The sequence below is a fragment of the Bufo gargarizans genome, chromosome 2, assembly GCF_014858855.1.
Source record: "Bufo gargarizans isolate SCDJY-AF-19 chromosome 2, ASM1485885v1, whole genome shotgun sequence".
Lineage (NCBI taxonomy): Eukaryota > Metazoa > Chordata > Amphibia > Anura > Bufonidae > Bufo > Bufo gargarizans.
The window spans coordinates 561322491-561610848 of NC_058081.1; the positions used below are offsets into that span (position 1 = coordinate 561322491).

Genomic DNA, 288358 nt, shown 5'->3' on the forward strand with positions numbered 1-288358 from the left:
GAGGGAGCACATTCTCTGTGATACAACCTAGCTGTTGCGGTTGCTATTGACTGCAGGATCTATGGGGTTAAACAACTGGGATCGGAGAAACCTTTACCAGGAAACCTTCACCAGGCTAAAACTTGCAACATTATAGAGAGGTGTATATGCTAGTTTAAAGTCTGTTAGTGACCTCTGTAAAAACACATATGGGCAGCCAGTCACTATGAAAATAAAAAATTACCAAACTTCTTAAAAGAAATATGTTTAACATGAAAACTTGATTTACAATAGGTCTCTTTCTCGTGGCACATTCCCTGTAAGCCCATAAGAACAGTTGAAATGAAACCAAGACTTTGCTAATGCTGCATTTGGGACATACGCTCAGCTGCACGATTAACGACTGACACTGAATGTATGTATTCAACTGTATACCTATACGGTAGAAAATAGTACTATGTCTGCATTGACTCTCATTGTAAACCCCCCCCCCCAAAAAAAAAAAACTGTAGTACAAATGCAAGATAAAGGGGGTCAGTCAGCACATCCCAATGCGCGGGTGCAGTAGTGCCAAGGATGGGGGGGGGGGGGGGGGCTGCTCTCACTGCACTCATTGGAAGCCTTTTGGCACCAGGAGAGGTAAAGAGTGGGCTCTCACTGCATTCATTGGAAGCCATCTGGCGCCAGGAGAGTTATAGAGTGGGCTTAGCATGCATGTTGGTACCTGCATTCCCTGGATTTAATGGAGGCTATTATGGCACCAAAATGGTAAAATGCAGAGTGGATCCAGCGTGCATGTGGAACCTGCACTCCCTGAATTTTATGGTCGTTATGCCACATAACAGGTAGTATTTAGTGTTAGGTTCCCGGCTTACAGAGATAGCCTTGACGTTTGGCAGACAGACCCAAATTATTTTGTACAAAATGTATTTGCCAAGAATCTAAAATGTACAAAATAAGCTAGTATTAGTACCAAAAAAAAATGTATATCACTGCTATGTTTTTTTTTTTTGTGGGATCCCCTTTTATTGAGATGGATAGTCAACTACTAAAGTATACCAATATCTGGTTTGGTCCAGTGCTCCTGTCATATACATACTACATCACACACATGACGTGAACGGGGAATTATTAGTCTTCGCTGGTGCAGCCAAACATCAGTTTATAAAGTGAGAATATGAATTATCTTAATCAGGGTTACCAACTGAAAATTTACAGACATTACAGAAACTTTCCAGTCCAGTGTGTTAAGCTGAAGGAACTTACATACAGATCACAGTAAATGCTGCTTATAGATATATATCACTTACAATGTTTTTGAAAATGCCTGTGATTCTTGGTTACGTTCTCCACAAAGAAAAAGAAAGCTGTGGACTCTAATCACAATGTACAAACATTGAGACACTAGAGCTAAATTACAAATTCATGACTACATTGATACTTTCAGAAATTCACAACTGTACAACCCAAATACACATGCTAAGCAGAACATATAATAAATCTAATGTATACAATCTGTATGCTGCTCATTGAACATTCTTATATATCCCTTTATAAGAGAATCTGCTACTTACAGAGAATGATTGTAAAGGAATTTGAGGACATGGCAATATTCGTGTACTGCACACAGACAGCAGATCAACCCTTTGAGATCTCAGCGTTGAATTAGGGAAGTTCTTCTAAAACAAATTACAGGACTGAGTTTCTACTTCCTTTTTGGTGGCATTATGACTCTTCAAAAATTATCTGACAAAATGTTTTATGAATAAATACTGACTCTATCTTAGAGGAGTGAGCTGAATGATCTCATGTGCTGACAATGAAGTGCTATGTGTCCTTTTTGCAGTTACCTGTTTCTTTAAATGGAATAAAGTGGAAATTTACTAAGCTGGTGTGCATGCCTTATACAACATTTATGATATGTTTTAGACACTTCTGGAGCCCCACTAGGTATTTTGTGTTATTGAATGAGGCCACACTTAAGGGCTGTTTCACACGAGCGGATGCTGTGCGTGACATCCGCTCCGTGAATGACAGCCAAGACCCGATGTGGACAGCAGAAGCACGGAGCATTAACATGACTGATGATGCTCCGTGCCTCTCTGTGATCTCTTTACTACGAAATCACTGTGAGATAAAGTTGTCACTGTGATTTCATAGTAAAGAGGTCACAGAGAGGCACGGAGCATTATCAGTCATGTTAATGCTCCGTGCTTCTGCTGTCCCCATCGGGTCTTGGCTGTCATTCACGCAGCGGATGTCACGCACGGCATCCGCTCGTGTGAAACAGCCCTTACACTTACTGCTTGGTTTAAATGTTACAACATGCATCAAAATTTTGCCAGAAAGTAAACCATTCAATAGGTGGTGTAAGGTCAGACATACTTTAAGTGTAAGTGATATATTTGATATATCTTTAGACTGCCTACTTTGAGTTTACATGCTCTAAATATTAGGTAGAATTGATAAATCTGCCTCTGAATCATTTTGCTGAGTGACTGCTCATACATGTACATATTTTACATTGTACTGTATACATGCTGTTCTGTCTTGTACGTTGTCTAGATCAGTGTTTCCCAACCAGTGTGCCTCCAGCTGTTGCAAAACTACAACTCCCAGCATGCCCGGACAGCCTTTGGCTGTGCGGGCATGCTGGGAGGTGTAGTTTTGCAACAGCTGGAGGCACACTGGTTGGGAAACACTGGTCTAGATCAATGGTTCTCAACAAGTTTCATGCAACCGGGTGGGGTAGTAAGGGGGCGGGGGTTCTGTGGGGGGCTTAGGGTTTTTATTTTTTATTTTTTTTTCTGTTTATGGCGCTCACCACATAGGATTTTTTTTTAAATAGTTTGTACTTTTCAGCGATATGTAATATGTTTATTTATTTATTGTTTATTTTATATGTAAAATTGGGAAAGGTGGTGATTTATACTTAATATTTTGGTGTTTTTTTTTTTTTTTTACTTTTTATTTAATGACTATTTCCCCCCTTAGGGGCTAGAACCTGGGATCTTTTCATTCCTTATCTGATTCACCCTGATAGAGCTCTATTAGGATGAATAGGACTTTACACTGTCCCTGCTGCCCTGTGCATAGTACACAAAGCAGCAGCGAGATTACTATGGATTACACTGCTGGGGCTCCGATCAGAAGCTGCCACTGCCACCAATGAGGAGGAGGGGAGAGGGGACCCTGTGGCCACTGCCACCAATGATTTTAATACTGGGGGGGTGCACTGCGCCACCAATGTTTTTAATACTGGGGGGGGGTTGCACTGCGCCACCAATGATAATTAACCTTTAATACAGGCAGGTTCCTGGCACCAGACCTCTGACAGGAAGCTGTGATCAGTGGCAGTTAACCCATCAGGTGCTGCACCCACCTCCTGTATCTGTAGAGGACCTTTAATGGGTCCATACTTTATTAACTAAGTAGCAGGACATGTAGAGCGGCGCCCAGGGATCTCCCTGCACTTACTATTATAACTGTGTGCCGCTCCGTTTGCCCGCTGTGGCCCCCATTACCGTCTCCTGCGCTGTATGCTAATCACTACTATGGGAACACCAGGGAGGAGACATCAGCTTCTCTCCCTGGGCGTTCCTTCTCTCTGGCTGTAGCGCTTTCCAATCGTAGAGCAGAGCATCATAGGTGAGTTTTTTTTTTTCTCTCTGGCTTTGATGCTCAGCGCAGTAATTGGAGAGAGCTACAGCCAGGGAGAATGAACGCCCAGGGAGAGAAGCTGATGTCTCCTCCCTGGTGTTCTGATAGTAGTAATTAGCATACAGCGCAGGAGACGGTAAAGGGGGCCACAGCAGGCGAACGGAGCCGCACCCAGGAATAATAGTAAGTGCAGGGAGATCCCTGGGCGCCGCTGTACATGTCCTGCTACTTAGTTAATAAAGTCCGCACCCATGAAAGGTCCTATGGTTAATTATCATTGGTGGCACAGTGGCCACAGTCACTCCCCTCCTCCGCCTACTCTCTCCTCATTGGTGGCAGCGGCTGGCCGGCATCACAGTTGGAAGGAAGGAACGCTCTCCTACCTTCCCATTGTATGGCCGCCTGCTGTGTGTGATGTGCGCATTGGGCACGCATGTGCCTGGCGTCTCCGCTCCTCTGTATTGCCGCGGCCCGGGAAACAATCTTACAGGGCCCGGTCCTGGGCCGCAGTTGGGGACCGATGATCTAGATGACTAGGCTGCAATAGGGTTGGGCGATATACCGGTATAACGATATACCGCGGTATTAAAAAAACTTCGATATGGCGATATCGCTGTTTCCTAAATACCGCAGTATTTTGTGACATCATAGAAGAGGTCATGTGCGCTGACCGCTTCTAAATATGCGTCCGCGGCCGCCCGCCCCAGCATGAACCGATACGGGACATTTGCAGAGTACTTGTACTCGTGCAAATGTCCCCGATACCCGCTGGCCGCTTGTGGCGGCGCTCTTAGCAGTTCGGCCGGAGTGGGGGAGGGAAGGAATTCTGTGACTCGCATTCCCGGCACCTGACCTCTGAGAGGACTCTGTGATCCGCACAATTAACCCCTCAGGTGATCACAGCATCCTCTCAGAGGTCGGGTGCCGGGAATGTTCTTAAGTCCCTGCATTGGTGGCAGTGGGCAGTGCGCCCCCCTCCCTCCCCAGTATTAATCATTGGAGGCCACAGGGTCGTCCACCCATCATTGGTGGCAGTGGGCAGTGCGCCCCCCCAGTATTAATCATTGGTGGCAGTGGCCACAGGGTCCCCCTCCCATCATTGGTGGCAGTGGGCCCCACTCCCTCCCTCCCCAGTATTAATCATTGAAAGCCACAGGGTCGTCCCCCCATCATTGGTGGCAGTGCCCCCCCTCCCTCCCCAGTATTAATCATTGGAGGCCACAAGGTCGTCCCCCCATCATTGGTGGCAGTGGGCAGTTCCAGTGTAATGCTGGGGCTCCGATCGGTTACCATGGTAGCCAGGATGCTACTGAAGCCCTGGCTGCCATGGTATGTTAGTGAGCATCATTATACTCATGTGCGCCGTGGCCGCCGGGCGCTCCTTCTTCTTGTCGTAGGTCTGTGTGGCGCATTGCTAATGCTATAAGCATTAGCAATGCGCCGCACAGACAGAAGAAGGAGCGCCCGGCGGCCACGGCACACGTGAGTATAATGCTGCTACCACTGCCACCAGACCTTAAACCTGCATTTACAGTTCACCAGAACCATTCTGAGAGTCCTAGCCTGCCCCTAAATTATCGGACAATATACGAATTTCTGTATTCACTTGTATGTATTCTCCGCTCCAAAGTGGGCACCCTTTTCATGTCCCTTGAGGGCCACTCTTCGGGCCACTCTTCGGGCCAGGCTACTGGGTATCACTATTTGCCATCTTTCTTTCAGATCAGTAGGTAGAAACCCCCTCCGGTGCATGATTCCATTTCGGATTCGTAGCGGATCCCACTGCTGCAGCAGCTTCCATCCATCATAGGCCAGTCTTCACCCAATGTTTGATCTTATTTAAGTCAGGATCATCATCTTGCACTTGAGCTCTATTCTTCTTCAGCAGCCTTTCCCAGCAACACCGTGTTAATGGTGGCCACCCCACTTGAACTGGCCACGGGTGACGGCTGAGGCACTCTGCCAAGATCGGGTATCTCAGTCCCTTCATCCTCTTGGTCCACCTCACCTGCTAGGACTTCCCAGGTGACTCTGGACAGTGCATCCGCATTTGCGTCTTTACCGACAAGGTATTTGATGGTATAATCAAACTTCGCCAGCCTTGCCATCCATCTCTGTTCCAAGGCGCCTAGCTTCACATTCTGCAGGTGAGCCAATGGGTTATTGTCTGTCCTTACTAGGACCTGTGCTCCGGTGAGATACCCTGAAAACTTTTGAGTCATTGTCCAGACCAGCGCCAACAACTCAAGTTTGAAGGAGCTATAATTTTCCGGATTGCGCTCAGAGTTCTGTAAGGATCGACTAGAATACGCAATGACTTGTTCCTGCCCATCTTGATCTTGGGCTAGTACTGCTCTCAATCCATGCAGACTTCCATCCCTGTTGAGTGTGAATGGTCTGTCATACTGCGCATATGCCAGGATGGGAGCACTAATCAGGGCTTTCCTCAACTCGTCAAACGCTTGCTGCTGAGGAAGTCCCCATGATATGGGTCGTGTCTTCGGACCCTGGGCGGTCCCTCAAGAGTTTGTGTGGTGATCTTCACAAAGCCTTTTATAAATCTAAGATCATACCCAGCTAATCCTAGGAATGCTTTCACTTCTCGAAGCGTCTTTTATGTTGCGGCCACTTACTCACTGCCTCTATCTTACTCTCCTCAGGACGAACTTCCTCAGCTGATACGTGTCCCATAAACTCTAGGCTTGTTTGAAAAAGATGACACTTCCTCGGTTTGACTTTAAGACCATGAGCACGGAGCCTACTTAACACTTGCCATAATCTTCTCAAATGTTCTTCAAACGTAGGAGCATGGACTAGAATCGACTCAAAGTTTAGTTCACCCAGATCAGAATCGACTCAAAGTTCAGTTCAGTCAGACAGTGTTCCATTAGGCGTTGAAATGTACCCGGAGCATTCGTCAGCCCAAAGGGCATTCTGTTGAACTCGTACAGCCCCATGGGTAGGATAAAGGCTGTCTTCTGTCTCTGCCACAGGTACTTGCCAGTAACCACTCGCCCAAGTCCAAAGTTGAGAAATACATGGCCCGTTGTAATAACATCAATGACTCTTCAATCCTGGGCAGGGAAAAGTGTCCTTTACTGTTGCAGCGTTTAACTTTCAATGATCCACACAGAATCGCAAGGACCCATCCTTCTTCTGCACCAAGACCACTGGGGCAGCCCACGGACTTTTGCTCTCCTTTACCACTCTACTGTCTAACATCTGTGACAGCATCGTCTTCACTTCTTGGTAGAGGGTAGGTGGGATCTTCCGGTACCTCTCTCGAATTGGGGGAGTATCCGCAGTCGGTATTTCATGTTCTATAGCCGTTGTGCACCCGAAGTACTCTTCACACCGGGAAAAGGTAGATTGAAACTCCCATAGTGCTGCTTCAATCTTCTCCATTTGTTCAGTGGGAAATTGGTTCGCATCAATCTCCATTTGCTCCAAGATCCGCTGGCCATTCCACTCCGGCGTGGGTTCCTCCACCAAGTTCTGGTCCACTGCCAACGTCCCGTCATTTTCAACAGCCCGTAGGGCGAATTGGCTACCTGCGAGTGGTTCTCCTTGCAGCACATATAACTCAGCCACTTTTTCCCCAGCATGGAAGGTAACTTCAATTGTCGTGTATGTTGACACACCGGACTAACACATGGCCCTCCATTACTGTCACAATGGTCCTGGCGACCACTGGGCTCCGTCCGGCTTCCGATACGCCTAGAGGCTCTACCTTGCATCCTCACAACTGTGCATTGAAAGCCTTGTTAAATGTATATTGTTGTCATTTTCCATGTTTACCAGCAGGTGGCAGCCATGTTCTGGCAAGGAGCTAAGTTCAGTGTTTCTAGGCTGGAATAGTTCCTTCCAGTTTAGCTCCCCCTCTGTGAGCAGAGTGGCTTATGCCTCATGGGGAGAGAAGGAAGTTAGAGTGAGTGTTCCAGCCACCCCTGCTAGTGGAAGGCTGTGCGTATAGGAGGTCCCAGATATAGGGATGCAAAGCCAGGATCTTGTCTCGGCTGAGACATTGATCAAATCCCCAGCCTGAGAACTTCAGCCTCAGCTGAAAGAAGCAAGCAGACACCTCCAGTTCCAGGAAGAAGCATACCCTGTGAAGCTAACTGTGAGTCAAGTTCCGGAGACCCAGGAGAAGCCATATTTCTCTTCAGCTAGTCAGTCCTCTATCTAGCAGAAGATAGAAAGTGCAGAAGCCAAATTCCTGCCACAGTATAGAGCTACAAAGCAGACGTCCTTTCCTGCAAAGCTCCAGGTACATGAGAGAGCAGAAGATAAATTCCTGCCAACCATTTCCAATACCTGCTAGGACCAAAGACTAATACTGTATCTTGCTTGGATGAAAGTTACTCTCAGTAAAGACAAGTTTAAACTTTACCAAAGGTCTGGATCTCAATTTCTGCTGCAAATTCCTCTATTACTCCTACTAGCACTACACTCAATTTATTGCAAGTGAGCCAGGAGCCAAGAGTCCAGCCATACCCAGGTAGGAGACATCGTTGACACCATTACCACTACCATACAGAGACGTTACACCACTCTGGCATTCCTAAACTGGTATGTGAGTTACAACACCTTAAAGGGCCCTGTGTTAGTACCCTGCGCACGCTGCAATTGGCGTCACAAACAAACTATAGACTATCACCTACACCTGACCTAGCCATTGCATAATTTGGAGTTAGAGTGCATACCCCGGTCCAGCTCATTGCACATCCGTATCATCTTCTCCTCTCAGTGAGGTACAGTACAGGCTCCCACCAGCTTATCTTCAGGGGTGCTTTTGCAGATACCGCACGTCCAGATTAACCTCTGGAATGCCCTCTGGGTAGGCTTGTGGGAAGTCGTTTTCTTCCAATAGCTCGGGCCCTGCTTTGTAAACATGAGCTGGTCCAGTTCCCGCAGGACATTCCTCCCCAATACAACGGGAGCTCCACACCGAGCCAGTTTCTCTACAAGCACCACCCTCTCTTGCCGGCATCTTGTCCGCATAGCTTCATTCTCATCCATGCCACTCTGAACACGGGTATAGCGGTCTGATTTACCGCCGTCAGCTTGATCACAGTTCCCTTGTCAGACCTTATCAGGTGACCGAAGGGTCTTTCAAAGAACTCCACTGGCATCGTGGTTACTTCTGATCTGGTGTCTATAAGACATCCCACCATCTGTTCTTCAATTTGCACTTTTAGGGCTTTTGTCACCAGGTCCCGGGGGTCGTTAGGGGTACCCTGGCAACTGGCCTCCCTCGCAGTGTGCCCGACTACCGCAAGGGGTTTCCATTTAACGGCGGCTGTTCTTGATGCAGGACCCTTTGTGGGCATTGACGGGAGATATGTCCTCTTTCTCTGCAAATCCTACACTGCGGCCCCCTCATTTTCCGGTCCCTTGGAAGACCACACAACTGTGCCTCTGCGGATGGTGCAAGGCCGGCCAAATGCATGGTAGAGTCTCTCAGTCTAGCCCCTTGAGTTGATCGATATAGAGGGGGACCCATGGGGGTTGCACTCCTTTGCCAGTAATCAGGCTGAACTGGGGCCATTGATGGGGCCCTAACTGTGCAAACTGTCTCTGAATTTCTCCCAGGGATGCATTAAGTGCCTACACTGTCTCTCGCAGATATCCCCCCCCCCCCCCCCATCAGAGGGAGTCCTTAGACTTCCTACAGCCTGCATCCTCACTGTGTAAGCTTCATATGCTTTTTCTTTGTCCCGGGCACAGCCTCAGCTTGTATCTTCTGAAACTGCAATGTAGCATCCACCAGGATACGCTCCCTAAGAGGCTGACGAAGAAGAGGGCTGCGCAATCCAAGAACAAACTGATCCCGGAGGATTTGATCTCCATTTCCAAGCACGTTGGCACCACTGGCCTAACAAAGATAACACACCAACCAGGCTCTGGACGAGAGACAGGGGAAGGGTCACCTCCTAGCTTATCCCTGACCTCTTTCCCTGCACTGCTCAGCCCACAGCAGACCTTGAAGGTAGGTGTGCTAGTGTCCTCCAGCCTGGGCTAACAAAAACCTTGAACTCCCTAAGATGGTAAGTGGGGAGATAGGAACAGTCTGCTCGCACAGAACCTGGATGGACAAGAAGACACAAACAACCGAACTAGCAATGACACTTATCTCTGAGAGCAGGAACTGACAGCCAACCTTCCCTCCAAGCTTCCCAGACCAGAATGAACAGTATAATCCGCTCAGGACACTGGGCAGTGTGCTATTTAAACTAAAGACCCCACCCAGTGCACCTGAGAGAGGCGGATCCAGCACGGCTCCAAAGCAATCACTAAACTCGTGCTGCTATCCTGGCTGACCTCCGCACATCGTCAGAGTGGGGCATGACACCTCTCTCTTCTGTATATGGGCCCAGATCTCTTGGATGGCGTTAGCAATCTGGAGAATCGTCTCTTCACGCTGGAAGCGAGTGAAGAAGCAGGACCTAAGGGAGCCAGTACCGGATGTTTCTCCGTCAATAGACTAGAGTATCGAGAATATAGCATCCAGTGTCTTCCTTTTCTCTTCTGGATGCAGCATGACAGTGCGTCTAGCATCCCCTTCAAGGGCGTTCAGCGCCACATCTGATTGTAGATCCGAAGCCAAATTGTACAACCTGAAGGTGCTTTTAAGATGTGCGGCCCAGTCTTCTAACAGTATATTTTGGCCGCACTAGCTGGCTCAACATTGCTCCTGCGGGCAAACACATGGTCAGAGCTACCCCCACAGCAGGAGGGGTGATGGGGGCCATGGCTGGAGCCGCCTCGGAATCTGTCGGGTTCTGCATGGCGATCAATGTACCCTGCTCGCAGCGCCAAATGAAAGAGGACCGAGGGCTGGGTCCACAGGTACAGAGAGTACATGATGCCACACAGACAACGGTTCTGACCCAACTGTAAAGTTTACTGAACAGTAGTAATGGATAAGTGGCTAGGCATATATTTACAACAAAGTGTGACTCGGCAGAGCCACACCTACAGTTCTTACACTCCAGCACAAACCAGACTGCCAGCCACGTGTTTCCTGGGACCGACGCTACAAGTGTCTTCCTTAGGGCTGGTGTCCGTTTCCCCTGTGAGGCGCTGTGTTATTGGGTTTGGAATGGGAGGTAAAGGGGGAACGACTCGACAATACACTGGTCAAGTTCAACCAAGGGATAGATGGGGACGCGAATCCCAGAAGGAAGTGAGACTCAGATTTCTACACATTTTCATAAGCATTAATGTTATTTACTTTTAGAAATTTATCTAAACCCTTTTTAAAACTGACCACTGTTCCTGCTATGACCACGTCCTGAGGAAGTCTGTTCCACAGATTCACAGTTCTTACAATAAAGAAGCTGTCACGGCAGGGAGCAGGGAAAACCCCCCACCGTGCAATGGCAGTGGCTGCAACGCCAGATAGCAGGGCACAGGAAGCTGGTCACCACCTAAAGTAACCCTGAGCTCTCCCTAGACTCCTAGCGCATGAGCCGCCTCAGATTGTAAGGGGGCTCATGCTCACGAACCTAGGACCCTACTGTCCCTGTAATGCCCTAGGCCTAATGAAAGGGCAGAGACCACCCATTCATCCTACACCACAGATGAAAAGGTGTCTCCAGAGGCCCAGTGGCAGACAGGAAGCAAGACCATGGGATAAACAGTACGGCAGGTAAGTTACACAGCAACATAACTATGCTATCCACACTTACCTGCCGTAGCCAAGATGGTATGCGGCTCCAGGCTGGGAAACCCACAGTCTTGTCTTCGCTTAAACCCCTCCGGGAAAGCACGCCCCTTTCGGAGCCAAAACACCACCAGAAAACCTCCATACACCAACCACACCAATACAACATACACCAGGTGGGGGAGGAAAACAGAGACACACCAGAGGGGACACACAGCCAGGGCAAGGAAACAATATAATAAATAAGTGTGACTCACACAGACACAAAGACATACCGCCAGGGAGCAGAGCTCCTACTGACCACAGGCTCCAACACACCAAGATATAAAGAGGCCTGAGTTCACACCCACCACACCTAGCAGACACAACTAAATTAACCCTGTGGCAACCAAAACGGGGAAAACACCAACTAAAGGAAAGTGTACGCGCAAACAGCAAACTACTCGATGCCCCCGGCAACCAGTCTGCACGCAACAGCGTCATGATCAAACAGTAATTTGACCGTGACAGAAGCTTTGACACTTCTGGAGACTGAACTTTTTCTTCTCCAGTCGGAGGCAGTGCCCCCTTGTCTTTTGAGGGCATTTTACATTTACAGTTTTTCACCGTATTTTTTGTATGGCCCATTTCTATATTTGTATAGGTTGATCATATCCCCCCCCCCCTTAGACATCTCTTCTCAAGACTAAATAAATGTAATTCTTTTAATCTTTCTTCATAACTAAGACCCTCCATGTCCCTTATCAGTTTAGTCCCTCTCCTACTTTTTCCAATTCCAAAGCATACTCTGTATGGACTGGTGTTTAGAACTGAACTGCATATTCCAGATATGTAATATTATTATTACCTATCCCGTGAGTCCATGCCCCGTTTAATGCATGACAATATCCTGGTAGCCTTAGAAGCAGATGATTGACATTGTATGCTGTTATTTAATCTATGATCTACAAGGACACCCAAACCCTTCTCTATAAGTGGCTCTTCCAGTGTTGCATCCCCTACAACATATAATGCACAGAGATTACTACTACTAAGAAGCATAACTTTACATTTATCCACATTAAACCTCATTTGCCAAGTTGATACCCAATCACTCAGTGTTCAAGTCATCTTGTATTTTATGGACATCTTCCATAGACTGCACAGTACTAACTAACTTATGTGATTCTCACGGTCGGGACCAGCACCTGGGGGATCCCTTGCCCCTTAGGAGGTTTCTACAAAATATGTCCCTCTTAGGCCTCTTTCACATGAGCGTGTCCGGATAAGGTCCGGATGCGTTGCGGCAATTCTGAATACAGAATGCTAAGTAAAATAGGGCTGAAGGGGTTAAAAAATAAATAAAAAATAATTTAACTCACCTTAACCCACTTGTTCGCGCAGCCAGCATCTCTTCTGTCTTCATCTGTGAGGAATAGGACCTTTGATGATGTCACTGCGTTCATCACATGGTCCATCACATGATCCATCACCATGGTAACCAGGCACATTACATGAACAAAAGAGTTACATGGAGTAAATATGCACATTATTCTCAGATGACATAAACTACATTAAATGACAGATATTAGCACATAAGAAATGGTAGCAAGGTGTCAAAAGGAGTGGTAATGGCACTCTGGGTCATTACACTTAGTGTCATCCGCAAAAATAGAAATGGTGCTATTAATCCCATCTTCCATATCATTAATAAATTAATTAATTAATAGAGGACTCAGCACTGAACCTTGTGGTACACCACTTATAACCCGGGACCATTCTGAAAAGGAATCATTGACCACAACTCTCTGGACACGGTCCTTCAGCCAGTTTTCAATCCAATTACAAACTATACTTTCCAGACCTATAGACCTTATTGTACCTATTAATTTCTATGAGGGACGGTATCAAAAGCCTTTGCAAAATCCAGAGACAATACATCCACAGCCGCCCCTCTGTGAAATCCTAAAGGTGCTCTTTGGAATTTGTGCCCCTTTGCCCACCTAGGCTGCAAGAAAGTGTCACACATGTGGTATCGCCGTACTCAGGAGAAGTTGGGCAATGTGTTTTGGGGTGTCTTTTTACATATACCCATGCTGGGTGATAGAAATATCTCGGCAAAAGATAACTTTTCCCATTTGTTTTATACAAAGTTGGCATTTGACCAAGATATTTATCTCACCCAGCATAGGTATATGTAAAAAGACACCCCAAAACACATTGCCCTACTTCTCCTGAGTACGGCGATACCCCATGTGTGACACTTTTTTGCATCCTAGATGCACAAAGGGGCCCAAATTCCTTTTAGGAGGGCATTTTTAGACATTTGGATTCCAGACTTCTTCTCATGCTTTAGGGCCCCTAAAATGCCAGGGCAGTATAAATACCCCACATGTGACCCCATTTTGGAAAGAAGACACCCCAAGCTATTCAATGAGGGTCATGGCAAGTTCATAGAAGATTTTTTTGGGGGGCACAAGTTAGCGGAAATAGATTTTTTTTTAGTTTTTTATCACAAAGTCTCCCTTTCCGCTAACTTGGGACAAAAAGTTAAATCTTTCATGGACTCAATATGCCCCTCAGCGAATACCTTGGGGTGTCTTCTTTCTGAAATGGGGTCACATGTGGGGTATTTATACTGCCCTGGCATTTTAGGGGCCTTAAAGCGTGAGAAGTCTGGAATATAAATGTCTAAACAATTTTACGCATTTGGATTCCGTGAGGGGTATGGTGAGTTCATATGAGATTTTATTTTTTGACACAAGTTAGTGGAATATGAGACTTTGTAAGAAACAACAACAAAAAAAAAAATTCTGCTAACTTGTGCCAAAAAAATGTCTAAATGGAGCCTTACAGGGGGTGATCAATGACAGGGAGGTGATCAGGGAGTCTATATGGGGTGATCACCACCCTGTCATTGATCACCCCCCTGTAAGACTGGATCGGATCCACAAAACACATACGGACGTCTGAATGGAGCCTTACAGGGGGTGATCAATGACAGGGGGGTGATCACCCCATATAGACTCCCTGATCACCCCCCTGTCATTGATCACCCCCGTAAGGCTCCATTCAGAGGTCCGTATGTGTTTTGCGGATCCACAGATCCATGGATCGGATCCGCAAAACACATACGGACGTCTGAATGGAGCCTTACAGGGGGGTGATCAATGACAGGGGGGTGATCACCCCATATAGACTCCCTGATCACCCCCCTGTCATTGATCACCCCTGTAAGGCTCCATTCAGACGTCCGTATGTGTTTTGCGGGTCCGATCCATGGATCCGTAAAACACATAAAGACGTCTGAATGGAGCCTTACAGGGGGGTGATCAATGACAGGGGGTGATCAGGGAGTCTATATGGGGTGATCACCCCCCTGTCATTGATCACCCCCCTGTAAGGCTCCATTCAGACGTCTGTATGTGTTTTGCGGATCCGATCCATGGATCCGTAAAACACATATGGATGTCTGAATGGAGCCTAACAGGGGGGTGATCATCCCATATAGACTCCCTGATCACCCCCCTGTAAGGCTCCATTCAGACGTCCGTATGTGTTTTGCGGATTCGATCCGTGGATCTACGGATCCGCAAAACACATACGAACATCTGAATGGAGCCTTACAGGGGGGTGATCAATGACAGGGGGTGATCAGGAAGTCTATATAAGGTGATCACCCCCCTGTCATTGATCACCCCCCTGTAAGGCTCCATTCAGACGTCCGTATGTGCTTTGCGGATCCGATCCATGGATCCGTGGATCCGTAAAACACATACGGACCTCTGAATGGAGCCTTACAGGGGGGTTATCAATGACAGGGGGGTGATCAGGGAGTCTATATGGGGTGATCAGGGGTTAATAAGGGGTCAATAAGTGACAGGGGGGTGTAGTGTAGTGTGGTGCTTGGTGCTACTTATTACACAGCTACCTGTGTCCTCTGGTGTTCTATCGAAGCAAAAGGGACCACCAGAGGACCAGGTAGCAGGTATATTAGACGCTGTTATCAAAACAGCGTTTAATATACCTGTTAGGGGTTAAAAAAAAATCGCATCTACAGCCTGCCAGCGAGCGATCGCCGCTGGCAGGCTGGAGATCCACTCGCTTACCTGCAGTTCCTGTGTACGCGCGTTCACAGGAAGTCTCTCGAGATGACGCACCAATGCGTGACTCTGCCTGAGACAGCCGCCTCCGGACCGCGATCCTGCGTTAGGCGGTTAAAGAATTTTTGGGGATTAGTTTTGCTCTTGTTTGCCACCTGCTGTTCATTTTTGCAGATTTTATCTTCATTTTATAGATTTTATTAAGCCCTTTGTAAACTTCAAAGGCTACAGCGGACCCCTCAGATTTGTATTTTTGAAAGGTCTTTTTTTACAGTAACTGTAAGCCATGGGGGAAGGGGTTAATTTTAGCTGTTTATACTTGTTACCTAAAGGAATAATTTTTTTAGTGCAATTACTCAATGTGTAATTAAAGCTCTCCCATTTATCCTCAGTATTATTATGTGACAGTAGCTACTCACAGACTATGACCTGAATTGCTGCCCTCAAACCCTGACTGCCAAGCAAAACATTGATCCAGGGGGCTGTGAAAGTCAAGTATTCTCCCTGGCTTTGAAAGCTGCTTCACGTGTCTATGGGTGCATGCCCCTTGCTGCACTGTGACACTACCAAAGAGTAGCCCACATTTTCCACCATGTTACAGGCGTAGTAATACAAGGCGAGGCAAGTTTTGTAGACAAGCATAAAACTTTCAGAAATTCTTAATTTTCATAAAAAAAATTGGGGAAAGAAGTCACAACTGAACAAATTTCAATAAAATCTATTTGAATTACATGACTCATAAATGGAATTTTTTTTAAGACAAGACAATTTGTAATAATTAAAAAAAACAAAAACTTTATTGGACAAAGCAGAGCTTGCAGATAGCAATTGTTTGGTGTATTCAGGCACACTGGAGAGAACAGATTGTTTTGGAACAGAACACAGTCAAACAATCTTGGTGAAGGCAAGAAAATTTGAGACAATTTTCTATGTATTTATTTAAGACAAAAAAGTTGCAGCTGGATGGAGGCCAATGAAATTTATGTGAAGTCAATTACATAACTCTGAAATATTAGATTTTTGAAAGACAAAACATTTTTTTAAAATAGGTGAAGACAACACCATTTTCATAAATTTCTTCTAAAGAAAAATCGCAGTTGGACAGAGTCCAATATAATAATGACTAGCACTGTGTAGACAGATACCCGCTCAGAGCCCACACCAGCAATGATCACATCATTTATGCCACTTCCACCACCCAGGCTTCCTCTAGGTCTGAAACAGCCTTTGAGCCTGTACCAATCCAGTCCACTACTATGATATGACAGGCTAATATGTCAGATTACATACACTAGTGACACTGAAAACTAAGCTTATTAATAGGCTTATTTTAGGGAGAGAGCACCTTAATCAGTGTGTGGAGACTTATAGGCCATACATGCTCCTCTGGAATTCTGGGAGGGAAGGGATGCAAATGAGCTCTTAACTCTCACCCAGTTAAGCTAGTACTCTCTGCTCTGCACTGACGAGGGGAAATCACCCCAAAACAGCTGTCTGTAGATGAGGTGCTGGCTTATTTAATATACAAGTCATGTCTCAAGGCTTATTTTAAGAGCTGAACATTGACTTATAGTATAGCTGCCTTACATCTGGTGGCATTAGAGGCAGAACTTGTTAAGAGCTCATTTGCATCCCTTCCCTTCCTTAACTGATTTTAAATGTTTTCTCAGTGGAGAAGGGAGCAGGCTTATCTCCAGTGAGAACAAAGGATCACCGATCTGCCATTGGGAAAGAGTTTTGATACCCCTATATAGCCTAGATTGGCAGGCTCAGCCAACAGCAATGTAATATGTATGTATACCTTTAGACAAACAGAGACAATATATACACAGATGAAGAATACTCTCCCCCCTGCAGAGTTGCTAACCAGAAATGTTCATTTTTCTGGGCATCTTATCCCAAAATCACAGACTGCCCAAAAAAATTTTTATGAACACTTTAGAAGATCATAATGAATTATAAATAATGATGAGCGGCAGGGGTCATATTCGAATTCATGATATTTCGTGAATATTTTGTAGAATATTCGTCATATGTTTGCAAATTTGTATATTGGTTGCATTCTAAATGTTTTGTTTTTTACGCGAAAATCGGCAAGGTAATGATCGCATGATATGCGAATATTGCGCGCTCAATACAGGCGTGGGTCAAAAACAAATATATAGCACTTTAGAATATAGTGCTATATATTAGTTTTTTAGAATATTCACAATTTTTTCATCTGAAGTGAACACATGATTCCTCCCTGCTTCTTGCTTGTGGGCCAATGACGTCATTGGCTCACAAGCAAGAAGCAGGGAGTAATCATGTGTTCGGATGGAAAAAATGCTGAATATTCGTCATTACGAATATATAGCACTATATTCTAAATATTCGCGAATTCATGAAGTGCCAATATTCGCGATTAAAATTCGCTATTTGAATATTCACGCTCAACACTAATTATAAATAGGGATGAGCGAATCTACTTCGGATGAAACAACATCCAAAGTCGGTTTGCATAAAACTTTGTTTCAATACTGTATTGAGAGAGCGCTCTGTACAGTATTAGAATGTATTGGCTTCGATGAGCCGAAGTTATTACTTCATGAAGTCTCACGAGACTTTGCATAATAACTTCAGAAATTGATTTATACTGTAAAAAAAAACAATTCCAATGTGCAACTTGGAACCGAACCTGAGTTAGGGAAATGTTTTTTTACAGTATAAATCAATTTCTGAAGTAATTATGCAAAGTCTTGCAACATTTCGCGAAGTAATAACTTTGGCTCATCGGAGCCAATACATTCTAATACTGTACGGAGCGCTCACTCTGTACAGTCTTGAAACAAAGTTTTATGCAAATAGATTCGCTCAACCCTAGTCACATGGTCGCAATTGGAGCTGGACACCGCCGAGGCCTGTGATTGGCTACAGCGATGTCAGACCTTGCACCACCCCTTTAAAATTCCCAACATTTACCAGGAAACATCATCACAGATAATTTATGTAAACTGCGCCCTCCAGTAATTTCAGACTTAAATATTGTAAACAATAATATTATAAAGGGAGCTCACCGGTATATGGCTCAGCCTGTTATACCACCTAGCTGTTATATTGAAAATGTCATTAATGCTTGGCTTATTATAAAAATGGAAACAATATATATAAAAATACATACAGCTATTTATTGTTATCTTACAATACACATCTATCTCTATAAGGTACCAATATTTTGCATACAAAACCTTAGATAAACCTTAAAACAAAAATAAAAAAATTGCTATTTTACAAATCATACAATGCCTGTATTGCGATAATATATAGTAGCAGTTCCTCTCTTAATTTCATGTGCAGAGCTCACGCACTTTTTAAAATAAAGTTCACAGCGTTATTATAGATGGTGACACAGTATCTAATTAATTACAATTTCAGATTTAGCATCTTTCAAGAACACTGTCCATCCTTGTTTGAGCTGATCCAAAATTCAATGATAAAACCACAGGCCAAAATAATCAGAGCTATGGCCAGAACGAGGCGTATTCTATTTGTTGTTGTGTAATCAGCCATGATCCTGGGATCTGAAAGTAAAAGAAAACAAGTAAGATAGAAGAAGCGTAACACCCCAGAGTTGTGTTACTAAACTCTTCTACCCCGCTACAATCTGTTAAGAGCCTCTAGCTTGTCATCTGATGTGATTTTGCATTATGTCATTCACAAATGTGCATAAACCATGTTAACCCTTTCATGACCAAGGGTCATTGATGCCCCAGTGTCCAGGTCAAAATTTACAAATCTGACATGCGTCACTTTATGTGGTAATAGCTTTGGAACGCTTTTACTTATCCAAGCCATTCTGAGATTGTTTTCTCGTGACACATTGTACTTCATGATAGTCATATATTTGAGTCAATATATTTCACCTTTATTTATGAAAAAATCCCAAATTTACCAAAAAGTTTTAAAAATTCACAATTTTCAAAATTTCAATTTCTCTGCTTCTAAAACAGAAAGTGATACCTAATACAATATTTATTACTTAACATTCCCCATATGTCTACTTTATGTTGGCATCATTTTGGAAATGTAATTTTATTTTTTTAGGACGTTAGAAGGCTTAGAAGTTTAGAAGTAATTCTTACAATTTTTAAGAAAATTTCCAAAACCCACTTTTAAAGGACCAGTTCAGGTCTGAAGTCCCTTTGTGGGGCTTACATAGTGGAAACCCCCATAAATGACCCCATTGTAGAAACTACACCCCTCAAGTTACTCGAAACTGATTTTACAAACTTTGTTAACCCTTTAGGCGTTCCACAAGAATTAAAGGAAAATGGAGATGAAATTTCTAAATTTCACTTTTTTGGCAGATTTTCCATTTTTTATATTTTTTTTCTTTAACACATTGAGAGTTAACAGCCAAACAAAACTCAATATTTATTATCCTGATTCCGCGGTTTACATAAACACCCCACATGTGGTCGTAAACTGTTGTACGGGCACACGGCAGGGCGCAGAAGGAAAGGAATGCCATACGGTTTTTGGAAGGCAGATTGTGCTGGATTGGTTTTCTGAACGCCATATGTTTTTTATTTTTCTGCCGATCATCTTGTGCAGGGGCTCGTTTTTTGCAGAAAGTGTTGAGGTTTTTATTGGTACCATTTTTGGGTACATAGGATTTTTTGATCATTAATTATTACACTTTATGGGGCAAGGTGACCCAAAAATTGTCTGTTTTGGAACAGTTTTCATTTATTTATTTTTACAGCGTTCATCTGAGGAGTTAGGTCATGTGATAGTTTTATAGAGAAGATCGTTACGGACGTGGCAATACCTAATATGTATACTTTTTCTTATTTATTTAAGTTTTACACAATAATAGCATTTCTGAAACCAAAAAAATGATGTTTTAGTGTCTCTATAGTCTGAGAGCCATAACTTTTTTATTTTTTGGGCGATTGTCTTAAATAGGGTATAATTTTTTGCGGGACGAGTTGACGGTTTGATTGGTACTATTTTGGGGTCATAAGCCTTTTTTATCGCTTGCTGTTGCACTTTTTGTGATGTAAGGTGACAAAAATAGCTTTTTTTGGCACTGTTATTTTATTTTATGGTGTTTATCGGACGGGGTCTATCATGTGATATATTTATAGAGGCGGTCGTTACGGACGCGCCGACACCTAATATGTGTATTTTATTTTATTTTTTCATTTTTTTTATAGGAAAAGGCAATTAATTTTTTTAATTTACACTTTTATTTATTTATTTACTTATTTTCTCTTTTATTATTTTCACTTTTTTTTATCAGTTCCCTCTTGGATCTTCAAGATCCAGTGGGGCTGATAGTTGTACTATACTTTGCAATGCTCTTGTATTCCAAAGTATAATACTTCCAGATGTCCTGTAGGTGGCAGCACTGGACACCTTTCCATGGCAACAGGACGCTTTTGCAAAGCGTCCGGTTGCCATGGCAACCATCGGGTGCTGCAATCACAGCGCTGCAGCCCCGATGGTTGAGAGAGGGAGCTCCCTCCCTCTGTTAACATCATGGATGCCGCAACCGCGGCATCTATGGGGTTACAGGAGAGTGTCAGCATAGAGCTGACACTCTCTGCTGATGGCGGCGGCTCAGTAATAGAGCCGCCGCCATCGCACACAGCAGGGGGATCGGGGGGCAACACTGGAAAGGTGGGGGGGGATCGGGGGGTCTACAAAATGACTGCATGGGTAGGGGGGGATCGGGGAGGCTACAAAATGACTGGAGGGGGCGGGGAGGGGGCGGACCACATCTCGGCAGCTAGTAGGAGTTGAGCTGCAGGCGGCACAAGGGGGGGCACAGACACAGATCGGAGGCACAGATCGGCAGGGGGGGGGGTGTATTACTCGAGGACACATTACCTGATTTCATGCTCTGGTCTGCAGAGCGCAGATCAGAGCATGAAACCGGCATTTTAACACTGCCGCGATCTGCACAGACTAACCAATCGGATCGATTGCCGGCAAGGGGCCACTCTGATTGGTCCCTTTCCGGCATTACTGCACTGTATGCTGTCCGTGACAGCATACAGGGCAGGGGCAGAAGCTTTAATCCAAGCGCTTTGCAGCGCTTGGATTAAAGAGCTGCCAGAACGTTTATATACGTGGTAGCTGCACGGGGTATGTGCAGCTATCACGTATATATACAGATTGCAGTCGTGAAAGGGTTAAATACCATTACTGTTGTCATTTTCCATGTTCACCAGCAGGTGGCAGCAATGGCTTGGTAGGAACTTAGGTTCAGTTTAGTACATCTAAGCTGGAATAGTTCATTCCAGCTTAGCTCCCCCTCTGTGGAAGTGTGGACTATTCCCACAGCCTACACCCTGGGTGGAGAAGGAAATTAGTGAGGAGTGCAGCCCACCCCCTGCTTGGGGTAGGGTGTGTGTGTTAGGAGCTCCTGATGTAGGGAACAAAGTCAGGACCAAATCTCGTGCTGAGACACTTGATCAAATCCCCAGCCTGAGCCCTTCAGCCTCAGCTCGATGAAACAGCAGACAACCTCCAGTACTGATGGACGAACATCTGCCGGGACGGTTTGCGAACGCGATCAAATGTTTGCGAACCGCAAGTTCGCGCTAGTCCAATTCATTTTAATGGCAGGCGAACCTGAAAAACCTTCAGCTCATATTTTCAGCCAATAAATAATTACTAGAAGTGTACAAATAGTACCACAACATGGACAGTGACATACCAGATGTATTATTCGAATTTGCGATCACCATGAAAAAAAAATTCAATGCAAAATATCGGCAATATAATTTTTGCGTACACGCATGTGCAAATGCACTATACAGTACCCAAATGCACTATAAAGAAAGTATATTGGTATATAACACCCCACTTCAATCAGTTTTTCATTCAGACGACTGGTATATCACACCTGTAAAAATTATTTGTTCCAATAACGCTTGTCCCTCTATATACCTGCAGTATTGCAGCAGAACCGCACACAACTGCCGCACAATACAAATGCACTATAATATACTTTCTAGCATAGAAAGTACATTATAACATTGTACAAGGAAGGCAATCCATTAGAATATACATAAAGATAAAACGTAACCTTTAATAATTTTACTATGAGGCTCCATTCACACGTCCGTAAGTGTTTAGCGGATCCGCAAAGCGCGGACATCGGCAATGTGCATTCCGCAATTTGTGGACCGCACATCGCCGGCACTATAATAGAAAATGCCTAATCTTGTCTGCAATTGCGGACAAGAATAGGACATGTTCTATTGTTTTGCGGAAATGGAAGCACAGATGTGGAAGTGCGTATCCGCAAATGCGATGTGGATCCGCAAATGCGGATGCGGACAGCGCATTCCTACCCCATTGAAAATGAATGGGTCGGCACTCGTTGCGCAAAATTGCGGAATGGATGCGGACCCATTTTGCGGACGTGTGAATGGAAAAGATATCCTTCAAAATGAAAATAAATGTAATTATTAAAGTTAAGCAAAAAGCATAGATGTGGTAGGCAATAACAAGTGCTCGACAGCACTAAATCAGTGTCACGGATGGTGTTGCAGAAAGCTGGAACTTATAAATAAACATCCGACTGACTTGATCCCAAACCCCTAGAGCTCTCCCTGACTGCTATGCCCATGCAAAGATCTTTATGGTAGACGATTGCATGTCCACATACCTCATACTATGTGACACCTGAAAATCCTATAATAGTGAGGGGACACGACCACCGGCTCCCTGCACTTAATACGGACGGAGTCAGGGTCACCTACAATCAAGCCAGCAAGGAACCACAAATAAAGGAAACAGACTTATCTGAAGAATCAGGAGAAGCAGCCTCCAGCAGTGAACACAATCCAGGAAGTATAAACCGCAAAGTGAGGCAGTATGGGAGGGAATATAAAGGGAGACAATCAGTGCAAATAGGTGACAGCTGGGAGAAGGAAAGGAGATGAGAAAGTGAAACCAAAACAAAGAACATCATACTAAAGGTAGAGAAGAACGTCTGCCAGATCTTCTCACAGAGCTGGCAGTGACAGTACCCCTCCCTCTACGGGTGGACTCCGGACACTTAGAGCCCACTTTCTCAGGATGAGACCTATGGAAAGCCCTGATTAGACGAGTAGCCTTAATGTCCGCCAGTGCGACCCACATCCTCTCCTCAGGACCATAACCCTCCCAATGAACGAGGTACTGGAGAGAACCATGGATAATACGAGAATCCACAATCCTAGAAACCTGAAATTCAAAAATATCATCAACAACAATCAGAGGAGGAGGCAAAGAGGAGGGTACAGTGGGTTGGACATAAGGTTTTAATAGGGACTTGCGAAAAACATTATGGATCTTCAAAGTCTGAGGAAGATCAAGACGGAAAGCAACGGGATTGATGACGGACAAGATTTTGTAAGGCCCAATAAACCTAGCACCCAACTTCCAGGAGGGAACCTTCAGTTTGATATTCTTTGTAGACAACCACACCAGATCACCCACATTCAGGTCCGGACCAGGCACACGTCTGCCACACGCTTATATCTCTCACTCATCCTCTTCAGATTACCCTGAATCTTTTGCCAAATAAATGACAAAGATGAGGAAAATCTCTCCTCATCAGGTAAACCAGAAGACCCCTCTCCAGAGAATGTCCCAAACTGCGGATGAAACCCATATGCACCAAAAAATGGTGACTTATCAGAGGACTCCTGGCGACGGTTATTTAAAGCAAACTCGGCAAGGGACAAAAAAGAACACCAATCCTCCTGATTTTCCGCCACAAAACATTGCAGATATGTCTACAGATTCTGATTGATGCGTTCGGTCTGACCATTCGACTGCGGGTGAAAAGCAGAACGACAACTGAACCCCCAAGCGAGAACAGAAGGCCTTCCAGGATCTGGAAACAAATTGCGTCCCCCTATCAGAAACGATGTCTGAAGGAATGCCATGCAATTTAACAATGTGATCAACAAACGGTTGCACCAGCGTCTAAGCATTGGGTAACCCAGGAAAGGGAATGAAATGCGCCATTTTGCTAAAACGGTCCACTACTACCAGAATCACAGTCTTCCCCGAGGAACGAGGCAGGTCCGTAATGAAGTCCATGGACAGATGCGTCCAAGGACGGGAAGGAATGGGTAACGGGAGGAGAGAACCCGATGGTCGTGAATGAGGGACCCTGGCACGAGCACAGGTCTCTCAGGCTGCCACAAAACCCTCAACCGTCTTACGAAGAGCCGGCCATCAGAATATCCGAGCAATAAGATCCACTTTGGCTCTGCTCCCTGGGTGCCCAGCAAGGACAGTATCGTGGTGCTCCTTAAAAACCTTGTGTCGTAAAGCGAGAGGCACAAACAACCACCCAGGGGGACAAAGATCGGGAGCCTCTGCCTGGGCTGCCTGAACCTCTGCCTCCAAATCAGGATAAAGAGCAGAGGCGACCACCCCTACAGCCAAAATGGGACCCAGGTCTTCAAAGTTCCCCCCTCCCGGAAAACAACGTGACAGGGCATCCGCCTTCACATTTTTAACCCCAGGGCGGAACGTAACAACAAAATTTAACCTAGAAAAGAACAAAGACCATCTGGCCTGTCTCGGGTTCAGACGCTTGGCCGATTCCAAGTAGGCCGGATTTTTATGGTCTGTAAACACGGTAATAGGGTGTCTGGCTCCCTCTAACCAATGGCGCCATTCTTCAAAAGCTAATTTGATGGCCAACAACTCCCTATCTCCCACATCCCAAGAGTTTTCTTGAGAAAAAGGCACACAGTCGCCATTTGGCAGAAGTGGGACCCTGAGATAAGACCGCACCCACACCCAACTCGGATGCGTCCACCTCAACAATAAAAGGTAGAAGACATCAGGTTGTACCAAAATGGGAGCGGAAGCAAAACTCTCTTTGATACTAGAAAAGGCTTTAAGCGCATCTACCGACCACGAAGAAAAATCTACCCCCTTTTTAGTCATATCAGTGAGTGGCTTAACAACAGAGGAATAATTTTAAATTAACTTTCTGTAATAATTGGCAAAACCCAAAAAACGCATCAGCGCCTTCTGATTCTCAGTAAGCTTCCAATCAAGCACAGCGCAGACCTTCTCAGGGTCCATGCGAAAACCAGAAGCGGAGAGAAGAAAACCAAGAAATTGAATCTCCGGAGCCGCAAACACACATTTTTCCAGTTTAACGTACAATTTATTATCCCGCAGAATCAGCAAGACCTGACGTAGGTGGTCCCGGTGAGTCTTGAAATCAGGAGAAAAAATCAAAATGTCATCCAGATACACCAGTACAAATTTCCCCATTAAATGATGAAAAATGCTGTTCACAAAATATTGGGAGAAGGCCGGAGAAGGCCGGAGCATTCATCAAACCAAAGGGCATAACCAAATTCTCAAAATTACCTTCAGGGGTATTGAAGGCCATCTTCCATTCGTCCCCTTCCCTGACCCTGACTAGGTTGTATGCCCCTCTTAAATCCAAATTAGAAAGAACCTTAGCCCCAACAATCTGGTTAAACAGGTCCGGGATCAGAGGAAGCTGATATGGGTCACGAATCGTGATACGGTTCAGCTCTCTGAAATCAAGACAAGGTCTTAAAGCACCATCTTTTTTCTTAAAAAAAAACAACAGCGGCAACAGGTGACTTCGAGGGTCGGATGTGTCCCTTTCTCAGGCTCTCAGAGATAGAAGTACGCATAGTGACTCTTTCAGGTTGGGAGAGATTGTATAAATGTGATTTTGGCAGTTTGGCGCCTGGGATGAGATTAATAGGGCAGTCGTACTCCCGGTGCGGGGGCAACTCCGGGACACCACTCTCGGAAAACACATCTGAAAATTCAGAGAGAAAAGATGGCACAGTCTTGGTAGAAACCTCTGAAAGAGACGCCATGAGGCAATTCTCTCTGCAAAACTCACTCCACCCATTTATTTGCCTTGCTTGCCAATCAATGGTGGGGTTATGTTTAGTGAGCCAGGGTAGCCCCAACACTAGAGGAGTAGGTAATCCGCTTAAGACGAAACATGACATATCCTCAACATGAGCGTCACCCACAGTCAAACGGATATTGTGAACTATGCCCTTTAACGATCTTTGAGAAAGTGGAGCATAAGCATCGATAGCAAAAACAGGTATATTCTTTTCCAAAGTGCATACCTGGAAACCATGCGTTATTGCAAATTAATTATCAATGAGATTGACAGCTGCTCCACTATCTACAAAAATCTCACAAACAATGTTCTTGCTGTCTAGCGCCACCCTGGCAGGTAGGAGAAAACGGGAACTACAAGTAAATGGCAAACCTTCAATTTCCACATCAACCTTGCCAATAGTAGCAAATGGAACGTTTTTAGAGGGTTTTTTTCTTTTTGTTTTTCTTTTATTACCCTCAGAAAACTCCATGAATCTCCTAGAGGGGCAAACATTAGCCAAATGATTTATACCCTCACAACAGAAACAAACCCTCCTCTGAGAGCTGAATCCTCTACTATCAGAGGCAAGCAAACCCAGCTGCATGGCCTCCTCCTCAGAGTGGATTGAGAGAGACTGAGACCCCTGCGCACTGAATGAGACAGCCCCACTGTCCTTGGACTGAATATGACAGGAAGGAGTAGTCTCCTCTCTCTCTTTAAGACGCCTGTCAATACGAACAGCTAGAGACATGGCAGATTCTAACGAGGCTGGTCGCTCATGAAAAGCAAATGCATCTTTCAATCTTTACGAAAGGCCATGGCAAAAATTGACTTCGGAGTGCAGCATCATTCCAACCAGTATCAGCTGCCCATCTCCGAAATTCTGAACAATATACAGTATCTCTGCAGACTGTTTACCCTGGCATAAAAGGAGCAGTTTAGATTCAGCCAGAGCAATACGATCTGGGTCATCATATATCTGCCCCAGGGCTACAAAAAATTCATCCACCGATCGGAGGGGCCGTGCCCCGAATGGCAGCGAAAAGGCCCAAGACTGAGAGTTATCCCTGAGCAGCGAGATGATGATCCCCACCCTCTGCTCCTCATCACCAGAGGAATGGGGAAGTAGGCGAAAATGGAGTTTGCAAGCCTCTCTAAAGCGAACAAAATTCTCACTACCCCCGGAGAACGTATCCGGAAGCGAGATCTTAGGCTCAGAACAAATTCCATGAATGCCAGCAGAACCGGTCACCTGAAACTGAGACACAGTTTTACGGAGATATGCTACCTCCAGCGAAAGACCCTGCATGCGGTCAATCAAGGCTGAAACCGGATCCATGCTTAAGATGGTTATGCCGGTTTATAATGTCACGAATGGTGTTGCAAAAAGCTGGAACTTCTAAATAAACATCCGACTGGCTTGATCCTAAACTAAGGAGCATATGGGTGAGCCCTATAAAACCCCTAGAGCTCTCCCTGACTGCTATGCCCATGCAAATATCTTTAGGGCAGACGATTGCATGTCCACGTACCTCATACTATGTGACACCTGAAAACCCTATAATAGTGAGGGGGCACGACCACCGGCACCCTGCACTTAATACAGACGGAGTCAGGGTCACCTACAATTAAGCCAGTAAGGAACCACAAATAAAGGAAACAGACTTATCTGAGGAATCAGGAGAAGCAGCCTCCAGCAGTGAACACAATCCAGGAAGAAGTATAAACCGCAAAGTGAGGCAGTATGGGAGGGAATATAAAGGGAGACAATCAGTGCAAATAGGTGACAGCTGGGAGAAGGAAAGGAGATGAGAAAGCGAAACCAAAACAAAGAACATCATACAACAGGTAGAGAAGAACGTCTGCCAGATCTTCTCACAGAGCTGGCGGTGACAATCAGGTGCTCGGCGGCACCAAATCAGAAACCATATGTCCTACCACAATCTGGGGGGTTCCAGTGCACATCTATGAATCCAGGAGGGATAGCAAAAAAACATCCATCCCTCGGCTAGATGATGATGTGGGATTGAAGGACAGTGTGGGCAAAGAACTTTCCCTGATATTGCCCTACAGGAGGGGTGCTATTCTGGCCCTGATAGCCTAACCACAGACCACCCGCCCTGATAAGAGCGATCCCGTCCAGAACCTTACCCTATATAAAAATGGCCCTAGTAAGCCCCTAGGCCCCTGACTTCCAGGTGATCACTATATAGATCTATGTGTTTTTGACTCATTATAAAAGTATATTATAAGTATATCGCACCCCTCTGTGTATCACACCTATCGATAGCACACCTATACCAGTCCTTAAAATGACTATTGTGGCCCTATTAGCTAGCGTTTGGTGTCCCTAACAGCCTGTCCCTGCTCCACACAGCAACCTCTCCCTACACTGGCAAAACACTGAATGTAAAATGGCGGCCAGATCAGGTTTATTTATAAGGTAGGGGTATGTCCATGTGCTGAAATGTCTCAATTTGCTGTCCTGTACCACCTGATGGATGTGTCATGGGTCAAAGTTCTTCACAATGTAAAAGAATATGGCGGGCGCGAATTTCTCCATATGTTCGCATATTTGGCGAATCGTGAACACACAAAGTTTGCCGCGAAACGACCGCCGGGCGAACCTCAAGGCCATCTCTAGTGATGGACGAACATCGGCCAGGATGGTTCAAATGGATCAAATGTTCGCGAACCACAAGTTCTCAGCAGGCCCCATTCAATTTAATGGCAGGCAAACCTGAAAAACCTTTAGCTCATATTTGCAGCCACCAAATACTTACTAAAAGTACACAAATAGTCCCACAACATGTACAGTGACATACCAGAGGGGGATCATTGGCAAAAATTCCCACCAAAAATATGTATTTTAATCGGGGGCCATTTTTATGCGTCTTAAAGGGAAACTCTCAAACATGTTCCTGCTGGAGACTAGAAAATTGTATTTCCTATCGGTTTGATGTATACAAATGTGCAGCACTCCAAGTTTTTGTATCCTGCAGAGTGCATTAAAAGAATGCATAAGTTAACATAATTTTTTTCTACCATGGAACTGTATGGTGAACGGACGCCACTGTACAGCATCAGTTTGAGGCATCTGTTAACGCATACATTTTTGGTATGCATAAAATGGATGGCAAAAATAGGATGTGAACCCAGCCCTAGTGTCAGAATAAGCAACAGTACATAGCGGATCAGCGTGGTGGAGAGTGGAGGCCGCCATGGACTGACAGAGCACTACCTGGTCCTGGTGGTCAGGGATGAGGACTGTGTTTCCCAAGGATCATTTTCTACTGGGAAATACAGGGCACAGTATAATACACTAGAATCTATATAATATAAAGATATTAGCCCTACCCACAAATAATAATACAATAAGGTGGTCATTTATTATATAGCAATAAGTCTATGTTAGGCGTATTTCTGACACAGAATGTGGCGTAAAGGTCCTTAGCACCGCAATCTGTAATATTTTTCCCACTCATGCCAGATCTAAAAAAGTATGGCGTGGGCAGGGAAAGGGATACAGTTAAGGCCATCCAGATATTTGATACCACCGCCATACATTGACCGGATAACACCTCTGCGCAGTGACCGGATAACACCGCCATACCGTGACCGGATAAAAGAGTATAAGAGGGCACAGTACAGGGAATGACTAGGGGCACTGCACAGGGTGTGGTGAGAGGGCACAATGCAGGGTATAAGTGGGCACAGTACAGGGTGAAGGGCACAATACAGGGTGGGGGGCACAGTCACATGACTCTGTGACATTAGAAGGTCCTTATGGTGAATGCGGTTCATACGCCAGCATAATGAGAGGCAGAGGAGTGAGACAGGGGTGTGATTATGCGGCTAGAGATAAAAAAAATGTAACTGTTGGCAAGTACAGGCCCCAAAAATTAAGCAATAGGCATTCACCTGACAGCAAAGAACGTTGGATTCTGTAGCTGGAGGTACATTAGGCGGTCAAAGGATAAATATGTAAATGTCAGCCAGTACAGGCCCCAAAAATTAGGCAATAGGCATTACCTGACAGCAAAGAACTTTGGATTCTGTAGCTGGAGGTACATTAGGCGGTCACAGTATAAATATGTAAATGTCGGCCAGTACAGGCCCCAAAAATTAGGCAATAAGCATTACCTGACAGCAAAGAACTTTGGATTCTGTGGCTGGAGCAGGGCCGTTTCTAGGGGCGGGCGGGACGGGCGGCCGCCCGGGGCGCTGTCAGAAGGGGGGCGTCGGCAGGGGCGCCCTCTTGTCGTTTCTCGGCCGTGCGCCCTGGCTCCCTCCCTCTGACATCTTGCCTGACCTGCGCCCGAGTGCCGAGTCCTCTCACTCTTCAGACAGTGTGGGCGGCACTTACTGACGTCACGCGCCTGCTCCTCCCACTAGGCGGCGCAGGCGCGTGACATACAGTGAGTGAGTGAGTGCCGCACTGCCTGCCTGTTACCGCCCGCCCTGAGCCCCTGAGCAGTGCTGATGCCTGCTGTGAGGTGAGTGATGGTCTGGGGGGGCATTAATTACAATGGGGGGAATTAATTACAATGGGGGGGCATTAATTACAATGGGGGAATTAATTACAATGGGGGGGGGCATTAATTACAATGGGGGGGCCACTGTGGGAGACATGAAAATGGGGGCCACTGTCACTGTGGGGGACATTAAGTTTAATAAGGATCACTATGGACATTATTTCGAATGGAGGCTGCTGTTGGTGTCATTACTCATTATAACTGTATAATGTCTGATAGGCCTAGTCCCGAGCTGAGTTATATTACCCTGCCCATGCCCCGTATAATAATGTACCCATCCCTGATACCCCTTAGTTATATTACCCCGCTGGAGTAATATAACTAAGGGGTATCAGGGTACATTATTATACAGGGCAGGGTAATATAACTCAGGACTAGGCCTATCAGACATTATACAGTTATAATGACATCCACAGCAGCCTCCATTCTAAATAATGTCCATAGTGATCCTTATTAAAAATAATGTCCCCCCACAGGCAGGCAGTGCGGGCGGCGGCGCTCACTCACTGTACCTCACGCACTGCGTGACGTACAGTGAGTGAGATGAGCACCGCCGCCAGCACTACCTGCCTGTTACCGCCCGCCCGGAGCAGTGCTGAGAAAGAAGCCTGCTGTGAGTGAGAGCCTGAGTCTATGGGACAGTGGGTCACTGGGTGCGTCACTGTGACCGTCCGTGCAATGTGGTTCCACATGTTTTACAATGGGGAGACACTTATTTCATCGAGCAGTTTTGGAGGGAGGCGGGGGGGGGGGATTTTTTTTGACACTCGCCCTGAGAGAAATTTTACCTAAAAACTGCACTGGGCTGGAGGTACATTAGGCGGTCACAGGATAAAAAGGTAAATGTCCGCCAGTACAGACCCTATAAATTAGCCAATAGGCATTCACCTGACAGAACACAACTTTGTAGGCTTCTGTGGCTGGAGGGACATTAGGCGGTCACAGGATAAAAATGTAACTGGCGGCGGATATTTGTGAGCTGTCATGAGGAAATTCAATCAAACGTAGTTGACTCGTCACGTGTTAAATTCCTCCGAGATCCATACCTCATTCATTTTTAGAAATGTGAGGTAGTCCACACTGGTCGGTCACGATCTCCCCCGCTGCGCTGAGTGTACTTTCAGATAGGACACTGGACGAGGGGCAAGCCAACAGTTCCATGGCCAATTGTGAAAGCTCAGGCCTCAGATCAAGCCTGCACACCCAGTAGTCCAGGGGTTCATTGCATCTCAGAGCGTCCACATCGGCCGTTAACCCGATGTAGTCGGACACCTGTCGGTCTAGGCCAGTGATGGCGAACCTTTTAGAGACTGAGTGCCCAAACTGCAACCCAAAACCCAATTATTTATCACAAAGTGCCAACACAGCAATTTACCCTGAATACTACAGTCCAGTATAGTCTATCTTGCATGTACTTTATCATTTAGCTATAATAGCCTGCTTACATTCAGTGCTCTGCTTGTGCTGTTCATAGTGCGTCCTGCGCTGAATGAATTGCAGGAAAAGTCTAAGGCATATTGGTACACCATAGACTTTTTCCAGGGTGCGGGTGCCCACAGAGAGGGCTCTGAGTGCCGCCTCTGCCACCCGTGCCATAGGTTCGCCATCACTGGTCTAGGCGTTCACTGAGGCTGGATCCGGAGAACAGCTGTCGATGGGTTGGCTGCATGAATGATCTCATATCCGAAGTCACTAACAAATCTTCAAACCGCCCTCTTCTTTCATGCGCTGTTGGATTGGTACCTGCAACTGTTTCTCTGAGAGTGGAAATTCCAATGCCAGCACCCGCAAAAGCAGAATGCAGCATTTCTCGAAGCAAGGCCTGTAAGTGCTGCATTCTGACAGGCCTCTGTGATGGTGGTAACATTTCCTCCATTTTGTGTTTGCACCAGGGGTCTAAGTACATTGCCACCCAATACTGGTCCTTGCCCTTTATGCTTTTTATACGGGGGTCTCTCTTCAAACACTGGAGCATGAAGGCCCCCATTTGCACTAAACTGGAAGAGGTGGAGTGGTCTGGCTCCTGCTCATCATCCAGGATACAGCATTGCAACGTCTCACCTGGTGCGTCAAATAGGTTCTGGGGAGCTTTGGGGGCGCAGCAGAAAAGACGGTAGCAGCGGAAAAGGAGGAGTCAGCCAAAGAGGAGAGGGAGGATGGAGGAGGAGGAGAAGAAGAAGAAGAGGCAGGCCTGCATGCAATCCGTGGCGGTAACACCAAATCTACACGGTTGCCACGGGTTGCATGCTTGACAGTCGTCAGAAGGTTCATCTTCTGGTAAGATGTATCTTGGCACCGACACTGTGTGCCAGAGATACATTCACTTGCCGCTGAACGTGGCCATATAGCTCTGGGATGCCCTTCTGGGAAAAATATTTCCTTCCGGGGACCTTCCATTGCGGTGTGCAAATGGCCGCACATTTTCTAAAGGCCTCCGAGTCCACCAGTTTATATGGCATTAGTTGGCGGGCTAGCAGTTCTGACAAGCCAGCGGTCAGCCGTTAGGCAAGGGGGTTATCCAGCGTTATCATCTATTTTTTCGCTCCAACATTTGGGGCAAGGAAGGTGGAGTGGAGGACAACTGGGAGGAGAGAGGAGATGGAGAAGAGGCAAGATGGGGAGAGCCGGGATTGTGGCTTTGTTGGTTCTCATGGTGTTGCTCCCACTGGGCTCGGTGATGGGAGGCCAGGTGCCTTCTTAAGGCAGTCATCCCTAGGTGAGTGTTGGGCTTACCGCGACTTATGCATTGACAGCACAGGCTGCAGATGGCAACACTATTGTCAGCAGCGGACACCTTTAAAAAAGCCCACACTGCGGAGCCATGTGCCGGCGTCCTGGGAGCGCCAGATGTGACCGTGCATGGTGGATGGCTCGTTCCATATACATTAGCAGTCTGCTTTTTGCCTCCTGTGCACTGTAAGTTCTGCCTGCTTCTCCTCCCTCCACTTCCTCTCTTGTAGGCACCTACGTGACGTCCATCGACACGTCATCATCGGATTTGTCACCTTCACCACCACTGACATTAGAGATCTCGGAGTAGGAAGCAACAGTGGGAACCGCCCTCCTTGGGTTGATCTGGGTACTATCGTCAGACTGCTGGGTGGTGGTTGACACCTCCTCTTCCAGATCCGGAGCCAATAATGGCTGCGCATCGGTATGGTCTTGTAATGGAGGGGAAAATAATTCCTCTGACTCGAGCGGAGGGGATATGATGGTGGTGGTGGGGGTGGTGTCTTTGGGGGTGCACACAGCAGAGAGTGAAGAGGGTGCAGATGGAGAGGATGAGTAGGGTGCAGAAGCGGAAGGCTGAGTGAGCCACTCAACCAAGTCTGGTGCATCCTTTAACATAATCGCACACACCTTCTGCAACTTCCCACTTAGGCTCCGCAGTGTGGGCTTGGATACTGGCCGCGTGCTCTCGGTCTTAAACTTCCCAGATGCCGTGGTCACATTTGACCACGGCATCTGAAGGGTTAAGTGTGTGGGTTTGACACTATCGTTGATCACATACATTAGTCCTGCTGTTTTTAAATTAGCATTTTTAAATTTATGTGGGGCAATCTCCATGGCAATGGCAATCTCTACTAGTCAGATGGCAAATGGAGTATTGTGTACAATTCTGGGCTCACATAGAGCTGGAGAGGGTTCAGAGGAGGGCAAGTAAAGTAATAACTGGAATGGGTGGACTACATTACCCAGAAAGATTATCAAAATTAGTGTTATTAACTTCAGAAAAAAGATGACTGAGGGGAGATCTAATACCTACAGTATGTATAAATATATCAGAGGGCAGTACAGAGATCTCTCCCATTATCCATTTATCCCCAGGACTGTGACGTGGGGAAATCCTCTACGTCTAGATAAAGGGTAGGCAATGTCTGACAGCTGTTGTGAAATTACAACTCCTAGAATGCATACTTCTCAGAACTCTCATAGAAATTAATGGAACATGCTAGGAATTGTAGTTTTTACAACAGCTGGAGTGCCGAAGGTTGCTGACGCATGGTCTAAAGGAAAGATGGTTTCTGCACAAACATAGAAGATAATTCTTTACAGTAAGAGCAGTGAGACTATGGAACTCTCTGCCTGAGGAGCTCACAATTCGCGGCTTTTTTTAAATTCTATTGAAGCACAGCATGTTCAGCTACATCCCGGCCTGCTCCATGCAGTTGGACATCTGTACAGTATGACTCTCAGGTATGATCTCCACCATAACTGACCAGTGCTCTCTACTCATATGTTCAACATGAATTTGACACTATAGTGATTCTATTTCTGCATTGATGATTATATGTTCCTCTAATCATATCAATAAGCAGGGATTAACATGCCATGAATTATTTATAACTTTGCTGATTACATGTCTTATATAAAATAGAGAAAGAGGTTCAGCTTCCAAAAAAGATGACTTACTTTATTCCAATACACAGAATTGTTAAAAATTCAACATAGCAGACAGGTCTACGCGTTTTGGATACTCTAATACTAATCCTTATTCATGACAAGTTTGTTACTGAAAGGCTACGATCTTAAATAGCTAAGTTCCTGTCGATCACAGGTGATTGTGATCAGCAGGAATGAACATACAAAGTCACGCCTCCTGTTGAAATGCCAAGTGAAAGTGAAAATAAAAAGTTGGATGTATCAAAGATAATGGTAACTCTAAAAATACAGTATGAAAAGGAATCAGTAGTTCAGGATTAGATCGTATTTGCGGTTTAATTCTGTTGGAAGCCCATGCGAAAAATCCAATAGGACTCCCTATTAAGGAGTTTTCGCTTGTTGTCCCCACCTCTGGTGGGAGGATTAACTCTTTCCAGAGCTTGAACCTGGAGACCTGCAGTATTGCCCTGATGAAAAACCGTGAAGTGAAGACTGGCTGCTGAGACATTTCTCACTTTTGCTGGTGGAATGTCCAAGAGATGTCTACTAATTCTCACTTTTAAGCTATTTGTAGTGCAGCCAACATATTGAAGACTGCATATAGAACAGGTAATGCAGTAAACCACATAGCCAGTGTTGCAATTAACATATTGATTAATGTTAAAGGTATTATGCGTAGCTGTAGAATAAATAGAGGAACCCATTTTTATCTTTAGTTGCAACATGTACAAATGCGGTGGCAGCATTTAAATGTACCCTTATGTCTTAACCAAGTACATTTATCTTTAGTGTTTTTATCACTGTCAGAAAAAAGGCTGGGACTGATTTTTTGTGCTATGGTGGGCGCACGGCGAGCAATGCATCTAACACCAGCCGAGCTGATGTCAGACCACTACATCAGGTGAGCGCAGCCTTGGACTTTTTTATTTGTGTTTTCAGCATGTCTTATATGTATTATGGTGTCCACAATCTTTGACACTATTGTTGACACATCATCACATGACTTGGTCTCACACTGATGATGTCATCATGGTACCAGACGATTGACTGGCCCCTTTTTGTGATGTCATCACTTGCCTATTTAAATCTCACATTCACTGGGTGTAAGCATGCTTGAAAAAGACTTGTTAGCCGAAACGTTTCATCTGGAATAAACCTCACAGAAAGGACATGCTGTCTCCATACTCCCTTTATTATTTCTTGTTTGTACATATCTTATTGGTATAAAAGAAGAAAATGATTGCAGTTAATGAGATTTGGCAATTACTCTAATTTAAGTACGGTATTATAATCTAAGATACCATTGTATTTTATGTTGGGATCAATTGTGCATCAACTTAGTTTTGTCTGAAAAGTTTCATACTCACCACCTTCCGTACTTTCTGTTCTTTTTTTATCTAGATGATCCAAAAACAAATTTGAATAATTTCAGGAAAATAAAAAAAGTTTCTTCCATGTATCGGTTTTGTTACAAAACCTAGGTACCCCTCAGATCCCTTTTACATGAATGCACATGCAAGACTTATATATCATACTTAAAATAAAAGATTTGCTATATTCATTTTATGTATTACATTTCTATAAATCAAAAAAAATCATTGCAGTCTAAAATGGGCTTTGTGTGCCCCTATCCATGCTGAAGCCAGTAGTAGGTAACCATGCTGTGTCCCACTCTGTACAGTAGTAGGGCCCTGTATACATAAGGGTATCTGCAGGGTGTCCATTGTGCTAACTGCAATGTAATGCTGTATATTGAGCTGCAAGTTCCTATAACAGGCTGTTGCATCTTACATGTAGATACACTAGTCACCCCTAGTGATGTGAGGATGTGTGGTAGTTAAGTCTAGACCAGATCACAGAGAGGCAGTTCAATGAGAGTAATGTGTCCTGAAGTCCAGAGTTGGTAATAGAGGGGACCGTAGAGTCAGACAGAGAAGCCGGCCAACCAAGGTTAGGGCTGGGCCTGCAGAAGCCTCTGGCAAAAGAAAGCTTTAACAAGATTCAGCTGACAAGTAGCAACCCCCCTGAGTTGTGTGCAGAGAAGTGATCCGGTGTAAAACCTGGTAGAGGTGAGAATGATTATTCAGCTTATGGACTCTGCTAGCATTCAGTGGAAGCAGGATTAGCCAAGGTGCCTGTCCACGTTCTACAGTTAAGGGCAAAACTGTATTTGGAGCCACAACTATCTCTTCCATGGCAATGAATTTGTGTATCTATCTCAAGGCAAATTATTCTCAGTAAATGTTGACTTATTTCATCCACCTGGACTATTCTCTATATTATTATACCTATTTGTACCTCAAGGGTGGGTTCTGCATCATGAAGACATCAGGGGCCCTGCCCTCCCTGCACCTAAAACCCATACCACCAAGAGCACATCCACTACCATTTGGCAGGAGAACCCCTATAACCCAGAGAGTGCCCCGAAGGAATCCTGAACCTTCCACCCCATCACTGCACACTGGCCCAGTGTCTGTAAAACTGCGAGAACCAACTACTACACCAATCAGGCCACCACACTCGCATGCACTCCTGCATCCCGGTCACTGCAACCACTATGTGACCTGTTTTGACATCATCAATAATGCTCTCCGCTCCCCTGCTGATTGATGGAATTTATGACATAATAATGGGTCCAGGATCTTAATGGTCCATTATGGTAATATGTAAAAGTCACAGTAAACTCTGTAACCTAGTAAACACAATGCCTTGCTATACTCTAGATCAGGGATGCCCAACCTACAGCCCTTTAGCTGTTTCAAAACTGCAACTTCCAGCATGCCATGAGCTATCATGTCCGGGCATGATGGAAGTTGTAGTTTTGCAACAGCTGGAGGGGCGAAGGTTAGGCATCCCAGCTCTAGATGAATTAGCAATATAACATAACTTCTGAATTAAAGTAAAGCAGTAGTGGACATTCTACATTCCCATACACAAGCAGGAGTTTGGTCTCCACGCAAGGTCTGTGTTTACATGAACTCTTAAAATGGATCTTGGATAATTGTACAAGTGTAAACATTGAGCTGCATTACACAAAGCAATCTGATATCTGGAGCATCTGAGGAAAATCTAGTAAACTGAGAATAGTCTTTTGGTTTTGCGGAGAACCATCAAAGATTTATAAGAGATTCTCTGCTCTTGAAGTTAAGACATAAGGAACCAGCTACAAAAGTACTCTGCTCAGAAGTCCCAGGTAGATAGGCGTGAAGGTTTTAGTCTAAATTTTCTTGCAATATATTGAGGGTAGCACCTCTTTTAGACTGGACACGCCCATCTACCTGGGACTCCTGAGCAGAGTACTTTTGTAGCTGGTTCCTACACAGCCCTGAATATTGGAGGCTTTAGTAAGTCCAAAGTGAGGCAGTATCTTTAGTGATAGGGACTCATCTGTGGAAGCCACCTTGACGCTTGGTAGGTGGGCCCGACACGTATGTGCGCTAAGAGCTTCCATTACTCATTTATAGTCGGTATTGTACCACTTTTATCTAGAATGACCCCCATGTCTTAGCTCTATTGTTTGCATATCTAATGGTGTGCAGCCATTTTGTTTTTTGTAATTATCCTCAGGATAGGCCATTACTAGTTGATTGGTGGGGGCTCGACACCCTGCATCTCCGCCGATCTAATGTTTAGGTATACTGTAGCTCTAATGCTGATTTGCAATGATGGAGCTACAGTGATAAAATAGGCCTATCACTTAGTGATGGCTGGACAACCCCTTTATAAACTTAGACCTGCTGGAACAGTGAGCTAAATGAAGCTATAAAAACCTAAGTAACTGAGATTGCCAGACAATCCAGAGCACCTGTGATAACTATCTTGGAATGAAGTGTACAAGTACCAGCCATATACTGAGAAATAAAGAAGCTATCAGTCAGGACATGTATCAATTAACTATTAATTAATCTATTAACTGGTGTAAAGTAGAACTGGTTTAGTTGTCCATAGTAACTAATCAGATTCCACCTTTCATTTTCCAAAGGAGCTGTAAAAAATGAAAGGTGAAATCTGATTGGTTGCTAGGGGCAACTAAGCCAGTTCTACTTTACACCAGTTTGATAAATCTCTCCCACAGGCGTGCCTTGTTAGACTGCTGTTTTATTGCAGAAGGAACCAAAAGGAAACTGCACAATACTCATGAGTTATCCAGTTTGGTAGGGTGTCACCACCATCCACTGTGATCCTAGATATAGAGTCGAACACTTGGCCTTAAAGAACCCCACCTACTAGCAAGGCCTTTCTACTACTTATAGACACATTACAGTTATTACTAAAAGGTCAAAATGTTATATGTGGCCAACCCTCACCAAACTGACAAAGGATCTGTGACACAAAAGAAGGCTGAGAACCCCTGATTTATTTTCCACTTACCTTCAGGTATTGTAGGTGTAATCTTATCACTGCGTGGTGATTTAATGAGATGAAGAAGTTGATCTTTTACCTCTAAAACATAAGAACATCTGTACTCTGCTGTAAGGTTGGAAACTGTGAAGGTCACTTTTGGAGAACCTTCTATGGCAGACAAATCTTTAATTGCCACAATCCCTGAATACAGTAAAAAGCGCTTCACTCTGCATTCCTCTGGAGGTTCTGGTGCCGAGCAGATTATTAGGAGCTGCTTATTTTCAGAGTCATCCAGCTGATAAGAAATCTGTGGTTTGATTGGATCTGGAAGAGTTAGAAGTTGAGATATAATAATATATAATTGAGAATGAACAATTCATTGCTGATCATTACTTGATGGTTGAGCAGGGGTTATCCATCATCCCATCTATATCGGAACAAATCATCCCATCTATACCGATTCAATTGCCAGCAGCACATCTCTCATTACACAGGACATTGTTCTGCTGTCAAAAGTGATTTTATGTGCTACTTGAAAGATGCCACCATGCCTTAAGACAGGAACAAGAAAAAGGTTTCTGACTAAGGCCTCTTGCACACGAACGTTGTGCATCCATTCCATGAATTGGGGACCGCAATTTGCAGTCCCCAAAGCACGGCAATGTCCGTGTGGCAGCCGGGATGGATTGAAAGCCATTCAACTTGAATGGGTCCGTGATCCGTCCTCACCGCAAAAAATAAAACAAGTTCTATTTTTTTGCTGTACGGAGGCACGAACAGAATCTCCGTGATTGCGGACCCATTCCAGTGAATGGGTCCGCATCCGTGATGCAGAGTGCACATGGGCCGGTGCCGGTGTATTGCGGAACCGCCATATGCGTGGATCAATACGGCCACAGGCACACAATGTTTGTGTGCAAGAGGCCTAAAGATGAGCAAAGCAGTCAAGGGACTTTTTATTTGCACAGCCTAGGGGCTGGAGGACTACAAGGTGGGAAAAGCCGCATGTACTTCACCTATGTGAACGGGGCTTAGAGGTGTCAGGGAATACCTCTGTTTAGTCAGGGCCCATCCGGGCTGGTATTTATTTTGTTTTGGTGTATGTGGGAACCTCACCCTACCCAGTGGTGTGTAACTGGGCTGTCCTGTATGCAAAGAATTTCAAAATAAATGCAATGTTTGGCCCCAAATCCTGCGGTGGATGAAAATCATTGTGTGAATGACCCCTGGATAAGAGCTAATCCCTACAATACCTATGGGTAAATGCAAGTCTGACAGTGTTTAATATACAGTATGTTTAAAAACACACTGCACCGCACATGTGGCATGCTTGTTTATATTCCAAACTTTAACACCATGTGTGTTTAAACATCATCTGCCCCTGATAAGGGACAATTTTTGGAAGCTTTGGAATCCAAAGTTTCCAAAAATGTTTAAACAGATGGTGTTATGGGATTAAAAAAAAAAAAGTGGCTTAGGGGACCAAGTGTCCAAAAATTATGCCTTGACAGGGTTAGAATACCTGCCCATACAAAATGCACAAGTGTTATCCCATTTAATTGGGAGGAGCAGCAGTGCAGTGTGGATATGGAAAGTGTATGGTACAGATATAGTGGCATGTGGCCTACAATAGTGGCAGGAGCAGGAGCAGTATAGCATGGAAGATGGAACATACAAAGCTGTCTATCAGTGGTAGTAGTAGTCATAGTGGCGGTAGATGGTTTGGTAGTGGCAGTAGGCAATTAACAGCGAGGAGCAGCAGCGCCACGGCAGCCATATGGTACATGTTGGCAGAAGACAACAGCAAGATCGAGGCAGCAGCAGTCTTGCAGAAGATGATGATTGGCAGGTCGCAGCAGTGACATGATGGAGGCAGTGGCAGTAGCCGTACAGAACAGGATGATTGAAAAGTGGCATGATGCAGTCTGCAAAAGCAGCCGTACAGAACGTGATGGTAGTTAGGCATACAGACAGCAACAGTGGCAAGATATAGCACTGCCAGCAAGGTGATGGGTATTAGGTAGATTGCTGCCTCTTCATAATTTCAGCGGACCCTCCGCCAGTTCTAAATGTAAGACAGCTTCCAGTTCCTAGCTGTCTTATGTTTAGACCATTTTCTACACCTAAAACAAGCGTAGAAAATGATGAGTGAGACAGGCCTGCCGGCCCGTCCCCTGCCGACACCCACAATTTTAGACCTGATGTGAGCGGGGCAAAGTTGCAGATAGAGGTGCAACTAATCGTTGCACCGACATCTGCGCCTGAAATCCGCCTAATTTAGGCATATTTCAGTATAGTAAATGACCCCCTTTATTTTTAAAAAGGTGTTTTTATTTAATTGGAATTTTTTAAATAAAACTATTTATCCCCTAGGAGACCCATGATGTACTAGTACGTCATTGCCGCCAGTGCCTTGGCGACCTTTGGCGTACTAGTACGTTGAAATGATCAGGCGGGCACGGGAGCGGACAGCCAGGCCCCTTCTGTATCTACTGGCATTGCTGTAAACAGCAATGTCGGCGGATTAACCCCTTGTATACTGCGGTGAAAGCTGAATGCGGCACACAGGGGATTTGTGGGGTCTGTGGCTTCATTTCCTCCCCATCAGGTCCCGGCAATTCAGTGACGGGCACCCAATGGCTGAGAAGGCAGCCAATTCCTTGCACAGGCATCAGGGCTTGCCTTCTAAGGTGTAGTGTAATTCTGACAGGCAATGTAATGCATTGTAGACGGAATCAGACCCCAAAAGTTGAAGTACCACAGTGGGACGAAAATAAAAAGTAAAAAAAAAAGTTTTAAGTGTTTTTAATAATACAAAAAATTGTTCACCGATCAGGTAAACGCCGTAATTTTTTTAAAATAAAAACTGTGACAAAAAAAAACAAAACTTTTTTGTGTCAACTTTATCACAAAGTGATGTATTACAGTGTAATACAAGTGATCAAAAAGTTGTATGCACCCCAAAATAGCACAAATCGAACCATCATCTCATTCTGCAAAAAAAGAGCCCCTACGTAACATGCCCCCCCCCCTCTTGCAGTGGCAGCTCCCCCTTTATGGTAGATTCCCTTTGTGTCCCCAATAGCTATAGGGCGGACAGCAAGATGTGTTAGCTGTTCTTCTTCCGTCTGTTCTAAGATACCAGTATTTCACAAAAGTAAATACGCACCTCACATTTTTGTAACAATTATATATATTTTTTTAAATCTTTTTTCATGGGACAACACTGAAGATATGACACTTTGATACAATGTAAAGTAGTCAGTGTACAGCTTGTATAAATGTGTGTTCGTGTGCCCTCAAAATAACTCATCACACAGCCATTACAAGGGTATTCTCATCTTAATGATCGTTGTTAAATCTGTTAATGATTTAACAGTGATCATTTTTCTAAATATATTTAATTAACTAATTCCCACCCCTTAGAAAAAAATAAACATATACTTACCTGACTGCTGTCTTCCGTCTCCCCTGGTTAGACGACTTCTCTTCTTGCGCAGACGACTTCTCTTCTCCCGACCAGCCATGCGCAGTCCCGAAAGTGAGGCGGCGCATGCGCTATGGTAATTTCTTCCTGGCTAGTATATTATAATTGCCAGGAAGAAGTCACCAGGGCGCATGCGCGGCCTTGGCAGCGCGCGTTCAGTCCAGCGCGCGGCCCGGCCGGGAGACGACTTCAATCAAGATGGAGCCCGTCCCCTGCCGAGTGCCGAAACCAGGCAGTGAACAGTGCGCCGGGAGCAGGAAAGTATGAAACGGCGTGTTGATAATACCCCTTTAATGTCTAAATTGCTGGCAACAAAAGTGAGTACACCCCTAAGTGAAAATGGCCTAATTGTGCAAAGAAGGGTCAATATTTTGTGTGGCAACCATTATTTTTCCAGCACTGCCTTAACTCTCTTGGGCATGGAGTTCACTAGAGCTTCACAGGTTGCCAGAATCCTCTTCCACTCCTCCATGACAGCATCACAGAGCTGGTGGATGTTAGAGACCTTGTGCTCCTCCACCTTCCGTTTGAGGATTCCCCACAGATGCTCAATAGGGATTAGGTATGGAGACATGCTCAGAGATGCACCTGCTCAGCACCTTTGTCCTCAGTTTTTTTTAGCAAAACAGTGGTCATCTTGGAGGCGTGTGTGGCCTGCAGTACAGACGGCGGAGGAGGAACGGGAGTGAGGTGTTGTGTGGGTGTATTTTTTTTTAATTTTTTTATTACTAAGCAGTAACATACTGGCACTAAGGGGAGAGCTTTATATACTGACACTAAAGGGAATATATATATATATATATATATATATATATGTACACACACACACACACACACACACACAGACTACAGGGAAGTTATAAGAGGGCTACAGGGGACAGGGGACACTGCAGGAGGGGTATTATAAGTTTTGGGGTATTATGGTTATATTAATACTACTAGGGATACTATAGGCACATTACTATTGGGTTGTCATGCCCTGTCCTGTGGGTGTTCTGAGGAAATCTGTCAGAGATGCTGCACGTGACTCAATCTGACAGTTTGTTTTGTTGTGGGTTTGAACAGAATCCCACCTCCTCCCAGGTGTTGTTCTTTTGGTAATTGGTGAGGCTATTTATTCCTCCCTCTCCCTAAAGCCTTTGCGGGTTATAGTTCTGCCTTGTGTGAGCTCTGGAAGTTTTGTGAATCGTCTGCTCCAACACATCTCTAGATAAGTCCTTTTACCTTTTTCCTTCTGTGTCTGTTTTTACTTGGCCTCTAGGGTGACGCTAGTTCCTTCGCTTGTTGAATGCGCTGGGTGTCTCTTTCCCTCTTCCTTACAGCTGAGGGTTTGTTTTAGTGTGTTATAGTCTTAAGTACATGGACATGTGCACATCTACCATCAAGATATGCACATGGGCATAGCAGCTCAGGGAAAGTGTTTTAGGGATTGCTAGGAGGTGACCCCTTTGTTCCCTAGCATTTGGGGCCTAATTAGTTGTTTTATTTTGCTTTGCTGTGTTGTTCCCTTCCCTTATCTTACCTACTATGACATGGGCATATTATGGAGGGCATTACAACTAATGGGGCAATCTTGGGGAGTATTATTACTATGGGGGGCACTATTACTAATCAGGACAGCCTGGGAGCACTATTCCTAAGGGGGACTATCTGTATGGTACTGTTACTTCTGACAATATATTGTTTGTGGGCATGGGAGAGCACAGCGGGTGCAGTATTAGTAGTATCAGCAGGGTGACAGTGAACTGCAGTCTTGTAGCGTGGGGGGGGGGCCTTTGCCCAAGGTGCAAAATTTTAAGGGGCGCGAGCAGGGCCGCACCGCCAATGAGGCAAAGTGAGGAAAGTGGGGAGCAGTGGCAGGGCACAGGGAGATGAGTGCATCCATTGTGGAAGCGCTCACCCCCATAGTCATCTGTATCGCCATCCTCAGGACAGTGGTACAGGTGGATGTGCTGTGGGGCAGGGGAGAGGCGTCTCCCTTCCCCGTTCCTCTGATAGGCTGCAGGCCTAGTGCCTGCAACCTATCAGAGGCCGGTGCAGGCGGCGTGATGACATAATTGCGCCGCCTGAGCCATACAGCGCAATTCTTACAGCCATACAGCGCACTTTTTACTGGCACATGATTGGGGGGGCCATCTATTGGATACACTTCTCACTGGCACATGCTTGGGGGGCATCTATGGGGGCACTTACTGGCACATTATTGGGGGGCACTGTGGGGGCATCTATGGGGGCACATCTTACTGGCACATTATTGGGGGGCACTTTTTACTGGCACATTATTGGGTGGCACTATGGGGCACTTCTTGCTGGCACATTATTGGGGGCATCTACTGATGCCAAAAAAGGATATTTTATATGGGGGATCTGTATAGGGACATTTTATACTGAGACACATTATGGTGGGTACTATGGAGAAGGGAAGAGGAGTACTATGGGGGCATTTACTGGGGGCACTATATAGGGGTATTTTATACTGGCACATTATGGGGGCACTATGGGGACATTAGCTCAACTGGGGGCATTAAAAGTGGGTATTTTTTGCACTGTCACATTATAAGGAGAATTATTACTAATGGGGGGCATTATGGTGGGCTTTATTACTACTGGGGGGTCTAGGGGGTACATGATTACTACAAACCGGAATCCCAAAAAGTTGGGACACTAAACAAATTGTGAATAAAAACTGAATGCAATGATGTGGAGATGGCAAATGTCAATATTTTTTTGTAATAGAATGTAGATGACAGATCAAACGTTTAATCCGAGTAAATGTATAATTTTAAAGGAAAAATACGTTGATTCAAATTTTCACGGTGTCAACAAATCCCAAAAAAGTTGGGACAAGTAGCAATAAGAGGCTGGAAAAAGTAAATTTGAGCATAACGAAGATCTGGAAGACCAATTAACACTAATTAGGTCAATTGGCAACATGATTGGGTATAAAAAGAGCTTCTCAGAGTGGCAGTGTCTCTCAGAAGCCAAGATGGGTAGAGGATCACCAATTCCCACAATGTTGCGCAGAAAGATAGTGGAGCAATATCAGAAAGGTGTTACCCAGCGAAAAATTGCAAAGACTTTGCATCTATCATCATCAACTGTGCATAACATCATCCGAAGATTCAGAGAATCTGGAACAATCTCTGTGCGTAAGGGTCAAGGCCGTAAAACCATACTGGATGCCCGTGATCTCCAGGCCCTTAAACGACACTGCACCACAAACAGGAATGCTACTGTAAAGGAAATCACAGAATGGGCTCAGGAATACTTCCAGAAACCATTGTCAGTGAACACAATGCACCGTGCCATCCGCCGTTGCCAGCTGAAACTCTACAGTGCAAAGAAGAAGCCATTTCTAAGCAAGATTCACAAGCTCAGGCGTTTTCACTGGGTCAGGAATCATTTAAAATGGAGTGTGGCAAAATGGAAGACTGTTCTGTGGTCAGACGAGTCACGATTCAAAGTTCTTTTTGGAAATCTGGGACGCCATGTCATCCGGACCAAAGAGGACAAGGACAACCCAAGTTGCTCAGTTCAGAAGCCTGCATCTCTGATGGTATGGGGTTGCATGAGTGCGTGTGGTATGGGCAGCTTGCATGTCTGGAAAGGCACCATCAATGCAGAAAAATATATTCAGGTTCTAGAACAACATATGCTCCCATCCAGACGTCATCTCTTTCAGGGAAGACCCTGCATTTTTCAACAAGATAATGCCAGACCACATTCTGCATCAATCACAACATCATGGCTGCGTAGGAGAAGGATCCGGGTACTGAAATGGCCAGTCTGCAGTCCAGATCTTTCACCTATAGAGAACATTTGGCGCATCATAAAGAGGAAGGTGCAACAAAGAAGGCCCAAGACGATTGAACAGTTAGAGGCCTGTATTAGACAAGAATGGGAGAGCATTCCTATTTCTAAACTTGAGAAACTGGTCTCCTCAGTCCCCAGACGTCTGTTGAGTGTTGTAAGAAGAATGGGGGGTATCCACACAGTGGTGAAAATGGCCTTGTCCCAACTTTTTGGGGATTTGTTGACACCATGAAATTCTGATTCAACATATTTTCCCTTAAAATGGTACATTTTCTCAGTTTAAAGTTTTGTTCCGTGATTTATGTTCTATTCTGAATAAAATATTAGAAGTTGGCACCTCCACATCATTGCATTCAGTTTTTATTCACGATTTGTATAGTGTCCCAACTTTTTTGGAATCCGGTTTGTAGTATGGGGACTATGGGAGCATTATTACTTCTTGGGCACAGTGGGGACATGTTGGGGGCACTGTAGGAGCACTATTACTACCATGTGTGCTCTAGCAGAGAATTATTCCTATTGGTGGGACTTTTGGGAGCACTATTACTGTGGGGGACACCTTGGCACAGCATCAGCTTACCACAAATATTTTTTGGGGACATTATGTTTGCACTATTAGTGTCAGGGGCACTATTTGCTGGGCGCAGTTATTTTAGGGCACTGTGTGCCAATAATTATTGAAGGGCACTATCTGCATCGTACTAGTATTATCAGGGGGTTTATCTGTTTCTGCAGTATAATATTGGGGAGCACAGTGGCACAGTATTGGGGGTGGTAGGATGATTTGTCCAGAAGATGGGAGGATGATGGAAAAGTAGTAAATTAAGATTTATTTATTTTTGTCAAACTGCAGAGACAAGAAATGGCAGAAAAACGGTGGTCTGCACTGAACGTCTGAAAAGAGAAGATGAGGAAAGAGGGAAGGAACATCTACATCAAAGGAGACATCACTGGTTGTAAGAGGTATGTGGCGCTGTATTACCCTATATGTTGTGTAGTGATGGGAGGGTGGATATAGAATTTGGCCCTCACTGTAGCAGCCTGGCACCAGACTTCAGGTCACACTGTGCGTGTTCTGAAATCTAGGGCCTCACACCCATCTACTACATTATCTGTACACAGAGTTATCACTGTGTTATCTGTGGTGTTACGTAGGACTGCAGGTGATATTTAGTGATGGACGAACATTGGCCGGGACTGTATGCGAATGCGCATTTGCGCTAAAATGTTCGCCAACCATGTGTTATCAGCGGGCCCCATAGACTTGAATGGCAGGCGAACCTGAAAAACCTTCAGGTCATATTTGCAGCCACCAAATAATTACTAGAAGTGCACAAATAGTTCCACAACATGGTTCCACAAATAGAAATAAATAAGCGGCACTCACTATTCGATGCAAATATTTCTTTTATGCTGGGTACAGAGAGGGGAATGACAAACCGTGCAATCACAAAACATGGAGATAGCGTTTCGCATATCACCTCTTCATCTGGCCAATACTGACAACCCCTTGACGCAAATTACATCATCCTTTATGCGCCACATGCGCTAACTTAGGCTCGTAATGCTGGCGTGGGCTGTCGCACTCGCACATCATTGCGAATGCAGGCCACATCAGCAACAAGGGGGTGTGTATGAATGTTTCAAGTGGGATATCAGTGAAACAATATAGCAATAAAAAACATACATATAATATTTGAATCATCACAAAAAGACACTCATAGTCAAGTTTTTCATTCAGTCCCAGAGGGCCGGTAGCATTTGAGCGCAAAATCCATCTGCCTTCTTTTCTTGATAATTCCCGTCCTCTATCGCCCCCTCTCGTGGGTTCTGAACAACATCTAAGCCTGCAAATCTGAGGACTGAGCTATCCCCGTTATGTACAGACTGTATGTGTTCTATGAGGCGCGGGACACCCTTACTGGTGGTGATTGGATGTATATATTCACGGATACGTTCAAAGAGGCAGTGGACCGTCTTGCCAATATAGAATCTACCACATTTGCACAGGATTAGGTAAACTACATATTTGCTCCTGCATGTAATTAGTGTGTTCACTTTATGGTTAATACCTCCGAAAGATATGTGAGACCACTGTGGATTGAACCTGCAAAAAGAGCAGCTGCCGCACCTTTTATTGCCTTTGGGTGACCAACCATCTAGCCAAGTATAATTTTTAAAATGGCTGCGGACCAATTTGTCCCACAAGGTATGGCACCTCCGAAATGCAATTAAGGGCGGGAATCGTTCATATCTTTCAGATTGGTGTCACTTGCTACAATATTCCAGTTACCTCTGATGACCTTTTTAATTATGTCGCCCATTGGACTGTACCTAAATGAAAATACAAAGGGGCGGGGTGCCCCGCTGATTTTTGTTTTTTTGTAAGGGCTCAGGACAAGGGTTTTTCTTTTTTTCCATGGCTGTGTTAAAGGGTTTCTACCACTTAGGTGTCACATATTTAGCTGTCAGACACTAGCGATCCGCTAGTGTCTGCTCTGGCCAACCATCCTAATATAATTGCTTTTGGGGCGGTGGTTTGGCTAAAAAAACTACTTTTATTAATATGCTAATGAGCCTCTAGGTGCTATGTGGGCGTCATTAGCACCTAGAGGCTCCGTCTACCTTCAGAAACTGCCGCCGCCGAGCGCGTCCCTCCAGCCAGCCCATCTCCTCCTGAATGCGATCGTATGTATTCTGCGCATGCGCAGTGAATGTCTGACCGCTTCCTTGCTCAGACATCTCCACTGCGCCTGCGCGATGATGCCATAGTGCTCCGAGGAACAGGCGCAGTGGAGATGTCTGAGCAGGGAAGCTGTCAGACATTCACTGCGCATGCGCAGAATACAGGCGCTCACAAGGAGGATCGCATTCAGGAAGAGATGGGCGGGCTGGAGGGACGCGCTGGGCGGCGGCAGTTTCTGAAGGTAGACGGAGCCTCTAGGTGCTAATGACGCCCCCATAGCACCTAGAGGCTCATTAGCATATTAATAAAAGTAGTTTTTTTAGCCAAACCACCGCCCCAAAAGCAATTATATTAGGATGGTTGGCCAGAGCAGACACTAGCGGATCGCTAGTGTCTGACAGCTAAATATGTGACACCTAAGTGGTAGAAACCCTTTAAGTAATTTAAGGGGATAACCCCTCAATCTTAAAAGTTTTTTAAAATCCATGGCTTGTTTATTATAACTATCCTCTGATTTATTTATACGTGCCAAACGCCTGAATTGGCCAAAGGGTACAGCACTTTTCACAGCTGTCGGGTGATAACTAGAATAATGCAATAAGAATTGGTTGCCGTGGACTTTCTGAAACCCTCGGTCACCAATTCTCCAGTGCTCATGGAGATGAGCACATCCAGAAACTCCAGTTTGTCCCCTCCAAATTTATAAGTAAATCCTGTGCAAATGTGGTAGATTCTATATAGGCAAGACGGTACGCTGCCTCTTTGAACGTATCCGTGAACATATACATTCAATCACCACCAGTAAGGGTGTCCCGCGCCTCATAGAACACATACAGTCTGTACATAACGGGGATAGCTCAGTCCTCAGATTTGCAGGCTTAGAGGTTGTTCAGAACCCACGAGAGGGGGCGATAGAGGACGGGAATTATTAAGAAAAGAAGGCAGATTGATTTTGCGCTCAAATGCTACCGGCCATCTGGGACTGAAAGAAAAACTTGACATGAGTGTCTTTTTGTGATGATTCAATATTATATGTATGTTTTTTTATTGCTTTTATTGTTTCACTGATATCCCACTTTAAACATTGATATACACCCCCTTGTTGCCAACGTGGCCTGCATTCGCAATGATGTGCGACAGCCCACGCCAGCATTGATGATGTAATTTGCATCAAGGGGTTGTCAGTATTGGCCAGATGAAGAGGTGATATGCGAAACGGCGGTCACCATGTTTTTGTGATTGCACTGTTTGTCATTCCCCTCTCTGTACCCAGCATAAAATCCATTTTCGCATCGAATGGCGAGTGCCGCTTATTTATTTCTATTTGTGGAATCCTATTTGTACTGGACAAGCTGTGCACCACCAGATTGCGAGACACCATGTGGTGAAGCGAAAGGTGCCGTAGTGCCACCTAACCCTGGACTCTATATTATCAGTCCTACAACATGGACAGTGACATACCAGATGTAGCATTCGAATTTGCAATCTCCATTTATGATTTTTTTTAATGCAAAGTATTGGCAATGTATTTTTCACGCATGCGCAAAATAGGCGCGGCCTACTACAGCAACTGGTTTCCACCAAACCGAAGTTGGATTTGATCAGAAAAGATGGTTGGCAACAATTTTCGCAACATTGAGGAAGAACTCACTGTAAGTAATTTTACATTAAAGCAGTGTATTTGATTACATTTCACATGCATCTTAGAACAATCGCTGTATATGCAGATTGAGTGTTTATAAAATCCCTAATGATGCGATTTTTTTTTTGTACTGGTCCTTGTCCTTTATGCTTTTTATATGGGGTTCCCTCTTCAAACACTGGAGCATGAAGGACCCCATTTGCACTAAACTGGAAGCGGTGGAATGGCATGGCTCCTGCTCCTCATCCAGGATAATGTCGTCCTCGTTCTCCTCCCCCAGCCACTAACAACACCAGGGATCCCAGAAAAGTTTAAAGCATGCTCTTCTTGCTCCTCCTCCGCCCCGGCACCATCCTCCTCTGACTCCTCTTCAGACTCCTGTTGTTGACTTCTCTCAGATGGAGTAGCTTCCCCTGGGAATTCATACAGCATTGCGACTTCCTTATTTTCCTGCTCCTGCTCCTTGATGGCTTGATCAATGACTCAACGCAATGCACGCTCTAGAAAGAAGGCGTAACTGACCAGTTTGGTGATCTCATGAAATGGCCGCAGAAGTCTGCATGCGTCGCGCATGAGAAGCCACTGGCAGAGTTCGTATAGGTAGTTGTTAACTGCACGTTTCTGCTGGAGCAGTCTATCAAGCATATACAAGGTGGAGTTCCATCACGTTGGGCAGTCACAAATCAGACGTCTGACGGGCAGGTGGTGCTGGTGCTGAATGTCAGCAAGGCGAGCCATGGCCATGTAAGATCTTTCAAAATGGCCAGAGATTTTCCTGGCCTGCCGCAAGACGTCCTGGACCTCGGGGTATTTGGCAATGAATCGCTGCACGACTAAGTTCAGGACGTGTGCCATGCACAGCGCGTCTGTCATTTTGCCCTGTTTCAGTGCGCTCAGCAGATTGGCACCGTTGTCGAACACCACTTTACCGACTGTCAAATTGAGTGGGGTTAGCCACTGATCGGCCTGTGACCGCAAAGCTGAAAGGAGAGCAGGATCGGTGTGGCTCTTGGCTTCCAGGCACAACAGATGCAGCACAGCATGGCAACGTCTCACCTGGCACGTCGAAAAGGTTCTGGGGAGCTTGGGGGGCGCAGCAGAAGAGACGGTAGCAGTGGAAAAAGAGGAGTCAGCCAAAGAGGAGAGGGAGGATGGAGTAGGAGGAGGAGAAGAGGAGGCAGGCCTGCATGCAATCCATGGCGGTAACACCAAATCTACACAGGTGCCAAGGGTTGCATGCTTGAACTTCCTGAACTTTATGGTGGCCATTATGGCGCATAGCAGGTATTATTTAGTGTTAGGACCCGTCTTACAGAGATCGCCTTGACATTCGGCAGATGGGCTCAAATGGTTTTGTACAAAATGTATTTGCCAAGCGTCTCAATTTATAAATGAGCGTAGCATTGGCACTATAAAAAATTTTCTGACTATGGCATTATTGTACTTTATCTGGTTTGCAAGGTGCTGCTGCATTGTCTTTTTTTTCTTTGCATGCTTGACGGTCGTCAGAAGGTTCACCCAGTGGGCAGTAAAAGTTGTGTACCTTCCCTGCCCATGTTTGCTAGACCACGTGTCTGTGGTCAGATGTATCTTGGCACTGACACTGTGTGCCAGACATATATTTACTTGCCGCTGAACGTGGCACTGGCCATATAGCTCTGGGATTCCCTTCTGGGAGAAATATTTCCTTCTGAGCACCTTCTATTGCGGTGTGCCAATGGCCACAAATTTTCTAAAGGCCTCCGGTTTTTATGGCAGTAGTTGGCGGGCTAGAAGTTCTGACAAGCCAGAGGTCAGCCGTTGGGCAAGAGGGTTATCCGGCGTCATCATCTTTTTTCGCTCAAACATTTGGGGCAAGAAAGCCTGCCTTTTGCCAGATGAACGAGAGGATGGCACGGTGGAAGGTGGAGTGGAGGACAACTGGGTGGAGAGGAGAAGAGACAGGACTGGGAGCGCCGGGGGTGTGGCTTTGTGGGTTCTGACATTGTTGCTCCCACATGGCTCGGTGATGGGAAGCGAAGGTGCCTTCTTAAGGCGGTCGTCCCTAGGTGAGTGTTGGGCTTACCGCCACTTATGCGTTGACAGCACAGGCTGCAGATGGCAACATTATTGTCAGCAGCGGACACGTTAAAAAAAGCCAACACTGCTGAGCCATGTGCCTGCATTCTGGGAGCGCCAGATGTGCATGGTGGATGGCTCGTTCCAGATACATTAGCAGTCTACTTTTCCCCTCCTCTTCCTCTCTTGTGGGCACCCACGTGACGTCCATTGACACGTCATCATCGTCACCTTCATCACCACTGACATTAGAGATCTCTGAGTAGGCAGCAACAGCGGGGACCACCCTCCTTGGGTACTGTCGTCAGACTGCTGGGTGGCGACTGTTGATACCTCCTTTTTCTGATCTGATGCCAAGAATGGCTGCGCATCGGTAAGGTCTTGTAATGGATGAGAAAATAATTCCTCTGACTCGAGCGGAGGGGCTATGGTGGTGGTGGTGGTGTCTTTGGGGGTGCACACAGAATGAAGATAGTGCAGATAGAGAGGAGAGGATGAGGAGGGTGCAGAAGCGGAAGACTGAGTGAGCCACTCAACCAAGTCTAGTGCATCCTTTGATGTAATCGCAAGCACCTTCTGCAACTTCCCACTTAGGCTCCGGCCTGGTGCACCTGCCCGACCCCCTACCACCCCTGTGGAATGGCCTGCCTCTTCCTCTGCCTGTCATTTTCAAAATGACCATGTGACAAAAGTCCATATAGAAAGAACCTGTAGTAGTATAGGACGTGTGAACGCAGCTCTGGGTGCGAGTAGAGTAAACAACATTTAAATTCGGCCTGAGCGATCCAGGTAACAAGACAAAAACATATAGTATCAGCCGTGGCTGAACCTGGACGGACAAGGTAACATGCGGCCTGTGCACCTGAGAACACACCCCTGTGAGTGAGGCTGTGGCTCGTATATGAAGCGCCTCCGCCCCTCCCACAAATGCAGGCTGACTAATCAGCCTTACCAACTTGTCAGGGACAGGACTCCTCTCAGGTTAATTTGCATAGGTATCAAATTTATTTATTTTTTTACACCATAAAAGCACACAGAGCTATGGGGACAGGATACTGCAGATGTGCTAGCGGCCATCTAGCAACCCATTTCCTCAGCTCTATACACAAAATCCCAGTGACCAATTCCCTTTAAGCCATTCAATTTCCTATAAAACCATACCAGTTTAAACTAAGCCACATCCCTTTTTCGAACAAGGATGAAAATATGTCAAGTACTTAACCACTTCAACCCCGCTAGCTGAAACCCCCTTCATGACCAGGCCACTTTTTACACTTCTGCACTACACTACTTTCACCGTTTATCGCTCGGTCATGCAACTTACCACTCAAATGAATTTTACCTCCTTTTCTTCTCACTAATAGAGCTTTCATTTGGTGGTATTTCATTGCTGCTGACATTTTAACTTTTTTTGTTATTAATCGAAATTTAACGTTTTTTTTGCAAAAAAAAGAAATTTTTCACTTTCAGCTGTAAAATTTTGCAAAACAAAACGACATCCATATATAAATTTTTCGCTAAATTTATTGTTCTACATGTCTTTGATTTAAAAAAAAATGTTTGGGCAAAAAAAAAAAAAATGGTTTGGGTAAAAGTTATAGCGTTTACAAACTATGGTACAAAAATGTGAATTTCCGCTTTTTGAAGCAGCTCTGACTTTCTGAGCACCTGTCATGTTTTCTGAGGTTCTACCAGTGGCGTACCGCCCATAGAGGCAGACCACGCCACTGCTATGGGGCCCGCGGCACTGGGGGGCCCGTAGCGCAGATAAGGCCCCGCCCACACTATTTGGCCCCGCCCACTCATGGCCTTTTCTCCCCAGGGCCCAGCCCCAACATCAACTCATCATCGCAATCGCCTCGCCGCGCCGCCACCCCCCCTCCATGTTTAGCTGAATCGCCTCCCAGAGGCGCGGCTAAGTCCTCAACACCCGCCCCCCTCCTCAGCGCCGCGCTCTGCAAACACCCGATCCTCCTCTCGTCGGCGTCCCAAATGCCGCGCAGGCGCAGTGCCGGCGATTGCCTGCGCTCTGATAATACGGCTGAGGGCAACAGCTTCAACATCGTCACTGGGCATGCGCCGAGCCCAGTGACGATGTTGAAGCTGTTGCCCTCAGCCGTATTATCAGAGCACAGGCAATCGCCGTCACTGCGCCTGCGCGGGATTTGGGACGCCGACGAGAGGAGGATCGGGTGTTTGCAGAGCGTGGCGCTGAGGAGGGGGGCGGGTGTTGAGGACTTAGCCGCGCCTCTGGGAGGCGATTCAGCTAAACATGGAGGCGTTAGTAGTTTTCATATTTAGGCGGGCACGGCACTTCAGAGGGGCACCATTCCTGGGCACCGTGGAGAAAGAAAAACGCCCCTCTGGGCTCCAGTCCTTACAGCGTCATTTGCTTATCCTAGAATCGATTTTTAGAAGAAAGGACAAGACTGACATGGAAAAGAAGAACACAGATGGAAAAAAGGTGCTTTATTAAACATGGATCCATGAGCACCTTTTTTCCATCTGTCTTGTTCTTTTGATTGTGATTCTTGTCATTTCTTCAAAAAATCGATTCTTAGGATATGTAAATGACGCTGTAAGGAGCCCAGAGGGGCGTTATTCTTTCTCCACTGTGCCCAGGAACGCCCCTCTGAAGTGCCGTGCCCGGCTAAATTTGAAAACTAATAACGCCTCCAAGTTCATCTAAATCGCCTCCCAAATCCCATCCTCCTCTCGCTGGCATCCCAAATCCTGCTCAGGCGCAGTGCCGGCGATTGCCTGCGCTATGATAAGATGACTGACGGCACTGCGCCTGCGCGGGATTTGGGATGCCGGCGAGAGGAGGATCGGGGTGTTTGCCGCGGGGCACTGAGGAGGGGGGGTGTTGAGCACTTAGCCGCGCCTCTGGGAGGCGATTTAGATGAACTTGGAGGCGTTATTCGTTTTCAAACTTAGGCGGGCACGGCACTTCAGAGGGGCGTTCCTGGGCACCGTGGAAAAAGAATAACGCCCCTCTGGGCTCCTTACAGCTTCATTTACATATCATAAGAATCGATTTTTTTGAAGAAATGACAAGACTCACAATCAAAAGAACAAGACAGATGGAAAACAGGTACTCTGTTAAACATGGATTCATGAAAAAAAAATTGGGGGTAAATTGCTAGTGACAGATTCCCTTTAAGGCTACTTTCACACTTGCGTTCAGAGCGGATCCGTCTGGTGTCTGCACAGACGGATCCGCACCTATAATGCAAACACTTAGATCCGTTCAGAACGGATCCGTTTGCATTAACATGAAAAGTGTTCATGATAGTGCAAACGGATCCGTTTTGACTTTACATTGAAAGTCAATGGGGGACGGATCCGTTTGAAAATTGAGCCATACTGTGTCAACTTCAAACGGATCCGTCCCCATTGACTTACATTGTAAGTCTGGACGGATCCGTTTGCCTCCGCACGGCCAGGCGGACACCCGAACGCTGCAAGCAGCGTTCAGGTGTCCGCCTGCTGAGTGGAGCGGAGGACAGATGGAGCCATACTGATGCATTCTGAGCAGATCCGCATCCACTCAGACTGCATTAGGGCTGGACGGATCCGTTTGGTGCCGCTTGTGAGAGCGTTCAAACGGAACTCACAAGTGGAGACCCGAACGCAAGTGTGAAAGTAGCCTAACATGGCACCCCAAATAAGGAGACCTGCAGGCTGAAGCAGATATCCCATGTGACAGGTCACCCCCAGGAAACCCCTAACAGTTTCTGTAGGTCATGTATAAATTTATTTAATGGGGGTGTGGCATGGGAGGAGCAAGGTCAGGAAGTGGGAGGGGCCATGGTGGGTAGTGGGCGGGGTTAAGGGGCCCAATTCAGATTTTTGCTATGGGGCCCAGTGATTCCTATGTACGCCTCTGGGTTCTACAATGCCCAAACAGTAGAAAAACCCCACAAATGACCCCATTTCGGAAAGTAGAAACCCTAAGGTATTCGCTGATGGGCATAGTGAGTTCATAGAACTTTTTATTTTTTGTCACAAGTTAGCGGAAAATGATGATTTATTTTATTTTTATTTTTTTCTTACAAAGTCTCATATTCCACTAACTTGCTACAAAAAATAAAAAATTCTAGGAACTCGCCATGCCCCTCACGGAATACCTTGGGGTCTTCTTTCCAAAATGGGGTCACATGTGGGGTATTTATACTGCCCTGGCATTTTAGGGGCCCTAAAGCGTGAGAAGAAGTCTGGAATATAAACGTCTAAAAATTTTTACGCATTTGGATTCCGTGAGGGGTATGGTGAGTTCATGTGAGATTTTATTTTTTGACACAAGTTAGTGGAATATGAGACTTTGTAAGAAAAAACAAACAAAAAAAAATATATTTCCGCTAACTTGGGCCAAAAAAATGTCTGAATGGAGCCTTACAGGGGGGGTGATCAATGACAGGGGGGTGATCAATGACAGGGGGGTGATCACCCATATAGACTCCCTGATCACCCCCCTGTCATTGATCACACCCCTGGTAAGGCTCCATTCAGACGTCCGTATGATTTTTACGGATCCACGGATCGAATCCGCAAAACACATGCGGACGTCTGAATGGAGCCTTACAGGGGGGTGATCAATGACAGGGGGGTGATCAGGGAGTCTATATGGGGTGATCAGTGTAGTGGTGTTTGGTGCTACTTTAGTGAGCTGCCTGAGTCCTCTGGTGGTCGATCCAAACAAAAGGGACCACCAGAGGACCAGGTAGCAGGTATATTAGATGCTGTTATCAAAACAGCATCTAATATACCTGTTAGGGGTTAAAAAAATCACATCTCCAGCCTGCCAGCGAGCGATCGTCGCTGGCAGGCTGGAGATCCACTCGCTTACCTTCCGTTCCTGTGAGCGCACGCGCCTGTGTGCGCGCGTTCACAGGAAATCTCGGCTCTCGCGGGAGGACGCGTATATGCGTCCACCCAGAAGAGCAGGGCCGCCGGCAGGACGCAATCCTGCGTACGGCGGTCCTGAGCTGGTTAATGTGGTACTCCAGGTTTTTGACACAAATTGTACCAAAATTCTTGCGCATTTTCAATAGTAAATATGCCCTTTTCTTTGTGACATGTATAGCATGGCTGGATCTTAACAAGTTTCCAAGTAGAGCTTCAACATGCAACAAGAAAAAATGGAAGTGAGACAAAACATTTTTTGAGCATTCAATTTAATGAAAACAACGAATAAACTGAAACAGGCTGTTTTTCATCTGATCAAAAGTTTAGGACCACACCTCCAAAAAATAAAAATAAACCCCCCAAAACAGAAATCCAACTTCCAAACATGAACTCAGTAATGAGTAGCTCTGCCGTTATTGTTTATCACTTCCAAATTTTGTTTCGGCATGCTTGATGCAAGCGTTTCCATGAGGTGAGTGGGAACATTTCTCCAAGTGGTGAAGACTGCCACACGAAGGCCATCTACTGTCTGGAACTGTTGTCCATTTTTGTAAACTTCCCTTGCCATCCTTTCCCAAAGGTTCTCAATTGGATTTAGATCAGGGGAACATGCAGGATAGGCCAAAAATGTGATGTTATTCTCCTGGAAGAAGTCCCTTGTCCTGCGGGCATTGTGTATTGTAGCGTTGTCCTGTTGAAAAACTTAGTAGTTACCACACAGACGAGGGCCCTCAGTCATGAGGAATGCTCTCTGCAACAACTGGACATAGACGGCGGCCGTTTGACGCCCCTGCACTTCCTGAAGCTCAATTATTCCACTGAAGGAAAAAGCACCCCAGACCATTATGGCGCCCCCTCCACTGTGGCACGTAGAAAACATCTCAGGTGGAATCTGCTTGTCATGCCAGTAACATTGGAAACCATCAGGACCATCAAGGTAAAAAAAATATCTCATCAGAGAATAAAACTTTCTTCCACCTTTCAATGTCCCATGTTTGGTGTTCTCTTGCAAAGTCCAAACGAGCAGTTCTATGCCGTTCAAGGAGACGAGGTCTTTGAAGAAGTTTTTTGTTTTTGTAGCCTTCAGTCTCAGATGCCGTCTGATGGTTATGGGGCTGCAGTCAGCACCAGTAAGGGCCTTAATTTGGGTCGAGGATCGTCCAGTGTGTTGACGGACAGCCAATTGGACCCTCCGGCTCAGTGCTGATGACATTTTTTGGGGTCTTCCACTTGACTTTTTTGTTCCATAACCCTCAGGATCATTTAAGAAATTCCAAATGACTGTCTTACTGCGTCCCACCTCAGCAGCGATGGCACGCTGTAAGACACCCTGCTTATGCAGTTCAACAACCCGACCACGTTCAAAAAGGGAGAGTTTTTTTGCCTTTGCCATCACAACGTGTGACTACCTGCCATAAAATGACAATAAATCCACATCTTTGCACAGATTTGGCCTTTTAAAGGCATGTGGTCCTAAAGTTTTGATCATCTGAAAAACAGCCTGGTTCAGTTTATTCTTTGTTTTTATTAAATTGAATTCTCAAAAAAAAAATGTCTCACTCCCATTTCTTCTTGTTGCATGTTGAATATATATATACTTTTATGCCATTTTTCAAGTGGTCTTAAACTTTTGATCAGGACTGCATACGTATCAAATTTTTATTTGTTTACCATAAAAGCACACAGAGCTATGGGGACTGGATACTGCAGATTTGCTAGCGGCCATCTAGCAACCCATTTCCTCAGCTCTATACACAAAATCCCAGTGACATGTTCCCTTTAAGCCATTCAATTTCCTATGAAACCATACCAGTTTAAACTAAGCCACATCCCTTTTTCGAACAAGGATGAAAATATGTCAAATACTTAATGTGGTACTCCAGGTTTTTGACACAAGTTGTACCAAAATTCTTGCGCATTTTCAATTGTAAATATGCCCTTTTCTTTGTGATATGTATGGATTTTGCATGAGTGTCAGATATAATAAGAACTATATATATATATATATATATATATGTAACCCTGTGAAGTTACACAGGCTGCATTATCTGAAATGCCCAGTAGATGGCAGATGGACTCAGTATGCTGTTAATAAAACATTGAGCATTGGTCACATGATTGTGGCATCATCGCAGGTTCTGGAAGATTTCTGTTAGTTACCACATGCTCAGCCAGAGAAAGGACATGGGTCGAGTTGTGAGAGACTGCAGCACAGAGATAGAACCTTGTGGAGAGAACTTGCTTCTCCCAAGATCACATCTGCTGAGAGAGGGACCTGCTGGCAAAGACAGACTGGATTCACCAGACGTCTGGTGAATCCAGTGGGAGAAGACTGCTGCTGACTGACCTGGTTAATCGTGTTGTGAGGGTAAGCCAAACCTCTCCCTGTATCACCACAGGGCACCTGTCTCCTCACTAACAGTAAAGGCTCTGAGGTCCAGTGACGGACATTACACAGCTCAGGCTGCTTCAGTGACCCTGCGGAGCAGGACTTATAGGGCCCCAACTCTCCTATGTGCACCAACGGCCACTAGGGCGAAGATAAGGGGGTGGGATGCAGGTGTGCTGGTGGGTGGGTGAGGAAAATCCACATTGCATTGTTATCTCTGTTACCCTATTGTATTTTCCTATGTATGTTGGTTCATTTGCTACTTACTATATAAAGTTAATTTCAGTTAGGCTGTGTCAGTCTCATTGCACCAAGTATGTTCCCAGTGGGACACCACATCCCTACCCCGGATGCTCCACTGGGTGGAGGCACTGCCGCAGACATGTACCCCAGCTCCCAGATAGCGGAGGCTCAGGATCCGCCTGTCAGGCATAGTGAGTTAACTAGGTTTAGGGACCCCAAAGACACTAGGGGGCGCCCTCAAACCCCCGTTACATATGGAGGCACTGTTGAGATGTATTGGGGTACAACCAGTGAGAATAAGTTAAGTCCTCAGGCCACTCCCTCCTTTGCAAAAGAGTGGGCCCAGCAAAGAAAGGTACAATTACAGCAAGCTGTGATGTTATGCAAAGTCCCATCCTGCTGTGAGATGAATCACGTCATCTTGTGTATAGAAATTCGACTGGGAATAGAAATGGCGACCGTCAGGGATATCCTGCAGGATTCTGAAGGCCAAACTTACATGTTAATATATTGTCATACGGACTTGGGAGACCATGAGATGCCTACCAACATTCATTTACAAACCGGATTCCCAAAAAGTTGGGACACTATACAAATCGTGAACAAATACTGAATGCAATGATGTGGAGGTGCTAACTTCTAATATTTTATTCAGAATAAAACATAAATCACGGAACAAAAGTTTAAACTGAGAAAATGTACAATTTTAAGGGAAAAATATGTCGAATCAGAATTTCATGGTGTCAACAAATCCCCAAAAAGTTGGGACAAGGCCATTTTCACCACTGTGTGGCATCTCCCCTTCTTCTTACAACACTCAACAGACGTCTGGGGACCGAGGAGACCAGTTTCTCAAGTTTAGAAATAGGAATGCTCTCCCATTCTTGTCTAATACAGGCCTCTAACTGTTCAATCGTCTTGGGCCTTCTTTGTTGCACCATCGTCTTTATGATGCGCCAAATGTTCTCTATGGGTGAAAGATCTGGACTGCAGACTGGCCATTTCAGTATCCGGATCCTTCTCCTACGCAGCCATGATGTTGTGATTGATGCAGAATGTGGTCTGGCATTATCTTGTTGAAAAATGCAGGGTCTTCCCTGAAAGAGATGACGTCTGGATGGGAGCATATGTTGTTCTAGAACCTGAATATATTTTTCTGCATTGATGGTGCCTTTCCAGACATGCAAGCTGCCCATGCCACACGCACTCATGCAATCCCATACCATCAGAGATGCAGGCTTCTGAACTGAGCGTTGATAACAACTTGGGTTGTCCTTGTCCTCTTTGGTCCGGATGACATGGCGTCCCAGATTTCCAAAAAGAACTTTGAATCGTGACTCGTCTGACCACAGAACAGTCTTCCATTTTGCCACACTCCATTTTAAATGATCCCTGGCCCAGTGAAAACGCCTGAGCTTGTGGATCTTGCTTAGAAATGGCTTCTTCTTTGCACTGTAGAGTTTCAGCTGGCAACGGCGGATGGCACGGTGGATTGTGTTCACTGACAATGGTTTCTGGAAGTATTCCTGAGCCCATTCTGTGATTTCCTTTACAGTAGCATTCCTGTTTGTGGTGCAGTGTCGTTTAACGGCCCGGAGATCACGGGCATCCAGTATGGGTTTATAGCCTTGACCCTTATGCACAGAGATTGTTCCAGATTCTCTGAATCTTCGGATGATGTTATGCACATTTGATGATGATAGATGCAAAGTCTTTGCAATTTTTCGCTGGGTAACACCTTTCTGATATTGCTCTACTATCTTTCTGCGCAACATTGTGGGAATTGGTGATCCTCTACCCATCTTGGCTTCTGAGAGACACTGCCACTCTGAGAAGCTCTTTTTATACCCAGTCATGTTGCCAATTGACCTAATTAGTGTTAATTGGTCTTCCAGCTCTCCGTTATGCTCAAAATTACTTTTTCCAGCCTCTTATTGCTACTTGTCCCAACTTTTTTGAGATTTGTTGACACCGTGAAAATTTGAATCAATGTATTTTTCCTTTAAAATGATACATTTACTCGGATTAAACGTTTGATCTGTCATCTATGTTCTATTACAAATAAAATATTGACATTTGCCATCTCCACATCATTGCATTCAGTTTTTATTCACAATTTGTTTAGTGTCCCAACTTTTTTGGAATCCGGTTTGTATATGGAGCCCCGGATGAAGGATGCTCCTTAGTGTACGCTCTCCTTGATAGGAAAGAAAGGGTCTCACTGCAACAACCCTTTAAATTAGAACAGAGAGATTATGTCACAGAAAATTATTCTAAGCTCCTGACTCCCATCTCTGGAAAGGCCGGAGCCATTCTTAACCAAGCTGCCCATCCTCCTAGAGGACAGGGGATGATTACTCCTAAAGCAGAATCTCATCCATCTTCAGCATTACTGAAACCAGACAACCCTGAAGTACGCACCCTGCCTAGAGGAGGTAGTGATGTATCGGACATACTACAGAAACTCTCAGAAGCCATAGTGACGGCAAACCACACCCATAGTTACCGCAAACTAAAGGTGTTTTCTGGGAATCAGCCTGTTCCTTCAGGAGAAGAGCCTTTTGAGGTCTGGAAGGATAATGCTATGCAGTTGTTGGAGGAATGGTCTTGTACGGATACCATAAAGAAACAGTGGTTGGTGGAGAGTCTTCGTTTTCCCGCTACAGACATGATAAGACTGTACAAGGGAGTAAATGGGCAAGCTACTGTGCATGACTATCTACAAGTTTTACAGGATGCTTATGGGAAATCAGAAGATTTGGATGATCTGTTGGTTAAGTTCCTAGCCACTAAGCAGAAGGAGCATGAAAAAGCCACTGACTATATCAACCGGTTACAGCTATCGCATGGAAAGTTATTCCATAAAGGAGCAGTCACTGCCTCTGAGTTGGATGCTCGGCTATCTAAGCAAATTCAGAGAGGTGGTTTGACCAATAATGCAGTTATGATTATGCTGAGAGCCAAGTTGGATGATAAAGTTCTGCCTTATTCCATATTAATAAATACAGCCAGGAGATTGGAAGACCAGACGTGTCCACCCCTACAGAAGGAGAAAGAGGATACAGAACTGTCAGCTCTTAGGAAGAAGGTGGCTGAATTGGAGCTCTTATGCAAATCACCACCAGAGAGAGCCGATCCTCCCCCTGGAAGTGGGGGGCAACACAGGAAGACTCAGAAAAAACGGTTTCCTGAGGATTCACCCCGCCGAGGGGACTGCTTTAAATGTGGAAAGTCAGGGCATTTTCAGCGGGAGTGCCCTGCGAATTCCATGGAGGTGGAGGTGCTGGCAACCGAGTTCGAGGAAACTCAAATGACCAGGTCTTACAAGCGAAGGAAGACCCGGCCTACATATAGTTTATCTGTAGGGGCCAAGATTGGGCCTAAATCTTTGATACACGTGCAAGTAGAAGGAATTCATGCTTCAGCATTGCTAGATACAGGTTCTCAAGTCACCATTATCTACAGAGACTTCTATGAACGTCATTTGAAACACATTCCTATGGAGCCTGCAGGAGAGTTTCAGCTATGGGGCGTTGGGTCTCAAGCTCAACCTGTGGAGGGATGCATAAAAGTGACCATAACTATTCCCCAGTTAAACACCGAGATGATATGTCCTATGGAGCTGGAAGCTTTGATATGCCCGACAGCCAAGAAAGTGTGTGCCCCAATAATATTGGGTACTAATGCAAAGATGGTACAGGATGTATTCAAGGCTTATCTGACAGAAGTGGGAGATGTCTCCTTAGACCGACTGATGGAGGTCAGCCCTGTTCTAGGAAAAGAGTGTAGACGACTAGCCCTTGAAACAAAACCAGGGTCATGCCACTATTCAGGAACAGAACCCGCATTTGTGAAGCCTGGTGAGACCAAAACCTTTACGAGCCATAGCCTCGATGCACTATGAAATGTTGGGGGGAACTGGACAATACCTTATTGAGTCTCTACCTGAAGAGGATCAGAAGAAGGGGTGGACTTTCATACCTGAGGTAAAAGATTGGCGAAAAAGGTGGTGTCGGAGTTCCCCTGTGATGGTACAGAATTTAACCCCCACAGAAATCCGGATTGATCGTCATCAGAAGATTTGTGTGATACACCTTTTAGATCAAGTTTCGTCCATCATGTCTGTGACTGCAGAACAGAAGGATCATGTGAAAGCACCTTTAGATTTTGATCTAGAAGAGTCTCCTCTACCAACAGCAGTGGAAAGACAGCCTTCGTTCAAAACTGGCCACCCGAGAGGGAGTGTTCTCCAGAGCAGAGATGGACGTGGGGTGTTCTAAGAGTGCCACCCATGCTATAAGACTTGCTGATCCTACTCCTTTCAGAGAAAGGTCAAGAAGAATACCCCCTCGAGATGTAGAAGATGTCCGGGACATGCTCCAGCAGATGGAAGGAGCAGGCATCATCACAGAGTCCCGGAGCCCCTATGCCTCACCTATTGTGGTAGTGAGGAAAAAGAATGGTTCAGTTCGGCTATGTGTGGACTACCGTACTCTGAACAAGAGGACTGTGTCAGATCAGTACACTTTGCCCCGGATAGAGGATCTTCTGAACGCCCTATCTGGCAGTCAGTGGTTCAGTGTGCTTGACTTGAGGTCTGGATATTATCAGGTACCCATGAAGAAGGAGGATCAGGAAAAGACAGCTTTCATCTGCCCTTTGGGGTTCTTCCAGTTTACCAGAATGCCACAGGGAGTCACAGGAGCTCCTGCTACTTTTCAGAGGCTGATGGAGAAAACTGTGGGGGATATGAATCCCAAAGAGTGTCTAGTGTATCTAGATGACCTAATTGTTTTCGGAAAGACACCAGAGGAGCATGAACAAAGATTGCTAAAGGTGTTGGATCGACTTCAAGCTGAAGGCCTGAAGCTATCAGTGGACAAATGCCGATTTGCCCAGAACTCTGTCACTTATGTGGGGCACATAATCTCAGCTGAAGGAGTAGCCACAGATCCTGCTAAAATTGAAGCAGTGTTGAATTGGCCAAGACCAAATAACATCAGTGAGTTGCGGTCCTTTCTCGGATTCTGTGGTTACTACCGGAGGTTCGTGAAAGACTACTCAAAGATTGCTTGAGAGTTACATGACCTACTGAAGATTACCTCTGACGTAAAGGGTGCTAAGGCACCATATCCTAAAGACCCCTTTGGAGAGAAATGGACTTCAGGATGTGAAGATGCCTTTCTGACATTGAAGAAGAGACTTACAGAAGCTCCTGTCTTAGCCTATGCAGACCCTGAGAAACCATATATCCTCCATGTGGATGCCAGTATGGAAGGCCTAGGGGGTGTACTGCACCAAAGTTATCCAGAAGGATTGAGGCGGTGGCTTACATAAGTAGAAGTATTACAGGTGCAGAGAAGAACTATCCAGTCCATAAATTGGAATTTCTGGCACTCAAGTGGGCCATCGTGGATAAGCTGCATGACTATTTGTATGGAGCAACATTCGAAGTAAGGACTGACAACAATCCACTTACCTACATCCAGACTACAGCTAAACTGGATGCCACAGGACATAGGTGGTTGGCTGCCTTGTCAAGCTACAGTTTCAGCCTGAAGTACAAGCCTGGGCCCAAGAATGTCAGCGCAGATGCCCTGTCCCGCAGACCTAGACTCCCTCTTCACCAAGAAGAAGAGGAGTGGGAAGAGATCCCTGGGCCGGGGGTAGGAGCCTTTTGTCAGATGTATGTGGTGGCCGAGAGTCAAGAAGAATTCGCCGAGCTAAGAGGGATAGACTCCATTAGCCACTCTCCAAAAGCCGTGCCTGAGGTGTTCCATGCTCCAGTCATGCTCCAACAGTGGTCCAGTATAACCACAGAAGACAAGAGGAAGGCTCAAGCGCAGGATTGGTATATTGGGATAGTTATCAGAGCAATAAAGACTAAGAATCCTAAATAGCTGACTTCTCTACCTGTGAGTCAAAGAGAATTATACCGAAGAGAATGGAGCCGACTACATCTCGAAGATGGAGTACTCTATAGGGTCGTGAAGTATCATGATCACCCTGACAGAAAACAATTGGTACTACCGCACAGACACCGTGGCATGGTCCTGAGAGCTCTCCACGATCAACATGGGCATCTCGGGGTGGACAAGACCTATGGCCTAGTACAAGATCGGTTCTATTGGCCTCGCATGAGGGAACATGTTGAGCAACATGTAAAGACATGCAGGAGGTGTATCCAGAGGAAGACCCTGCCTGTGAGAGCTGCCCCTATGGGTCATCTGAAAAGTACGGGACCCATGGATCTTGTGTGCATGGACTATCTTTGCATTGAGAGCGATACAACGGGAATTGGAAATGTGCTGGTGGTAACGGACCATTTCACCAGATATGCTCAAGCCTTCCCCACTAAAGATCAAAAGGCTGTGACTGTAGCCAAAGTCCTTTGGCAGAAGTATTTTATTCACTATGGACTACACAATCGGATACACTCTGATCAAGGTAGAGACTTTGAGAGTAAGTTGATCAAGGAGCTGTTGGACATGTTGCAGGTGCAGAAATCCAGAACCACACCTTATCATCCGGAGGGTGATGCACAGCCAGAACGGTTCAATAGGACCCTCCTAGATATGCTAGGGACTCTCAAGCAAGTCGAGAAGCGGTCTTGGAGTAAACATGTGGAAGCCATGGTCCACGCATACAACTGTACAAGGCATGAATCTACAGGGTTCTCACCCTATTTCCTAATGTTCGGAAGAGAAGCTCGATTGCCGATAGATGTCCGTTTGGGAGTGTCTCCTGATGGAACAGATTCAACTTCACACTTTCAATATGTGAGGAACCTCAAACAAAACCTTCATCAGGCCTATGAGTTGGCCACCCAAGCTGCAGCAAAAATGGAAGAACGGAACAAAAGAAGGTATGATTCTAAGGTGAGATATCGGGAGATTCAAGCAGGGGATAAAGTTCTTCTCTGGAATCTAGGTGTGCCTGGAAAACACAAACTGGCTGACAGATGGAAAGATACTCTGTTTGAGGTTGTGTCCAAACTGGAAGGACTGCCAGTGTACAACATTAGGGGCCCGGAGGGCCGAATAAAGGCTTGGCATAGAAACCATCTGCTTCCAGTTGTGTATGCTGATGAAGAGGAAGAGAGTGGTGAAGAACTGGAGGAAAACCCAGCAGAGAGTCCTGGAAATGGGACAGAGGAGACCCCGGGAACTCCCAATGCAGAGGATCAGTGGTGGTCATCACCCGCAGAAGAAACACAGCAATTGCCTCCTTTAACTCCTGTGGTTTCACAAAGTCCCGGAACCTCTCCTGGGTCACAAAGTTCTCCAAGGTTGAATCCAGAAAGTCCATGTTTTGTGCCTGGAACTTCCTTTAGAGACTCTACTTCGAGGACAGGAGTCGAAGTTCCACAGTTGATGTCCCAAGATCCTTTCCCACAGCGAGAACTGAGGCACAGCACCAGAGTGCGGCATCCCCCTAGGACCCTAGTTTATGATAATATAGGAGAGCCCAGTTATGCCCCGCTGACACAAGCAGCATCTGAAATGGCCACTTTCCTACATGCACTAGCTGAAGTGGTAAATGTTAGTGACTCTTTGCCCTAGATAACTAGCTAGCTAGGATGTTACTGTGCTAACTGTACTGTATGTATACTAAACCTTTTTCTGTTTAATTTTTGTTAAGCCCCCTGGCTAGGACTTGCCAGTGGAAGGCAAGTATTTTTCAAGGGGGAGCATGTAACCCTGTGAAGTTACACAGGCTGCATTATCTGAAATGCCCAGTAGATGGCAGATGGACTCAGTATGCTGTTAATAAAACATTGAGCATTGGTCACATGATTGTGGCATCATCGCAGGTCCTGGAAGATTTCTGTTAGTTACCACATGCTCAGCCAGAGAAAGGACATGGGTCGAGTTGTGAGAGACTGCAGCACAGAGATAGAACCTTGTGGAGAGAACTTGCTTCACCCAAGATCACATCTGCTGAGAGAGGGACCTGCTGGCAAAGACAAGCGCTGAGTCCAGACGTCTGGTGAATCCAGTGAGAGGAGACTGCTGCTGACTGACCTGGTTAATCGTGTTGTGAGGGTAAGCCAAACCTCTCCCTGTATCACCACAGGGCACCTGTCTCCTCACTAACAGTAAAGACTCTGAGGTCCAGTGACGGACATTACACAGCTCAGGCTGCTTCAGTGACCCTGCGGAGCAGGACTTATAGGGCCCCAACTCTCCTATGTGCACCAACGGCCACTAGGGCGAAGATAAGGGGGTGGGATGCAGGTGTGCTGGTGGGTGGGTGAGGAAAATCCACATTGCATTGTTATCTGTGTTACTCTAATGTATTTTCCTATGTATGTTGGTTCATTTGCTACTTACTATATAAAGTTAATTTCAGTTAGGCTGTGTCAGTCTCATTGCACCAAGTATGTTCCCAGTGGGACCCCACATCCCTACCCTGGATGCTCCACTGGGTGGAGGCACTGCCACAGACATGTACCCCAGCTCCCAGATAGCGGGGGCTCAGGATCCGCCTGTCAGGCATAGTGAGTTAACTAGGTTTAGGGACCCCAAAGACACTAGGGGGCGCCCTCAAACCCCCGTTACATATATATATGGCTAAATACGAACTCGGGCAGCGCGCCTGCCTGGAACCTAAACCGGCTGGTGTGTGCCTGGAGTCGGGTACGAGAGTAGCCTAAAAGGGGGCAAAAATTACAACAATATAGTTAAGGTGCAAGACTTTATTACCTTATAACACCAATGACCGAAACGCCAGCGAAATCTCCACCTGTGGGTTAGGTATGTATCTAGTGAAGCAAGACGAACACCATCTCCCCATTTTTCCAATTCATACCGCATTGGAGCGGCTTCCGCTCCAATGCGGAAGGAATGGCCGGATATAGCGCCAGAGTCTAATCCTAAGCCAGCAGCAACCGTGCGGATGTGGCTGATGAACTGTGCCGTGGTGAGAGCTCCATTGAGATGTGGTAGCAGAGGGCTGTGAGGTGGCGCATCCCAGAGGGCGAGCATGAGCTGGCCAAACACCTGTACCGGGCACCATTTATTACCAGTCGGGAAAAACTGAACCTCCACCGGGGGGCCTGCTTGACTAGTCTTGGTGGAAATTAACTTTAGCGTGTAATGGTCTATATCCCGCACCAGCTGCTCTCTGTGCAGACTGCACCGTCCTGCCGTACTGCAAGTGAACTCGCCTGGCCTAAGGAAGCCGTAAAAGGCCAAATACATAGCAGCTTTAACAATCAAGCTGGAGAAGGGCCCAAAAGGAGCACCATCCAGGGCTGAAGACAATTTCCGGAACATCTCCCCCGTGACGCCCTGCCTGCGAACGGGGGATTGGACCTACCCTGCTGGACCCCTCGCAAGGTGGCCTTGATTGCATGCGCAGAAAAAATGGACCCGCCCCCTGGGTTGCGGAACATAGTGTGGTGTTGGACGCCCGCCAGGTACAACTTAATGGTGTTGTAGGAGAGGTGTAACTGGTGGTGACAATGGGCAATGAAGGCCATGATGTAAGGAATGTCCGCCAGGCCAGCCTGCGGGTGCAGACGAGAAAACTCCTGGAAAGTTCTCAGGTCTGAAAGATAGTTCCTGGCCGTATTGGGGGCAAGGGACTGCTGCGCCAGGTCTCTTGCTGAAGAGACGAGCATGCCTAGTCCATTGTCAGGGAACAGAAAGCCGGGGTGGGATATCTGAGCGGCTCGGCCTCCGGCATAACCTGAAAAAGGAGTGCGAAATTAAACCTGGATAGCGCGTCAGCTGCCACATTTTGCTCACCCGGGATGTGGCTACAATGCACATGGAAGTTGTGTGACAGGGCCAGCCAAACCAGCTCGCGTAATAGCGCCATGATCTTGGGGGACTTGGCCCTGCCCTTGGCTAAGATGTCAACCAAGGCCTGGTTGTCTGTCACAAACATCACCGGCAAGTTAGCCCAGAGGTGACCCCAAGCCTGGGCCGCTGCAACGATGGGGTACAATTCCAACAGGGAGGAGGTGTGGATGGACTTGACCTCCTCTAAGATAGCAGTGGGCCAACGATCCCGCTAGCCAATGGGGACCCCAAATGGCCGCATAGCTGCAAGATGCAGCAGCGTCTGAAAAAATGGTCGGGCAGGAGGGAGCGATACAAAAAAGGAGACGCCGTTCCATCGGGACAGGAACAACTCCCACATGGCCAGGTCTGCCATGGCCTGGCCGTCCAACCGGATGACGCTGTCTTGTTCAGGTGCCGAGGGAAGAAGCTGGAGCAGCCTTGACACGAAAGTCCTCCCCTGGGGCATAATCCTAGAGGCAAAATTTAGCCGTCCCAGAAGAGATTGCAACTCGACTCTAGTGAGGCACCCCGTGGAAGCCGCATGGGAAATGACCTCCCAACACTGAGCGAGTTTCTCTTCTGGTAGGCTGGCCTGCAATAGAACCGAATCCAGGACGATGCCCAGGAACAAGACCCTCGTGGCGGGACCCTCAGTCTTTGACTCTGCGACCGGAACAGCCAGACTGGCGAACATCTCGAGGAGGATGGTGAGAATGCCGGACCCGCCCTGCGGATCCTCGACAACTAGAATGTCATCGAGGTAGTGGATGACTGACCGGAGGCCCATGTGATGGACCAAGATCCAATGTAGTGCCTTGGCCAGCTGGTCGAATAACCAGGGGCTACTCTTGGATCCAAACGTGAGCCTGTTGGCGAAAAAATACTGCCCGGCCCACTCGATGCCATAGAACTGCCACAACTGAGGTTGGATGGGAAGGAGTTTAAAGGCATCGGTGATGTCAACCTACCATGCAACAGGATGGCCTGAATTGCGTCGTCCACCGAGGAGTAACGCATGGCAAATTCCTCCAAGGGAATCAGGGAATTAAGGCTAGGAATTCCGGAAACATGAGGGGCGGACAGATCATAAATCAATCTTTTTTTATTGGTGTTTTTCTTCGCCACTAAGCCGATGGTGTTGATTCACCAAGAGGAAAAAGGGATGCGCGGGAATGGGCCTATGAGAAACCCTTTGGCTACCTCCGACTGGAGCAACTCGCTAGTTGCTGGAGGGTCCAGGGTGGCGGACAGCAGATTCCTGCCCTCCCAGGGCACTTGTGGCAGCGTGATGAGCCCTGTGTGGAACCCCTGGCGGAAGCCTGCCAACAGGAACGCCACAAAATCCTGATCGTGGTGATCATGAAGGAGTGCCGCCAAGAGGTCCACGTTGATGTCCGCTAGTCAGGACCCTTTAGCAGACTTTTTGGGGCAGGCGGACCGTGGGTGGGCCCTGAAGCACAGGGAGCAGACATGGAGTGATCTGCAGCTGGCATACGAGCACCCCCCTGAATTGAAATTATTACAGACCTTGCTCTTCCCCAAGTAGACAATGGGTCTGCCCAGTTTGTCCATGGAGGGGTTAGATGGAAACGACCCAGAGGTCCCCGGGAGGGCCCTGTCCTGAGATGGGTGGGCGGTATTAGGGCACCATTCAGAAGAGTGGAAGATTGACTGACACGTCGCACAGTTGGGAGCCCTGAGGCCAGCGAAGTGACTGCAAAAGAGCTCTGTGTCAATCAAAGACCAGCTGGTGACATACTGGAATTGGGCCAATGCTGCCGCCGCCTTAGCCGAAAAGGAACGGTGGTAGTCATAGAAGGCCGACCCACCATACTTGTGCCCCAGGTCAGTGACCAGGTACAAGTAGCTGTCCAGCTCCTCTCTCCTCTCTGGCTGTGCGGTGCAGATGATGCCTCTGAAGAGGCTGAAAGCCAAGACAAACTCCGGGATTGTCAACTTGCGGTTGAGCCATGATTCTTTGGCCTGGAGGACCACCGACACATCGCCACAGTTGATGAACCGATTCTCGGGTACATCTTGAGCGGCAATGAGGATTGACGCCAGATTGACATCCTTTCCTGCCAGAATGTCTCTTTTGAGGTTATCGGGAATGAAGTGAGAGGGGGACACCTGGGGAATGGGTCTTGGGGTACCTGTAGCCAGCCAACCCGATGTAGATGGAGCCATCAGCGGGACGGGAGCCGGGGGTGCCATGGGTGGCCGGGATTCCAGCTCTGAAACCCTTTCCTGAACATCTGCTACCGAGTCGACCAAAGAATTTAGGGTCGACTCTAGCTGCACCAGAGACAACTGGATGGCCGACGCCTCCTGCTTCAGCCTCCTGCTGCACCGCCGAAGTGCTGGGGCTGGTCATGAGCAGTTTGTACAGCTCTGCCTTCCTTGCGGTGGCCGGGTGCGGAATGCCTCTTCGGTTTAGCTCAGCCAACAGCTTTGGGATGGTCCAGCTCCGAAGGGATGATGGACCCGCCTGGCTTGACATGATCAAGCCGGAGATGGACAGGCCGTCCTCCATATCCGAGGCACGAGACATGGCAGAGCAGCTAAAAAATAAAAGGCATGACAAATAAAGGAAAAAAAATATATAAAAACGAGAGGGTGATGACGGAATGGTATTCGGATTGGTGCACGATAGAGAAACACGTACCGGTAATAGAATTCGTAGGATGGCTCAGTAGAACCTGACCTAGCCGAACAGACGAAGGCACAATTAAAGCGTGAACATGATCTGACTGGGACCCTGGTGGCATCAGTGCGAACTTACCTGAACAGGACCGATAGGAACAGAGAAATAGGAACAAACCCCTGAAAATAAAGTAACAGGCGAAAAACATTTGAAAGTGCAGAGGAAACGGGTGACCTCAAACCTGTTGGTACCAGGCGAACTGGCCAGGTTGGGGCGCACCCTTAGGCCAAGTAACCATCCGAGCGCATCGGACCGGATACTTGATCGAAGAGAGCCGCCTGAGCGTACCAGGCGGTTGACAGAAGAGAAGGTGCGTATCCATGAAATAGAGGCTGCGCGTAGCAGCGGCCCGCGAAGGGCGGTGGTAAGACATGAACCTAGAAGCCATGGAAAGCAAAGAACGACCAGGGGAGCAGCCGAAGGATGGCCCCTTAGAAAGACTCGAATAAGTCAAAGGACAGGTGCGTGAACCCGTGTGTTAGAGAAGAAAAACATGAAGACCCGGGCATACCAGGAGTGTACCGTGCCCTGGGCGCACCAGGGAAGAAAAATGTGGCGCAACCAAAACCGTGACCGGACACCCGACTGTGCCCAGCAGACCAAATGGGCCTAGTGACATGAAGACAATGGCGGCCTGGGCAAACCAGGAAGACCAGACAACCCTGGGCGTGACCAGGTGCCAGAGGCGCGAGGGAAGCCGAGCTAGTCCTACGTAGGATACCCATCCTTGTATTTTGAAAGATGGTGTACCCCGACGTGGTGACGCCAAGGTTTTTTTTTTTTTTTTCTATATGGCGGTTGTTGTTTTTTTTTCTATATGGCGGTTGTTGTTTTTTTTGTGCGGGTTTATTACTGGGGGGTTTTTTTTATGCGGGTTTATTTTTTAGTTTGTTTCTTTCTGATATTGCGTGGTTTTCCTTGTTTTCTTTTATGGCGGGTTTTAGAAAAATGTATCGGCAGACTCATGCCCAGGGCCCAGCCCTGCGGGCCAGGACCGTGCAGCCACCTGGAGAACTTAACTTCTTCCACCCCCTTTCCCCTATCAAAAGTTTAAGACCACTTGAAAAATGGCAAAAAAACATTTAGCATGGCTGGATCTTAACAAGGTTCCAAGTAGAGCTTCAACATGCAACAAGAAGAAATGGGAGTGAGACAAAACATTTTTTGAGCATTCAATTTAATGAAAACAATGAATAAACTGAAACAGGCTGTTTTTCAGCTGATCAAAAGTTTAGGACCACACCTCCAAAAAATAAAACTAAACCCCCCAAAACAGAAATCCAACTTCCAAACATGAACTCAGCAATGAGTAGCTCCGCCGTTATTGTTTATCACTTCCAAATTTTGTTTCGGCATGCTTGATGCAAGTGTTACCATGAGGAGAGTGGGAACATTTCTCCAAGTGGTGAAGACTGCCACACGAAGGCCATCTACTGTCTGGAACTGTTGTCCATTTTTGTAAACTTCCCTTGCCATCCATCCCCAAAGGTTCTCAATTGGATTTAGATCAGGGGAACACGCAGGATGGGCCAAAAATGTGATGTTATTCTCCTGGAAGAAGTCCCTTGTCCTGCGGGCATTGTGTACTGTAGCGTTGTCCTGTTGAAAAACCCAGTTGTTACCACACAGACGAGGGCCCTCAGTCATGAGGAATGCTCTCTGCAACATCTGGACATAGCCAGTGGCCGTTTGACGCCCCTGCACTTCCTGAAGCTCAATTATTCCACTAAAGGAAAAAGCACCCCAGACCATTATGGCGCCCCCTCCACTGTGGCGCGTAGAAAACATCTCAGGTGGGATCTGCTTGTCATGCCAGTAACATTGGAAACCACCAGGACCATCAAGGTTAAAAATTCTCATCAGAGAATAAAACTTTCTTCCACCTTTCAATGTCCCATGTTTGGTGCTCTCTTGCAAAGTCCAAACGAGCAGTTCTATGCCGTTCAAGGAGACGAGGTCTTTGAAGAAGTTTTTTGTTTTTGAAGCCCTTCAGTCTCAGATGCCGTCTGATGGTTATGGGGCGGCAGTCAGCACCAGTAAGGGCCTTAATTTGGGTCTAGGATCGTCCAGTGTGTTGACGGACAGCCAATTGGATCCTCCGACTCAGTGCTGATGACATTTTTTTGGGTCTTCCACTTGACTTTTTTGTTCCATAACCCTCAGGATCATTTAAGAAATTCCAAATGACTGTCTTACTGCATCCCACCTCAGCAGCGATGGCACGCTGTAAGAGACCCTGCTTATGCAGTTCAACAACCCGACCACGTTCAAAAAGGTAGAGTTTTTTTGCCTTTGCCATCACAACGTGTGACTACCTGCCATAAAATGACAATAAATCCACATCTTGGCACAGATTTGGCCTTTTAAAGTCATGTGGTCCTAAACTTTTGATCAGCTGAAAAACAGCCTGTTTTAGTTTATTCGTTGTTTTTATTAAATTGAATTCTCAAGAAATGTCTCACTCCCATTTCTTCTTGTTGCATGTTGAATATATATATAATTTTATGCCATTTTTCAAGTGGTCTTAAACTTTTGATCAGGACTGTATATATACAGGTCCTTCTAAAAAAATTAGCATATTGTGATAAAGTTCATTATTTTCTGTAATGTACCGATAAACATTAGACTTTCATATATTTTAGATTCATTACACACCAACTGAAGTAGTTCAAGCCTTTTATTGTTTTAATATTGATGATTTTGGCATACAGCTCATGAAAACCCAAAATTCCTATCTAAAAAAATTAGCATATCATGAAAAGGTTCTCTAAACGAGCTATTAACCTAATCATCTGAATCAACTAATTAACTCTAAACACACTCTAAAGATTCCTGAGGCTTTTAAAAACTCCCAGCCTGGTTCATTACTCAAAACCGCAATCATGGGTAAGACTGCCGACCTGACTGCTGTCCAGAAGGCCATCATTGACATCTACGTGGCATTGATTCAACAAGGTGCTGATAGCATGCACATCCAGGGCACGAAGCTCCCGTTCCACCACATCCCAAAGATGCTCTATTAGGTTGAGATCTGGTGACTGTGGGGGCCATTTTAGTACAGTGAACTCTTTGTCATGTTCAAGAAACCAATTTGAAATGATTCGAGCTTTGTGACATGGTGCATTATCCTGCTGGAAGTAGCCATCAGAGGATGGGTACATGGTGGTCATGAAGGGATGGACATGGTCAGAAACAATGCTCAGGTAGCCCGTGGCATTTAAACGATGGCCAATTAGCACTCAGGGGCCTAAAGTGTGCCCAGAAAACATCCCCCACACCATTACACCACCACCACCAGCCTGCACAGTGATAACAAGGCATGATGGATACATGTTCTCATTCTGTTTACGCCAAATTCGGACTCTACCATTTGAATGTCTCAACAGAAATCGAGACACATCAGACCAGGCAACATTTTTCCAGCCTTCAACAGTCCAATTTTGGTGAGCTCGTGCAAATTGTAGCCTCTTTTTCCTATTTGTAGTGGAGATAAGTGGTACCCGGTGGGGTCTTCTGCTGTTGTAGCCCATCCGCCTCAAGGTTGTGCGTGTTGTGGCTTCACAAATGCTTTGCTGCATACCTTGGTTGTAACTAGAGTTGAGCGAACACCTGGATGTTCGGGTTCGAGAAGTTCGGCCGAACATCCCGGAAATGTTCGGGTTCGGGATCCGAACCCGATCCGAACTTCGTCCCGAACCCGAACCCCATTGAAGTCAATGGGGACCCGAACTTTTCGGCACTAAAACGGCTGTAAAACAGCCCAGGAAAGGGCTAGAGGGCTGCAAAAGGCAGCAACATGTAGGTAAATCCCCTGCAAACAAATGTGGATAGGGAAATTAATTAAAATAAAAATTAAATAAATAAAAATTAACCAAAATCAATTGGAGAGAGGTTCCATAGCAGAGAATCTGGCTTCCCGTCACCCACCACTGGAACAGTCCATTCTCAGATATTTAGGCCCCGGCACCCAGGCAGAGGAGAGAGGTCCCGTAACAGAGAATCTGTCTTCATGTCAGCAGAGAATTAGTCTGCATGTCATAGCAGAGAATGAGGCTTCACGTCAGCCACCACTGCAACAGTCCATTGGCATATATTTAGGCCTAGCACACAGGCAGAGGAGAGAGGTCCCGTAACAGAGAATCTGTCTTCATGTCAGCAGAGAATTAGTCTGCATGTCATAGCAGAGAATGAGGCTTCACGTCACCCACCACTGCAACAGTCCATTGGCATATATTTAGGCCTAGCACACAGGCAGAGCAGAGAGGTCCCGTAACAGACAATCTGGCTTCATGACAGCAGAGAATCAGTCTGCATGTCATAGCAGAGAATGAGGCTTCACGTCACCCACCACTGCAACAGTCCATTGGCATATATTTAGGCCTAGCACACAGGCAGAGCAGAGAGGTCCCGTAACAGACAATCTGGCTTCATGTCAGCAGAGAATCAGTCTGCATGTCATAGCAGAGAATGAGGCTTCACGTCACCCACCACTGCAACAGTCCATTGGCATATATTTAGGCCTAGCACACAGGCAGAGCAGAGAGGTCCCGTAACAGACAATCTGGCTTCATGACAGCAGAGAATCAGTCTGCATGTCATAGCAGAGAATGAGGCTTCACGTCACCCACCACTGCAACAGTCCATTGGCATATATTTAGGCCTAGCACACAGGCAGAGCAGAGAGGTCCCGTAACAGACAATCTGGCTTCATGTCAGCAGAGAATCAGTCTGCATGTCATAGCAGAGAATGAGGCTTCACGTCACCCACCACTGCAACAGTCCATTGGCATATATTTAGGCCTAGCACACAGGCAGAGCAGAGAGGTCCCGTAACAGACGATCTGGCTTCATGTCAGCAGAGAATCAGTCTGCATGTCATAGCAGAGAATCAGGCTTCATGTCAGCCACCACTGCAACAGTCCATTGGCATATATTTAGGCCTAGCACACAGGCAGAGGAGAGGTTCATTCAACTTTGGGTAGCATCGCAATATAATGGTAAAATGAAAATAAAAATAGGATTGAATGAGGAAGTGCCCTGGAGTCCAATAATATATGGTTATGGGGAGGTAGTTAATGTCTAATCTGGACAAGGGACGGACAGGTCCTGTGGGATCCATGCCTGGTTCATTTTTATGAACGTCAGCTTGTCCACATTGGCTGTAGACAGGCGGCTGCGTTTGTCTGTAATGACGCCCCCTGCCGTGCTGAATACACGTTCAGACAAAACGCTGGCTGCCGGGCAGGCCAGCACCTCCAAGGCATAAAAGGCTAGCTCTGGCCACGTGGACAATTTAGAGACCCAGAAGTTGAATGGGGCCGAACCATCAGTCAGTACGTGGAGGGGTGTGCACACGTACTGTTCCACCATGTTAGTGAAATGTTGCCTCCTGCTAACACGTTGCGTATCAGGTGGTGGTGCAGTTAGCTGTGGCGTGTTGACAAAACTTTTCCACATCTCTGCCATGCTAACCCTGCCCTCAGAGGAGCTGGCCGTGACACAGCTGCCTTGGCGACCTCTTGCTCCTCCTCTGCCTTGGCCTTGGGCTTCCACTTGTTCCCCTGTGACATTTGGGAATGCTCTCAGTAGCGCGTCTACCAACGTGCGCTTGTACTCGCGCATCTTCCTATCACGCTCCAGTGCAGGAAGTAAGGTGGGCACATTGTCTTTGTAGCGTGGATCCAGCAGGGTGGCAACCCAGTAGTCCGCACAGGTTAAAATGTGGGCAACTCTGCTGTCGTTGCGCAGGCACTGCAGCATGTAGTCGCTCATGTGTGCCAGGCTGCCCAGGGGTAAGGACAAGCTGTCCTCTGTGGGAGGCGTATCGTCATCGTCCTGCCTTTCCCCCCAGCCACGCACCAGTGATGGACCCGAGCTGCGTTGGGTGCCACCCCGCTGTGACCATGCTTCATCCTCATCCTCCTCCACCTCCTCCTCATCCTCGTCCTCCTCGTCCTCCAGTAGTGGGCCCTGGCTGGCCACATTTGTACCTGGCCTCTGCTGTTGCAAAAAACCTCCCTCTGAGTCACTTCGAAGAGACTGGCCTGAAAGTGCTAAAAATGACCCCTCTTCCTCATCCTCCTCCTCCTCCTCCTGGGCCACCTCCTGTTCCATCATCGCCCTAAGTGTTTTCTCAAGGAGACATAGAAGTGGTATTGTAACGCTGATAACGGTGTCATCGCCACTGGCCATGTTGGTGGAGTACTCGAAACAGCGCAACAGGGCACACAGGTCTCGCATGGAGGCCCAGTCATTGGTGGTGAAGTGGTGCTGTTCTGTAGTGCGACTGACCCGTGCGTGCTGCAGCTGAAACTCCACTATGGCCTGCTGCTGCTCGCACAGTCTGTCCAGCATGTGCAAGGTGGAGTTCCACCTGGTGGGCACGTCGCATATGAGGCGGTGAGCGGGAAGGCCGAAGTTACGCTGTAGCGCAGACAGGCGAGCAGCGGCAGGATGTGAACGCCGGAAGCGCGAACAGACGGCCCGCACTTTATGCAGCAGCTCTGACATGTCGGGGTAGTTGTGAATGAACTTCTGCACCACCAAATTCAGCACATGCGCCAAGCAAGGGATGTGCGTCAAATTGGCTAGTCCCAGAGCTGCAACGAGATTTCGCCCATTATCACACACCACCAGGCCGGGCTTGAGGCTCACCGGCAGCAACCACTCGTCGGTCTGTTGTTCAATACCCCGCCACAACTCCTGTGCGGTGTGGGGCCTGTCCCCCAAACATATGAGTTTCAGAATGGCCTGCTGACGTTTACCCCGGGCTGTGCTGAAGTTGGTGGTGAAGGTGTGTGGCTGACTGGATGAGCAGGTGGAAGAAGAGGAGGAGGAAGCCGAGAAGGAGGAGGTGGCAACAGGAGGCAAAGAATGTTGCCCTGCGATCCTTGGCGGCGGCAGGACGTGCGCCAAACAGCTCTCCGCCTGGGGCCCAGCTGCCACTACATTTACCCAGTGTGCAGTTAGGGAGATATAGCGTCCCTGGCCGTGCTTACTGGTCCACGTATCTGTGGTTAGGTGGACCTTGCTACAGATGGCGTTGCGCAGTGCACACTTGATTTTATCGGATACTTGGTTGTGCAGGGAAGGCACGGCTCTCTTGGAGAAGTAGTGCCGGCTGGGAACAACATACTGTGGGACAGCAAGCGACATGAGCTGTTTGAAGCTGTCTGTGTCCACCAGCCTAAATGACAGCATTTCATAGGCCAGTAGTTTAGAAATGCTGGCATTCAGGGCCAGGGATCGAGGGTGGCTAGGTGGGAATTTACGCTTTCTATCAAATGTTTGTGAGATGGAGAGCTGAACGCTGGCGTGTGACATGGTTGAGACGCTTGGTGACGGAGGTGGTGGTGGTGGTGTTGGTGGTACATCCCCTGTTTGCTGGGCGGCAGGTGCCAACGTTCCTCCAGAGGCGGAGGAAGAGGCCGAGGCGGCAGCAGCAGAATAGGCCGAGGCGGCAGCAGCAGAAGAGGTAGCAGGGGGAGCCTGAGTGACTTCCTTGGTTTTAAGGTGTTTACTCCACTGCAGTTCATGCTTTGCATGCAGGTGCCTGGTCATGCAGGTTGTGCTCAGGTTCAGAACGTTAATGCCTCGCTTCAGGCTCTGATGGCACAGCGTGCAAACCACTCGGGTCTTGTCGTCAGCACATTGTTTGAAGAAGTGCCATGCCAGGGAACTCCTTGAAGCTGCCTTTGGGGTGCTCGGTCCCAGATGGCGGCGGTCAGTAGCAGGCGGAGTCTCTTGGCGGCGGGTGTTCTGCTTTTGCCCACTGCTCCCTCTTTTGCTACGCTGTTGGCTCGGTCTCACCACTGCCTCTTCCTCCGAACTGTGAAAGTCAGTGGCACGACCTTCATTCCATGTGGGGTCTAGGACCTCATCGTCCCCTGCATCGTCTTCCACCCAGTCTTGATCCCTGACCTCCTGTTCAGTCTGCACACTGCAGAAAGACGCAGCAGTTGGCACCTGTGTTTCGTCATCATCAGAGACATGCTGAGGTGGTATTCCCATGTCCTCATCATCAGGAAACATAAGTGGTTGTGCGTCAGTGCATTCTATGTCTTTCACCGCTGGGGAAGGGCTAGGTGGATGCCCTTGGGAAACCCTGCCAGCGGAGTCTTCAAACAGCATAAGAGACTGCTGCATAACTTGAGGCTGAGACAGTTTCCCTGGTATGCATGGGGGTGATGTGACAGACTGATGGGGTTGGTTTTCAGGCGCCATCTGTGCGCTTTCTGCAGAAGACTGGGTGGGAGATAATGTGAACGTGCTGGATCCACTGTCGGCCACCCAATTGACTAATGCCTGTACCTGCTCAGGCCTTACCATCCTTAGAACGGCATTGGGCCCCACCATATATCGCTGTAAATTCTGGCGGCTACTGGGACCTGAGGTAGTTGGTACACTAGGACGTGTGGATGTGGCAGAACGGCCACGTCCTCTCCCAGCACCAGAGGGTCCACTAACACCACCACGACCATGTCCACGTCCGCGTCCCTTACTAGATGTTTTTCTCATTGTTATGGTTCACCACAACAACAAATATATTATTTGGCCCAATGTATTGTATTCAAATTCAGCGGGATATAAATTTGAGGCCTAGTATTTAGGCGCTGGGTGACCGGTATGGATTTAGTGACAGAATTAGACTTGGAAATGCACAGAAGCGTGTGTGTGAAGTTATTCTGAATGACCCAATGTGCACCTTGAATATTATATACCCTTTTTGGGATAGATTTCAAATAGCTCTGATATAGCAGGAACCACTAAATTATGAAATTGCTAAATTGGGAATTGTACTTCAACCCAGAACAAAAAATGTGCTTTGACGGGCACTAAATAACTTTCCCAGCTACAACAGTACAGCGGTAACGAGAGATTTAGAGGGATTTAAATTTGAGGCCTAGTATTTAGGCGCTGGGTGACAGGTATGGGTTTAGTGACAGAATTAGACTTGGAAATACACAGTAGCGGGTGTGTGTGAAGTTATTCTGAATGACCCAATGTGCACCTTCAATATTATATACCCTTTTTGGGATAGATTTCAAATAGCTCTGATATAGCAGGAACCACTAAATTATGAAATTGCTAAATTGGGAATTGTACTTCAACCCAGAACAAAAAATGTGCTTTGACGGACACTAAATATCTTGCCCAGCAACAACAGTACAGCGGTGGGTAACGAGAGATTTAGAGGGATTTAAATTTGAGGCCTAGTATTTAGGCGCTGGGTCACCGGTATGGATTTAGTGACAGAATTAGACTTGGAAATGCACAGAAGCGTGTGTGTGAAGTTATTCTGAATGACCCTATGTGCACCTTCAATATTATATACCCTTTTAGGGATAGATTTCAAATAGCTCTGATATAGCAGAAACCACTAAATTATGAAATTGCTAAATTGGGAATTGTACTTCAACCCAGAACAAAAAATGTGCTTTGACGGACACTAAATATCTTGCCCAGCAACAACAGTACAGCGGTGGGTAACGAGAGATTTAGAGGGATTTAAATTTGAGGCCTAGTATTTAGGCGCTGGGTGACAGGTATGGGTTTAGTGACAGAATTAGACTTGGAAATACACAGTAGCGGGTGTGTGTGAAGTTATTCTGAATGACCCAATGTGCACCTTCAATATTATATACCCTTTTTGGGATAGATTTCAAATAGCTCTGATATAGCAGGAACCACTAAATTATGAAATTGCTAAATTGGGAATTGTATTTCAACCCAGAACAAGAAATGTGCTTGAACGGACACTAAATAACTCGCCCAGCTACAGCACTAGGGACAGATTTAGCTGGATATAAATTTGAGGCCTAGTATTTAGGCGCTGGGTGACCGGTATGGATTTAGTGACAGAATTAGACTGGGATATGGCCAAAAAATGAACAGACTATTGCTGGTTAAATGCACTTGGTGTGACAGCTTCACCCTGATGTAGGCTTTAGCCAAAAAACAACCACACCATTGAGGGTTAAATGCACTTGGTGACAGGCGCAGCTTGCCCCTGATTTTGTATATGGCCAAAAAATGAACAGACTATTGCTGGTTAAATGCACTTGGTGTGACAGCTTCACCCTGATGTAGGCTTTAGCCAAAAAACAACCACACCATTGAGGGTTAAATGCACTTGGTGACAGGCGCAGCTTGCCCCTGATTTTGTATATGGCCAAAAAATGAACAGACTATTGCTGGTTAAATGCACTTGGTGTGACAGCTTCACCCTGATGTAGGCTTTAGCCAAAAAACAACCACACCATTGAGGGTTAAATGCACTTGGTGACAGGCGCAGCTTGCCCCTGATTTTGTATATGGCCAAAAAATGAACAGACTATTGCTGGTTAAATGCACTTGGTGTGACAGCTTCACCCTGATGTAGGCTTTAGCCAAAAAACAACCACACCATTGAGGGTTAAATGCACTTGGTCGCAGCTTGTGCTGGCGCACCACAAGACACAAAATGGCCGCCGATCACCCCAGAAAAATGAGACTGACAAACGGTCTGTGCAGCCTAAAAACAGTGAGCAATTGAGGATCAGCAGCTCAATGATCCACAGCTGCAGATCGATCAGTTAATCAAGTCCTTTGGAGGAGTTAATCTGCCTAATCTCGCCCTACTGTCGCAGCCGCAACCTCTCCCTACGCTAATCAGAGCAGAGTGACGGGCGGCGCTATGTGACTCCAGCTTAAATAGAGGCTGGGTCACATGGTGCTCTGGCCAATCACAGCCATGCCAATAGTAGGCATGGCTGTGATGGCCTCTTGGGGCAAGTAGTATGACGCTTGTTGATTGGCTGCTTTGCAGCCTTTCAAAAAGCGCCAAGAAAGCGTCACAAAAGCGCGAAGAAAGCGACGAACACCGAACCCGAACCCGGACTTTTACGAAAATGTCCGGGTTCGGGTCCGTGTCACGGACACCCCAAAATTCGGTACGAACCCGAACTATACAGTTCGAGTTCGCTCATCCCTAGTTGTAACGAGTGGTTATTTCAGTCAACGTTGCTCTTCTATCAGCTTGAATCAGTCGGCCCATTCTCCTCTGACCTCTAGCATCAACAAGGCATTTTCGCCCACAGGACTGCTGCATACTGGATGTTTTTCCATTTTCACACCATTCTTTGTAAACCCTAGAAATGGTTGTGCGTGAAAATCCCAGTAACTGAGCAGATTGTGAAATACTCAGACCGGCCCGTCTGAGTATTTCAACCATGCCACGCTCAAAATTGCTTAAATCACCTTTCTTTCCCATTCTGACATTCAGTTTGGAGTTCAGGAGATTGTCTTGACCAGGACCACAACCCTACATGCATTGAAGCAACTGCCATGTGATTGGTTGACTAGATAATCGCATTAATGAGAAATAGAACAGGTGTTCCTAATAATTCTTTACGTGAGTGTGTATATACATATACATATATATATATATATATATATATATATATAAAACTTCTAATAGTAATAATTTTTCTCGGCCACCATCTTTTTTTCTGTCCTAATGCAGCTATATCTATAAGTTTAGGAAAACTTTGATTTGCTACAAATCCAAATTTCCAAATTTTTACTAAACTGGCGGATGCATCTGTTACAAAGTGAAAGTACACCTGTGATGTCATAGCCCTATAAAACCCTCATCCCACGCGGTCTCCACCATTGTCCTGTGAGCTGAGCATACTGTAGGGAGAGACGTGGCAAGTACCCATGCACTAGAGACAGTGTTGCTGAAAATGATGACTTCAAGGATGGAAGATTTCTCCTCAGGCTATATTCACTAAGCCCCTTCCTTACCAATAACCACTCTGACACCTTCTTGCTTGGTAAAATGACCATTACGGCCAACTTTATTGTACACACAAATAACATAATAACAATAATCACTTTAATACATCCATCAACATTATGAACCACTGTACCGTAACAAGGATCCTGAAGGGCAACACAACCAAGCGGTATCTTCCGTAACCATCTCTCCTTATACTTCAAAATTACCCTTGGCCGCACTCACCGACCCAAGGGCACCAAATCATTGAAGTATCCAAGTATCTTCTCCTGTAGACTTTTTAGCCCAAACAGGAGCCCGATCCTCGGCATTCACAAACCACATGAGATACAGGCTCCAACATGTCCTGCATCTCTTAAACCATTGTATTGCTCCCCCAGGATCTCATATAAATCAGCCACCAGATGACAACCGGTGACACCTCACCTGTGGGCATCCTGCCACACCCTAAGGGCCGTTTCCAGCCCCTCTTGGATACCCAAGGCCCACATATCAATACCCACACCATTAAGATGCACGCCATCAGATCTCAAGAATTGAGGCGACGCCGCCTCCAATTCCCGATGACGAACCACCACACCACCTTGCCTGCGCACAAAACGCCCCACCTCCTTGTTTAACTTCGCCGAGCTTTGTTAATTCAGTCCACCAACCATGCAAAAAGCCAACTACTCCTCGCCACCACCTCCGACCACACCAACAGCAAGTCCGGAAAATCCGACACCAAACGCAACACGTCCAACTTGATGTCCCGTATCACATCCCGCGACCGATGGACCCCCAAATCATTGCCACCCGCATGCAAAACCAAAATATCAGGCGAGCGATCCAACAGGACATTCGTATGGATTTCAGGCAAAACCCGCCCCCAAAGAAGCCCCCTTACACCAATCCACCGGACTTGCAGTTCCTCCATCGAAAAACCCAATTGACGGCCGTTCCACTGAACATCAGCTCGCAAAGCCCCCCAGTAGACATACAAATGCCCAATCTACGCAAGACAAGGAGACGCCCCTGCAACAAAACAAACAAAGTCAAAATCAAACAACCGTCACTGCCAAGCCCGCTCCCCACAAATTGATCCCACAAACAATTCATCCCCACACACTACAAGAGATGAGGCCTAACATATGAACGAAAACAATCAGACTCCCACCGCCCTATACGCTTCATGACCTCCTCTCCAAGCCCCCACCTAGCTGCCTCCGTCGCGGCCCCAATCCTGAATGAGTGTGATGCAAATTCATTCGCAGGAAAACCAGCAGCCGACAAACATCTCCTAAAAACAGCCACAAACTGAAACCGAGACAAACACGACCCGTCCACATGAACCAGCAAAGCACCCGTGCCACCCGGCCGCAACGCCAAAAATTCCCTGACACAACGCACTGGGCAAACAACCGATTCCGCAAGCGGCCTAAGCCATACAACCACGCCCTTACCCACCTGATCAGTTTTTGACTTGCGAATCCGACATCTCAAAGCACCATCCACCAGCACAACATCCTCCCACAACAAACCGCCCCCACTCGTGCGACTTGCTGCCACCAACTCAGAAATCCAAAAAGCCCCAAAAAAGGCAAACACAAACGCCGCCCTAAACAGACACACTTCGTACGCCGACCGACAAACCCACCCCGCTTCCTTCCACAGCGTCTGCAATACCGCAAAAGAAACCGGCCTCCTAGTATCCTTCCGCACCACACGACGACGGTAACCCTTCAAGGCCTGTCGCACCATAAAACACCTAGACACATCAGCCAAGCCCCTCAGGCGCAACCAGAAGGCAACAGCCGCCACCCTTTTTGACGCAACCGAAAACGACAAACCCTCCGCATAAAACTGACCCACCCAAAAAATCAGCAACGTCCTAAATTCCGCAAAAGACCCGCAACCACCCATCCGTTCAATCAAGTCCTCCCACAACACCCACACCGCAGAATAGGCTGACCACGTACATCTACTCAGAGACTGTCTAATCAGGACCGCTGACACCCCAAGGCCACGCTCCAGAGCCACTGGGGGCAGGGCAACCCCGTGACCTCGGCACCCGGCGCCAGGCCGCGAAAACGATCCCACTGAAAGCGAGAAAGGGAATCAGCAAGTGAGTTATCCACGCCAGGCACATGCACTGCAACAAAACATGCATTTAACTGCAAACCCCGTAACACCAGATGTCGCAGCAAATTCAAAACCGGAGGCGAGCTCACCGTCTGTCTGTTAATCGCCTGAACCACACCCATATTGTCACAGTAGAAAGAAATCCGCCGATTTCTAAGCAAGTCCCCCCACAACTCCGTAGCCAGCACAATAGGAAAAAGCTCCAACAATACCAAGTTAGTAAGGAAACCGGCCTGCCTCCATTCCACCGGCCACGCACCCGCACTCCACTGACCCTTACAAAAAAAACATAACCAAATGAACCCGACGCGTCAGAGAACAAGTCCAAATCAACACTACGAACCACCGCTTCCATCCACACGGACCGGCCATTATATTCTGACAAAAAATTCTCCCACACCACCAAATCCTCCTTTACCGCAGCAGGCAAACGCAAATAATGAAAAGGTGCAGCAACGCCCGCCGTAGCCAGGGCCAAGCGACAACAAAACACCTGCCCCATTGGCAAGATACGACAGGCGAAATTCAATTTTCCTAAAACCGACTGAACCCTCTTGAGCTGGACCTTCTTCGCCCTCCGCAAGAACAACACCTCATCCAACAGATCAGACACCTTATCAACCGGCAAACGACACTCCATGGCCACACTGTCAATCTCGATCCCCAAAAACGTTATAACCGTGGAAGGGCCCTCCGTCTTATCAGCCGCCAACGGAATACCAAAACACGCCGCAACCCTCTCCATGGTGCGCAACAAAACAGAACAAACCCTAGATCCCGCCAGACCCAAAAACAGAAAATCATCTAAGTAGTGCAAGACCGAACACCAACCCGCCTCCTTCTTTATCACCCATTCCAAAAAGGAGCTAAACGCCTCAAACAATGAGCACGAAATTGCACAACCCATCGGTAAACAACAATCAACGTAATAACAGCCATCCCACTGAAAACCCAGTAAATGCAAGCTATCAGGGTGAATAGGCAACAACCGAAAGGCGGCCTCAATGTCCGTCTTCGCGAGTAGAGCGCCCTGCCCAAAACGTCGCACCCACCACACTGCCTCATCAAAAGATGTGTACGACACCGAGCACAACTCATCCGCAATACCATCATTCACCGATCCGCCAAGCGGATAAGACAAATGATGAATAAGCCTAAACTTATTGGGCTCCTTCTTAGGAACCAAACCCAAAGGAGAAATCCACAAATCCGGCAAAGGACACTCCGAAAAGGGGCCTACAACCCTACCAGCAGCAACCTCCCCAGCAATCTTATCCCTCACCACAGCCGGATGGCGCAATGCCGAAGACAAATTCCGCAGTGCCCAACTGACACCCACCAAACCACATGGAATAACAAAACCCTCGGTAAACCCCGCCAACAACAACTGCGCCGCCTCCTTATTTGGATACATCCTTAAATACGGCTCCATCTCATCCACCCTCACCGGCGTCACCCCTCTTCTGCACAACCTCGGATCCCTTACCCTTACCTCGCTTGAAGCACCGGGACAAGCTATGGGAACCGTCACACCCGGAACACTCATGTTTGTACCGGCAGTCGGACAAGAACCTACAATGTCCCTCATTGTACTGCCAACAACAACCCCTCCTGCCACTCCCAGATGACTCCGAGGCCAAGACACCCCCGGCCCCCCCACGAAAGGGCTGAGGACCCCCCCTAGGTGCCGCCATCAATCGCATCCACAGACCAATATGCTTGTGGTCCCAACGAATGCTAGGCCTGACCGCTTTCCGCTGCCGGAACTGCTCGTCATACCTAAGCCACGCCACACCCCCATAAGTCCGATGAGCCTCACCGATAGCATCCATATAACAGAAGAGAGCCGAGCAGTGCTCAGGCGCCTTCTCCCCAACTACACTAGCCAAGATGGCAAAAGCTTGCAGCCAATTCTGAAAGGTACGCGGAATCAGCCGGTACCGCCTCCTCTCCTCCTCCTCCTTCTTACTCTCGTCCGGCCTACCCCTATCCAAATTAAATTTTTCCAAGGGAAGCAACGCAAAAATCTCCACAAACTCATCCCGCCATATCTTATCCTTAACCTCCTGCTTCAAGTGAGCCTCAAGCTGCCCCTCAAATAACACACATAAATCTCCCCATTAGCCGCATCCGACAACCGAACACCATCCCCCACTTCACCCACAGCCGTCGCTACCACTCCCGACCCTGATGCCTGGGTACCCCCTCCAATGCCGTCCTCACCCGTCCCCACAGGACCCAACGCCGGACCCTGCACCTGTCCCACAGCCGGCCCCGGAGCCCAGACTGACACCGGCGTCGCCGCAGGCCCGGAACCCAATCACGACAATAAAGACAACATACCTGACAATACCAAAGCATCAGAACCCCCCACATTAATACCCACAGTGCCCACACCCCCCCAACAGGACTCTGACCCGCCGGTCTCTCACCTGGTCGTCCCCAGGCAACATCACCGGCAGCCGCGGAACTCCTCCCAGACGTCCTCAGTGGCGCAGTCGAACAGCATGGCACATCTTCTTCCCCTGGAGGGACGTCCATACCGCCTGCCGCTGAATCTTCACCCGGATCCACCTCTCCCTCCTCCAATGGCGACAGCTCCGCATCACCCCGTTCCTGCAGGAGCCATCCAGGAATTCAGTTGCCGCACCAACCTCAACACAGGGCCGCTCACTGTCCTTTACCATCCTCTCCATCAAAACATGCTCTCCAGCGGGGCCGCCAGAAGCCACATCCTGCAGCACCAGATCAGGGGACAAGGCAACCACCCTGTTCCCATCCCCGCTGCCATGTCGCCAGCCCACCGCCAGGGGCCGCGACGCACTCACATTACGCCCTCCTCCTCTGCGCACCTCCGTCCTCAAGCGCTCCAGCCGCCGACCGGAAGCCGCCAGCCGCGGCGCAGAAGACCTCGCTGCCCTGCTCTCAGGAAGGCCCAGGCTGCAAGACCACCCAACCGCACTGCCCCTCCGAACCTCAGGTAAGGCCGCAAGGGTTCGCTCACCACTCCGCAGCACACCAGGGGAGACACGCGCTGGCCCACGCTCCCTGCCTCTCGTCGCCTGGGGGACGGAACCGGGGTTATCCCGGCCCTCTCCCGCCGCTCCACCACGCACTGAAGAATTCCTCCCGCTGCGTCTGGGCGCACCACTGGGCACAGGCACCACAGGCTGCAGCGGAGGGTTCACTGGGGGACTCCGAAGACGCCGGCGCACGCGTGGAGTACACTCCGGACTCAACCTCTCCGGTGGGACCGACCTCCTGGCCCTATAGGGTCGCTCAGCCGCCACTGCCATGGGGGATGGGATAAGAGCCGCCTGGATGGTCTCATGCAGATGCTCCGCACCATGCTCACGAACTGCAGCCCTGACTGCAGCCAACAGATCCTCCAGAGACGACATCTTGCTGCTGAAAAACTCTCCCTTGCACTGACACCTGCGTGCCAAACCACTCCCCCAATCCCTATATACTGCCCGCGAAACCTCACTCCTCCCCCCAACCAACTTCCAAACCTTAACCCCTTCCTAGCCTGAGTACTTCCACCCAAGTCAAAGCGCACTCCGCTATATCTGCGCCTCTACACTCTCCCTCTCCAGAAGAATATTGGAGAGGGAGAGTGTAGAGAAACTGCAGGGAGAATGCAGGGGGACTTATGATGTGTACTGTTGCTGAACCTAGACCTGACCAACTGTAGCAACCCCAGATCATGATGGGTGCATCACTTCATCTGCCTCTCTTCTTACCCTGATGCGCCCATCACTCTGAAACAGGGCAAATCTCGACTCATCAGACCACATGACCTTCTTCCATTGCTCCAGAGTCCAATCTTTATGCTCCCTAGCAAATTGAAGCCTTTTTTTCTGGTTTGTCTTACTGATTAGTGGTTTTCTTACGGCTACACAGCTGTTCAGTCCCAATCCCTTCGCATTGATCTTACTTTCACTATTAACCCCTTAAGGACGCAGGGCGTACCGGTACGCCCTATTTCCCGAGTCCTTAAGGAATCAGGGCGTACCGGTACGTCCTAAGTTTAAATAGTGATTGCGGCGTCAATTCAGACCTGCGGTTTGCTGCGCTTTTTGCAGTTTCTGATCCCCGCGGTCCCTGACTATGGAAAAACTAAAACATAATTTTTTTTGTTTCAAAAATGAAATCATTGTGTAAAACTTACATAAATAAAAATTATGTATACATATTAGGTATCGCCTCGTCCGAATCGACTGGCTCTATAAAAATATCACATTACCTAACCCCTCAGATGACCACCTAAAAAAAAAAAAAAAAAAAAAGCTATTTTTTGTCATCTTACGTCACAAAAAGTGTAATAGCAAGCGATCAAAAATATGCACCCCAAAATAGTTCCAATCAAACCGTCATCTCATCCTGCAAAAAATGACACCCTACTCAAGATAATCCCCCAAAAACTGAAAAACTATGGCTCTTAGACTATGGAGACACTAAAGCATTTTTTTGGTTTTAAAAATGAAGTTATTGTATAAAACTTACATAAATAAAAAAAATTGTATACATATTAGGTATCGCTGCGTCCGTAACAACCTGCTCTATAAAATTACCACATGATCTAACCTGTCAAATGAATGTTGTAAATAAAAAAAAAGTGCCCAAAAAGCTATTTCTTGCTACCTTGCCGCATAAAAAGTGTAATATAGAGCAACCAAAAATCATATGTACCCGAAACTAGTACCAACAATACTGCCACCCTATTCCGTACTTTCTAAAATGGGGTCACTTTTTTGGAGTTTCTACTCTAGGGGTGCATCGGGGGGCTTCAAATGGGACATGGTGTCAAAAAAAACAGTCCAGCAAAATCTGCCTTCCAAAAACCGTATAGCATTCCTTTCCTTCTGCGCCCTGCCGTGTGCCCGTACAGCAGTTTACTACCACATATGGGGTGTTTCTGTAAACTACAGAATCAGGGCCATAAATAATGAGTTTTGTTTGGCTATTAACCCTTGCTTTGTAACTAGAAAAAAAATATTAAAATGGAAAATCTGCCAAAAAAGTGAAATTTTGAAATTGTATCTCTATTTTGCATTAAATCTTGCGCAACACCTAAATGGTTAACGAAGTTTGTCAAATCAGTTTTGAATACCTTCAGGGGTGTAGTTTCTTAGATGGGGTCACTTTTATGGAGTTTCTACTCTAGGGGTGCATCAGGGGGCTTCAAATGGGACATGGTGTCAAAAAAACAGTCCAGCAAAATCTGGCATCCAAAAACCATACGGCAAACCTTTCCCTCTACGCCCTACTGTGTGCCCGTACAGTAGTTTACAGCCACATATGGGGTGTTTCTGTAAACAGCAGAGTCAGGGCAATAAAGATACAGTCTTGTTTGGCTGTTAACCCTTGCTTTGTTAGTGGAAAAAATTGGTTAAAATGAAAAATTAGGCAAAAAAATTAAATTCTCAAATTTCATCCCCATTTGCCAATAACTCTTGTGCAACACCTAAAGGGTTAACGAAGTTTGTAAAATCAGTTTTGAATACCTTGAGGGGTGTAGTTTATAGAATTATAGTAAATTTCTGAAAAATTTCAAGATTTGCTTCTAAACTTCTAAGCCTTGTAACATCCCCAAAAAATAAAATATCATTCCCAAAATAATTCAAACATGAAGTAGACATATGGGGAATGTTAAGTCATCACAATTTTTGGGGGTATTACTATGTATTACAGAAGTAGAGAAACTGAAACTTTGAAATTTGCAAATTTTTCCAAATTTTGGGGAAATTAGGTATTTTATTATGCAAAAAAATTATTATTTTTTTACTTCATTTTACCAGTGTCATGAAGTACAATATGTGACGAAAAAACAATCTCAGAATCGCCTGGATAAGTCAAAGTGTTTTAAAGTTATTAGCACTTAAAGTGACACTGGTCAGATTTGCAAAAAATAAGGGGTTAAACATGAGTTCTAATGTTATTTTTCTTCGATTTGATTTCACCAAACATTTAAGTGATCGCCGATCACGATCATTCAGAATTTTTTTCCCGCCACAATTCTCCCTCGAATACGATGGGTCCCCACTATCCTTCCAGTTTTTAATAATGCATTGGACAGTTCTTTACCCAATTTTAGTCGTTTCTGCAATCTCCTTAGATGTTTTCTCTGCTTGATGCATGCCAATGATTTGACCCTTCTCAAACAGACTAACATCTTTTCCATGACCACGAGATGTGTCTTTTGACATGGTTGTTTAAGAAATTAGAAGCAACTCATTGCACCAGTTGGGGTTAAATAACTTATTGCCAGCAGGAAGATAATCGCCCATGCAGTACTTATTCAATAGGAGGCTCCTATTTATTTGCTTAGTTAAATCCAGGTGGACAGGCAGTGTAATTTTTCTAATATGCTTTATTAATGGATTTTGTATTTTTATCACAGCCCCCCCCCCCCCGTAAAGCGCACCATTCCCATGGCGCTTAAAACTGACATTTCTGTACACGAAGCAGGCAGAAGTAATCCTGAAGCTAATCCTGGTATACCACATGGTTACAGGGTACCCATGTGCTATGCCAGGAGTTAGTAAATCTCCAGGAGGCACGGGCAGGAGCAGCAATATGCGCTCCTGCCCATACTCACTGTGCTGCAGCCACATTCATAAAATGTCTAGAGATCGTACTCTGTACACTGCTGAGCAGTCAGCGGTGTACAGAAATGTGGGTTTGGTGAGGGAATCGTGCGCTTTGGGGGTGGGGAACTGTAATAAAAATACAAAAGCCATTAATAAAAGTATATTAAACTATTATTAGGGCATTAGAGACAGCTTATTAAAATTTTGTGAGGTACGGTATCGTCACTGGAACCTACAATCCTGCCTAAGCCGCCCATCTCCAGGTTGAGGGGCAGCGTGCTGGTGTGCAAACACATCGGCGCTGTAATGGCCGCAAAGCAGCTCACAGAACGCCGAGATTCAAAGGGTGAAACCCCACCCCGTTGCAGTGATGATACCGTACCTCACACTAGAGGACCTCAGTTATAGGCAGGTCACGCTACATTTGCCTTCTGTTCATAGCCTCAGTTAAACATTTATATCAGAGGCTTTGGGCTTCATTTTTGGTGCATGTTGCTCCTGATGAAATGCACGTCTACTGCATGGAAACACGTTGAGCACTTACCATTTAGGACAGTGTCAGGGGAATCGGTGCTCCAGTTACATCAGATGGAGTCAATGGTTTTACCCTGCCCTAGTCCTGCACCTGTACTATGTTAGTGCAGTGGATGTCTGCGCGCTGACATTCACTGTTAGGAGTGATACCTGGTTTTACACTTGGTATCAGATATCCACCTATACAGTACTTCACCCAGGTCACACACCTAGGACTCTGTGGTTTTTTGCCCCCCCCCCCCCCCCCCCCCGAGTGTTGGTGGGTTTTAGTTTGTGGGATCCACCCTTCACTCTTCCCTATATAGTTCCACCTTCATTAGTGTGGTTACTATGAGGGTGGTGCCATAAATAAGTGACGGTTCAAGTAGCTGCTTCGTGCAGTTTGGGTAGATACCCCTATATTTTATTGAGACAATATAATAAAGATTTTGTTATTTTGTTTTAGCGTCCTTTCCCTACATATACCGTATTTTTCGCCGTATAAGACGCACTTTTTTCCCCCCAAAAGTGGGGGGAAAATAGCAGTGCGTCTTATACGGCGAATGTAGCTTATTTTGCCCAGTTTTCAATGATACACCAGCCGCGATGCCGCGCGGCGGGTGTATCAGCTGTGAGGGAGGAGGGGCTGGGGGCGGCATCTGCATTTATAATGACAGCGGGGCCCGTGCAGTGACTATTCTACTACACGGGCCCCGCTCACTGTATAATCATATCTCTCTAATAGTTAATTGTTCTATGCATGTAATCGCATAATGAGCGCTAATGAGCGCTGTGTATTACCGTACTTAAAACTAGCAGCGCTCGCCGTTCGGAGCAGAGAGGAGGCAGGAGGCAGGCCGGGAGGACGGGCACTTGCAGCGTGAGTCATACGTCACGCGCCTGCACCGCCCACTTATGAATGAAGCAGGCGGCGCAGGCGCGTGACGTATGACTCACGTTGCAAGCGCCCGTCCTCCCGGCCTGCCTCCTGCCTCCTCTCTGCTCCGAACGGCGAGCGCTGCTAGTTTTAAGTACGGTAATACACAGCGCTCATTAGCGCTCATTATGCGATTACATGCATAGAACAATTAACTATTAGAGAGATATGATTATACAGTAAGCGGGGCCCGTGTAGTAGAATAGTCACTGCACGGGCCCCGCTGTCATTAAAGCAGATGCGACCCCCACCCCCTGTATTGAGGGTCATTCACTACAGGGACACTTATGGAGGGGATCTGTGGATGACAGCATAAGATGCTATATATGTGTCATCCACAGATCCCCCCCATAACTGTCATTCACAGATCCTCATCCTCATAACAGTGCCATCCAGAGAGGATCCCCCATAAGTGTCACCCACAGATCCCCCATAAGTGTCACCCACAGATCCCCCATAAGTGTCACCCACAGATCCCCCATAAGTGTCACCCACAGATCCCCCATAAGTGTCACCCACAGATCCCCCATAAGTGTCATCCACAGATCCCCCATAACAGTGCCACCACAGATCCCCCATAACAGTGCGTCACCCACAGACCACAATTAGTTCAAAACCCACCAAAAGTGCACCTTTTTGGTTCAAAATATTTTTTTTCTTATTTTCCTCCTCAAAAACCTAGGTGCGTCTTATAGGCCGGTGCGTCTTATACGGCGAAAAATACGGTATTCATTTGACTGTTTAAGAGGACGCATACCCATTATACCACTTTCCAATTTTTGTATATGAATATTCTTTATTGACCAAAATACTTTAAAACATAGCCCCAAAAAAGCTAAAAAAAATATATCCCCCCCCCCCCACACACAATTCTGACCATTTTTCCCTACTGTTTGGGATCGCCTTCTCTCAGGGGGTCACAATCACAGCCTTTTTCTCTGACAACGGGGTTCAAGTCCAAAAGGTGCTTTATTTTGGCACTTCAGCACCATCACACACCTAAACATCGAAAATAAACACCTGTCCGTTTGGGCTCTACCTCACCTATAGCGCGCCGTTCACACACGGGATTATATTTGGCTTGCTCAGCCATATATGGTCCAGCAGCCTCCAGGCTCTGACCACACCAGCATTCTTGGGGAGAGATGGTCCAGAAGTCCTCCCGACTCTTTCCGTAGTCGTCGCTTGGCTCCCCCCCCCCCCCCCCAAACTTTAGGCTTTACAAAGCCTCCTGGCTGAGATCACACAGAGCCTCTCAGGCTTCCTCCCTACAAGTCATACACAGAGGGTTGTTTTATCATCCTTGATTCCAGCAGCAGGCCTCACCTGCGATCACCTCCGGCAAACGACAATACATGTAGTAGAAGGGTGTGGACTGGCAATTCCATCCCCAGTCCACATGAAATCCAGTCCAGAACAACATCTAGACAAAACTGTCTCAGCAAACTACCTTAAATGAAATCCAGAAAGCTGCAGTGGTTTTAGCAATCTCACTCAGCTGAGGTATCTGGGTGGGGTATACGTGCCTCCCAGCACTTCTACTGTACACATCACCACACTACATAAAACCTCAAATCTATTGATTTCACTAGAATGTTATATGTGTCCTGAAAACCCCCCAGATACAAACATTTTTGGCAGGCTTAAAAGAAATAAAAAATCACCTTTAGCATGCAGCATTTCAAAGCCTGAAATTTTGCTGTAGTCATGAAGGACCAAAACACCCCAGGTCATGAAAGGGTTAACATTACTTTTATCTTACATTTGTGTGTGGATCTGCATCACAGACCAAAGTAGTGGTCGCCTGTGATTTTTATTTTTCACTGACCCACAGTAAATAAAAAAAATTGTGATTTGTGAACAGACAATTAGAATCAATGGGTACGTGTGCTGTCCGTGGAAAACACGAAATGGAAATGTGAAGGAGGCCTAAAGAAGAATCTTCTCGGGTTATCATTCTGACATTGCAATGATTACTACATACTGTGTTACGTGTCTACTGAATACATTTACTTACCTATCACTTTTAATGTAAGAAAATCACTCCTCTTACTCCATGTGCCACAGGAATACTGAATACAGTAATAATTAGAATTATATTCCTGCACATTTGTCAGAGTAAAGTTTTCTTCTCGCACATCGTGTTTGGAATTAAGATATGCATTGTTTTCTCCATGTAAACGAAATGGCCCCTCATAATATGGGGAAGAACACCTGATTGTGACGTTGCCCCCCATCTTTACTACTTTGCTGGGAAAGGCTTGAATATCGGGTTTACTCCCTGTCAAAAAGAGAGAAAAAAAGAAGTCACTGTACGGAAAGATGATTTATGTGCTCTTCTGTATTAAATACCGTAGCTTACTTAACCCTTTTAAAGGCATGGCCTATTTTGGGCTCCAGGACTGAGCTTTTTTTTAGTGGGGGGGGGGGGGGGGGTGGGGGGGTTGCATGCCACTGTGCCATTGCTGTTGTAGGTTGTATGGGTTGCTTAGTGTTGAGCGAAGCTAGCTTCAGATGCTTCATCATCCTCACTCCATTCAAAGTAGGTAATTCACAAAGTCGCGCGTGACTTCATTGAAATAACTTCGGTAGTTGATTTTATTTTTTATTTTTTTTAAGTGGAAAACCACTTTAAAACTTAAAAACTAACTTTGCTTCAGTTCCGAGGTACTAGTCGGAAACAAAGTCAAGTTTGGTTTCAAGTTTTAAAGTAGTTTTCCACGCACGATTTTGCGAAAAACGTACTTTGGCTCATCGGAGGCCATACATTCTAATACTGTACGGAAACGGATCTCTGTACAGTATTATTCCGAAGTTTTGAAAAAAGCGACTTCTTCAGATGAAGCATCTGAAGCTCACTTCACTCAACACTAGATACTATGATTATGATCATATTACTAGCGATGAGCGAAGTATCAAAAATTCAATTCAGTTGCTTCACCGAACTTCGACCAAAAATTTGATTTGTTACGAATTACTTCATAACAAATCCCATTCCATTGTATGGAGAGGGCACAATGATGGGCCTTCCTCATCATTTAACCCCTCAGATGCTGCGTTCAACACTGATCGCGGCATCTGACAGTTACAATCAGCCTATCAGGGGGTTAATCAGGGTTTAAAACAAAACATATACATAGCTCATCCATTTGATTGTGGAGAGGCCCTCGCGGCTATCTTTATTTTAGAAAATGTGGCAATTCCGCTGACGTGATGCCACGCCAGATACATACTCGCCATCTCCACAATTAAATGGATAAGGTGATTATGTATCTTTTATTTTTTTACAGCCTTTTCAAGAAAAATTGATTTGTTACCACAAAGCTCCAAAAAATTCGGATCGAATTCCACTCCACACTACATATTACTTTTGCACGCTTAAAATTTTATAGCAATAAATACATCGTTTTTATGACATCACATTCTGAGAACAAGAACGTTTTTACTTTCCTTCAGTGTAGATGGATGAGGCTGGATTTTTTCAGGATGAGTTATGGTTTTTAATAGCTCCATTTTGGAGTAGTCTTTTGGTATTCTATGGGTCATTATTATCGTATTGCTACCACCATAGTTTTTTTTATTTTTTAGGATTTATTTGGTGCATGCCCAGAGTCATATCATGGGTCAGACCATCATTCTAGCCCATGTATAAGAAGGATCGATTACACAGTTATAGAACAACAGAATCAACTTTTGGAAAATAAGAAAAACCTGTATAAAGTGTAAATAAGTATACTGCCTGCCTATAAGGGAAAAAAAACATAATTCAGTGAAGTAGTCTATATATGCTAGTGCTAATACCTACAAAGCAGAATCCATTTTGAGCCATGAGCCCGACACTGTATAACATTTCTCAGGACATCCTCTGTGTTGATATGTAACCTTCTCATGTGGTATTACATGGTTTGTTAATTTTTGGATACAGAGGATGATTTGTTCACCCTTCAATTCACTGATATTAATTTCTGGGCTAAATGTAAAGATTCAACAATCCATGGGCGGGATGAGTACATTTGTCTTGATCTAGTATTCCATTACAGCAATTGTAGGGTCACAAGCAAATAATTAATAATGCACAATTGTATTTATTTGTTAGGTGTGGACTCATTATGTCAGTCCACTCCTCGGATGCTAGAGCGGAAATACAGGCTAGCCAGTTGTTATGAACTTTGGATGACAATAAATGGGTGTTTAACCCCTTCCTGATTGCCTTATGTAACTAAACATTGGTGGCCAGCCATTTAAAGATGGCACCTACTCTTGAGCACAGTGGGCTCCATAGCTACCGGGTTTCTGCTATTAGAAACATCAGGCACCCAGGTTTAATGTAATAATGTTGATTTCCCTCTGAGATACCGGGATCAATTGTGACCACAGCATCGCGCTCATGGCCGTGTACTGGTTTACAAATCTAATCTACACTTTTTTCAGTGCAGAAATGAACCTGCATTACAGATTTCCAAATCCGCAGCATGTCAATTATGTTTGCGGTTTTAGCTGCAGATTTCACCCTTTTCAGTGGAAGGGCGAGATCTGCGACATAACTGAATCCATTTCACACCAAAAACCTCTGTTAGAAATTGCTGCAGGAACGCACATAAATCCGCATGGATGGTATGTGCATTCACCTGCACACATTGTGGCATATGCGCGCTTTTTCTTTTTTCCATGCGGAAATTGATCTGCTGCACAGATTTCATTATAAATAGCATGTCAATTATGTTTGCTGTTTTAGCAGTGAATTCCACCCTTTTCAATGTCTGTGGACCAGTGAAAAAATCACGGAGGCATGCACTGGTTTTGTCTGTAATGAGGACCAAACAAGTCCATTGATGTCTATGAGTCCGTGAAAATCACGGACACAACACGGATGGCATTCGTGTTGCTTCCGTTTTTCACTGACCACTGTTAGGAGATGCTCTGGAAATGAATCCATGGAATACAGATGACACATGGAGGGTAAACAGGCACACAGACCAAACACGGATGCCTCACGGACATCTTCAAGGATGTAACACGGGCTGACTGTTTCACAGACGTGAAGCGGACAAGGAAATGTGAATGAGGCCTAATAGACATCATTGAATCAGTTACAACTGAAAATTGATAATAATGGGAAAAATGTACTCACCATAGAAGTAAGAACAAGCTAAATATAATGCGGGAAACAACAGATCTGGAAAGTTAAGATAGATTCAATTAAAATGAGATAAGAAAATGTTACATCTGTGGAATGACATACACGATGAGGACACTTCTAGAGTCTTACCAGGTCAGAGATCATATAAGACATTTTTTATAGTGTTTTATAGGGTTTAAAGAGGACCTGCCACCTCTCCTGACATGTCTGTTTTAGTAACTAGTAGAAGAATTCCTGGGCCTATTCTCTGACTGCACCCAAGTACCAATGACTAGAAGCGGGGTTCTACCACGTCTGCTGTCCTCTAGGGTAAAGTAGTATCTATATGTGACACCGTCACGCCTGCCTGTACTTGTAGAGGAGAGTCCGCAATGTTGGTGTGTAGTGGTAAAGACTTGATAGTTCTCCCGATACTCCAGACCGGTGAAGCCGTCAGGCTGGGTAGTTGGAAAATGTGCCCCGGCTGGTAGCATGTTTCCTATTCAAAAAAGCTTGCGCTCTATATCAGAGCGCCAATGATGTGACGCTGGCTTACAGCTACAGGAACTGTTGTGGACCAGAAATCTGACGTGTTTTGAAAGGATCACCTTTCTTCCTCAGGGATAGGGTCCTCTTGCTTGTGATTCTCTTTAAGAATCCTTTTGGGGTGAGGTTATACAAGTCAGGTTATTACAATACAGTCTTTCACACAAGCAGATGGCGTGGAGGTAATCTTCTGCATGAAAGAGAGCCATGCCCCGTTCCGGACAGCAGAGACACGGAGCATTAACATGATTGACAATGTTCCATGCCTTTCTGTGATCTTTTTACTACAAAAGCACAGTGAAATAAAGTTGTCACCGTGATTTTGTAGTAAAAAGGTCAGAGAGAGGCAAAGAGCATTATCAATCATGTTAATGCTCCGTGTCTCTGCTGTCCAGAGCGGGGCTTTGCACTCTTTCATGCAGTGGATTCCGCGTATGGGATCCGCTCATGTGAAAGAGCCCTTAGGGTGACAGAATATAGTTTCAGTTACCAAATGTGACTAGCTCCACTTTGCTGTTTAGTCCCATGGGGGTGAGGCTATTCTATTAAAATTCTAAATCCATCTTGTCTCAGCAGATTACAGGTATTTTATTAAATCACATCCTCTCCTTCCAGTTTTTACCTTTTCCATGCCACATATTGATGACCCTTTGCACTTGCTAATGTGTACCTCCAGGTAATGTCTGGATAGGGGATGACCCTCATATTTTCTCCCAATGTTGTATGTGTTGAGTTATACGTTCCTGTAGTGGTCTTCTTGTTCTGTCTATATATATATATATTCTTTCACATGGGCAGATTATTCTATATATCACACTTTTACTGTAGTTACTGTACATAGTTGTTACATATTTGTTAAGGTTGGGAAAATACAAAAGTCCAACATGTAATCCTGCTATACCGATCCACGGAACAAATCCCTGGATCAATGTCCATATTCCTTTTTAAAAGGGGTTGTGCTAAAGGGAAAGGGTTTGTAGAACGTGATTTCTATACATTGTAATAAACCTCAGTTATTTTGAGGTGAACTTTCTAGATCTAACCATTTTTATAGAAGAAGGTAAATTACAGACTAAAACATACAGTAAGTCAACGGATACTAATAGCTTTATTGCCATGAATATTTGCCACTTGCCCCAATGGCCATTAAACCTATCAAAAAGCCAATTTATGTGTTTTTTTAGGAATTGCAGTAAAAAAAGAGGACTATGATAAAGACATACACCTGCAAAATAAATTCGAAACTAAAGGATACTCATGTGTACCCTCCTGAATGAATAAGGGAAAACAATAGGCAGGTTAAATAGGCGGCTACTACTGGAGTACAAAGACGATAAAGAAAACGTAGGAGGGAAAAGTAATACTGATACAATAATTTCACAAATTATTTCTGAATATAACAACTAGAGATGAGCGAATCGAAGTGGAATTCGATCAGAATTTCAGGAAAAATTTGACTCTTCCTGAAGTCGAATTTCTTTGCGCTTCATGATAACGAATCACATTTTTTCTAAAATGGCTGCTTCACATGTTAGAACGAGGAAGTCTGGAGCCCGGAAACGAGGGATCAATGCCATGCATGCAGCCAGTCAGCCAATCAGCAGCTAGCCAGCCCCTGTGATGTCACAGCCCTGTAAAAAGTCTCAGCCTGCTCGGTCTCCCCCATTTTCCAGTGAACTAAATGCAGGGAGAGATGTGACAGGCGCTAGGGATAGTATTTAGGAAACAATTTATTCACAAAAAATAACTATTGAGCATTACAGGGAAAGATTATTCATAGTGTAGGCAAAGGATAGGGAGGCATTACCCACACTGTAGGGAGAGAGCAGGGACCAAGAGGAGAGTGTAAAGCCTGGGTATTAGGAGCTATTCTATTACACCTTGCTGTACTAATTGGGGTTACAAAGTGCATTCTTTAATACTTCAGTAAATCCAGTAATCCTTGATTCTGAGATTGGGGCAAAAAAAAAAAAAAAAAAAAACTGTTCTGGGATGTATTTTGTTTATATATAAGCACATTAATTTATCCTTCCTTCTGGGATGAAATTGCAGTCTGATAACACCAGTTTTGGGGTGTATTTTGTTGTTATATAAATAAATCTATCCATCCTTGCTTCTGAGATGAAAGTGTGGTCTGATTCAACCAGTTTTGGGGTGTATTTAGTTTATATCTATAAGTACTTTCATACATTGTTGCTTCTGGGGTGAAAGTGTGGTCTGATACAATCAGTTTTGGGGTGTGTTTTGTTTACATATGAGTACATTCATCCTTGATTCTGGGGTAAAATTACAGTCTGATAAAAACTGTTTTGGGGTGTATTTATTTTATATATAAGTATTTCCATTAATCCTAGCTTCTGGGGTGAAACTGGAGTCTGATACAACCAGTTTTGGGGTGTATTTATTTTATATATAAGTACTTCCATTCATTCTTGATTCTGGGATGAAAGTGCGGTCTGGCACGATCCTCGGACTTAAAAAAATAAAAAAATAAAAAAGATACTACGGGTGATCACACCATAAAGGCCGAGAACAGATAACCCAAAAAACGGTTGGCCGCCGTTCTCTGAAGCAGAACACCTCTCTACACACTTTTAGGGTGGTCAAATTCTTTTACACTTAATTCGATATGTTAATCAGTAGTTGCAGAGTTGGTGTGAAATAGCGGCTTGATACTACACACTTTCAGGAGAGTTCACACTTCAGTTGTTTGGTCAGTTATTTCCATCTTTTATTCAGCCAAAACCAGTAGTGAAGCCTACTCAGAGATGAGGTGTAATGGAAAGATCTGCACCTGTTCTGTGTTTTTGACCCAAACCTGGTTTGATACTATGTAAGCCGTGAAACAACAAAATCACGAATGAGGAAATCAACACTGACACCAGCCTTTGCAAAACAGAACTTTCTTTACTGAAAGATTTAGCAATGAACACAATCCCGAATATGGAGGCAAAGAAAATGACGTTACATACACTCAGCCACAGCTGAGAACCCCTGTGCTGCACAGCAAGATGCCCCCTGGTGCATACCGAGGAAATTTGCTATAATTTACCTATTGGCAGGCACACTAAAACTACCCCACCATATCTGTTATTACCCTGTTGACGACACGAACGATTGAGTGAGTGCTTAGTACGAAGTTATCTGCGGTGCAGCACAGCAGCTTACAATCTTATGAACTCTAGAACACCTCCCCTCCCATAACTAGTCCAGGAACCCATATCAGAGTATTGTTCCTGAGCAATGCGCTGAACTGAATTGAAGTCGTGGACAAGTTGTCAGCTCTCAATTGCGCAATGTCTCTTTTAGTTATGGAGTCCTTGTAGTAAATGTGGAAAACGCTTTTGGCCTTATATAACACAGAGTCCCTATCTAACTAACAGGCCTAGTCACAGTCTCTTAGCCAATCTGCAATTTGGTGTGTGCAATCTGAATGATGTCTTTAAACTGAACAGCAACAAGTCTCTTCAGCAACCATGATGTCCTGCAGGCCAAGCAGCACTCTGTTCCAAAGCTTCTAACAGCCTTCTTAGAAACAATCCTTTGACTCCAGACAGGATCTGGGTACGGGACAGCAATCAGTCCCTCTCTGCTGCGACTCCGGCCACTCCAGGACACCATGACACCAGGATGCGACCGGATTCTCTTCACACACAGTCCTTCTCTGTTCCTCTCAAGATGGAGGCAGCTGCAGCTTCCTGGTTCTTCTCCAGACTGTCCAAACCCCACATCCTATGAATATTCTAAGCCAGAGAGATGTCACTGGCGCTCCAATCTGGAGTGCAAGTTTTTTTGAATAGGAAATGTGCTGTGGCTGGGCCACGTTTTCCAACTACCCATCCTGACTGCTTCCACCGGACTGGGGGATCGGGAGAACTATCAAGTATTCACAACTACACATCAACATCACGGACTCTCGTCTGCAAGTACAGGTAAGTGTGACGATGTCACATATAGATACTACTTTACCCTAGAGGACAGCAGATGTGGTAGAACCCCACTTCTAGTCAGTAGTACTTAGTAGTGTTGATCGCGAATATTCTAATCGTGAATTTTTATTGTGAATATTGGCCATTCGAGAATTCGCGAATATCTAGAATATATTGCTATATCTTCGTAATTGCGAATATTCTAGATTTTTTTTTCATCAGTACCCATGATCCCTCACTTCTTCTTGCTTGTGGGTCAATAAGAAAGCTGCAATATCATTGATTTTAGGAGTAGTGTTGATCTCAAATTTTTGTTGCAAATTTATTATCGTGAATTTTCCGATTGCCGATTTCTGCAATCAAGAAAACAATGACTGAAGATCACCAATTTGCGAATATATGGCGAATATTCACCCAAATATTTGCGAAATATTGTAAATTCGAATATTGCCCCTGCCGCTCATCACTAGTACTTAGGTGCAGTCAGAGAGTAAGGAATTCTTCTTTTACCTCTTCACTTTGTCATTGCAGCACTGACCTTCCTTGCAGCATACTCGTTGCGAGTATCTGTTTCAGTAACTACTAGCATTCCCCATGTTATAACAATTCTGGAGCGTCTAGTCTTGTGACCCTGTGCTGTGCCATTCCTGCATTATTCACACTAGAAGCCTACAAATTGCTAGCAGACTGCAGTAAAGATACAGCTGGGTGTTACCAGTGGCGGTTGTGTCAGACTCTGCACCCCCGCCCCAACTGGTAACACCCATCTGTAGCTTTATTGCAAACAATACTTTCATAACTTTCAGTAGAAATAAAAAATAATGGCAGAACAGATGCTCCAGAATTGTTATCACAAGGGGTATGCAAGTAGTTACTAAAAATAGATGTGTCTGGAACGTGACAGGTCCTCTTTAAATACACTGCTTCAGCTGAAGATTTTATAATGAAAACCAATGTGGTGGTGCCTGTATCTATTGATGTATTACATAAATTAATTTGCTTCATGTAAATCACTAATCAATTTACGTTATTTCAAATAATGCAGAAAACAAACAATACCTTCATGAGATGAGCAAGGGATGCAAACAAGCTCTGCCTCTAATGCCACCAGATGTAATGCAGTGTCGGGACTTGAACCCAGGGACTCCTCTTCCAACAGAGCTATTCAGCTTTCTGGACAGCTCCTGTGCTGACCTGAAGCCTAGGTCCCTGTGCCTCTAGTTTCAGTTCCCGCCTCTCTGGTTTGCTCCACCCGTTCCCTGATTGAACATCCTATTTGAACCCAGCCTTGCACTTCCGGCCTTCTGAGATTATTGTGCTCTCAGCTTGCAATCAAGCTAGTCTCTCCTGCTCTGCTGCTAATACTGACGCTCATCTTATGCATCGACCACTAGCTTCCTCCTGACTACGTTATTGGCCTTGCAATTACCCCACGTAAGAGACTCCGAACCAGACCCGGACCGTTACAGATGAGATGGTCTGCATAACTGAATCTGGCAGTTCAGAAAGTTCTAAATTGCTATCTGACTTAGCACTAGTGCAGGCTATAGACCTTTGACACTTGTTGGGACAGTTAATAGCATAATGTCCTGAATCCCCACAATAGAGGCACAGATTTGCTGTACGGCGCCTCTTTCTCTACCGCATTAAGAGGTTTTCGGATGACATCAGTCTGTAATGGTCCGGGTCTGGTTTGGAGTCTTTTATCCACTTCAGTCCCGCTAGGTGAAACCCCCTTCATGACCAGAGCACTTTTTACACTTCGGCACTACACTCCTTTCACCGTTTATCGCTCGGTCATGCAACTTACCACCCAAATGAATTTTACCTCCTTTTCTTCTCACTAATGGAGCTTTCATTTGGTGGTATTTTATTGCTGCTGACATTTTTACTTTTTTTGTTATTAATCAAAATGTAACGATTTTTTTGCAAAAAAATGTCATTTTTCACTTTCAGCTGTAAAATTTTGCAAAAAAAACGACATCCATATATAAATTTTTCGCCAAATTTATTGTTCTACATGTCTTTGATAAAAAAAAAATGTTTGGGCAAAAAAAAAATGGTTTGGGTAAAAGTTATAGCATTTACAAACTATTGTACAAAAATGTGAATTTCCGCTTTTTGAAACAGCTCTGATTTTCTGAGCACCTGTCATGATTCCTGAGGTTCTACAATGCCCAAACAGTAGAAAAACCCCACAAATGACCCCATTTCGGAAAGTAGACACCCTAAGGTATTCGCTGATGGGCATAGTGAGTTCATAGAACTTTTTATTTTTTGTCACAAGTTAGCGGAAAATGATGATGATTTTATTTTTTTTATTTTTTCTTACAAAGTCTCATATTCCACTAACTTGCGACAAAAAATAAAAAATTCTAGGAACTCACCATGCCCCTCACAGAATACCTTGGGGTGTTTTCTTTCCAAAATGGGGTCACTTGTGGGGTAGTTATACTGCCCTGGCAATTTAGGGGCCCAAATGTGTGAGAAGAACTTTGCAATCAAAATGTGTAAAAAATGACCGGTGAAATCCAAAAGGTGCACTTTGGAATATGTGCCCCTTTGCCCACCTTGGCAGCAAAAAAGTGTGACACATCTGGTATCGCTGTACTCAGGAGAAGTTGGGGAATGTGTTTTGGGGTGTCATTTTACATATACCCATGCTGGGTGAGAAAAATATCTTGGTCAAATGCCAACTTTGTATAAAAAAATGGGAAACGTTGTCTTTTGCCAAGATATTTCTCTCATCCAGCATTGTTTTGGGGGGTCATTTTACATATACCCATGCTGGGTGAGAGAAATATCTTGGCAAAAGACAACTTTTCCCATTTTTTTATACAAAGTTGGCATTTGACCAAGATATTTTTCTCACCCAGCATGGGTATATGTAAAATGACACCCCAAAACACATTCCCCAACTTCTCCTGAGTACGGCAATACCAGATGTGTGACACTTTTTTGCAGCCTAGATGCGCAAAGGGGCCCAAATTCCTTTTAGGAGGGCATTTTTAGACATTTGGATCCCAGACTTCTTCTCACACTTTCGGGCCCCTAAAAAGCCAGGGCAGTATAAATACCCCACATGTGACCCCACTTTGGAAAGAAGACACCCCAAGGTATTCAATGAGGGGCATGGCGAGTTCCTAGAATTTTTTATTTTTTTTGCATAAGTTAGCGGATATTGATTTTTTTTTTGTTTTTTTCTCACAAAGTCTCACTTTCCGCTAACTTAGGACAAAAATGTCAATCTTTCATGGACTCAATATGCCCCTCACGGAATACCTTGGGGTGTCTTCTTTCCGAAATGGGGTCACATGTGGGGTATTTATACTGCCCTGGCTTTTTAGGGGCCCTAAAGCGTGAGAAGAAGTCTGGAATATAAATGTCTAAAAATGTTTACGCATTTGGATTCCGTGAGGGGTATGGTGCGTCCATGTGAGATTTTATTTTTTGACACAAGTTAGTAGAATATGAGACTTTGTAAGAAAAAACAAAAACAAAAACAAACAAAAAATTTCCGCTAACTTGTGCCCAAAAAAATGTCTGAATGGAGCCTTACCAGGGGGGGGGGGTGATCAATGACAGGGGGGTGATCAATGACAGGGGGGTGATCACCCATATAGACTCCCTGATCACCCCCCTGTCACTGATCACCCCCCCTGTAAGGCTCCATTCAGACATCCGCATGATTTTTACGGATCCATGGATACATGGATCGGATCCACAAAACGCATGCGGACGTCTGAATGGAGCCTTACAGGGGGGGTTATCAATGACAGGGGGTGATCAGGGTGATCACCCCCCTGTCAATGATCACCCCTCCTGTAAGGCTCCATTCAGACATCCGCATGATTTTTTACGGATCCATGGATACATGGATCGGATCCACAAAACGCATGCGGACGTCTGAATGGATGCTTACAGGGAGGTTATCAATGACAGGGGGTGATCAGGGTGATCACCCCCCTGTCAATGATCACCCCTCCTGTAAGGCTCCATTCAGACATCCGCATGATTTTTTACGGATCCATGGATACATGGATCGGATCCACAAAACGCATGCGGACGTCTGAATGGAGCCTTACAGGGGGTGTGGCGAAACCAACCTCGCCACTGGGTTTTGGAGAGGACTGTTTAAAAGCCTCTTGCCTCAGGATTATGGCCCATAGTAACTGTAAAGGAGAAGACAGACCGGCCGCACAGCTTAAATCTGTCTTTGGAATTGTGTTTTATGTTATTATGCGTTCGGTTAAATTGTATGTTATGTGAGGGCACCCAGATAGCTAATATTATTGTATTTGTGTATTCTGAGTGCCATTCACCTAATGATATGCACTCAGACTTGAGCTATCTGGGGATATGTTAAATGTCTGTGTTTGCTGTAGGGGTGTGACATTGTGTGTTTGGGTGGTAATTCCTGTCCTGTTGTCTCCACATGTGTATTGGTGATCTCCCTTTTGTCCTGAGAGATAATTGGATTGTGTTCGGTCGTCTCCAGGACAGAGGGGAGGAAACCATGATGCATTGTGGGGATATGTTGTATCTGTCCTGTATCTGCAACAAACTGCAATAAAAACCAGGCTGGGTGTGCCAGCACTTCAGAGCACTGCTTGACCCTCAACACGGAGCCTTGTCTCGTTATTGGGGGATTCCCTGTATGCTGTTGGAGACTGATTGCCAGGAGTGTAAGCTGACGGATACGCTTTTCCTGTTCGTCTGACTGACAGCTACTTGTGAGGTTCCAGTTTGGAGTGCTATTTTGTATCCAGTTCGGGAGGTTGGTGTTCTGCAGTAGCTGTGCCTACATCTCGGAAAGGGGCATATCGCCTGAACGGATTTTAACCCCTTGTCTGCTGAAACGGTCCCGTTACATTGGTGGCAGCAGTGGGATCGTTCCTACAGCCAGAAGGACAGCTACAGGAGACACCATTTCTGTGGATTCTACAATTTAAGGGCAACGCATGTCTCAGTACAGTGACCCTAAAAGCACCAGGATGGAACCAGCAGTGGAGTACAGATACTCTGTGGAGGAATTTGACCGTATGATGTGGTTGCGGCTGAACTTCTTCGGACCCAATCCAGGTGAGAAATACGTGAAGTTCGTGAGGAATCTAGTGTCTAAGACCCTACTATACCGGGCAGAAGGTGACGGTCAGCTGCCACGTTGGGTGGACCTCCATCGGAGGTTACGGTTGCGGGACAGTGGGAGCCCAGTCTCCATTCCCCAGCGGCAGTGTGAAGTGCAGGGAGGGGAGAGCAGCGGCCTCCCTCCCCAGCGGCAGGCTGAGTTACAGGGGGCAGAGGTAGTTGTTCCTGCCCCCCAGCAGCAGAGTGATATGCCGGGAAGGCAGTATGAAATGCAGGGAGAGGAGAGCAGCGGCCTCCCTCCCCAGCGGCAGGCTGAGTTACAGGGGGCAGAGGTAGTTGTTCCTGCCCCCCAGCAGCAGAGTGATATGCCGGGAAGGCAGTATGAAATGCAGGGAGGGGAGAGCATTGGCCTCCCTCCCCAGCGGCAGGCTGAGTTACAGGGGGCAGAGGTAGTTGTTCCTGCCCCCCAGCAGCAGCATGATTTTTTGGGAATTGGGAGCCGAGTCTCCATTCCCCAGCGGCAGACGGAGTTACAGGAGGCAGAGACAGTCGGTCCTGTCCCCCAGCGGCAGAGTGTCCTACAGGGAATAGAGAGCCCAGTCTCCTTTCCCCAGCAGCAGGACACTGTATTGGGAGCGGAGGCGGTCGGTCGCACTCCCCAGCGGCTGGAAGTATGTATGGGAGAGGAGCTCGTTACCCCCTCTCCCCAGCGGCAGCTTAACGCACCAGGGGGAGACAGTAAGCCCCACAACAGTGCAGATGGGACCGTGGTCTCTGCACTTACAGCACAGGGGGTAGAGACAGTCGGTCTCCCCCTCCAACAACCAGGCTCCAACCAGGCTTCTTCCGTGGTAGCGCTGGCACCAGGGCTGAGTACCGCTGATCCCTGCCCACAAAGCAACCTCCACTCCAAACCAGGGAGCAACACAGAGACCGGGAGTACCAGCTTCCAACATCACCTTGGTGGACTTACTGGACAGAGACAGGCTACGAAATTCAGCAGGTCCAGTATTGGGTTGTGGGTGGGCTGCCAGACTAACTCAGGTACCGACCGGCGTGAGGTCAGGTATCTGGTTAGTCTTCCCTGGGGGGGGGAGATGTGTGGCGAAACCAACCTCGCCACTGGGTTTTGGAGAGGACTGTTTAAAAGCCTCTTGCCTCAGGATTATGGCCCATAGTAACTGTAAAGGAGAAGACAGACCGGCCGCACAGCTTAAATCTGTCTTTGGAATTGTGTTTTATGTTATTATGCGTTCGGTTAAATTGTATGTTATGTGAGGGCACCCAGATAGCTAATATTATTGTATTTGTGTATTCTGAGTGCCATTCACCTAATGATATGCACTCAGACTTGAGCTATCTGGGGATATGTTAAATGTCTGTGTTTGCTGTAGGGGTGTGCCATTGTGTGTTTGGGTGGTAATTCCTGTCCTGTTGTCTCCACATGTGTATTGGTGATCTCCCTTTTGTCCTGAGAGATAATTGGATTGTGTTCGGTCGTCTCCAGGACAGAGGGGAGGAAACCATGATGCATTGTGGGGATATGTTGTATCTGTCCTGTATCTGCAACAAACTGCAATAAAAACCAGGCTGGGTGTGCCAGCACTTCAGAGCACTGCTTGACCCTCAACACGGAGCCTTGTCTCGTTATTGGGGGATTCCCTGTATGCTGTTGGAGACTGATTGCCAGGAGTGTAAGCTGACGGATACGCTTTTCCTGTTCGCCTGACTGACAGCTACTTGTGAGGTTCCAGTTTGGAGTGCTATTTTGTATCCAGTTCGGGAGGTTGGTGTTCTGCAGTAGCTGTGCCTACATCTCGGAAAGGGGCATATCGCCTGAACGGATTTTAACCCCTTGTCTGCTGAAACGGTCCCGTTACAGGGGGTTATCAATGACAGGGGGTGATCAGGGTGATCACCCCCCTGTCAATGATCACCCCTCCTGTAAGGCTCCATTCAGACATCCGCATGATTTTTTACGGATCCATGGATACATGGATCGGATCCACAAAACGCATGCGGACGTCTGAATGGAGCCTTACAGGGGGGTTATCAATGACAGGGGGTGATCAGGGTGATCACCCCCCTGTCAATGATCACCCCTCCTGTAAGGCTCCATTCAGACATCCGCATGATTTTTTACGGATCCATGGATACATGGATCGGATCCACAAAACGCATGCGGACGTCTGAATGGAGCCTTACAGGGGGGTTATCAATGACAGGGGGTGATCAGGGTGATCACCCCCCTGTCACTGATCACCCCCCCTGTAAGGCTCCATTCAGACGTCCGCATGTGTTTTGTGGATCCGATCCATGTATCCATGGATCCGTAAAAATCATGCAGACGTCTGAATGGAGCCTTACAGGGGGGTGATCAATGACAGGGGGGTGATCAATGACAGGGGGTGATCAGGGAGTGTATATGGGTGATCACCCGCCTGTCATTGATCACCCCCCTGTAAGGCTCCATTCAGACGTCCGCATGATTTTTACGGATCCATGGATACATGGATCGGATCCACAAAACACATGCGGACGTCTGATTGGAGCCTTACAGGGGGGTTATCAATGACAGGGGGGTGATCAATGACAGGGGGTGATCAGGGAGTGTATATGGGTGATCACCCGCCTGTCATTGATCACCCCCCTGTAAGGCTCCATTCAGACGTCCGTATGCTTTTTGCGGATCCGATCCATGTATCCGTGGATCCGTAAAAATCATACGGACGTCTGAACGGAGCCTGACAGGGGGGTGATCAATGACAGGGCGGTGATCAATGACAGGGGGGTGATCAGGGAGTTTATATGGGGTGATCATGGGTGATCAGGGGTTTATAAGGGGTTAATAAGTGACGGGGGGGGGTGTAGTGTAGTGTGGTGTTTGGTGCTACTGTACTGACCTACCTGAGTCCTCTGGTGGTCGATCCTAACAAAAGGGACCACCAGAGGACCAGGTAGGAGGTATATTAGACGCTGTTATGAAAACACCGTCTAATATACCTGTTAGGGGTTAAAAAATTCGGATCTCCAGCCTGCCAGCGAGCGATCGCCGCTGGCAGGCTGGAGATCCACTCGCTTACCTTCCGTTCCTGTGAGCGCGCGCGCCTGTGCGCGCGCGTTCACAGGAAACCTCGGCTCTCGCGGGAGGACGCGTATATGCGTCCACCCAGAAGAGCAGGACCGCCGGCAGGACGCAATCCTGCGTACGGCGGTCCTGAGGTGGTTATTGCAACTACTTAGGGTAATTGCAAGGCCAATAATGTAGTGAGGAAGAAGGAGAGAAGAATGTAGTGAGGAAGCAGGAGAGACTAGCTTGAGAGCACAATCTCACAAGACAGGAAGTGCAAGGCTGGGTTTAAATAGGATGTTCAATCAGGGAACGGGTGGAGCAAACCAGAGAGGCGGAAACTGAAACTAGAGGCACAGGGAACTAGGCTTCAGGTCAGACCAGGAGCTGTCCAGAAATAGCTCAGTTGGAAGAGCTGCAGTCTGGGACACAGGTGTCCCTGGGTTTAAGTCCTGACAGGCAGCTATATTATAAGTCAATGTTTGACCCTTTAAATGGGCCTTGGGACATGACTAGATAATAAATAAGCCAGCATCTCATCTGCAGATAGCTGTTTCAGGGTGATTCCCCTCATCAGTGCAAAGTAGACTCTACTGGGTAAGAGGCCTAAGTCAGATTTGAGGTGTACTATCTGTTAATAAACTGTGGATATGCTGCAGAAAAGCATGGAAATTCGTGCAGATCTCATGTGCGTTCACCCGCACTCCTGTGCAGTTTGCTTTAGGGTACAATGTACATTCTGCACCTTTTTTCACATGGATTTCATGCTGAAGAAATGCAGCGTAATACAGTACAGGAAACTTTTATGATATTAGACAAATGTCATGTACACTTTTTTCTTAGGGCTCATGCACATTAGTGTTTATTTTGCGGACCATATGAGGAACCATTTACTTTAATGACGCTGCAAAAAACGGAAATGACTCTGTGCATTCCGTGTTCATATGTCTGAATAACCATTCCGCAAAAAAATAGAACATGTCCTATTATTGTCCGCATTACAGACAAGGATAGGACTGTTCCTTCTGTTCTGCAAAATGCCGAATGCACACAGCCGGTATCCGTGTTTTGCATATCGCAATGTGCGTACCAAAAAACGCCCAACAGCCGTGTGCATGAGCCCTTATGTGCAGATATTGACCTGCTGTGTAGATTTTGAAATCTGCAGCATGTTGTTATGTTTTTCATGTGTGGATTTCACCCTTTTCAATGGAAGGGTGAGATTTGCAGAAAATCAGCCTGATAAATAAAAGGTGCGGTTTTAGTATAGGTTCTCTGCACACAAATCGGCATCGTGTGCAGATGCCCTTAGGGTACCTGCAAAAGGGTGGGGGTGAATGCATATAAGATCAGCAGGAATTTCCATGCATATTTATGTGCGTTTCTGCAGCATATCCACACCAAAATTTGCGATGTTATAACAGCGTTTTTTGGTTCGGATTTGATGCGGTTTTGCCACAGATCTCAACCTTCCATTGAAAAAGGTGAAATCCGCAGCTAAAACTGTAAAGATAATTGACTGTAATGCAGGTCAATTTCCACACGGGAAAAAAATCCACAAAGTGTAGATGATATATGTGTAATCTCAAACACTTTGCTGGTACTGTGATATGCTGCTGTTTTTCCAAACTTAAATCCACATCGAGAAACCACCCGTATTCCACAATGTGTGCAGGTGGCCATTCTTTTGCCAAAAAGCAGAAAAACGACAAAACTATATGAATTGATATTGTGAATTATACCACACAGAAAAAAGGCATAAAAATGTAATTACAATTCTGGAATTGCTTTATTTGTTCATCTCTTTCCCCAAAAATTGGATCAAAAAGGTAACAAATAGTCATATTTAGCAAAATGGTACCAGTGATAACTTCTACTTTCCTGCATAAAACAAGCCCTCATACAGCTCTGTTGACAACAAAATTAAAAGGTTATGGCAGAATACAGCGGCACAAAAACATTATTTTTTATTAAAGAAGACCTGTCACTATGAAATGCAATGTAATCGGCAGCAGCAGATGATAGAGCAGAAGAAGCTGACCAGAATGATATACAGTTTTGAGGGAAAAGATTCATTAAACCTTGTAACGAAAAACTGTTTAATGCCTCTTTCACACGGGCGTCCCGGATTTGCTCCAGGTGCTTTGCGTGTGCATTGCGGGAAAACCGCGCAAGTAGGCACTCAATTGCAGACAGTTTTGACTGCAATTGAGTTCCGATGTTCAGTTTTTTTCCGCGGGAGTGCAATGCATTTTGCACACGCGTGAGAAAAAACTGAATGTGGTACTCGGACTTCTTCACTGAAGTTCGGGTTTGGGTTAGGTGTTCTACTCATTTTATTATATTCCCTTATAACATAGTTATAAGGGAAAATAATAGCATTCTTAATACAGAATGCTCACTAAAATGTGGATTGAGGGGTTAAAATAAAAATAAAAATTAACTCACCTCATACAGTTGATCAGGCAGCCGGCATCGTCTTCTTGCTTCTTCTTTTAGGACCTGCAAAAGGACCTTTGATGACGAAATCTTCTATCTTCATTCAGCAGGACCTGCGCTGACGTCACCGCGCTCACAGCGTGGTGAGCGCGAATACGTCAAAGGTCCTTTTGCATGTCCTGAAAGAAGAAGGAAGAAGACGAAGCCAACTGCGCGATCAATTGGATAAGGGGAGTTAATTAATTTTTTTTTAACCCCTCCAGCCCTATTGTACTATGCATTCTGTATTACGAATGCTATTAATTTTCCCTTATAACCATGTTATAAGGGAAAATTATACAGTGAATACACTTTAATGGGGTCTGGGGTTGCTTTGATAACTATCATCTCCTAGCAACCATGCGTGAAAATCGCACCGCATCCGCACTTGCTTGCGAATGATTGAGATTTTCACGCAGCCCCATTCATTTCTATGGGACCTGCATTGCGTGAAAAATGCAGAATATAGAGCATGCTGTGATTTTCACGCGACACACAAGTGATGCGTGAAAATCGACGCTCATCTGCACAGCCCCATTGAAGTATATGGGTCCGGATTTAGTGCGGCTGCAATGCGTTCACCTCACGCATTGCACCCGCATGGAATTCTCGCCCCGTGTGAAAGGGGCCTAAGTGTGGGTATCACCAGGGGTGCACTAGCCTTTCTGCTGCCTGAGGCAAAAACTCAAACAGTGCCTCCCTTTCCCACTGCCAATTTCTTAACCTAACCTCTTCCCTTCAGCCTATGGTCCTTCGGCTGCCCCGCTCTTGCCCCTACCTGATGCTACCTGAGGAGATCACCACACCTGGCCTCATTAGTGGTGCACCCCTAGGTATCGCCATAATCATACCGACCGACAGAATACAGGTAACGTTAATTACAGAATGCTGCACGGTGAATGGCAGAGAATTTAAAATGGAAAAAAACATAAGACAGAATTGCTTTGTTTTCATTCCCCCATAAACAGTTAATATAATTTAAATAATAAGTTTATATGTTCCCCAAAATGGTGCCACTGAAATATACAACTCATACCACAAAAACAAGCTCACATACAACTATAGAAAATTTTTGAATATGGAGAAAATCACTTGTCTTTAGGTATCAAACAAGGCTTTGTCATTAACCCCTTCCAGACGTGTCATTTTTCACCTTCCTGAAAATTAGCAAATCTTACAAGTCACTTTATGTGGTATAAACTTTAGAATGCTTTTCCATATCGGAATCTGAGATTGTTTTCTTGTGACTCATCGTACTTCATGTTAGTGGTAATTTTGAGTCAATATATTTAACATTTATTTATTTATTTATTTATGTATTTATTTTTTTAAACTAAAGCTACCAAAAATTTGGAAAGATTTACTGTTCTAAATTAGAATTTTGCTGCTTTTAAGATGGATGGTGATAATTCATAAAATAGTTATTAACTTTCACTATTTGTCTACTTTATGTTGGCATCATTTTGTAAATGTCATGTGTATTGAATTATATGTTTAATATTGTATGTGAAGGTCCAAGAGAGGGCAAAATACATGTGGCTTTTCTGGAGTTTTACAAATCTTTCTGAAACTGTTTCTATCAAAACCCACATTGCTGTACTGCATGCAGTTGGCATCATTGCAATTTATATAAACCACAAAACAAAATCAATGAAACTTGACTAGAGTTGGGTGGACACCTGGATGTTTGGGTTCGACGGGTTCAGCCGAACTTCACAAAAAAGTTCGAGTTCGGGACCCGAACTTGACACCGAACCCAAACCCCATTGAAGTCAATGGGGACCCGAACTTTTGAGCACTAAAATGGCTGTAAAAAAGTCATGGAAAGAGCTAGAGGGCTGCAAATGGCATGTGGTTAAGAGCATGGCAAGTGCTCTGCAAACAAATGTGGATAGGGAAATGACTTTAAATAACATAAAATACGTAAAAATAAAAAATAATAATCTTGATCTAGGAGGACGAGGTCCATATGTGTCCTCGACGCGCGTTTCACCTCAGCGGCTTAGTCTAGCTGAGCCGCTGAGGTAAAACACGCATCGAGGTCTTGCGCTTAGGGCTTTCCTATCTCTCCTGGGACAGATCATGTCTTTAGGGACGTCCCTGGTTAGGTGTGTCTATTAAGACACCGCTATATACAGTATCCATATTAGGCCTATGATATAGACTAGGCAGTGACTATACCATTACCATTCTATGTTTATAGACTAGGCTGCGAATATACCATCACCATGATATATATTTAATGTTGTCTATGGTTACCAGGGGCGCAGGCTGTGGATCTCACCAATGCCCAGGGACTACTTTTTGATACAACTGCACCATAATTATGTGTAATCCCGTATTGGGGTATGTTATACATGGTATCACTATTTTGTGATACATAACTTGGGCTGCTGTGAGACACAGCGTATGGCCTGGTACCCGGTAAGTGCGTACTAGCTCTGTTGGGATACATGGTTGTCCAGTTGAGGGAATGCCCTTCGCTTCTCTGTATACCTTTTCCATCTTGCCTTTTTTCCCTTCATATTTTCATATGTTATAAAGTTGATGTTATTTTTGATACATTATTTCCACTGGCTTTTTTGTCTAGATAACTTCTGCCTGATCGCACGTCACCGTGATGTCCACGATCCATTTGGATATCCTCTCTATCAACTTTCAATGTTCTTTTCTTAGCCTACCGTGTTGATCAGGGTTATCGGCAAATTAGGGTTCCACGCCGGAGAGGCAGCGTGAGAAAGAGAGACCACATCCAAGGGGGGTTAATTTTTCTAATTAAATATGATCGACCGGAAAAGTGGGACAAATTATTGAAGCGCAAATGAGGGACAAGTTATTAAAGTTTAAAGGGGTTATCCCATCATAGACAATGGGGACCTATCGCTAGGATATGCTCCCATTGTCTGATAGGTGCAGGTCCCACCGCTGGGACCCGCACCTACAAGGAGAACGGAGCCGGGGAGAGTTGTGGCTGGAGGACCCCGTCCACCACCAGGCGCAGCTCCCCGCCTCTCCCATTGAAGCGAATGGGAGCGCACCGCGCATGCACGGCCACCGCTCCCATTCATTTCTATGGGGCCGACGGAAATAGCCGAGCCAGCACTCCTCAAGTTTCTCCGCTCTGTTCTGCTTGTAGACCCGCACCTATCAGACAATGGGGGCCTATCCTAGCGATAGGCCCCCATTTTCTATGATGGGATAACCCCTTTAAGCATTGAATGGAAGGAAGGGGCACGCATCAATTAAAGAAGAATTTTTTTTACATTTAATTCCCTGTCACCTATGCAGAGCAGGGGTTTTGTATATGGCAAAACTGGTAAAATGTCACCTTGTAACAGACGATTTTTTTAAATTTAGGTCCCTATCACCTATGCAGAGCAGAAGTTTAATCACGGCAAAAATGGTCAAATATCACCCAAGAATGTAACAGACAAATTAGTGATTTTTTTTTTACCTGTGTACTAGGTACAGCCAGGGAATATCACAACCAAAAAATGGTGAATTTCACCTGAATATGTAACAGCCAAATTAGTGAAATGTTACCTGTCTACTAGGTAGAGCAGTGGTATATAAAACCCAAAAATTGGTGAATTTCACCCAAAAATGTAACAGACAAATTTGTGAAATTACCTAAAATAAAATACGTACAAATAAAAAAGAAATAAACTTGATTTATAAGGTGGAGGTCCATATGGAGTAGGAGTTTGAGGAGGCGGTAGACGTAGTGGTGTAGGTGGAAGCAACGGTGGAGGAGGACGAGGTAGCCAACACTGGTTTTTGGTTGTAATTATTATATTTTTTTAAATTAGGGTACACTCCAAAAGAGTGTGAAATATCCAAAACACAAGAATTAGCAATCGCTCTGTAGTATAACAATGGCTGGTTAAGGCCGGTATACATGTTTATTCTGCACAAGGTACGGACAAGTCCTGCGGGATCCATGCCTGGTTCATTTTAGTGAATGTGAGCTTGCCCACATTGGCTGTGAATAGGGATGAGCGAACCCAAACTGTATAGTTCGGGTTCGTACCGAATTTTGGGGTGTCCGTGACACGGACCCGAACCCGGACATTTTCGTAAAAGTCCAGGTTCGGGTTCGGTGTTCGTCGCTTTCTTGGCGCTTTTTGAAAGGCTGCAAAGCAGCCAATCAACAAGCGTCATACTACTTGCCCCAAGAGGCCGTCACAGCCATGCCTACTATTGGCATGGCTGTGATTGGCCAGAGCACCATGTGACCCAGCCTCTATTTAAGCTGGAGTCACATAGCGCCGCCCGTCACTCTGCTCTGATTAGCGTAGGGAGAGGTTGCAGCTGCGACAGTAGGGCGAGATTAGGCTGATTAACTCCTCCAAAAGACTCTATCCAGTGATCGATCTGCAGCTGTGGATCATTGAGCTGCTGATACTCAATTGCTTACTGTTTTTAGGCTGCCCAGACCGTTTGTCAGTCACTTTTTTTCTGGGGTGATCGGCGGCCATTTTGTGTCATGTGGTGCGCCAGCACAAGCTGCGACCAAGTGCATTTAACCCTCAATGGTGTGGTTGTTTTTTGGCTAAAGCCTACATCAGTGTGAAGATGTCACACCAAGTGCATTTAACCAGCTATAGTCTGTGTATTTTTTGGCCATATACTACATCAGGGGCAAGCTGCGCCTGTCACCAAGTGCATTTAACCCTCAATGGTGTGGTTGTTTTTTGGCTAAAGCCTACATCAGGGTGAAGCTGTCACACCAAGTGCATTTAACCAGCTATAGTCTGTTTATTTTTTGGCCATATACTACATCAGGGGCAAGCTGCGCCTGTCACCAAGTGCATTTAACCCTCAGTAGTGTGGTTGGTCAAGCTGTCACACCAAGTGCATTTAACCAGCAATAGTGTGGTTATTTTTTGGCCATATCCCAGTTTAATTCTGTCAGTAAACGTATACCTGTCACCCAGCACCTAAATACTAGGCCTCAAGTTTATATCCAGCTAAATCTGTCGTTACTGCTGTACTGTTGTGGCTGGGCAAGTTATTTAGTGTCCGTCAAAGCACAGTTTTTGTTCTGGGTTGAAATACAATTCCCAATTTAGCAATTTCCTAATTTAGTGGTTTCTGCTGTATCAGGCCTACTTTAAATACATCCCTAAAAGGGTATATCAGAATCAAGGTGCTGATAGGGTCATTCTGAATAACTTCACACACACACTACTGTGCATTTCCAAGTCTAATTCTGTCAGTAAACCCATACCTGTCACCCAGCGCCTAAATACTAGGCCTCAAATTTATATTCAGCTGAATTTGAATACAATACATTGGGCCAAATAATATTTTTGTTGTTGTGGTGAACGATAACAATGAGGAAAACATCTAGTAAGGGACGCGGACGTGGACATGGTCGTGGTGGTGTTAGTGGACCCTCTGGTGCTGGGAGAGGACGTGGCCGTTCTGCCACATCCACACGTCCTAGTGTACCAACTACCTCAGGTCCCAGTAGCCGCCAGAATTTACAGCGATATATGGTGGGGCCCAATGCTGTTCTAAGGATGGTAAGGCCTGAGCAGGTACAGGCATTAGTCAATTGGGTGGCCGACAGTGGATCCAGCACGTTCACATTATCTCCCACCCAGTCTTCTGCAGAAAGCGCACAGATGGCGCCTGAAAACCAACCCCATCAGTCTGTCACATCACCCCCATGCATACCAGGGAATCTGTCTCAGCCTCAAGTTATGCAGCAGTCTCTTATGCTGTTTGAAGATTCCGCTGGCAGGGTTTTCCAAGGGCATCCACCTAGCCCTTCCCCAGCGGTGAAAGACATAGAATGCACTGACGCACAACCACTTATGTTTCCTGATGATGAGGACATGGGAATACCACCTCAGCATGTCTCTGATGATGATGAAACACAGGTGCCAACTGCTGCGTCTTTTTGCAGTGTGCAGACTGAACAGGAGGTCAGGGATCAAGACTGGGTGGAAGACGATGCAGGGGACGATGAGGTCCTAGACCCCACATGGAATGAAGGTCGTGCCACTGACTTTCACAGTTCGGAGGAAGAGGCAGTGGTGAGACCGAGCCAACAGCGTAGCAAAAGAGGGAGCAGTGGGCAAAAGCAGAACACCCGCCGCCAAGAGACTCCGCCTGCTACTGACGAGCACCCCAAAGGCAGCTTCAAGGAGTTCCCTGGTATGGCACTTCTTCAAACAATGTGCTGACGACAAGACTCTAGTGGTTTGCACGCTGTGCCATCAGAGCCTGAAGCGAGGCATTAACGTTCTGAACCTTAGCACAACCTGCATGACCAGGCACCTGCATGCAAAGCATGAACTGCAGTGGAGTAAACACCTTAAAAACAAGGAAGTCGCTCAGGCTCCCCCTGCTACCTCTTCTGCTGCTGCCGCCTCGGCCTCTTCTGCTGCTGCTGCCTCGGCCTCTTCCTCCGCCTCTGGAGGAACGTTGGCACCTGCCGCCCAGCAAACAGGGGATGTACCACCAACACCACCTCCGTCACCAAGCGTCTCAACCATGTCACACGGCAGCGTTTAGCTCTCCATCTCACAAACATTTGAGAGAAAGCATAAATTCCCACCTAGCCACCCTCGATCCCTGGCCCTGAATGCCAGCATTTCTAAACTACTGGCCTATGAAATGCTGTCATTTAGGCTGGTGGACACAGACAGCTTCAAACAGCTCATGTCGCTTGCTGTCCCACAGTATGTTGTTCCCAGCCGCCACTACTTCTCCAAGAGAGCCGTGCCTTCCCTGCACAACCAAGTATCCGATAAAATGAAGTGTGCACTGCGCAACGCCATCTGTAGCAAGGTCCACCTAACCACAGATACGTGGACCAGTAAACACGGCCAGGGACGCTATACCTCCCTAACTGCACACTGGGTAAATGTAGTGGCAGCTGGGCCCCAGGCGGAGAGCTGTTTGGCGCACGTCCTTCCGCCGCCAAGGATCGCAGGGCAACATTCTTTGCCTCCTGTTGCCACCTCCTCCTTCTCGGCTTCCTCCTCCTCTTCTTCCACCTGCTCATCCAGTCAGCCACACACCTTCACCACCAACTTCAGCACAGCCCGGGGTAAACGTCAGCAGGCCATTCTGAAACTCATATGTTTGAGGGACAGGCCCCACACCGCACAGGAGTTGTGGTGGGGTATAGAACAACAGACCGACGAGTGGTTGCTGCCGGTGAGCCTCAAGCCCGGCCTGGTGGTGTGCGATAATGGGCGAAATCTCGTTGCAGCTCTGGGACTAGCCGGTTTGACGCACATCCCTTGCCTGGCGCATGTGCTGAATTTGGTGGTGCAGAAGTTCATTCACAACTACCCCGACATGTCAGAGCTGCTGCATAAAGTGCGGGCCGTCTGTTCGCGCTTCCGGCGTTCACATCCTGCCGCTGCTCGCCTGTCGGCCTTCCCGCTCACCGCCTCATATGCGACGTGCCCACCAGGTGGAACTCCACCTTGCACATGCTGGACAGACTGTGCGAGCAGCAGCAGGCCATAGTGGAGTTTCAGCTGCAGCACGCACGGGTCAGTCGCACTGCGGAACAGCACCACTTCACCACCAATGACTGGGCCTCCATGCGAGACCTGTGTGCCCTGTTGCGCTGTTTCGAGTACTCCACCAACATGGCCAGTGGCGATGACGCCGTTATCAGCGTTACAATACCACTTCTATGTCTCCTTGAGAAAACACTTAGGGCGATGATGGAAGAGGAGGTGGCCCAGGAGAAGGAGGAGGAGGAGGAGGAGGAAGAGGGGTCATTTTTAGCACTTTCAGGCCAGTCTCTTCGAAGTGACTCAGAGGGAGGTTTTTTACAACAGCAGAGGCCAGGTACAAATGTGGCCAACCAGGGCCCACTACTGGAGGACGAGGAGGACGAGGATGAGGAGGAGGTGGAGGAGGATGAGGATGAAGCATGGTCACAGCGGGGTGGCACCCAACGCAGCTCGGGCCCATCACTGGTGTGTGGCTGGGGGGAAAGGCAGGACGATGACGATACGCCTCCCACAGAGGACAGCTTGTCCTTACCCCAGGGCAGCCTGGCACACATGAGCGACTACATGCTGCAGTGCCTGCACAACGACAGCAGAGTTGCCCACATTTTAACGTGTGCGGACTACTGGGTTGCCACCCTGCTGGATCCACGCTACAAAGATAATGTGCCCACCTTACTTCCTGCACTGGAGCGTGATAGGAAGATGCGCGAGTACAAGCGCACGTTGGTAGACGCGCTACTTAGAGCATTCCCAAATGTCACAGGGGAACAAGTGGAAGCCCAAGGCCAAGGCAGAGGAGGAGCAAGAGGTCGCCAAGGCAGCTGTGTCACGGCCAGCTCCTCTGAGGGCAGGGTTAGCATGGCAGAGATGTGGAAAACTTTTGTCAACACGCCACAGCTAACTGCACCACCACCTGATACGCAACGTGTTAGCAGGAGGCAACATTTCACTAACATGGTGGAACAGTACGTGTGCACACCCCTCCACGTACTGACTGATGGTTCGGCCCCATTCAACTTCTGGGTCCTTAAATTGTCCACGTAGCCAGAGCTAGCCTTTTATGCCTTGCAGGTGCTGGCCTGCCCGGCGGCCAGCGTTTTGTCTGAACGTGTATTCAGCACGGCAGGGGGCGTCATTACAGACAAACGCAGCCGCCTGTCTACAGCCAATGTGGACAAGCTGACGTTCATAAAAATGAACCAGGCATGGATCCCACAGGACCTGTCCGTCCCTTGTCCAGATTAGACATTAACTACCTCCCCTTAACCATATATTATTGTACTCCAGGGCACTTCCTCATTCAATCCTATTTTTATTTTCATTTTACCATTATATTGCGAGTCTACCCAAAGTTGAATGAACCTCTCCCCTGTCTGGGTGACGGGGCCTAAATATATGCCAATGGACTGTTCCAATGTTGGGTGACGTGAAGCCTGATTCTCTGCTATGACATGCAGACTAATTCTCTGCTGACATGAAGCCAGATTCTCTGTTACGGGACCTCTCTCCTCTGCATGGGTGCTGGGCCTAAATATCTGACAATGGACTGTTGCAGTGGTGGCTGACGTGAAGCCTGATTTTCTGCTATGACATGCAGACTAATTCTCTGCTGACATGAAGCCAGATCCTCTGTTACGGGACCTCTCTCCTCTGCCTGGGTGCTGGGCCTAAATATATGCCAATGGACTGTTGCACTGGTAGCTGACGTGAAGCCTGATTCTCTGCTATGACATGCAGACTAATTCTCTGCTGACATGATGCCAGATTCTCTGTTACGGGACCTCTCTCCTCTGCCTGGGTGCTGGGCCTAAATATCTGACAATGGACTGTTGCAGTGGTGGCTGACGTGAAGCCTGATTTTCTGCTATGACATGCAGACAAATTCTCTGCTGACATGAAGCCAGATCCTCTGTTACGGGACCTCTCTCCTCTGCCTGGGTGCTGGGCCTAAATATATGCCAATGGACTGTTGCACTGGTAGCTGACGTGAAGCCTGATTCTCTGCTATGACATGCAGACTAATTCTCTGCTGACATGAAGCCAGATTGTCTGTTACGGGACCTCTCTCCTCTGCCTGGGTGCTGGGCCTAAATATCTGACAATGGACTGTTGCATTGGTGGCTGACGTGAAGCCTGATTCTCTGCTATGATATGAAGACTGATTCTCTGCTGACATGAAGCCAGATTGTCTGTTACGGGACCTCTCTCCTCTGCCTGGGTGCTGGGCCTAAATTTATGAAAATGGACTGTTGCAGTGGTGGCTGACGTGAAGCCTGATTCTCTGCTATGATATGAAGACTGATTCTCTGCTGACATGAAGCCAGATTCTGTGTTACGGAACCTCTCTCCTCTGCCTGGGTGCTTGGCCTAATTTTATGAAAATGGACTGTTGCAGTGGTGGCTGACGTGAAGCCTGATTCTCTGCTATGACATGCAGACTGATTCTCTGCTGACATGAAGACAGATTCTCTGTTACAGGACCTCTCTCCTCTGCTTGGGTGCCGGGGCCTAAATATCTGAGAATGGACTGTTCCAGTGGTGGGTGACGTGAAGCCAGATTCTCTGCTATGGGACCTCTCTCCAATTGATTTTGGTTAATTTTTATTTATTTAATTTTTATTTTAATTCATTTCCCTATTGTCATGGAACCATGAACCAGACGTACAACAAGAGATAAGTGGAAAATAAGAAGGTTTTATTGAAGAGCAAGCCGTAAGCAAAGTCCGAACGGATGGCTAAACCGAAGCAGGGTCTTGCGGAGACAGAGGTCAGGAACCAGAAGGGTAGTCAGACGAAGCCAGGAACAGGAACCAACGGGGTAGTCAGACGAAGCCGGAATCAGGAACCAACGGGGTAGTCAGACGAAGCCGGAATCAGGAACCAACGGGGTAGTCAGACGAGGCCAGGATCAGGAACCAGAAGCAGCAGCAGTCTTGGAAGCATGTGAACACAGGAGGACCAAGCAAGGAACTGAAGCCACAGACCTCCTATATATATGAGCTAGGCATCCAGCTCCTCCCAGTGGGAAGGAGGAGCCGCAGGGTGGGAGGCTACAAGAAAACCCAGAAACCAAGATGGCCGCCAGCACATGTCAAACGAAGGGAACAGCAAGGAGGTAAGACCATGACAGTACCTCCCCGTCAAGGGCCCCTCCTCCGCGGAGTAAGGAACGGTTTCTGAGGGAAGCGTGCGTGGAAGGCTCGGAGCAAGACAGGAGCATGGACATCTGCGGAGGGAACCCAGGAACGCTCCTCTGGACCATAACCACGCCAATGGACCAAAAACTGCACCCGGCCGCGGACCAGGCGTGAGTCCAGGATATTGCTCACCTCATACTCCTCACGATTGCCCACTTGGACCGGACGAGGCCGAGGAATCGAGGAAGTGAAACGATTACACACCAGTGGCTTCAACAGGGAGACATGAAACACGTTGGAGATCCGCATGCCAGGAGGAAGCGCAAGGGCATAGGCTACCGGGTTTACCCTGCGAAGCACTCGGAAGGGACCAACAAAGCGAGGCGCCAGCTTGGGAGTGGGCACTCGAAGGTTGAGGTTGCGGGTGGACAACCATATGCGGTCTCCGACCTGGTAGGAAGGAGCGGGCGCTCGTCTGCGATCAGCCTGGAGTTTCTGGCGCTGCGCAGAGACCTCAAGGGACCTCTGGATCTGTACCCAAGAAGCACGTAGGACGGAAAGGTGATCCTCCACACTTTAAGGGCCTGCACGATGGCCAATAACTCCCTGTCACCAATCTGATAGTTGCACTCCGCGGAAGACAGTTTCCGGGAGTAAAACCCACAAGGAAGCAGAGGGCCCTCTGGTGTTCTACGCTGAGACAGGAGGGCGCCTACTCCCGTCTCAGACGCGTCCACCTCGAGGACAAAAGGCAACCCAGGGTTGGGATGCGACAGAATCGGAGCCGACACAAAGGCGGACTTTAGAGCCTCAAAAGCTCGGATGGCCTCGAGCGGCCAGACCTGAGGATTACTGCCCTTCCTGGTCAGATCCGTGAGAGGCTTGGCTAGCATGGAAAAGTCCCTGATGAACTTCCGATAATAATTGGCGAAGCCCAAAAAGCGCTGCAGGGCACGAAGCCCACTGGGCTGGGGCCACTGTAAGACAGCCGAAACCTTCTCAGGATCCATGGAGAACCCCTCAGCGGAAATGATGTAACCTAAGAAGTTTACCTGGGATCGGTGAAATTCGCATTTCTCAAGCTTACCGAACAGCTTGTTCTCTCGTAAGCGTTGCAACACTCGTCTGACATCCAGAATGTGGGCCTCCATGGATGCAGAATATACCAAGATGTCATCCAAATAGACCACCACACACTGCTGCAACAGGTCACGGAAAACATCGTTGATGAATTCCTGGAAGACTGCGGGCGCATTGCACAACCCAAAGGGCATAACCAAGGATTCATAATGACCGGTCCTGGTGTTAAACGCGGTCTTCCACTCATCGCCCGCCTTGATCCTTACCAGGTTATATGCCGCCCTCAGGTCGAGTTTGGTAAAGACCGTGGCCCCTTTGAGGCGATCGAACAGCTCGGAAATCAAGGGTATCGGGTAAGCGTTCTTGATCGTGATGCGATTGAGACCCCTGTAATCGATGCAAGGCCTCAACTCGCCGCCCTTCTTTTTCACAAAGAAAAATCCAGCCCCTGCCGGGGACGAGGATTTGCGAATGTGTCCGCGTGAAAGCGCCTCCCTCACGTACTCCTCCATGGCCTCATTCTCCGCTACCGACAGTGGATAGACTTTGCCACGAGGAGGAACGGCACCGGATTGTAACTCTATGGCACAATCGTATGGGCGGTGCGGAGGTAGGGCAACCGCGCGCACCTTATCGAATACATCCCGGTACTCTTCGTATTCAGGAGGCAACAGAGAGTCCGAGGAAGTACACAGCAACTTGACAGGCCCATGGATGCAACTAGCCCCACACTGCGGTGACCACGAGAGGATCTCGACCGATCTCCAATCGAAAGTCGGATTATGCTTCTGGAGCCAGGGGTACCCCAAGACCACCGAGTAGTGTGGAGACGAAATAACCTGGAGACAGACCGACTCTCTGTGAACGGCACCAATGGCTATCCCCACTGGAAGGGTCTCATGAGTCACGTGTGGCGGCAGAAGGGGTCTGACGTCTATCGCCTCAAGAGCCAGTGGGGAACCTCGAGGCTGCAGAGGAATGGAATTGGCGGCAACGAACACTCTATCAATGAACAAACCACCAGCACCAACGCCTGGGTCGTCACCGAGCCCCCGACCCAGGAGAGGACAACCGTGATCAGTGGTTTGTCAACACGGGAAACCGGGGACGAGGAGACTCCACCCAAGATCTGCCCCCGACAGGACCTCAGGTGCGAGCGTTCTCCCGGACGGTTCGGACATGCCAACCGAAAATGCCCACCGAGACCACAGTACATGCATCGGCCCTCGCGTCTCCGGAGTACCCTCTCCCCCTCAGACAGGCGAGCAAACCCCCGCTGCATGGGTTCACCCCCAGACAAGTCATCCCCAGGAGGCGTGGGAGGAGAGGGAGGCACGGGTGGGACAGCAAACGTAGGCGCCAATCTGTTAGGAGACCTCCGCAGGCTCTCCTTAAAGGAAGGTCTCTCCCTGAGTCTGGTGTCAATCAAAATCAGGAAAGAAATAAGAGACTCGAGCTCCACTGGTAGGTCCTTAGCTGCAACCTCATCCTTCAAGGCATCCGAGAGACCATGAGAGAAAGCAGCGACCAGAGCCTCATTATTCCAGCCCACCTCTGCTGCCAGGGTACGAAACTCAATGGCGTATTCAGCTACGGATCGTGAACCCTGTCTGATGGACATAAGGAGCTTCGCAGCAGAGGCAGCACGAGCCGGCACATCGAATACCTTCCGGAGAGAAGCAACAAAACCGGAAAACTCGGCAACCACCGGATTGTTGTTCTCCCATAAAGGGCTGGCCCAGGCCAAGGCCTTGTCCGAGAGCAGCGAGATCAAGAAGCCCACCTTTGATCTCTCAGTAGGAAAGGCATGTGGCAGCAACTCGAAGTAAATGCCCACCTGGTTAAGGAAACCTCGGCACTGAGTTGGCTCTCCCCCAAAGCGCTGTGGAAGGGGGGCAGAACCGGTCATACCCTGAAACACCACAGGCGCAGCAACAGGTGTCAGGGTAGACTCTGGCGCAACAACCGGAGCGGCAGTAGGAGCGGGCCCAGGAGCGACAACCGACCCATCGGCAACGGAAGCTAAATGAGCCGTGCGTTCAAGCAGGGTTTGCAACGCCACAGCGAACCGACCCAACAGGTGATCCTGCTGATCAAGTCTGGCAACCAGCGTAGGTAGCGAGGGTGGCCCTGTACCGTCAGAATTCATGGCTTGGTCCTAATGTCATGGAACCATGAACCAGACGTACAACAAGAGATAAGTGGAAAATAAGAAGGTTTTATTGAAGAGCAAGCCGTAAGCAAAGTCCGAACGGATGGCTAAACCGAAGCAGGGTCTTGCGGAGACAGAGGTCAGGAACCAGAAGGGTAGTCAGACGAAGCCAGGAACAGGAACCAACGGGGTAGTCAGACGAAGCCGGAATCAGGAACCAACGGGGTAGTCAGACGAAGCCGGAATCAGGAACCAACGGGGTAGTCAGACGAGGCCAGGATCAGGAACCAGAAGCAGCAGCAGTCTTGGAAGCATGTGAACACAGGAGGACCAAGCAAGGAACTGAAGCCACAGACCTCCTATATATATGAGCTAGGCATCCAGCTCCTCCCAGTGGGAAGGAGGAGCCGCAGGGTGGGAGGCTACAAGAAAACCCAGAAACCAAGATGGCCGCCAGCACATGTCAAACGAAGGGAACAGCAAGGAGGTAAGACCATGACACCTATCCACATTTGTTTGCAGGGGATTTACCTACATGTTGCTGCCTTTTGCAGCCCTCTAGCCCTTTCCTGGGCTGTTTTACAGCCTTTTTAGTGCCGAAAAGTTCGGGTCCCCATTGACTTCAATGGGGTTCGGGTTCGGGACGAAGTTCGGATCGGGTTCGGATCCCAAACCCGAACATTTTCGGGAAGTTCGGCCGAACTTCTCGAACCCGAACATCCAGGTGTCCGCTCAACTCTAGCTGTGAACAGGCAGCTGCGCTTGTCTGTGATAATGCCCCCTGCCGTGCTAAACACACGTTCTGATAATACACTGGCTGCCATGTGCCCAATTTGGAGACCCAAAAGTTTAAGGGGGCAGACCCGTCATTCAGTACGTGTAGGCGTGTGCACACATACTGCTCCACCATGTTGCTGCCTACTGCTAAGACGTTCCATATCAGCTGATGCTGGTTGTTGTGGGGTGCTGACAAAGCTTTTCAACATTTCGGCCATGCTAACCCTGCCTTCTGAGGTGCTGGCGGTGCCCCAGCTGCGTTGGCGACCTCTTCCTCCTCCTCTACCTTCGCCTTGTGCTTCCACTGTGCCCCGCTCTCAGGTGGGAATGCAACCAGCAGCGCGTCTACGAGTAAGGGAATTAAGGACGGTACGTTGTCCTTGTAACGGGGATCCAGCAGCGTGGCCACCCAGTAATCAGCACAAGTTAGAATGTGGGCAACTCGGCGGTCGTTGAGGAGACACTGCAGCATGTAATCGCTCATGCGTGCCAGGCTGCCCGGAAGCAACAAAACGCTGTCCTCTGTGGGAGGTGTATCGTCTGTGTCCTCTGTATCCCCCCAGCCACGCACCAGTGATGGCCATGAGCTGGTCTTGGTGCCAGCCTGCTGTGAACATGGTTCCTCCTCCATCTCCTCCTTGTCATCCTACAGAACTGTGCCCTGGCTGGACAATTGTGTACCTGGCGTTTCTGGGTGCAGGAACCCACCCTTGGAGCCACTTATGAATGACAGGCTGGAAACCCTATGAAATTATCCCTCTTCCTCCTCCTTCTTCTGTGCTACATCCTCTTCCATCATCACCAGCAGCGTTTTTTCAAGGCGGCATAGAAGTAGCAAAGTAACGCTGAGAACGGCGTTATCGGGACTGGCCATGTTGGTGGAGTACTCGAAACAGCGCAACAAGGAACACAGGTTTTGCATGGAGGACCCCGTCATTGGTGGTTAAGTGGTGCTGTTTCACAGAGCGACTCACCGGTGCGTGATGCAGCTGAAACTCCACTATCGCCTGCTGCTGCTTGCATAGTCTGGCCAGCATGTGCAAGGTGGAGTTCCACCTTGTGGGCACGTCGCATATGAGGCGGTGAGCGGGAAGGCCGAAGTTACGCTGCAAGCACTGAAAGGAGAGCAGCAGCAGGGTGAGAATGCTGAAAGCACGCACAGACGGCCCGCACTTTATGCAGCAGCTCTGACATATCGGGGTAATTTTTAAGGAATCTCTGCACCACCAAATTCAGCATATGCGCCAGGCAAGGGATGTGCGTCAAACCGGCTAGTCCCAGAGCTGCTATGAGATTTCGCCCATTATCGCACACCACCAGGCCAGGCTTGAGGCTCACTGGCACCAACCACTCATCGGTCTATTGTTCAAGGTCCTCACAGCTCCTGCGCGGTGTAGGGTTTGTCCCCCAAACAGATAAGTTTTAAAAGTGCCTGCTGTCGTTTACCCCTGGCTGTGCTGAAGTTGGTGGTGAAGGTGTTACGCTGAGCGGATGAGAAGCCGGTAGAGGAAGAGGAGTAGGAGGAGGAAGCAACAGGAAGCAAACTGAAGTGCCCTGCAATCTTCGGTGGTTGAAGGACATGCGCCAAACTGCTATCTGCCTCAGGCCCAATGTGCTGTTATGGAGATATAACGTCCCTGACTGTGCTTACTGGTCCTCGTATCCGTAGTGAGGTTCACCTTGCCACAGATGGAGTTGTGCAGTGCACACCTGATTTTTTCACCCCCCCTTGGTTGTGCAGGGAAGGGATGGCACGCCTGGAAAAGTAGTGACGGCTGGGCACAAAGTACTGTGGGACAGCCACCACCATAAGGCTTTTAAAACTCTCTGTCTCCACCAGACGGAATGACAGCATTTTAAAGGCCAGTAATTTTGAAATGATGGCATTCAAGGCTGGGGATCGCGGGTGGGTAGGGGGGTACTTCCTCTTTTGCTCCAGTGTTTGAGAGATGGAGAGCTGAACGCTTCCGTGGGACATTGTGGAGATACTTGGTGACCCAGATGGTGGTGTTGCTGGCAGATCCTCTGTTTGCGGGGTGGCAGGTGGCACTGTCACTCCAGAGGTGGATGAAGAGGCCGAGACTGCAGCAGAAGAGGAAGCAGGAGGAGCCAGAGACCTTTCTTGGTTTTTGAGGTGTCTACTCCACTGCAGTTTGTGCTTTGCACTTAGATGCCTGGTCATGCAGGTTGTGCACAGGTTGAGAACATTTATGCCTCGCTTCAGGCTCTGATTGCACAACGTGCAAACCACTCGTGTCTTGTCGTCAGCACATTGTCTGAAGAACTGCCACGCCAGGGAACTTCTTGGAGCTGGCTTTGGTGTGCTCTGTCCCTTGCTGCGGTGGGCAGTAGCAGGCGTACTGACTAGGGGACGGCCGCTCCGCTTTTGCACCCTGCTCCCTCTTCTGCTGTGCTGGTGGCTCTGTGCGACCACCGCCTCTTCCTCCGAACTACACAGGTCACTCGCATGACCTTGATTCCATGTGGGGTCGAGGACTTCATCGTCCTCCACATCATCTTCCACCCAGTCTTCACTCCTGCCCTCCTTGTCGGTCTGCACACTTTCGAAAGCCCCAGCAGTTGGCACCTCTGTTTCGTCATCATCCAAAACGTGCTGCGATGGTCCTCCCATGTACTTATCTTGAAACATAAGTGGTTGGGCATTGGTGCACTCATCTCTTCCACTTCTGGGGCAGGGCTAGGTGAATGGCCCTGGGAAACCCTGCTAACAGAGTCATCAAAAAGCAAAAGAGACTGCTGCATGACTTGGGGCTCAGACTGCTTGGCTGATTTGCAAGGGGGTGAGGTGAAAGACTGATGGACATTGGCTACAGGTGCCAACTCTGATCTTTCAGCAGGAGACTGGGTGGGAGACAATATAAAGGAACCAGAGGCACTGTCAGCAACCCAATCTACTATCGCCTGTACTTGTTCTGGCCTCACCATTCATAGAGCCGCATTAGGCCCGACCAAATATCGCCGGAGGTTCTGTTGCCTACTGGCACCTGAGGAAGGTGTTTCACTTGTGGGTGTAGCTGGCACAGATCGACCACGACCTCTCCCTGCAACAGGAGCTCCACCAGCAGCACCACGACCTGGGCCACGTCCCTTATTTGACGCTTGTGACGAGACCAATCTCTCCACATTGCATTGGAGAAGCCTGGTTGCCTGCCTGCTTCCTTTAGACAATGGCCCCATGTTGAAACGCTTGATTTTTCCCTGCAAAGACTATGTGAATGAATTTTGCTCCATGGCAATTGAACTGTATTTGTGGAGTCTGAGTGCCATTCACCTAATAATATGCACTCAGACCGGAGCAATTTGGGGATATGTTAAATGTCTATGGTTTATGCAATAGCTGCACAGTTAAATATTCTTATATCTTTTATTGTCTTTTGCTACCATGTGGCTAATGGAGTTTTGCCTCTGCCCTTGGAGATAAATTGGATTACTTCCCATTTGTCTCCAGGACAGAAGACATTGTGTAAAACTGTATAATCTCCTGCCTGTGATAATTACATTAACCCATTGTGTAAGGTAATTGTATCACAGGCAGAGGGGAGAATTTTGTGTTGGAGTGTCTGAGTGTATTGTACGGGGTTGCTGGTTGTTTTACAAAACCCTGTGGGTGGTACTAATGTGTATATAAGAACAATAAACACACAGCTCTGGCTGTCCACTGCTTTACCCTCAACACAGAGCTTGGTCTCGTTCTTGGGGGGATTGTATGCTGCTCCAGTCCGACTGCTAGGAGTGTAAACCTTTCATATGGTTTTTCCTATTCGGCTGTATGCAGCATTCTTATGGTTTCCAGTTTGGGAGATTGGTGTCTTTAGTAGCTGCCTTTGCATCTGGAAAGGGAATATCTCTTAAACGGTGTTTACCCCCTTTTATGCTCGGGGTGCCTAAAGGATCTTTCCCAAAATGGGTGTTTTTTTAATAACAGAATAGAAGAACAGTATGTAACGCGTGTACCTCACAATGACAGATGCAGCAAAGGCTCCAAAATTAAGATTTTTGCCCTAAATGGGTGTTTTTTTTAATACAAGAATAGCACAGAAGTATCTAAAGTGTGTATCTCACACGGACAGATGCAGACAAGGCCGAAGTATTTTGCCCTAAATGGGTGTTTTTTAACCTCTTCAGGACACAGGGCGTACGGGTATGTCCAGTGATCGGAACCCGGTGCCTGCTCAAATCAATGAGCAGGCACCTTGGCTAAATGCGCGGGGGGGTCCCTTGACCGCCCCATGTCGGTAACCGCCGCAAACCGCAGGTCAATTCAGACCTGCGGTTTGTGGTGGCAATCGGCGGTGCCATAGGGTCCCCATGCGGCTGTAGGGGGGACCCGATGGCATGGAAGGCAGCGCGATGCCTAAGGAAGGCATCTTGCTGCCTTCCGGTGACGAGCCTGTGAGATCCAGCCCCCTAGATCTCATAGGCTGAAAGCTGTATGAATAATACACACAGTATTACTTATCCTGCCAAAATCTTACCCTACCCAAGGTAATCGCCCAAACAATTAAAAAAATTATGGCTCTCAGACTATGGAAACACTAACACATGATATATTTTTTTTTTGCTTAAAAAATGAATTCATTGTGTAAAACTTACATAAATAAAAAAAAGTATTCATATTAGGTATCGCAGCGTCCGTAATAACTTGCTCTATAAAAATATCACATGACCTAACCCCTCAGATGAATACCGTAAAAAACTAAAAATAAAAACGGTGTAAAAAAAGCAATTTTTTGTAACCTTAGATCACAAAAAGTGTAATAGCAAGCGATCAAAAAGTCACACGCACCCCAACATAGTGCCAATAAAACCGTCATCTCATCCCGCAAAAATCATACCATACCCAAGGTAATCGCCCAAAAACTGAAAAAATTATGCCTTTAGACTATGGAAACACTAAAACATGATTGTTTTTGCTTCAAAAATAAAATCATTGTGTAAAACTTACATAAATAGAAAAAAAGTATACATATTAGGTATCGCCAAATCCGTGACAACCTGGTCTATAAAAAATATCACATGATCTAACCTGTCAGATGAATGTTGTAAATAACAAAAAATCATATGTATCCTAAACTAGTACCAACAATACTGCCACCCTATCCCGTAGTTTCTAAAATGGGGTCACTTTTTGGGAGTTTCTACTCTAGGGGTGCATCAGAGAGGCTTCAAATGGGACATGGTGTAAAAAAAAAAACAGTCCAGCAAAATCTGCTTTCCAAAAACCGTATGGCATTCCTTTCCTTCTGCGCCCTGCTGTGTGCCCATACAGCAGTTTACGACCACATGTGGGGTGTTTCTGTAAACTACAGAATCAGGGCCATAAATATAGAGTTTTGTTTGGCTGTTAACCCTTGCTTTGTAACTGGAAAAAAATTATTAAAATTGAAAATCTGCCAAAAAAGTGAAATTTTTAAATTGTATCTCTATTTTCCATTAATTCTTGTGGAACACCTAAAGGGTTAACAAAGTTAGTAAAAATCAGTTTTGAATACCTTGAGGGGTGTAGTTTATAGAATGGGGTCATTTTTGGGTGGTTTCTATTATGTAAACCCCAGAAAGTGATTTAACTAAACTGGTCCTGAAAAAATTGGGTTTTATAAATTTTCTGAAAAATTTTAAGATGTGCTTCTAAACTTCTAAGACTTCTAACATCCCCCCAAAAATAGTGTCATTTTCAAAATGATCCAAACATGAAGTAGACATATGGGGAATGTGAAGTAATAACTATTTTTGGAGGTATTACTATTATAAAAGTAGAGAAATTAAAAAAAAGTAGAGAATTTTTTTTTGTAAATTTGGTATTTGTTTATAAATAAAATTGAACTATTTTTACTCAAAATCTATTAAAATCTATCCGTGCGACCATGCATATTGAGGATGTTAAAGAGGTCCACTCCATATAGGATCACATGTTTTAGGGGCTGGGAGAAAAATGTAGAAGGGCTTTTCCGATCCATAATAATATTAAAGCTTTAATATCGAGAGAATGGAAAGACCCTGAAAAAAGAACCACAGTCCCCAATTCCTTCAAAAGGAAATATCCCTTTGAAGAAATAGAAACAAATGTATGGGACAAAACACCCAAGGTGGACGCTCCAGTTGCCTGTATTTCGAAAAAATCTTCCCTCCCGTTTGAGGACATGGGACTTTTGAGGGATCCCATGGAAAAGAAATCAGAGAGCATGTTAAAAAAAATCCTGGGAAATAAATACGGCAATGTTACGCCCTAGAATTGGCTCTACCTGTACAGCCAGAACCCTCTCGGTCTGGCTAGATCAGTTAGAGGAACACATTGCAGTAGGTACCCCTAGAGAAGAAATTCTGGCTTCCCTTCCCATGCTTAAGAAAGCATCTAACTATTTAGCAGATGCCTCGGCTGACCTCGTCAGACTCTCGGCCAGGTCTGCCGCACTCTCCAATGCGGCTAGGAGGACAGTCTGTCTTCGTTCATGGTAGGGAGACGCATGCTCTAAGAGTCGACTGTGTTCCATCCCCTGTGAGGGAGACAGACTGTTCGGTTCAGGGTTAGACGATATCTTTGAAAAGGCATCTGATAAAAAGAAGGGGTTCCCTCTAGAAAATAAATACTACCATCAAAGGCGATCCTTTTATAATCAAAGAAAGACCAGAACGGACCCTAAGAAGAAAGAAGATTCCAGGAACTGGCAACCTTCCAAAGGTAGGGGTAGGGGTTTCTTACTTAACCCCGAGAGTACATCTCGCTCCACCCAATGATGCCAGATATCCGGTAGGGGGCAGATTGAGGGCTTTTTTCCAGCCTGAGAAAACATCTATACCTCCCCGTGGGTTTTAAATACTCTAAAAGAGGGTCTAAAACTCGAATTTACCTCCCTTCCCCCAGAACGATTTGCAATAAACAAGAGACTCAGAAAACAACTTTGTCTAGAGTCAGAGGTATCCTCACTAATAGAAAAGGAAGAACTCCTTCCTGTTCAAAAAGGATCAATACGGGAAGGGGTTCTATTCTCCGGTCTTTTTAGTGCCGAAGCCAAATGGGTCCTTCCAACTAATAATAAACTTAAAATCCCTAAACAGATCAATCATTTACAAAAGATTCAAAATGGAAACCATAAAATCAACAATAAACCTTCTTCCTCAAGACTGTCTGATGGCTACATTAGATTTACAAGATGTTTACTATCATGTCCCAATATATCCATTCCATCAAAAATATCTAAGAATCGCAGTCTTTATAGGGGAAGAATTGTGCCATTTCCAATTCAAGGCGCTTCCGTTCGGGCTTTCCTCAGCTCCAAGAGTATTTTCCAAAGTCATGTCCGACGTCATAAAATACCTACATTACAGGCCAAAAGTTTGGACACACCTTCTCATTCAAAGAGTTTTCTTTATTTTCATGACTATGAAAATTGTAGATTCACACTGAAGGCATCAAAACTATAAATTAACACATGTGGAATTATATACATAACAAAAAAGTGTGAAACAACTGAAAATATGTCATATTCTAGGTTCTTCAAAGTAGCCACCTTTTGCTTTGATTACTGCTTTGCACACTCTTGGCATTCTCTTGATGAGCTTCAAGAGGTAGTCATCTGAAATGGTCTTCCAACAGTCTTGAAGGAGTTCCCAGAGATGCTTAGCACTTGTTGGCCCTTCTTCACTCTGCAGTCCAGCTCACCCCAAACCATCTCGATTGGGTTCAGGTCTGGTGACTGTGGAGGCCAGATCATCTGGCGCAGCACCCCATCACTCTCCTTCATGGTTAAATAGCCCTTACACAGCCTGGAGGTGTGTTTGGGGTCATTGTCCTGTCAAGGAAGCCATGCGAACGGAAGGTACATACAGGGCGAATGGGGCCAGATATGATAGATGCCTCGTCAAATGTAAAAGAACTCATGGCCATCTTCAAGGTCATTACGTCTCTTCACACACCCTCTTGCTCAAAGCACGTAAAAGTATTGTCCGACAATACTACAGCGGTTGCCTACCTCAACAGGCAAGGTAGGACAAAGAGTTGCTCTTTAGCAGTGATAGCTTGCGACAGTTTTTTTTTCTGCCCATAAAAAAATATCATACCTTTCGGCAGTTCATGTGAAAGGAGATCAAAATCTCGTGGCCGATTTTTATTGAGCCGGACAATAGTCAAAGAAGGAGAATGGTCCTTAGATCCCCGAGTATTCAAAAAGATCTTCGAAAAATGGGGCTGTCCGGAAATATATTTATTTGCCACAAGGGAAAACAAACAAACCAAAAAGTCCTGCTCCCTCTCCGGGCAGGGCCTTCCGCTTTGGTTAGATGCCCTAGCCCAACCTTGGCCGAGCACTCTGTTGTACGCCTCCCCCCCTTCAGCCTAATAACGAGAACGCTGATGAAAATAGAGGAAGAACGAGCTTGTGTGATCCTCATCGCACCTTACTGGCCAAGGAGGGCTTAGTTTCCTCTACTACTGAAACTGCCCGAGGGGATTTACTGGACATTACCACAAAACACGGACCTTCTTCATCAGGGTCCCATGTGGCATCCAAACTTAAAACAACTGAACCTGATGGCCTGGAAATTGAACGGTCAGCGCTAAAAATGAAAGGTCTGTCAGATGACAGACCTTATCTACAGATGTACCATGGTTAGCACTCCCCTTGTTAACTCAAATTTCTTAACTCATTTCATGATCTTGATACAAAAGCCATTGAAAATCAATTGAAGGTGTTTGCTTAGATTAGATAACCAAACTCAGAAATCTCAGAAAAAAGGATTGCTAACCATGTGACATCTGTATATATGTATTATCTGTCATTGTAATCCTGCCTTTGATTATGAAATGAATGCTATAAAGTGATCTTTACAGAACATGAAGCATTGACTGATTATTTTGCTTAGTGGCCATTGAAAAATAGCAGCGTTATATAAAAAAAAAAAAATAATATATATATATATATATATATATATATACAGTACAGACCAAAAGTTTGGACACACCTTCTCATTCAAAGAGTTTTCTTTATTTTCCTGACTATGAAAATTGTAGATTCACTCTGAAGGCATCAAAACTATGAATTAACACATATGGAATTATATACATAACAAAAAAGTGTGAAACAACTGAAAATATGTCATATTCTAGGTTCTTCAAAGTAGCTACCTTTTGTTTTCATTACTGATTTGCACACTCTTGGCATTCTCTTGTTGAGCTTCAAGAGGTAGTCACCTGAAATGGTTTTTACTTCACAGGTGTGCCCTGTCAGGTTTAATAAGTGGGATTTCTTGCCTTATAAATGGGGTTGGGACCATCAGTTGCGTTGTGGAGAAGTCAGGTGGATACACAGCTGATAGTCCTACTGAATAGACTGTTAGAATTTCTATTATGGCAAGAAAAAAGCAGCTAAGTAAAGAAAAACGAGTGGCCATTATTACTTTAAGAAATGAAGGTCAGTCAGTCTGAAAAATTGGGAAAATTTGAGTGTCCCCAAGTGCAGTCACAAAAAGCATCAAGTGCTACAAAGAAACTGTCTCACATGCGGACAGCCCCAGGAAAGGAAGACCAAGAGTCACCTCTGCTGCGGAGGATAAGTTCATCCGAGTCACCGGCCTCAGAAATCGCAGGTTAACAGCAGTTCAGATTAGAGACCAGGTCAATGCCACACAGAGTTCTAGCAGCAGACACATCTCTAGAACAACTGTTAAGAGGAGACTGTGTGAATCAGGACTTCATGGTAGAATATCTGCTAGGAAACCACTGCTAAAGACAGGCAACAAGCAGAAGAGACTTGTTTGGGATAAAGAACACAAGGAATGGACATTAGACCAGTGTAAATCTGTGCTTTGGTCTGATGAGTCCAAATTTGAGATCTTTGGTTCCAACCTTTGTGTCTTTGTGCGATGCAGAAAAGGTGAACAGATAAACTCTACAAGCCTGGTTCCCACCGTGAAGCATGGAGGAGGAAGTGTGATGGTGTGGGGGTGCTCTGCTGGTGACACTGTTGGGGATTTATTTAAAATTGAAGGCATACTGAACCAGCATGGCTACCACAGCATCTTGCAGCGGCATGCTATTCCATCCGGTTTGCGTTTAGTTGGACCATCATTTATATTTCAACTGGACAATGACCCCAAACACACCTCCAGGCTGTGTTAGGGCTATTTGACCATGAAGGAGAGTGATGGGGTGCTGACCAAAAGTTTAGACACACCTTCTCATTCAAAGAGTTTTCTTTATTTTCATGACTATGAAAATTGTAGATTCACACTGAAGGCATCAAAACTATGAATTAACACATGTGGAATTATATACATAACACAAAACTGTGAAACAACTGAAAATATGTCATATTCTAGGTTCTTCAAAGTAGCCACCTTTTGCTTTAATTACTGCTTTACACACTCTTGGCATTCTCTTGATGAGCTTCAAGAGGTAGTCACCTGAAATGGTTTTCACTTCACAGGTGTGCCCTGTCAGGAAAGACGTGGGATTTCTTGCCTTATAAATGGGGTTGGGACCATCAGTTGCATTGTGGAGAAGTCAGGTGGATACAAGAGTGTGCAAAGCAGTAATCAAAGCAAAAGGTGGCTACTTTGAAGAACCTAGAATATGACATATTTTCAATTGTTTCACACTTTTGTGTTATGTATATAATTCCACATGTGTTAATTCATAGTTTTGATGCCTTCAGTGTGAATCTGCAATTTTCATAGTCATGAAAATACAGTGATACCTCGGTTCACGAACGCTTCTGTTCACGAACAACTCGGTTCACGAACAGAAAAGTTCATAAAAATATGCTCCGGTTCACGAACTCCGCCTCGGTTCACGAACAGGAGCCGCGGCCATTTTAATGCTATTTCCAGGCTGTCACATGGTCGTGACTTCCTGTAGGAAGACCGTAGAGAGAAGAAGAGACACAGAAAGAAGTACTGTGAGTACTCTGCAAACATTTTAAGTGATTTTTTGATTTTTGGTGTGCTTTTTAGCACATACAGTACTGTACTGTTCTACAGTACCATACTTACTGTATTGTACAGTTCACTGGACACCCAATATGGCTCCCAAGAAGCATAGTGGAAAGAAGAAAGTGCGGAGCAGCAATGAAGGTGACAAGAACAGCAATGCAGGTGACTGTGCAAAGTGGAAATGCAAGTGACAATGTGCAAAGTGGAAATGCAAGTGACAATGTGTATTGTAATTTGTTTCATATTTTTGTGCTTCAAAAAATCCCCAAAAAAGGTCAGCACGGATTAACCGGATTTACATTGAACCCTATGGGAAAATGTGCCTCGGTTCGCGACCAATTCGGTTCGCGAACAGAGTCAGTTCACGAATTAAGTTCGTGAACCGAGGTATCACTGTAAAGAAAACTCTTTGAATGAGAAGGTGTGTCCAAACTTTTGGTCTGTACTGTATATATAACATGGAAAACTTTAACCCCTTAATGGTCAGCCTGTTTAACACCTTAGTGATCATGAATTTTTTTTCCATTTTTTCATTCCAAAAAATATAATTTATATATTTTTTTCCATTGATGTAGCAGTGTGAGAGCTTGTTTTGTGGGACAAGTTGTAGTTTTTAGTGGCACCATTTTACTGTACATACTCATGGAGTAACTTTTATGAACCCTTTCTGTGGAGAATAATAAAAAAAAAACTGCTTTTCTGCCAGCCATTGTTCACATTGCAGCATAAGTAACATGATAACTTCATTCTCTGGTCAGAACAATTACGAAAATAATTCCAAGTATATGTAGAATGCTTTCACTGCACTCATTGGAAGCCTTTTGACACTAGGAGAGGTATAGAGTGGGCTTTCATTGCATTCATTGGAAGCCATCTGGCGCCAGGAGAGTTATAGAGTAGACCCAGCATGCATGTGGAACCTGCACTCCCTGAATTTTATGGTCGTTATGGCACATAACAGGTAGTATTTAGTGTTAGGTTCCCGTCTTACAGAGATAGCCTTGACATTTGGCAGACAGACCCAAATTATTTTGTACAAAATGTATTTGCCAAGAATCTAAAATTTACAAAATAAGCTAGTATTAGTACCCAAAGAAAAACTGTATATCACTGATATGTTCTTTTTTTCTTCTGGGATCCCCTTTTATTGAGATGGATAGTCAACTACTAAAGTATACCAATATCTGGTTTGGTCCAGTGCTCCTGTCATATACATACTACATCACACACATGACGTGAACGGGGAATTATTAGTCTTCGCTGGTGCAGCCAAACATCAGTTTATAAAGTGAGAATATGAATTATCTTAATCAGGGTTACCAACTGAAAATTTACAGACGTTACAGAAACTTCCCAGTCCAGTGTGTGAAGCTGAAGGAACTTACATACAAATCACAGTAAATGCTGCTTATAGATATATATTACTTATGATGTTTTTTGAAAATGCCTGTGATTCTTGGTTACGTTCTCCACAAAGAAAAAGAAAGCTGTGGACTCTAATCAGGGCCGGTGCTACCATAAGGCAGACCAAGCGGCTGCCTTAGGGCGCACCCTGGGGGAGGGTGGAAAAATGTGACATGGAGGGCTGATGTGACCTAGGGGGGTGATTTGACATGGAGGGGGAGAAATGTAACATGGGGGCTGATGGCTTACATGGGGGCATGATGAGTTACATGGGGGGCTGATGGATGGTGCCTGATGCCTGACATGGGGGTCTGATCTGAGATCTGATTAACATTGGGGGTCTGATTGCTGGTCTGACCTGAGGTGTAATGGAAAATATTTTTTCGTATTATCCTCCTCTAAAACCTAGGTGTGTCTTAGAGGGGGGGAGGGGGGGGGGGCGCCAAAATGTAGCTTCGCTTGTGTTGTCAAAAATCCTTGCACCGGCCCTGACTCTTATCACAATGTACAAACATTGAGACACTAGAACTAAATGACAAATTCATGACTACATTGATACTTTCAGAAATTCACAACTGTACAACCCAAATACTCATTCTAAGCACAAAATATAATAAATCTAATGTATACAATCTGTATGCTGAACATTGAACATTCTTATATATCCCTTTATAAGAGAATCTTCTACTTACAGAAAACGATTTTAAAGGAATTTGAGGACATGGCAATATTCGTATACTGCACACAGACAGCAGATCAACCCTTTGAGATCTCAGCGTTGAATTAGGGAAGTTCTTCTAAAACAAATTACAGGACTGAGTTTCCACTTCCTTTTTGGTGGCATTATGACACTTCAAAAATTCTCTGACAAAATGTTTGATGAATAAATACTGACTATCTGAAAGAGGAGTGAGCTGAATGATCTCATGTGATGACAATGAAGTGCTATGTGTCCTTTTTGCAGATATCTGTTTCTTTAAATGGAATAAAGTGTAAATTTACTAAGCTGATTGTCCCAGAATTCTGCCTCAATTTCCACCAAACACTGGTGTGCATGCCTTATACAACATTTATTATATGTTTTAGACACTTTTGGAGCCTCTCTAGGTATTTTTTGTTATTAAATGAGGCCAAACTTAGGCCTCTTTCACACGGGCTTTGCGTGTGAGGGCCGGATAGAATGCGGGTGCGTCGCAGGAAAATGCACGATTTTCCCGCATGAGTGCAAAGCGTTTTAATGCGTTTTGCACGCGCATAAGAAAAATCAGCATATTTGGTACCCAGACCCGAACCTGGACTTCTACACAGAAGTTCAGGTTTGGGTTAGGTGTTCTGTAGATTTTTTTAATTTTCCTTATAACATGGTTATAAGGGAAAATAATAGCATTCTAAATACAGAATGTTAAGTAAAATGTCCATTGAGAGTTTAAAAATAATAAACAAATTTAACTCACCCCATCCACTTGGTCACGTAGCGGATCTTCTCTTCTTTCTTCAGGACCCGGGTAAAGGACCTCTGATGACGTCACTGTGCTTATCACATGGTCCATCACCATGGTGATGGACCATGTGATGGATCATGCGATGGACCATGTGATGAGCACAGTGATGTCATCAAAGGTCCTTTACCCAGTTAAATTTGTTTATTATTTTTTAACCCCTCCATCCCTAATTTACTTAGCATTCTGTATTAAGAATGCTATTATTTTCCCCTATAACCATGTTATAAGGGAAAATAATAAAGATCGGGTCCTAATCCCGATCGTCTCCTTAGCAACCATGCTTGAAAATCGCACTGCATCCGCACTTGCTTGCGGATGCTTGCGATTTTCACACAGCCCCATTTACTTCTGTGGGGCCTGCGTTGCGTGAAAAACGCACAATATAGAGCATGCTGCGATTTTCACACAACGCACAAGTGATGCGTGAAAATCACCACTCATGTGCACAGCCCCATATAAATTAATGGGTCTGGATTCAGGGCTTGCTTAGGGTTTCTATTTTTTATTTTTTCTGTTATGGCGCTCACCACATAGGATTTTTTTAAAAATATTTTAATAGTTTGGACTTTTCAGACGTGGCGATATGTAATATGTTTATTTATTGTTTATCTATTGTATATGTAAAATTGGGAAAGGGAGTGATTTATACTTAATACTTTTTTTTTTTTTTTACTTTTTATTTAAAGGGGTTATCCGACTTAAAAAAAATATGTGTTAGGGCTGCTTTATACATCATTAAAGATACATTTCTAATGTACTCACTTTATTGATTTTGCACTGTTTCCACACTGCTGATTTGGGTCATGTGACCCCCAACGTCATCAACCCTTCTCTGGCACTGACGTCTCGTTTACAAGCTTCTCCCTGCTTGAGGGAGTGGCCCAGCTCTGTAAACAAGACGTCAGAGCCTTTGGTGCCCGCCCCCTCTCTCCCTGTATCTGGCTGCTGCGATCTCATTAGCATATCAATAGAGCAGCAGGGCTGTCATTACCATGCACATACGATAGTACTGTGCAAAACAGAAGCCCCTGTGTTGCACTGAGAGTGTACAGGAGAGCTCTAATAAGGAAAGGGTTACCCAGGTGCTGCCAGTCGCTGTATTGCTGTGATCCAGGAGGAGGAATGAAGGACGAGCAGCTCAGGCAATAAAAGGGAGAAGGCAAGTCAGGACAGCCAATCAGATGAAAGACCCTCCCTGCCTGCAGTTTACACTGGAGAGTAAAGACACGTGCTTCTGCCTGGGCTCTTAGGTTTCCCGGGGAGAGGAAGGTGGGGGACGCTGCATTGTGTGTATGGGGTGGGGGTGACTGCATTGTGTATATTGTGTGTATGGAGGAGAGAGGGACACTGCATTGTGTGTATGGGGTGGGGGTGACTGCATTGTGTATATTGTGTGTATGGAGGGGAGGGGGACACTGCATTGTGTGTATGGGGTGGGGGGTGACTGCATTGTGTATTCTGTGTGTATGGAGGGGAGGGGGACACTGCATTGTGTGTATGGGGTGGGGGGTGACTGCATTGTGTATTCTGTGTGTATGGAGGGGAGGGGGACACTGCATTGTGTGTATGGGGTGGGCGTGACTGCATTGTGTGTATGGAGGGGAGGGGGACACTGCATTGTGTGTATGAGGTGGGGGTGAGTGCATTGTGTATATTGTGTGTATGGAGGGGAGGGGGACACTGCATTGTGTGTATGGGGTGGGGGTGACTGCATTGTGTATTCTGTGTGTATGGAGGGGAGGGGAACACTGCATTGTGTGTATGGGGTGGGGGTGACTGCATTGTGTATTCTGTGTGTATGGAGGGGAGGGGAACACTGCATTGTGTGTATGGGGTGGGGGTGACTGCATTGTGTATATTGTGTGTATGGAGGGGAGGGGGACACTGCATTGTGTGTATGGGGTGGGGGTGACTGCATTGTGTACATTGTGTGTATGGAGGGGAGGGGGACACTGCATTGTGTGTATGGGGTGGGGGGTGACTGCATTGTGTATATTGTGTGTATGGAGGGGAGTGGGACACTGCATTGTGTGTATGGGGTGGGGGTGACTGCATTGTGTATATTATGTATATGGAGGGGAGGGGGACACTGCATTCTGTGTATGGGGTGGGGGTGATTACATTGTGTATATTGTGTGTATGGAGGGGAGGGGGACACTGCATTGTGTGTATGGGGTGGAGGTGACTGCATTGTGTATATTGTATGGAGGGGAGGGGGACACTGCATTGTGCATATTGTGTGTATGGAGGGGTGGGGACACTGCATTGTGTGTATGGGGTGGGGGTGACTGCATTGTGTATATTGTGTGTATAGAGGGGAGGGGGGCACTGCATTGTGTGTATGGGGTGGGGGTGACTGCACTGTGTATATTGTGTGTATGGAGGGGAGGGGGACACTGCATTGTGTGTATGGAGGGGTGGTGGACACTGCATTGTGTATGGGGGAGGGGGGGCAGTGACTACATAGTATATAGTCAACATAAATATGGCTGTAATATAGCTTAAATAGATATAGGTGTCATATATGACACCTTTATGTATCTGAGCTAACTGATTCCTATATTTATCTAAGCTATATTAGATACACAATGCTGCCGCAGAGCTTAGATACACAGCGCTGCCGCAGAGCTTAGATACACAGCGCTGCCGCAGAGCTTAGATACACAGAGCTGCCATAGAGCTTAGATACACAGAGCTGCCGTAGAGCTTAGATACACAGAGCTGCCGTAGAGCTTAGATGCACAGAGTTGCCGTAGAGCTTAGATACACAGAGCTGCCATAGAACTTAGTGATACAGAGCTGCCATATATGACACCTTTATGTATCTGAGCTATCTGATTCCTATATTTATCTTAGCTATATTAGATACATAGAGATTAGATACACAGAGCTTAGATACACAGAGCTGCCACAGAGCTTAGATACACAGAGCTGCCGTAGAGCTTAGAGACACAGAGCTGCCGTAGAGCTTAGAGACACAGAGCTGCCGTAGAGCTTAGAGACACAGAGCTGCCGTGGAGCTTAGATACACAGAGCTGCCGTGGAGCTTAGATACACAGAGCTGCCGTGGAGCTTAGATACACAGAGCTGCCGTAGAGCTTAGATACACAGAGCTGCCGTAGAGCTTAGATACACAGAGCTGCCGTAGAGCTTAGATACACAGAGCTGCCGTAGAGCTTAGATACACAGAGCTGCCGTAGAGCTTAGATACACAGAGCTGCCGTAGAGCTTAGATACACAGAGCTGCTGTAAAACTTAGATGCACAGAGTTGCCATAGAGCTTAGATACATAGAGCTGCCGTAGAACTTAGCTATACAGAGCTGCCATAGAGCTTAGATACACAGAGCTGCCATAGAGCTTAGATACACAGAGCTGCCATAAAGCCTAGATACACAGAGCTGCTATAGAGCTTAGATACACAGAGCTGCCATGGAGCTTAGATACACAGAGCTGCCATGGAGCTTAGATACACAGATCTGCCATAGAGCTTAGATACACAGAGCTGCCATAGAGCTTAGATACACAGAGCTGCCATAGAGCTTAGATACACAGAACTGCCATAGAGCTTAGATACACAGAGCTGCCATAGAGCTTAGATACACAGAGCTGCCATAGAGCTTAGATACACAGAGCTGCCGTAGAGCTTAGATACACAGAGCTGCCGTAGAGCTTAGATACACAGAGCTGCCGTAGAGCTTTGATACACAGAGCTGCCGTAGAGCTTAGATGCACAGAGTTGCCGTAGAGCTTAGATACATAGAGCTTAGATACACAGAGCTGCCATGGAGCTTAGATACACAGAGCTGCCGTAGAGCTTAGATACACAGAGCTGCCGTAGAGCTTAGATACACAGAGCTGCCGTAGAGCTTAGATACACAGAGCTGCCGTAGAGCTTAGATACACAGAGCTGCCGTAGAGCTTAGATACACAGAGCTGCCGTAGAGCTTAGATACACAGAGCTGCCGTAGAGCTTAGATACACAGAGCTGCCGTAGAGCTTAGATACACAGAGCTGCCGTAGAGCTTAGATACACAGAGCTGCCGTAGAGCTTAGATACACAGAGCTGCCGTAGAGCTTAGATACACAGAGCTGCCGTAGAGCTTAGATACACAGAGCTGCCGTAGAGCTTAGATACACAGAGCTGCCGTAGAGCTTAGATACACAGAGCTGCCGTAGAGCTTAGATACACAGAGCTGCCGTAGAGCTTAGATACACAGAGCTGCCGTAGAGCTTAGATACACAGAGCTGCCGTAGAGCTTAGATACACAGAGCTGCCGTAGAGCTTAGATACACAGAGCTGCCGTAGAGCTTAGATACACAGAGCTGCCGTAGAGCTTAGATACACAGAGCTGCCGTAGAGCTTAGATACACAGAGCTGCCGTAGAGCTTAGATACACAGAGCTGCCGTAGAGCTTAGATACACAGAGCTGCCGTAGAGCTTAGATACACAGAGCTGCCGTAGAGCTTAGATACACAGAGCTGCCGTAGAGCTTAGATACACAGAGCTGCCGTAGAGCTTTGATACACAGAGCTGCCGTAGAGCTTAGATGCACAGAGTTGCCGTAGAGCTTAGATACATAGAGCTTAGATACACAGAGCTGCCATGGAGCTTAGATACACAGAGCTGCCATAGAGCTTAGATACACAGAGCTGCCATAGAGCTTAGATACACAGAGCTGCCATAGAGCTTAGATACACAGAGCTGCCATAGAGCTTAGATACAGAGAGCTGCCATAGAGCTTAGATACACAGAGCTGCCATAGAGCTTAGATACACAGAGCCTCCATAGATCTTAGATACACAGAGCTGCCATAGAGCTTAGATACATAGAGGTTAGATACTGTCACAGCCTATGGTGTGTTTAGTGACACTTTCCTTCACTTGTGGTTGCCCGTGGCAATGTGTGGTGTAGTGTGCATGTGGTGGCAGTGTCTCGGCCTTTTGGCTGATCCCCAGGACATGGTTGCCACGCATGCCGTTGCCCGCGGTAACAGGTGGAGTGTGTGCTTGTTTGTGCTTTTCCCCTTTAAGCAGCTTCCATCCCTTGGCCTGGTATTGGAAGGGTCAATTCCCTTCCTAGTGTGTGTACACTGGGTGTGTCTCTGTGTGGGTGTGCCTACTTGGGGCTATTTAGCTCCTGCTGGATGCCAGAAGCTGAGGGGTACTTCAGCCATGTGGTTTGCTGGAGTCATCCTCCTGGTATTATTCCAACTGTCCACTGAGGGCCACCCTTGTGGTCATAAGTTATGTTATGTCTATGTCACGGCTGAGGATGAGGAAAACCCTCAGCCGTGCAGTATCAGCAGATGGATGGTCAGAGCATGGCCAGGACAGGAATCAGTGAGCAGGTCGCCTCCTAGCAACCCCTATTTCTGACCCTGTCTCCTAGCCTGTATGAGCCTACCCTGATGGTAGGAGGGCTCATACTCCGGAACCTAATATTCTTGCTAGCCCTCAGGGTGGCCCTGGACTAGGAGCTGGGTAAGACTACCTGTTCCTCCTAGATACGGACAAACAGGAGTCTCACTGGCCAAGCTATAAAGACAGGGGAAACAGAAACAGACATATGGCAATGGCAGGTAAGTGAGACTAGTACCACACCTACCTGCCACTGACACAGAGCCTGGAACCCATGTATAAGTGCTGCTGTCCACAAAACACAAGAGATACAGCACACAACACACATCACACGGGAAACCAGGAAACCATATGCTGCAATAAATAAAGACCAAAGAGACATCTACTAAACACCATACAGAAAGCTTATGACCACAAGGGTGGCCCCCACTGGCAGATGGTATAACAGGAGGATGTCTCCAGCAACCATGGCTGAAGAACCCCTCAGCTAACTGAAAACAGCAGAGGCTTTATAGCCCAAAGTAGCCACACCCACACAGACACACCCAGTGTTCAGACACACAAGGAAGGAAGTTAACCCTTCCAACACCAGGGAAGGGAAGACAGCAACTTAAAGGGGAATACACACAATAAACCCTGTGCACACCAGACAAGGAAAGTGCACACACATAAACACACGTTGCCAAGTGCAACCGCATGCACAACATAGCAAGCTGCCTCTCAACAGCTCAGGCTGCTATGCTGCCACATAAATGTTGCCAGCGGCAACCACAAGATTTACAACCACATGGTTGTGACAGTCTAGTGGTGTCTTTATTTTTATTGCAGCCTATGGTCCTGGGTTCCTGTGTGATGTGTGGTGTGGGCTGTGTCCGTTTGTGTTCTTGTGGACAGCAGCACTCATGCATGGGTTCCAGGCTGTGTGTCTGTGGCAGATACGTGTGATACTAGTTTACTTACCTGCCATTGCCATATGCTGTACATGTTCCCTTTTCCTTGCAGCTTGGCCAGTGAGACTCTGGTTCTTCCGTGATGTGGAGGAACAGGTTGTCTTACTCTGCTCCTAGTCTAGGGCCACCCTGAGGGCTAGTAGGGATCTTAGGTTCCTGAGTATGAGCCCTCCTACCATCAGAGTTGGCTCACACAGCTAGGAGACAGGACAGAATTAGAGATGTGATAGGAGGTGACCTGCTCCCTGATTCCTGTCCTGGCCTAGCAGCTATCTGTCTTATTGACATCCCACGGATTAGAGTTACCTCCACTCTGATCCGTGACAGATACATAGAGCCTGTGTATCTGCAATATGACAGGATGATCTGTCTGTGTGAGCTAGGAGATAATAATGTGACAGTTTTTTTTTATTTTTATGCAAAGTTAGGATGTGTAGAGCAGGGTGAGGGGAAGGTCAGATTGTTCACACCCACAAATATTCAAGAATGAGAGCTCAGGCTTTGTTGTTATACGCCCCCTCAGCATGTACTTCAGCATGTAAACACAGCAATAACAGAACCATGAAAAGGTGTAAATATGGGTTTCTCTCTTAAGAAATCAAGCTTAACTAACTCCTAATGAGTTTTATAATCCCCCCCCCCCCATAACTCGGATAACCCCTTTAATGACTATTTCCCCCCTTAGGAGCTAGAACCTGGGATATTTTCATCCCTTGTCCTATTCACCCTGAAAAGAACTCTATTAGGGTGAATAGGACTTTACACTGTCCCTGCTGCCCTGTGCATAGTACACACAGCAGCAGGGAGACTACCATGGCAGCCAGGGCTTCAGTAGCATCCTGGCTGCCATGGTAACCAGAGTCCCAGGATTACACTGCTGGGGCTCTGATCAGAAGCTGCCACTGCCACCAATGAGGAGTAGGGGAGAGGGGACCCTTTGGCCACTGCCACCAATTATTTTAATACTGGGGAGTGCACTGCGCCACCAATGTTTTTAATACTGGGGGGGTGCACTGCGCCACCAATGATAATTAACCTGTAATACAGATACAGGAGGCGGGTGCGGCAGAATCACATAGCCGGCACCCGACCTCTGACAGGGAGCTGCGATCAGTGGCAGTTAACCTCTCAGGTGCCGCACCCGGCTTTTGTATCTGTAAGAGGACTTTAAATGGGGTCCATACTTTATTAACTAAGTAGCAGGACATGTAGCGCGGCGCCCAGGGATCTCCTTGCACTTGCTATTATATCTGTGTGCCGCTCCATTTGCCCGCTGTGGCCCCCATTACCGTCTCCTGCGCTGTATGCTAATTACTACTATAGGAACACCAGGGAGGGGACATCAGCTTTTCTCCCTGGGCATTCCTTCTCCCTGGCTGTAGCGCTGTCCAATCGTAGCGCAGAGTGTCACAGGTGAGGGAGAAGGAAAGCCCAGGGAGAGAAGCTGATGTCTCCTCCCTGGTGTTCCGATAGTAATAATTAGCATACAGCGTGGGAGACAGTAACGGGGTCCACAGCAGGCGAACGGAGCGGCGCCCAGGAATAATAGTAAGTGCAGGGGGATCCCTGGGCGCCGCTGTACATGTCTTGCTACTTAGTTAATAATGTCCGGACCCATGAAAGGTCCTCTGGTTAATTATCATTGGTGGCACAGTGGCCACAGTCACTCCCCTCCTCCACCCACTCTCTCCTCATTGGTGGCAGTGGCTGGCCAGCATCACAGTTGGAAGGAAGGAACCATCTTCTTCCTTCCCGCTGTATGGCCGCCTGCTGTGTGCGATGTGTGCGTCGGGCGCGCATGCGCCTGGAGTCTCCACTCCTCTGTATTGCCGCGGCCCGGCAAACAATCTTCCAGGGGCTGGTCCTGGGCCGCGTCCTGGCGGTTGGGGACTGCTGGTCTAGATGACTAGACTGCAATATGCTGGCGCTAATGTGTGTGTGTGTGATACTGTGAGTATAGAAAGGAATGAGAATATTCTGTGTCAAAGGAACAGTGGAGGTGCGTTAGATTGACTAGGCCCAGGAAGAGCATGGTACTGGCTGGGGTCCAAGTCTGGTGATACCACCAACCTAACAGGAGGAGGCAGAGGTCAGACTTTAAAAGAAGATGGTTTGGTACCATGAGACGAAGTGTGGGCCAACAACAAGAGGTGATTGACTGCAGTTTTGTGGGTCTGTATGCGAGACATGCTGGCACCTGGTCGGTGGGAAAGTGTTGATGAATGAATGCTGTAGATTGAGATGCAGGCCATTGCATAGCTGAGCAGCAGTAGATCTCCTTCCAGATGGTGAATGAGTCCTGAGTGGGAAGTAGTGTGACTACTCTGCTATCGAGGTTTGAAGTCTGGTTCACAGAGTGGATGCTAATCTAATAAATGACCCTTAGAGGACTGTGAAGTGATAGAGTTGTGCTGTGTAGGAAGTCAGCCTGCACGTGTTTTGTGTAGACTGCAGTCTAGATTGTGTTGACTGCTGTAATGTCATAGACGTTCCCGCTACAGGTGGCAGGAGATCGTGAGACTGGCAACACGTGGTTTGATCTGACATGTTTTCTGTTTGGATCAAATGACGTTAGTGTTGTTTCTGGTGCTTGCCACACCTTCTTTCCCCAGGTGTGGCTATTAGAGTCATTTAACCTTTAATATTTATAGTTGCTTCTCCCACAATGCTGTGCGGTTTATAGCTTCTGTTTGGACCTTTGATTAGATTGTGGTTGGATCTCCGCTGAGTTCCTGGTGCTTCCATTGCGCCTTTGAAGTTAAGTCTTTCCTCTCCCTTTTGTATTTTGTTTGGATTCTGTGTGTTGCATTTCACTATTGCTTGTATTAGGCCTGAAGAAGACTCCTGTTTGTCCTTTATTTTGGAGGAACAGGTAGTCTCGTCCCTGCCATTAGTACAAGGGTCCTTGACTCATACTGTTAGTCAGTCAGGATTTTGGTTAGGGTTTTTACTAGGAAGTGTCCATTTTGCTTCCCTAGTTCTCAGGCCTGATTCCCTGTTGCCCCCTTCCCTCCTATGCTCGGTGTGGTGTTTCCCTCCCACACTGAAGCGTGACATTATAAAAAGCCAAAACAGTAATTTTTTGTTTGTTTGTGTGCAGCCATGGATCCTATTGCTGCACTGGCAGGTCAGCTGCAAGGGCTATATTTGGAGGTAGCTGACCTCCCCACGACAGTCTAGCAGATACAGAGACCACAGGCTGCTGGTCCTAGTGGTGGTAGTGGTGGAGACCAGGCCTATCTGGACCCTAAAATTGCCCTCCTGGACAGATTTTCTGGGGGACGTGAAAATTTCATTTTGTTTAGGGAGGCTTGCAAACTTTATTTTAGGCTACATCCACATTCATCTGGGGATGAGAAACAGCAAGTCGGTGTGGTTATTTCCTTGCTGAAGGGGGATGTGCAGTTATGGGCTTTTTCTCTGCCGACTGGATCGCAGTCTCTCCAGTCAGTAGATACATTTTTCAAAGCTTTGGGTCTTATCTATGATGGTCCGCATCAGTCCTCTCTAGCCGAAACCAAGCTGCGCAGCCTTTGTCAGGGTGATCATTCCACTGAGATTTATTGCTCTGAGTTTAGGAGGTGGGCTATTGATACGAGTGGAACAATCCTGCCCTCCGTAGCCAGTTTTGTCAAGGGTTATCAGAGAGGCTGAAAAACGCTTTGGCCTTTCATGAAACCCAAGTGTCTCTGAAGGCTACTATGTCTCTTGCTATATGCATTGATAGATGCCTGAGAGATCTAGGGGCCCCCACTCTCAGGATGTACTAAAACATGTTGTATTGTCCTCCTCTGACACTTTGGGTGAAGCTACTCCTTGGTTTATGTCTGGGGACAAACCCATGCAATTAGGGGGAGCTACTCCTGGATCCACTTTTAAGCATACTGGTAAAAGGAAGGGAGTGTGCTTTTTCTGTGGACAGAAAGGACTTTTTTTTCTGAGTATGTCCATACATTCAATGGCAAAAAGAAAAAAGAGGGACATTTAATTCCCATCTGACTCTTGGAGGGGTGAGAGGAGAGTCAGAAAATGTGCATTTGTCTTTGACTGGTAGTACCTGATTTCTTCTGACTGCTGAGGTGGCTCTAGAGTCAAAAACTGTGGGGATTGAGGTGTTTATCGACATTAGGGCGAGGGTAAACCTGATAGATGCTCAGTTCATCCGTATGCATGGGTTGTCACATTAGAAAGTGCATACATTTTTTTTTTCAGTTTTTGCTATTGATTCTGTACCTCTAACTCAGAAGTGTTTATCTCAAGTGGTGCATGATATCACATTAAGAGCGGGTGATTTTCATCAAGAATTTATCTTGTGTTTTGTGTTGGAGGGTCTCCCTGCTCCGGTGGTTCTGGGTTTACCGTGTTTAAGCAAGCACAATCCAACCATCGATTGGCAAGCTAGACAGATTTTGGATTGGGGTGATTATTGCATTTACAATTGTCTGAATACATCTTTTTCTGTTTTAACTACTAAGACATTATCCTCTTTTATATCTGATTTAGTCAATGTATTTTCTGAGAGTGGATGCCAGGATTTACCTCTGTATCGGGAATATGATTGTCCTATCAACCTTATTCCAAGAGCTAAGTTGCCAGAATCTAGATTGTATAACCTTTATGGACCTGAAAGACTGACCATGACAGAGCATATTGCCGAGAATTTGGCTAAAGGACACATAAGACCTTCCAAATCTCCAGTGGCAGCAGTGTTCTTTTTTGTTCTGCGGCCATGTCTAAATTTCCGTTTACTCAATTGGATTACCGTCCGTGATCCTTACCATCTTCCTTTGAGTCCCGATTTGTTTAACCAGATTGTTGGTGCCAAGGTGTTCTCCAAGTTGGACTTAACCCCTTAAGGACACATGACGTACCGGTACGGCATGTTTCCCGAGTCCTTATGGACACATGACTTACCGGTACGTCATGTGTTGTTCCTATCACCGCCGCCCGGCGGGTGGTGATTGGAACAAGGTGCCTGCTCAAATCATTGAGCAGGAACCTCGGCGGAGGGGGGGGGGGGGGGGGTCACGTGTCGGCGATCGCCGCAAAAACTGGTCATGTTACTTTCCCTGCATGGTGAACGCCATAAAAAAAAAAAAAAACTATGGGAAAATTAAAATTAAAATTTTTCCCACCCTACTTCCCAAAAAAGGTAATAAAAGTCGCATGTACGCCAAAATAGTACCAATCAAACAGTCATCTCATCCCGCAAAAATCATACCCTACCCAAGATAATCACCCAAAAACTGAATAAACTATGGCTCTTAGACTATGGAAACACTAAAACATGATTTTTTTTTTTGTTTCAAAAATGAAATCATTGTGTAAAACTTACATAAAAAAAAAAAAAAAACGGTGTATAAAAAAAGCCATTTTTTCTCATCTTACATCACAAAAAGTGTAATAGCAAGCGATCAAAAAGTCATATGCACCACAAAATAGTGCCAATCAAACCGTCATCTCATCCCACAAAAAATGAGACCCTACCTAAGATAATCGCCCCAAAACTTACATAAATAAAAAAATTGTATACATATTAGGTATCGCAGCGTCCGTTACAACCTGCTCTATAAAAATACCACATGATCTAACCTGTCAGATGAATGTTGTAAATAACAAAAAAAAAGTGCCCAAAAAGCTATTTGTTATTACCTTGCCTCACAAAAAGTGTAATATAGAGCAACCAAAAATCATATGTACCCTAAACTAGTACCAACAAAACTGCCACCCTATCCCGTAGTTTCTAAAATGGGGTAACTGTTTGGGAGTTTCTACTCTAGGGGTGCATCAGGGGGGCTTCAAATGGGACATGGTGTAAAAAAAGACAGTCCAGCAAAATCTGCCTTCCAAAAACCGTATGGCATTCCTTTCCTTCTGTTACCCTTGCTTTGTAACTGGAAAAAAAATATTAAAATGGAAAATCTGCCCAAAAAGTTAAATTTTGAAATTGTATGTCTATTTTCCATAAAATCTTGTGCAACACCTAAAGGGTTAACAAAGTTTGTAAAATCAGTTTTGAATACCTTGAGGGGTGTAGTTTCTTAGATGGGGTCAATTTTATGGAGTTTCTACTTTTGGGGTGCATCAGGGGGGCTTCAAATGGGACATGGTGTCAAAAAAACCAGTCCAGCAAAATCTGCCTTCCAAAAACCATACGACGCACCTTTCCCTCTACGCCCTACTGTGTGCCCATACAGTAGTTTACGGACACATATGGGGTACAGTAGTTTACGGACACATATGGGGTGTTTCTGCAAACTACAGAATCGGGGCAATAAATATAGCATTTTGTTTGGCTGTTAACCCTTGCTTTGTTACTGGAAAAAATGGATTAAAATGGAAAATTTGCCCAAAAATCTAAATTCTGAAATTTTATCACCATTTGCCATTAACTTTTGTGGAACACCTAAAGGGTTAACGATGTTTGTAAAATCAGTTTTGAATACCTTGAGGGGTGCAGTTTATAGAATGGGGTCATTTTTGGGTGGTTTCTATTATGTAAGCCTCCCAAAGTGACTTCAGACCTGAACTGGCCCCTAAAAAGTGGGTTTTTGAAAATTTCTGAAAAATTTCAAGATTTGCTTCTAAACTTCTAAGCCTTGTAACATCCCCCAAAAATAAAATATCATTCCCAAATTTATCCATACATGAAGTAGACATATGGGGAATGTAAAGTAATAACTATTTTTGTAGGTATTACTATGTATTATAGAATTAGAGAAATTGAAACTTGGAAATTTGCAATTTTTTACAAATTTGGTATTTTTTTATAAATAAAAATGAATTGTTTTTACTTCATTTTACCAGTGTCATGAAGTACAATATGTGACGAAAAAGCAATCTCAGAATGGCCTGGATAAGTCAAAGCATTTTAAAGTTATCACCAGCAAAAAATGGCTTGGTCCTTAAGGGGTTAATACTGAAAAAATAATAAAAACTTTGAAAAAAAATGTTTTTACATCGCCATATTCTTACTCTTTTTAATAGTATGGGCATTTTAAAGATGCAGGAATGCCTAAGATATTTATATTTGTTATGCATTCTTTTTTTATTCTAGGGAAATGGTGCTGATAAATTTTTTTATCTTTCTTATTTTATTCTTTAACATTTTTTAAAATTTTCTTTTAGGAGGCTACAGTATTCACTAGTCAAATTATTTTTTTAGCTTTCCATAGAACTACAGTCTAAGCTGAATTTTCTATCATGCTATGTTGGCCTGCCACCTGCAGGCCTAAGTAGGAACTGCATCTCTAATACTCGGTCTCTTCAGAAAAATTCTGGGTATTAGATCGAAGTACCGACTTCCACGATAGCTACATGGGGAAGCTGGCCTTAACCTGGAAGCGCATGCTTCTGGGTTTTTAGCTATTTAGATTCCATGGTAGTGCTTAACCATGGCATCTAAAGGGTTAAATGCCTGCAATCAGCATTACTGCTTACTATGGTGCCTGTTGCACATGCGAGTGGTCGCCATGTTTAAAGACCCATGAGCATAAAGTTTATGATATAGACTTCTCATTTAAACCTTAAGCTCCCAGTGACATGTATGGCACTGGGAGCCTAAGGGTTAAATGAGAAGTTTAGAGTATAAACTGCATAACTTTCTTTTTAGCTGCCAGTATGCATAATTTACCAAAATAGTGGCGATGTTCACCAAATTATTATTTTTCTCTTTTCTACATTGTAGATTCATATTGGAGACATGAAAACAAAGAAACACATATGGAAAAACACATGATTTTCATGATTGCACTTGAAGATACCTTTAAAGTTCAAAAAAGTTTCCAGATTAACTGATCTTCATGTCTTAAAATACTGATGGATAGTCGTTTGTCTTTAGTCAGTAGAGTGTTTTTTTTGCCATAATGTGGATTAGAACATTAGCAGTATAGGGCTAATGGAACTGTGTACCTCCACAACACAACTGATGATCTCAAAAACACTATGAAGGTAACAAATTCCACAAATTAACTTTTGACAAGGCATACAATACCAGTTAACTGAAAATAATTCCACATGACTACCTTATGAAGCTGATTGAGAGAATGCCAAGATTGTGCATCACTGTCTTCAGAGCAAAAGGAGCTACTTTAGAGAATCTAAATTATAAAACATATTGGGACCGATTTATCAAACTGGTACAAAGGAAATGGGAACCAATAGAAGCCAATCAGATTGATCTTCTCTGAAAAATAAAAGGTGGAATCTGCTATGGGCAACTAATCCAGTTTTGCTTTGCACTTGCTTTGATAAGGCTAGGGCTACACGGCAACATGTTGCAGAAAAGTTTTGCAACATTTTTTATAATGATAGTCAATGGTGTTGCACTGCGACAGGCGACATACTGTGACTAATAAATATTTGTGAACAGGGCACTCAAGACCAACCATGTGGTTACTACGTTGTAGACTTTTTTATTTAATATTAAAACAGATAAATAAATAAACAATAAAGGGCAATAAAATGTACTTGTAACAGCCACCTAATCAACCGTATTCAGTTGAATATACAATACTAAGCAATAAATGGTCAATAACAATATCTTAAGCTGTAATGGCTATTAAAAATCGACTTGTTAAAAATCGACTTGTTGAAAATTGACTTATTGAATCGGTGCCAGGATAAGCAAGATGAACAAGATAATCAATAGTTCTTAATATCGCAGTCAATGAATTAATCGATCCAATGATTGTGTATGGCTTGAGAAATATACCTGAGTATTGATGGATTATGACCAAGACCGAATGTCCCACACTTAGTTGGTGCTACACCCCCCATCTGTATAATGAAAGACCCAAGTACCTAGAATCGACTATCTAATAGATCAGAGGTGGACCTTGTTATCGACGAAAGTCTCTGTTATAATTAGACTGCGGACTTTTCATCAAAAGGCCGAACCTACAGGCCTAAGCAGTGACGTTAAATCGATTTACAGAGCTGTCTTCAATCTCTTGTCTATAGAAATGCTGTACCAATAGAGGCATATTCGGAGAACTAAGTTAATCTAAGGTCTGGACGAAAAACCTCGGTCGATTATAAGGTAACAAATTTTTACTTGCAAGTAATTTAGTAGCGGGACGCCGCTACCTACCCTGTTTCGGCGGGACGCCGCTGTAACTAAGTGTGGGACATTCGGTCTTGGTCATAATCCATCAATACTCAGTGTGAGGAATATGGATTAATATTTACTGTCAGCCATGTCCTCACACCCCCATTTGCTGGCAGATAGCAGAGGTAAGGAACTCCACAGGAGGGCCCTGCTTCAAAGCCCCAGCCCTGATTGTAATTTGATGCTCTTGGCATGGTCAGTGTACATGCAAAATGGGTTTCCACCCCCCCCCCCCCAGCCATCTGAGTGTCAGTTGGCCAGGAAGACAGCATCAGGGGGTCCAAGCTTCAAGGAGAAGTTCACACCTCAGAGCACTAGTTTGGAGCCACCTGAATCCTGCAGGAAAACCCTCAGCATGGGGTATCCGCTCTTGCCCAGGATCAATGAGACCTCCCAGACATGTTGGCACCTACCTTTCATAAGGAATTATTAATCGCCTGGCCATCGCAGGCACAAACTGGATACATATTTGTGTCCCGGTGGCCACGAGGTACGTTCCCATGGTTTTTGTTTACTGGGACGAGGTCAGGAAAGGGAGCTATTCATATCTCCCCATAGAAACCACATAACGGTACCAGGTTTGGGCTCTACTTGTAGCTGGAACCCAGGCAGGTCCATTAGTCCCAGAACCATCTCCCTGTGACCCTCTGGTCTGGAGCTATGCTATTGTGGGTCATTTGCTGCCAGCCCAAAAGAGGGGGAGTGGACCCCTCCCTGAGGCAGGGAGGGGATGGGCCGGCTACAGGTTAAAAGTCTGGTGCCAGCAAGTAGGTGCGTCTTTCTCTGAAGAGGGGTCACATCCTACACATGTGTTTAGAGGTACCCAGGAAATAGCTGAGTTCACGGCCCTTCATGTGGACTACAGCAAAGAACATCTCAAAGGAACTTTCATCATACTCGGTAACTGACTTTTGCTCTGCTTAACCCTGTTGTAACCATATAACCTGCAATCTGTAACCTCAGACCACTGTATATATTCTTAGTGTATATTGTGTTATATCTAGTGTGCCCATACGGCTATTAAATCTATAATTTAATATTGTGCTATCTTGTATCTCGATCACGAATCCCCACGTCCGTGTTTTGGCCTAGTTATAAGCTACCGCGGGTTGGTTTCTGACCCTATATAATCCCGTTAGCGGACCGGGCTTATATCAAACGAGAAACTGGTGGCAGTTACCCGAGCTGAGGGCGTGCTGTTTTCACTGCGGCAGTGAAAAGGCTCTCTCAGCCTGTTGCCTCTCTGTGCCCGCGTGGACAGGAGGTGGGTGTGTAAACTATACCAGCCTGACCTTACGTGCTCCTCTGGAGGGCATAACTTCACGTTTTTGGTAAACCCTGCGATCATACCAGGTCTCGTGAGCCCGACGTGGTTGACGTCAGCGGGCACGAGGGGTGGTATTCATCACACTCTTCATCAATATTTCTCAAGCCATACACAATCATTGGATCGATTAATTCATTGACTGCGATATTAAGAACTATTGATTATCTTGTTCATCTTGCTTATCCTGGCACCGATTCAACAAGTCGATTTTTAATAGCCAGCACACTGCCATTACAGCTTAAGATATTGTTATTGACCATTAATTGCTTAGTATTGTATATTTAACTGAATACGGTTGATTAGTTGGCTGTTACAAGTACATTTTATTGCCCGTTATTGTTTATTTATTTCTGTTTCAATATTAAATAAAAAAGTCTACAACGTCCTAACCACATGGTCACGGTGTCTTGAGTGCCGTGTTCACAAATATCTCAATATACAGGAGCACCAGCTGGTGTCCATTTTCCTTAGTGCGACATCTTATTCATTTATTTTTGTGACATACTGTGACTGCAATACAACAATCACAAAAAATCCATCCAATTGTATTTTTGTGCGACTGTTGTGTTGCGGTGTAGTTGTTCCCTTTTTGTCATGCAACTTATTGTTGCACGGTATAGCCCTAGCCTAACTATCCCCATTTGGCTATGAAAAGATGTGTCTAGACCCCAAACATTTGACTGGAGCTGTATCTAATGGTCCTGTTTCTGACAACACATCCTCAACAGCACATAAGACAGTGTTAAAGAGGTTGTCTCACTTCAGCGAATGTCATGTAATCAGAGAGGGAGGCCAGGACTTACTGATGACCATCCTCATCTTTTGCTGGCTATACAGAGTTGCCTGGGTATACCTGATTTATAGCAATTCATGACAAATTAATTTGGAACAAATTGAATTTCTTGGCGAAGTTGTCAAATCCAATTTTTCAAAACTTCGCTCATCTTTAGTAAGGACACCAAAGTAATTTCGCCAACATTTGCATACTGATACAAATCACCTATTCATCCCACCAGGTAGTTTTAGCAAAGCCCCATAGAGCATATACAAGTTGTTATTCAATAATGATAGTATAAATCTGTTCTATAAATTATTCCATAAGGTTTAATTGAATTCAAAGTCAAAATCCAGTACTGTATGCTTCCCGGGCAAGAAGCAAGCTATTCCTATCACTAATTCATACTGGTTTACTCACTTTCTTCATCACAATTACTGGTAGGCTGCCAACATTGCCCTGATCTATTTGTTTAAAATGCAAAGATGGATCTGACAGACTCCAGTCTGAACACGCACCTGTGATGTATTCACTGATGCATTTTTTCTTTTTAAGGTCGTGAGGAGCATCCTGTGTACTGAAGATTAATCATGCAAATAACATAAGAACTATTACAATTCAAATGCATTTTGATTGGATAGATGTAACTCATGTATGTTGAACTGAAAGTAGAAGATTTAACCCCTTCCGACCTATAACGTACTACTACGTCATGGGGACCACTGCGTTCCTGCAATTTTACGTAATAGTACGTCATGGTGATCGTGCGGGCACCGGAGAGGTGCGCACGCGATCACTGCAAGGGCCTGGTGGTCCCTAGTAGCCGGGCCCCTGCTGTATCCGCCAGGCATCGCTGTAAAAGCTGATGCCAGTGGATTAACCTCTTCTATGCCATGGTCCGTGCTGACCACGACATAAAAGGGGTTTGTGTCGGGTGAGTTATCGCATCGAGTCCCCGCGCTGCTGTGGCAGGGACCAGATGCGTGGCAAGGCAGCCCGAAGCCCTGCAGAGTCTGCCCAATGCCTTGCACGACATCGGGTACTGCCTTCTACGGGTGCCGAGGAGATCCAGCCTCAGGCTGGGTCTCCTAGGCAACCTGTTAGGCCTCTTTCAGACGGGCAAGATTTCCGCACTGAATCTGAACCCATTCATTTCTAAAGGTGCACATCAGCGGTGATTTTTCACGCATCACTTGTGTGTTGCGTGAAAGCCGCAGCATGCTCTATATTGTGCGTTTTTTAAGCAACGCAGGCCCCATAGAATGGAATGGAGCTGCGTGAAAATCACAAGCATCCTCAAGCAAGTGCGGATGCGGTGCGATTTTCACGCATGGTTTCTAGGAGATGATCGGGATGGGGACCCGATTATTATTTTCCCTTATAACATGGTTATAAGGGAAAATAATAGCATTCTTAATACAGAATGCTTAGTAAAATAAGGATGGAGGGGTTAAAAAATAATTGTTTGCGCAGCCTGGCTTCTGTTCTGTCTTCTTCTTTGATGACCAGGAGGAAAAGGACCTGTGGTGACGTCACTGAGCTCATCACACGGTCCGTCACATGATCCATCACCATGGTGATGGATCATGTGATGGACCATGTGATGAGTGCAGTGACGTCATCAAAGGTCCTTTACCCAAGTCCTGAAGAAAGAAGAGGACATCCGCTACGTGACCAAGTGAATGGGCTGAGTTAAATTTGTTTATTATTTTTAACTTCTGTGAAGAAGTCCGGGTCTGGGTCTGATTATGCTGATTTTTCTCACACGCGTGAAAAACGCATTAAAACGCTTTGCACTCGCGCAGAAAAATCAAGCATTTTCCCGCAACGTACCCGCATCTTATCTGGCCCTCACACGCGACGCCCGTGTGAAAGAGGTCTTAGTGTATGACTCATTGTCATACACTAACAGGTAATACATTACAATACAGATGTATTGCAGAAGGGATCAGAACATCAGAAACAAAGTAAAGAAAAAAAGTAAAAAAGAAGGGTTTTTAATAAAATTAATAAAGTAATAAAATTAGGTAAAAAAAGAAAAAAAGTCCCTTTCCCCTTATTTTATAATAAAAAACAGAAAAAACAAAACACACACATATTAGGTATTGCCGCGTCCGTAATGACCGGCTCTATAAATATATCACATATCACAAAAAAAAAAAAAAAACTATAGCTCTCAGAACATCTGTATTGTAATGCATTGCCTGTTAGTGTATGACACTGAGTCATACACTAAGACCTCTTTCACACGGGCGTCGCGTGTGAGGGCCGGAAAAGATGCGGGTGCATTGCATGGCACTCTCCCTGACTGCTCAGCCTATGCGAAAATCCCAATGGTAGATGATCGCATATCCTCGTACCTCGACTGTATAACACCTGAACACCCTATAATAGTGAGGGGACACGACCACCGGCTCCCTACACTAGATACGGAGGGAGTCAGAGTCACCTGGGATCCAGCAAACAGAAAAACACAAATGAATGCACAACACTTAACTTGTAGAAGACTGGGAAGTTGGATCAGCATGCACACACACTCCAGGAAGTAATATAAACCGCAAACTGATGCACTATGGGGAGGAATTTAAAGGGATGCAATCAGTACAACTACATGACAGCTGAGAGAGGCTAACGAGATGAGGAACTGAAAGCAAAACAAAGGAAGCTCAAGGAGGAGGTTCTGAAAGGCATCTGTCAGAGCTTCTCAGATGTCTGGTGGTGACAGTACCCCTCCTTCTACGAGTGGACTCCGGACACTCAGAGCCCACCTTCTCAGGATGGGACCTATGGAAAGCCCTGATGAGACGAGTGGCCTTAATGTCTGTCACTAGGACCCACATCCTCTCCTCAGGACCATAACCCTCCCAATGAACGAGGTACTGGAGAGAAGCGCGAACAACATGAGAATCCACAATCCTAGAGACCTGAAATTCAAGATTACCATCAACCATAATCGGAGGAGGAGGCAAAGACGAGGGTACAATGGGTTGAACATAAGGTTTTAATAAGGACTTATGAAAAACATTATGGATCTTCCAAGTCTGAGGAAGATCAAGACGGTAGGCAACAGGATTGATGACAGACAAGATTTAGGGAGAGATTGTATAAACGAGATTTAGGCAGCTTGGCGCCTGGGATGAGATTAATAGGGCAATCGTACACCCTGTGCGGGGGCAAATCCTGAACTCCACTCTCAGAGAAGACATCCGAAAATTCAGAGAGAAAAGATGGTACAGTCTTAGTAGAAACCTCAGAAACAGATGTCGTGAGGCAATTCTCTCTGCAAAAGTCACTCCAACCATTTATTTGCCTCACTTGGCAATCAATGGTGGGGTTATGTTTAGTGAGCCAGGGTAGCCCCAACACTAGAGGAGTAGGCAATCCGCTAAGGACGAAACATGACACATCCTCAACATGAGCATCACTCACAATTAAACGGATATTGTAAACTATGCCCTTTAATGATTTCTGAGAAAGTGGAGCGGAATCAATAGCAAAAACAGGAATATCCTTTCCCAAAATGCATACCTGCAAACCATGAGTTATCGCAAATTGATTATCAATAAGATTGACAGCTGCTCCACTATCTACAAAAATCTCACAAAAAATGTTCTTGCTCTCTAGCGCCACCCTGGCAGGCAGGACAAAACGGAAACTACAAGCAAACGGAAAACCTTCAATTTCCGCCTCAACCCTGCCAATGTTAACAGATGGAACATTTTTAAAGGATTTTTTTCCTTTTTGTTTCTTTATTACTCCCAAAAAACTGCCTGAATCTCCTAGAGGGACAAACATTTGCCAAATGATTTATACCTCCACAACAAAAACAAACCTTCCCATGCGGGCTAAATCTTCTATTGTCAGAGGCAATCAACCCCAGCTGCATGGGCTCCTGCTCAGAAGGGGTTGACAGGGACTGAGACCCCTGCGCACAGAATGAGACAGCTGCACTGTCCTGGGATTGAGTATGACAGGAAGGAGTGATCTCTCCTCTCTCTCTAAGACGCCTGTCAATACGAACGGCCCGAGACATGGCAGAGTCCAAGGAGGTAGGCCTCTTATGAAAGGCAAATGCATCTTTCAATCCCTCTGAAAGACCATGGCAAAATTGACTTCGGAGTGCAGCATCATTCCAACCAGTATCAGCTGCCCATCTCCGAAATTCTGAGCAGTATATCTCTGCGGATTGTTTACCCTGGCATAACGGACGTAGTCTAGACTCAGCCAAAGCAATACGATCCGGATCATCATATATCTGACCCAGGGCTAAAAATAATTCATCCACTGAACGGAGGGGCCGTGCCCCCACCGGCAGCGAAAAGACCCAGGACTGAGCGTTATCCCTGAGCAGCGATATAATGATCCCCACCCTCCGTTCCTCATCACCATAGGAATGGGGAAGAAGGTGAAAATGGAGTTTGCAAGCCTCTCTAAAACGCACAAAATTCTCACTACCCCCGGAGAACGTATCCGGGAGCGAGATCTTAGGCTCAGAACAAACTCCATGAACGCAAGCTGAACCGGTCACTTGAAACTGAGAAAGAGTCTTACGGAGATCTGCTACCTCCAATGAAAGACCCTGCAAGCGTTCAGTCAAAAGTGAAACTGGATCCATGCTTGAGACGGTTTCGGCTGTTTATAATGTCACGGAAGGTGTACAGGGAACAAGACAAAACAAAATGAATATACGACTCACTAGATCCAAAACTAAGGAACAAAAAGGGAGACCCCTGCATCAGACCTGGCACTCTCCCTGACTGCTCAGCCTATGCGAAAATCCCAATGGTAGATGATCGCATATCCTCGTACCTCGACTGTATAACACCTGAACACCCTATAATAGTGAGGGGACACGACCACCGGCTCCCTACACTAGATACGGAGGGAGTCAGGGTCACCTGGGATCCAGCAAACAGAAAAACACAAATAAATGCACAACACTTATCTTGTAGAAGACTGGGAAGTTGGATCAGCATGCACACACACTCCAGGAAGTAATATAAACCGCAAACTGATGCACTATGGGGAGGAATTTAAAGGAATGCAATCAGTACAACTTCATGACAGCTGAGAGAGGCTAACGAGATGAAGAACTGAAAGCAAAACAAAGGAAGCTCAAGGAGGAGGTTCTGAAAGGCATCTGTCAGAGCTTCTCAGATGTCTGGTGGTGACACTTGCCCTTTAAAGTGTAATAATGAATGTTAAAAAAAATCATATGTACCCATAATTGGTACCAATAAAAACGTAAACCATATTTTTTTTTTAAATGCTTTATTATGTAAAACTGAAACAAACATCATAGAAGTAGATATATTTGATATAATTGCATCTGTAACAACCTGCTCTATAAAATAGCGCAAGATCTAACCTGTCAGCTGAATGTTGTTAAAAATAAAACTGTGCCAAAACATCCATTTTTTGGTTACCTTGCCTAACAAGAAATGTAATATAGAGCAATTAAAAATCATATGTACCCCAAAATAGTACCAATAAAACTGTCACCTTATTCAGTAGTTTCCAAAATGTGGTCACTTTTTTGAGTTACTACTGTAGGGGTGCATCAGGGGGGCTTCAAATGGGACATGGCATCTAAAAACCAGTTCAGCTAAATCTGCCTTTCAAAAACCATATGGCGTTCCTTTCCTACTGCGCCCTGCCGTGTTCCCATACAGCAGTTTTATGATCACATGTGGGGTGTTTCTGTAAACCGCAGAATCAGGGTTATAAATATTGAGTTGTATTTGGCTGGTAAACCTTGCTTTGCTACTGGAAAAAAATGGATTAAAATTTAAAATCTGCCCAAAATTTTCCATTAATTCTTGTGGAACACCTAAAGGGTTAACAAAGTTTGTAAAATCCGTTTTGTATGCCTTGAGGGGTGTAGTGGGGCCATTTTTGGGTGGTTTCTATTATATAAGCCCCACAAAGTGACGTCAGACCTGAACTGGTCCTTAAAAAGTAGGTTTGCTTCCAAACTTCTAAGCCTTCTAACGGCCCCAAAAAATAAAATGTAATTTTCAAAATGATCCAAACATGAAGAAGACATATGGGGAATGTTAAGTAATGTTAAGTAATTACTATTTTTGGAGTTATTACTATCTATTATAGAAGTAGAGAAATTTAAATTTGCTCATTATTCCAAATTTTTTGTAAATTTTGTATTTTTTTATGAATATGATTATCTTTTTTTAAGAATTTTTACCACTGTCATGAAGTACGATATGTGACGAGAAAACAATCTCAGAATGGCCTTCATAAGTAAAAGCATTTTAAAGTTATTGCCACATAAAGTGACACATGTCAGATTTGCAAAAAATGGCCTGGGCAGGAAGGTGGAAACATGCCTGCAGTTCAGGATGCAGTTTTTTATTGTAGCTCACTGAAATTAATTAAAACATTCCCACAATGCAGAACACCAGAGCTTACAGAGGCTGCTAAACTGGCTAAATTGAAAACTGCATCCAGAATGTATGTCAGAATTGCACTGTGTGCCAGGACCCTTAGGGCTCATGCACACGGTCATGCCATTTTTTGCGGTCCGCAAATTGTGGATCCGCAAAAAACAGATGCCGCCCGTGTGCCTTCCACAATTTGCGGAACGGAACAGGAGGCTCATTATAGAGATGCCTATTCTTGTCCGCAAAACGGACAAGAATAGGACATGTCTCATAATTTTTGAGGGGTCACAGAATGAAGCAATGGATGCGGACAGCACACAGAGTGTTGTCCGCATATTTTGCGGTCCCATTGAAATGAATGGTTCCATATACGGTCCGTAATACAACACTATATGGTGCTGGAAAAAAAATTTGTTTTATTTATTTATTCAGATTTTTTAAAATAAAATAGATACTCATGTCTAGTTTTCAAAAGATTATTCATCAGAGCAGCTTCTCTTGGCACTTACAAATTTTAAATGATATTAATTTGTGGTACAGTTTTGTTTTTATTATGCCAGTATCAAATCTAATTACACAGCAGCAGCCATACGCAGGACACCCGCACCTTCTCTGAGCAATGCGCACCGAACATTGAACTGATGAGTATACGAACATAATAGTGATCTTGTGCCATTGAACTATTGCTTTGAGCATTTGGGCATGCCTTACTGAATGGTTATGAAATTTATTTTGGGAATATCTGACCATAATGATTCATTCAGTTTTTGGGATGGAACACTTTATTAGTTTTGAGCATTGATTAAAGCTTATCTTGGTTGATCATATCATATCACCTTTGATTATAGCTGATTTGTGATCATCTGAGATATAACATCTCTTTGGAATTTTGATTATTCCTGTTAGAAATTTGACTTGGCATCTTGTTGTCATAATAATACACTAGTCCCCTGAGGAGTTGGCACATGCTGATGAAACGCGTTGGGACATTGTTTCAGTATTAAAGGGATACCGTAGTTCCCTAATACGTTGACCAAAACAGGTGTTAACCTGTATATGTCTGATTAAGTCAGGCAGGAACACGGTGTTGCAAATCCTATTTATGGCTAGTTGTTTGTATATATGTTACTACCAGTGGCGTCAGGAGTAGAGTTGAGCGAAACTGAACTGTAAAGTTCGGGTTCATACAGAACTTTAGGTTCGGGTAAAAGTTCGGGTTCAGTGTTCAGCGATTTTTATGGCGCTTTTTAAAAGGCTGCAAAGCAGGCAATCAACAAGCGTCATACTACTTGCCCCAAAAGGCCATCACAGACATGCCTACTATTGGCATAGCTATGATTGGCCAACTGCAGCATGTGACCCAGCCTCTATTTAAGCTGGAGTCACTTAGCGCCGCCCGTCACTCTGCTTGGATTAGTGTAGGGAGAGGCTGCAGCTGCTATGAGGGAGAGATCAGCGAGAAATCTTATCAAGAACTGGTTTATGTACTCAGCGATCTACAGAAAAAGTGCTTTGTGGGTGCAGTGCACAATATTTTTCAGCCTGCCCTGAGCAAACTACTGCTGAAAACGAACTTTTTTTCTTCGTTTCATCAATATCAATACCTGATCGGCAGCCATTTTATGCAACGATAGTGCACCAGCATAGGCTATCTGCAAGTCCAGAAATACAGCTTTGGCATACTGGGATGGAAAAACCCTCTAATATACTGCACATCTGGGATTAGACAAGCATAAGTCACTGTCAAATTTAGGACAGAAATACAGCTTTTTGGTTAGGGTGAAAGAAGCCTCTAATATACTGCACATCTGTGATTACACGTGCATAAGTCACTGTAACATTTAGGACAGAAATACAGCTTTTTGGTTACATACTGCACATCTGTGATTACACGTGCATAAGTGACTGTCACATTTAGGACAGAAATACAGCTTTTTGGTTAGGGTGAAAAAACCCTCTAATATACTGCACATCTGGGATTACACATGCATAAGTGACTGTCACATTTAGGCCATAAATACGGCTTTGGCATACTGGGGTGAAAAAAGTCTCTCATATACTGCACATCTGGGATTAGACAAGCATAAATGACTGGCAAATTTAGGACAGAAATACAGCTTTTTGGTTAGGATGAAAGAAGCCTCTAATATACTGCACATCTGTGATTACATGTGCATAAGTCACTGTCACATTTTGGACAGAAATACAGCTTTTTGGTTACATACTGCACATGGTGATTACACATGCATAAGTCACTGCCACATTTAGGACAGAAATACAGCTTTTTTCTTACTGGGGTGAAAAAACGCTCTGCTATACTGCATATTTGTGATTACACATGCATAAGTGACTGTCACATTTAGGACAGAAGTACAGCTTTTTGGTTAGGGTGAAAAAAAAAACTCTAATATACTGCACATCTGGGATTAGACAAGCATAAGTAAATGTCAAATTTAGGACAGAAATACAGCTTTTTGGTTAGGGTGAAAAAAGCCTCTAATATACTGCACATCTGTGATTACACGTCCATAAGTCGCTGTCACATTTAGGACAGAAATACAGCTTTTGGTTACATACTGCACATCTGTGATTACACATGCATAAGTCACTGTCACATTTAGAACAGAAATACAGCTTTTTTTTTAACTGGGTGAAAAAACGCTCTGATATACTGCATATCTGTGATTACACGTGCATAAGTGACTATAACATTTTGGACAGAAATACAGCTTTTTGGTTAGGGTGAAAAACCCCTCTAATATACTGCACATCTGGGATTAGAGAAGCATAAGTGACTGTCACATTTAGGACAGAAATACAGCTTTTTGGGTAGGGTGAAAAAACCCTCTAATATACTGCACATCTGGGATTACAAATGCATAAGTGACTGTCACATTTAGGCCATAAATACGACTTTGGAATACTGGGGTGAAAAAAGCCTCTCATATACTGCACATCTGGGATTAGACAAGCATAAATGACTGTCAAATTTAGGACAGAAATACAGCTGTTTGGTTAGGGTGAAAGAAGCCTCTAATATACTGCACATCTGTGATTACACGTGCATAAGTCACTGTCACATTTAGGACAGAAATACAGCTTTTTGGTTACATACTGCACATCTGTGATTACACGTGCATAAGTCACTGTCACATTTAGGACAGAAATACAGCTTTTTGGTTACATACTGCACATGGTGATTACACATGCATAAGTCACTGCCACATTTAGGACAGAAATACAGCTTTTTTCTTACTGGGGTGAAAAAACGCTCTGCTATACTGCATATCTGTGATTACACATGCATAAGTGACTGTCACATTTAGGACAGAAGTACAGCTTTTTGGTTAGGGTGAAAAAACCCTCCAATATACTGCACATCTGGGATTACACAAGCATAAGTCACTGTCACATTTAGGACAGAAATACAGCTTTTTGGTTAGGTTGAAAAAAAACTGTAATATACTGCACATCTGGGATTAGACAAGCATAAGTGACTGTCAAATTTAGGACAGAAATACAACTTTTTGGTTAGGGTAAAAAAAAAACTCTAATATACTGCACATCTGGGATTAGACAAGCATAAGTAAATGTCAAATTTAGGACAGAAATACAGCTTTTTGGTTAGGGTGAAAAAAGCCTCTAATATACTGCACATCTGTGATTACACGTCCATAAGTCGCTGTCACATTTAGGACAGAAATACAGCTTTTGGTTACATACTGCACATCTGTGATTACACATGCATAAGTCACTGTCACATTTAGGACAGAAATACAGCTTTTTTTCTAACTGGGTGAAAAAACGCTCTGATATACTGCATATCTGTGATTACACGTGCATAAGTGACTATAACATTTTGGACAGAAATACAGCTTTTTGGTTAGGGTGAAAAAACCCTCTAATATACTGCACATCTGGGATTACAAATGCATAAGTGACTGTCACATTTAGGCCATAAATACGACTTTGGAATACTGGGGTGAAAAAAGCCTCTCATATACTGCACATCTGGGATTAGACAAGCATAAATGACTGTCAAATTTAGGATACAAATACAGCTTTTTGGTTAGGGTGAAAGAAGCCTCTAATATACTGCACATCTGTGATTACACGTGCATAAGTTACTGTCACATTTAGGACAGAAATACAGCTTTTTGGTTACATACTGCACAATTGTGATTACACATGCATAAGTCACTGTCACATTTAGGACAGAAATATAGCTTTTTTCTTACTGGGGTGAAAAAACGCTCTGATATACTGCACATCTGTGATTACAGGTGCATAAGTGACTGTCACATTTAGGACAGAAATACAGCTTTTTGGTTAGGGTGAAAAAACCCTCTAATATACTGCACATCTGGGATTACACATGCTTAAGTGACTGTCACATTTAGGACAGAAATACAGCTTTGGCATACTGGGGTGAAAAGAGCCTCTCATATACTGCAAGTCTGGGATTAGACAAGCATAAGTGATGGTCAAATTTAGGACAGAAATACAGCTTTTTGGTTAGGGTGAAAGAAGCCTCTAATATACTGCACATCTGTGATTACACGTGCATAAGTCACTGTCACATTTAGGACAGAAATACAGCTTTTTGGTTACATACTGCACATCTGTGATTACACGTGCATAAGTGACTGTCACATTTAGGACAGAAATACAGCTTTTTGGTTACATACTGCACATCTGTGATTACACGGCATAAGTGACTGTCACATTTAGGACAGAAATACAGCTTTTTTGTTAGGGTGAAAAAACCCTCTAATATACTGCACATCTGGGATTAAACAAGCATAAGTGACTGTCACATTTAGGCCATAATTATGGCTTTGGCCTTCTTGAGTGAAAAAAGCCTCTCATATACTGCACATCTGGCATTACACTTGCATAACTGACTGTCACATTTAGGCCATAAATACGGCTTTTTGGTTACTGCGGTGAAAAAAGCCTCTGATATATTGCACATCTGGGATTACACATGCATAAGTGACTGTCACATTTAGGACAGAAATACGGCTTGGCATTTTGGGGTGAAAAAAGCCTCTCATATACTGCACATCTGGGATTACACGTGCATAAGTGACTGTCACATTTAGGACAGAAATACAGCTTTTTGGTTAGGGTGAAAAAACCCTCTAATATACTGCACATCTGGGATTAAACAAGCATAAGTGACTGTCACATTTAGGACAGAAATACAGCTTTTTTGGTTAGGGTGAAAAACCCTCTAATATACTGCACATCTGGGAATAGACAATCATAAGTGACTGTCACATTTAGGCCACAAATACGACTTTTTGGTTACTGGAGTGAAAAAAGCCTCTAATATATTGCACATCTGGGATTACACGTGCATAAGTGACTGTCACATTTAGGACAGAAATACAGATTTTTGGTTAGGGTGAAAAAACTCTCTAATATACTGCACATCTGGGATTACACATGCATAAGTGACTGTCACATTTAGGCCAGAAATACGGCTTTGGAATACTGGGGTGAAAAAAGCCTTTCATATACTGCACATCTGGGATTACACATGCAAAAGTTACTGTCACATTTAGGACAGAAATACAGTTTTTTGTTAGGGTGAAAAAACCCTCTAATATACTGCACATCTGGGATTAGACGTGCATAAGTGACTGTCACATTTAGGCCATAAATACGGCTTTTTGGTTACTGGGGTGCACATCTAGGATTATACATGCATGACTGTCACATTTAGGCCAGAAATACGGCTTTTTGGTTACTGGGGTGAAATAATCCTCTGATATACTGCACATCTGAGATAAGACGTGCATAAGTGAGTGTTAAATTTAGGCCACAAATACCGCTGTCATCGCTGTCATATAGAGTTAAAAAACAAAATATTTGAGTGCAGTGCCCTACATCAGGGTTTATATTGGGGGTTTATTATTTTTACTATACTTAACCACTTTTTACTTTGCTTTGTGAACGCTAACTATGAGGCAAACATCTAATAAGGGACGTGGTCATGGTCGTGGTGGTGGTGTTGGTGGAGCCTCTGGTGCAGGGAGAGGACGTGGCCGTTCTGCCACAGCTACACGTCCTACTGAACCTACTCCCTCACATCCCAGTAGCCGCCAGAATCTACAGCGATATTTGGTCAGGCCTAATGTCGTTCTAAGGATGGTAAGGCCTGAGCAAGTACAGGCGCTAGTCAATTTGGTGGCCGACAGTGGATCATGCCCATCAGTCTGTTACATCACCCCCGTGCATATCGGGGAACCTGTCTGTGCCTCAAGTCATGCAGCAGTCTCTTATGCTGTTTGAAGACTCTGCTGGCAGGGTTTCCCAAGGTCATCCACCTAGCCCTTCCCCAGGGGTGGAAGACATAGAATGCACTGACGCACAACCACTTATGTTTCCTGATGAGGACATGGGAATACCACTTCAGCACGTCTCTGATGATGACGAAACACAGGTGCCAACTGCTGCATCTTTCTGCAGTGTGCAGACCGAAAAGGAGTTCAGGGAGGAAGACTGGGTGGAAGACGATGCAGGGGACGATGAGGTCCTAGACCCCACATGGATTAAAAGTCGTGCCACTGACTTTCAGAGTTCGGAGGAAGAGGCAGTGGTGAGACCGAGCCAACAGCGTAGCAAAAGCGGGAGCAGGGTGCAAAAGCAGAGCAGCCGTCGCCAAAACAGTTCGCCTGCTACTGGCCACCGTCAACAGGGACCGAGCACACCAAAGGCAGCTTCAAGGAGTTCCCTGGTATGGCACTTCTTCACACACTGTGCTGAACCTTAGCACAACCTGCATGACCAGGCATCTACATGTGAGACACAGGCTGCAGTGAAGTAAGCACCTTCAAAACCAATAAAGGGCTCAGGCCCCTCCTGCTCCCTCTTCTGCAGCTGCCTCGGCCTCTTCCTCCGCCTCTGGAGGAACGTTGGCACCTGCCGCCCAGCAAACAGAGGATGTGCCACCAACAACACCACCTCCGTCACCAAGCATCTCCACCATGTCACATGGAAGCGTTCAGCTCTCCATCTCACAAACCTTTGAGAGAAAGCGTAAATTCCCACCTAGCCACCCTCGATCCCTGGCCCTGAATGCCAGCATTTCTAAACTGCTGGCCTTTGAAATGCTGTCATTTAGGCTGGTGGAGACGGACAGCTTCAAACAGCTCATGTCGCTTGCTCTCCCACAGGACGTCGTTCCCAGCAGCCACTACTTCTCCAGGAGAGCCGTGCCCTCCCTGCGCAACCAAGTATCGGATAAAATCAAGTGTGCACTGCGCAACGCTATATGTGGCAAGGTCCACCTAACCACAGATACGTGGACCAGTAAGCACGGCCAGGGACGCTATATCTCCCTTTCTGCACACTGGGTAAATGTAGTGGCGGCTGGGACCCAGGCGGAGAGCTGTTTGGCGCACGTCCTTCCACCGCCAAGGATCGCAGGGCATTATTCTTTGCCTCCTGTTGCCTCTTCTTCCACCTCCTCATCCAGTCAGCGACAGACCTTCACCACCAACTTCAGCACAGCCAGGGGTAAACGTCAGCAGGCCGTTCTGAAACTGATGTGTTTGGGGGACAGGCCCCACACTGCGCAGGAGTTGTGGTGGGGTATAGAACAACAGACCGACGAGTGGTTGCTGCCAGTGGGCCTCAAGCCCGGCCTGGTGGTGTGCGATAATAGGCGAAATCTCATTGCAGCTCTGGGACTAGCCGGTTTGATGCACATCCCTTGCCTGGCACATGTGCTGAATTTGGTGGTGCAGAAATTCATTCACAACTACCCCGACATGTCTGAGCTTCGGCGTTCTCACCCTGCTGCTGCTCACCTGTCAGCGCTGCAGCGTAACTTCAGCCTTCCTGCCCACCGCCTCATATGCCCACCAGGTGGAACTCCACCTTGCACATGCTGGAGAGTCAGCTGCAGCACGCACGGGTGAGTCGCACTGTGGAACAGCACCACTTCACCACCAATGACTGGGCCTCCATGCGAGTCCTGTGGGACCTGTTGCGCTGTTTCGAGTACTCCACCAACATAGCAGTGGCGATGACGCCGTTATCAGCGTTACAATACCACTTCTATGTCTCCTTGAGAAAACACTTAGGGCGATGATGGAAGAGGATGTGGCCCAGGACGAGGAGGAGGAAGAGGGGTCATCTCTAACACTTTCAGGCCAGTCTTTTAGAAGTGGCTCAGAAACAGCAGAGGCCAGGTACAAATTTGGCCAGCCAGGGCCCACTACTGGAGGACGAGGAGGATGGGGATGAAGCATGTTCACAGCGGGGTGGCATACAATGCAGCTCGGGCCCATCACTGGTGCGTGGCTGGGGGGATACGGAGGACGCAGACGATACGCCTCCCACAGAGGACAGCTTGTCCTTACCGCTCGGGCAGCCTGGCACACATGAGCGACTACATGCTGCAGTGCCTGTGCAACGACTGCAGAGTTGCCCACATTTTAACGTGTGCTGACTACTGGGTGGCCACCCTGCTGGATCCCCGTTACAAAGACAATGTGCCGTCCTTAATTCCCTCACTGGAGCGTGATCGGAAGATGCGCGACTACAGGCGCACGCTGGTAGACACACTCCTGAGAGCATTCCCGACTGACGCCGGGGGACAAGTGGAAGCACAAGGCGAAGACAGGGAAGAAGGAAGAGGTCGCCAACACAGCTGTGTCAGCGCCAGCACCTCAGAAGGCAGGGTTAGCATGGCCGACATGTGGAAAAGCTGTCACGTACCGGCAGGACAGGTAGTGGATCCTCTGGACCAGAGAGGCGATGGCACGGGTTGTACTAAAGGACCGGTTCTAAGCAGTTACTGGTCTTCACCAGAGCCCGCCGCAAGGCAGGATGGATTTGCTGCAGCGGTAACTACCAGGTCGTGTCCCCTAGTAACAACTCGACCTCTCTGGCAGCTGATAAGGCGTGGTACACAGGGAGAAGGCAAGAGCGTAGTCGGACGTAGCAGAGGTCAGGGCAGGCGGCAAAGGTTCTAAGGCGAGTAGAAGGTAGCAACGGGTTCGGCAACAGGCAAGGCAAACAAACACTGTGGAACGCTTTCTCTGAGGCACAAGGCACAAAGATCCGGCAGGAAGCTGTGGGAGGAGAAGGTATAAATGGGCAGTGCACAGGTGCAGCCTAATTAAGTCAGCACTGCCTCTCACAAACCTTAACCCTTAATATCCCTTTTGGACCAGGCACCAATCACTGGTGCACTGGCCCTTTGAATCTAAGAGTCCCGGCGCACGCGCGCCCTAGAGAGCGAGGACGCACACGCCGAGACACTGGAGTGCTGCCTGGGGGCATACGCTGTGAGCGCTCCGCGGCCAGCAGGGGACCCGGAGCGCTCAGCGTAACAAAAGCTTTGTCACCTCGCCAAAACAACCGGCCCCAACTGATGATATGGAGCATGTTAGCAGGAGGCAGCATTTGAACAACATGGTGGAACAGTACCTGTGCACACGACTACACGTACTGACTGATGGTTCTGCCCCATTCAACTTCTAGGTCTCCAAATTGTCCACATGGCCAGAGTTTGCCCTGTATGCCTTTGAGGTGCTGGCCTGCCCTGCAGCCAGTGTACTCTCTGAACGTGTATTTAGCACGGCAGGAGGCATCATTACAGACAGACACAGCTGCCTGGCCTACAGCCAACGTGGATAAGCTCACGTTCATTAAAATGAACCAGGCTTGGATCCCCCAAGACTTGTCTGTACCTAGTGCAGAATAGACATTTATACCACCATCAAACATACATTCCCTGTACTCAAGTCAAGTGCAATGATTCTTTGTTTTATTTTATTTTATTTGGCCCAATATTTTGGGGGCTACCTACCTAATAAAAAATTAAAAAAAACATTGTTGGCTACCTGTTCCTCCTCCATTGCTGCCTCCACCTACAACACCACATTCACCGCTGTCATGGTCTTACCTCCTTGCTGTTCTCCTTCGTTTGACATGTGCTGGCGGCCATCTTGGTTTCTGGGTTTTCTTGTAGCCTCCCACCCTGCGGCTCCTCCTTCCCACTGGGAGGAGCTGGATGCCTAGCTCATATATATAGGAGGTCTGTGGCTTCAGTTCCTTGCTTGGTCCTCCTGTGCTCACATGCTTCTAAGACTGCTGCTGCTTCTGGTTCCTGATCATGGCTTCGTCTGACTACCCTGCTGATTCCTGATCCTGGCTTCGTCTGACTACCCTGCTGATTCCTGATCCTGGCTTCATCTGACTACCCTTCTGGTTCCTGATCTCTGGTTTCGCAAGACCCTGCTTCGGTTTAGCCATCCGTTTGGACTTTTGCCTTACAGCTTTATTTTCAATAAAGCCTTCTTATTTCCACTCATCACTTGTTGTACGTCTGGTTCATGGTTCCATGACATTAGGACCAAGCCATGAATTCTGACGGTACAGGGCCATCCTCGCTACCTACGCTGGTTGCCAGACTTGATCAGCAGGATCACCTGTTGGGTCGGTTCGCTGTGGCGTTGCAAACCCTGCTTGAACGCACGGCTCATTTAGCTTCCGTTGCCGATGGGTCGGTTGTCGCTCCTGGGCCCGCTCCTACTGCCGCTCCGGTTGTTGCGCCAGAGTCTACCCCGACACCTGTTGCTGCGCCTGCGGTGTTTCGGGGTATGACCGGTTCTGCCCCCCTTCCACAGCGCTTTGGGGGAGAGCCAACTCAGTGCCGAGGTTTCCTTAACCAGGTGGGCATTTACTTCGAGTTGCTGCCACATGCCTTTCCTACTGAGAGATCAAAGGTGGGCTTCTTGATCTCGCTGCTCTCGGACAAGGCCTTGGCCTGGGCCAGCCCTTTATGGGAGAACAACAATCCGGTGGTTGCCGAGTTTTCCGGTTTTGTTGCTTCTCTTCGGAAGGTATTCGATGTGCCGGCTCGTGCTGCCTCTGCTGCGAAGCTCCTTATGTCCATCAGACAGGGTTCACGATCCGTAGCTGAATACGCCATTGAGTTTCGTACCCTGGCAGCAGAGGTGGGCTGGAATAATGAGGCTCTGGTCGCTGCTTTCTCTCATGGTCTCTCGGATGCCTTGAAGGATGAGGTTGCAGCTAAGGACCTACCAGTGGAGCTCGAGTCTCTTATTTCTTTCCTGATTTGATTGACACCAGACTCAGGGAGAGACCTTCCTTTAAGGAGAGCCTGCGGAGGCCTTCTAACAGATTGGCGCCTACGTTTGCTGTCCCACCCGTGCCTCCCTCTCCTCCCACGCCTCCTGGGGATGACTTGTCTGGGGGTGAACCCATGCAGCTGGGGTTTGCTCGCCTGTCCGAGGGGGAGAGGGTACTCCGGAGACGCGAGGGCCGATGCATGTACTGTGGTCTCGGTGGGCATTTTCGGTTGGCATGCCCGAACCGTCCGGGAAACGCTCGCACCTGAGATCCTGTCGGGGGCAGATCTTGGGTGGAGTCTCCTCGTCCCCGGTTTCCCGTGTTGACAAACCACTGATTACTGTTGTCCTCTCCTGGGTCGGGGGCTCGGTGACGACCCAGGCGTTGGTGGACTCTGGTGCTGGTGGTTTGTTCATTGATAGTGTGTTCGCTGCCGCCAATTCCATTCCTCTGCAGCCTCGAGGTTCCCCACTGGCTCTTGAGGCGATAGACGGCAGACCCCTTCTGCCGCCACACGTGACTCATGAGACCCTTCCAGTGGGGATGGCCATTGGTGCCGTTCACAGAGAGTCGGTCTGTCTCCAGGTTATTTCGTCTCCACACTACTCGGTGGTCTTGGGGTACCCCTGGCTCCAGAAGCATAATCCGACTTTCGATTGGAAATCGGCCGAGATCCTCTCGTGGTCACCGCAGTGTGGGGCTAGTTGCATCCATGGGCCTGTCAAGTTGCTGAGTACTTCCTCGGACTCTCTGTTGCCTCCTGAATACGAGGAGTACCGGGATGTATTCGATAAGGTGCGTGCGGTTGCCCTACCTCCGCACCGCCCATACGATTGTGCCATAGAGTTACAATCTGGTGCCGTTCCTCCTCGTGGCAAAGTCTATCCACTGTCGGTAGCGGAGAATGAGGCCATGGAGGAGTACGTGAGGGAGGCGCTTTCACGCGGACACATTCGCAAATCCTCGTCCCCGGCAGGGGCTGGATTTTTCTTTGTGAAAAAGAAGGGCGGTGAATTGAGGCCTTGCATCGATTACAGGGGTCTCAATCGCATCACGATCAAGAACGCTTACCCGATACCCTTGATTTCCGAGCTGTTCGATCGCCTCAAAGGGGCCACGGTCTTTACCAAACTCGACCTGAGGGCGGCATATAACCTGGTAAGGATCAAGGCGGGCGATGAGTGGAAGACCGCGTTTAACACCAGGACCGGTCATTATGAATCCTTGGTTATGCCCTTTGGGTTGTGCAATGCGCCCGCAGTCTTCCAGGAATTCATCAACGATGTTTTCCGTGACCTGTTGCAGCAGTGTGTGGTGGTCTATTTGGATGACATCTTGGTATATTCTGAATCCATGGAGGCCCACATTCTGGATGTCAGACGAGTGTTGCAACGGTTACGAGAGAACAAGCTGTTCGGTAAGCTTGAGAAATGCGAATTTCACCGATCCCAGGTAACCTTCTTAGGTTACATCATTTCCGCTGAGGGGTTCTCCATGGATCCTGAGAAGGTTTCGGCTGTCTTACAGTGGCCCCAGCCCAGTGGTCTTCGTGCCCTGCAGCGCTTTTTGGGCTTCGCCAATTATTATCGGAAGTTCATCAGGGACTTTTCCATGCTAGCCAAGCCTCTCACGGATCTGACCAGGAAGGGCAGTAATCCCCAGGTCTGGCCGCCCGAGGCCATCCGAGCTTTTGAGGCTCTAAAGTCCGCCTTTGTGTCGGCTCCGATTCTGTCGCATCCCAACCCTGGGCTGCCGTTTGTCCTCGAGGTGGACGCGTCTGAGACGGGAGTAGGCGCCCTCCTGTCTCAGCGTAGAACACCGGAGGGCCCTCTGCTTCCTTGTGGGTTTTACTCCCGGAAACTGTCTTCCGCGGAGTGCAACTATCAGATTGGTGACAGGGAGTTATTGGCCATCGTGCAGGCCCTTAAAGAATGGAGGCACTTGCTCGAGGGCTCGGTGGTTCCGGTTCTCATCCTGACGGACCACAAGAATCTGACCTACCTCTCTGAGGCCAAGAGATTGACACCACGTCAGGCCAGATGGGCTCTGTTCTTGTCACGTTTTAATTACGTGGTCTCCTACCTACCCGGTTCCAAGAACATCAGAGCGGATGCCTTATCACGGCAGTACTCCGAGCTGTCCGGGGAGGAGTCGATTCCGACTTCGGTCATACCTCCGAATCAGATCCTGGCCGCCATTCGCACCAGCCTGACCTCTCCCCTGGGTGAGCAGATTTTGGCGGCTCAATCTGGTGCTCCCTCTGGGAGACCCAACGGCAGGTGTTTTGTGCCTGAGGAGTTGCGCACTCGGTTGTTGCGAACCTACCATAACTCCAAGGCCGCGGGGCATCCTGGAAAGAATCAGCTGTCCTGGGCTGTTTCACGTCTGTTCTGGTGGCCTTCTCTACGTTCCGACATCGCCGCATATGTAGCGGCATGCTCCGTTTGTGCCCAGAGTAAGTCCCCTCGGCACCTTCCGTTGGGCCTTTTGCAACCCATAGCCACCGGGGAGCGTCCATGGTCACACCTGGGGATGGATTTCATTGTGGACCTCCCTGCATCCCGAGGCCATACGGTCATTCTCATGATAGTGGATCGGTTTTCCAAAATGTGCCACTGTGTTCCTCTCAAGAAGTTACCCTCTGCACAAGAGTTGGCCTCGATTTTTGCCAGGGAGGTCTTCCGGTTGCACGGTTTGCCCAAGGAGATTGTGTCGGATCGGGGGAGTCAGTTTGTGTCCAGGTTCTGGCGCGCCTTTTGCTCCCAGTTGGGGATTCATCTCTCTTTCTCCTCGGCCTACCACCCTCAGTCCAATGGGGCCGCAGAACGATCCAATCAGGCCTTGGAGCAATTCCTTCGTTGCTATGTCTCCGATCACCAAGACAATTGGGTTGACCTCCTACCTTGGGCTGAGTTTGCCAGGAACACGGCGGTGAACTCTTCCTCTGGGACGTCTCCCTTCATGGCCAATTATGGGTTCCAACCTGCCGTGTTACCGGAGGTATTCTCTCCCCAGGATATTCCGGCTGTGGAGGATCACCTTTCCGTCCTACGTGCTTCTTGGGTACAGATCCAGAGGTCCCTTGAGGTCTCTGCGCAGCGCCAGAGACTCCAGGCTGATCGCAGACGAGCGCCCGCTCCTTCCTACCAGGTCGGAGACCGCGTATGGTTGTCCACCCGCAACCTCAACCTTCGAGTGCCCACTCCCAAGCTGGCGCCTCGCTTTGTTGGTCCCTTCCGAGTGCTTCGCAGGGTAAACCCGGTAGCCTATGCCCTTGCGCTTCCTCCTGGCATGCGGATCTCCAACGTGTTTCATGTCTCCCTGTTGAAGCCACTGGTGTGTAATCGTTTCACTTCCTCGATTCCTCGGCCTCGTCCGGTCCAAGTGGGCAATCGTGAGGAGTATGAGGTGAGCAATATCCTGGACTCACGCCTGGTCCGCGGCCGGGTGCAGTTTTTGGTCCATTGGCGTGGTTATGGTCCAGGGGAGCGTTCCTGGGTTCCCTCCGCAGATGTCCATGCTCCTGCCTTGCTCCGAGCCTTCCACGCACGCTTCCCTCAGAAACCGTTCCTTACTCCGCGGAGGAGGGGCCCTTGAGGGGGAGGTACTGTCATGGTCTTACCTCCTTGCTGTTCTCCTTCGTTTGACATGTGCTGGCGGCCATCTTGGTTTCTGGGTTTTCTTGTAGCCTCCCACCCTGCGGCTCCTCCTTCCCACTGGGAGGAGCTGGATGCCTAGCTCATATATATAGGAGGTCTGTGGCTTCAGTTCCTTGCTTGGTCCTCCTGTGCTCACATGCTTCTAAGACTGCTGCTGCTTCTGGTTCCTTATCCTGGCTTCGTCTGACTACCCTGCTGATTCCTGATCCTGGCTTCGTCTGACTACCCTGCTGATTCCTGATCCTGGCTTCATCTGACTACCCTTCTGGTTCCTGATCTCTGGTTTCGCAAGACCCTGCTTCGGTTTAGCCATCCGTTTGGACTTTTGCCTTACAGCTTTATTTTCAATAAAGCCTTCTTATTTCCACTCATCACTTGTTGTACGTCTGGTTCATGGTTCCATGACAACCGCCTCCTCATCCTCCGACTCCATATTCACCTCCTTCTCTGAGTTAATATGCAGGTTAATAATAATAATAATAATGCAGGTTAATAATTTGTAATTTGTAGTTATTTTATTTCATTTTAAGATATTTCCCTATCCACATTTGTTTGCAGAGCAGTTGCCATGCTCTTAAGCACATTTTACTGCCTTTTACATCCCTCTAGCCTTTTCAAGGACTATTTTAGAGCCATTTTTGGCGTATACAAACCCCTGCTGTGCCTGGTCTACAGGGGCCTAAATCTCTCAAAATTCTCTGTTGTATTGCTGGGTGACATGAACCCCCTTTTGCCGTTAATGAACCCCTGCTGTACCTGGTTGACAGAGGCCTAAATCTCTCAAAATCCTCTGTTGTATTGCTGGGTGACATGAACCCCCTTTTGCCGTTAATGAACCCCTGCTGTACCTGGTTGACAGGGGCCTAAATCTCTCAAAATCCTCAGTTGTATTGCTGGGTGACATGAACCCCCTTTTGCCGTTAATGAACCCCTGCTGTACCTGGTTGACAGGGGCCTAAATCTCTCAAAATCCTCAGTTGTATTGCTGGGTGACATGAACCCCCTTTTGCCGTGAATTTTCCCCTGCTCTGCATTGCTGACAGGGGCATAAATCTCTCCAAATCCTCTGTTGTATTGCTGGGTGACATGTACCCCCTTTTGCTGTGAATGAACCCCTGCTCTGCATTGCTGACAGGGGCCTAAATCTCTCAAAATCCTCTGTTATATTGATGGGTGACATGAACCCCCTTTTGACGTAAATGAACCCCTGCTGTGCCTGGGTGACAGGGGCCTAAATCTCTCAAAATCCTCTGTTGTATTGCTGGGTGACATGAACCCCCTTTTGCCGTGAATGAACCCCTGCTCTGCATTGCTGACAGGGGCCTAAATCTCTCAAAATCCTCTGTTGTATTGCTGGGTGACATGAACCCCCTTTCAACATAAATGAACCCCTGCTGTGCCTGGGTGACAGGGGCCTAAATCTCTCAAAATCCTCTGTTGTATTGCTGGGCGACATGAACCCCCTTTTGCCGTGAATGAACCCCTGCTCTGCATTGCTGACAAGGGCCTAAATCTCTCAAAATCCTCTGTTCTATTGCTGGGTGACATGAACCCCCTTTTGCCGTGAATGAACCCCTGCTGTGCCTGCGTGACAGGGGGCAAAATCTCTCAAAATCCTCTGTTCTGTTGCTGGGTGACATGAACCCCATTTTGCCGTGAATAAACCCCTGCTCTGCATTGCTGACAGGGAACTAAATTTAGTGAAAACATCTGTTACTGATCGGAAGATGTGCGACTACAAGCGAACGCTGATGATAGCATTCCCACCTGACAACGGGGGCACAGTGGAAGCACAAGGAGAAGGCAGAGGAGGAGGAAGAGGTCGCCAACGCAGCTGGGGCACCACCAGCAACTGAGAAGGCAGGGTTAGCATGGCCAAAATGTGGAAAAGCTTTGTCAGCCTTGGAGTTGCTGACCTGCCCTGCAGCCAGTATATAGTGTAAACGTGTGTTTAGTATAACAGAGAGCATTATCACAGGCCACAGATAATGTGGACAAGCTTACATTTATTAAAATGAACCAGGCAAGGATCCCACAGGACTTGTCCGTACCTTGTGCAGAATAGACATTTATACCAGCCTCAACCATCCATTCTTGTACTTAAGTGCACTTATTCTTAGTTTTATTTTGTTATATGTCCCAATATTTAAAAATAAAAAAAAAACACAAATCAGTGTTGGCTACCTATTCCTCCTTCACCGCCGCTTTCACCTACACCACCACGTCAACCTACACCGCAACATACAACCATCCACCGCCTCCTCAACCTCCTACTCCTAGATCCAGATTGTTATTTTTTCTGTATTTTATGTTATTTTAAGTCATTTCCCTATCCACATTTGTTTGCAGAACAGTTGCCATGCTCTTAAGCACATTTTGATGCCTTTTGCAGCCCTCTAGCCCTTTCCAGGACTATTTTTGAGCCATTTTAGTGCCCAAAAGTTTGGGTCCCCATTGACTTCAATGGGGTTCGGGTTCGAGGTCAAGTTCGTGTCCCGAACCCAAACTTTTTTTAAGTTCAGCCGAACCTGCCGAACCCGAACATCCAGGTGTCCGCTCAACTCTAGTCAGGGGTGACTGGACCCTTTCACTTCTGTCTGACGAAGCTGAGCAGTCAAAAACGGATAAGAGGAATGTTTTAGGGTTTGATAGTGAGAAGTCGACATAGGCAGAATTAGGGACACCTAGGGTGTGAAACCCAGCATTGTGTCCCTCTGTCTAAACACTTCTTCTCTATCTATCATTTACCACTATCCCTAAATCGAGTCCCTCTCTTATTAATCACTCTGCAGAAAAATACGTATGCAGTTTATAGTTGTTTCCAATGCAACACTTTTTTAACTTCAAACTTTACGGGCCTATTATTTTAAACGAGATTATTAAATGTTAAGTTTTATCAAGCTACCCACTATTTGTGAATCAGTATCAAATCTAAAAAAGTCACCGAATGACTAGAATACTTAAGTGTGAAACGTAAATAATTGCTACTATTATTTAAATGTTCAAAGAATGCCTTCAACTTCCATTTATCAGTCCTCCATATAATAAGCACATCGTCTATAAATCTGCCATACCACGTCAAATCGGCATGGTATGGATTCAGATCTGTATAGACGAAGTGGTGCTCTGACCACCACGATACAATATATGTTTTTTATAGTAGGTGAAGATTTAGCGCCGTAGTACATCCAAGAGTCTGTAAATAAAATGTATCATCAAAAAACATGTTTTAGTAAGAATTATTTCACACTAAGTATAGCTCTAATGAGTGCGAACTGTGACATTTATCATGTAGAGAAAGTTAATATAAGGCACTTACTAATGTATTGTGAGTGTCCATATAGCCTCCTTTGCTGGCTGGATTCATTTTTTCATCACATTATACATTGCTTGTTTCCATGGGTACAGACCACCCTGCAATCCGTCAGTGGTGGTTGTGCTTGCACACTATAGGAAAAAGCGCCGGCATCTCTGATGGCCGGGAACATTGTAGTGCACATAAGCAAGCCTGTGCAGCAGCTCCTGTCCTGGCCACCTCATATCTGCCCTGCAGCGGTGGCCGTAACCCCTGGAAACAAGAAGTGCAGTATATGTTGCAATAGAAAAATGAGTCAAGCAAGTAAAGGAGGCAATATGCACGATCACAATACATTAGTCAGTGCCTGATATTAAAGATGCCCTCAATCGGGGATGATTACGTTTGCTCTACTGCTCCAAATTAATAGTAACCCAAGGGTTTTACGTGCACGGAAGAAAATAACTATGACACACACCATGGAGTTAGAGCAAATTCTTGTTTATTACAGGAAGTACAGCAGTTTATATAGACATCAGAGAGGCATTCCCCCTGAGACATGTGGCATTGTTACATTGGCTGAAATATGAAAATAAGAAAAGAGATAAGACTTGTCATCTGTGCAGTGTGCATTGGTTTACTAACTCTGGTATGTAAATATCTAGCTATAGCGGCCACCTTGTAATGGAGTCTGTACTAACAACAGAAAAGCATATATGACACAGCAAGGAGCCGTGTTCTTTTGGGTGTCTTTGGGCTCTGGAGAAGATAAGGTGTTCTGTTAGCTAAAGTATGTGGGGGCTTTCCTAACTCAATCAAAGACTGTAGTCCACATGTCTATCAGTCACCCTTGGACCTCATTCTGTCCCTAACAAAAGCCTAGCACTTCTGTCCCCATGCTTCAGATCCTCTTCACCAGCTTCCATGACAACCTAGCCTAGTGTATAGCCTCCCATGACACTGGACTTAGCATGGGAAAGTCAGATGTCAGTCCCTATGGTCGATGATCTTTTTCATTCTCGACTTAACTCTTAATTTGTCCTCATCATCACATCAGTAGAGGTGATTTCGCTCACAGTAAACTTGGCTGCGTGACCTTCCTCTACTAGTCAGTTTTCTAGTTGGCAACATACAAGGTCAGATTCCCGGTCATAACATTCAATGTCGAACAGACATATAGAACACTTTCTCATACTTTTACACACACAAGTGTTTGAACTTATTAACAATGAACATTCAAATAACATACATATGTGCTCCACACACACACACACACATACAAGTACTCCTAGGATTAAGATTCCCATGGATTTACTCACTCACTTCACACACACAACCAAGACAGAAGCTGGCACCTTCAACTTCAAGCTCCCAAGCAGAGCTCACCCCTACGCAGTATATACACTCTGGCTCCCACGTCTGGGCAGCCAGCCGGGACTAATCCACCTGCCGCCTCCTAAGAGGAGATCTGTTAAGATGCCCCAGTCCAGGTCCAGCAGGTCTGCCCTATATATTGCAATATAAAAATTAGTCAAGCAAGCAAAGGAGGCAATATGCACGATCACAATACATTAGTCAGTGCCTGGTATAAACTTTATCTGCATAATAAATGCCATTTGCTGAAGTGAAAAAAAACATGTACAGTGGATATAAAAAGTCTACACACACCTGTTAAAATGTCAGGTTTCTGTGATGTAAAAAAATCAGACAAAGATAAATAATTTCAGAACTTTTTCCACCTTTATTGTGACCTATAAACTGTACAACTCAATTGAAAAACAAGCTAAAATCTTTTAAGTGGAGGGAAGAAAAATATAAAAATAAAATAATATGGTTGCATAAGTGTGCACACCCTTAAACTTATACTTTGTTGAAGCACCTTTTGATTTTATCACAGCACTCAGTCTTTCTGGGTATAAGTCTATCAGCATGGCACATTTTGACTTGGCAAGATTTGCCCACTCTTCTGTGCACAGCCCTCTTCAGATCACCCCACAGATTTTCAATCGGATTCAGGTCTGGGCTCTGGCTGGGCCATTCCAAAAGTTTAATCTTCTTCTGGTGAAGCCATTCCTTTGTTGATTTGGATGTATGCTTTGGGTCATTGTCATGCTGAAAGATGAAGTTCCTCTTCATGTTCAGCTTTCTAGCAGAAGCCTGAAGGTTTTGTGCCGATATTGACTGGTGTTTGGAACTGTTCATAATTCCCTCTAGCTTAACTAAGGCCCCAGTTCCAGCTAAAGAAAAACAGCCCAAAACATGATGCTGCCACCACCATGCTTCAATGTGGGTATGGTGTTCTTTTGGTGATGTGCAGTGTTGCTTTTGCGGCAAACATATCTTTTGGAATTATGGCCAAAAAGTTCAACCTTGGTTTCAGATCATAACACCTTTTCCCACATGCTTTTGGGAGACTCCAGATGTGGTTTTGCAAAATGTAGCCTGACTTGGATTTTTCTTCTTTGTAAGAAAAGGCTTTTATCTTGCCACCCTACCCTATAGCCCAGACATATGAAAAATACGGGAGATTGTTGTCACATGTACCACACAGCCAGTACTTGCCAGATATTCCTGCAGTTCCTTTAATGTTGCTGTAGGCCTCTTGGTAGCCTCCCAGACCAGTTTTCTTCTCATCTTTTTATACATTTTGGAGGGATGTCCAGTTCTTGGTAATGTCACTGTTGTGCCATATTTTCTCCACTTTATGATGACTGTCTTTACTGTGTTCCATGGTATATCTAATGCCTTGGAAATTCTTTTGTACCCTTCTCCTGACTGATACCTTTTAAAAATGAGATCCCTCTGATGCTTTGGAAGCTCTCTGTGGACCATGGCTTTTGCTGTGGGATGCGACTAAGAAAATTTCAGGAAAGACCAACTAGAGCAGATTAACTTAATTTGGGGTTAATCAGAGGCACTTTAAATGATGGCAGGTGTATGCTGACTCCTATTTAACATGATTTTGAATGCGATTGCTTAATTCTGAACACAGCTACATCCCCAGTTATAAGAGAGTGTGCACACTTATGCAACCACATTATTTTAGTTGTTGTTGTTTTTCTTTTTTCCTCCACCTAAAATATTTCAGTTTGTTTTTCAATTGAGTGGTACAGTTTATAGGTAACATTAAAAGGTGGAAATAGTTCTGAAATGATTTATCTTTGTCTAGTTTTTTTACATCACAGAAACCTGACATTTTAACAGGGGTGTATAGACTTTTTATATCCACTGTATCTTTTAGCAGTTAAATTGAATCTTTTCTTGTGGCTCCTGTCTCTTATTCATCATCACTTGACCATACCACCTCTGTCCCTCTTTTATATTTGACCCTGTTAGGTGGCAAGTCAGGTTGTTTCTCATGTTTGTTTCCAAAATCTTTGAAGTGCAGTAATAGGATGATACCTATCAGCATAAGGATCAACGCCGAAAGAATATGTCGGATTAACATCCAGGATCCTGAAACAAGCAAACAAGAGCCATGTTACCGACTAGTAGGCTGTAGTGTTTATTACATTTTATCACCTGAAACGACTAAGGCCTCCTACACACGACCGTAGGTGTCCCGTTACCGTATTGCGGACCGCATCTGCGGATCCTCAATACACGGGCACCGTTCTGTGTGCATTTTGCATCACAGACGTGGACCCATTCACTTCAATGCGTCCACAAATCCGGAGATGCGGAATGGAAGCAGGGAAAGGAACCCTACGGAAGCACTATGGAGTGCTTCCGTGGGGTTTCGTCCTGTGCTTCCTTTCTGCAAAAAGATGTCCTATTTTTTTGAGGAACGGGCGGATTGCGGACCCATTAAAGTGAATGGGTCTGTGATCCGCTGCGGCTGCCCCTCGGTCGGTGTTCATGCATTGCGGCCTGCATTTTGAGGGCCGCAGCACGGCCACGGGGCTCACATGTTCATGTGCAGGAGGCCTAAGGAGGAGATCTTGGAAGCACATGTACTAAACTAAAGGGTTCTAACATTCAGAAAGCAAGCCAACCCTATCTAGGTCTTATTGGATTTTTACTTAGCTTTTTCCATATTCTATCTGTCTATCTATCCAGGGAAAGGGAAGGTAATTAAGTGAGACAGGAAGAATAAGAAATTATTTATTGTAACACTTACTGTTTGACTCAAGTTGTACAAAGCTTTGAAGTGAATCTGCATAATCATAGTCCACCTTTACCCGATACATACAATATTCTTTTGTGGTATACTTAGGTTTCGTAACAACAAATGTCACATTGATCCCTATGGCTGTAATCTCTTCAATGACTTTTCTCCCATCTAGTAGTGTGAAGAAGAACTCATTGTATTCAAGATTATCAGGTGCTCTGCAGTTGATTCTTAACTTAGAGCTGTCACTAGGAGCTTCTTCCCAGGTCATTAATGGAGCCGGTAGAGCTACAATTACATCAATAATCAGAAGTAAAGTTAGTTAATCAGAAAAATGTCTAGCAGGAGAAACTCATTAATATTCGACAAAGGTTCTTCTGTAAAAATGCCTCATTCTCCTACAATAATTAGTGTTGAGTGAGCATGCTCGGCCGAATACCTGTTCGGCTTGAGCATCGCTATGCTCGGCACATGGCGGTACTCGGCCTAGTACTGCATGTGCTTGAGCGCCATGCTCGAGTCTCCTCCCCGCATGTTTTGTGGCTGCTAAGCAGCCAATAAACATGCAGGTGAGTACTGCCATCACTATAATGCAACTAGCCATGTTGGCTACTGGCATTCCAGTGATTGGCTGGCCGGAACGGGTCATCGGGTGCTATATAGTACCCGATGACGTGGGTTCGGCTCATTGCGAGTCAGGGAGAGCTGCGCTTAGGACGGGACAGATAGTGTAGGGAGTTTGTGATTGCAATTTATTCAATTTTAAAATGTTTCAAAGACCCAAAAGTCCTTTTAAGGACGATTGTGTGTGGTGGCAGCAATTTTATCTTGCAAAGTAGTCTTCGATTTTAAGCGATTCTTTTTCTATAGAGGGTGTCTGCAGTGACTTGTGACATCTGTTCAGCAATACCTTCTGTGTGTCAGGGGCAGAGATAGGAAGAATATTATTGAAAACAATTATATTTTTTACATAATTTATCCATAATTTTCCTATAAACAGTCCCTGCAGCAAAAACAATTATATTCTTTCCAGAATTTATCCAGATTTTTCCTATAAAAGGTCCCTGCAGTGAATTGTCACATCTGTGCTGCAATACTGTCTGTGTGTCAGGCCCAGATATTGGGAAAAATATTAGTGACAACAAATATATATTTTCCATAATTTATCCACACTTTGCCTATAAACGGTGTCTGCAGTGAATTGTCACATCTGCGCTGCAATAGTAGTAAAATATAAGTCTTCTTTTGTGTCAAGTGTGCATATAACATTTAATATGAAGAAGGCGAGCATTAAGGGACGGGGAAGTGGCCGTGATGCTGAGGGTGCACGAAGAGGCCGTGGCCCTGGGCGCGTTGAAACTGTGCCTGCTGTCAGAGCACAAGAAAAACAATCATCCAAGTTACTTAGCTTTATGTCCCAGTTTGCAGGGCGGCGCAGGACAACACTCTTGAAGTCAGCCCAGTGCGAGCAGGTGGTCGGTTGGATTGCAGCAGATAGTGCTTCCCGTCAGTTAAGCACCACCCTGTCTTCCACCAAGTCCAGTCTCAGTAGCCAGGAGTCTGGTCCACACAATCCTCACCCTGATCCTCCTTTCTCCCACCATTTACAGTCTGGCCAAACAAGCAATCCCACACTCGGATATTCCGAGGACCTCTTTTTATCGCCATTAATTGATTTGGCCCTCTCGCCAAGCACGCTTGAAGAGGGACCTGAGATCTTGTGCCCCGATTGCCAACCTCTTGAGCATCCAGAGTCACAAGAACATGACGCTTGGGAACGGTAATTAGTGTTTAATGAGGTGGATGATGATGAGACACAGTTGCCAATAACTCAACCGCAATTACTGTCTCAAGAGTTTAAGGAAGAGGACGACACACAGTTGTCAATCACTGAGGTTGTGGTTAGGTCAACAAATCAGGAGGATCATCAGAGTGAGGAAGTGGAAGGGGAGGTGCTAGACGACAAGGTCACTGACCCAACCTGGGAAGATGGCAACAAGCCGAGCGAGGAGAGCAGTACAGAGGGGGAGGGATCTGCAACACTGCAACAGGCTGGAAGAGGCAGTGGGGTGGCAAAAGGTAGAAGGTGGGCACCACCGAACAGGCCCGCAACTGTTCCACGGAGCACCCCCTTGCGTAAATCTCCCTTGCCAAGGGTTAGGTGTTTGGCATCATGACGCTTTTTTTTAGGAAAGTGCGAATGACAAAAAGAATAGTAGTTTGCAACCTGTGCCACACCAAAATGAGCCGGGGCGTGGACACTAGCAACCTCACCACCATCAGCATGATCCGCCACATGGCATCAAAGCACCCTAAGAGTTGGGCTGAACATCTGGGTCCACAATCTGTGTCTGCGGGTCGCACCACTGCCTCCTCTTCCACTGTGTTTTGTGCTGGCCAATCCCCTGTCCAAGAGGCAGGCCTGGATGCCGTCTGCCCTGCACCTGGTCCTTCACAAGCACCATTGGCGACCACATCCACTTCTCTTTCCCAGCGTAGAGTCCAAATGTCATTACCCCAGGCATTTGAACGCAAGCGCAAATACCCAGCCACCCACCTACAGGCTGTAGCACTAAATGCGCAGCTTTCCAAATTACTGGCCCTGGAAATTTTGCCATTTAGGCTTGTGGACACTGAGGCGTTCCGCAGCCTGATGTCGGTGACCATCCCTCGTTATGCAGTTCCCAGCCGCCACTATTTTTCAAGGTGTGCCGTGCCAGCCTTACACCAACATGTGTCCCTTAACATCACACGTGCCCTGACCAATGCAGTTACTGGGAAGGTCCACATAACCACGGACAAGTGCTTTCGGCCAGGGACGCTACATTTCCATGACAGCACACTGGGTGAATGTTGTGGAGGTCGGGAGAGACTCGTACCCTGGGATGGCACAGGTGTTACCGACGCCAAGGATTGCGGGCCCCAATTCCATCAGGGTTTCCGCCACCACCTACGTTAGTGGCTCTAACCCCCACTTCTCCTCCTCCACTTCCACCTCCAAATTATCCTCGTGCAGCACCAGTCAGTCATCAGTCTGTAGCTGTGGCAGGGGATAGGAGACCAGACTGAGCTGTGGCTCTCGCCTCAACCTAGAACCAGGCATGGTTGTGTCTGATAATAGCCATAACTTGGTGCCGGCTTTGGAGCTGGGCAACCTTAGACTCATCCCATGCCTTGCCTATGTATTCAACCTTGTGGTTCAGCGGTTTCTAAAAACATACCCCAATTTTCCTGAACTACTGGTGAAGGTGCACCACGTATGTTCACATTTCCGCAAGTCACCGACAGCTTCAGCCGGTCTATCAATGCTGCAGCAGAACTTGAAATTGCCAGCTCACCGGCTGTTGTGCAACGCGAGCATGTGCTGGAACGCCACATTCCACATGTTGGCCAGGCTTTGTGAGCAGCAGTGGGCAGTTGTGAAATACCAGCTGCAACATGGTCATCGCCTTTCCAGTCAGCTTCTGCTATTCACAAGCGAGGAGTGGGCATGGATGTCTGACCTCTGAGGTTTTACACAACTTTGATGAATCAACACAAATGGTGAGCGACGATAATGCTATTATCAGCGTCACCATCCACTTGTGTGTCTTCTCAAAAAAAAGCTGCTCACAATTAAGGACAACGCTTTGCATGTGGAAGAGGTGGAAATAGGGGAAGACATTACACAGGTTGATGATAGCCAGACCACCCTCTGTCCGTCTTCTCAGCGCGAATTGGAGGCTGAAGAGGAGGAGGAGGAGGAACAGGAGACGGTTGCCTCAGCTACAGAGGGTAGTACCCATGGAAGTTTAATTCCATCTGTTCTGCGTGGGTGGGCAGAAGAGGAGGAAGAGGATGAGGAGATTGGGAGTGATCCTCCTGATGACAGCGAAATCTTGCCTGTTGGTACTCTGGCACACATGGCTGACTTCATGTTAGGCTGCCTTTCCCGCGACCCGCGCATTATACGCATTTTAAACAACACGGATTACTGGTTGTTCACTCTTCTCGACCCCTGCCACAAAGAGAACTTCTCATCTCTCATTCCTCTGGTGGAGAGGACGAGCAAAATGGTGCAATACCAGAAGATCCTTGTTGAATTTTTTTTCTAAATTTTACATCTGACAACGCTGGGGGCAGAGTCCGTACTTCCTTGGCCAACCAAAGGGGGGGAGACAAGGGGAACACACAGCAGTTCCAACAGAGGCAGGGCAACACTCTCTAAAGCCTGGGACAGTTTCATGACACCCCACCAGAACCCTCACCCTGATGTGCGGCCTACTGCCACAAGGAGAGAACATTTTTGGAAGATGGTGAAGGAGTACATAGCAGACCATGTCAGTTATGGGTGTCCAAGCTGGACACGTGGCACGAACTGGCGCTCTGTGCTTTGAGGTGCTGACCTGCCCTGCCACAAGCATTTTGTCTGAGCGTAAATTTAGTGCTGCTGGTGGCATTATAACAGATAAGCGTATACGCCTGTCAACTGAAAATGCTGACAGGTTGACTCAAATAAAAATGAACAAAGCCTGGATTGACCATGACTTCTCGACTCCACCAGAAGAATACTAATGAACATAAAGGCACTTTACATGTGTTGTTTATAATGTAGTTAATAGACTGTATTCCCATGCACCCCTTCCACCACAAATAAGGGTATATGGTTTCTCATCCTCCTCTTCCGTCATATCAACATGCATTGCTTATTCGTCACGTATATATGGCCTTCAAATATAATTTTTTTAGAGGGTCAGCTCACCTGCAGGCCCTCACATATAATTTTTTAGAGGGTCCGCTCACCAGCAGGACCTCACATCTAATTTTTTACAGGGTCCGCTTACCAGCAGGCCTGCAACTCAAATGTTTTACAGGGTCAGCTCACGTGCAGGCCCGCAACTCAATGTGAATAAGGCCCTCCTTTATGTGATATACAGGTTGTATCGCAGTGCCTCTTCCTTGTAATTTTTGGCAGCACTTGCACTTTATATACAAGTATATGTACAGGAAAAAATGTTTTCAATCAATTTTTCCTATGAAATTGATTTTTAACTTTGGTTTTGTGCGTAAAACCTTAAAAGATTGTGGGCCTGATGATCAGTTTAATGCCACACTGACAGAGTTTGGCTAAAAGACTGAGGCCACAGATTGTTGAGAAAGATGCAGATGGAAACAAATCTGTAGAGCTGTATAACGGTCACCTGCAGATTGTTGCAGCCATCAAAATCAAGTTGGGTTTGTTGGTTCCACCTCAGTTCACCAGCAGGACCGCAACTCAAATATTTTAAAGGGTCAGCTCACCTGCAGGCCCTCAGATAATTATACCTAATAGGTAATTTGCACGCATGCTGCCTTGCTTGGATGTGATAGCCGTAGCCGTTTCTCAGGCTTCTTCTCCGGAATCAAGCACTGATTCCCCATTACCAGTAGTTACAATGGTTTTGAGCTGACTGTTACATAGAAAGTTGATACGGAAGATATCCAAATGGATCGTGGATGTCACAGGGATGTGCGATTGGGCAGAAGTTATCTAGAGTCAACAAAGCGGCAGCAGGACCTCTCTTGCATAACATTTCCTCATCCAAAATACCACAGTGACATTGCCTGTAATTTTTTATTACTCATTCCAATAACAGGGAATCTTAAGAGTCCTGTATTGTTATTTATCGTCACTACCTCCCCGAGTCGGGAGTGTGCGATTTGCGCGCCACCCGCTTGCATTCCTTGGATGTGGCAGCCGTTTCTCAGGCTCCCTCTCCGGATTCAAACACTGTTTCCCCGTTACCCATAGTTTACAATGGTTTTGAGCTTACAATTACGAAAGTTTATAGGCCAGACATCCGGGTGGATCGTCGCTGTCACGGGGATGTGTCATCGGCCCCAGGTTAACTAGAGTCACCAAAGCGGCAGCAAGGCACCACCCATAATGTTTAAGATGGTCAGATCAGCAGGCCCTTGCTCCTAAATGTTTTTGAGGGTCACCAGCAGGCCAATCAATCATAATTTTTTATGAGTATGTATGATGCCCTCCTTTATGTGTAACTAAGGGTGTATCGGAGTGCCTCTTCCTTGTAATTTTTGGCAGCACTTGCACTTTATATACAAGTAAATATTCAGGAAAGAATGTTTTCTATAAATTTTTCCTCTAAAATCATTTTTTTCCCCTTTGGTTTTGTGCGTATTATTGTCATTATGCAAAAGTGGCGTACTATTCGGACAACATAGTTCCCAGCAGCAACCAGCAAGTCCAAAATCCATCCATACATCCTCCCCATGCGTTACAGAGCCATTTCAGTGGTGTTACCAACAATTTCAGAAATTTTCTTATGAACCAAGCACCCTCCCCTCTTCAGAGCAGGGGGTCAGGGCCGGCCTTTGGGGTGTGCGGGCTGTGCGGCCGCACAGGGCGCCATAGCAACAGGGGCGCCGGGCGGCCGACAGCCCGCAATGTAATATGGGCAGGCGAGGCGGCACTTATGTTTTCTCCCCCCCCCCCTCCTCCTATATTCAGCAGGGGGCGCCCGGCGCCCGTTGCGGTTTAAAAAAAAAAAAGTTGCTTATATAAGTTGGGGGCGGCTGGCGGCGCCCCTCATTCTGCGCCGCCTGAGTGGCTGAGGCTGAGCGCTTGCCGCTCTAGTCTAAAGAATCCTGCGCCTGTTAATGTAGCGTGGCCGAGCTCTGTTAGGTCCGCGGTACAGGAGCTTTTGTTTCCTGTACCCGGCCGGACTGACAGGAAGTGCTCACTTAGTGTGCACTTCCTGTCAGTCCGGCCGGGTACAGGAAACAAATGCTCCTGTACCGCGGACCTAACAGAGCTCGGCCACGCTACACTAGAGGTGGAGGTGGGAGTAGAAAGAGAGTGACAAGGGGGGAGGGGGGAGGAAAGAAAGAGAGTGACAAGGGGGGAGGAAAGAAAGAGAGTGGGGAGGGGGGAGGAAAGAAAGAGAGTGACATGGGGGGGGGGGGAAATAATGAGAGTGATGGGGGGGGGGGAATAATGAGAGTGATGGGGGGGGGGAAAATAATGAGAGTGATGGGGGGGGGGGAATAATGAGAGTGATGGGGGGGGAATAATGAGAGTGATGGGGGGGGGGGAATAATGAGAGTGATATGGGGGGGGGGAATAATGAGAGTGATGGGGGGGGGAAATAATGAGAGTGATGGGGGGGGAATAATGAGAGTGATGGGGGGGGAATAATGAGAGTGATGGGGGGGGAATAATGAGAGTGATGGGGGGGGGGAATAATGAGAGTGATATGGGGGGGGGAATAATGAGAGTGATGGGGGGGGGGGAAATAATGAGAGTGATGGGGGGGGGGAATAATGAGAGTGATGGGGGGGGAATAATGAGAGTGATGGGGGGGAAATAATGAGAGTGATGGGGGGGAAATAATGAGAGTGATGGGGGGGGAAATAATGAGAGTGATGGGGGGGGGAAATAATGAGCGTGACAAGGGAGGGCGGGGATAATGAGAGTGACAAGGGAAGGGGGGGGGGGAAAGAGTGACAAGAGAGGGAGGGGGGGGGGGGGAAGAGAGTGACAATGGAGTCCCCAGAGCCAGACTGCAGCCAGAGTCCAGATCATCTAATTGTCCTGGCGGTAAGTAGACAATGCAATATGTTTATTATTTAATTGTTTAGTTATTAATACTACATTGGAAACGAATTTTCTCAGCTGGACACCGGCCGACACTGCGCATGCGCTGGGAGCCTCACCAGCGGTTAGGGTAGGGAAAAAGCACTGGCCCGTACGTAATTTTTCCCTTCCCTAACCGCTGGTGAGGCTCCCGATGCATGCGCAGTGTCGGCCGGTGTTCAGCTGAGAACATCCATCCGATCACTGCGCCTGCGCATTGGCCCATAGTTTTTCCCTACCCTAACCGCCGGCGAGGCTCCTGGCGCATGCGCACTCTGCTGTGAAATTTCCCTAACCTGTCGTTGTGCGCCTGCGCGGCACACCTCCTCACGTCATGTCCGGTGCGACCGGAAGTGACGAGGGTAGGGAAATCTCACGAACTAGGGAAGTATAACATTACACCGGCCTTTGGGGTGTGAGGGCTGGTAACTACTTGGTTGGATAGTCAGCCAGCCTATGCCATGATGCCAGCAACAAGCAGTGTTTTTTTTTTTTTTGGGGGGGGGGGGGGGGCGCCACAAGGTTATCTCGCACAGGGCGCCTGAACACCTAAGGCCGGCCCTGCAGGGGGTACCTGGTTTAATGCTCGGGTTCTCCCATTGACTTCCATTATACTCGGGTGCTCGGTCGAGCACCCGAATATCACGAGGTGTTCGGCCCGAGCCCCCGAGCACTACGGTGCTCGATCAATACGAACAATAATGTCTCCTGTTGTCACTCAGAGTCCATCTCCTAACACACATGAAGCTGCCCAATGTGAATGGAGTTCAACATGGCAAATACTTCTGTTCGGCCTAAAGATGGAAATAAATATGTACACTGTTCAGGCTAGGTTGCAAGCTTATGAGGATTTTAGAAAAGACAGAAAGAGAATTTATGTGTATGGCCAGTCTACAGTCCCTGACAAAAGTCTTGTCGCTTCTCTATTTTGTAAAAACTCCTGCTATTAACCTGACTTCTAATTAATTAATTGGTGTTAGAAATAGCTCATATGAAAAGCTAAAGCCCTCCCAAATGATGTTTAACCACTTAAGGACCACAGGTTTATACCCCCCTAGTGACCAGGCCCTTTTTTACAAATCGGCACTCCACAACTTTAGCGGTTTATTGCTCGGTCATGCAACTTACCACCCAAATGAATTTTACCTCCTTTTCTTCTCACTAATGGAGCTTTCATTTGGTGGTATTTTATTGCCGCTGACATTTTTACTTTTTTTGTTATTAATCGAAATTTAACGATTTTTTTGCAAAAAAATGACATTTTTCACTTTCAGCTGTAAAATTTTGCAAAAAAAACGACATCCATATACATTTTTCGCCAAATTTATTGTTCTACATGTCTTTGATAAAAAAAAAATGTTTGGGCAAAAAAAAAATGGTTTGGGTAAAAGTTATAGCATTTGCAAACTATGGTACAAAAATGTGAATTTCCGCTTTTTGAAGCAGCTCTGACTTTCTGAGCACCTGTCATGTTTCCTGAGGTTCTACAATGCCCAAACAGTAGAAAACCCCCACAAATGACCCCATTTCGGAAAGTAGACACCCTAAGGTATTCGCTGATGGGCATAGTGAGTTCATAGAACTTTTTATTTTTTGTCACAAGTTAGCGGAAAATGATGATGATTTTTTATTTTATTTTTTTCTTACAAAGTCTCATATTCCACTAACTTGCGACAAAAAATAAAAAATTCTAAAACCTTGCCATGCCCCTCACGGAATACCTTGGGGTGTCTTCTTTCCAAAATGGGGTCACTTGTGGGGTAGTTATACTGCCCTGGCAATTTAGGGGCCCAAATGTGTGAGAAGAACTTTGCAATCAAAATGTGTAAAAAATGACCGGTGAAATCCAAAAGGTGCACTTTGGAATATGTGCCCCTTTGCCCACCTTGGCTGCAAAAAAGTGTCACACATCTGGTATCGCCGTACTCAGGAGAAGTTGGGGAATGTGTTTTGGGGTATCATTTTACATATACCCATGCTGGGTGAGAGAAATATCTTGGCAAAAGACAACTTTTCCCATTTTTTTATACAAAGTTGGCATTTGACCAAGATATTTTTGTCACCCAGCATGGGTATATGTAAAATGACACCCCAAAACACATTCCCCAACTTCTCCTGAGTACGGCGATACCAGATGTGTCACACTTTTTTGCTGCCAAGGTGGGCAAAGGGGCACATATTCCAAAGTGCACCTTTCGGATTTTGCAGGGCATTTTTTACACATTTTGATTGCAAAGTTCTTCTCACACATTTGGGCCCCTAAATTGCCAGGGCAGTATAACTACGCCACAAGTGACCCCATTTTGGAAAGAAGACACCCCAAGGTATTCCGTGAGGGGCATGGCGAGTTCCTAGAATTTTTTATTTTTTGTCGCAAGTTAGTGGAATATGAGACTTTGTAAGGAAAAAAGAAAAAAAAAGAAAAATCATCATTTTCCGCTAACTTGTGACAAAAAATAAAAAATTCTAGGAACTCGCCGTGCCCCTCACGGAATACCTTGGGGTGTCTTATTTCCAAAATGGGGTCACTTGTGGCGCAGTTATACTGCCCTGGCAATTTAGGGGCCCAAATGTGTAAGAAGTACCTTGCAATCAAAATCTGTAAAAAATGGCCGGTGAAATCCGAAAGGTGCACTTTGCAATATGTGCCCCTTTGCCCACCTTGGCAGCAAAAAAGTGTCACACATGTGGTATCGCCGTACTCAGGAGAAGTTGGGGAATGTGTTTTGGGGTGTCATTTTACATATACCCATGCTGGGTGAGAAATATCTTGGCAAAAGACAACTTTTCCCATTTTTTTATACAAAGTTGGCATTTGACCAAGATATTTTTCTCACCCAGCATGGGTATATGTAAAATGACATGCCAAAACACATTCCCCAACTTCTCCTGAGTACGGCGATACCACATGTGTGACACTTTTTTGCAGCCTAGATGCGCAAAGGGGCCCAAATTCATTTTAGGAGGGCATTTTTAGACATTTGGATCCCAGACTTCTTCTCACACTTTCGGGCCCCTAAAAAGCCAGGGCAGTATAAATACCCCACATGTGACCCCACTTTGGAAAGAAGACACCCCAAGGTATTCAATGAGGGGCCTGGCGAGTTCCTAGAATTTTTATTTTTTTTGCATAAGTTAGCGGATATTGATTTTTTTTTGTTTTTTTCCTCACAAAGTCTCACTTTCCGCTAACTTAGGACAAAAATTTCAATCTTTCATGGACTCAATATGCCCCTCACGGAATACCTTGGGGTGTCTTCTTTCCGAAATGGGGTCACATGTGGGGTATTTATACTGCCCTGGCTTTTTAGGGGCCCTAAAGCGTGAGAAGAAGTCTGGAATATAAATGTCTAAAAATGTTTACGCATTTGGATTCCGTGAGGGGTATGGTGCGTCCATGTGAGATTTTATTTTTTGACACAAGTTAGTGGAATATGAGACTTTGTAAGAAAAAACAAAAACAAACAAAAAATTTCCGCTAACTTGTGCCAAAAAAAATGTCTGAATGGAGCCTTACCAGGGGGGGGGGGGGGTGATCAATGACAGCAGGGTGATCAATGACAGGGGGGTGATCACCCATATAGACTCCCTGATCACCCCCCTGTCACTGATCACCCCCCCTGTAAGGCTCCATTCAGACATCCGCATGATTTTTTACGGATCCATGGATACATGGATCGGATCCACAAAACGCATGCGGACGTCTGAATGGAGCCTTACAGGGGGGTTATCAATGACAGGGGGTGATCAGGGTGATCACCCCCCTGTCACTGATCACCCCCCCTGTAAAGCTCCATTCAGACATCCGCATGATTTTTTACGGATCCATGGATACATGTATCGGATCCACAGAACGCATGCGGACGTCTGAATGGAGCCTTACAGGGGGGTTATCAATGACAGGGGGTGATCAGGGTAATCAGGGTGATCACCCCCCTGTCACTGATCACCCCCCCTGTAAGGCTCCATTCAGACATCCGCATGATTTTTTACGGATCCATGGATACATGTATCGGATCCACAAAACGCATGCGGACGTCTGAATGGAGCCTTACAGGGGGGTTATCAATGACAGGGGGTGATCAGGGTAATCAGGGTGATCACCCCCCTGTCACTGATCACCCCCCCTGTAAAGCTCCATTCAGACATCCGCATGATTTTTTACGGATCCATGGATACATGTATCGGATCCACAGAACGCATGCGGACGTCTGAATGGAGCCTTACAGGGGGGTTATCAATGACAGGGGGTGATCAGGGTAATCAGGGTGATCACCCCCCTGTCACTGATCACCCCCCCTGTAAGGCTCCATTCAGACATCCGCATGATTTTTTACGGATCCATGGATACATGGATCGGATCCACAAAACGCATGCGGACGTCTGAATGGAGCCTTACAGGGGGGTTATCAATGACAGGGGGTGATCAGGGTAATCAGGGTGATCACCCCCCTGTCACTGATCACCCCCCCTGTAAGGCTCCATTCAGACATCCGCATGTGTTTTGTGGATCCGATCCATGTATCCATGGATCCGTAAAAAATCATGCGGATGTCTGAATGGAGCCTTACAGGGGGGGTGATCAATGACAGGGGGTGATCAGGGAGTGTATATGGGTGATCACCCGCCTGTCATTGATCACCCCCCTGTCATTGATCACCCCTCTGTAAGGCTCCATTCAGACATCCGCATGATTTTTTACGGATCCATGGATACATGGATCGGATCCACAAAACGCATGCTGACGTCTGAATGGAGCCTTACAGGGGGGTTATCAATGACAGGGGGTGATCAGGGTAATCAGGGTAGTCACCCCCCTGTCACTGATCACCCCCCCTGTAAGGCTCCATTCAGACATCCGCATGATTTTTTACGGATCCATGGATACATGGATCGGATCCACAAAACGCATGCTGACGTCTGAATGGAGCCTTACAGGGGGGTTATCAATGACAGGGGGTGATCAGGGTAATCACCCCCCTGTCACTGATCACCCCCCCTGTAAGGCTCCATTCAGACATCCGCATGATTTTTTACGGATCCATGGATCGGATCCACAAAACGCATGCGGACGTCTGAATGGAGCCTTACAGGGGGGTTATCAATGACAGGGGGGTGATCAGGGAGTGTATATGGGTGATCACCCGCCTGTCATTGATCACCCCCTGTAAGGCTCCATTCAGACGTCCGCATGTGTTTTGCGGATCCGATCCATGTATCCATGGATCCGTAAAAATCATGCGGACGTCTGAATGGAGCCTTACAGGGAAGTGATCAATGACAGGGGGTGATCAGGGAGTGTATATGGGTGATCACCCGCCTGTCATTGATCACCCCCCTGTAAGGCTCCATTCAGACGTCCGTATGCTTTTTGCGGATCCGATCCATGTATCCGTGGATCCGTAAAAATCATACGGACGTCTGAACGGAGCCTGACAGGGGGGGTGATCAATGACAGGGGGGTGATCAGGGAGTTTATATGGGGTGATCAGGGGTTTATAAGGGGTTAATAAGTGACGGGGGGGGGGGTGTAGTGTAGTGTTTGGTGCGACTGTACTGACCTACCTGAGTCCTCTGGTGGTCGATCCTAACAAAAGGGACCACCAGAGGACCAGGTAGGAGGTATATTAGACGCTGTTATGAAAACAGCGTCTAATATACCTGTTAGGGGTTAAAAAATTCGGATCTCCAGCCTGCCAGCGAGCGATCGCCGCTGGCAGGCTGGAGATCCACTCGCTTACCTTCCGTTCCTGTGAGCGCGCGCGCCTGTGTGCGCGCGTTCACAGGAAATCTCGGCTCACGCGAGATGACGCCAATCGGCGTTAGTGTGACCTGGCAGCGCCGCAGCATTGACGCCTTTCGGCGTTAGCGAGACGGGAGGAGGTTAATGCACTGAATTAAATCTTTTTTCAGTGAAACTAATTTATCATTTAATCAAGACAGAAAGGTCAAATTTTGGCAAGACAAAAGTTTTGTCGCCTATACAGAGATTGAACAACTTTACTGCAAATCCAAAAATATGTCAGCAAATTAAGTAGTGGTGCTGTGAGATCCAAATTGAATATCTTGTATGACTTCCATCAGCTTGAAGGACAGCATCCATGCGGTTTGGCAAGGATTCATACAATTTATTGATGAAGTCACCAGAAATAGCAAAGAAAACAGTCTTGCATGCCTCCCAGAGTTCATCAATATTCTTTGGTTTCGTCTTCCATGCTTCCACTTTCATCCTACACCACATATGCTCAATGATGTTCATGTCTGGTGACTGGGCTGGCCAATCCTGGAGCATCTTGATCTTCTTCGCCTTAAGGAACTTTGATGTGGAGATGGAAGTATGCGATGGAACACCATCCTGCTGCAGAATTTGGCCTTTTTTATGGTTGGGAATATAAGAGGTAGCTAAGATTTCTTGGTATTTTAGACTATTGATGTTGCCTTCCACCCTGCAGATCCCTCGCACACCCCCATACTGGATGTAACCCCAGACCATGATTTTGCCTCCACCAGACTTCACTGTTTTCTGGGTAAATCTCGGCTCCATGCGGGTTCCAGTAGGTCTCCTGCAATATTTGCGGCGACTGTGGTGTAATTCAACAGAAAATTCATCTGAAAAATCCACCTTCTGCCACTTTTCCAGCATCCATCCTTTTAGCAGGCTGTGGCCCTTGGCAAATGCCACACGTTTTTTCAATTATTGTTTAGTGCTGGCTTATGGGAACTGATTCGACCATGGAGGACATTGAGACAGAATCCGACAAACTGTTCTGGTTGACACAGGGACTTCAGATGACCAGGTCTCATGGAGCTCTGCTGCAGTGGAAAATGGTCTGGCCTTGGATTTTCGATCCAACAAACGGTCCTCTCGAGCAGTTGTCTTGCGGGGTCGGCCTGACCTGGCCTTGTCCAAAACGTCTCCAGTCTCTTCAAATATTTTTTTTTATCCTCTGAACTTGACGCTGAGACACATTGAAGGTGTCTGCCACATCAGCAGTGGATCTGGTCTTCAGCCTCTTGATAATCAACACTTTAGTCTCCGGGTGAATCTTAGGCAGGTTTGCAGAGGTCTAATTGCTGTTGATGTGAAGGTCTAGTGTACTGGGGTTCTTTTTATACACACCTGAGACCTAATTGATCCATTATTAGTCACAGGTGAAGCTCATATAACAAGGGGACAACACTTATGTCTTGGCAAAAATTGACTCAATGGGCTTTACCAAGCTGTGACTATTAGAATACTTTTTGTCAGTTTCGTTTGGCACTGAAATATTATTACAAAAGCTGTTGGGATTAAAATGACCCATTTCTTGTAATAAAATCTTGATTAGAAATATATTTTAGCGGCACTTCAGGTCAATTTGTACACAAGCGACAAGACTTTTGTCAGGGACTGTAATTATCATGGTCATAGACATGAAGTCAAATAGGAGGGGGGCAGAACAGGAGGGCTTACGTGTATGTTGGGAGGACACATGCTTGAACTAGGGGAAGGAATGTAGATATGTACACAAAAGTTGGTAATGCCCATATATCTTGTGGTTTTGTATATCCAGTAAGACCATCAACCTCCTCCCCCCCACCCCTGAGAAAATTCTATAGAGGCTGATGTGTGGGTTAAAGATTTAATGTGTAAGAAAGGGAGAGCAGGCTGAGGAAGACCAGGAATGGCCTCTCTAAAAATGTCTGAGACTATTGATAACTGATATATGCATAGTTTACACACACACACACACACACACATATATATATATATATATATATATATATATTCTAATTAATATATATATATAAAGAAAAGTGTGGCAGCACCAATTCACTAAAAACGTAGGGGTTGCTATGTCCAGAAATTTGTGAAATGAGTGGTCAAATTTAAAACTTAGCATTTAATGAACGTAAATTAGAAAATAGGTCCCATGATATTAGATAACATATAAATACGGTAAATAAATATGGAGCAGCGCGGCAGTTTATCACACAGGATCTGATGGTGCACAAGGTGGAATCATGCAATTAAGTGATGCTCGGCGGCACCAAAAAATATAGTCAGGTGGTCCTACCGCTTCGATGTGGCGCTCCAGAGACAACGAATCACTAGCCGGTGTTGATTGATGAGCACACCGTTGCTAGCGACAACTGTATACTGCAGGGTGGTCTGTAGTGCTGGCTGACCCTAGTGATGCCCTAGAGCCCTACAATGGCCTATGTGACCGGATGGCGGAGACCGCCACCAGCCACCTACAGGAACCTCACCCTGGAATTAGTGCGCCCTGTTTGGCCCTTGCTTACCTGGTCCCTACACGCATGTTTCGCTAGGGGATGAGTAACAAGCTCATCAGGGGAAAAGCCGGGAGCTTGGGCTAGGTCTGTGCACGGAGGGCTGACAATGGTGTCAAGCATGCGTCCTGCACAGAGAGAAAAAATCACACCTTGATCCGGATATGGATCAGTGTGGTATAGGGGAAAAGGGAATTAAGATGAGAAACCCTTCTCCTAATAACCAGTTCAGGCGCATAGGTTGATGTAACCTGGGTAGCACATGGAGACCGCTACCTTTTAAAGATGGAACCAGCCCCAGAATGAGGCTTGGTTAGAACGCTCCTCCCTCAATCGACGACAGCGGCACAGGCTTGCGCATGCGCGGAGCGGTGGAACGCATGGAGAGGGGGAGGAACGTAGGCGGACGTGAGTGGTAAGGATGACGTCACCACGTCCAGTCTCACTGATGCACGCGAGACAACGCGACGGTTGCCAAGCAATCGGGACGCTGAATCCAGACACCGTCGGACCGCACGGCTACAGATATGCAGCGGTGCTAGTTATACAAATGGTATTTTGGCACAGATTATAATAATACTAGAATCTGGAATATGTTGGCCCAATAGTTAGACACAAGGAAAAGAGGAGAAGGGATGATGGTAATGAAAGGGAAGGGAAGAGAGGGGGAAAGTGGGACAAGGACAAACGTGGATTAAAGATAATGCATACAGATACCAATTAGCTAAATGAAGCAGCTGTAGTTGAGCTGTTCATTGAGTCCCGTGGGTGAGACTGTACCGAGCGTATAAATCCAGCGAGATTCCCTCTGGAGTAACACACGGTCCCAGTCTCCACCGCGGGTTGGTTGCAGGACTTTCTCAATTCCAATTGCCCTGAGGCAAATTGGATTTCCTTGGTGATGCTCTTGAACATGCCTTGATACTGCTGTATCTCTATTATTCGCGATGTCGCCAAGATGCTCACCAAGGCGTCTTCGTAGCTCACGCCTAGTCTTCCCCACGTATTCCAATCCGCAATCGCAGGTGATTTTGTAGATAACACCTTGCGTCTTGCAATTAATAAAATCTTTAATGGGGAACGTTTTTGACAGATTAGAGCTGAAGAAGGTTTTGCCAGTTTGCATAAGGCCACAGGCTACACAGCCACTACACCTGAAGCAGCCTGTGGGCCTACGGTCGAGCCACGTGCCCTGTCTAGGCACTGGAGTAAAGTGGCTGTGTACAAGGAGATCTTTCAGGTTGCTACCCCTTCTGAACGTTATCTGGGGGTAGTCATGTATGGCTTCCTTAATTTCTGGATCCATCATTAAGATAGGCCAGTGTTTCCTTAGGATCCCTCGTATCTTATCTGCACAGCCATCAAAAGTGCCCAGCATACGGATCTTCTGGTCCTGGGGAGTTCGCACTCTGGGCACCAGGAGGTCCGATCGGGCCTCCTGGTGCCAAGAGTGCGAACTCCCCGGGACCAGAAGATCCGTATGCTGGGCACTTTTGATGGCTGTGCAGATAAGATACGAGGGATCCTAAGGAAACACTGGCCTATCTTAATGATGGATCCAGAAATTAAGGAAGCCATACATGACTACCCCCAGATAACGTTCAGAAGGGGTAGCAACCTGAAAGATCTCCTTGTACACAGCCAATTTACTCCAGTGCCTAGACAGGGCACGTGGCTCGACCGTAGGCCCACAGGCTGCTTCAGGTGTAGTGGCTGTGTAGCCTGTGGCCTTATGCAAACTGGCAAAACCTTCTTCAGCTCTAATCTGTCAAAAACGTTCCCCATTAAAGATTTTATTAATTGCAAGACGCAAGGTGTTATCTACAAAATCACCTGCGATTGCGGATTGGAATACGTGGGGAAGACTAGGCGTGAGCTACGAAGACGCCTTGGTGAGCATCTTGGCGACATCGCGAATAATAGAGATACAGCAGTATCAAGGCATGTTCAAGAGCATCACCAAGGAAATCCAATTTGCCTCAGGGCAATTGGAATTGAGAAAGTCCTGCAACCAACCCGCAGTGGAGACTGGGACCGTGTGTTACTCCAGAGGGAATCTCGCTGGATTTATACGCTCGGTACAGTCTCACCCACGGGACTCAATGAACAGCTCAACTACAGCTGCTTCATTTAGCTAATTGGTATCTGTATGCATTATCTTTAATCCACGTTTGTCCTTGTCCCACTTTCCCCCTCTCTTCCCTTCCCTTTCATTACCATCATCTCTTCTCCTCTTTTCCTTGTGTCTAACTATTGGGCCAACATATTCCAGATTCTAGTATTATTATAATCTGTGCCAAAATACCATTTGTATAACTAGCACCGCTGCATATCTGTAGCCGTGCGGTCCGACGGTGTCTGGATTCAGCGTCCCGATTGCTTGGCAACCGTCGCGTTGTCTCGCGTGCATCAGTGAGACTGGACGTGGTGACGTCATCCTTACCACTCACGTCCGCCTACGTTCCTCCCCCTCTCCATGCGTTCCACCGCTCCGCGCATGCGCAAGCCTGTGCCGCTGTCGTCGATTGAGGGAGGAGCGTTCTAACCAAGCCTCATTCTGGGGCTGGTTCCATCTTTAAAAGGTAGCGGTCTCCATGTGCTACCCAGGTTACATCAACCTATGCGCCTGAACTGGTTATTAGGAGAAGGGTTTCTCATCTTAATTCCCTTTTCCCCTATACCACACTGATCCATATCCGGATCAAGGTGTGATTTTTTCTCTCTGTGCAGGACGCATGCTTGACACCATTGTCAGCCCTCCGTGCACAGACCTAGCCCAAGCTCCCGGCTTTTCCCCTGATGAGCTTGTTACTCATCCCCTAGCGAAACATGCGTGTAGGGACCAGGTAAGCAAGGGCCAAACAGGGCGCACTAATTCCAGGGTGAGGTTCCTGTAGGTGGCTGGTGGCGGTCTCCGCCATCCGGTCACATAGGCCATTGTAGGGCTCTAGGGCATCACTAGGGTCAGCCAGCACTACAGACCACCCTGCAGTATACAGTTGTCGCTAGCAACGGTGTGCTCATCAATCAACACCGGCTAGTGATTCGTTGTCTCTGGAGCGCCACATCGAAGCGGTAGGACCACCTGACTATATTTTTTGGTGCCGCCGAGCATCACTTAATTGCATGATTCCACCTTGTGCACCATCAGATCCTGTGTGATAAACTGCCGCGCTGCTCCATAATTATTTATTTATATGTTATCTAATATCATGGGACCTATTTTCTAATTTACGTTCATTAAATGCTAAGTTTTAAATTTGACCACTCATTTCACAAATTTCTGTTTGAATTTAGGTGGTCACTCAACATTATCTAATTGTCATTTTGTTGCTATGTCCAGGGTGGATGTGCTGCTCTGGCAGCCATTTTCTGTGTGGTCATGGTTTTACATAAATGTGCTTTATTGGAATTTGCATCCATTTCACACCTAGTGTTCAAATTATGTTATGCATTGTATTGTGTACATGCAGCAGGACCTTTTGTTCACCTAACCCTCCTATGAAGGTCCTTGAGACAAAGCAATAACAGGGCCAGTGTATGCAAGTGCAGAGTGTACTAGGGTAAAAAGAACTGGAGTCTACTTGGCCTTCAACTATTCCCTCCAGCATTCTGGGAACAGTACTGCAGTAGTGTCTTAGAGGGGAAGATGGCCGCACAAACCAGAGTGGTAATATAGAGGTGGTACTTTCCACTCTTCCGAGCAGTAACCCAGAAGAATTGATAACCTTATAATGGAGGCCTCAGTGGTAGCAAAAGACAATGTGAGCCCAGAAACAGAGGGAAAGTTGGCCATGCTCCAAAAATAATCAATAGCATAAACAAGGGCAATTGAGATATAAGTGGCACAGAGAGAAAGAGACTATTACTCTGCTGTGCATTTGGTTACATATAAATATATTGCGCTTGCTGCACAGTTTACTGTGTTCTGCATATTCTACAGTAAAGAAACAGTTGATAGCAACTATTGAGTTTGTCCTACTGTATATAATACACATGTTTCTGAAATGAGAATCAGTGATTGGGATGGTCAGTTTGGCCAACTCTAGGCATCATGCAGTAGCCTGCGGTGCTTCTACAGGTTCATGAGTAGTACCAGTTAAAGTAGTAGTAATATTTTCTTTGTCATACATTAGATTTAGGAAGACTTATAAAGGCTCATAAAAATGCAATTTTGGCAAAGTATTTTGTTTTAATTTACCTAGTACTGATATCTTCATAGGATTGCTTCTCATGGATCGCATGCCGCTGGTTCCGCTTTTGTAGATGCATGAGTAGTATCCCATATCGCTGTTTTTAGCATTGCTTATCACATAAGAAAGCTGGTTTCCACTAGAGCTGTTTTTGACAATCACATTATTTTTGAGTAAAGAAAATTCAACATTGGAATAGTGTGTACTACAAGTGATTGTGATGGTTGCTCCTGGCTGGACAACTCTTTGTGGACTGATGTTAATATCTGGTCTTGGGAACGTATCTGTGAAAATAAAAACAGAATACAAAACTAATATCACTGAGATGTAATTTGTTTTCCCTTCACCTGCAGCAAAGATTGTGTGTGATGTAAACCCTGTTATATTTAAATTGCCCATGGCAGAGTGGACTGTTGGTACTCTGTTGGCACAAGCCCTGCCAATTCCCAGAAAATACACCTAATTTAGTGAGTGCTGATACACTAAAAAAGTGCCATTGCCTCTCTTGTTCCCAGTGATCTTCACGATGACAGCTGCAGGAATAGTGATGCTGGTTTTAACTAGACCCAGCAGAACCCTAACAATAATAATTGTCAATGCAACAGCTGATTTCTCCTGAAATTGATGCAACCATCACACTCAGCCAAACAAACTGCCTCTCACCAACCAGCACTTTTCTACTTACCCTAATTTGGGTATGTCAAATACCAACATTAAAGGGGTTATCCAGGAATTTGATATTGATGACCTATGCTCAGAATGAGTCGTCATTAGGGATGAGCGAACTCGAACTGTATAGTTCGGGTTCGTACCGAATTTTGGGGTGTCCGTGACACGGACCCGAACCCGGACATTTTCGTAAAAGTCCGGGTTCGGGTTCGGTGTTCGTCGCTTTCTTGGCGCTTTTGTGACGCTTTCTTGGCGCTTTTTGAAAGGCTGCAAAGCAGCCAATCAACAAGCGTCATACTACTTGCCCCAAGAGGCCAGTCACAGCCATGCCTACTATTGGCATGGCTGTGATTGGCCAGAGCACCATGTGACCCAGCCTCTATTTAAGCTGGAGTCACATAGCGCCGCCCGTCACTCTGCTCTGATTAGCGTAGGGAGAGGTTGCAGCTGCGACAGTAGGGCGAGATTAGGCAGATTAACTCCTCCAAAGGACTTGATTAACTGATCGATCTGCAGCTGTGGATCATTGAGCTGCTGATCCTCAATTGCTCACTGTTTTTAGGCTGCCCAGACCGTTTGTCAGTCACATTTTTATGGGGTGATCGGCGGCCATTTTGTGTCTTGTGCGGTGCTGCGACCAAGTGCATCCAAGCTGCGACCAAGTGCATTTAACCCTCAATGGTGTGGTTGTTTTTTGGCTAAAGCCTACATCAGGGTGAAGCTGTCACACCAAGTGCATTTAACCAGCAATAGTCTGTTCATTTTTTGGCCATATACTAAATCAGGGGCAAGCTGCGCCTGTCACCAAGTGCATTTAACCCTCAATGGTGTGGTTGTTTTTTGGCTAAAGCCTACATCAGGGTGAAGCTGTCACACCAAGTGCATTTAACCAGCAATAGTCTGTTCATTTTTTGTCCATATACTAAATCAGGGGCAAGCTGCGCCTGTCACCAAGTGCATTTAACCCTCAATGGTGTGGTTGTTTTTTGGCTAAAGCCTACATCAGGGTGAAGCTGTCACACCAAGTGCATTTAACCAGCAATAGTCTGTTCATTTTTTGGCCATATACTACATCAGGGGCAAGCTGCGCCCGTCACCAAGTGCATTTAACCCTCAGTAGTGTGGTTGGTCAAGCTGTGACACCAAGTGCATTTAACCAGCAATAGTCTGTTCATTTTTTGGCCATATACTACATCAGGGGCAAGCTGCGCCCGTCACCAAGTGCATTTAACCAGCAATAGTGTGGTTATTTTTTGGCCATATCCCAGTCTAATTCTGTCACTAAATCCATACCGGTCACCCAGCGCCTAAATACTAGGCCTCAAATTTATATCCCGCTAAATCTCTCGTTACCGCTGTCCTGTTGTGGCTGGGAAAGTTATTTAGTGTCCGTCAAAGCACATTTTTTGTTCTGGGTTGAAGTACAATTCCCAATTTAGCAATTTCATAATTTAGTGGTTCCTGCTATATCAGAGCTATTTGAAATCTATCCCTAAAAGGGTATATAATATTCAAGGTGCACATAGGGTCATTCAGAATAACTTCACACACACCCGCTACTGTGCATTTCCAAGTCTAATTCTGTCACTAAACCCATACCTGTCACCCAGCGCCTAAATACTAGGCCTCAAATTTATATCCCGCTAAATCTCTCGTTACCGCTGTCCTGTTGTGGCTGGGAAAGTTATTTAGTGTCCGTCAAAGCACATTTTTGTTCTGGGTTGAAATACAATTCCCAATTTAGCAATTTCATAATTTAGTGGTTTCTGCTATATCAGAGCTATTTGAAATCTATCCCTAAAAGGGTATATAATATTCAAGGTGCACATTGGGTCATTCAGAATAACTTCACACACACCCGCTACTGTGTATTTCCAAGTCTAATTCTGTCACTAAACCCATACCTGTCACCCAGCGCCTAAATACTAGGCCTCAAATTTATATCCTGCTAAATCTCTCGTTACCGCTGTACTGTTGTAGCTGGGCAAGATTATTTAGTGTCCGTCAAAGCACATTTTTGTTCTGGGTTGAAATACAATTCCCAATTTAGCAATTTCATAATTTAGTGGTTTCTGCTATATCAGAGCTATTTGAAATCTATCCCTAAAAGGGTATATAATATTCAAGGTGCACATTGGGTCATTCAGAATAACTTCACACACACCCGCTACTGTGTATTTCCAAGTCTAATTCTGTCACTAAACCCATACCTGTCACCCAGCGCCTAAATACTAGGCCTCAAATTTATATCCTGCTAAATCTCTCGTTACCGCTGTACTGTTGTGCTGGGCAAGTTATTTAGTGTCCGTCAAAGCACATTTTTTGTTCTGGGTTGAAATACAATTCCCAATTTAGCAATTTCATAATTTAGTGGTTTCTGCTATATCAGAGCTATTTGAAATCTATCCCTAAAAGGGTATATAATATTCAAGGTGCACATTGGGTCATTCAGAATAACTTCACACACACCCGCTACTGTGTATTTCCAAGTCTAATTCTGTCACTAAACCCATACCTGTCACCCAGCGCCTAAATACTAGGCCTCAAATTTATATCCTGCTAAATCTCTCGTTACCGCTGTCCTGTTGTGCTGGGCAAGTTATTTAGTGTCCGTCAAAGCACATTTTTTGTTCTGGGTTGAAATACAATTCCCAATTTAGCAATTTCATAATTTAGTGGTTTCTGCTATATCAGAGCTATTTGAAATCTATCCCTAAAAGGGTATATAATATTCAAGGTGCACATAGGGTCATTCAGAATAACTTCACACACACCGCTACTGTGCATTTCCAAGTCTAATTCTGTCACTAAATCTATACCTGTCACCCAGCGCCTAAATACTAGGCCTCAAATTTATATCCTGCTAAATCTCTCGTTACCGCTGTCCTGTTGTAGCTGGGAAAGTTATTTAGTGTCCGTCAAAGCACATTTTTTGTTCTGGGTTGAAATACAATTCCCAATTTAGCAATTTCATAATTTAGTGGTTTCTGCTATATCAGAGCTATTTGAAATCTATCCCTAAAAGGGTATATAATATTCAAGGTGCACATTGGGTCATTCAGAATAACTTCACACACACCCGCTACTGTGTATTTCCAAGTCTAATTCTGTCACTAAACCCATACCTGTCACCCAGCGCCTAAATACTAGGCCTCAAATTTATATCCTGCTAAATCTCTCGTTACCGCTGTCCTGTTGTAGCTGGGAAAGTTATTTAGTGTCCGTCAAAGCACATTTTTTGTTCTGGGTTGAAATACAATTCCCAATTTAGCAATTTCATAATTTAGTGGTTTCTGCTATATCAGAGCTATTTGAAATCTATCCCTAAAAGGGTATATAATATTCAAGGTGCACATTGGGTCATTCAGAATAACTTCACACACACCCGCTACTGTGTATTTCCAAGTCTAATTCTGTCACTAAACCCATACCTGTCACCCAGCGCCTAAATACTAGGCCTCAAATTTATATCCTGCTAAATCTCTCGTTACCGCTGTCCTGTTGTAGCTGGGAAAGTTATTTAGTGTCCGTCAAAGCACATTTTTTGTTCTGGGTTGAAATACAATTCCCAATTTAGCAATTTCATAATTTAGTGGTTTCTGCTATATCAGAGCTATTTGAAATCTATCCCTAAAAGGGTATATAATATTCAAGGTGCACATTGGGTCATTCAGAATAACTTCACACACACCCGCTACTGTGTATTTCCAAGTCTAATTCTGTCACTAAACCCATACCTGTCACCCAGCGCCTAAATACTAGGCCTCAAATTTATATCCTGCTAAATCTCTCGTTACCGCTGTCCTGTTGTAGCTGGGAAAGTTATTTAGTGTCCGTCAAAGCACATTTTTTGTTCTGGGTTGAAATACAATTCCCAATTTAGCAATTTCATAATTTAGTGGTTTCTGCTATATCAGAGCTATTTGAAATCTATCCCTAAAAGGGTATATAATATTCAAGGTGCACATTGGGTCATTCAGAATAACTTCACACACACCCGCTACTGTGTATTTCCAAGTCTAATTCTGTCACTAAACCCATACCTGTCACCCAGCGCCTAAATACTAGGCCTCAAATTTATATCCTGCTAAATCTCTCGTTACCGCTGTCCTGTTGTAGCTGGGAAAGTTATTTAGTGTCCGTCAAAGCACATTTTTTGTTCTGGGTTGAAATACAATTCCCAATTTAGCAATTTCATAATTTAGTGGTTTCTGCTATATCAGAGCTATTTGAAATCTATCCCTAAAAGGGTATATAATATTCAAGGTGCACATTGGGTCATTCAGAATAACTTCACACACACCCGCTACTGTGTATTTCCAAGTCTAATTCTGTCACTAAACCCATACCTGTCACCCAGCGCCTAAATACTAGGCCTCAAATTTATATCCTGCTAAATCTCTCGTTACCGCTGTACTGTTGTTGCTGGGCAAGATATTTAGTGTCCGTCAAAGCACATTTTTTGTTCTGGGTTGAAATACAATTCCCAATTTAGCAATTTCATAATTTAGTGGTTTCTGCTATATCAGAGCTATTTGAAATCTATCCCTAAAAGGGTATATAATATTCAAGGTGCACATAGGGTCATTCAGAATAACTTCACACACACCCGCTACTGTGTATTTCCAAGTCTAATTCTGTCACTAAACCCATACCTGTCACCCAGCGCCTAAATACTAGGCCTCAAATTTATATCCTGCTAAATCTCTCGTTACCGCTGTACTGTTGTTGCTGGGCAAGATATTTAGTGTCCGTCAAAGCACATTTTTTGTTCTGGGTTGAAATACAATTCCCAATTTAGCAATTTCATAATTTAGTGGTTTCTGCTATATCAGAGCTATTTGAAATCTATCCCTAAAAGGGTATATAATATTCAAGGTGCACATTGGGTCATTCAGAATAACTTCACACACACCCGCTACTGTGTATTTCCAAGTCTAATTCTGTCACTAAACCCATACCTGTCACCCAGCGCCTAAATACTAGGCCTCAAATTTATATCCTGCTAAATCTCTCGTTACCGCTGTACTGTTGTTGCTGGGCAAGTTATTTAGTGTCCGTCAAAGCACATTTTTTGTTCTGGGTTGAAATACAATTCCCAATTTAGCAATTTCATAATTTAGTGGTTTCTGCTATATCAGAGCTATTTGAAATCTATCCCTAAAAGGGTATATAATATTCAAGGTGCACATAGGGTCATTCAGAATAACTTCACACACACCCGCTACTGTGTATTTCCAAGTCTAATTCTGTCACTAAACCCATACCTGTCACCCAGCGCCTAAATACTAGGCCTCAAATTTATATCCTGCTAAATCTCTCGTTACCGCTGTCCTGTTGTGCTGGGCAAGTTATTTAGTGTCCGTCAAAGCACATTTTTTGTTCTGGGTTGAAATACAATTCCCAATTTAGCAATTTCATAATTTAGTGGTTTCTGCTATATCAGAGCTATTTGAAATCTATCCCTAAAAGGGTATATAATATTCAAGGTGCACATAGGGTCATTCAGAATAACTTCACACACACCCGCTACTGTGTATTTCCAAGTCTAATTCTGTCACTAAACCCATACCTGTCACCCAGCGCCTAAATACTAGGCCTCAAATTTATATCCCGCTAAATCTCTCGTTACCGCTGTCCTGTTGTGGCTGGGCAAGTTATTTAGTGTCCGTCAAAGCACATTTTTTGTTCTGGGTTGAAATACAATTCCCAATTTAGCAATTTCATAATTTAGTGGTTTCTGCTATATCAGAGCTATTTGAAATCTATCCCTAAAAGGGTATATAATATTCAAGGTGCACATAGGGTCATTCAGAATAACTTCACACACACGCTTCTGTGCATTTCCAAGTCTAATTCTGTCACTAAATCCATACCGGTCACCCAGCGCCTAAATACTAGGCCTCAAATTTATATCCCGCTGAATTTGAATACAATACATTGGGCCAAATAATATATTTGTTGTTGTGGTGAACCATAACAATGAGAAAAACATCTAGTAAGGGACGCGGACGTGGACATGGTCGTGGTGGTGTTAGTGGACCCTCTGGTGCTGGGAGAGGACGTGGCCGTTCTGCCACATCCACACGTCCTAGTGTACCAACTACCTCAGGTCCCAGTAGCCGCCAGAATTTACAGCGATATATGGTGGGGCCCAATGCCGTTCTAAGGATGGTAAGGCCTGAGCAGGTACAGGCATTAGTCAATTGGGTGGCCGACAGTGGATCCAGCACGTTCACATTATCTCCCACCCAGTCTTCTGCAGAAAGCGCACAGATGGCGCCTGAAAACCAACCCCATCAGTCTGTCACATCACCCCCATGCATACCAGGGAAACTGTCTCAGCCTCAAGTTATGCAGCAGTCTCTTATGCTGTTTGAAGACTCCGCTGGCAGGGTTTCCCAAGGGCATCCACCTAGCCCTTCCCCAGCGGTGAAAGACATAGAATGCACTGACGCACAACCACTTATGTTTCCTGATGATGAGGACATGGGAATACCACCTCAGCATGTCTCTGATGATGACGAAACACAGGTGCCAACTGCTGCGTCTTTCTGCAGTGTGCAGACTGAACAGGAGGTCAGGGATCAAGACTGGGTGGAAGACGATGCAGGGGACGATGAGGTCCTAGACCCCACATGGAATGAAGGTCGTGCCACTGACTTTCACAGTTCGGAGGAAGAGGCAGTGGTGAGACCGAGCCAACAGCGTAGCAAAAGAGGGAGCAGTGGGCAAAAGCAGAACACCCGCCGCCAAGAGACTCCGCCTGCTACTGACCGCCGCCATCTGGGACCGAGCACCCCAAAGGCAGCTTCAAGGAGTTCCCTGGCATGGCACTTCTTCAAACAATGTGCTGACGACAAGACCCGAGTGGTTTGCACGCTGTGCCATCAGAGCCTGAAGCGAGGCATTAACGTTCTGAACCTGAGCACAACCTGCATGACCAGGCACCTGCATGCAAAGCATGAACTGCAGTGGAGTAAACACCTTAAAACCAAGGAAGTCACTCAGGCTCCCCCTGCTACCTCTTCTGCTGCTGCCGCCTCGGCCTATTCTGCTGCTGCCGCCTCGGCCTCTTCCTCCGCCTCTGGAGGAACGTTGGCACCTGCCGCCCAGCAAACAGGGGATGTACCACCAACACCACCACCACCACCTCCGTCACCAAGCGTCTCAACCATGTCACACGCCAGCGTTCAGCTCTCCATCTCACAAACATTTGATAGAAAGCGTAAATTCCCACCTAGCCACCCTCGATCCCTGGCCCTGAATGCCAGCATTTCTAAACTACTGGCCTATGAAATGCTGTCATTTAGGCTGGTGGACACAGACAGCTTCAAACAGCTCATGTCGCTTGCTGTCCCACAGTATGTTGTTCCCAGCCGGCACTACTTCTCCAAGAGAGCCGTGCCTTCCCTGCACAACCAAGTATCCGATAAAATCAAGTGTGCACTGCGCAACGCCATCTGTAGCAAGGTCCACCTAACCACAGATACGTGGACCAGTAAGCACGGCCAGGGACGCTATATCTCCCTAACTGCACACTGGGTAAATGTAGTGGCAGCTGGGCCCCAGGCGGAGAGCTGTTTGGCGCACGTCCTTCCGCCGCCAAGGATCGCAGGGCAACATTCTTTGCCTCCTGTTGCCACCTCCTCCTTCTCGGCTTCCTCCTCCTCTTCTTCCACCTGCTCATCCAGTCAGCCACACACCTTCACCACCAACTTCAGCACAGCCCGGGGTAAACGTCAGCAGGCCATTCTGAAACTCATATGTTTGGGGGACAGGCCCCACACCGCACAGGAGTTGTGGCGGGGTATTGAACAACAGACCGACGAGTGGTTGCTGCCGGTGAGCCTCAAGCCCGGCCTGGTGGTGTGTGATAATGGGCGAAATCTCGTTGCAGCTCTGGGACTAGCCAATTTGACGCACATCCCTTGCTTGGCGCATGTGCTGAATTTGGTGGTGCAGAAGTTCATTCACAACTACCCCGACATGTCAGAGCTGCTGCATAAAGTGCGGGCCGTCTGTTCGCGCTTCCGGCGTTCACATCCTGCTGCTGCTCGCCTGTCTGCGCTACAGCGTAACTTCGGCCTTCCCGCTCACCGCCTCATATGCGACGTGCCCACCAGGTGGAACTCCACCTTGCACATGCTGGACAGACTGTGCGAGCAGCAGCAGGCCATAGTGGAGTTTCAGCTGCAGCACGCACGGGTCAGTCGCACTACAGAACAGCACCACTTCACCACCAATGACTGGGCCTCCATGCGAGACCTGTGTGCCCTGTTGCGCTGTTTCGAGTACTCCACCAACATGGCCAGTGGCGATGACACCGTTATCAGCGTTACAATACCACTTCTATGTCTCCTTGAGAAAACACTTAGGGCGATGATGGAAGAGGAGGTGGCCCAGGAGGAGGAGGAGGAGGAGGAGGAAGAGGGGTCATTTTTAGCACTTTCAGGCCAGTCTCTTCGAAGTGACTCAGAGGGAGGTTTTTGGCAACAGCAGAGGCCAGGTACAAATGTGGCCAGCCAGGGCCCACTACTGGAGGACGAGGAGGACGAGGATGAGGAGGAGGTGGAGGAGGATGAGGATGAAGCATGGTCACAGCGGGGTGGCACCCAACGCAGCTCGGGTCCATCACTGGTGCGTGGCTGGGGGGAAAGGCAGGACGATGACGATACGCCTCCCACAGAGGACAGCTTGTCCTTACCCCTGGGCAGCCTGGCACACATGAGCGACTACATGCTGCAGTGCCTGCGCAACGACAGCAGAGTTGCCCACATTTTAACCTGTGCGGACTACTGGGTTGCCACCCTGCTGGATCCACGCTACAAAGACAATGTGCCCACCTTACTTCCTGCACTGGAGCGTGATAGGAAGATGCGCGAGTACAAGCGCACGTTGGTAGACGCGCTACTGAGAGCATTCCCAAATGTCACAGGGGAACAAGTGGAAGCCCAAGGCCAAGGCAGAGGAGGAGCAAGAGGTCGCCAAGGCAGCTGTGTCACGGCCAGCTCCTCTGAGGGCAGGGTTAGCATGGCAGAGATGTGGAAAACTTTTGTCAACACGCCACAGCTAACTGCACCACCACCTGATACGCAACGTGTTAGCAGGAGGCAACATTTCACTAACATGGTGGAACAGTACGTGTGCACACCCCTCCACGTACTGACTGATGGTTCGGCCCCATTCAACTTCTGGGTCTCTAAATTGTCCACGTGGCCAGAGCTAGCCTTTTATGCCTTGGAGGTGCTGGCCTGCCCGGCAGCCAGCGTTTTGTCTGAACGTGTATTCAGCACGGCAGGGGGCGTCATTACAGACAAACGCAGCCGCCTGTCTACAGCCAATGTGGACAAGCTGACGTTCATAAAAATGAACCAGGCATGGATCCCACAGGACCTGTCCGTCCCTTGTCTAGATTAGACATTAACTACCTCCCCATAACCATATATTATTGGACTCCAGGGCACTTCCTCATTCAATCCTATTTTTATTTTCATTTTACCATTATATTGCGAGGCTACCCAAAGTTGAATGAACCTCTCCTCTGTCCTGGGTGCCTAGGCCTAAATATATGCCAATGGACTGTTGCAGTGGTGGCTGACGTGAAGCCTGATTCTCTGCTATGACATGCAGACTAATTCTCTGCTGACATGAAGCCAGATTGTCTGTTACGGGACCTCTCTCCTCTGCCTGGGTGCTGGGCCTAAATTTATGAAAATGGACTGTTGCAGTGGTGGGTGACGTGAAGCCTGATTCTCTGCTATGACATGCAGACTGATTCTCTGGTGACATGAAGCCAGATCCTCTGTTACGGGACCTCTCTCCTCTGCCTGGGTGCTGGGCCTAAATTTATGACAATGGACTGTTGCAGTGGTGGCTGACGTGAAGCCTGATTCTCTGCTATGATATGAAGCCTGATTCTCTGCTGACATGAAGCCAGATTGTCTGTTACGGGACCTCTCTCCTCTGCCTGGGTGCTGGGCCTAAATTTATGACAATGGACTGTTGCAGTGGTGGCTGACGTGAAGCCTGATTCTCTGCTATGATATGAAGACTGATTCTCTGCTGACATGAAGCCAGATTGTCTGTTACGGGACCTCTCTCCTCTGCCTGGGTGCTGGGCCTGAATTTATGACAATGGACTGTTGCAGTGGTGGCTGACGTGAAGCCTGATTCTCTGCTATGACATGCAGACTGATTCTCTGCTGACATGAAGCCAGATTGTCTGTTACGGGACCTCTCTCCTCTGCCTGTGTGCTAGGCCTAAATATATGCCAATGGACTTGTTGCAGTGGTGGCTGACGTGAAGCCTCATTCTCTGCTATGACATGCAGACTGATTCTCTGCTGACATGAAGCCAGATTGTCTGTTACGGGACCTCTCTCCTCTGCCTGGGTGCTGGGCCTGAATTTATGACAATGGACTGTTGCAGTGGTGGCTGACGTGAAGCCTGATTCTCTGCTATGACATGCAGACTAATTCTCTGCTGACATGAAGCCAGATTGTCTGTTACGGGACCTCTCTCCTCTGCCTGGGTGCTGGGCCTAAATTTATGAAAATGGACTGTTGCAGTGGTGGGTGACGTGAAGCCTGATTCTCTGCTATGACATGCAGACTGATTCTCTGGTGACATGAAGCCAGATTCCTCTGTTACGGGACCTCTCTCCTCTGCCTGGGTGCTGGGCCTAAATTTATGACAATGGACTGTTGCAGTGGTGGCTGACGTGAAGCCTGATTCTCTGCTATGATATGAAGACTGATTCTCTGCTGACATGAAGCCAGATTGTCTGTTACGGGACCTCTCTCCTCTGCCTGGGTGCTGGGCCTAAATTTATGACAATGGACTGTTGCAGTGGTGGCTGACGTGAAGCCTGATTCTCTGCTATGATATGAAGACTGATTCTCTGCTGACATGAAGCCAGATTGTCTGTTACGGGACCTCTCTCCTCTGCCTGGGTGCTGGGCCTGAATTATGACAATGGACTGTTGCAGTGGTGGCTGACGTGAAGCCTGATTCTCTGCTATGACATGCAGACTGATTCTCTGCTGACATGAAGCCAGATTGTCTGTTACGGGACCTCTCTCCTCTGCCTGTGTGCTAGGCCTAAATATATGCCAATGGATTGTTGCAGTGGTGGCTGACGTGAAGCCTCATTCTCTGCTATGACATGCAGACTGATTCTCTGCTGACATGAAGCCAGATTGTCTGTTACGGGACCTCTCTCCTCTGCCTGTGTGCTAGGCCTAAATATATGCCAATGGATTGTTGCAGTGGTGGCTGACGTGAAGCCTGATTCTCTGCTATGACATGCAGACTGATTCTCTGGTGACATGAAGCCAGATCCTCTGTTACGGGACCTCTCTCCTCTGCCTGGGTGCTGGGCCTAAATTTATGAAAATGGACTGTTGCAGTGGTGGGTGACGTGAAGCCTGATTCTCTGCTATGACATGCAGACTGATTCTCTGGTGACATGAAGCCAGATCCTCTGTTACGGGACCTCTCTCCTCTGCCTGGGTGCTGGGCCTAAATTTATGCCAATGGATTGTTGCAGTGGTGGCTGACGTGAAGCCTCATTCTCTGCTATGACATGCAGACTGATTCTCTGCTGACATGAAGCCAGATTGTCTGTTACGGGACCTCTCTCCTCTGCCTGTGTGCTAGGCCTAAATATATGCCAATGGATTGTTGCAGTGGTGGCTGACGTGAAGCCTGATTCTCTGCTATGACATGCAGACTGATTCTCTGGTGACATGAAGCCAGATCCTCTGTTACGGGACCTCTCTCCTCTGCCTGGGTGCTGGGCCTAAATTTATGAAAATGGACTGTTGCAGTGGTGGGTGACGTGAAGCCTGATTCTCTGCTATGACATGCAGACTGATTCTCTGCTGACATGAAGCCAGATCCTCTGTTACGGGACCTCTCTCCTCTGCCTGGGTGCTGGGCCTAAATTTATGAAAATGGACTCTTACAGTGGTGGGTGACTTGAAGCCTGATTCTCTGCTATGACATGAAGACTGATTCTCTGCTGACATGAAGCCAGATCCTCTGTTACGGGACCTCTCTCCTCTGCCTGGGTGCTGGGCCTAAATATCTGACAATGGACTGTTGCATTGGTGGCTGACGTGAAGCCTGATTCTCTGCTATGATATGAAGACTGATTCTCTGCTGACATGAAGCCAGATTGTCTGTTACGGGACCTCTCTCCTCTGCCTGGGTGCTGGGCCTAAATTTATGAAAATGGACTCTTACAGTGGTGGGTGACGTGAAGCCTGATTCTCTGCTATGACATGAAGACTGATTCTCTGCTGACATGAAGCCAGATTGTCTGTTACGGGACCTCTCTCCTCTGCCTGGGTGCCGGGGCCTAAATATCTGAGAATGGACTGTTCCAGTGGTGGGTGACGGGAAGCCAGATTCTCTGCTATGGAACCTCTCTCCAATTGATTTTGGTTAATTTTTATTTATTTAATTTTTATTTTAATTCATTTCCCTATCCACATTTGTTTGCAGGGGATTTACCTACATGTTGCTGCCTTTTGCAGCCCTCTAGCCCTTTCCTGGGCTGTTTTACAGCCGTTTTAGTGCCGAAAAGTTCGGGTCCCCATTGACTTCAATGGGGTTCGGGTTCGGGACGAAGTTCGGATCGGGTTCGGATCCCGAACCCGAACATTTCCGGGATGTTCGGCCGAACTTCTCGAACCCGAACATCCAGGTGTTCGCTCAACTCTAGTCGTCATCAATATCAAATCGTTGGGGGTCCGATTCCCAAGATCCCCCTGGCCTATCAAAGAGTTGAATGGCTGGGGTTCCAGAAGTTGGACCTCGACCAGAATTCCGTTACCCCTGATGAAGCCAGATTAGCTTGCGAAACGTGTTGGGGGACAGTTTAGTGTTTTAGACTCTGAGGTTCGTGTCAGTTCAAGCTACAAGTATGACTAGCAGAGCATGTCCAAGTTTGAACAGTGTTTGCACATAGAATCCTCTATAGCAATACAGATAGGACGGTGCTGTACAGGTCTGCTAATGCAGTGTTCAAGTGTGTAAAGGCACGGGGAGTGCACCCCCGGCTTACACTGTAGCTAGGATACACATGCTGAAGTACTGACAGGGAATCAGATAGTTTTAACAGTTTCCTTAGCTCAGTTTTTTTCACTCAGGAATTCTTAGCAGATTCATTAAAAGTTAAGTTTTAATATCTGGGACAAGCGAGGTCATTAGCCTAAATAGGCTTTATCTGTTGATTAATATAAACCCTTCCCAGATAGGGTCTAACATTTTGTTAATGTTATTTCTACCACACAATTAAATCTATAAAACAAAAAACATAGCAGAACTTTTCTTTTTTCCATCACTCCCAAAAATAATAAAAGCCCCCATGCATCTATTTTGAAGAAAAAAATAAAACAATGGCTCCTCGAATGTGGCATGAAAAATTGCTTGCTCATTAAAGGGAGTCTGTCAGCAGTTTTATATTTAAGCTGACAGCTTTAAATAGGTGACATGTAAACTAGTTAAAATATAGCTATGTTGATGGTCATATTAGTTACATAAGCCAGAAAAAGAGTTTTTTTTTATTTCAGGGCTTTTCTCAACTGTGGAAGGCCCTGGGCTCTCTGCAGAAAGTGCCATCAAATCTCTCTGGTCTGGTCTTGAGCTCTAGCAGTGTTCTGGATGGAAGCACTATTACAGCTATGTACAAAACACAACCACATTACAGATGTGTGCTTCAAGGGGTTATCCGATATGAGAAACCGCCCCCCCATGTGCCATGCCCCTCAGAGGGAATATACTCACCTGGGTCCCCATTCCATGCGCCACTCCTGGTCCTCCACAATGCTAGGGAGTAGAGTTGAGCGGACACCTGGATGTTCGGGTTCGACGGGTTTGGCCGAACTTCACAAAAAAGTTCGAGTTCGGAACCCGAACCCTATTGAAGCCAATGGGGACCCGAACTTTGGAGCACTAAAATGGCTCTAAAAAAATCATGGGAAGGTCTAGAGGGCTGCAAATGGCAGCAAAATGTGGTTAAGAGAATGGCAAATGCTCTTCAAACAAATGCGGATATGGAAATGAGTTAAAATAACACAAAATACGTAAAAATAAAAATAAAAATCTTGATCTTGGAGGATGAGGTCCATATGGAGTAGGAGGTTGAGGAGACGGTGGATGTGGCAGTGTAGGTGGAAGCGACGGTGGAGGAGGAGGTAGCCGACACTGCTTTTAGGTTTTATTATTTTCATTTTTTTTTTGTTTAAATTAAGGTACACCCCAAAACATTGGGAAATATAACCTGTGATAACTCCCTCCAGCCGTGCTAAAAAAAACATTCAGACAATACACTAGCTGCAGGACAGGCCAGCACCTCCAAGGCGTAAAGGGCAAGCTCAGGTCATGTGCCCAAATTGGAGACCCAGAAGTTGAAGAGGGCAGACCCATCAGTCAGTACGTGTAGGCGTGTGCACACATACTGCTCCACCATGTCGGACGTCCCAGTGATGTCCACGATCCAATTGGATATCTGATTCTGATCTATCAACTTTCTATGTTCTTTTCTGTGCCTACCATGTTGATCACGGTTAGTGGTGAATCAGGGTTCCACGCCGGAGAGGGAGCGTTAGAAAGGGATACCAGATCCAAGGAAGGTCAATGTATGAAATTGAATGTGATCGAGCGGAAATGTGGGACAAAGTATTTAAGCCGAAGCTTCCAAGTAAAGGCGGGGCGCGCTGCAATTACCCACTCCCAACTCGGGGAGGTAGTGACGATCAATAACAATACAGGACTCTTAAAGGGATTCTGTCACCTCCCCTAACCCAAAAAACGATTTTAAAGCAGCCATGAAGCACAGCTTACCTCGATTAGGCTGTGCTCTTTTATCTTGTAATTCGTCCAGCAGTTTCGGCAAAAAACGACTTTTATTGATATGCAAATGAGTCCTGAATGTGCCCAGAGGGGCGTTTTGTTCCTCTTAGAGAGCCCAGTACCGCCCCTCTTACAGTGCCCAGCCCGCCTTCCTTGCACTGTCTAACCGCCCCCAGCCTGCCACAGCCTCTCCTCCCCCTCCCTCACGCCGAACGAACTCTCGTACAGGCGCAGTACCCACTGAGGGCTGCGCCTGTGCGATCAGCAGGAGACTGAGGGCAGGAGCTTCATCCTCGTCACTGGGCATGCGCCGAGCCCAGTGACGTCCGATGCTCAGTCTTCCCTCAGTCAGAATCCCTTTAAGATGCCCTGTTATTGGAATAATTAATAAAAAATTATAGGGAATGTCACTGGGGTATTTTGGATTTGGAAACGTTAGACAGGAGAGGCCCTGCTGCCGCTTTGTTGACTCTAGATAACTTCTGCCTGATCGCACATTCGCATGACGTCCACGATCCATTTGGATATCTTCTCTATCAACTTTCGATGTTCTTTTCTGTGCCTACCATGTTGATCACGGTTAATGGCAAATCAGAGTTCCACGCTTTAGAGGGAGTGTGAGAAAGATACCACATCCAAGGGAGGTCAATGGCTCCAATGTGATCGAGTGGAAATGTGGGACAAGTTGTTAAAGTTGAAGCATCGAATGAAAGAAGGGGGGGATGCATCAATTAAAGATGAATTTTTTAAATTTAATTCCCTGTCACCTATTCAGAGAACAGGTTTTTCATCACCAAAAATAGGTTAATGTCACCTACCAATGGAACAGACGATTTTAAAAAAAAAAAATTGGTCCCTGTCAACTATGCAGAGCAGGGGTTTATTCACGGCAAAACTAGGTTCATGTCACCCACTAATTGAACAGACGATTTTACAAATATTAAGTCCCTGTCACCTATGCAGAGCAGAGGTTTGTATAAGGCGAAATTGGTAAAATATCACCTGACAATTAGAGATGTCGCAAACATAAAAAAAATTCAGTTTGCGAACGGTGAACACGAATTTCCGAAAATGTTCGCAAATGGGCGAACCGCCATAGACTTCAATAGGCAGACGAATTTTAAAACCCACAGGGACTCTTTCTGGCAACAATAGTGATGGAAAAGTTGTTTCAAGAGGACTAACACCTGGACTTTGGCATGCCGAAGGGGGATCCATGGCAAAACTCCCATGGAAAATTACGTAGTTGACGCAGAGTCGAGTTTTAATCCATAAAGGGCATAAATCACCTAACATTCCTAAATTGTTTGGAATAACGTGCTTTAAAACATCAGGTATGATGTTGTATCGATCAGGTAAGGGTTACGCCCGTTTCACAGTGACAGACCAAACTCCCTGTTTAACACACCGCAAACAACCGCAAACAGTCCATTTGCACAACCGCAAACTCCCCATTTGCACATGTTGGATACCAAGCTAGCCATGTCCCGTTCCTTGTCCTCACTGATGTCATTAAAGGTCTCTTCCTCCACTCAGCCACGTACAACACCAAGGGTCCCCGAAAGGTGACAACGAGCCCCCTGGGACGCCCGCTGCGGTTGGTCTTCCACCTCCTCAAAGCCACCTTCCTTCTCTGACTCCTCTTCTTCAGACTCCTCTCTCTGCATTGCCGCAGATCCAGCAATTGACGACGACAAGGCTGCTTCTGGTGGTGATGGTGACCACAACTCTTCCTCTTCATGCTCATCTACGGCCTGATCCAGCACTCTTCGCAGGGCACGCTCCACATATGGGATGAGGTAGATTATGTTGCCTTGGGTTTGACTGACCAGGTTTGTCACCTCCGCAAAAGGACGCATGAGCCTACAGCCATTGTGCATGAGCGTTCAGTAAAGCGGCCAAAAAATACCCAGCTCCACAGAGGCTGTCCTCTTTTTTTTTTATTAAAAAAAATCTGTTCTTATCAGTTTAATCTCTGTTTTTTCCCCTATCAGGGGCCAGTGTATGGAATAGATTTTAGGAACCAGGATATGAAAAAAGATGCTTGGTCGGTCCTCTAACTTCCAATTTGGGGCACTGTGCGTGCGCCATGCAGTGTACTGTGCCACCCTATATGAGTGGTATGTTAAGTAGTAGTATTCCTATCAGTTTAATCCCTGTTAGGTCCCCTATCAGGGGACGTGTATCGAATAGTGTTTAGACAACCGCAAAGAGTTGTCAATAGTTGACACCCCTCTATGCGTCAATCTTGGTGTAGTGATGACTGTCCTCGTGCGCACGCTCGGGAGATTGCAGGCGATGGCGGTTTTTCAAAGCCTATGGTTGTGCTGAGGTTGTTCAGTGACAGATAAGTGACCCAGAAAACAATTATTCTGCAGTGTGGGCCCATTGTTGGCCTAGTAGGCTTTAATGATCACCTTAGATGATCACAAAGAAAATTTATGTTTTTTCTATGCAAAATTATCCAGCCGATCGCTTTTGATCTGTTCACAATGAAGCAACGACCTTATCTGGGGTGTGCCAACATTGCCATTGCCAACACACTCAGAGGTGATCGCTTCATTGTGATATGCAAGCCCCTTCACCACAACAAGGTAACAATCACGAAGGGGAATTGACACATGTATGTGCCTTTTTTTGTTTTGTTTTTGCAGCCACAGTGCAGCACCAGAGGCCAGAAAAATTAGGCATGTACACATGCCTGAAAAATTAGGTATTGTTGCAGCCATTGCTGGATGTTTTTCAGGCAGAAAGTGCACTAAAACATTGCGGCTTGAAGCCTAGTTGGTGGCGGAGAAGTCATACAAGTCATCCGGCATGCAGAGATTAAATACAGCAGCGTGTGGACCATTTTTAGCCCAAGGCATCTCAGGCCTTTTTTAGTCAAATGCATCCCCCACTGTCAGTCCCTTCGGGATCCATGCCTCATGCATCTTAATAAAGGTGAGGCAATCTAGACTTTATTGACCTAGGCGACTGCGCTGAAGGTCCTTTCTGACAGGACACTTAAAGCGGTCAAGCCTGCACACCCAGTAGTTCTATCGCAAATTGGGATAGCTCAGGCCACAGGTCAAGCCTGCACACCCAGTAGTCAAGGGGTTCATCGCTCCTCAGAGTGTCGATATCTGCAGTTAAGGCGAGGTAGTCTGCTACCTGTCGGTTGAGTCGTTCTCTAAGGCTGGACCCCGAAGGGCTGTGGCGATGCGTAGGACTTAAAAAGCTCTGCATGTCCTCCATCAACAACACGTCTGTAAAGCGTCTTGTCCTTGCCGGCGCGGTCGTGGTAGGAGGAGGATTACTTTCACCTCTTCCCCAGTTAGATTCCTGTTGTGCTGTGACATCACCCTTATATGCTGTGTAAAGCATACTTTTTAACTTGTTTTGGAACTGCTGCATCCTTTCCGACTTCCAGTAATTCGGTAACATTTCAGCCACTTTCTGCTTATACCGGGGGTCTAGTAGCGTGGCCACCCAGTACAGGTCATTCTCCTTCAGCCTTTTTATACGAGGGTCCCTCAACAGGCATGGCAGCATAAAAGACCCCATTCGCACAAGGTTGGATGCCGAGCTACATGTCCCGTTCCTCGTCCTCACTGATCTCATTGAAGGTATGTTCTTCCCTCCAGCCACTACAACACCACAGGTACCAGATAGGTGACAATGAGCACCCTGCGATGCCTGCTGTGGATGGTCTTCCTCCTCCTCAAAGCCACATTCCTGCTCTGACTCTTCTTCCTCAGACTCCTCTTCCAGCATTGCCGTAGGTCCAGCAAGCGATGCTGATAAGGCTGTTTCTGGTGGTGATGGTGACCACAACTCTTCCCCTTCACGCTCATCTACGGCCTGATCCAGCACTCTTCGCAGGGCACGCTCCAGGAAGAAAACAAATGGGATGATGTCGCTGATGGTGCCTTCGGTGCGACTGACTAGGTTTGTCACCTCCTCAAAAGGACGCATGAGCCTACAGGCATTGCGCATGAGCATCCAGTAACGTGGCAAAAAAATACCCAGCTCCGCAGAGGCTGTCCTAGCATCCCGTTCATACAAATACTTGTTGGCGGCTTTTTCTTGTTGGAGCAGGCGGTCGAACATTGAATTCCAACGTGTCGGGCTGTCGCAAATCAAGCGCCTCATTGGTATGTTGTTTCGCCGCTGAATATCGGAAAAATGCTCCATGACCGTGTAGGAATGCCTGAAATGGCCACACACCTTCCTGGCCTGCTTGAGGACATCCTGTAAGCCTGGGTACGTATGCACAAAGCGTTGTACGATCAGATTCAACACATGTGCCATGCACGGCACATGTGTCAAGTTGCCCAAATTCAATGCCGCTAACAAATTGCTTCTGTTGTCACACACCACTTTGCCAATCTCCAGTTGGTGCGGGGTCAGCCACTGATCCACCTGTGCGTTCAGGGCGGACAGGAGTGCTGGTCCGGTGTGACTCTCTGCTTTCAGGCAAGTCAACCCCAAGACGGTGTGACACTGTCATATCCGGATGTGGAATAGCCCCTGGGGAGCTGGGGGGGGGTGCAGTTGATGTGGAGCAATATGCAGCAGCAGAAAAGGACTCAGCTGAGGAGGTTAGCGAAGAGGATGGAGTAGGAGGAGTAGAGGAGGTGGCACCAGGCCTGCCTGCAAGTCGTGGCGATGTCACCAACTCCTCTGCAGAGCCACGCATTCCATGCTTGGCAGCCGTCAGCAGGTTTACCCAATGCGCAGTGTATGTGATATACCTGCCCTGACCGTGCTTTGCAGACCAGGTATCAGTGGTCAGATGGACCCTTGCCCCAACACTGTGTGCCAGACATGCCATGACTTACTTTTCCACAATAGAGTACAGGTTGGGGATTGCCTTTTGTGAAAAAAATATTCGGCCGGGTACCTTTCACTGCGGTGTCCCAATAGCTACAAATTTTTTGAAGGCCTCAGACTCCACCAGCTTGTATGGTAAAAGCTGGCGGGCTAAGAGTTCAGACAAGCCAGCTGTCAGACGCCGGGCAAGGGGGTGACTCTGTGACATTGGCTTCTTACGCTCAAACATGTCCTTGACAGACACCCGACTGTGGGCAGATGAGCAGGAACTGCTGAAGGTGAGAGGCGGAGTGGCGGGTGGTTGAGAGTGGGCAAAGAGGACAGCAGTGGTTGACGTGGCTGAAGATGCTGGACCAGGAGGAGGATGGTGGCTTTGAGTTGGTGTGCTGCTTGTACTCATCATGTGTTGATCCCATAGGCGTTTGTGATGTGAGATCATGTGCCTTCGCAAAGCAGTTGTACCTAGGTAGGTGTTGGACTTCCCACGACTCCGTTTCTTTTGGCACAGGTTGCAAATGGCATCGCTGTTATCAGAGGCAGACACACAAAAAAAAATGCCACACTGCTAAGCTTTGCAATGATGGGATTCTGGTGGTGGCAACAGCATGCGTTGATTGTCGTGCTGTCTGGCTGACCCCGGTTGCTGATACATGTCTGACTGTGCCACTAGCTCCTTGCGACGACCTCCTCCTGCTTCCAACTCGTCTCCTCCTCCTCCTGTCTCACTATCTGAACTTTCCTGTTGTTCTTCTCTTCGAGCGGGCACCCACGTGACATCCACGGACACATTGTCATCATCAACCGCTTCACTTGTATCTGACAACTCAGCAAAGGAAGCAGCAGCGGGTACAACATCATCATCATCACACCGTACGTCCATGTGTGTAATGCTGCCTGACTGAGACATATCCCTGTTATCTACATGCTCTGGCAATAATGGTTGCGCATCACTCATTTCTTCCAACTGATGTGTAAATAACTCCTCTGACGGATCAAGTGAAGCGGTTGTGGTCCTAGTGTTGGTGGTGGCGGCAGGCGTGCGAGTGGCAACTTGAGAGGTGCCCGAAGCGGAGCTGGAGGAGGATGGTGCGTCAAGGTTCCGAGCGGAAGCTGTAGAAGATTGGGTGTCCTGTGTTAGCCAGTCAACTATGTCCTCAGAACTTTTCGAGTTCAGGGTACATGGCCTCTGAACACTGGGCATTATTCTAGGGGCAAAGGAAATCACAGCACCGCGACCACGACGGCCCCTGCAGGGTGGCCTGCCTCTGCCTGTCTTTTATTTTATTTTATTAGTGGTACTATGCGTGCAAGGTACTGTGCCACCTGATATGAGTGGTGGGCACTGGCAGAGCGCACAGTACACTCTGTGGGCCTGACACACACACTGGCAGGCAACTGCAATTATATTGCAGAGAAAAAATTGTTTTACTGTTTTAAATGCAAGCTACTGTGCCACCAGATATGAGTGGGTGGGCACTGGCATTGGGCACAGTACACTCTGTGGGCCTGACACACACGCTGGCAGGCAACTGCAATTATATTGCAGAGATAAATTGTTTCACTGTTGTAAATGCAAGCTACTGTGCCACCACATATGAATGGTGGGCACTGGCAGTGGGCACAGTACACTCTGTGGGCCTGACACACATGCTGGCAGGCAACTGCAATTATATTACAGAGAAAAAAAAACAGCAGACTGATGTACTAGCCCTAAAAAGGGCTTTATGGGGTGCTGTCAGGACACTGTCCTTACAGCAGATCAGATGAGTCTTTGAGGACTGGAGTGGACACAGAACACTGGCCTAGCTAACGATTTCCCTATTAAATCAGCAGCAGCTGCACTCTCCCTGCTCTCACTAACAATGCAGCTTCCGAATGAATCTAAGATGGATGCTGTCCTTGCTTTTTGATAGGAGGTGGGAGGGTCTGGGAGGGAGGGTATGCTGCTGATTGGCTGTAATGTGTCTGCTGACTATGAGGTACAGGGTCAAAGTTTGCTCAATGATGATGTATAGGGGGCGGACCGAACATCGCACATGTTCGCCCGCCGCGGCGAACGCGAACAAGCGATGTTTGCCGGCGAATAGTTCGGGACATCTCTACTGACAATGTAACTTACAATTTTTTGAAATTTATGTCCCTGTCAACTTTGCAGAGCAGGGGTTTATTCACGACAAAAATTGTAAAAAAAATGTCACCGAAGAATGTAACAGGCGAATTAGTGAAATTAATTTCCTTGTCCACTAGGTAGAGCAGGGGTATATCACAGCCAAAAATTGGTGAATGTCACCCAACTATGTAACAGAAAAATTAGTGAAATTTATTAACCTGTCTACTAGGTAGAGCAGGAGTATATCATAGCCAAAAATTGGTGAATTTCACCCAACAATGTAAGAGACAAATTAGTGAAATTTATTAACCTGTCCACTAGGTAGAGCAGGGGTATATCAAAGCCAAAAATTTGGGATATGTAACCCAACAATGTAATCAGACAAATGAGTGAAATAACTTAAAATAAAATATGTAAAAATTAACAAAAAATAATCTTGATGTATGAGGTGGAGGTCCATATGGCGTAGGAGGTTGAGGAGGCGGGGGACATAACGGTGTAGGTGGAAGCGGCGGTGTAGGAGAATGACGTAGCCAACACTATTTATTAGGGTACACCTCAAAAGAGTGGGAAATATCAAAATACAACAATAAGCAATTGTGCTGCAGTCTAACAATGGCTGGGTAAGGCCGGTATACATGTCTATTCTGCACAAGGTATGGACAAGTCCTGTGGGATCCATGCCTGGTTCATTTTAATGAACGTGAGCTTGTCCACATTGGCTGTGGACAGGCAAAGTGCTAAACACACATTCAGACAATACACTGGCTGCAGGGCAGGCCAGCACCTCCAAGGCGTAAAGGGCAAGCTCAGGCCATGTTCCCAATTTGGAGACCCAGAAGTTGAAGGGGGCAGACCCATCATTCAGTACGTGTAGGCGTGTGCACACATACTGCTCCACCATGTTGCTGAAATGCTGCCTCCTGCTAAGACGTTCCATATCAGCTGGTGGTGCTGGTTGTTTTGGCGTGCTAACAAAGCTTTTCCACATTTCGGCCATGCTAACCCTCTCTTCTGAGGTGCTGGTGGTGCCCCAACTGCGTTGGCAACCTCTTCCTCCTCCTCTGCCTTTACCTTGTGCTTCCACTGTGCCCCCGCTGTCAGATGGGAATGCCACCAGCAGTGCATCTACCAGCATGCGCTTGTACTAGCGAATCTTCCAATCACGCTCCAGTGACGGTATTAAGGACGGTACGTTGTCCTTGTAACGGGGATACAGCAGCGTGGCCACCCAGTAATCAGCACAAGTTAGAGTGTGGGCAACTCGGCGGTCGTTGCGGAGATACTGCAGCATGTAATCGCTCATGTGTGCCAGGCTGCTCAGAGGTGACGAAAAGCTGTCCTCTGTGGAAGGTGTATCGTCTGTGTCCCCTGTATCCTCCCAGCCACGCACCAGTGATGGCCATGAGCTTGTTTGGGTGCCACTGTGCTGTGAACACGGTTCCTCCTTCTCCTCATCCTCCACCTTGTCATTCTCCAGAACTGTGCCCTGGCTGGACAATTGTGTGCCTGACGTTTGTGGGTGCAGGAACCCACCCTCGGAGCCACTTGCGAATGACTGGCCTGAGATACTCCTGTGCCACATCCTCTTCCATCATCGCCTGAAGAGTTTTTTTTTTAAGGAGGCATAGAAGTGGGATAGTAACGCTGAGAATGGCGTCATCGGCACTGGCCCTGTTCGCGGAGTACTCGAAACAACGCAACAAGGCACACAGGTCTCGCATGGAGGCCCACTCATTGGTGGTGAAGTGGTGCTGTTCTGCAGAGCGACTCAATAGTGCGTGCTGCAGCTGAAACTCCACTATCGCCTGCTGCTGCTCGCACAGTCTGTCCAGCATGTGCAAGGTGGAGTTTCACCTTGTGGGCACGTCGCATATGAGGCAGTGAGCGGAAAGGCCGAAGTTACGCTGCAGCGCTGACAGGTGAGCAGCAGCAGGGTGAGAACGCCGAAAGCGCGCACAGACGGCCCTCACTTTATGCAGCAGCTCTAACATATAGGGGTAATTTTTAAGGAATCTCTGCACAACCAAATTCATCACATGTGCCAGGCAAGGGATGTGTGTCAAACCGGCTAGTCCCAGAGCTGCTACGAGATTTTGCCCAATATCGCACACCACCAGGCCTTGCTTGAGGCTCACTGGCACCAACCACTCATCGGTCAACAGTTCCATGCCCGTCCACAGCTCCTGCACGGTGTGGGGTTTGTCCCCCAAACAAATAAGTTTTAAAACTGCCTGCTGTCGTTTACCCCTGGCTGTGCTGAAGTTGGTGGTGAAGGTGTTAAGCTGAGCGGATGAGGAAGCGGTAGAGGATAAGGAAGCGGAGTAGGAGGAGGAAGCAACAGGAAACAAAGAGAAACGCCCTGCAATCCTCGTTGGTGGAAGGACATGCGCCAAACTGCTATCTGCCTCAGGCCCAGCTGCCACTGCATTTACCCAGTGTGCTGTTAGAGAGATATATAACGTCCGTGACCATGCTTACTGGTCGAGGTATCCGTAGTGAGGTGGACCTAGCCACAGATGGCGTTGCGCAGTGCACATTTGATTTTGTTCCCGGCTTGGATGTGCAGGGATGGCACGCCTGGAAAAGTAGTGGCAGCTGAGCACGACGTACTGTGGAACAGCCACTGCCATAAGGCTTTTAAAACTCTCCGTCTCCACCAGACGGAATGACAGCATTTCAAAGGCCAGTCATTTTGAAATGCTGGCATTCAGGGCCACGGATCGCGAGTGGGTAGGGGGGTACTTCCTCTTCTGCTCCAGTGTTTAGCAGATGAAGAGCTGAACGCTTCCGTGGGACATTGTGGAGATGCTTGGTGACCCAGGTGGTGGTGTTGCTGGCATATCCTCTGTTTGCGGGGTGGCAGATGCCACTGTCACTCCAGAGGTGGATGAAGAGGCCGAGATTGCAGCAGAAGAGAAAACAGGAGGAGCCAGAGTCCTTTCTTTGTTTTTGAGGTGTCTACTCCACTGCAGCTCGTGCTTTGCACTTAGATGACTGGTCATGCAGGTTGTGCTCAGGTTGAGAACGTTTATGCCTTGCTTCAGACTCTGATTGCACAGCGTGAAAACCACTTGTGTCTTGTCGTCAGCACAGTGTGTGAAGAACTGCCATGCCAGGGAACTCCTTGGAGCTGGCTTTGGTGTGCCTTGTTGCGGTGGGCAGTAGCAGGCGTACTATCTAGGTGATGGCCGCTCTGCTTTTGCACCCTGCTCCCTCTTCTGCTGTGCTGGTGGCTCTGTGCGACCACCGTCTCTTCCTCCGAACTACACAGGTCACTCGCATGACCTTGATTCAATGTGGGGTCGAGGACCTCATCGTCCTCCAAATCATCTTCCACCCAGTCTTCACCCCTACCCTCCTTGTTGGTCTTCACACTGCAGAAAGCCCCAGCAGTTGGCACCTGTGTTTCGACATCTTCCGAGACATGCTGCGGTGGGCCTCTCATCAAAAAGCAGAAGATACTGCTGCATGACTTGGGGCTTAGACTGCTTGACTGATTTGCAAGGGGGTGAGGTGAAAGACTGAAGGACATCGCCTGCAGGTGCCAACTCTAATCTTTCAGCAGGAAACTGGGTGGGAGCCAATGTGAAGGAACTTGCGCACTGTCAGCAACCCAATCAACTATCGCCTGTACTTGTTCTGGCCTCACCATCCGTAGAGCCGCATTAGGCCTGACCAAATACCACTGCAGGTTCTGTCGCCTACTCGCACCTGAGGAAGGTGTTTCACTTGTGTGTGTAGCTGGCACAGATCGACCACTCCCTCTCCCTGCAGCAGGAGCTCCACCAGCAGCACCACGACCGGGGCCACATCCCTTATTTGACTCTTTCCATATTCTCCGCAAATTTAGGATCTTGCCCAAAATTGGTATTTTTTTATAACAGAATATAACAGCAGTATCTAATGCTTTTATTTCTAACACTGACAAATGCAGCAAAGGCTGCTAATTTAGTATTTTGCCAAAAATGAGTGTTTTTTTAAACCCAGAATGTTATTGCAGTATTTCAAGCTTGTATTTTAAACTGCCAAATGCAGCAAAGGCTGCTAATTTTGTATTTTGCCCCAAATGGGTGTTTTTTAATAACAGAATATAACAGCAGTATCTAACGCTTGTATTTCACACTGACAGATGCAGAAAAGGCTGCAGATGTAGGGTATTGCCAAAAATGAGTGATTTTTTTTAAACCCAGAATATAATTGCAGTATTTTAAGCTTGTATTTGACTGTTACAAAAGCACATATGCTATGCTTGTGTACTGAACTTGCATAAAATGGCAGCTGACGCCCACCTAACTAACAGATGGATAAAAGTTCTTTTTCAGTGTCACGGGGCTCAGGGTAGGGTAAAAATATTGTGCACTGCACCCACAAAACAAAATCGCTGTAGATCGCATTGTTAAACAAGCACTTCTGATAAAAGATTCTTTCCTGTTCTCTCCCTCACAGCAGCAGCATCCTATCCCTACACTATTCAGAGCAGAGTGACGTGCAGAGCTACGTGACTCCAGCTTATATAGAGGCTGGGTCACATGCTGCACTGGCCAATCACAGCCATGCCATTAGTAGGCATGGCTGTGATGGCTTCTAGGGGCACACGAGCTAAACGCTTGTTGATTGGCTGCTCTGCAGCCTTTCAAAAAGCGCCATTAACTCGCCGATCACTGAACTCGAACCCAAACTTTTACTGAAAAGTTCGGGTTCGGGTCCAGGGTCCAAAAATCCTACTAGGGAGGCTCGTCCCCGCCTGCCATTGGCTGCTCGTCCCCAACACTAGATGTTTTTATCCGTGCACAGGGAGAAGCAGCAGCGGCAGTGCGGGGACCAGTTAAGTATATTACCTCTGCGGGGCCCTGTTACATGGGGGGGCTGTTTGTGATATCAGATAACCCCTTTCAGGCATTACTCTATTACTGGGCAAACTTTCTTGGCAGCCTAGGTAATGACAACAGGAGACAATATCCATTATAGTGTTCAGCTTGTAAATCTTCAGCCCCCAGTGCCTCCATCAGCCCCCAAATAAAATAAAAAAACACTTACCTTTCCTGCTCACTGCCCGCGCTCGGTAATCCTCTTATACAGTCTGCTGTGTGGGCGCGCACAGTATGAGGTCACAGTGCGGCCTCACGCTGTGCGCAGCCTTCACAGTGGAGCACAGAGGACCAGGAAGAGGTGAGTATATCGCTTCCCGGCCCTACTTATAAACGAGATGGCAGTGCAGCATGGAGGTGATAGAACCTCAAGTTGGCCTGATTAGGGTGTGCTCCGACACACCCAACACACCCCGTGCACACGCCTATGCAGCTTCCTTGCTGTGTTACATTTAGACCATTTTCTATGCCTAAAACAAGCGTCTCTGCCCACGCCCCCTCTTTTTAGACCTGGTGTGAGTGGGGAGAAGTCGTAGATTGCGGCGCAAAGAATCTTTGTGGTGCAATCTGCGGCAGAAATATGCCTGATTTAGGCATATTTCTGTTTGATAAATGACCCCCTAACTATATTTCAAGGAATCTCCACGTTGTGATGGCTATGGACATCTTTGCAACCCACCCAAATAGCGTGTCTCTACTATAATAAAGATCGGTCAGAGAAACATTAATTTATGCCCCCAGTACTATGGTTTATATAACTGCAGGAAAATAAATGGTCACCAGTGCACTTACCTCGGACATAAATATTCAATGGAGAGCTGAGCTCAGAACACTTTCTATGATCATTGCAGTATTTGCAGGAATAGTCCCCATCTTGTTCAATCTGAATGTTCATAAAGGAAAACTTGCCATGGCTGTCTTCTCTAGTTTCATTCTTTCCATTAGATTTTTCATGCACTAAATAAAAAATGCTCCCTGATCCTGTAATACAACTCAATGTAATGTTGTCACCTTTCATAACGTTCTTTTGAGGATCTTCTGCAACTAACTGAAGAATTGGTTTTTGAAGAGCACCTGGGTTATAAAAGAAGTAGAGGTAACATAGTAAATGATTAAAGCACTTGTAACATTACAAGAAAATCTTAATGCATATTATATTTAGTACTGATAGAAAGGTTGTGTGTATATTCCTTATTTTGATTGTGTAGTACACCAGAGCGGGCACTACCAATCCTGCAACCTGCTACTGTCTTAAATGCCTAACCAATATGTGACACCACCATGCCTTCTGTTTCCAAGTCTGTTTATTAGGTGCTATGTAACTGTTATGTATTGTGTTTCATGCACTGTGCCTGGTTTACCAACAGGTTGCAGTGTGTCTGGCAACCAGCTATAGCTAGAATGGAAATAACCATTCCATTCTCCCCCTCCTCCATGTCCAGATCCTCCATGGGGAGTTGTTTTTTATTTCCTGTTGATGAGTCTAGTCTGGTCGAATCTAGTCTAGCCAGAGGCTAGAGTAGCAATGCAGTGCAGTCCTGATCTAGAACCTGGACAGGAAGCAAAGCAGAGAATCAGCAGTTTAAGTTAAGTCAGCCCTAGCCAAGAGGTTGGAGGAGTTCAACCTAGACCCAAAAGTCTAGCAAAGTGTGATCAGAAGCCCACGGGGCACTGAGATTGCTATCCATGGCGTGAAGCCCAGATAAAGGAAGCACCTTACAAGAAACCAGACAAAAAGGGAGACAGTTCAGCACAGCAGTAATAGAGAAGGGAACCCAGTTCACCTGCCAGTGTACCCTAAAACCTGCTGGCGCCAACAGCTACCATGATTCTGTATGAGCTGCTACCTGTTTTTTCAAGCATCAAGTAAAACCAACTCAACTTGCATTAAAGTCTGGACCTTACTTATTCCATCTCCTACCAACTACAAACCTTCTGTATAGCTGCGATGTGGCCTAACCTTGGAGCGCCATTGTCTGGGTAGGAGCACCGTGACGCATTACATAGCCACACCACCGCTTGGCATCCTAACCTTGGAACTAGTAGAGCCTCCTGGGACTGGCTTGCTGCAATTGTAAGGCCCACACTCTGTGCACTAAGCCAATAATATTCCTTTACCATGCTCCTAATTTTTTCCTGTCTCTTTGATGCTGTTTCACTAAATTACTGCGTGGAAAACTACAGCTGTACTCCCTCCTCCCATGGGCCTGAATATGACAGTTTAAGTCCATATGCAAAAATAATTGCAAATAATAAAAAAAAACTGAACATAAATACAAAATGATAGTCATTGGGTTGGTAAAGAAGAGGTGGTGGTCTTTACAATATATCTGAGAGCAAGAATCCTAATATACTGACAACTGGTTTGAATGGCAACATTAGGTTCCAAAAGAAGAGGTGTGATAAGCATTACTCAATTTAAAAAAGTATATATATTTACATAGGCAATGCCCCTAAGCACCTCTAACCTTCTGCATTCTAATCACTTTAGTACTTCACCATACTCTGAAATGGATAAAACCTAGAATAAACAGACTCCAAAATAAGTACAGACCTCAGTATACCCCCAGATTGTACCTCAAAATACAGACCCAGACCTTGAAATAAATACAGATCTCAGAACATAGAGTAAATGCAGACCCAAAATAAATACAGATCCAAATCCCCTAAATAAATACAGACTCACATCAGACCCCAAAATAAATATGGATAGAGTCCTAAATAAATGAACCCTCAGAACAAATAAAGACCCTCAAAAATAACTACAGACCCCAGACCTCTGCTACATAACTGAGAATACAGATCAGAGTCAAAAAATAACTTCACACTCCAGACAAGTGTTACGGACAATGGTTGTGGAACCATTATGCCAACCAACTGGTCCTGGAGGTCCCCTGGTTTTCACCCTTTAACCCCCAAACAGGGATCAGGAATTCTCTCAAGGAACCAGAAGCACAAGCATGGTCATAGACAGAACCAGACAAAATGAATCAAGGAAAAACACAAGACTAAGGTCTCTTTCACACGGGCGTCATGAATTTGGGCCGGATAAGATGCAGGTGCGTTGCGGGAAAATGCGCGATTTTTCCACGTGAGTGCAAAACATTTCAATGCATTTCTTCACAGAAGTTCGGGTTTGGGTTAGGTGTTGTGTAGATTTTATTATTTTCCCTTATAACATGGTTATAAGGGAAAATAATAGCATTCTTAATACAGAATGCTTAGTAAAATAGGGCGGAAGAAAGAATTTAACTCACCTTAATCCACTTGTTCGCGCAGTCGGCTTCTCTTCTTTCTTCTTCTTTGAGGAAAAGGACCTGTGGTGACGTCACTGCACTCATCATATGGTCCATCACATGATCCATCACCATGGCGATGACCATGTGATGAGCGCAGTGACGTCACCACAGGTCCTTTTCCTCCTGGACAGCAAAGAAGAACAAAAAAAAATAAGCCGGGCTGCGCGAACAAGTGGATGAGGTGAGTTAAATTTATTTATTTATTTATTTATTTAAACCCCTCCAGCCCTATTTTACTAAGTATTCTGTGTTAAGAATGCTATTATTTTCCCTTATAACCATGTTATAAGGGAAAATAATAAAGATCGGGTCCCCATCCCGATAGTCTCCTAGCAACCGTGAGTGAAAATCGCACCGCATCCGCACTTGCTTGCTGAAAGATAGCAGAGGTAGTGAACTCCACAGGAGGGCACTGCTTCAAAGCCCATTCATATGGCTGGGAACTTCTTGTAGGCCACCTTCGTTTACAATTTCACAACCCATTCAGACAGCACGGATCCTGCAGGAAAACCTCCCTGCAGGGGTCTAAGCCATTCCCCAGTTCAATCAAATCTAGCAGACATCATGGAACTGGCGATTTATAAGGAATTATGAATCGCCCGGCCATCACAGGTGTAAACCAGATACATATTTGTGTCCCGGTGGCCATAATTAACATGCCCATGGTCTTAGTTTGGTGGTGGGATGCCAGGGAAGGGAGATATACATATCTCCCCACAAAAACCAACTAACGGTACCATGTTTGAACTTTACTTGTAGCCGGAACCCAGGCAGATCTGTTGGTCCCAGAACCATCCCCCTGTGACGTTCTGGTCTGGAGCTATGAACCCTAAAGAGTTTTGTGGGTCATTGAGCTGCCAGGATCAGCAGAGAGGGGGGCACCACTCCCAGAGGCCGTGAGGGAGGAGCCGGCTACAGGTTAAAAGGCTTGTTCCAGAAAGCGGGCGTGTCTTTGTTTAGAGTGTTTAGCAGGACCTGCAACCAGCTGACATCACTGCACTCCATGTGAATACAGCAAAGGACTATCCATAACCCAAAGGAATATTCATCTACCCGGTAACCGAATTGTACTCTGTGTAATCCTGTTTGTACCCTATTACATGTATTTGTAACCTCAGACCACTGAATATATTCTTAGTGTATATTGTGTTATCTAGTGTGCCCTTAAGGTGATTAAATATATAATTGAATTTTGTGCTGTCTTGTATCTCGATCACGAATCCCCACGTCCATTTTTCGGCCTAGTTATAAGCTATCGCAGGTTGGTTTCTCACCCTACATAATCCCGTTAGTGGACCGGGCTTATAGCAAATGAGAAGCTGGTGGCAGATTACCCGGGCTGAGAAGTGCTGTTTCACTGCGGCAGTGAAAAGGCTCTCTCAGCTTGCTGCCTCTCTGTGCCCACGTGGACAGGAGGTTTCTGTGTAAACTGTACCAAGCTGACCTTACATGCTCCTCCAGGAGGGCGTAACGTCACGTCTTGGTAACCAGGGACCATACCGCGTCCCGTGAGCTCGACGTAGTTGACGTCAAGCGGGCACGAGGGGTGGTATTCCATCACATTAATCTTTGAAAGATGCAATCCCTTCTTTTGTTAGCTTGGTGACGACTATTCTGTGAAGCTCGACTACCCGCAACCCCTAAATATTATCCAATTTTCTTAAAGTTTGGCATATATATCTTTTACATCACTGAGACTCGGGGCGTAAGCAAAGTTATATGAAAATCATATGAAACACCCTACTGTCCACAACTATCTGTACCTACTGCATCTTTTATACCTCGCACCTGACACATAGTATACACACAGGGTACTGATATGTCAGATACGAGGTATAATAGATGCAGTTAGCACAGATAATTAGCATACAAAGCAGAGTATTGATAAGTCAGGTACAAGGTATAAAAGATGAAGTGGGTACAGGTATATCGTATATCCAGCAGTGTAATGATATGTGAGTTACAAGGTATAATACATGCAGTGTGTACCGGTATATAGTATACAAAGCAGTGTACTTATGTGAGATACGAGATGGAATTCATCTCTCATACAGTATATCAGTACACTGCTTTATATACTATACATCTGTATACCGTATACTGCATGTATTATAAAATTATAATAGATGCATTGGGTACAGATATATAATATACACAGCAGTGTACTGATAAGTGAGGTATGAGGTATAATAGCAGTGTGTACAGATGTATAGTATATACAGCAGTGTACTGATATTTGTAATACAAGGTGTAATTTCTAACTAGTACCACACATCAGCACACAGCTGTATACCCTATATATATGCACTGCATCTATTATACCTCTCACCATGTGCCCATCAGCAACATGTAACGAGTGTCGTCACACTTTCTATTACCCATTGCATACTAGCTTCTACCGTGTATTATAATACAGTGTGTGTACACTGTATTTAGGGGCCATATGTAAGAGGCACTATATATAAAGGGAGCACATATAGGAGGCACTATACATACAGGGGGCACATATAAGAGCTGCTATACATCAAGGAGGCACATATGAGAAGCACTATATATTAAAGGGGGCACATATAAGAGGAACTATACATTAAAGGGGTAGTCCCACTAAAAGTATTCTACAGTTTTCAAACCAGCACATGGATCTGAATTTTGTAATTGCATGTAATTAAAAATTTAGCATAGCCACTGAATTATTCAGTAAAATATATCTGTATAGCGCCACCTGCAGTTTTATTTTATTTCTTTGACCTGCTCACTGAGATGGCCGCACATGCTCAGTTTCATCCTTCAACTGCCTCCTGAGCTGGGATAGGGAGAGCATGGACATGCCCCCTTAGCTGCAGCAGAAAAGACACTCCCCTTGAGCTGTCAGCTTGATACAAATCTAGCAGAGCAATGAATGAGGAGATCTCTGGATCCATGTGAGGTACAGGGCTGGTTCCAGCTTTGTTAGAAAGAGATTGTCGTGTACTATATGATGTCTGATTTTAATTTTTTTACATTAGTCATGGGATTACCCCCTTTAAGGGACACATAAGTGGCACTATTTATAAAAAGGCATCAAGCATGTAGCACTATATACAGGGGGCACAGAACAAGTTGCACTAACATCAGAGGAACTGCGTGAGGCACTATAAACAGAGGGCACAGGGCATATGACACTATATACAGAGGGCACAGAGCATGTGACACTATATACAGGGGGGGACAGAGCACATGGCACTATATACATAGGGCACAGTATGTGGCACTACAATTGGGGTCCCTGTGTGTAACACTAATGCTTCTGTAATATTCAGGGCACAGCATGTTGCACTGAGAGGAGTTTATGTTAGTATGCAAGGTGCCAACGTGTTGGTAAAGAGAGAGGCTGAAGACATCTTCTCAGCAAAATCTGCAGAGCTGAATTGTGGCCGGGAAATGTCATCATGGTGGTCTGAACCAGATGGAGAAAAGCTCAGGAGGAGACATCACCTATAAGTCACTAAATGGAAATTATTATTCTGTGTATGATGAGTGCTGTAGTCACCTGGATGATCTGCAGCTGATGACGGGTGGTAGCATGCTGTTTTATGAAACACCTCCCAGCATCCCTTTACTATGGTTTAGGCCATACTAGGAGCTGTAGTTTCACACCATACAAGCTTATATTGTGAGGACTGACCTGACAACTCAAATGGTATCTTTACTGAACTTTTAAAATCTGGTGTTGTATATATGTACTGCACACGTTTCTGGTGCTATATTTATGCAAGGAAATTGGTTCTGGTGCTGTATCTATGAAATTAACATGGTTCTGGTGCTGTATTTGACTTATGGGTTTTGGTTCTGGTGCTATATTTTTGTTGTTTCTGTTGCTGTATTTGACTTATAGGTTTGGTTCTGGTGCTGTATTCATGCAGTGAACATGGTCTAGTACTGTATTTATGCAGTGTGTAACGGACCAGCAGATGTGAACCCACTATTGCCACTGACTGGCGACTCACTGGAGGGGCGTAACTAAGCAACATCTGGTTTTCACTAGTGCCTCTGGTGGTGAGGATAGACTTGAGCCACAGTAGTTGCCAGGGGTGACTCCAAGAGTAACACCAAATAAGTGGCAGCTGGTCTGGCATAACAGAAGATACTAGCAATGGTACCACAACTACAATCAAAGACAGCAGGTACAGAAACAGAATGAGATACAGATTGAGTTGGCATTCCCCCTCTGGGGAACACAGGAACCCTCTTCCAAAGGTAACATGGAAGCAGTGAAACACTGCCAGACAGGACTAGAACAGAATACATAACGGACGCAGTTACGCACTGCTAAGCGATCACGGAACAGACAGAATCAGACATGAACAGGAACAGACGCAGATCACCTCTGCTAGGCTCTCAGATGCAGTTACGCACTGCTAGGCGATACATGGAAGAGAGCACATGATAACAGACCAAAACATAATAAATCAGACAGGGCAGGTACAGAGCACAATGCAGAACAGATACAAATCAGGCAAGGATAAACAAGATACCAAAAACAGAATTCAATAATGTAAAACCAGGCAGAACCATGCAAACGGGGGGATGGTAAGACCCCTTGGGTCAGCAGCAAGGAGCTAAACCGAGAAACAGAACAAGACTAAGTGACCCCCAGCCTCCGATCTCACAGGAAGATAAGGCTGCTAAATGAGGCACCTGAGAAGCCCTCCCCAGCCACAGAAGCACAGGCAAAAAACAGGGGAATTAACCCCAACAGAACCAAACAGAAGCACATACACAGGAACCTCCCAGACAGAAGCACTGGATGTTGCTAATGGCAACCAGCGAACATAAACATAAATCCAGAAACAGTCAAAGGGGTACACACGTACACAGGAAAGGTTCACACCAGACACTGAGGCCAGCACATAGCCCCTAGCAACCAGCAGTCTCCTTCAGCCAGTACGCCAGGGTAACTGCAGCCAGCCTACACGGCCACACACGTCACGGTGAACCGCACCGTGACACAGTGAACTCGGTTCTGGTGCTGTATTCATGTAGGGAACTTGGTTCTAGTGCTGTATTTATGCAGTGATCTTGGTTCTGGTTCTGTATTCATGCAGTAAACTTGGTTCTGGTGATGTGTTTGACTTACATAATTGGTTCTGGGGCTGTATTCATGCAGTGAACTTGGTTCTGGTGGTGTATTTTACTTATAGACTTGGTTCTGGTGCTGTATTCACACAGTGAAGGTGGTTCTGGTCCTGTATTTGACTTATAGACTTGGTTCTGGTGCTGTATTCATGCAGTGAATTTGGTTCTGGTCCTGTATTTGACATATGGGTTTGGTTCTAGTGCTATATTTATGTTGTTGATTCTGTTGCTGTATTTGACTTAGATGTCAAAAAGACCGGAGAAAAAAGTATTGCATGCAAGACTTTTTTGTTCACTAAAGGAGCAGCATCCCGAGTAGACCCCAATATAGTCCGTGGAGTCTCTGTTCAGTTCAGGAGTTGGTAAATCGTGCCCCTCTAATGACCAAGCTGTTGCTACGGACCCAATCATGTACTGTATCTGGGATTGCACATGTGTGTATGATCCCAACATAACACAACCAGCTGCCGCCTCCTACCGATTTAAAGGCCATTTACCTATACCACCTTTATATGGTAGGCAGAGTTAAACAGATTAATGGTGGGCCGCTACACATGGGCCAGTGCTGTGTGCTTGCCCCCCAGGCTAAAATTTGTCAGTCGGTCCCTGTATAAGACATGACAATGTGCACCAAAAATAAAACAAAATTTTTGTGCACAATTTTGGCAGAATGTGACCTAACTAATAGGTGTTATAAACTCATATTAGGCACTCTAAAGAGGCATCAGATTTATCATCCAGCATAAGACACTTAAGTCTGGTACATTGTTAGACTGTGTCTGTCACCGCCTAAGAATTAGACATTATTAGTCAATCTGCCCTATTGTTAACAATTCAACTAGTAAACCTGGCCAAAAGCAATCTTCTGACTTGTCACTGGAGTGGTGCTTGTAATGTTTTGTCACTATTTTCATTTGATGAAAGGGTTGGGTATTCAAGGGTTCAAGAATTAGTACCACCCACCCTACCCAATTTTCAAATCACTCGGTGCTGAAACTCATTACTTTATTAGCAATGGAATTAGAAGACATTTTTTAAGGGATTTTCCTTTGTAACTGTATTAAGACAGTGCCGCCAATGATTTTCACACTTATACTTACTGGCTGATGCCCATTGCTTGTTGTCCAACAAACACCCTGAAAGAAATAATAAAAGTAAGTAACTACTTTTGGCTGTGCTGGTACCTAGCAGGAGCAAATCTGACAATCAATAGGAAGAAGTCATACACTGGGTAATGAAGGATGGACATAAGCTCGTGCTCAAATAGAACAAAGTGGTAGTGAAGCTAGCTAGCAAAGTATCTTGCAGCATTGTGTCCTTTTGGTTCCCCTCAGCATTCTCTAGAGGTGACATAGTTAAACATCTGAAGAAAGCCATCACATCATTCCAGTTATTGATAGAGGTCACAGTGGAGAGACTCCTGTCTTTTAGACATTGATGCCATATGCTGATGATATGATAACTTAAATTTTAACAGTCATGAAACCATAACACAATATTTCTAGTGTTGAGCGAAGCCGAACTGTAAAGTTCGGGTCCGTACTGAACTTTACGAGTTCAGGTACCCGGACCTGAACTTTGCCGGAAAAGTTCAGGTTCGAGTTCAGTGTTCGGGCACTTAATAAAGCTTTTGAAAGGCTGCAGGGCAGCCAATCAACAGGCTTTTAAATTGTGGGCACTTAGAAGCCATCACAGCCATGCCTAGTAATGGCATGGCTGTGATTGGCTGGTGCATCATGTGACCCAGCAACAAGCTGGATCATGTGTAGCACAGCCTATCAGCTCTGAGTAGTGCAGGGACAGGAAGCAGGCAGCTGAAGTGAGGGAGAGTGTTAGGAATCTGGCTTTTTGTTTTGTGGGTGACTTATAATAATTTTTTGTGGGTGCAACACACTAGTTTTGCAGCCCTGACACAGAAATATAATAAATCTGGCTGTTAATTCTGTGGGTGACCTATAGCAATTTTTTTGTGGGTGCAAGGCACCATATTTGTACCCCTGACACAGAAATATAATAGTTAATCTGTCTGTTAGTTTGATGGGTGACATATACCTATTTTTGTTGTGAGATACACGTGCACTGCATATGTGACAGGGAAATTAATATAGTTAGTCCGTCTGTTAGTTCAGTGGGTGGCATACACCCATTTTTGGTGTGAGATACATGTGCACTGGATACTTTGACAGGGAAATTAATATAGTTATTCCGTCTGTTAGTTCGGTGGGTGACTGTGACAGGACCAGGGGGAAAGTGGTAGAAGGAGTCTACATTTCACCTAGGTTCCTGTCCTATACGTTCTAAAAAGCAGCTAAGGAATTGATATCAGGGAAAACTAGGTTTTTTCTTTGCAAAGGTTTTGTTAAAAAACCTGGTTAGAAGGGCCTGGCTGCTTGGAGCAGGGAGAGTTGGGTGGGTCCCTGCTCCAATTAGCCACTCCAGGAATTCAGGGAACCTGGGTGTGCTATAAAAGGGGCAAACAGCTCACTAGCTAATCTCTCTGCTCCTGGGAAGAACCCTGCTGTGTGAGTAAAAACAACCGTGTGTTTTGTTGATGGAGCTGGGCACAAGGCTCAGTTTCATGTAGTTAGGGACTACTGCCTGTTTAGACGTAGTGGCTATCTGCAAAAGTCAATAAATACTTGCCATACTTGCTTGGCCTGGACTGTGTTTTATGTGCCTATAGCGCCCGTCTATCCCAGGAGACGGCGGTCCCATGAGCTAATCCTGTTACAGTGACATATACCCATTTTTGGAGTGAGATACACGTGCACTTTATACGTGACAGGGAAATTAATATAGTTAATCTGACTGTTAGTTCAGCTGGTGACATATATCCATTTTTGGTGTGAGATACACGTGCACTGCATATGTGACAGGAAAATTAATATAGTTAGTCCGTCTGTTAGTTCGGTGGGTGACATTCCCATTTTTTGGTGTGAGGTACACCAGCATTTTATATGTGATAGGGAAATTAATATAGTTAATCTGACTGTTAGTTTGGCCTGTGACATATACCCCAAACATGGAAGCGTTTTGCTGTAAATCGCCCAAACACTGGAGAGAAAGAGGAAGTACCCCCCCTACCCTGACCCTGAATGCCAGCATTTCAAAATTCCTGGCCTTTGAAATGCTGTAATTCCGTCTGGTAGAGACAGATACTTTTAAAAACCTTATGGCGGTGGCTATCCCACAGTACGTGGTTCCCAGCCACCACTACTTTTCCAGGCAAGCCATCCCTGCCCTGCACAACCAAGTAGCTGACAAAATCTGGTGTGCACTGTGCAACCCCATCTGTGGCAAGGTCCAGTAAGCACGGTGAGGGATGTTATATCTCCCTAACAGTACACTGGGTAATGGCAGTGGCGGCTGGGCCTGAGGCGGATAGCAGTTTGGTGCATGTCCTACCGCCACCAAGGATTGCAGGACATTTCTCGTTGCCTACTGTTGCCTCCTACTCCGCTTCCTCCTCTACTGCCTCCTTATTCGGCCAGTAACACCTTCAGCACAGCCAGGGGGAAACGACAGCAGGCTGTTTTGAAACTCATCTGTTTGGGGGAAAAACCCCACACCGCGCAGGAGCTGTGGACGGGCATGGAACAACAGACCGATGAGTGGTCGGTGCTGCTAAACCTCAAGCCTGGCCTGGTGGTGTGCAATAATGGGCAAAATCTCGTAGCAGCTCTGGGGCTAGCCGGTTTGATGCACATCCCTTCCCTGGCGCATGTGCTGAATTTGGTGGTGCAGAGGCTCCTGGAAAATTACCCCAATATGTCAGAGCTGCTGCAGAAAGTGCGGGCTGTCTGTGCGCACTTTCGTCGTTCTCACCCTGCTCGCCTGTCTGGAACTCCACCTTGCACATGCTGGGCAGACTGTGCGGGCAGCAGCAGGCAATAGTGGAGTTTCAGCTGCAGCACGCACGGGTCAGTCGCTTTGCGGAACAGCACCACTTCACCACCAAGTGGGCCTCCAAATGTTACATTTCCATTGATTTCTATTGAAAAAAGAAAATGACCACAAGTGTTTTAATCTCTCAGTTTTTATGAATGATTCACAGAATTTATACAGTTCACACTCCAATGAAATATGGCAGGCACAGGTTCTAGAAGATAACTGTCCAGGATACTGGGTTACGAAAAAATTACAGTTACCTAGTACATCAAGTTCAACCAATTGGTAAAAATAACCAATCGGCACTCTGGAAGATGTGGTGCATATATTATGGGTTGCAGGCACATACACAGGGCTGGCGTCAGCACCCGGCATACCTGAGCAAGTGCCGGGGCCCACTGTTCCTTAGGGAACCCACTCGTTTCCTCACTTCAAAATTGCGATGCCTGCAGTCGCTTTAAACATCACCCGGCCGTGACATATTGCTGCTACGCTGCCTGCGCATTATGTCACTGCACAGGATCTCCAGGCCTGCGGAGCGTCCGTGCGGGACTACAGTGGGATCAGCATTAATTTACATGGCACAGACAGATTACATACTGAGGAGGTGGACGGATCGCAGCAGGGGCGGAGGCGGAGCTTATCAGCAGAAGACAACAGAGCAGCCGAAGAGAGCAGGAGTTTTATTATGATCAGGTGACCAGTCACATGAGGGGGCGGGGCTTAGCAGTGTGTGGCGCGGAGCTGGGATGTGAGGGAAGGAAGTGTGGGTAACTAACTGGTTTCAGACACAGACTTGTAGTTCTCTCTTTGCTGAGCCTTAGTTGCACTGACATGCTATTGCTGAGCTGAGCCTAGTTATCTGCCCTTATACTCCTTCCCAGTCCTGTCCTCTGGTAATTAATAATGACAGGCTGCTGAGGTTGGACATGCTGAGCCTTGTAGTTCTCTGTCATTACTGATTACCAGAGGACAGTACTGGGAAGGATTATAAGGGCAGAGAACTATAAGGCTCAGCATGTCCAAGCTGTCATTATTGATTACCACAGGACTGTACTAGGAGGGAGCATAAGAGCAGAGAACTACAAAGCTCAGCATGTCCAGCCTGTCATTATTGATTACCAGCGCACAGTACTGATTGACAGTATAGCAGAGATGTTGCCCTATTGTATCGAGCTGTGGCTGTACCGGGGCTCTCTTTGGATTACTGTAGTTGTACCATACGCATTTCGGACAAGCTCCTTCAGTGGATCCTACAAGTAATCCATAAACTCATGCTATTTATACCCAAAACAAGTGGAGCGGGCTTCTCTCTGAGGTTCTACAAAAAGGTGGGATGGATCCTCACATTAACATCCATATAGTTATACCTTCAATAAAATATATATATATTATTAAAAAAGAACAACTTATATAGTCACTACTTATAGTGAACCAACTATGGAGATATCCATTTGAACATACCAGTCCAGTTCCACTTATTACTGGAAATGCATTTGCGTTTTCTATATAGTGTTGGTATGTTGTATACATATGTTTCTTCAAAAATAAAAAAAGTAAAATAAAAAGATGCAGAAGAGATAAAGAGAACAAATTCTCTCTTCTTGAGATATTGCAGAGCTATACATTCTTGCCACAGGGGTCAATAGATAGACATATTTAAGTTGTTCATCATTATCTCTTTTTGCATACCTCCTTTCTTAATAAATGGACTATAGAGACTTCAAGTTATACTTCCCCACTAATTGGCATCTATCAGCGAAATATAAGCACTTGCGTTTTTAGTGTGAAAACAGATGGTTTATCTATTGTAGACCTTAAGATCATGTGGTGGACCATTTCTGAGGTTTTATAACTTTGTAATTATACATACTATGTTCATTAAAAGGAATTTTTATATATTATTCCTATATAGTGAAAGGAAACCTATGGCTATCTATTTTGAACTCTTCTTATCCCATCCTTCATGTCTTTATTTTCTATTTCTGTATATTCCTCTCTTTTCTATTTTCTTTTTCTTTTTCATTTTTTATCTCATTTTCTATTTCAAATGTACTATATTAAGAGAGGAGTAGACTTCATGAGGAAGAGGAAGATTGGGGATGGGGGCCCCAGAGAGAAGCCCGCTCCACCCATGTTTTGGGTATAAATAGCACGAGTTCATGGATTACTTGTAGGAGCCACTGAAGGCGCTTTTTTCTCCGAAACGAGTATGATACAACTACAGTAATCCAGAGAGACCCCCGGTACAGCCACAACTCGATGCAATAGTGCAACATCTGAATGAGCAACACAAGCATCCGAAATATATCAATTAACTGCGTGCTATATCTGAGATCAAGCAAACAGTCCAATCACGTGGGACGCCAAACACAGGGGATGCACCAGCTGTGACGCGGGGAATCACGAGGTTCGGTCTAGGAGTAAATTACTGCTCTAACAGAATACCTACTCCAGAAAAGCCAACAATGTGGTAAAATTTAACCATTTGCAAGAAATAAAGTCACATTATTTAAACAAATAGCCAAATCACAGTGACAACAATTGTTTAAGCTTTTAACTATACTCTCATCCACATCTGAAGGAACATAATATGTATACACATCATGAATTATGAACGCTGATTAATAATATCTGGATCAAGTTACCTTTTTATGTTGATAATCATGTGCATTGATTTATGAATGAAATTGGACTAATTAAATGATAAAGTAACATTCTGAAGGATATAATTATCTATTATGAGCATTGATTCATAAATCAAATTGCATATACCATCGGGATTAAGTTAACAATTACTGTATACAATCATTGACATCAATTACAGAATGAAATGGAATCATGATGCATTGACATCAATGATCACAATTAATGAACATTGATTTTCTTCTGGACATAAAAAGTACTTTAATTGGATTCACGTGATTATTGGATGTAATAGACATATTAGGATCATATTGAGCTTCCCCTCTTTGGATCACCTATATTGTACACATTGATCAAGTTGTGTCCCTGTCTTCTTCAGTCATAGTTCTGAGCCACCAGCAGTCAGCTGTCCTTTATTGAGGTAGACAGGTGAACACATAACTGAATTCTGTGTATATTTATCACTTCTTTTAATTTTTATTTGTAAACAAATGTGTGTGTGTAATAATATCAGCATTAAAATATCAGCAATATGAGCAATAAAATTTCAACAATAAAAGAGCAGATTAATTAATCAGTATAGATGGTGTTAATAATAAAATAGTACCAATAGTAAAATGATGAGAAAAAGGAATGGGTAAAAATACATTAAATTTTGAAAGTGTTGGTAAAAATAGGATCCCAATAAATATAGGAGTTAGTACTCAATGTTATTCCTCCGTGTGCTGAGGCTCACTCCGGTACCAGTCCTTAACACAAATGTTGAAAGGTCAGGGTCCCAAGCGTATACAGCTATGTCAGTTTGTTTAGACAATGTATTTGCTGTTTATACGCACAGCGGCGTCCCGCTGTATTGAAAGCGATCGCTTAGGCTGGGCTATGCAAGTTCTTACCCGAGGGCTTTTAGTGCTGGATGATGACCCCTCCACTTGGCATGTTGTATGCAATCTCCAGTCTCAAGGGGTAATGTTCAAGTTTGAATTTGGCGCCAGTGAATTGTTTGTTCCACGTGGTTGCGGACTGTCTCACGTGTAATGGCGCATATATTTGCCGGTAATTCACCGCTACTCGAATAAACTCCAGACTTCCTCGGACTTGCAGACCCTCTTCGTTTTAATAGGGGAAGATACCAAACGCGTTTCGGGGATTTACAGGAAAGACCCCTTCTTCAGTGGTTACTGTTCCCCTGTTTCTATTCCACTTTTATAGTGGATTGGGATTAAAGTAAGGACTGGTTCGGAATTCAGACCTTGTGAGGATTGGGATCTGTGGATGCCGACTTTAAACATGGATTAAACAGACTTTAATTTTCAAAAATATCGGACATCTCATCCTTAAGGTAATATACCATCATATATAAATAATATGTATATAGCTAAGAATATAAGATGAATCTAGATATAGGGCATATACGAAGGAGTGCATGTGTCTAATGGATAATAATTAAATCTCCACTTGCACACCTTCTATGGCTTATGTAGTGTTTCCTCTGAGAATGTATCACATTACGGAACATCAATGTCGCAAATGTATTAGTGCGGCTCCGCTGCGTCTTAATAGTTTATTCAGTGTATCTTTCACTTTCAAAGGTACATTGTTCCCCAATGTGGTTGTGGAGACACTCGGTATCTGCACTAAGGCATTAGTGTATCTTATCAGGTATATCGGGATCTTTAAAAGAATAGAATGATAAATTTAAAACTTAAAAAACTGAGATAATAAAAAAGGAATCTATATTAAAATGACCATCCATGGATACAGACACACACATATGGGACAACTCGATGATAATGGCAGTTTTCCATATATAGAGAAGTTGTCATTCAGAGGACTCATATTTCCTATGAGGTCCCGTCCCCAAAAGACGCATCAATGCCGCACATAATATATGTGCGGCTATGATGCGCCTCCCGAGTAAAGGATTTTTATTTAATATTTCTAGAGTGGGCCCCTTTGAGTCCTAAATAGATCTTCACATTTTTTCAAATATCAATTTGTGGTATAACAAAGTTTAGCATAAATACAATAATAACCAATACTGGAACATTTTATCTGAGCCACTCAATAAGTTAATAGATATTCTTTCTGAGCTTCTTCACGATAAATCCCTTGTTCTTGTTATATATATACATACACATATATATATACATACCTAAATACGTATATATATATATATATATATGTGTATGTATATATATAACAAGAACAAGGGATTTATCGTGAAGAAGCTCAGAAAAGAATATCTATTAACTTATTGAGTGGCTCAGATAAAATGTTCCAGTATTGGTTATTAGTGATGAGCGGCAGGTGCCATATTCGATTTCGACGAAATTCGCGAATATTCGATAGAATATTCGTTTTATATTCGTCGAAATCGAATATTCGTCATTATTCTTGTTATCGCGATTAATATGCGATTTAAATAATCGAATTTCGATTTTAACTTAAAGGCTACTCTCCTATTGAAATCGCAATTCGATTTTCTCAAGTTATAATAATCGAATTTCGATTTTAACTTAGCACTGCTATATGCCATATTAGGCTAACTAATATGGCATATAGCAGTGCTAAGTTAAAATCGAAATTCGATTATTATAACTTGAAAAAATCGAATTGCGATTTCAACGTAATTCTCAAATCCGACAGTACATTCTAGTATATGGAGTCGTTCCCATAGTGATGGGGACGCTCCATAAGCATGGAATATGGCTTCAATGGCTTGGTAGAATTAGCGAATTGACGAATATATTCGTTATATTCCACAAAACGAATATAACGAATGTATTCGTCATATTCCACAAAACGAATATAACGAATGTATTCGTCATATTCCACAAAACAAAGATAACGAAGTATTCTGCATCTTCGTTTTAGCTACATATTCATCAATTTCGCTAATTCTAGCAATGATATAGGAAAGTTGACTATAGAGACAGCTAAGTATAATTCGCTATGCGATTATATGACTGCTTTTTTTTATAAATAGTATAATTATAATAATTATCAGGTATTATAATTATTCTATTTATTTAAAAAAAAAGCAGTAATATAATCGCCTAGCGAATTAAACTTAGCTGTCCAGTCAGTGCCCGTTGCCGCTTCTGCCGACTTCCATGCTCATGGAGCGTCCCCATCACCATGGGAACATCTCCATATACTAGAATGTACTGTCGGATTTGAGAATTACGTTGAAATCGCAATTCGATTTTTTCAAGTTATAATAATCGAATTTCGATTTTAACTTAGCACTGCTATATGCCATATTAGTTAGCCTAATATGGCATATAGCAGTGCTAAGTTAAAATCGAAATTCGATTATTATAACTTGACATAATCGAATTGCGAATTCCAACTTGGACCTGGTTTACTATATGGTTGGCTTCAATGGCTTGGTAGAATTAGCGAATTGACGAATATATTCGTTATATTCCACAAAACGAATATAACGAATGTATTCGTCATATTCCACAAAACGAAGATAACGAAGTATTCGTCATATTCCACAAAACGAAGATAACGAAGTATTCTGCATCTTCGTTTTAGCTACCTATTCATCAATTTCGCTAATTCTAGCAATGATATAGGAAAGTTGACTATAGAGACAGCTAAGTTTAATTCGCTATGCGATTATATGACTGCTTTTTTTTTTAATAAATAGAATAATTATAATACCTGATAATTATTATAATTATACTATTTATAAAAAAAAAGCAGTCATATAATCGCATAGCGAATTATACTTAGCTGTCTCTATAGTCAACTTTCCTATATCATTGCTAGAATTAGCGAAATTGATGAATAGGTAGCTAAAATGAAGATGCAGAATACTTCGTTATCTTCGTTTTGTGGAATATGACGAATACTTCGTTATCTTCGTTTTGTGGAATATGACGAATACATTCGTTATATTCGTTTTGTGGAATATGATGAATACATTCGTTATATTCGTTTTGTGGAATATAACGAATATATTCGTCAATTCGCTAATTCTACCAAGCCATTGAAGCCATATTCCATGCTTATGGAGCGTCCCCATCACCATGGGAACGACTCCATATACTAGAATGTACTGTCGGATTTGAGAATTACGTTGAAATCGCAATTCGATTTTTTCAAGTTATAATAATCGAATTTCGATTTTAACTTAGCACTGCTATATGCCATATCAGGCTAACTAATATGGCATATAGCAGTGCTAAGTTAAATTCGAAATTCGATTATTATAACTTGAAAAAATCGAATTGCGATTTCAACGTAATTCTCAAATCCGACAGTACATTCTAGTATATGGAGATGTTCCCATGGTGATGGGGACGCTCCATGAGCATGGAAGTCGGCAGAAGCGGCAACGGGCACTGACTGGAGCAGCCAGGAAGCCAGGAATCCAAAGGACAGGTAAGAACAACTTTAGGGAAGTGTGAAAGAAAAAAAAATAACAATAAAAAAAAAAAAAAAAAAAAAAAATATTCTAAATATCGAATTTATATCACTATATTCGAAATATTCGCGAATTAGCGAAGTGCCGATATTCGCAAAAAAAAGTCGATATTCGAATATTCGCGCTCAACACTATTGGTTATTATTGTATTTATGCTAAACTTTGTTATACCACAAATTGATATTTGAAAAAATGTGAAGATCTATTTAGGACTCAAAGGGGCCCACTCTAGAAATATTAAATAAAAATCCTTTACTCGGGAGGCGCATCATAGCCGCACATATATTATGTGCGGCATTGATGCGTCTTTTGGGGACGGGACCTCATAGGAAATATGAGTCCTCTGAATGACAACTTCTCTATATATGGAAAACTGCCATTATCATCGAGTTGTCCCATATGTGTGTGTCTGTATCCATGGATGGTCATTTTAATATAGATTCCTTTTTTATTATCTCAGTTTTTTAAGTTTTAAATTTATCATTCTATTCTTTTAAAGATCCCGATATACCTGATAAGATACACTAATGCCTTAGTGCAGATACCGAGTGTCTCCACAACCACATTGGGGAACAATGTACCTTTGAAAGTGAAAGATACACTGAATAAACTATTAAGACGCAGCGGAGCCGCACTAATACATTTGCGACATTGATGTTCCGTAATGTGATACATTCTCAGAGGAAACACTACATAAGCCATAGAAGGTGTGCAAGTGGAGATTTAATTATTATCCATTAGACACATGCACTCCTTCGTATATGCCCTATATCTAGATTCATTTTATATTCTTAGCTATATACATATTATTTATATATGATGGTATATTACCTTAAGGATGAGATGTCCGATATTTTTGAAAATGAAAGTCTGTTTAATCCATGTTTAAAGTCAGCATCCACAGATCCCAATCCTCACAAGGTCTGAATTCCGAACCAGTCCTTACTTTAATCCCAATCCACTATAAAAGTGGAATAGAAACAGGGGAACAGTAACCACTGAAGAAGGGGTCTTTCCTGTAAATCCCCGAAACGCGTTTGGTATCTTCCCCTATTAAAACGAAGAGGGTCTGCAAGTCCGAGGAAGTCTGGAGTTTATTCGAGTAGCGGTGAATTACCGGCAAATATATGCGCCATTACACGTGAGACGGTCCGCAACCACGTGGAACAAACAATTCACTGGCGCCAAATTCAAACTTGAACATTACCCCTTGAGACTGGAGATTGCATACAACATGCCAAGTGGAGGGGTCATCATCCAGCACTAAAAGCCCTCGGGTAAGAACTTGCATAGCCCAGCCTAAGCGATCGCTTTCAATACAGTGGGACGCCGCTGTGCGTATAAACAGCAAATACATGCAACACGCCAGACCTGCAGGGTATGACGAAGTGAGGTCACAGTTATGGGCAATCGAGGGTACTCACTATATTTGAAGAACCCTGGGCAGGCGCGTGGCAGTGAAGGAGAGGTAGACACAGTTCCTCTGGGGCACGCTCTGTAGATAGGGACCAGGCCTGATGGTAGTTGAGGTGCCCTGGATGTTACAGGTATTTTGTGTGCCTGGGGCAAGGTCCCTGTGGTATTTGTGACGCCAGTGCCTTTGGCCGGTGGCACGCCGGTTCGTGGTTGGAAAGATGAAGGTACACAAGTATGCAGTGAACCAAACATAAACTTTACTGGACAATCCAACTTTGTACAGCAGGGAGTAGTACAGTCTTGATATTATTACAGTTCCACAAAAAGGGGCTTATTCACAAGTATGGCAGGCAATAGTCATGCAAGTTACACTGAGGGTAAATTCCACAAGCACTCAGCAGCAGGTTGTACTTTTACACTGTCCTTTCTAGAACTCCTACTCTGGCTTGATAATTCCCAAGGCCCGGATGCCTAAAAGGGTGGCTTATATCCTTGGTTACTTCCTTCCTCAGGTATTATACTGCTTGCAATGGTTCCTAAGTTCCTCTGCCTATCAGGGGCACTTGGCTTACCCTGGGACGCCTCCTCCTATCAGGTGGATACTGTCGGTTTCTCCCAGGAGGTTGAATCCTGCAACTGGGGTATCTCTTCAGAGCTAACTTAGGCTCTCTTGTTCTTCAGGCAGGCTGGAGCTTCTCAACAGCCTCCTGGACATCACTAGCAGCCAGGGCTATCCAGCTGCATGTCAGGAGCAGGCTTCTTAACCTGTGTCTTCTCAGACTCCTGACTCTGCACTACCTCCCCCTGTCTGGGCCTGGACATTTATACTAGGGGCTCCCCATCTCCCTCTAGTGTCTGGGATGTCTAACCACACCCAACTAGGCCTGCTGCTGCATTAGACAGGGGTACATTGCATCTAACAACACAGTAAAACATACATTAAATGCAGAATAAAATATGACATTTCTGTTCCTTGTAAGTAAGAGTAATGCGCACACCAATTGACCCTTGTGTAGTGCCCACCCATACCTAGTGGGACACTACATACATTGTCTAAACAAACTGACATAGCTGTATACGCTTGGGACCCTGACCTTTCAACATTTGTGTTAAGGACTGGTACCGGAGTGAGCCTCAGCACACGGAGGAATAACATTGAGTACTAACTCCTATATTTATTGGGATCCTATTTTTACCAACACTTTCAAAATTTAATGTATTTTTACCCATTCCTTTTTCTCATCATTTTACTATTGGTACTATTTTATTATTAACACCATCTATACTGATTAATTAATCTGCTCTTTTATTGTTGAAATTTTATTGCTCATATTGCTGATATTTTAATGCTGATATTATTATTCACTAGCTGTTATTATTGTGATTATTTTTGTGTGTCTCAATAAAGATCCCTCTACTTTTTGAGTGTGCCCCACTTCTATCCCTTTATACAAATTTTATACCAGACTGGGTGCTGTCTGCTAGTGGGTGCACCTCTATTGGATCCATATCTCAATCTAGTGCGACATTTCCTATATTTATTAAATGTGTGTGTGTGTATATATTTATATTTGGTGTCTGTCTCTTAATAATTTTTATTTTTCCCAATCTTCTGCTATCCATACACCAGCTAGGAGCTGCAATAGGTTTCATTTATAATTTACTGATTTCTGGTGTAATTATAATAAATATGTCGATTAAGCAAGTCTGCTCATTTTTAGAGTTGAGCAGACACCTGGATGTTCGGGTTCGACAGGTTCGGTGGAACTTCACAAAAAAGTTCAAGTTCGGGACCCAAACTTGAACCCGAACCTCATTGAAGTCAATGAAGATCTGAACTTTTGAGCACTAAATGGCTGTAAAAATGTAATGGAAAAGGCTAGAGGGCGCAAATGGCATCAAAATGTGGTTAAGAGCATGGCATGTGGATAGGGAAATGACTTTAAATAACATAAAAAACGTAAAAATAAAAAATTATAATCTTGATCTAGGAGGACGAGGTCCATATGGAGTAGGAGGTTGAGGAGGCGGTGGATGTGGCGGTGTAGGTGGAAGTGTCAGTGGAGGAGAAGGAGGTAGCCTACACTGCTTTTTGGATTTAAATTTTTTTTTATTTTTTTAAATTAGGGTACACCCCAAAACATTGGGAAATATAACCTGTCATCAGTGATGGTCAGTTTGCATTGTTCGCCGGCGAACACATGCGGTCTGCCATCTTGACTCACCCATCCAGCGATGCACATGTAAGCCCTTACCTGTGCCGCGAGGCCGGTCTGAAATCAAATGCAGTCACCGGGAGCAGGCAGTTCCAAGAACAACCCGATGCAGGCCCCCTGCGGCTGTTCTCAGAACTGCCTGCTCCCTGTGACCACGTTTGATTTCAGACCGGCTCCCAGCACAGGCAAGGGCTTACCTGTGCATCGCCGGAAGGGTGAGTCAAGATGTCAGCCCGCATGTGTTCGCTGGTGAACAATGCGAACTGACCATCACTGCCTGTGATAACCCCCTCCAGTCATGCTAAACACACGTTCAGACAATACACTGGCTGCAGGGCAGGCCAGCACCTCCAAGGTGTAAAGGGCAAGCTCAGGCCACGTGGCCAATTTGGAGACCCAGAAGTTGCAGGGGGCAGATCCATCAGTCAGTTCGTGTATGCATGTGCAAACATACTGCCCCACCATGTCGCACGTCCCTGTGATGTTCACGATCCAATTGGATATCTGCTCTATCAACTTTCGATGTTCTTTTCTGCGCCTACCATGTTGATCACGGTTAGCGGCAAATCAGGCTTCCACGCTGGAGAGGGAGCGTGAGAAAGAGATCACATCCAAGGGAGATCAATGGGTGAAATTTAATTGTGATCGAGCGGAAATGTGGGACAAATTATTGAAGCAGAAGAATTGAAGGAAAGGAGGGGGCACACAGCAATTACCCACTCCTGACTCGGGGAGGTAGTGACGATAAATAACAATACAGGACTCTTAAGATGCCCTGTTATTGGAATGATTAATAAAAAATTATAAGGAATGTCACTGGGGTATTTTGGATTTGGAAACGTTAGCCAGGAGAGGCCCTGCTGACGCTTTGTTGACTCTAGTTGTATTTGGATATCTTCTCTATTAACTTTCAATTTTCTTTTCTGAGCTTACCATATTGATCAGGGTTATCGGCGAATCAGGGTTCCACGCCAGAGAGGGATCGTGAGAAAGGGAGACCTCATCCAAGGGTGGTCAATGGCTGCAATGGGATGAAGCGGAAATGTGAGACAAGATATTAAAGCAGAAGGATCGAATGAAAGGCCCAATTAAAGACGAATTTTAGAAATTTAAGTCCCTGTCACCTATGCAGAGCAGGGGTTTTTCATCGCCAGAAATGGGTAAATGTCACCCACTAATGGAACAAATGATTTTCAATTTCAGTCCCTGTCACCTATGCAGAGCAGGGGTTTATTCCCGGCAAAAAATTTAAAATGTCAACCCATGAATGTAACAGAAAAGTTTGTGACATTTATTAACCTGTCTACTAGGTAGAGCAGGGGTCTATCACATCCAAAAATTGTTGAATGTCACCCGAAAATGTAACATGTGCCCAATTTGGAGACCCAGAAGTTGAAGGGGGCAGACCCATCATTCAGTACGTGTAGGCGTGTGCACACATACTACTCCACCATGTTGGTGAAATGCTGCCTCCTGCTAAGATGTTCCATATCAGCTGGTGGTGCTGGTTGTTGTGGCGTACTGACAAAGCTTTTCCACATTTCGGCCATGATAACCCTGCCTTCTGAGGTGCTGGCAGTGCCCCAGCTGCGTTGGCGACCTCTTCCTCTGCCTTTGCCTTGTGCTTCCACTGTGCCCCCGCTGTCAGGAGGGAATGCCAACAGCAGCGCGTCTACCAGCGTGCTCTTGTACTCGCGCATCTTATGATCACGCTCCAGTGAGGGAATAAAGGACGGTACGTTGTCCTTGTAACGGGGATCCAGCCGCAAGGCCACCCAGTAATCAGCACAAGTTAGAATGTGGGCAACTCGGCGGTCATTGCGGGGACACTGCAGCATGTAATCGCTTATGTGTGCCAGGCTGCCCAGAGGCAATGAAAAGCTGTCCTCTGTGGGAGGTGTATCGTCTGTGTCCTCTGTATCCCCCCAACCATGCACCAGTGATGGCCATGAGCTGGTCTGGGTGCCACCCTGCTGTGAACATGGTTCCTTCTCCTTCATCTCCTCCTTCTCATCCTCCACCTCGTCATCCTCCAGAACTGTGCCCTGGCTGGACAATTGTGTAACTGGCGTTTGTGAGAGCAGGAACCCACCCTTGGAGCCACTTGTGAATGACTGGCCGGAAACCCTATGAAATGATCCCTCTTTCTCCTCCTCCTCCTCCTGTGCCACATCCTCTACCATCATCGCCAGCAGCGTTTTTTAAAGGATGCATAGAAGTGGGATAGTAACGCTGAGAACGGCGTTATCGGCACTGGCCATGTTGGTGGAGTACTCGAAAAAGAGCAACAAGGAACACAGGTCTCGCATTGGAGGCCCTCTCATTGGTGGTGAAGTGGCACTGTTCTGCAGAGTGACTCACCCGTGCGTGCTGCAGCTGAAACTCCACTAATCGCCTGCTGCTGCTCGCACAGTCTGGCCAGCATGTGCAAGGTGGAGTTCCACCTTGTGGGCACGTCGCATATGAGGCTGTGAGTGGGAAGGCCGAAGTTACGCTGCAGCGCTGACAGGCGAGCAGCAGCAGGGTGAGAACGCAGAAAGCGCGCACAGACAGCCCGCACTTTCTGCAGCAGCTCTGACATATCGGGGTCATTTTTAAGGAATCTCTGCACCACCAAAGTCAGCACATGCGCCAGGCAAAGGATGTGCGTCAAACCGGCTAGTCCCAGAGCTGCTACAAAATTTCGCCCATTATCGCACACCACCAGGCCGGGCTTGAGGCTCACTGGCACCAACCACTCATCGGTCTATTGTTCAAGGCCCGTCCGCAGCTCCTGCATGGTGTGGGGTTTGTCCCCCAAACAGATAAGTTTTAAAACTGCCTGCTGTTTACTCCTGGCTGTGCTGAAGTTGGTGGTGAAGGTGTTACGCTGACCGGATGAGGAGCCGGAAGAGGATGAGGAAGCGGAGTAGGAGGAGGAAGCAACAGGAGGCAAACTGAAGCGCCCTGCAATTCTCAGTGGTGGAAGGACATGCGGCAAACTTCTATCCTCCTAAGGCCCAGCCACCACTACATTTACCCAGTGTGCTGTTATGGAGATATAACGTCCCTGACCATGCTTACTGGTCTACATATCAGTAGTGAGGTGCACCTTGCCACAGATAGCGTTGCGCAGTGCACACCTGATTTTGTCCCCCACTTTGTTGTGCAGGGAAGGGATGGCTCACCTGGAAAAATAGTGGCGGCTGGGCATGATGTACTGTGGGACAGCCACCGCTATAAGGCTTTTAAAACTCTCCGTCTCCACCAGACGGAATGACAGCATTTCAAAGGCCAGTCATTTTGAAATGCTGGCATTCAGGGCCAGGGATCGCTGGTGGGTAGGGGGGTATTTTCTCTTCCGCTCCAGTGTTTGGGAGATGGAGAGCTGAACGCTTCCGTGGGACATTGTGGATATGCTTGGTGACCCAGATGGTGGTGTTGCTGGTAGATCCTCTATTTGCGAGGTGGCAGGTGGCAGGTGGCACTGTCACTCCAGAGGTGGATGAAGAGGCCGCAGGAGGAGCCAGAGACCTTTCTTGGTATTTGAGGTGTCTACTCCACTGCAGCTCGTGCTTTGCACTTAGATGCCTGGTCATGCAGGTTGTGCTCAGGTTGAGAACTGTTTATGCTTCGCTTCAGGCTCTGATTGCATAGCGTGCAAACCACTCGTGTCTTGTCGTTAGCACATTGTCTGAAGAACTGCCACGACAGGGAACTTCTTGAAGCTGGCTTTGGTGTGCTCGGTACCTTGCTGCGGTGAGCAGTAGCAGGCGTACTGTCTAGGGGACAGCCGCTCCGCTTTTGCACCCTGCTGCCTCTTCTGCTGTGCTGGTGGCTCTGTGCGACCACTGCCTCTTCACCGAACTACACAGGTCACTCGCATGACCTTCATTCCATGTGGGGTCGAGGACCTCATCATCCTCCACATCATCTTCCACCCAGTCTTCACCCCTGCCCTTGGCTGATTTGCAAGGGGGTGAGGTGAAAGACTGAAGGATATTGACTGCAGGTGCCAACTCTAATCTTTCAGCAGGAGACTGGGTGGGAGCCAATGTGAAGGAACTTGCGGCACTGTCAGCAACCCAATCTACTATTGCCTGTATTTGTTCTGGCCTCACTATCCGTAGAGCCGCATTAGGCCTGACCAAATACCGCTGCAGGTTCTGTCGCCTATTTGCACCTGAGGAAGGTGTTTCACTTGTGCGTGTAGCTGGCACAGATCGACCACGTCCTCTCCCTGCAACAGGAGCTCCACCAGCAGCACCACGACCGGGGCCACATCTTTTATTTGACACTCTCCTCATATTTCTCAAATTTAGGATCTTGCCCTTAATGGGTGTTTTTTTAATAGCAGAATAGAGCAACAGTATCTAAAGGGTGTATCTCACAATGACATATGCAGCAAAGGCTGCAAAATTAAGTTTTTGGCCCTAAATGGGTGTTTTTTTTTATAGCAGAATAGAACCTACAGTATCTAAATGGTGTATCTCACATGTACAGATGTAGACTAGGCAGCAATTTAAGATTTTTGCTCTAAATGGCAGAATAGAACCACAGTATCTATAGGGTATATCTCACAAGTACAGATGCTGACTAAGCCGCAATTTAAGATTTTTGCCCAAAATGTTTTTTTTTCTCCAAATTGCAGAATAGAACCACAGTATCTAAAGAGTGTATCTCACACGTACATATGCAGACTAGGCCGCAATTTAAGTTTTTTTAATAGCAGAATAGAACAACCAGTATGTAAAGGGTGCAATATTAAAATTTTTGCCCAAAAAGGGTTTTATTTTACTAACATAATATGACAGTAGTATATGACGCTTGAATTTCACACGTGCAGATGCAGCAAGGGCTATAAAATTTTATATTTTGCCCAAAAAGGGTGTTTTTTAAAACCCAGAAAATGATAGCTGTATTTGTAGCTTAAATTGCACACTGACTATCGCGGCAGAGGCCCAAAATGAAGATTATTGCCAAAAATGGGTTTTATTTCAAAGCCAGAAAATTATTGAAGTATTTCAAGCTTGTTTTTAACAATCACAGATGCAGCAAAGGCTGCAATATTAAGTATTTTGCCCAATAAGGGTGTTTTTTTTACTAACATAATATGACAGCTGTATATTACGCTTGAATTTCACACGTGCAGATGCAGCAAGGGCTGTAAAATTTATTATTTTGACCAAAAAGGGTGTTTTTTAAAACCCCAAAAATTATAGCTGTATTTCTAGCTTAAATTGCACACTGACTAATGCTGCAAAGGCACCAGATGTAGGATATTGCCAAAAAAGGGTGTTTTTTTTAAGCCAAATTATTATTGAAGTATTTCAAGCTTGTTTTTAACAATAAAAGATGCAGCAAATTCGGAACGGTACACGTCAGGGGTGCCCCCTGTCACCTTTTTTATACACCCTTGTGATGGAATCCCTGGCGAATGCCCTCTGTGCAAATCCATCTCGGGTCTTAGACTAGGTAATACAGAACACAAACTGTCCTTGTTCGCAGATGACCTGCTTGTATATTTGACCTCCCCAGGATAGGCCTACCTGCGATTCTGCGTGAATTTGACCTTTTTGGCTACCTTAGCAACTTTAAAGTCAATGTGCAAAAATCCGAGATATTGAATGTTAACATTCCCCAAAGAGAAGCAGATTCTCTTAAGGGTTCTTTCTCCTTTAGCTGGACCTCTCAACACATTAAATATCTAGGAGTGTACATTCCCGCGAACCTGACGCATGTGTTCAGGCTTAATTATCTACCCCTCCTCAAATCCATTGAAGCTAGTATTCATAAATGGTCCCCGCTCCTGATATCCTGGTTTGGGCGGATCAACGCGGTGAAAATGGACATTTTACCGCGCCTTCTTTATCTGTTTCAAGCGATCCCGTGTTCAATTCCTTTGACTTATTTTGCTAGGCTCAGGAGAATGGTGTCGGTCTTTGTGTGGAAAGCTCCCAGGGCTAGACTTAGCTACAGTCTGATATCCCGTTCTAAGGCCTCAGGAGGTAAGGGATTGCAGAATTTCGTCTCGTATTTTAGAGCGACAGTTATGAACTGTGTTCTTGACTTGTGTCATACCCACTCTACCAAACTCTGGGTGGAAATTGAGCATGTAATGGCTCCACATTTGGCCACCGGTATTTTTTGGCTTTCTCTTACCTCCTTGAATGCATTACCGGACTCGCAATACTCGTTGCTTCTCCACACTTTAGCTAGAATCTGGTCTAAATTTGCAGCCAAACTAGAACTTACGCAATCCCCTGGGCCTCTCACGGTAATCTCGGGCCACTCAGACCTTCCCGTAGGTTTGAATCAGCTTTCAGCCCTGGGATGCCACAGCAGGCATCCAGTTAAACTGATGGACCTTTCCCATATCATACCTTCTTGCCCTGGTCGTTGGTTCCTTTACTTCCAGTTACGGAGCTTCATTAATTCCCTGATACCTGAATTGCAGACATGTCCCACCTTAACTGAATTTGAGAAGATGTGTACAGCAAGTTCAGCTCCTGACAATGCTATATCTCTGTTGTATGCCATGTTGAACTCTGGGGAGAAAGGGGACCCATCCGCGGGTACTCACGGAGCTAAGCCTAAATTCATGTCTGACTGGGAATCGGAACCGGGATCCACCTTCTCAGCTGACCAATGGTCTAGGTCTCTCCTCTTTACTTATAAGTTAACTATATCCTGTAATTTACAGGAGCTTAGTTATAAAATCCTAACCAGATGGTATAGGACCCCAGTACGATTGCACCAGTTTCACCCACAGGTATCTGATGTGTGTTGGAGGTGTCTTGTTGCAAAAGGCACAATGGCACATATCTGGTGGGATTGTCCCGGTGTGGCCCCCCTGTGGCGAGATGTTTTCATTTTGTACAACCACTTATACAAAGCTACTGTGGTGCCCTCACCGGCGATAGCTCTCTTATCCATGTTCTCGGGGCGGATCTCTCAGACTAAGAAAGGTGTGTTACGTCTAAATGTGCGTTACGTCTCTATTTTAGCCATGAGACAGATAATCCCCCGCCAGTGGAGGTCTACTGAGAGTCTTTTGAGAGTGACCTGGTCTAACGCTTTAGATGCCTTAGTGCATATGGAGGAGCTGAGTGCTTCAGACAATGAGTCGACTTCGGCCTTCTGGGTGGTGTGGGATCCATGGAGCCAATTCCGCACTTCCACATCTTTTCCTAGCTGGTTGTCAACTGGTACCATTCAGGATAGTGGTTTCTAAAGTGTTATTCACAGTAGGGCTAACCCATTTTCTACCCCCTCCCCCCCCTTCCTTGTGTTTGTGTCATGTCTTGGTCTGTCAGCTCTTGTCATGCTCGTTTTTGTTCCTTGTACTCGTTTATAAGGTAATTGGAGAATGTATACCCTACTCTCTCTCACGCTTACTTTTGGTAGTTTCTAATGGTTTGTCAAGTGTTAACCATGTTATATCTGGACAGTGTCGGACTGGGGTACCTAGGGCAAACCAGTAAAATTTATTTTGGGGGCCCACTGTACGGATACATTCGAATATAATAAATAATTTAACAAGTTTTTTATATGAACATAGGTTGGTTGAGATACTGTACATTGAATATATGTATATAGTGCAGTAAATCTAATGTGTTATGTGCCACTTGTGCAGGGGGTGGGAGACTAGGGGCCCACCTTGCTCAGGGGCCCACCGGGGGATTCCCCTGTACCCCTGTGGGCCAGTCCGAGCCTGTATCTGGATGTATCTGTATCGCACTACTTTTGAACTGCCTGTGAGGCCAGTGTTGGCCATTATATTCCCTTTGTATGGGTATTTTGATGTGCTTATTATATCACTTACTTATATGCTTCAATAAAATACTGATTGAACCGTAAAAGATGCAGCAAAGGCTGCAATACAAAGTATTTTGCCCAAAAAGGGTGTGTTTTTACTAACGTAATATGACAGCAGTATATAACGCTTGAATTTCACACGTGCAGATGCAGCAAGGGCTGTAAAATTTATATTTTGCCCAAAAGTTGTTGTTTTTTTAAACCCAGAAAATTATAGCTGTATTTCTAGCTTAAATTGCACACTGGCTAATGCGGCAAAGGCACCAGATATAGAATATTGCACAAAAAGTTTTTTTTTTTTTTTTTAAACCAGATTATTGCAAGCTTGGATTTCAATGTCACAAAAGCACATATGCAGTGCTGGTGCACCGAGCTTGCATAAAATGGTCGCCGCCGCCCACCTAACTAACAGACGGATAAAAGTTATTTTTCTCTGTCACTGGGCTCAGAGCAGGGTAAAAAGATTGTGCACTGCACCCACACAACAAAATCTATGTAGTTCACTTGGAGTTCAGATTAAAGATTCTGTCCTATTCTCTCCCTCACAGCAGCAGCATCCTATCCCTACACTAAACACAGCAGCGCTACGTGACTCCAGCTTATATAAAGGCTGGGTCACATGCTGCACTGGCCAATCACAGCCATGCCATTAGTAGGCATGGCTGTGATGGCTTCTAAGGGCACACAGTTAAACGTCTGTTGAAAAAAAGCGCCAAGAAATCGCCGAACCCCGAACCCGAACTTTTACAGAAATGTTCGGGTTCGAGGTCCAAAAATCCTAAAGTTCAGTACGAACCTGAACTTTACAGTTCAGGTTCTCTCAACCCTACTCATTTTTTAAAAGTTGTGAGAGTAGCAATAAACACAGTCAAAATTTTTGCACAAAATTTCCTTTGCATTTGTAGTTTTTATAAGTATCCCATATGCATGTAGTGTTTTTGGGTATCATTTTTTTTAATCACTTTTCATTCACCCTCACAGGGGTTTTTGCCTCCTCTGGATCAACTTGCAGGATAACAGGCCGAACTGGATGGACAAATGTATTTTTTTTGGCCTTATATACTATGTTACTATGTGTTGGTGCTTTTACTTTGTGGAATGAGCTGTAGTTTACATTGGTACAATTTCAGGGTACCTATGGCTTTTTTTAAACTTTGTACTCCATTTGTTTGGGTCGGAAGGTGGCCACAAATCAGCATTCGCTGTTGCTGTACTATATACATGCTATGTTACTATACTGGACATGCTACTATGTTGGACAGCTGAACTATTACCAAATGTATACAATGTTTCTTATTAGTTTTTTTAGTTTTGTTTTTGCACCATAAAAGCACCATATTCTAAGCCTTTTTATTTTTTCATCAATACATTAACATAATTATTGAGAATTTGAATAATCAGAAATTCGATTCAGCCGGTTCGCCGAAGTTTTGGAAAAAATTTGGTTCAATCCGAATTTATTTGTGGCAAATCATGTTAAAAAACTGCTATTTCCTGGCTGCAGAGAGCCTTTATAGTGGTGTAGAACACTGTGCCTTTCAGTAACATGCATAGGGAGTCTGCTGGGGTAGAGAAACAATACTGTGAGTCAGTATGACATGTAGATCACTGCACACTTAACTTATTTGGGCAGTTACGGGACCAAATAACTCATGTGTGAACTCAGCCTCGTAGGTCAATGTTAGCGTCAAGACGAAGCACACTCTTTTTACACCATCATCAGCTGATTCCACATAGATGTCTACAGAACCTGTCCTATTAAACGCTTAACACACACTGACACCCACTCCCCCCCGACAGAATGGAGTGGGTGTCAGCAATACGTTTGTGTTGACATCACTGATTATTTTGTCCTTCCTCTTTTGCCCTTCCTCTGATCCATCAGAACAACCCCCCAAAAATGGATCCTGTCTGTGGAGCATCCACCTTTACTCGGTCAGCATTTGGTCAGTAATCCATCAGTATTGCTAAAGCCTAAAAAAACAGGAGTGGATCCAAAACAGCATTGAATGGAATATTTGCATGTCCTGTGTTTTGTCCTACCACTCCTGGTTTTGGCTACCAAATCATAATCCAAATCTAAAGCATAGAGACCATGTCATGCAGGCCTTACAGCTGTTACATAGACAGGGTCCGTTGTGCGTCTCATTTTCTAAAGGCAAAATAGTGGCCAGTCATGAAGTGGGGAGGGTGGGAACAGCAGAAAAGTCCACAGAGTGGCCCTATGACATAGTGGTGAGGTGGAAGCAGCATGAGGAGACCACAGAGTGGCCCTATGACATAGTGGTGAGGTGGAAGCAGCATGAGGAGACCACAGAGTGGCCCAATGACAGAGTTTGGAGGTGACAGCAGCATCAGGAGGAGGCCACAGAGTGGTAAAATGACAGTGTGGAGGTGGCAGCAGCATCAGGAGGCCACAGTGTGGCACAATGACAGAGTGTGGAGGTGGTGGCCGCAGCAGCAGCATCAGGAGGAGGACACAGGGTGGCACAATAACAGTGTGAAGGTGGCAGCGGCAGCATCAGGAGGCCACAGTGACACAATGACAGAGTGTGGAGGTGGCGGCAGCAGCATCAGGAGGAGGCCACAGGGTGGCACAATAACAGAGTGTGGAGGTAGCAGCAGCAGCATCAGGAGCAGGGAACAGGGTGGCAAAATGACAGTGTGGAGGTAGCAGAAGCAGCATCAGGAGGCCACAGGGTGGCACAATTGCAGAGTGTGGAGGTGGCGGCAGCAGCATCAGGAGGAGGCCACAGGTTGGCACAATAACAGTGTGAAGGTACCAGCAGCATCAGGAGGCCACAGAATAGCACAGTGACAGTGTGGAGGTGGTGGCAGCAGCAGCATCAGGAGGAGGCCACAGGGTGGCACAATAACAGTGTGGAGGTGGCAGCAGCAGCAACATCAGGAGGAGACCACAGAGTTGCACAATGACAAAGTGTGCAGGTGGCAGCAGGAGCATCAGGAGGCCACAGAGTGGCAAGGTGACATAGTGTTGAGGTAGCAGCATCAGGAGACCACAGCTGAGGGAGGTAGCCAGAAGAAACCGGTCTCTTTTGTCAAAGTGTTGGTGTGGCACCATGGATGATCTAGTCTGATGCATCAGGCACTGGTGGGTGGAAATCCTGGCTGATCCACGCCTGATTCATATTGATAAAGGTCACTCTCTCCACATTTTGTGTGGATAGGCGAGTTCTTCTTGGGGTAACTATGGCTCCTGCCGCAATAAACACCCACTCTGATGCCACACTACTGGCCGGGAAGGACAACTTTTCCAGGGCAAACTCTGCCAATTGCAGCCACAAATCCAGTTTGATTTTCCAATAGTTCAGCGGATCTTCAATGTGGGGTGGCAGGGTGCTGTCACAGTATGCCACCACCTGCTGGTTCAGGTCCTGCTCCAGGTCTAGCTGCTGCTGGTGAGTAGTTTCTTCACTAGGCAGGTGAAGAAAGCTGCCATCAGAGACTCTAGACTCAAGTTGCTGCTGATGGAGCTGGAACTGCTCCTACTCCCCCTGCCACAGCAGCTATTGCAGAGGAAAGTGAGTGCAGAGGGCCCCCCAGTCAGACCTGCAAGAGGATGGACGATGGTGCAGATAGGCAGTGGCCAACTGACTACATAGAATGTCTCTATAGGAGTTGTGACGGTCACGTACACTACACACAGGGGGGAGGATAGTGACCACTGTGCTCACCCCTGGCCCTGCCTACTTGCCTTGCAAGTCCTAATGACAGGGGACAACTAGACGGCAGTCCCTAACTTAGGATACGTGCTGGGAAGACAGACAAGAAAAATAACGGACCGGGTAAATACCTAGAGAGCTATGCAGTACTAAGGAATGAGCAGAGAATAGTCAGGAAAAGCCGAGGTCAAATACCAGGAGATAAACGAAGTACAACAGGAATCCGCAAAGAATCGTCAGGTGGAAGCCGGGGTCAGGAGAGATGCGCAGTACAGGAGGAGCAGGCAAAGGATCGTCAGGGAACAGGGTCAGGTAGTATTCAGTAGTAGCAGGCTGCCTGTATTTATCGTGGGGTCTGAGGGTCATGTGAGTTGGCCAGCGTCACATGACCGACAGGCAAGTCGAGCACCGAGTGATCAGCTCGGCGCTCAAGGTAGACCTAGGAGCAGGGAGCCTCCCAGCTAGCAAAGCCGCCCTGGGAACGAGGCCAAACACAGATCCTTGCTCCCAAAGCTAAGCAGCAGGTCTGCGGCTGATGGGAGACCGAGTGCGCCTTTGGTGCCCCGTGACAGCAGTTCAGTTTGTCCTCCCTCTTAGCTGTTGTAAAAAAGGCCCCCATTTTGGACTGTTTGCGAGGGTCCAACAAGGTGGAGAGCCAGAAGTCATCCCTCTGCCGAATGGTGACAATTCGGCTGTCATTATGCAAGAAATTGAGCATGCATTGGGCCATTTGTGCAAGTGACTCAGAGGGACTCACTGCCTCCATCTCCACTGCATACTGCCATGGAGTGTCAGGGTCCTCTGCCTCATCTTCCCCATCTTCCATTGGATGCTCCTGCTCCTCCTCTCCTGTCACCAATTTCGCTACACATTTCTTGTGTTCCAATTTCCTCCTCCTTCTCCAGTTCAGCCCCCACAGGACTCATGTGACCGTGAGATCTAGGCTCCACGTCTCCATCTGTTTTAGGACATGAAGCAGTGGAATGACGCTGTTCATCCCGTAGTCCTGGCGACTTACAAATAACGTGACCTCCTCAAAGGGCCTGAGAAAACGGCAGGTGTCACACATGAGCTGCCACTGGCTGACATCGAAGTTACACAGGGGAGTACTCCTGTCTAGTGTTGAGCGCGAATATTCGAATTGCGAATATTTTTCTCGAATATCGCGATTTCGAGATTTCGCGAATATTTAGAATATAGTGCTATATATTCGCGAAATCGAATATTCGTTTTTTTTTTTTTTTTTTTTGTTTTTTAAATGCTCCATTCAGTGCCTGTTGTCGTGCTCACGGAGCGTCCCCATCACCATGGGGACGCTCCATAGACTATAATGTACTGTCGGATTAGAGAATTACGTTGAAATCAACATTAGATTATTTCGTGTTATATTATTCGCATCCCGATGCGAATAATATAACACGAAATAATCGCATGTTGATTTCTACTTGGTACTGCTATAGTTCATATTCGGCGAATATGGAATATAGCAGTACTATACTTCGAGTTATATTCATCGCATGGCAATTTCAACTGATGGACTATGGCAGTACAAAGTAGAAATCAACATGCGATTATTTCGTGTTATATTATTCGCATCGCAATTTCAGCTTAGCACTACTATGTTCCATATATGTGTATTTTACGAAATCTCGTACTATTGCTCTAACTTCGTCTTTTCGAATATTCATAATATTCTAAAAGACGAAGTTAGAGCAATATTACGAAATTTCGTAAAATACCCATATATATTGTAATTTAGCTAATATAGTGCTATAATAATTTTTTTTTTCTTTAATTTTTTCTTCCCTCTTCTGAACTTAAGTTTTGTAAAATATGTACACTGTTAAAAAAATTAAAATAGCAGTATATTAGCTAAATTACAATATATATGTGTATTTTACGAAATTTCGTAATATTGCTCTAACTTCGTATTTTAGAATATGACGAATATTCTAAAAGACGAAGTTAGAGCAATAGTACGAAATTTCGCAAAATACACATATATGGAATATAGCAATGCGAAGCTGAAATTGCGATGCGAATAATATAACACGAAATAATCGCATGTTGATTTCTACTTTGTACTGCCATAGTCCATCAGTTGAAATTGCCATGCGATGAATATAACTCGAAGTATAGTACTGCTATATTCCATATTCGCCGAATATGAACTATAGCAGTACAAAGTAGAAATCAACATGCGATTATTTTGTGTTATATTATTCGCATCGCGATTTCAGCTTAGCACTGCTATATTCCATATATGTGTATTTTGCGAAATTTCGTACTATTGCTCTAACTTCGTCTTTTAGAATATTCGTCATATTCTAAAATACGAAGTTAGAGCAATATTACGAAATTTCGTAAAATACACATATATATTGTAATTTAGCTAATATACTGCTATTTTAATTTTTTTAACAGTGTACATATTTTACAAAACTTAAGTTCAGAAGAGGGAAGAAAAAATTAAAGAAAAAAAAAATTATTATAGCACTATATTAGCTAAATTACAATATATATGGGTATTTTACGAAATTTCGTAATATTGCTCTAACTTCGTCTTTTAGAATATAACGAATATTCGAAAAGACGAAGTTAGAGCAATAGTACGAAATTTCGTAAAATACCATTGACTTATACTGTTATACTAGAAAAAAGATTTTTTTCGCAACATGCGATTAAATTAATCGCATATTATTCGCAAAAATTTTTATAATTACGAATATTCGATTTCGACGAATATGACACGAATATTCACTCGAATATTCGCGAAATATCGCGAAATCGAATATGGCACCTCCCGCTCATCACTACTCCTGTCCACTTGGATCATTAATAAATAGTTTATGGCCTTTCTTTGTTAATATAATCGGTCCAACATATGGAGGGTGGAATTCCAATGGGTGGAAACGTTGCATATCAGCCTATGTTGGGGGATGCCGTTCTGCCGCTGCAGCTCAAGGAGGATGGGCTTTGCGGTGTATGAGTGGCTGAAGTGCATGCAAAGTTTCCTGGCCATTTTTAGGATGTCTTGCAGATGGGTGGAAGACTTCAGGAACCGCTTGACAACCAGATTGAGCATGTGTGCCATGCAGGGCACATGGCTCAGCCCTCCTTGTCACAGTGCCGACACCGTGTTCTTCCCATTCTCAGTCACCATGGTTTCGATTTTGAGTTGTCGCGTAGAAAGCCAGGACACAAAGCAGTTCCTCCCCTGTGTGACTCAGTTTGCCCAGGCAAATGAGGTATAGAACAGCATGACGCCATTGTGCCCTGCACATGTGGTATGCTGGAGGAGCACTGTGAATTGTCCCTGCAGTGGAGGCTGAGGACACGGTGGAGGATCAGGAGGCAGAGGCGGACATTGTTGCAGGACCAAAGGCTTGAGAATGTGAAGGCGGAAGTGGCATCAGCTGGCCAAGTTGCTGGTGTGGCTGGGCAGGAACCACATTTACCCAGTGGCCGCAAAGGACATATATTGTCCTTGACCGCAGTTATAGCTACCGACCAATTTTCCCAAAAATGGCTGTATCACAAACAAATTTCACCACTGAATAGCTAATCGACGAATTGATAGTCCCTACAGAAGATACTTTACAATCACCCATATATTTTCCCCAAAAAGGCTGAATGACAATGTAAATTAACTGCAGAACGGCTAATAACACATTCTTATTAGAGATGTCCCGAACTATTCGCTGGCGAACAGTTCCCAGCGAACATAGCTTGTTCGCGTTCGCCGCAGCGGACGAACATATGCGATGTTCGGTCCGCCCCCTATACATCATCATTGAATAAACTTTGACCCTGTACCTCACAGTCAGCAGACACATTCCAGCCAATCAGCAGCAGACCCTCCCACTTCCTGGACAGCATCCATTTTAGATTCATTCAGAAGCTGCATTCTTTCAGATTCATTCAGAAGATGCATTCAGTTTTTTTCCTGTGTAATCAAATTGCAGTTGCCTGCCTGCCAGCGTGTGTGTCAGGCTCACAGCCCTGCAAGTGCATAGTGTCACCAGCACAACTCATATCTGGTGTCACATTCGATTCCATTTAAAGAAAAAAAAACAATTTTGACTGAATAAATAGCAGTCAGTTTTACACGTGTTTGTGTGTTTAACCCCTTAGGGACCGGTACGGCATTTTTCCCGAGTCCTTAAGGACCCATGACGTACCGGTACATCATGGCTTTAAATCCCGATTCCGGTGCCGCGGGGGTTAATCGGAACAGGATGCCGGCTGAAATCATTCAGCCGGCATCCTGTAACAACGCAGCTGTACCACTGTACCCACTGCTGGATAAGGGTTACCACTTATACGTGGAAAACTTTTATACCAGCATTCCCTTGTTCAGGTCCCTTGTCGCCAGATCCATGTTCGCTTGTGGGACCGTGCGGAAAAATCAACGCGGCCTCCCTGCCCACCCCCTCCAGGTACCTATCCCTAGGGGTGAGACCTGTGCACTTACCAGTGGAAACCTGTTGCTGGTCAGCTATAAGGACAAGAGGGATGTCCTTATGCTGTCCACAATCCACGGTAACAGCACCACCCTCGTCTTTGTGCGAGGTACCGCGGCAACGGTCCTCAAGCCTGATTGTATCGTCGAATACAATCGGTATATGGGAGGAGTTGATCTCTCTGATCAAGTCCTCAAGCCATATAATGCCATGCGCAAAACCTGGGCATGGTACAAAAAAGTTGCGGTCTACTTGGTATAGGTTGCCTTGTACAACTCTTTTGTACTATCCCAAAGGGATGATGTCGCTGATGGTGCCTTCGGTGTGACTGACTAGGTTTGTCACCTCCTCAAAAGGACGCATGAGCCTACAGGCATTGCGCATGAGCGTCAAAAATGCTATTATTGTGTAAACCTTAAATAAATAAGAAAAAGTAGACATATTAGGTATCGCCACGTCTGTAAATATCTGCTCTATAAAAAAAAGTCACATGACCTAATCCAGGCATCCTCAAACTGCGGCCCTCCAGCAGTTGCAAAACTGCAACTCCCAGCATACCCAAACAGCCTACAGGTATCAGCCTACAGCAGGGCATTGTTGGATTTGTAGTTTTACAACAGCTGGAGGGCTGCAGTTTGAGGATGCCTGACCTATTCCCTCAGGTAAAGACTCCATTCACACATCCGAAATTCCATTCCGCATTTTGCGGAATGGAATTGCGGACCCATCCATTTCTATGGGGCCACATGATGTGCCACCCCGATCTGGAATTGCGGACCAGCGCTTACGATCCTGAAAAAAATAGAACATGTCCTATTCTTGTCCGCAATAGTAGACAAGAATAGGCATATCCTATTAGTGCCGGCAATGTGCGGTCCACAAAATGCGGAACGCACATTGCCGCTGTCCGTGTTTTGCGGATCCGTGGATCCGCAAAACACACACGGATGTGTGAATGGACCCAAACACTATAAAAATAAATAAATACTGCGCCAAAACAACCAATTTTTTGGTCACCTTGCCCCATGAAGTGTAATAATGAATGATCAAAAAAATCATATGCACCCAAAAATGGTACCAATAAAAACATCAACTCTTCCTGCAAAAAATGAGCCCCTGCACAAGACGATCGGCAGAAAAATAAAAATAAAATAGGGCGTTTAGAAATGGAGATACAAAAGCAAAATTTTCGTTTTCAAAATTGCCTCATTATCAAAAACCAAAACAAACATCATAGAAAGTAGACATATTTGATATCATTGCATCCTTAACAAACTGCTCTATAAAAATAGCGCATGATCTAGCCATAAAAACGGTGCCAAAACATCAATTTTTTGGTTACCTTGCCTCACAAAAAACGTAATATAGAGCAATTAAAAATCATATGTACCCCAAAATAGTACCAATAAAACTGGCACCTTATTCCGGTAGTTTCTAAAATTTGGTCACTTTTTTGAGTTTCTACTTAAAATGGGACATTGCATCTAAAAAGCAGTATGGCGTTCCTTTCCTACTGCGCCCTGCAGTTCGGCCATACAGCAGTTTACGACCACATGTAGGGTGTTTCTGTAAACCGCAGAATCAGGGTAATAAATATTGAGATTTGTTTGGCTGTTAACCTTTGCTTTGCTACTGGAAAAAATGGATAAAAATGTAAAATCTGCCCAAAAAGTGAAATTCTGAAATTTCATCTCCATTTTCCATTAATTCTTGTGGAACACCTAAAGGGTTAACAAAGTTAGTAAAATCAGTTTTGAATACCTTGAGGGGTGTAGTTTTTAAAATGGGGTAATTTTTGGGTGGTTTCTATTATGTAATAGTGACTTCAGACAGGGGTCAAGTCCTGGGAAAAAAAGTGTGGGAACTCACCCAAGATCCAGTGCCTCCGCGTGAAGTCACGGCACGCGGCGTATGCAAAGGGCAGGGAAGGTCGGGAGGACGAGCAAGCAAGTGCCTTATTTTTCGCCCCCAAAAAGATGCACCTAGGTTTTAGAGGAGGACAATAAGAAAAAAATATTTTTCTGACCACCAATCAGACCCCCAATGTTAATCAGACCTCAGCTAACAGCCCCAATAAGATCCCCAATGTTAATAAGAACCCAATAAGACCTCAGATCAGACCCCAATATGAATGACCCCCAATCAGACCTCAGATAAGAGCCCCATGCCTTATAGCAGCCCCAGTAGCCTCATAGCAGCCCCCAGTAGCCTCATAGCAGCCCCCAGTAGCCTCATAGCAGCCCCCAGTGCCTCTCCAGCAGCCCCCAGTAGCCTCATAGCAGCCCCTAGTGCCTCTCCATCAGCCCCCAGTAGCCTCATAGCAGCCCCCAGTGCCTCTCCATCAGCCCCCAGTGCCTCTCCATCAGCCCCAGTAGCCTCATAGCAGCTCCCAGTGCCTCTCCAGCAGCCCCCAGTGCCTCTCCATCAGCCCCCAGCCAGTAGCCTCATAGCAGCCCTCAGTAGCCTCATAGCAGCCCCCAGTGCCTCTCTACCAGCCCCAGTGCCTCTCTACCAGCCCCCAGTGCCTTTCCACCAGCCCCCAGTGCCTCTCCATCAGCCCCCAGTAGCCTCATAGCAGCCCCCAGTGCCTCTCCATCAGCCCTCCCTTGTCACTCTCTTTCTCCCTCCTCCCTTTGTCACTCTTTCTCCCCATGCCCCCCCTTGTCACTCTCTTTCTCCCCCCTCCCTCCCTTGTCACTTTCTTTCTCCCCCCTCCCTTGTCACTTTCTTTCTCCCCCCTCCCTCCCTCCCTTGTCACTCTCTTTCTCCCCCTTCCCTCCCTCGTCACTCTCTTTCTCCCCCCTCCCTCCCTCCCTCGTCACTCTCTTTCTCCCCCCTCCCTCCCTCCCTTGTCACTCTCTTTCTCCCCCTTCCCTCCCTTGTCACTCTCTTTCTTCCCCCCTCCCTCCCTCTCTTGTCACTCTCTTTCTCCCCCCTCCCTCCCTTGTCACTCTCTTTCTCCCCCCTCCCTCCCTTGTCACTCTCTTTCTCCCCCCTCCCTCCCTTGTCACTCTCTTTCTCCCCCCTCCCTCCCTTGTCACTCTCTTTCTCCCCCTCCCTCCCTTGTCACTCTCTTTCTCCCCCCTCCCTCCCTTGTCACTTTCTTTCTCCCCCCTCACTCCCTTGTCACTCTCTTTCTCCCCCTCCTCCCTCCCTTGTCATCTCTTTCTCCCCCCTCCCTCCCTTGTCAATCTCTTTCTCCCCCCTCCCTCCCTTGTCACTCTCTTTCTCCCCCTCCCTCCCTCCCTTGTCACTCTCTTTCTCACCCCCTCCCTCCCTCCCTTGTCACTCTCTTTCTCCCCCCTCCCTCCCTTGTCACTCTCTTTCTCCCCCCTCCCTCCCTCTCTTGTCACTCTCTTTCTCCCCCCTCCCTCCCTTGTCACTCTCTTTCTCCCCCCTCCCTCCCTTGTCACTCTCTCTTTCTCCCCACCCACCTCGGGTGTATCGTGGCCGAGCTCTGTCCGGTCCGTGATACAGGAGCATTTGCTGTACCCGGCCAGACTGACAGGAAGTGCACACTAAGTGAGCACTTCCTGTCAGTCCGGCCGGGTACAGGAAACAAAAGCTCCTGTACCACGGACTGGACAGAGCTCGGCCACGATACACTTGAGGCGCTTCCCTCCTGTCAGTCCCTCTCTTCATGCTGCGCCAGAGCGGGGCGCCGACAGTGTTGAGGGGCACAATGCGCTGCCCTGCTGAAAGGGAACGGCGTTCCTGCTAAGAAAAAAGTGCAGGAACGCCGTTCCCACGCGTTCCTGCAGGACTCGAGCCCTGAGTAGTAGTGTGTCAGGGGTTGTAGTATGCCAGGGGTACAGGTAGTAGTGTGGCAGGGTAGGGGTAGTAGTGTGGCAGGGGGTAAGGGTAGTAGTGAGGCAGGGGTAGAAGTAGTAGTGTGTCAGGGGTAGTAGTATGGCAGGGTAGGGGTAGTAGTGTGGCAGGGGTAGGGGTAGTAGTGTGGTAGGAGTATGGATAGTAGTGTGGCAGAAGTAGGTGTAGTAATATGGCAGGGGGAGGGGTAGTAATGTGGCAGGGGTAGTAGTGTGGCAGGGTAGGGGTAGTAGTGAGGCAGGGGGTAGGGGTAGTAGTGAGGCAGAGGGTAGGGGTAGTAGTGAGGCAGGGGTATGGGTAGTAGTGTGGCAGAGGTATGTGTAGTAGTATGGCAGAGGGAGGGGGAGTAGTGTGGCAGGGGTAGTAGTGTGGCAGGGTAGGGGTAGTAGTGTGGTAGGGGGTAGTAGTATGGCAGGGGTAGGGGTAGAAGTGTGGAAGGGGTAAGGGTAGTAGTGGGATAGGGGTAGTAGTGTGGCAGGGGTAGGGGTAGTAGTGTGGAAGGGGTAAGGGTAGTAGTGGGGTAGGGGTAGTAGTGTGGCAGGGGTAGGGTTAGAAGTGTGTAAGTGGTAGGGGTAGTAGTGGGGTAGGGGTAGAAGTGTGGCAGGGGTAGGGGTAGAAGTGTGTAAGTGGTAGGGGTAGTACTGGAGTAGTGGTAGTAGTGTGTAAATGGTAGGGGTAGTACTGGGGTAGTGGTAGTAGTGTGTAAGTGGTAGGGGTAGTACTGGGGTAGGGGTAGTAGTATAGCTGGGGCAATTCCCTGTCAGTGGCTGCCATATAAGCGCTGCATCCCAACACACATTAGAGTCAGTTTTGTAGGAATGATGTAGGTAATGTGGGAAGAAACCCTACACAGGGGCCAAATATAAACACCAGAAAGAGTCAGACTCAGACCTTTCTCCCCACCCACCTCGGGTGTATCATGGCCGAGCTCTGTCCGGTCCGTCATACAGGAGCATTTGCTGTACCCGGCCGGACTGACAGGAAGTGCACACTAAGTGAGCACTTCCTGTCAGTCCGGCCGGGTACAGGAAACAAACTTCAGACCTGAACTGGTTCTTTAAAAGTGGGTTTTGGAAATTTAATTTTCAAAATGATCCAAACATAAAGTAGACATATGAGAAATTTAAAGCAATAACTATTATATGAGGTATCGCTATCTATTATAAAAGTAGAGAAATTGAAATTTGAATTTTTTTTATATTTTTTTAGTAAATTTGGGATTTTCACAAATAAAGGTGAAATATATTGACTCAAATTTATGACTATCATGAATCACAATGTGTCACGAGAAAACAGTCTCAGAATGGCTTGGATAAATAAGTGTTCCAAAGCTATTACCACATAAAGTGATTTTCAAAAAATGGCCTGGGCAGAAGAGCGAAAACTGGCCAGGGGTAGAAGGGGTTTAGGCCCCTGTAACTGTATAGCGCTGAGTGTTAAGTGCCTTCCCTGTGGTGTAAATGTAAATGGGCTAATTCTTGGAGTTTCTTTTTCCATATAAGATCTTAGAATAAGGCCTCATGCACACGACCGTTGTTGTGTTCCGTTCCGAAAAATGGGGTTCCGTTGTTCCGTGATCCGTTTCCGTTTTTGTTTCCGTGTGTCTTCCTTTATTTTTGGAGGATCACCAGAAATGAAGGAAAGTAAAAAAAAAAATCTAAGTCAACTTTGCCATGCAAATGATAGGAAAAAAACGGACGCGGATGCGTGGATGACAATCTTGTGTGCCTCCGCGTTTTTTCACGGTCCCATTGACTTAAATGGGTCCGCAAACAGTTTTCTGTGAAAAGGTTATATTTTTTTGACGGACTGGAACCACGGATCACGGATGCGGATGGCAAACGGTGCATTAGCCGAGTTTTCAACTGACCCATTCAAAGTCAATGGGTCCACAGAAAATCACGAAAAACAGAACAACGGACACAGAATAAAACAACTGTCGTGTGCATGAGGCCTAAAGGTTGGAATTTATGAAAATGTTTGACTTTTTATATGTCATATAAAAATAAATTTTTTACAGTTCAGCTACACTTTGCACATGAGGTATAACACTGATAAATGTAAAGTTATACACATGGGAAGCAATAATACAAGTCACCTGTACATACTAAATAATAAAACACTGGGCATCTGAAATGGAAAAGGACATTAGAATTTTAATGAACAGCTAACTTAACTGTAGAAACCAATATCAGGCAGCTGCTGCCAAGTTCAATAAGATTATGAGGTGCATCAATAGGTGCATAGGTGCACATGATGAAAACATAGTCCTTCCACTTTACAAATCGCTAATCAGACCACCCATGTAGTACTGTATATAGTTCTGGGCTCCTGTGAACAATACAGACAATAGAAGAGCTGGGGAGGGTTCAGATGAGGGCAACTAAAGTAATAACTGGAATGGCTGGACTACAGTACCCAGAAAGATTTTCAAAATTAGGGTTATTTAGTTAAGAAAAAAAAACAACTTAAATAAATATATCAGTGGTCTGTACAAAGATCTCATGATGTATTTATCCCCAGGACTGTGACTGTGATGAGGGGACATCCTCTGCGTCTGGAGGAAAGAAGGTTTCTACACAAACATAGAAAAGGATTCTTTACGGTAAGAGCAGTGAGACTACGGAACTCTCTGACTGAGGAGGTGGTGATGGTGAATTCACTAAAAGAGTTCAAGGCGGGCCTGAATGTATTTCTGATGTGTAATAATATTACAGATTATCGTTATTAGATTTCTGGAGAGGGGTCGTTGATCCAGGGAGATATTCTCATTGCCTGATTGGAGTCGGCAGAGAATGTTTTTCCCTATAAAATGAGGAATATTGGCTTCTACCTCACTGTTTTTTTTTGTTTGTTTTTTTGCCTTCCTCTGGAACAACTTGCAGGATAACAGGCTGAACTGGATAGGCAGTTATATGTTATTATGTTACGTTAGCAAAGTTTCTTCACCCAATGACAGATTGAGACAATTTGGTGCATAGATCTTTCTGTCAGAAACTGTCATACAGGAAATGATGTTTAGCTGAATAAAAGTGTTCAAATTGGCCAAGACCTGTATCCCCAATTAGATAAATAAATTAACAGAATCATTATGTAGTCTGTGAGACAATGGTGATGATTGGATAAGCTTGTCAATGGCCATTAGAGTGGATTTGTGCAAGTTTATTCGTAAACCAGAATATTTCCCAAATGTGCTAATAGAGATAGTGCTGCTTATTCCCACCTCGACTGCCACTGTATATGTACGGTGGAAGTCATGACTTTAAACATTGCACCCGCTCAGAATCTGAGTGGATGCCTTAGCAGACACCCCGAGGGAAAGTTCATGATCAGCAATAACCCCGATCACAGACTTTTAACCCTTCAGATGTCATGGTCAATTGCGACCACATAATCTGAAAAGTTTTTTCCTGGGAAAACTGTCCTCCTGGGGCATATACAACTCTCCTATGGCATTCAGTATGGCAGACTATCACAGAGCTCCATAGAAACAAATCTCCTATAGTCTGCAATGGTAATTCATTGCAGTCCATGGAAGAAGTGATAACGATTGCATGTTCAAGCTTTTAAAAATATTTTAAAAAAATGATTCCCCTTTTCCTATATTAAAAAAAAAATAAACAATAAAAAATTAAGATAATAGACACCGCCACTTTCCAAAATGCCTGAACTATTAAAATATAAATGTATTTATCCCATATAGTGAATGCCGTAATGGGAATAAAAAAAAATGTAAATGGTCAATTCACAATTTTTATAGCTCACTACACAAAAAATAAGTGCTAACTCTGTAAATGTAAATATAAAAAAGTTATGGGAGTCAGAATATGACGATGCAAAGAAAAAAAATAGTTTTTTTCCCAAAGGTTTTTATTTAAGTATTAAAACACAAGAAAGGCTATAAAAATGTGGTTACATGTCAGTTTTACTGCATAGAAAACTCCATAAAAATAAAACCCATAAAACTGTAGTGGTATAGAGTTTTTCTTTCCAATTCCACCCCATTTGAATTTTTTTTCCAGCTTCCCACTATATCATATGGAATATTAAATGATGATTAAATGATGGCATTAGAAAGTACAACTTATCACAAAAAAGGCATCTATTTGAATGAAAAAATTAAAAAGTTACGGCTCTGGGATTTCATGGGGTAAAAAAAAGAAAAGAAGAAAAAAAAAGGAAAATTGCTCAGTCAGAAAGGGGTTAATGATGTCTCTGTGTCTCCTAAGAAGTATAGCAGATTACTTATATATGATGCCACTTTCTCTGTTCTGAAGGCATAGGTAAAACCAACAACACTTGATAAAAATCTTAGGAACTCTGCCAGGGACTCTACTGCAGGTACAAACAGAAGAAGTAACAGTGGCATTCCTGGCATGTCTCCCTGTCCAGCTTAAAATGATCAGATAAAAATCTGATTGATCAAATCGTAGAGCCAGGATTTAAATATAGAAGCTGCAACCAAAACATGTATGTGCTCCTAAACCTCATCTCATTCATGACTACTCATAAGTAACTCCATTCAACAGAGTTGAGCAATGCTAACCGTCAATTTGGCAGGAATAAAGCCAGACTTATCTTCATATATTTTATTGTGTATTTACCCTCAATAACCTTTTATAATATTTTATATCAGTTATCAGGAGAGAGATAGGTCTTTATTATTCCTATTACAATGTGTCTTTGCCAGGCTTGGGAAAGACAACCACAACTTCTTCCTTCATGGGGTTCAGCCAACTGCAGTGATTCCTAAAAAAATACATTAATAGTTGGGATAGAAATGCAGGTATATCTTTATGCTCTTTGTAAGCTTTTACTCCGGGAGCTTATTATTTTGGAATTTACTGCTTCTTTAAGCTTCTCAATAGTAAGCGGTGCATCTAGAGTAGATTTCTGCAAATCTGTGAGAGGAGACAAGGTTACAGAACACACTTCAAATGTTCATCAGTAGTTTTTGTGTTTATAGAGGAGTACAAATTTTTGTAAAATACCAGCTGGGTCGGAGATAATGTCTTCATATCACACACAACAAAAGATGAGCCCTTTTGTGCTCATGCCAGAAAACTGATGTAATTTACAACTGAAATCTACGTCCACTCCTAGCTGGGATATATTTCATTCTTTGGTGCATGATCCTCCTGAGATGGACTAAAATTATTAAGTCATGCTCCGCTTAATAACTGTGGCACATCTTGCGACAGCCTTAACTATGCATATAAAACACTAGTCTTGATAAATTCTCTCCAAATCTCATGTGTTTTCTTTTAGATCGACACACAAATTCAACTCTACTACAAAAGGGACCGAATGAAACAATCTAAGGTGAAGGATAGCCTAATAATGACTATGGAGAGTGTACAGAAAAACGTCAGTTCTTCTTTGGTCAAAGGAAAAAAAGTGATAATCTTCACGTAAACTTATAAAAGACCCAGAGCCCAAAAACTGCATTACAAAACGTTGGTAATTTTTAGCAGAATTGTGAATCAAGAAATAGCTATGATTATACATTCTTGGCGCTCAACAGACTTGCTCTATGTTTGGCATAATACATTTCTTGTATCACCTCTTAGTAATGCATCTTGAGGGTTCTTACCCATCAGTTACTAATTCCAGCCTGCCTGGACACCATTCTTGTTCATACATTTTCCAATTCGACCCACTCTGAAAATAAGAAAGAGTGCAGTACTTACAGATAGTTGCGAAAATCAAGATAATCATGGTATTCATTGTCCAGTTTCTTGAACTATCCTTGATCGTTTTAATATTAAGACAAGTTCACATCTGAATTTGTCCTAGAGGAAGTAACACACTAAAAAGGAAACTGAAATTACACTTTAATATCTATGAAGCAACCACATAACTCATTGGTAAATAAAGCATTCTCATATACACAGTCTGCAGTCTTTGAGATAATCTCATCTTGTTCCCTTGAGAACAACTCCAATGTTTCACAGCATTGATTTTACAAGAGTGTGGCTTTTAGAGAAAACATAAATTCAAAGGGATATAAATACCAAGTGTAAGGCTGGGTTCACACCTGAGCGTTTTACAGCGCGTTCCTGTATGAGCGATTGCAAACGCCGGTACAATCGCACATACAGAGCGCTCCTTTCAGAACGCTCAGGTGTAGAGTTGAGCGAACACCTGGATGTTCGGGTTCGAGAAGTTCGGCCGAACATCCCGGAAATGTTCGGGTTCGGGATCCGAACCCGATCCGAACTTCGTCCCGAACCCGAACCCCATTGAAGTCAATGGGGACCCGAACTTTTCGGCACTAAAAAGGCTGTAAAACAGCCCAGGAAAGAGCTAGAGGGCTGCAAAAGGCAGCAACATGTAGGTAAATCCCCTGCAAACAAATGTGGATAGGGAAATGAATTAAAATAAAAATTAAATAAATAAAAATTAACCAAAATCAATTGGAGAGAGGTTCCATAGCAGAGAATCTGGCTTCCCGTCACCCACCACTGGAACAGTCCATTCTCAGATATTTAGGCCCCGGCACCCAGGCAGAGGAGAGAGGTCCCGTAACAGAGAATCTGTCTTCATGTCAGCAGAGAATTAGTCTGCATGTCATAGCAGAGAATGAGGCTTCACGTCAGCCACCACTGCAACAGTCCATTGGCATATATTTAGGCCCAGCACACACACAGGCAGAGGAGAGAGGTCCCGTAACAGAGAATCTGGCTTCATGTCAGCAGAGAATCAGTCTGCATGTCATAGCAGAGAATGAGGCTTCACGTCAGCCACCACTGCAACAGTCCATTGGCATATATTTAGGCCCAGCACACACACAGGCAGAGGAGAGAGGTCCCGTAACAGAGAATCTGGCTTCATGTCAGCAGAGAATCAGTCTGCATGTCATAGCAGAGAATGAGGCTTCACGTCAGCCACCACTGCAACAGTCCATTGGCATATATTTAGGCCCAGCACCCAGGCAGAGGAGGGAGGTCCCGTAACAGAGAATCTGTCTTCATGTCAGCAGAGAATTAGTCTGCATGTCATAGCAGAGAATGAGGCTTCACGTCAGCCACCACTGCAACAGTCCATTGGCATATATTTAGGCCCAGCACCCAGGCAGAGGAGGGAGGTCCCGTAACAGAGAATCTGTCTTCATGTCAGCAGAGAATTAGTCTGCATGTCATAGCAGAGAATGAGGCTTCACGTCAGCCACCACTGGAACAGTCCATTCTCAGATATTTAGGCCCCGGCACCCAGGCAGAGGAGAGAGGTCCCGTAACAGAGAATCTGTCTTCATGTCAGCAGAGAATTAGTCTGCATGTCATAGCAGAGAATGAGGCTTCACGTCAGCCACCACTGCAACAGTCCATTGGCATATATTTAGGCCCAGCACCCAGGCAGAGGAGAGAGGTCCCGTAACAGACAATCTGGCTTCATGTCAGCAGAGAATCAGTCTGCATGTCATAGCAGAGAATCAGGCTTCACGTCACCCACCACTGCAACAGTCCATTGTCATAAATTTAGGCCCAGCACTAGTGTTGAGCGGCATGTCCCATATTCGAATTCGCGAAATTTTGTGAATATTCGAAAGAATATTCGTAAAATATTCGCGATTATTCAAATTCGTTATTATTTCGCATATGCGATAATTCGAATTATCGCATAATACATATGCTATGCAAAATTCACATGTGCGCTAATGAAATCGCCTTACGAAGATTCGCAACTCAATTCAATCACTAATGTATGAATGCAATGCCCTTTGCCTCTGTTCTGGGACAAGTGTAGATATTCGCATGTGCGCTAATAAAATCGCCTTACGAAGATTCGCACCTCAATCACTTTCTAGGGAATGTGAGACTTTTGGGAATCAATCGAGATACAGTGGGGGGTGATGACAGTAGTTGACAGAGTACAGATCAATGTAATCTGTAAGGTGGAAAGTAAAATAAAAAATACGAATATTCGTAAATCGAATTTTACGAAGTTCTACGTATTCGCGAATATGGTGCTATACTATATGAATGCACAGGCCTTTGCCTCTCTGTTCTGGGGACAAGTGTAGATATTTGCATTTGCGTTAATAAAATCGCCTTACGAAGATTCGCAGCTCAATTCAATCACTAATGTATGAATGCAAAGCCCTTTGCCTCTGTTCTGGGACAAGTGTAGATATTCGCATG

At 45.8% G+C, this 288358-nt stretch overlaps 3 protein-coding genes across 5 annotated transcripts in view; all 3 read right to left on the reverse strand.

The window, feature by feature from the left end:
- Positions 1 to 11354, reverse strand: part of LOC122928624 — a 104280-nt gene extending 92926 nt beyond the window's left edge. Inside the window, exons 1-2 of the mRNA XM_044281640.1 lie at positions 11331 to 11354; positions 1554 to 1658 (exon numbers count right to left, since the gene is read on the reverse strand). Coding sequence (XP_044137575.1) covers positions 1554 to 1584 — 31 coding nt within the window. The 5' untranslated portion in view covers positions 1585 to 1658; positions 11331 to 11354. The remainder of the gene's footprint in view (positions 1 to 1553; positions 1659 to 11330) is intronic.
- Positions 11355 to 18194: 6840 nt separating this feature from the next.
- Positions 18195 to 143216, reverse strand: LOC122926703. Of its 3 annotated transcripts, XM_044278169.1 has the most exons (6): positions 143111 to 143216; positions 100336 to 100380; positions 97222 to 97485; positions 39568 to 39864; positions 36564 to 36593; positions 18195 to 18947 (listed from the first exon to the last, which is right to left on the reverse strand). In XM_044278169.1, exons 1-6 carry the CDS (start codon positions 143139 to 143141, stop codon positions 18814 to 18816), a joined length of 801 nt encoding a protein of 266 aa, XP_044134104.1. In that variant the 5' UTR covers positions 143142 to 143216; the 3' UTR covers positions 18195 to 18813. The 3 variants fall into 3 exon arrangements, with proteins under 3 accessions (XP_044134104.1, XP_044134106.1, XP_044134105.1); XM_044278171.1 differs by lacking the exon at positions 97222 to 97485; XM_044278170.1 differs by lacking the exon at positions 36564 to 36593.
- Positions 143217 to 189095: 45879 nt separating this feature from the next.
- LOC122926704 (immunoglobulin superfamily member 1-like) lies at positions 189096 to 286013 on the reverse strand. The gene is made up of 6 exons (XM_044278173.1): positions 285908 to 286013; positions 246943 to 246978; positions 238221 to 238502; positions 210109 to 210384; positions 190028 to 190306; positions 189096 to 189363 (listed from the first exon to the last, which is right to left on the reverse strand). The coding sequence occupies exons 1-6, from the start codon at positions 285942 to 285944 to the stop codon at positions 189185 to 189187; spliced, it is 1089 nt and encodes a 362-aa protein (XP_044134108.1). The 5' UTR covers positions 285945 to 286013; the 3' UTR covers positions 189096 to 189184.
- Between the last annotated feature and the right edge of the window lie 2345 nt (positions 286014 to 288358).

What these genes read in the sequence shown, in the direction of transcription:
- LOC122926703 (XM_044278169.1), bottom strand. Translation starts at nt 143,141, where the DNA reads ATGTCCTCAAATTCCTTTAAAATCGTTTTCT. An exon ending in TTCCTTTAAAATCGTTTTCT is followed by an intron (nt 100,381 to 143,110) that starts GTAAGTAGAAGA and finishes TTAACTTTCCAG; the next exon opens with ATCTGTTGTTTCCCGCATTA. An exon ending in TCTTACATTAAAAGTGATAG is followed by an intron (nt 39,865 to 97,221) that starts GTAAGTAAATGT and finishes TAACTCTTCCAG; the next exon opens with ATCCAATCAAACCACAGATT.
- LOC122926704 (XM_044278173.1), bottom strand. Translation starts at nt 285,944, where the DNA reads ATGAATACCATGATTATCTTGATTTTCGCAACTATCT. An exon ending in CTTGATTTTCGCAACTATCT is followed by an intron (nt 246,979 to 285,907) that starts GTAAGTACTGCA and finishes TATTTCTTTCAG; the next exon opens with GGTGTTTGTTGGACAACAAG. An exon ending in TGTACAACTTGAGTCAAACA is followed by an intron (nt 189,364 to 190,027) that starts GTAAGTGTTACA and finishes TGCTTGTTTCAG; the next exon opens with GATCCTGGATGTTAATCCGA.